This window comes from Rhamphochromis sp. 'chilingali' (genome assembly GCF_963969265.1).
Source record: "Rhamphochromis sp. 'chilingali' genome assembly, chromosome: 18".
Classification (NCBI taxonomy): Eukaryota; Metazoa; Chordata; class Actinopteri; order Cichliformes; family Cichlidae; genus Rhamphochromis; species Rhamphochromis sp. 'chilingali'.
The window spans coordinates 19,492,634-19,712,581 of record NC_137945.1 but is presented as its reverse complement, the minus strand read 5'-3'; the positions used below and the strand labels follow the sequence as shown (position 1 = coordinate 19,712,581).

General features: G+C 41.7%; 12 protein-coding genes across 17 annotated transcripts; 5 read left to right on the top strand and 7 right to left on the bottom strand.

The window, feature by feature from the left end:
- Positions 1-5,540: 5,540 nt before the first annotated feature.
- LOC308385741 (uncharacterized protein) lies at positions 5,541-18,083 on the top strand. 3 transcript variants are annotated; one of them, XM_080864872.1, is made up of 7 exons: positions 5,541-5,557; positions 13,076-13,462; positions 15,060-15,107; positions 16,748-16,858; positions 17,174-17,290; positions 17,565-17,645; positions 17,740-18,083. In XM_080864872.1, the coding sequence occupies exons 2-7, from the start codon at positions 13,244-13,246 to the stop codon at positions 17,788-17,790; spliced, it is 627 nt and encodes a 208-aa protein (XP_080720998.1). In that variant the 5' UTR covers positions 5,541-5,557; positions 13,076-13,243; the 3' UTR covers positions 17,791-18,083. The 3 variants fall into 3 exon arrangements, with proteins under 3 accessions (XP_080720998.1, XP_080720999.1, XP_080720997.1); XM_080864873.1 differs by lacking the exon at positions 5,541-5,557 and having other exon boundaries at positions 13,050-13,366; XM_080864871.1 differs by lacking the exon at positions 5,541-5,557 and having other exon boundaries at positions 13,050-13,462.
- A 20,638-nt stretch (positions 18,084-38,721) lies between these two features.
- Positions 38,722-41,044, bottom strand: LOC308386229 (sperm-associated antigen 16 protein-like; the record flags this gene model as incomplete). The annotated part of the gene is made up of 1 exon (XM_080865623.1): positions 38,722-41,044. The coding sequence occupies one exon, from the start codon at positions 41,042-41,044 to the stop codon at positions 40,265-40,267; it is 780 nt and encodes a 259-aa protein (XP_080721749.1). The 3' UTR covers positions 38,722-40,264.
- An 81-nt stretch (positions 41,045-41,125) lies between these two features.
- ndufb4 (NADH:ubiquinone oxidoreductase subunit B4) lies at positions 41,126-43,679 on the top strand. Its single transcript, XM_080865624.1, has 3 exons — positions 41,126-41,327; positions 42,572-42,715; positions 43,520-43,679. Exons 1-3 carry the CDS (start codon positions 41,151-41,153, stop codon positions 43,580-43,582), a joined length of 384 nt encoding a protein of 127 aa, XP_080721750.1. The 5' UTR covers positions 41,126-41,150; the 3' UTR covers positions 43,583-43,679.
- Positions 43,680-44,084: 405 nt separating this feature from the next.
- Positions 44,085-51,844, bottom strand: hgd (homogentisate 1,2-dioxygenase). Its single transcript, XM_080865622.1, has 14 exons — positions 51,573-51,844; positions 50,325-50,396; positions 50,098-50,186; positions 49,889-49,994; positions 48,911-48,970; positions 48,734-48,825; positions 48,605-48,639; positions 48,394-48,473; positions 48,003-48,102; positions 46,930-47,054; positions 45,120-45,224; positions 44,903-45,029; positions 44,483-44,664; positions 44,085-44,401 (listed from the first exon to the last, which is right to left on the bottom strand). Exons 1-14 carry the CDS (start codon positions 51,585-51,587, stop codon positions 44,258-44,260), a joined length of 1,332 nt encoding a protein of 443 aa, XP_080721748.1. The 5' UTR covers positions 51,588-51,844; the 3' UTR covers positions 44,085-44,257.
- A 10,869-nt stretch (positions 51,845-62,713) lies between these two features.
- arxa (aristaless related homeobox a) lies at positions 62,714-68,581 on the top strand. Its single transcript, XM_080864983.1, has 5 exons — positions 62,714-63,225; positions 63,544-64,108; positions 65,542-65,587; positions 67,219-67,550; positions 68,240-68,581. Exons 1-5 carry the CDS (start codon positions 63,036-63,038, stop codon positions 68,505-68,507), a joined length of 1,401 nt encoding a protein of 466 aa, XP_080721109.1. The 5' UTR covers positions 62,714-63,035; the 3' UTR covers positions 68,508-68,581.
- Positions 68,582-74,300: 5,719 nt separating this feature from the next.
- Positions 74,301-138,321, bottom strand: pola1 (polymerase (DNA directed), alpha 1). Of its 2 annotated transcripts, none has more exons than XM_080864927.1 (37): positions 138,163-138,321; positions 137,596-137,723; positions 137,244-137,340; positions 137,062-137,139; positions 136,865-136,980; positions 136,595-136,657; positions 136,229-136,330; positions 135,953-136,124; positions 135,682-135,850; positions 134,744-134,916; positions 134,513-134,625; positions 134,168-134,281; positions 134,019-134,093; positions 133,779-133,917; positions 133,511-133,665; positions 133,314-133,398; positions 133,081-133,142; positions 132,253-132,342; positions 132,035-132,151; positions 131,750-131,925; positions 131,446-131,575; positions 128,641-128,760; positions 128,450-128,540; positions 128,233-128,357; positions 127,951-128,100; positions 125,892-126,014; positions 111,587-111,619; positions 111,179-111,271; positions 110,870-111,075; positions 110,622-110,754; positions 110,353-110,484; positions 110,078-110,252; positions 109,118-109,299; positions 104,978-105,109; positions 95,073-95,189; positions 87,722-87,818; positions 74,301-75,118 (listed from the first exon to the last, which is right to left on the bottom strand). In XM_080864927.1, the coding sequence occupies exons 1-37, from the start codon at positions 138,209-138,211 to the stop codon at positions 74,982-74,984; spliced, it is 4,449 nt and encodes a 1,482-aa protein (XP_080721053.1). In that variant the 5' UTR covers positions 138,212-138,321; the 3' UTR covers positions 74,301-74,981. The 2 variants fall into 2 exon arrangements, with proteins under 2 accessions (XP_080721053.1, XP_080721054.1); XM_080864928.1 differs by having other exon boundaries at positions 135,953-136,121.
- Positions 138,322-139,093: 772 nt separating this feature from the next.
- pcyt1ba (phosphate cytidylyltransferase 1B, choline a) lies at positions 139,094-149,922 on the top strand. Of its 2 annotated transcripts, none has more exons than XM_080864829.1 (8): positions 139,094-139,498; positions 144,589-144,688; positions 146,027-146,143; positions 146,248-146,399; positions 147,227-147,305; positions 147,389-147,531; positions 147,809-147,997; positions 148,317-149,922. In XM_080864829.1, exons 1-8 carry the CDS (start codon positions 139,418-139,420, stop codon positions 148,539-148,541), a joined length of 1,086 nt encoding a protein of 361 aa, XP_080720955.1. In that variant the 5' UTR covers positions 139,094-139,417; the 3' UTR covers positions 148,542-149,922. The 2 variants fall into 2 exon arrangements, with proteins under 2 accessions (XP_080720955.1, XP_080720956.1); XM_080864830.1 differs by lacking the exon at positions 139,094-139,498 and adding an exon at positions 140,570-140,708.
- A 1,076-nt stretch (positions 149,923-150,998) lies between these two features.
- pdk3a (pyruvate dehydrogenase kinase, isozyme 3a) lies at positions 150,999-162,519 on the bottom strand. 2 transcript variants are annotated; one of them, XM_080864172.1, is made up of 12 exons: positions 162,195-162,519; positions 159,826-159,967; positions 159,611-159,682; positions 158,987-159,171; positions 158,800-158,889; positions 158,027-158,104; positions 157,728-157,804; positions 157,493-157,594; positions 157,275-157,382; positions 157,033-157,146; positions 153,814-153,938; positions 150,999-152,016 (listed from the first exon to the last, which is right to left on the bottom strand). In XM_080864172.1, exons 1-12 carry the CDS (start codon positions 162,295-162,297, stop codon positions 151,935-151,937), a joined length of 1,278 nt encoding a protein of 425 aa, XP_080720298.1. In that variant the 5' UTR covers positions 162,298-162,519; the 3' UTR covers positions 150,999-151,934. The 2 variants fall into 2 exon arrangements, with proteins under 2 accessions (XP_080720298.1, XP_080720299.1); XM_080864173.1 differs by having other exon boundaries at positions 150,999-153,938; positions 162,195-162,518.
- Positions 162,520-164,043: 1,524 nt separating this feature from the next.
- On the bottom strand, positions 164,044-180,695 carry slc51a (solute carrier family 51 member A). Its single transcript, XM_080865890.1, has 8 exons — positions 180,437-180,695; positions 176,767-176,918; positions 176,612-176,685; positions 176,148-176,306; positions 174,361-174,472; positions 168,693-168,839; positions 168,455-168,560; positions 164,044-166,685 (listed from the first exon to the last, which is right to left on the bottom strand). Exons 1-8 carry the CDS (start codon positions 180,555-180,557, stop codon positions 166,540-166,542), a joined length of 1,017 nt encoding a protein of 338 aa, XP_080722016.1. The 5' UTR covers positions 180,558-180,695; the 3' UTR covers positions 164,044-166,539.
- Positions 180,696-190,703: 10,008 nt separating this feature from the next.
- On the bottom strand, positions 190,704-199,621 carry LOC308386283 (palmitoyltransferase ZDHHC20-B-like). The gene is made up of 13 exons (XM_080865722.1): positions 199,496-199,621; positions 198,397-198,423; positions 197,932-198,026; positions 197,695-197,815; positions 197,535-197,604; positions 197,411-197,443; positions 197,021-197,141; positions 196,005-196,137; positions 195,670-195,796; positions 194,252-194,341; positions 194,053-194,165; positions 193,914-193,961; positions 190,704-193,768 (listed from the first exon to the last, which is right to left on the bottom strand). Exons 1-12 carry the CDS (start codon positions 199,611-199,613, stop codon positions 193,918-193,920), a joined length of 1,092 nt encoding a protein of 363 aa, XP_080721848.1. The 5' UTR covers positions 199,614-199,621; the 3' UTR covers positions 190,704-193,768; positions 193,914-193,917.
- Positions 199,622-200,225: 604 nt separating this feature from the next.
- On the top strand, positions 200,226-201,289 carry LOC308386226 (arylamine N-acetyltransferase, pineal gland isozyme NAT-10-like). Its single transcript, XM_080865618.1, has one exon. The coding sequence runs from the start codon at positions 200,311-200,313 to the stop codon at positions 201,169-201,171; it is 861 nt and encodes a 286-aa protein (XP_080721744.1). The 5' UTR covers positions 200,226-200,310; the 3' UTR covers positions 201,172-201,289.
- A 133-nt stretch (positions 201,290-201,422) lies between these two features.
- On the bottom strand, positions 201,423-219,039 carry LOC308386222 (E3 ubiquitin-protein ligase MARCHF6-like). Its single transcript, XM_080865613.1, has 25 exons — positions 218,670-219,039; positions 218,109-218,208; positions 215,158-215,231; positions 214,761-214,904; positions 214,197-214,269; positions 213,869-214,037; positions 210,875-211,061; positions 209,936-209,997; positions 209,794-209,826; positions 209,660-209,711; positions 209,475-209,533; positions 209,295-209,375; positions 209,041-209,109; positions 208,698-208,772; positions 207,478-207,612; positions 207,120-207,340; positions 206,732-206,869; positions 206,426-206,648; positions 205,488-205,557; positions 205,173-205,354; positions 204,757-204,891; positions 204,557-204,646; positions 204,209-204,341; positions 202,298-202,433; positions 201,423-201,987 (listed from the first exon to the last, which is right to left on the bottom strand). The coding sequence occupies exons 1-25, from the start codon at positions 218,686-218,688 to the stop codon at positions 201,903-201,905; spliced, it is 2,745 nt and encodes a 914-aa protein (XP_080721739.1). The 5' UTR covers positions 218,689-219,039; the 3' UTR covers positions 201,423-201,902.
- Between the last annotated feature and the right edge of the window lie 909 nt (positions 219,040-219,948).

The following is a 219,948-nucleotide window of genomic DNA, read 5'->3' as shown; positions in this document are numbered from 1 at the left end:
AGATGACTTCACTCTTGCAATGGTCTGGCTTAATTAACTTTCACATAAGTTACGTAATGCACTAATTAATTACTTTTAAAACCCATTTCAAGAAAAGATTTGAATATAAATTGTTTTTCATAAACAGATGGACTTTAGAAAATCATTCCAATTCCTGCATATCCATTATTAGTCCTGCCTTGTGCTCTGCCAAAGCACCACAGCACTAAAACCTGGCTGCTTGTTCCCTGTATTAGTGCTCTGTCTTAGGAAATGCTGACACTAGTGCCTCACAAAAACAATTTCTGGGCTGTTGCCCTACATGCTTTTTTGCAAAATAAAGAGCTCACCTAACTTTGCAATTACGGGCTACTTCGCCTGTATTATAAATCAAGCCGTGCTGATGCTTACTTTATTCTAAGTGTAATTAAAGATGCTGGATTTGCAGCAGATGTTGCCAGGGCAATTTTTCAAAGTCATATTTTATCGCACATACTAAACCCTGTTTTCACTTATTAGATAGATTATGTACTGGAAAAATGGAGGCCCCACCGTTGATCTGCAGGCATAGAGTACTGTTCAAAAGTTTTGAGCCACCCTTCTTCATATTTTGCAGGAAAAGGGGAAATAGAGGTAGTCATTTATTAAAACATGTGCAATTATTGATGTAAATACACAATATAAGTTGTTGTTTGTTTGTTTTTTAGGAATTGTGCAATTCTGACAAGCTAAGTTTTTGTCAAGGTTTTTGGGCATGGCCTTGTTGGCACGAAAAATTATCCCTGTCAGATTGTGTTAACATCGGAATTTGATGTAACCAAAGAATTGGGAGAAAATTATGTGTTTTTAGTAGCAACCGGCTACTAGTTACATGTAGAGACAACACTGGTTCAGTCCTTGTGTTAGGTGCATTGTTGATGCTTGAATGATTCATAGGTCAGTGCTAAGTGGCTTAACAAGCAAAAACAAAAACTGGTGAGAATGGTGAGGTACAAGAGCTCGACTGAGCATGAGTGAAAAAGCAGCCAATGTCCAAAAAAGGACTGGAAAGACCTTGAGAAATCCTGGAGAACTATTCCTCAAGACTTGCTGCAGTGGCAAGTCTCTCTTTAATTATACTTATTCAGACTTTAAAATGGGTTGTGAATGTCAAAGTGTTATGTTTTTTGCATATTCAAATGCAACTAAAGACGTAAACTGGACCCAAAGACGCAAACTGGAAATGTGTGTAATTAATTATTCTAATTAGAACCTCAATGATTTTTAAAAGATAATTTCCAGGCTAAAAATAAGCCAGACGTCCCAGCTCTAAGGCTGCGATAGTATGGCGATGCATTAGTCCACATGGCATCTGCAAAAGCTTAATTAACGCTAAACACTATATACAGATGTTGTACAGATAATGTCTTTTGCAGAGAAAGTCTTTTGGCACGTTGAGACCAGAACTGTTGAGGAGCTGAGACCCAATTTAAAGCAAGAATGTGAAAACGTATTATTTTTATAACAGCAGCTACTGTTCTCCTCACCTCAGCTCACAAATGCTCACAGATGATGCTTAAAAAAAGAGTAAAATAGAGACATGCCGCAGCTTTTTTGAAATGGGTTGTTGGCATTAAATTACTTCTGACCATAAACTGGAAATATCATTAATGTCAGTTATTCTTTTGTTACCTTCAAACTTATTACTTACCTTCTGTTTTGAAATAGATAATACCGCAGATAAAATTATAGTAAACAATACATCATTAAACCATATAAAGTGCATCACTGCAAGACCCCGGCGTATAAATAAATGGACTTAGCAATTATTTCTAGATGGTCACGGTTGGGGATTATTCATTTTGCTTCTTTAACTAGAGTGAATATGACTGCATGCCTGATATTCAGCGGTTCACTTTAAACCAAGCGTGCTTGTTATGGTTCAGTGCTTATTGCTTGGAGATTGCTTTAAATAACTTGTCTGGCTTGTTAAACTGTGGTTTTACTTGCTTTGTCTGCAAGCTTTAATTAGACCATGGGAAGCAAACATGTCTAACAAATATATTGAAACGTTCTACCTGTGGACTATTATAACAAAGGCGAGGTAGGGGGTGCTAAATTGACCGTGTGTAGAAGTTCAGCAGGATGGCCAATTCTCTGCATAACATAAACTGTAATTATCTTGTAATGGGGATGCAAGAGTCAGTTAGTATGCATATCACAGGGATTAAACTAAACTGAAAGCAGTCAAGGAGGATGAAGCATCAAGACTCCCAGTACTATTCCAGTCTGGTATTGTGGGTCACTTAGTATGGAGCTCCAGTGTGAAGCTGAGGGTCATTCTAAGGTTTCACGTGCAAAATCCTCTGGTCGTAAGCGCATGTAAAAAGCTTATTAAAAGCTTTACACTTAATTCTAACGTGCATGCTTCATGTTTTGCTGCTGAATCACTCTCTATATGACCCCGCATTTACCTCAAATCTGAGGTGAGCAAAGTCGGTGAGCCTGGGGTGTTTTAGGTTGTTAAAATGTCCTATTGAGAGCTGCCATAAGCTCATCATGTTCACAAGTGGGAACTGTGGGAATGTTCGTGCAGTCATCTTCTACAGGAGTTGTGTGAACGTGCAGTCAAACAGGTAAAGCCTGCTGAGGAGTTATGGCTGAAGTGGAGCAACGGGGACGGCAAAGCACACCCCCCTTCTATCCATGTCACATGCTGAAGTTACAGCGTTCATGTGTGCACAAACGCAGCTGTGTGGGGGTATTATTTGCTGTGACAGTCATTGTCTTTATGTGTTTGGAAGCAGATTATAGCTCCACACTCTCAGCGATGGCATTTCAGGTTATTGTCCTCTGAGGGCTTCGCTGCACTGTATATGATCTCGTCCGTTGGCAAATGTCACCCTTCAAAACCATATAAATGGTCTGTGAATCACAATCCCATTTTTAGCAGGCAGAATGAGTTGATCCATGACTGTTTTGTCAGGGAAACTCGTAACTGTTTTGGGGGTGGAAAACACAACAATTTGTACTATAAGTGGAAGTTTACAGGCACAAAACACTTACCATTGTGAATCCTACCCACTAGGGAAAAAATGACAGGGTGTTAACCAACGTCAGCCACCAGGGGGCCTTCAAAATGTAACCTCACTCAAGTTATTACGATAATAATATAATAGCATAGTTTATGAAGACACAAACCACTATGTTTTTTTAAACAGGTCATTTAAAAAAAAACATGTTTTTCACATACAAAAGCTTCACAGTTTCAGAGGTGGTGATGTTTTCGAAACAACAACCCCATGAGTGATTTAGTGGCACTACACAAATCCCTAAGATTAGCATCTTCTGTGATTCTCATCCAAACATTATTATTTTTACTGCTTATCCATTTAGATAAGTGTAAGTAATAACAGCAGTAAAAAGAATATGATTTATAAATTCATGTCTTTATTTGATTTATCTGTCTGCTGTTGGGCTTTTATACCCAGTGATGCACAAACAAGAGTTACATCATTCAACTGCAGAAAACCACAATACAATATAAATACAAAACTACAATAAACACACAGGCATTAGCTCAATAAAGATATGCACACAATTACCTCCAAAATGATGAATAACTGAAATATTTAATAAAATTTATCAAAATGACTCCAGCTTTACTTTACATTTAAACCAACCTTTGACCTCTATTTAAAAAGATTTAATAGACGTAAAAGAAGGAATCAATTTCATTTCTGTTGGAAGTTTATTTCATAGATGAAAAGCCTTTATGGAGAATGTCCGAATTTAGATCTGCAATGTAGTATTTTACAGTCTGCACAATTTCACATGTACTCGGTAAAAAACGCCGTGACTGTGCATCCAGGAAGGCAGCAGGTGCGTGAGATGTACTTACATAAGAGGAAACTGCTTTTGCACCTGCGACAATCACCAGTCAGGATATCCTCAGTGATCCATATATTGACCCAAGCCTGTCTCTGTGTCCTCCGGGTAACAGAGGAAATATCCTGCTCCTGTTGACTTTACTCTATGAATTAGTTTTACCTGGGGAAGCTTTTCCATTTGGGACCACTCGTACAGTAAATTACTCTCGATGCTTGCCACCAAACATGGTGGTTTCTTCTTCCACGAGACATTTCAGAGGTCATTTAGAAGCTGAACAGAAAGGCAGCCTCATAATTACTTTGATGGGAGATTGCTTAAATAATCCACTTTCCTCCAATGTAACTGTTCTGGAAGATCAGAATATCAGTAAGTGTGCTTTAATCTGGCTGCTCACTCAAGAGCAGGACCTTTGCAAAGCAATGTTGAATGAATGTGCACTTTATGTTTGCATAAAAATAGAGAGCATGACTTTGCAGGAGAATATCTCTTGAGTAGGAGATCAGCAAGATGTTGCAAACCAGCAAGTAAGATGCTTCTCGATCTCAGGAATATAATTATTCAAAGCATTTAGGAGCTGTAATTGCCTCATGTATCTACATAACTGTTAAAGGCCTAAAATGCTACAAACCTCAGAGTATTGGATCAAAGCTCCTGTTTAATCCCCATTATATTTGTGTGTTAAACCCTCTGCAGTCTAAAAGGAACAAAATATTTGCCTCCTCTCGATGCTTTCGCTCACTTTACTTCCTTTCCAACATATAGTGTCTTGCGTTAGTCAGTGACGAGGTGGAGGTGAAGCCTCTGCCTACTCAGCATGACTAATTGCCCATAAGTGGCCATTTCAGTGCTGGAAACAAAGCATCGCAAACAGCAAACAAACACTGTGAGTCACTCTGTGCATTGTGGTTATGCACTGTGTGGATTAAATGGAAGAAAATGTATTTAATCTTGTAAAGTACAGACAAAATGTGAGCTTTTTTAACGTTTGATATCTTTACAGCTGATAAACAGATAAATGGATTTGGCATTTTTGTGGTTGATGAATACTTTTTCTTTTTTGTTAGAATTCCCCGGAGTGACGGAAGGGAGTCATTTCCCCTGTTACAGCTAATAAAGCACTAATTGCCCTCTGGGTTGGGACGTGAGTTATGAGCAGGAGCTGAGGTAAATCACTTTTATAATGGAAAACAACAGCCTTCCCTTCTGGTTACACTATGTACAACTCAACCAGTTAGCAAGTTAGCAGTAAAATACCTTCAGAAGAGATACTCAATGAGGCTGATTTTGAAGACAGGTTAGCAGAAATGCAACGGAACTGAGCTCAGAAGGTTGTGGAAAGTAACATTTTTTTTGGAGGTTTTATGATTCACATGGCAAAATGATTTAGATTCAAACTCATACTTTAAGACGCCCCCTTTAGCCTCCACTAACCCCAGACTAATTCTTTTTCCTTCTACTGTTTAGAAACGACAACATATTGACAGTCTGGTCAGTCTGCTCACAGACTCTATTAGTCACACAGCACAGAAGCCTGCTAACTCCCCTCCTTTCCTGTGTTTATTTCACAAATGTGCATGAGTGAGAGTAAATTTGCCAGCCACTCCACTTCCCAGTTTGCTTGCCAGCAGTTTTCTCCAGCCAAGTTGAGCCACAGCTGTTTACAAAGAAGGTGTTTCTGTTGCTACAGCCAGTCGGCCTTGGATCATAGGTTAGTAGCACTTATTAATGCACACAGTACATGTAACACAGACATGGCTCATGATTATTTTCAGCAGTCGTGCACCCGTAGCAACGATGAAATGTAAATGAATCAATTATGCAACTTCATCTCATTTTGTGTTTTAGCCCAGACATACAAAGTTTTCCACAAATCCAAGCTTTGTTATGCAAAAACAAACTGAAAAGACACTGATATCTTTTATTTTTATTTTTTCTGGCTTTTATTTCGGCATTTTTTAGCCCACTTTAGTGGTTTTGGATTCCACAGCTTTAACGTCTCAGTTTGCTCTCACCACTCAGATCAATGAATCTTTTACAGACCAGCTATATCATGAAGTGCTCTCTGAGTAACACTACTGACTTTGTGCATGTGTCACATTTTTTATTTTCAGTTTCAGGGGTATTCTCCTCTATTCTCAGGAGAATAGAGGAGGAATAGGTGGTATGAGTGAACCGTGGCACATTATAAAATGTAGAAATCGCAGGAGTTTGAGGGGACGTGGCAGGATTCTTCTTGATGGCAGTACTGAGATCCTCTGTGTAACAAAATGAAAGATTATACTATTGCGGTCCAATTACAAGCAACAGGTGGCTAAACTTGACTTTGTTTTACCTTCTGTGACAGGCTTGGTTGAAGCATTGACCAGGTACAGACTCCAGCTTTACTGAATGTGTTGTGCAACGATATTATGGGAATATTACACAGCACTGGCCTGAACCTGCCGAGGAATAACAGTTAAGGATACCACATTAACCAAAAACAAAGGGCATTGCTAATCCAGTGTCATAATAACAACAACAGAAATCATACACGCGTGTGACTTGTGACCGAAAACACAATGGGAGGGGCCCCTTTCCAATGCCATCACTGTGTTTACTACCTAAAAAGCTAGTTTCCAGGTAGGTTAAAGGTCTGCTGGAACCTGTGGGGAGCCAGTCCGGTTGTCACTCTTTATCTGGTTGTCACCATATCAGGTCTTATATGTCTAAAGACTGTTAAGCTTCTAACATCACATCCAGAAAAAAACCTGTTCTTTATGGATCCATATTTATGTAATAAAGATGCACTGTGACACTAATTGCTCTCCGATTATAATAGGTAGCCTAGTGTCTGTAGTGCTCTGTGTATGAGTGTGCAGCTGGAGAGGCTAGTGGAGTGGTGTGCATGTGAAACCGAAGCCCATCCACACCTTGCCTTGTCTGCTCTCTCCTCTCCTCAAAGGCTTCAGCCCTCAGCGGCATTTGTGTGAATCCAACTTCTTGCCGCCATGGTAACCAGAGCAGAGAGAGGATTGGATATAAATGAGAGAAAGTGAGAGGCCATGACCCGAACATCACACAGTCTCCCATGATGCTGTGTTTAGTATTCCGGCTGAATGAGCAGTGCTCACTCTGCTACAGTAATAACTGGACAATTTGGACTTAATTATCACCTTCCTACTTACTTCATTGTTTTAATAAGATACAACACTGATTATAGTATGACCGTGTTTTCATGAATCTTATGATCCGTCCTCGGTCTCTTTTACACGATGCTAATTGTGCAGAATTATGTTGCAGCAAATTGTTTGAATTTTACTTTCATAAATCATATCTGAGCTGATTCCACGGATTTTCTTGCATGCTTTTGCATGATGGGCAGGATTAGTTCATTTCTGTGTCTCTGCATTATTACATTATCAAACAATCAAAACGAATGAAGAGCAAAGTGCAAGTAACAGCAAAAGTAAGATAGATATAATTGTAGATGTTTGTCTTTTGCCACATTTGTTTGGAGCAAGCGTTGCTGAGTCTTTGAGTGCAAGCAAAGAATGATGTAGGAATGCAAGATGAGCACAAAGAATTCTCATTTCTGTGTGAAGCGACTGAATCAGAGTCTTTTGACTGAGTTAAACTCGCACTGGGTTTGTGGGGATTTTTTTGTTGTAGTTTGCAGAAATTTGGAACCAAAAGCAGACTCTATAGGCAGGTGGGTTTAACATAAAGTTCACCTTTAATGGTGAAAAAAACAACAGACCAAAATCCAGAGAAACAGAATATGTAACAGAATTCAAATACAGGGATGGAGGGGAACACATAGGAGACAAACACATTGTGACAAAGATAAAAGGAAATTGAAGTTAATAAAGAAGCAAAGGCCTAACTACGGGGGAGGTAACAGCTTGGTGCACAGGTGGAAGAATCTGAGATAAGGTGCTACAAAATACAAGGAACAAAAGACTAATATAACATAACTAGAACAAGAAACACTTCGCACAGGGACGAAGACTGGACAAAGAATTACGGGGCACACCAGGAAAACAAGAATTTAACTCTTATCCTCATCCCATCCCTAACCAGTGACAGCATATGGCTGCCCCTCCCTGAGCCTGGTTCTGCTGAAGGTTTAGTCCTGTTAAAATGGAGTTTTTCCTTCCTGCTGTTGCCGAGTGCTTGCTCAAAGAGGGGTCATTTGATTGTTGAGGTATTCTCTATTATTGCAGGGTCTTTACTTCATAATGTGAAGCTCCTTGAGCTGACTGCTCCTGTGATTTTGGTGCTATGTTAATAAAATTGAACTGAATAAACTCTACAACATATCTATGTTCAGAAAAAAAAAAACTAAGAAAACCTAATGACAAACCTAAAGCTACAACCATAAGGAAGGTAACCAGGGAATAATTGTTAAACAGAATGTAAACCCAGAGACTCGGATCACTGTAAATACAAGAAATCAAAAAGTAAATCTCAGGAAAACTGTGACAGTTAATTTGCCCTTCATGAAAATTATTTTTCAGGCATTGCTGTCTTAAATATTTCACTAAAAGCCATGTAGGCTGAAAACAAGCCTATTATTTTATTCAATGTGGAGTTTTTTGTTTTGTTTTTTTGTTTTTAATTTATTTGAATCATCTGTGTCAGTTGTTTTTATTAGTCCAGAAAGTTTGAATGAAAAAGTCAGATCCTAAGGTGGATCTTATTTTTTCAGTTATTGAAAACAAGCAAAAGAGGCCCTCTCGTGTGTGTCACACACTTAGAGGTTGGCATGAGCTGTGTCATGAATCAAAAATATGACTTCTGTGGATTTAAAAAGCATCTCCCTCCTGTTTCACAAAGGTTATGAAATCCTTCCTCTTAAAACTCTTAAAAAATCATGTCTTATATTTTCTGACTTTTTGAAAATGACAACTAATTATAATGTGGCATCCATAGCTAAAAGAGTAAATTTCTCCTTCAGCCTGCCTGTCAGGGAAGAAAAAGAAAGTGGGAGGGTGCTTATCCTGAAAATGTCAGTGCACACATTTACTTGCTTATACTAAAACTTAAAAGAATCCCCTTTAAAATAATCAGAAAGTGCTTTTCAGCATCCTTTTATTTGTATTCTGTTTCAAAATGCAAATGGGATATTTTCCTGATTTTATGGGCTAATATCAAATACTTTTCTACAATTTTAAAGCCACACAATACATGTATGTATATGTGTTAAAACATTTGGGACGTCATGTTTCCACAGCCCCGATGACATACCATTTAACAGACTATCTACACAATTAATATTTTCTGTTCCTGTGAACAGAACCACACAGAGATGGTACAGGTGTGAGACTAAGGGCAAAAACTCTTGCTAACTAATGATAGTGCATTTAAGATTAACTCAAAGAGTTGGGATAAAAGGAAAATCCAGACTGTAATCAGTCTTTGTTCAATGACAAACACACAAATTGCAGCACAGCTGTGTTGTTTTTCCTGAGCCTCATCTTTGGCTTCCACTGCACTTTCCACATGATAGCACTGAAAGCCTCACTGCTATTCTCTCCCTCACACCTTTCACATAGCTGTTACCAAAGCAGCAGCACACAGAGAGGGGAAAAAAAAAAAAAAAGACGACAATGTGCTGTAGAGGAGTATTGATTCGCAAACAGACCTTAAGGTTGTTCGCTTGTACAGAGAGGTGATGGATGGAATATGAGTTGCAGTCTCTCATTTCTCAGCAGAGGTTATAGTTACACGGCCCTGCACTAATTATACACACACGGAGTCCATTCATTAGCGTGCTACACGTGGGAGATCTCTTCATGAGCGACGTATCTGCACAAAGCAGCAGAGACACGCTGCTTTCTGGTGCATGCCTAAATGGAGGCTAAATGGCAGCATGAAACAAACAAGCTTCATCCTGGTGAAGAAAGAGGCTAATTTATTATTGTGTTAGAGCTTCATATCATCTGAAAGCATTTGCTAGTTCAGAATGGGCGTTTGGAAGTTGACAAGACAACACACCAAGTCAAGTCAGTGGTACCTTATGTGACAGAAATCTCTGTTATTTTACTCATATTTGGTTTTAAAAAGCTGTTACCTGCTGATTTTCCTTTAGCTCTGGCAGAAACATGAAGACCTTGTATGCACTTCATGGCGGTGCAGAAAGCATGAGGAGGTCTGGGTTGTTTCTGTGTGGCGTGTGTGTGGGTTTTCACCAGGTGCTCCAGTCTCCTGAGCCCCTGCATGGTGGGCTAACTGTTGATTCTAAATTGACTGTAAGTGTGGATGTGAGCGGGTGTTTGTTTTTGTGTTAGCCCTGTGACGGCCTGGCGACCTGCCCAGGGTGTAATCCCACCCACTGTCAGCTGGGATATGCTCCAGTCTCCCCATATGGAGAGTTAGCTTTGGTTTTCCTGTTTCAGTGAGACCTGAAACACTGGGGGAAAACACTTACACATTCATTTTCTTGCACGGATGCAAAATATTTAGCTGAAGCCCACAAAGGGTTAGCTTAGCTTAGAATAAATACTGAAAACAGGAGGAAATACCTCCTTCAAAGGCAACAAACTCAGGCAGTCCCTGCCAATGGCTAAGAAAGTTTGCCACATAACCCCGTGACCCCTAAAACCACGTCTTGCTTTTAAATACTGTTTTTATACAGATTATACAGACCACATTTATCATGTTAAATGCTGAGCTTTATAAGCAAGGTGGGCACTCTTTATGCTCTGCTCAGCTAACTGCCTCCTGAAATAGGTGCAAATTCATGTAAATCTTAGAAACATCTTCTTCCTCCAGACTTTCCCTTTAGGGGTCACCACAGCGAATGACCTTCCTCCATCTGACCCTGTCTCCAGCATCCTCCTGTGTCACACCAATCCTCACTACATCCATGAATCTTTTCTGTCCTCTTCCTCTATCCACTATCCCTCCTCTGCCTTTCCTTTACAAAGTTAACTTTGTTTTGGGGAACAAAGCAAGGAAATATACATCCCAGAAATACTATATAAAGAAATCTTATAGCTGTCATAGTACAAAATCCCTCATTACAGTAAAATAACTTTAACTTGGTTTACCGTTAGCCCCATTATGTCAATAATCTTTGCATTTCAGCAGAAGGAACACTCATTCTAATAACAGTTCACAGCCAAGTCCTGCTGCTGTTGACATCATTACAATGCAGTGCTGAACACCATAACAAAACTATAAAGGCCAATTTTCTGAATATCAAAACCTGGACAATAAAGTCACTTGGATGGATTTAAAGGAAAATGTTTTACAGCACTTTTCACAAATAAAGCTGTAAGAGTCGACCTTGCAAAGCATCCATTACCTTATGAGTCACTTCTCTTAATCCAGATGTTGTTACCTAAGTCACATTTTCTGTTTTCACTCATCTGTCATGCTGCTGCCAGTCAGTTTGGTTTCCTACCGTCACTCGCACGAAAACACATTTCTGCAAGTATTTATATCACAAATTACCTGTCGTCAAATCCATGGTTAAAGACACGGGGACACTTTGTGTACAAAATGAGTGTTTGTTTTTTTCCTACAAGGTCAAAGGCTGCTCCCCATAGAGCATCATCACCAGACACAGTGACAGCAGCTGAAAGCAGAGATACCGATGAATGACACTCCCTGTAGGGGAGCAGGGAGGGGGGAGAAATAGAAGTGGTTCTGCATAGCAGTTTTACATACTTAACTTTCTGAGATGCTTTAAAAATAGTTACTTTAAAGCTGAAAGCGCAGAATGAGTAAAAGATCGTGTAGACTTAAATAACTCTCGCCTAATGTCTTTGGCCACATTGAGGTCTGTTTGATTTAAACTTGTAATTTTCTCAACATGTTTTCATACACAAAATCACCTGCTGTTTTAAATTAAAGCACAAAGTCTGATTCCCATTAGGAATGACAGCAGAATTAATTACCCAGCTTGTCGAGCAACATGACTGGCATGTTTGTCCGCCAGCAGACTTGTGAGGATTGACTGTCGAAGCAGCGCCGGTTACTTTTCTACCCATCTCTTCCCCTTTTCTTCCTGACTAAACATCGCCTTCATCGATTCACATCATTAGCTCGCAGCTGTCTAGCCAGTGGTCTCGCTGAACCTCCTGGGAAAAGGTTCGCAACAACATGTCTTAGGCAGCGTATCTCAGGAAATATAGGAAAGGGAGCTGGAATTCAGAGCTGGGGGATGAAAATAAATAACCATGTTTCATTCTCGCCACTTAAACCGTGGCTCACTCAGAAATGCTCTCACAATCTTTTTCAAGTTGTCTGAGTGAAAAGCTAAATCTTTCCCGGATACGCAAAGTAGTATGAGTGGCATGTGGGCTTGACTCGGACTGGGAATAAAATTTATTTGATTTCCATAATTTTCCCAGCAGTGCATGTCCTACTGGGAGGCATTTCCTCTGTGAGCGAGCGCCCAAGGCTTGACGAATTTAAAGTAGATTCATTCTCTCGCCCCCTCTCGTTTCTTTTTCCCATCCTGTTACACACCTTGACAGACTGTATCCACTCGTGTACAGCTTGTCCCATCATGAGATGCAGTCTTTATGTCTTCCAGCGTTTTACCGGCAAATAAATTCCTGCAGAGAACTGCCAAACCCTTAAAAATGATTGCCAGTTCATTTAAAACATACTTTTAAATTAAAAACAAGTTCCTGTCTCTGTCTCAAACACTCAAAAAAATAAGAACTCCTCCCAAAACCAGGAAAAAAAAGGTATCATGTTTTTTTTTTATCCACATCAGACAGTTGTGATTAAATCTGGTTTGCCAGTGTTTAGTCAACACTAGTCTGGAGGCTGAAAGATGAATTAACGGTGTCTGTGGCTCCTGCATATTTCACTGAAAAGTCTGCTGAAGAGTAATTACTGTAATTCCTTAACGGCTCACTGAAGTGTTTGGATCCGTTAAGGAACTTTATAAACAGTCACAGGACATATATGTCCCGAAAGCGCAACGAGAGAGAGATGTCTACAGAGCCGGGAGACAAATTTGCTTCATGATGCAGGATTTCTTCAAACTACCACTTTTTTATGAGTTATGTACAGAAGTCTGACAACACAAGTTTCCTCTCTGCGTTGGTGTTTTTTAACACACACACTTTGGAAGCTTTTACACTGCAGCTTTAAGTGGAAAATGGCCTTCATACTCCCACTTGGGTCGGGGTAGCTGGGCAGGGTGGGTGTTTTCTTTCTTTCTTTTTTTCTTTTTCTTTCTTTTTTCAAACCAAGGCCCCTCAAGATGTCTGACATGTTTCTGCAGGACCACAGGCCACTGGTTGGCGCACAGCAAAGGCTTGTGGTGGGCTGTTTGTCTGTGTGAAGCTGGCATAGCCTCCTGTTCCCCTGCATCTGTTCCCCATTAGCAGAGCCGAGAGTATAAAGCAGGGAGCTGACAGGAGCTGAGGACAGTCTAGTTCCTGCCTGGATCATGGGGTTTACTGTCTGGCTGTGCGTGCTGTGCCTGCAGGCGAGCCTGCTGTCACACGCCTTCGACTGCTCAGGAGCAAGCCGGGGAGAGCTGTGTGTCAGCGGACAGACCGCAGACGGACAGGTAAGAGACGCACTTCTAATGGATGTGATAGTTAGCAGAAGACAAGGGCATTCATTATGTATCAGTCATCATCTCTGCTGCCGTGACACGACCGGGGTAAGTACAGCCTGTTTGAGCCCATTAAATGCTGTTTGTTTGCTGTTAAGCGACATAATAACCAACTTTTAACGCAAATGAAACTGAAAAGAACTAAAATTATTAGGCTCGTGTAAAGTAAGCGTGTTTTAAAAGTTGGTGATACGTCTCTAATGTTGCGTTGAGGTAGATTTGATTCCAATTTTTACTATAAATTTGAGTTAAAGTACAAACTAATAATACAAAGTAGCTGTTTGTAGTCTCTTTTGTAGAAATAACCCATATCTCCACTCACTGAAAGCTTTTAAGATATGTGTAGCACATCTGTTACTGTTCACCAGCATTTTCTCTTATTAAATATGAAGAAGCTTTGGATGATCTCATAAATGGAATAAATGTTTTTAAAAGTTTGCACTTTAAGTACAAGTTCCATACTTGTTTCATTTGTTTCTGCTCAGACACAGCATGATTAGTGTTTATATAATAGTTTGGCCAAAGGAAACCAGTAAGTTTGCTGGAATGTAAGTATGTCCAGTCTGGCTCCTTTAGAAAAAAAAAGGCTGCTGTGGCGATTATAGTGGCCAAATGTGTTTCGAATGGATGGAGACGTGTACAGTCTGACCCTGACCTGTGGAGACATATAATTTTTTTTTCTTCTTACAGAAACAAACTCTCATTGTAATGGTTTTTACAGCCATAATGACACTCCACCAAAAATATACCCTTCTGTGGAACAAAATTCTTCAGCTCCCCTTTTTTTGGCTTTTCATGTGGCTGCTGCCTGTTAAACTTTAACTTCGTGGTTAGCGTTTTGCTGGGGACAGTCCTCATGTTCTGTCCAAAGTAATCACCCTCATCTGGACAATGCATTTGACATCAGGAGGAGAGAGAGGGATTCTCACCCACACATGAAAGAGTCTGAGTGGGGAATTCTGTTCCGTGTGATTTAGTTTGCGCCACATATGTGCTCTTCTGCAGCAATTATTTGTAATGTAATTACAGCACACGCAATTACAGGCTTCATATGTGGTGGGAGCTAACTAATACCAGCAACAGCATCCTTTTCAGGATATATTTGCTGCATTTGGTTTAGTTTACTTGCGTTTCCCTTTTCTCACCAAAAGGCACTTGTGTTTGTAATGGAGTGGTATACACTAAATGTGTAATTTATGGGACTCGTCAGCTCATAATGTGCGCAGCAGCAGAAAACTGGATGGATTGTGGCAGGGTCTGATGAATATCCTAAACATACACACTTAAAAAACATAGCACTTTACTTTATGAGGTCATCAAGAGCCAACAGATAACAGCTGCAGCTTTATTCTGCTCAGACGTGCTGTCTTGTTTGGTGATTGGAGTGCTGAAAAATGACTTGTTTTGATGAGTTATAACATAAATTATGATGTATTGTTAGATGGGGCAGTGTGGCCTGGTTCTTCTGGGATAGGAGAGTATTTACACACTGTGAAAGTGACTGAAAATCTAATCTCATTCACAAATAATCACGCAGTCATTGTCATCAGTGGAGAGAACAACTTTTCCCAGAAGCCACAGTAACTGAACTGTACTGGAAAATGAAAAATAAAGCATGAGTGTTGACTTTCTTTTTTGTCCCCAGTCAGATGATCAGACGCAGCAGAGGGGGCTGCCCTTACCTGAAGGACTGGTATGTGCCACTTCCTCTTTACTTTCACATCTTATATCGAATTCTTTAGTTTGCTTTTGAAGGAAACCTTCTCGGAGGAGGTCTAAACACAGGGAAACTGCTTTATGGTCACAGGAAGTCCACTGCTGAAACAAGATAATGAAAAACACATAGTGGTATAAGAAACTGAGAAAGAGAAGACCAAGACTTATAGAGGGGAATTAAATGGTGTGGAAAGGGGTGGCTGTGACAGGCTCATTTTTCATGTCTCTACGCCAGAATTAGTCACTATGTTTTTGTGTGACTGACCCATTCTAGGGAAAAGTGGTATTTTTGAACATGCTGAGGGAATGTATCTAAGTTTGGCACATACAGGCAAGAATAAAACACCTTACAAAGGACATTTTTGGCCATAAGAAATCATAAGACAAAATCTTGCACAAAATCTAATAGAATAATGTATAAAGTGATAGGATTTTATAACTAAAAAGATTGAGAACTTTATTTTAACAGTAATCTTTCATGTCCATCTATTAAACTACGTCAAAAGCCTTACTACATTTATCTTCCTGTTAAAAGGGAGTTTTTCCTTCCCACTGTCACCAACTGCTTGCTCATGATAGTAGGGTTTTCTTTCTAATATTGTAGGGTTTTTACCTTACAATATAAACCACCTTGAGGCAACTGCAGTTATGAATTGGCACCGTATAAATAAAATAGAACTGAATTGAAACACGAGTTTGGACAGATATGGATATTACTGTCAGTCCACAAGTTGCAGATCTTATTTTAGAAGGCAACACATAACTGTGTTAATCAATGCAAACTGCACGACTAGATGATTGGGTTACTGATAGAAATGGTAATATGATGTAACTGTCACAGAGACATCAGGCAGTGAACCTGCGAGCTCACAAGAGCATTGCAGCATGTGCATCCCTGCAGCTTCAGATATAGAAACAAACAATAATGTATGCATATTGCAATTAACCTTCAGCTCTGAAGTGTACAGCTGTTGTGCCACAGCCAATTGTAAAATATTCCATCCCACAATGCTGAAAACAGAGGCAATCAACAAAATGTAGGTCAACAGCAATCACTGTAAGTACTTTAAATGCATCGCGAATGATTGCGAGACAAATATTTTGCAGCTAACATAGTCATCTTTGTGTTCAGCGAAATGGAAAAAGAGGAGGAAGTATTATGCTGGAAATGATCTAGTTATTTCCACACTTGTGTAACTTTGTGGTAAATTTGTAACTGTGCTGCAGACTGTGCTGCAGGGCGATGACTCCACGAGCCTGTGCCGTTTATTCCCCAAAGTCCCAAATGGCAAACAGAAACCTGTTGTTTCTCAAAGTGCCAATCCATTTATTTGGAATTTGAGAAGCTTAATGGCAGACTTTATTTTCAGCAGATTGATGCAGGAAGTGGTTGGACCAGTAACAATAATAATGTTGCAGTTTCCTCCTTTCAATGTTGCCGCTTGACTTTAAGCCTTCTCAAAGAACAGAGGCTGGATGTGACCAGGAGCAGGATAAGGAGAAAGGGCCAGGCTCACAAACTATCCACTGCACACAAGACTTGACGCACGTTATCACACAGAGTAACAGGAGTTGTTTCCCTCTGTGGTTGTGGTTGTGACTGTCTCATCGTTGTAGGTTTTCTTCAGACGTAAGAGACAGTTGGAGCGGAGAGATCACACCCACCTGAGTCACTCCAGCCTGCCCGGGGCCGTCTCTGTCAAAGGCTTCCCTAAAACTCTCATCCAGGTAAATCATTCTTGTTACTCACAAGGGAGTCAGAGGGAGAAAAAGCCTAATGCGGGGGAGGTGGTGACTGGTTCTTAGTGGCGGTGGCAGCTGCCGCATGGTCCAGAGAAGCTTTAGTCATAGTGGATCATATGTATATGCTGGGGGAAAAAGAAGAAAAGAAACCACATTTCTTACCAACTCAGTAAAAGTAAAAATGAAAGCATTTGTGTTAGACCAGTGCTTCACTGAAGAGGTGACAGCTGTGAGATGGTCACAGCAGAAGAAATGGATGTGTGCATGTATGTACTAATCCCTGTGTCCGGGGTTTCTTAGGCTGATAGGTCCCGGCGACACTTGGTTACAGCTGCAAGCAAGAAAAAGACTAAGCGTAACAAACTCCGCCCTGGCTCCTTCTCTCTCATCATCAACGAGAAAACCACCCCCGTACAGGTGAGTCTCCATGGCAACCTCTGTGCAGAGAAACAGCTGAGGCCGGATGTGCAAGCAGTCATAAGGCCACCTTATATGGTTTTATTGACTCAGATTGGTGTGCTCACCTGTATAATCTGTCCGAAATTGCTTTTTTTTTTTCATATCGGGCAATCATTCAGACGGCGGCGTTTCAGTTTTTTGAGTGTGAAGTTATAATATATGCATGAAGATGCAGAAATGACAAATTGTAAAACGCACTGTAACACCGATTTGTCTGGGATCGCTTTTTCAGTTGACCAGAGTGAGGAGACAAGTGAAGCTCGATCCAGCCAAGAGGGGGAAATCGGGTCGCTCTGGAGCTTTCTCTGTCCTCGTGAGTCATTTACAGTGTTTATTATCCTGCACGCTGCTTTAAAAATAAAACTCTGGCGTGCTGTGTTTAAACGACGTGTCCCTGTGCTCTCCAGGGGGATCCTCAGACCGATGGACAGAGCGACAGAGCCGAATGGAGCACATAAAGGACAAGAACTGGAGAACACACAAAGAAAAAAGTTTCTTGTCATTCTTGCAAAACCTAACAAGGGCCTGCGCTCAGTAGAAATGTGTCCAGATGTAACCCCAAAACGTGTGGAGAAACCGATCGCTGACATGGACAACATTCCCAGTAGAAAAACCTCTGTTCTGTTCTTCTTGTTCTAACTGTAAGCTAGCTTACATTTATCAGCTGGTCTACATTTACATGGATACTTTTATATATAGTTTTTAATTTCTAATATATTCCTGCATGTTGTTTTTTTTTTCATCACAAAAAGATCCTATATTAATATTCTTCTTTGCCATTTTGTTGTAACCTATTTAATCACAGAATCCTTATGAAGATTGGGGTTATATTTTTGCAGAAATCTCCTCTCCTGTGTTGTTGTATCAGGTTTCAATAAAAGTTAAGAACAGACGTATGGAGTGGAGGTTTTTTAATGTTTAAGCACTTCATGCTCCACTGGAGGATTGCACACATTGCCCTTTTGTCCCCCCAGAATGACTTGTTATGTTTCTATTCAAATATGAAGGATTATTAAAAGGGGAGTATCAGGTAAGCTGAAATGCCACTAAACCTTCAATTACAGATGGCAAGTGTTACAGGTATAGTACATTGCTGGCCATGAAAAGCAGCAGGATAGACCAACAGGAACCTGAGAGACTCCATTAGCATTACAGCAACCAAGGGCAAATGTGAGAGAGAGACAGAGTAAGAAAAAAAATCCAAATGTAGTCCACGCCATCTGTTTCAGGAGTCAGACTTTTTTTTCTATTTTAATATCTTGTGTCATTTTTAATTCATTTGGCCATGAATGGAAACACATTATGGTCTAAACCATAAATTCAGTTTGAGTGTTTCTGCAGGACGCTGACGTAAAAATATGCACAAATTCACATCTTTTGTGGGCTGCTCCGTATTTTGGTAGATCAGATTTAACAAACACCTGCGTCACTACAGTGAGGAAAACTATACGGGAATGACTTAATCGATGAATGAGGGGCTGAAAATCAAAGAAATAAAAATGAAATATGTACAGAGAAAATCCCAACTAGGAGGAAATCTGATGGAGAAAACAAGCCATGCAATCTAAGTGAATAGAGTGACTCATCCTCCTCTCGTTTACTGATCAAAGCCCACAGCTCATGACGTAGATACACGGTGCTTACACTCTTTTTTTATGGTTTTATAGACCCATACAGAGGCAAACAACAAAAAAAATGCTATTTATTCACTTGGAATTTTCCCCAAAGCACATAAACGGCACTAGAAATGCTTCAGCAGCTCGCTCTGGCAAAATATAGACACGCATAAGGCCTGGAGCCGGTCGTTCAGTCACTGGATAACCTGAATTAGCTGGTTGTGAGGGGCCTCTGTGTCGTTTTCGTCACAACCCACAGCAGCATGGCATCCTGATTTCTCCGAAACACTGATGCAAATTAAGACCAATATCTGATTAATCCCATTTCAGAGCAACAAGACAGACACAGCCCGAGCCGACTCCTCTGTAAACACACAAGCACATAGATTTCTGTGACAGCTGCCAGCAGGATATCATTTGACAGACTGTACCCTTGAGCTAATGCATCCTGGGAACTCCTTATTGATGACCTGATAGAACAAGGGGGAAAAAAGTGTTCTCACTATCACCAGACACGGATGCTTTGAAAATAGATTTCAGCTTTATAAAGTCATTTTGTCTTAATGATATAAATGTTAGTTTGAGGGTGAGTCCACACACTATGCGTCATCGTGTGTGGCCAACACAAAGAGATCCTCGTAGATGTGTTTTAGTCATTCGTTGCGGTGGTGACACTGATGTGTGCGGTGTTGTTTCCACTCTGCTTTGGCTGCAGTCATCCCTTTGAGAACAAAGCTAATGTTAATCACGGCTAAAAAAGTTACACAGAAGCACTGAATCTATAGAACTGTGGTGAGAAAGCAGAGCCACATGCGAGATTTTCCCATAAAAGCTCAGTCATGTTCATGCATGTAGTTTGTGGCTTGCAGTCAACATCTTCAATTTCTGGAAACCACTACGTAAGTATTAGTTTCTTGTTGATGAGTGCATCTCTTCCCAAACAACATGCAATGGGGCAAACACAGTCAAAAGCAAGTTCTGTGAGAGTCTGTCCTTAAGAAAGTTAGGCTGATTTTCATAACAGTATCAACTTCTGTTTTGTTTTATTTAAAGAATTAGGATAGTTTTCATTTTCAATCATACACTATATTGACGAAAGTATTTGCTCATCTGCCTTCACACAAATATAAATGTGAGTAACATCCCATTCTTAATCCTTACGGTTCAACTCCTCTTGGAAAGCTTTCCACAGATTTAGAAGTGAGTTCATGGGAATTTTTGACAGTTCTTCCAGAAGTGCATCTGTGAGGTCAGACACTGATGATGAATGAGAAGGCCTTGCTCACAGTCTCCACTCTAATTCATCCCAAGGTGTTCTATAAGGTTGAGGTTGGGACCCTGTGAAGGCCAGTCAAGGTGTTCCCCACCAAATTTGTGTATCCATGTCTCTATCAACCTCGCTTTGTGCACTGGAGCACAATCATGTTGGAACAGGAAGAGGCCATCCCGAATTGTTCCCACAAAGTTGGGAGCAGGAAATGATCCAAAATGTCCTGGTATGTTGAAGCATTAAGACAAGATGTGGATTATATATGGATTATATATATATATATCAAGACCCAGACCCAGCGTTTTGAGTATATATATATATATATATATATATATATATATATATATATATATATATATATATATATATATATATATATATATATAGGTGGCTGACAACGGAGCAGTTGTCAGCCACCTCCTGTACATGGATGACATCAAGCTGTATGCCAAGAGTGAACGAGACATCGATTCACTGATCCACACTACCAGGCTATACAGCAATGACATTGGAATGTCGTTCGGACTGGAGAACTGTAGTCAGATGGTAACAAAGAGAGGGAAGGTAGTCAGAACTGAGGGGATTGAACTACCAGAAGGCAACATTGCAGACATAGAGGACAGTTACAAGTACCTGGGGATCCCGCAGGCAAATGGGAACCATGAAGAGGCCGCTAGAAAAGCTGCAACCACCAAGTACCTGCAGAGGGTCAGGCAAGTCCTGAGGAGTCAGCTGAATGGTAAGAACAAGATCCGGGCCATCAACACGTACGCCCTGCCCGTGATCAGGTACCCTGCTGGGGTAATAGGCTGGCCAAAGGAGGAGATAGAAGCCACTGACATAAAGACAAGAAAGCTCCTTACCATGCATGGAGGGTTTCACCCCAAGTCCAGCACCCTGAGGCTGTACGCTAAGCGGAAGGAAGGGGGCCGGGGACTGGTGAGTGTCAGCACCACAGTCCAGGATGAGACAACGAACATCCAAGAATACATTGGGAAGATGGCCCCAACTGACCGAGTGCTCAGTGAATACCTCAGGCAGCAGAAACCCAAGAAAGAGGAGGGAGACGAAGAACCATCGTGGAAGGACAGGCCCCTGCACGGTATGTACCACCGGCAGATAGAGGAGGTGGCTGATATCCAGAAATCCTACCAGTGGCTGGACAAAGCTGGACTGAAAGACAGCACAGAGGCACTAATCATGGCAGCACAAGAACAAGCTCTGAGCACAAGATCCATAGAGGCTGGGGTCTATCACACCAGGCAAGACCCCAGGTGCAGGCTGTGTAAAGATGCCCCAGAGACAATCCAGCACATAACAGCAGGGTGCAAGATGCTAGCAGGCAAGGCATACATGGAACGCCATAACCAAGTGGCCGGCATAGTGTACAGGAACATCTGTGCCGAGTATAACCTGGAAGTCCCGAGGTCAAAATGGGAGATGCCCCCAAGGGTGGTGGAGAATGACCGAGCTAAGATCCTGTGGGACTTCCAGATACAGACGGACAAAATGGTGGTGGCGAACCAACCGGACATAGTGGTGGTAGACAAACAGAAGAAGACGGCCGTAGTGATCGATGTAGCGGTTCCGAATGACAGCAATATCAGGAAGAAGGAACACGAGAAGCTGGAGAAATACCAAGGGCTCAGAGAAGAGCTCGAGAGGATGTGGAGGGTGAAGGTAACGGTGGTCCCCGTGGTAATCGGAGCACTAGGTGCGGTGACTCCCAAGCTAGGCGAGTGGCTCCAGCAGATCCCAGGAACAACATCGGAGATCTCTGTCCAGAAGAGCGCAGTCCTGGGAACAGCTAAGATACTGCGCAGGACCCTCAAGCTCCCAGGCCTCTGGTAGAGGACCCGAGCTTGAAGGATAAACCGCCCGCAGGGGCGTGCTGGGTGTTTTTTTTTATTTATATATATATATATATATATATATATATATATATACATATACATATACATACATACATACATACATAAATACTGAAAACGCTGGGTCAAAAGACCCAGGATCGTGACAATCTGAGGGCCACATAAAATTTGAAGATCTGTAGCGATTGGCTCTGGAGAAAGTTGGCTAACGTTTGCTGACCCCGATTTTACGTGGGCTATCACTTCTTGGCTTACTTACAGTTGCTTCCACTTTGTTATAATACCATTAACAGCTGACAGTGGAACATGCAATTGGAAATTTCATGACTGGGCTTGTTGCACAGGTGGCATCCTATCACGGTACCAAGCTGGACTTCACTGAGCTCCTAAGAGCAATCCATTTCTTTACAAATGTTTGTAGAAGCTGTCTGCATGCATTGGTACTTGATTTTATACACCTGTGGCCATGGGGATGATTGGAACAGCTGAATTCAATGACTGGTATGGGTGAGTGAATACTTCTGACAGTATAGTGTATACATTTTGGTAATAACAAACTTATAATCCCAAATCTGGGAGTGAAAGAACAACAAATTTAGATAATAAGACACCAGAAGCAATTCAGATATGCCTGCTGTTGTTGCGCTCATATTTCCACCAATTAGAGAAAAAAAATCTATTACATCTAAGCAGGAGCATCCCAGAATGATGAATAGACATATCAGTAGCACTCCTCAGAGAGCTCTTTTTTGGCATGATGACAGCACAGACTTCAACTGCAAAGACAATATCTGTTTAATGTAATTAGGTTCCACAGACATCAGATGGGCTTTTTTGCCACTTTTTTTTTCGCACTCTTTTATGTTTGTCTGTGTTTGTCTGTTGTTTTCTTCCCGCTCTTGCTTTGGCACATCTACCCTTTCTTGCTCACCCACTCAAAGCCAGGTCATTCCTTGAGTTTTCTTTTTTTTCCCCCTTTTTTTCCAGTGCTCTCTTTAGCCTGGAATGAGAAAGCATGCAAACTCTACCCTCTATTTGTGAGGCAACACTGCTAACCACACAGTCACCATAGTGTCCATGTGGAAAATGACTCAAGTGAACTTAGCTTGATTAGCCAGGGCTTTTGGTGCTTACCTGATTGTTTTCTCTGTACTCCAGATCTTCCTAGACACATGTGACTCATGCCAACCAGAAGAAAAAGACACGCACACACTAAACTGTCAACACCACTCACAACCACTACCCTCTCTATACAACCTTTGTCCTACTTCACCCCCTGCCAGCTTTGCGCTGACCTACGAAGCCTGCCTGGCAGTTATTACAACTTTGTCTTTTACAATAAACACCTTCAAACCATATGTTCAGTTATAAAATCCTCATCATCTCTGGAAGGTTCCTAAGTGTTGAAAAATGTTTTGCATTACTGCAGGCAGCACGTGGCAGTAACATACACCCATAAGATGGTGCAAGTTACCCAAATAATCACTCTAAAAAGAAAGGTTACTTAGTTACTTTCTGAACTTGCTAAAGTCATTCAAACAGTTTCCATCTGCAGTGAAAATTCAATGATACATGATACAAACATTGAAATTAGGTCTCATCTTCTCACAAAGTGACTAAATTAGTGTATGACAGCTTGTGTTTATCACATAGGCCAGCTGTTTGAACTCTACTGATTTTCAGACTTTGGAAATTCAGCTAATACAAATTATGGCAATGTTGATTAAACATTTCTTAAAAGTGGCAAAAAAAATGCTGCAGACCCTCTGTAATGTGCAATTTCAGTGTAGGCTGACGGTCAAGACAAGGTACTCCCCACTCAGTATTCCTGGGGTGATTCTCATCTCTCCTCTGGTCCCGCTGACCTTAGACTGCCGCCACACTCGGGCTGAATTTGACTCCTTCTCTTCATCTCCTGTCACTTCCCATCAGATCAGATCAGATTCAGGGCGTTGGCTGTCTTCCCGCACCTCTTCTGTCTCTCTTCTGTGGACTGACATCACCTCCCTTGAGCAGCTTCTCTAACTCTATCTGTCAAAACTTCCTCTAACTGCTGTCACATTGGCCCAGCCCTGTCACATCACTCTGACCCTAATGAAGAAAAGGCAGAGAGAGACGGAGAAAAACAGATGTATGTTTGAGATTTGCTAAACCTCAGTATCATTGTTGTAATGTTAGTTCAATATATCTCCCTTCTGCCCTTTAAACATATTTTGCAGCACAAGAGCTAGGCTATTTATGGTCCAACACAGAATTCATTGAATTTTTAAGGCCCTGTCAGCTGATAACAAACAAAGCCTTCATATGCACATCCAGAGGGAGTACCCTGTCTGCAATCCCTGCGTGTAGTCCTGGAAAGGTAATGTACAGTCTCTAACACCGCCTGAAATATGACTTTTAATTCAAATTTCTCATACAAATTACAATAATACAAAATGTTATGATAGAATATTGAAGAGAGCCTTGAAGCAACAAGGCTATATTACTAGTGGAGTATAATCCTAACACTTAAACCGCTGATGCTGCTAATCATTTGCAACTAATAACTGTAACTAATCATTTGATCAGTGCATTAGTGATAAGCCTACAATGACAAAAATTGACTAAAACTGCATTTTAACATTTTATTACAAGTTTGTATGCTAAACATACGGTGGCCCCTAGAGACAAAGCACGTACAAACTCCAAAACACATGCAAATTCCAAAACACATGCAAATTCCAAAACACGTACAAATTCCAAAACACTTGCAAAATCCAAAACACGTACAAATTCCAAAACACTTGCAAAATCCAAAACACGTACAAATTCCAAAACACTTGCAAACTCAAAAACACATGCAAATTCCAAAACACAACGGAAGTGCTCCAGGACGCTAGGGGCAGTGTTGAGCTTTTGTTACCTAGTAACTACACAAGCCAGGAAGTACCAATGACCGGATTTGGGGTTTGCAGCCTTAAAGGCCGCATTTTAAGGCCGATTACGTCACAGCGACAAGAGAAGGCTTTCCCAATTCAAAGGCTGCTCGAAATGCGGCCCTCAAATGCGTCCATAATTTCCCTGAATTTTAAGGATGGGTCGGTGTAGCCTTCATGGCCCAACATATCCCAGACTTCATAGTGCGGTGGTGGTGTGGATAATTTTGCCGAAAAAAAACGGTGGAAGCGGAGCGGAGGAAGTGTAAACTTTCAGAAGTAAGTACTGAATATTATGTCACTTATTTATGCGCAAATATTTTTTTAATGAAGAACATTAAACCATTATTGTTGGCCACATGTCGGGAAAGTTATGTGACATTAGTCATGTCTGTACTTTCAGAATTAACTTGGTTTTAAAGCCTTTACTTTAAAAAAATATATATAGTCGACCTTAATCTTACAGAGATTGTGATGATTTTGTGGATAATTAAAGTCAGTCATATATCCACAAACACAACAAGCTGAAAGTCAGTGATGCTGCTCGGTTTGCAGTCCTGAATATCACAGCACAAGCAGGATTCACTGCACTGTTAATGTTAGCTGTGTTATATTGCTGCCTCTGTTCGGTGGTGTCGAGCCAAACGGACTTTAACGTGTGTTTGAACGAGCTGAAGGTTCACTCGTTAAGCTGAAAGAAAGATGCTTTAATCACAGGAGTCACACATGTGTGTCCACTGTACCATCTGGGAACTCCTCTTGTTTCGTAATAACACAAACACTAAATCCTCCTTCTTTTGTGCTGTTTTGTAGCAGTGTATACACCTGAGACTGTCACCTGTCTGTCTGTCCTGCACTCTCTCTGTTTCTTTCTCTCTGATTGTGTAATAAAAATATGAACATGTGTTTATAAGTCACACTTGTGTTTGAATCCTGCAGCTTATCACACATTTGATTTCCATGTGTGACGACTGCAAGTGTCCAGAGTGAGGACAGACTGAGGGACCCACTGCTGCACATCATCTGTGAGGCTTTGCACCCCTGATGATCCACCAGGACAAACTCAACAGTGTGTGAGGAAGAGGAGGAGGAAGAGCCAGCAGCAGCTGACAGATGGAGAGAATAGACAGACTGTTCCCTGTTTGTGAAGGACTGCTAGAAAAGTTTAAAATAACTAACTGTCTGTCCTGAATCAGTCTTATTAGGTAATGTTCAAATAATTTTATCATTCCAGTGTTTTCAGTGTGGGAGAAAGTACTCAGGGCCTTCAAGTTACACACTATGAAAGGCAGCAACAAGTGTAATATTCAGAAACCTAAAGTATGTATCAGCAGCAGAATGGAGCTAAAAACAAATGTTTGTTTCAGTTCTATGAAGCTTTGAGTATTTTGGATCAGTAGCACTGCTGTGTTTGTTGCATCATATTGCTGTAATTGTTTATATGCTTTATATATTCTGAGCTAAGTTGATCTATAGTGTTACATCATATTCTGTAAGGATGTTATGTGTTTGTTTACTTTCTGCCCAGTTTGACCCATTTAGCAGAAGCCAGCCTGTTTAAGGCTCTGATATCTATTCTGTATGACTTAAAGCAGTTATGACATGGTCTGATTTTCTCACCCAATAAAGGAATATTTCATATATCAGTCTACTCTTCATTTTATCAGAAACAGTTATCACAGCTTGTACATTTTCTTTTTATAAATATATGTAAGCAATGAGCCAAATTTAGTAATGCCAGCATGAAGGAACAACATTTGTCTCTTATATATGATACACCTATATATGCACTGTCAAAGATACTTGTCTTTGAGTGAAGATTTAAGGTGATAAGACATATAAATAACTGCAACTTGAATCTGTACTGAAGCTCAGTATTTGACACAGAGTTCATGTTCACTGCTGTAATAGCTAATAATGATTAATATAATAACTAGAATATTGGCCATATTATATTTACATTACCAAAGTGATATGACTTTAGTCTCATGAACAACATCAGCTAATTCTTATTTACTAATTAATCTTGAAATGACTGTTCAGTACAGAAATGAAGCCCAAAAATCATGTTTTACTGTCCTGTGGTCTCAGCCTCAGATACTTATCAAATCACACAAAGCTCTTGTAGAAACAAACAAACAAATGAACAAAATATGTTCTCCCTCATTTCTGTCAAACCAAGTTGTATGACACGTTTCCAGCGGTTAGTATCACGGTTGCTAGGCAACCTGGGAAGCGCAACGGAGACTAGACCGTCCCATACAGACAAACTTGCCGTTTATTTTGCAAATCGAGCTCAACACTGCCCCTAGCGTCCTGGAGCACTTCCGTTGTGTTTTGGAATTTGCATGTGTTTTTGAGTTTGCAAGTGTTTTGGAATTTGTACGTGTTTTGGATTTTGCAAGTGTTTTGGAGTTTGTACGTGTTTTGAGTTTGCAAGTGTTTTGGAATTTGTACGTGTTTTGGAATTTGTACGTGTTTTGGAATTTGTACGTGTTTTGGATTTTGCAAGTGTTTTGGAGTTTGTACGTGTTTTGGGTTTTGCAAGTGTTTTGGAGTTTGTACGTGTTTTGGAGTTTGTACGTGTTTTGGAATTTGCATGTGTTTTTTAGTTTGCAAGTGTTTTGGATTTTGTACGTGTTTTGGAATTTGCATGTGTTTTTTAGTTTGCAAGTGTTTTGGAATTTGCATGTGTTTTTTAGTTTGCAAGTGTTTTGGAGTTTGTACGTGTTTTGGAATTTGCATGTGTTTTTTAGTTTGCAAGTGTTTTGGAATTTGCATGTGTTTTTTAGTTTGCAAGTGTTTTGGAGTTTGTACGTGTTTTGGAATTTGCATGTGTTTTTTAGTTTGCAAGTGTTTTGGAATTTGCATGTGTTTTTTAGTTTGCAAGTGTTTTGGAGTTTGTACGTGTTTTGGAATTTGCATGTGTTTTTTAGTTTGCAAGTGTTTTGGATTTTGCAAGTGTTTTGGAATTTGTACGTGTTTTGGAATTTGCATGTGTTTTTTAGTTTGCAAGTGTTTTGGGTTTTGCAAGTGTTTTGGAGTTTGTACGTGTTTTGGGTTTTGCAAGTGTTTTGGATTTTGCAAGTGTTTTGGAGTTTGTACGTGTTTTGGAGTTTGCGTGTGTTCTTTAGTTTGCAAGTGTTTTGGAGTTTGCATGTGTTTTGGAATTTGCATGTGTTTTGGAGTTTGTACGTGCTTTGTCTCTAGGGGCCACCGTATAAACATAAAGGTCAAACTTGATGATTAGCATAGATTAGCTTAGCTTAACAGCGAAAAATGTTGTTTAAGACATCATATTATGGGGGCGCTAGCGAGCCAGCAATGGAGTAGGACGTGTTTCTGAAGGCTCCCGCTAACAGAGTTTCAGAAATAGTTTTTTTTTCAACCTACAAAGTCTCATTTTATGTCACAGGGGAAGCTAACAGTTTTATATACTATATTAAAGCTTCATTCGAGACAAAATGGCATCTAACCTAAGGAAATACAAGTACACCGGAGGAACTGCGGCTAGGCCCGGCGCATCCTCGGGCGAGAATACCAATGGTGGCCCAAGGGCGGCGCCCGGCTCAGCGACCACTGAGGAATGGGCTCAGCAGAGCGATGGGCGCTTTGTGGACACTGATGCCCTGAAATTGGAGCTTCTTCAATCCATTAAAGATGATATCAGCGTGGTGTTAAAAGAAGAACTCAGGAATGCACTGAAAGAAGATTTTGATAACATTAGGGCTGACGTGCAAGAAGTGAGAAATGAGATTGCTAACAATACGGCGGCAGCGCGCGCTGAAATGGATGGAGTTAAGGCCACGGTGAAAGAAGTAGAGGACGGGCTGTCAATGTGGAGCGATGAGGTGGTCACCTTGCAATCTACGGTGAAGACTTTGAGGAAGGAGCTATCTGACCTGAAAGATAAATGTGGTGACATGGAAGGCAGGATGCGGAGATCCAATATCCGTATCATAGGGGTCCCGGAGGGCCCGGACTCGAGCTCCACCACGGCCGTATCCGCGCTACTACGTGAAGCGCTGGGTATGGATAAAGATGTTATTGTCGACCGCTCACACAGGAGTCTGGCCCCGAGAAAGCCGGGTGACAACCCACGGGCCATCATAGCCAAGCTTCATTACTACCAGGATTGTGTGGAAATTCTGCGCCGTGCCAGGACCCAAGCTCCGCTGAGGTTCAATGGACAACCGATTGCAATATTCCCGGATTTTACGACCTCGGTGGCCCGAGTTCGGGCCGTTTTGGGATCAGGTTCCCAGCGCGACTTTGTATCACGCACAACGGGGAGGAGAAAGAATTTCTGGATGCGGCGAAGGCAATGGAATATGTTAAAGAACATATTATCAACGTCTGAGGAGGCTGCGCCTGTTGCTCTATGTGGGAGCGCCAGTGCTACGGTTGGTTGTCTCAGTTACGGCTGAGTGTACATGACTGTTTGTTGTAGCGTTCGCACGGTGATGAAAAGCTTGAAGAGACACTTCTTGTTCAGACATTTAAACTTATTTCATAAACACATTTTGGTTCATTTTATTTCATGGCAATACCATTGGGTTTAGAAAAGTTCTATACTTTGTTTGGATGTCGATATATGTGTGCATGCATGTATGTATGTTTGTATGTATGTATGTATGTATGTATGTGTATGTATATATATATATATATATATATATATGTATGTATGTATTTTTCTTTTTTCTTTTTTTTTGTAGGATATGTTATGTCAAGCGGCCAGCGGGAGCCTAAGAGTCTGGCTTATAGTAACCCATACAAGCACTAGGCTATATGTGTGGATCTGTTTGCAGGGGGTTTGGCAGTCACCATGTTCGATCTGGTGTAACTGCTCATTGTGTTCTTGGTTTGAGCTTCAGCCAGATATGTTTATTTTACTTATCACTGTGTTTTTTGTTTTTCCCTTTCTTTCTTTTTTTCTCTTCTTCCCCTCTCTTTTCTCTTCTCCTATGCCTGTTGTGCATCTGGAGCTTTCATATTTTACTATTTGAGCAGGGATGAGTACAGCGCGATCATTTAGTGATCGGGTGGTAAATTTTGTAAGCTGGAATGTAAAATCACTCAACCATCCAGTCAAGCGGAAAAAGGTTATTACTCATTTACAACGACTTAGAACGGATATAGCATTTCTCCAGGAAACGCATCTGCGTACCTCTGATCATCTTCGAATCAAGTCTGGATGGGTAGGCCAGATATATCACTCTAAATTTAATTCTAAAGCTCGGGGGACAGCAATATTGATAAGCAAAACTTTACCATTTATAGCCACAACTGTAGATGAAGACTCTGCAGGCCGTTTTGTTGTAGTTGTAGGACATTTATATGGTTTCCCCTTGATTTTAGCGAATGTCTATGCCCCTAACTGGGACGATCATAGTTTTTTCACTAACGTCTTTGCACGGCTTCCCAACATGGCAACACATAATATTATTCTTGGTGGGGACCTAAATTGCTCATTATCTGCTATGGACCGCAGCTCGCACAGATGCACGCCTGTTTCAAAATCAGCACGTGTTATACAGCGTTTTCTTCATAACTACGGGTTAGCTGATGTATGGAGATTTCGTAACCCAACTTCAAGTCAATATTCTTTTTTTTCTAATGTCCATAGAACATATACTCGTATAGATTATTTCTTTCTGGACAAAAAACTCCTCCCTTTGGTAACAGACTGTGATTACAAGGCCATGGTGATTTCAGATCATTCACCTGTTGTTCTTTCACTGCGTATCCCCAATGCCTACTCCAATTATCGGCCATGGAGGTTCAACCCAGTATTGTTAGCAGACGAAGAGTTTGTTAATTATATTAGGTCTCAAATAGATTTCTTTCTTGCTATCAATCAAACTCCAGAGATGTCACCATCAACTGTTTGGGAATCCCTAAAAGCATATCTGAGAGGCCAGATAATCTCATTCTGTGCGAACAAAAGGAAGAGGGATACTGAGCAACTCTCTCTATTGGCTGACGAAATTACTAAACTAGACGCTGTATATAGCCATTCCCCTGATCCGGTATTATATAAACGTAGGCTGAAATTACAAACTGAATATAATCTTCTATCTACAAAACAGGCTGAGTATCTAATTTCGAAGTTGCGTAGCTACTCGTATGAACATGGAGAAAAAACAGGCAAGCTGCTAGCTCATCAGCTACGACAAAGAACAGCTAATCAAGCTATCCCTGAGATCCGGAATGACCAGGGAATAAGATGCACGGATAACCAAGGTATAAATAATAGTTTTTTTTAGATACTATCAGACTTTATACAGCTCCCCCCCCAGCTAAGGATGACCTGGCTCTAGAAAATTTCTTTGAGAAACTTGATATCCCTTCCTTAGGAGAAGATGCGGCCACCAGTTTGGAGGAGCCCATTTCTGATGCTGAAATTGAAATGGCCATACGGAGTATGCAGTCTGGAAAATCACCTGGCCCCGACGGGTATCCTTCCGATTTTTTTAAGAAGTTTTCTAACCAATTGAATCCATTGTTAAAATCGACTTTTGAAGAATCTTTCCTCTCACAATCCTTGCCTCCAACAATGCGTCAAGCAGTGATCTCCCTAATTCTAAAAAAGGATAAGGATCATTTAGATTGTGGCTCATACCGTCCAATATCTTTGCTGAACACGGACACCAAAATCCTTGCTAAAGTGTTGGCCCGCCGTTTAGAGAAACATCTGCCCTCCATTATCTCACCTGATCAGACAGGCTTTATCAAAAACAGGTACTCGTTTTTTAATATTAGACGTTTATTAAATATAATCTATAGCCATGTCAAAGGTACTGTATTGGAAACTGTTATTTCACTTGATGCTGAGAAAGCGTTTGATCGGGTGAGATGGGACTTTCTTTTCCATACGCTTGAAAAATTTGGCCTCGGGAGTAATTTTGTATCCTGGATAAAAGTATTGTACTGTGACCCTGTAGCGGCCATTCGGACCAACAATAGTCTGTCCCCCTTTTTTCAGCTTCAGCGTGGCACACGACAGGGGTGCCCTTTGTCACCTCTCCTTTTTGCCATCGCAATTGAACCGCTAGCTATTGCTCTAAGACACTGTGTTGAGGTTGAGGGAATACGTCGTGGGGATATCGAGCATAAAGTCTCTCTTTATGCCGACGACATGCTCTTGTTTATTTCCAACCCTTCAAATAGCCTCCCTAAACTTTTAGATGTACTTAAGGAATTCGGGACAATTTCCGGATATAAGGTGAATTTCGGGAAAAGTGAGGCAATGCCTTTAGGTACAATAACCGGGGAACTTTCGTCTATTTTAGCACCTTTCAAGCTCAGCTATAACAAGTTCAAATACTTGGGCATTTGGATTACGCAGAACCATAAAAACTTGTATAAAACTAATTATCTTCCTTTATTGTCTAAACTAAAGGAGGATTTTGGAAAGTGGGAGTCCTTGCCTCTTTCGCTGGGTGGTAGATTAAATATCATTAAGATGACTATATTTCCTAAATTTCTATATCTTTTTCAGTGTCTTCCAATTTTTTTAACCAAGTCTTTTTTTAATAATCTAAATAGTCAAATCTCCTCCTTCATTTGGAACAAAAAACCACCTAGGCTGAAACAGAGTGTATTACAAAGACCGCGGAGCGCAGGAGGCTTAGCACTCCCAAATTTTCTGTTTTATTACTGGGCAGCTAATATAAGAGCGTTATTGTACTGGATAAAAGACCATGATAATTTATCATCATCATGGGTAACACTGCAGCGGCTGTCGGTGAGTCAATCCTCCCTGGTGTCTTTGCTGTGTGCCAGATTACCTCTGGCGGGACCGATCTCCAGCTTCACCACGAATCCTCTTGTTGTCCACTCACTGAAGTTATGGTATCAGCTCAGACGGCACTTTAAACAGACTGAACTCTCTCTTAATGCACCACCACATAGACATTGCATGTTCTCCCCATCCTTGTCGGACGAGGCATTTAACATATGGACAAAGCTTGGAATAACGTCAATGACTGCTCTTTTCACGGACAATATCTTTTCCTCATTTGAACAGCTGGTGAACAAGTTCAAGATCCCTCAGTCACACTTTTTCAGGTATCTACAACTCAGGAATTTTGTTGCTTCTAATACTGACTGCTTTCCGTCCTGTCCACCTCCATCCCTTTTGGATGATATTTTTGATTTTAAACCAAATGCTAAGCGGGTTATAAGTGATGTTTATGAGCTGTTAAGTAATTTTAGGCTGTCCACATTGCAATCACTTAGGGAACGATGGGGAAGTGATCTTGGCCAACGGATTGCAGATGAGACTTGGGATAAGATAATCAATAGAATTTCTTCGTCATCTATTTGCCTTAAACATGTGGTGATTCAGTTCAAAGTTGTTCACCGTCTCCATTGGTCTAAAACTAGACTGAGCAAAATCAAGGATGGGTTTGACCCCACATGTGATCGGTGCAAACGAGAGCCTGCTTCCCTATTTCACATGTTCTGGGCGTGTCCAAAACTGGGTAGCTTTTGGAAAAGCATATTTGAAACCATATCCAACATATTTGGTGTTCCAATTGCACCCTGCCCGTTTATAGCTATTTTTGGAGTGACGCCTTGTGATGCCAGTCTTTCCAAATCACACTCTGATCTTCTGGCCTTCTGCACTCTTTTGGCCCGTAGAATGATATTATTGAAATGGAAAGAGCCACTTCCACCTGTATATGGGCAATGGGTTAAGGATGTCATGTACTATACTCAGCTGGAAAAGATCCGCTACACTGTAAAAGGTTCGGTTCGGAGGTTCTATGACACATGGCAACCTTTTCTTACTTACTTTGAAAGATTAAGTCCGGATACTATTGCTTAATGTGCGTGAGTGTTTTTGTTTTGTTTTTTTGTTTTTTCTTCTCTTGCTGTTGTTCATTTATTTTATTATTTACTTTGTATCTGTAATTTTATTTTATGTTATTTTATCTCTCCTTTCCTCTCTGGCTGGGTTTTAGTTACACTGTTCTGGGTGGGTGGGGGGGTGGGGGCACAACTGTTTGTTAATTTTGCCATAATTGTTGTTGGAAGCAATTCTTTGTTCAATAAAAAGACCATGATCAAAAAAAAGACATCATATTATGCTCTTTTTTCCAGCTGTTTATTCATATTCTTGTACTCCTCTAGAGTATCTTTGCATGACGCATGTTTTAAAATAACCCTTATTTATCTTATACTAAGACTTGGAGCAGACTCTCAGTTCATCCAATCTCTAAAACGAGCTCTTCTCTCATTTAGCTAGCCGTCTTCTGATTGGCTGCTCCTTGGAAACAGAAAGTTTGAACAACAGGTGAGTGGGGCTCCTGCTCTCAGAACCAGATCCATTCCCCTTAGTACCAGCTGATCAGTGTTTAAACAGCACAGCCTTCATGAGTATTGTTGCTGACCATTTCCATCTGTTCACGATAACATGGTCTTACAAAGAGCTAGAATTAAGGAAGTCACTACCTTAGAAAGCTGTTTGGTTTTTTGTTTGTTTGTTTTTTAGGGATATTAAACAATGAAACATGACTTTGTTTTAGAGGTGCTGAAAGATTTTGGATTTATGTCATGAAACAGCTGTGTGACAGGCAGGATTTGGACCCAAATGAAGGACTCAGTAGACAAGAAATTAACTCAAAATGCACCTTTAATGCTTATGTATCTTCCAAAATACAAAAACAAGGTAGGATTGGGGCCAAAAATGCTAAACTCATCAAAGGGAAACCACAGAACAAGGGGAGAGCACAGTGTTGAGGGAAAAACAGGTGGGAGCACAGCTGACACTAATCACAAAGGACCAGACAAGGGAAAAAGAACTAAATATAAAACATGAGGGGAAATGACTGTCAAAATAAAAGAGGAACTATCACTAACACTTAGACAGAGACCCAAACAAACCAGCTTAACACAGAAACAAGACTGGATGAACAAAGGGAGCACAAAAGGAAACTAACAAACCAATAAACAAAACCAAAGCAAGGAAGTAGAGGCACAAATGACCTCTTAAGCACACAGGAAGCTGGAAAAGCTATAAAGCTGGAATCTAAACTCTTTCTCAAAACAAAAACAAATCATGAACCCACAAAAACTAAAAAAATCCTGGATCCAAGACCTAGGCGCCGTGATCATTTAATAGATACAGGCAGAGTCCTCTATTTTTTCAGCCAAGTTAACCTTTTTTTTTTTAGCTTGAAAAAGTATTGAGAGATCACCTAACTCCCAGCAAGAGTTACACACACCTTAGTGAAATTTGGTTTGTAGAGCACATAATGACTGGAAAAACACAGGGAGAAAAACAGAGTTGATCTCTGAGAGCATCACATCACCAAAACAGGTTTTACAGCCTGTTTTCATGTCAGTGACGATTTTCTAAACGCTGTGGTGGATGGTGATGGAGGGCTAAAAGAAAAAAATGCAGGATTTTGTCTATTCCATCCCAAGGCTATTCATCTGTGTGGCTCTCCTTGAAGGTGATGGATGCCTGCTGAGTCACTGTCATGGCCCAAATCTCTGCCCTGCACAGCACATTAAAGCAGAAAATATTGGTAAGTTTTACCCAATGCCCACCATATAGATCCGTGGAAAGCTGATTTATTAAGAAGGGAATATTCGCAGACAGCGTGGACCAATTTCATAGATACAGATTAAATTGGACAGCAGAGAGAAGTGATGATAAATTGGGAGAGGAGAATTTTTTTGTAATACATTTTAGAGGATATGGAGCAAAACTTCGCTTAAATCCAAGCTTGGTTATGATTCAGCTCCAGAAACAGGGCGTAAAATGGGAGAAATGGGCACAGAGACAGCGAGATGAAAGCATGTCGGGTGGGTTCAGCTCAGCCTGAGCAAAGCACAGTGGAAGTTAAGTTCCTCTCATTCTCTTTCCTCTTCGTGACATTAAAGGTCATCGCAGGCTGTGAGGTGGACAGGGCTGTCAGCGGAGACGGGAGCTGAGGGGACAGGCAGGGGAGGAATTCCAATCAGCCCGAGCCATCTTTGAAGTTACGTGCTGATAAGTTCTTAGGAAAAACTATGAAAGGCAATTGTGTCTACGCAAACTCAAAGCATCAGTGCGGAGGGATGGACGGTCAAAGCGAGTGATAATAAGGGCTGGGGAGGCAGGAAATAACATACCACTTGACTCTTGCTTCCAGCCAGCACTTCATTAGCTTTGAAGCCATTCGTGGAAATTACAGAGGTCTTAAAGTGGCAGAATGATGTTCCTGTAAGTGAAAACAAGGGTGGAAAAGAACATTACATTCCTCACTTACATTCCTCATGAGCAACAGAGTAATGGAGTCTCTGGGCTGGGAAATATTATGAATAAGCGCCGTGAGAGAGCAGCATAACACATTAGGTCACTGTCTCTACGTCTACAAACCGCTTCAGGGGCCTTCGGTGATGAATAAGAAGAAAAGTAATTTTGGCTTGTGGTCGGAAAAAGAAACCTGCTTCCAATTTTCAAGCCAAGTCTCGTGCGTAGACGTCTTTTTTAAAAGACCAAACCAGCGCAAAATGACTTCTGATTACTGGGAATGATTACAGCTTTGCAAGGTATAGCGCAGGCTGCTGATAGAAATCATCCACGCCTTTTCATTCCACTATCTCTCAGTCTGTAGCTGCTTCTGTATCACATTATTATCTTTGGTATCTGTCAGCGTTTGCAGAATAAGTGCATCAAAAAGTAAACATCCCGTACCATCGCTGATAAGGAATAAAATGCCAAATGCTCTCTGGGAGCTGACAAGACGAGAAAAATACTTTCAAAAACTTCTCAAAGTTCAGCACAGGGGGACTGGTGGCAGCCAGGCCAGAAACATATTTAATATTTTATTCCAGCCTAAATGTCTCTTTGAACCGTGTGGTCTCACTCTGAATTTTGAAGTCGTAAATAGATGTTTCAAAGCTGCAGAGCGGCTTGCACTTTAAAGGTCCTGAGAGGACAATAAATCATTTGGTCACACGTTCCGTAGCTACACCGGCCCTCTCTGGATCAAACAGCTCTCTCAGCATCTCTGTACCACTCTGCTACTCAAGTATGAAGTTCAAGATGAGAGAGAGAGCTCTGTGAGGACTTACATTCCTATAAGTGTTGCATAATCCAATTGTCATACCACAGACATATCAATGACAAGGTGTATAACAGCTCAGCCTTACTTGAATTTAATCATCTTTGTGGATTTAAAAAAAATCACACAGAACTATCAGATTGTCCCTGATGGTTGAAAATCTACACGCTCAAACATTTCTGCAATCAAGTCAATACCGGGGATTCTTGTTTGACCCACCTGGAGGAAAAAATTATGGCTGTGAATGTCATCCACAGTATAACGTAGCTTCCCATAGTCGGTTTAGTGGCTCATTTCCTTACAAAAGGAACTCTTACCTGAGTGGAAAAATAAAGACTCGGGTATGCAGGGTTTTTACTGATACTTTAATATTTTATCTCTCAATGCTGTTCAGCAGATTCTCTTTGTTTTGTTTTTACATGTTACTAGAGACTGTTCTCTGAGACTGCGGTTAATGTGTGCTACAGTCACAGTAGAGTAACCACAGCTTGCTAAAGAGTGCCCTCTTGTGGTTAATTTCTATAATGTCTGAACCATTGAGTGACTCCAGCAATTGCCATGGACATTATGAATGAATTAATAAATGAATGAATCATCTTTATTGGCTTTATACATGTGTGTGGGTGTGAAGTAGTCAGGGTGGAGACAAGGGCAAAACTCCTACTCTGAAACACAACAGACACACAACACACACACACTTACAGAAAGGACAGGGGCAGACTTCTAAGCACATTGCAGCGGCTTTCATCTAACTGTTGTGTATATTGTTGCCACACTACTTTTAAGAGAACTCTCATGAAGAGAGCTGCCCAACGTTTTAAGATTTGTTTCTGATCTGTTTCTAACCTCTCCTCCAGACTCCACCTGGCCTCCATCCGCCAACACCCAGGAACTGTCAAACCAGTCTGGGTCTTTTTGGCCTCCTTTTATAGGCAAGGAGGGAATGTGCCAAGTGTACTGGAGACTTAAATAATCTATTTTAAACATTCACAGAATTGGGACATTTTCTATACTTGTGCTAATGTCCCCACTGTTAACTTATCATTATATTTGAATGAAAGATTAAGCATTGCTTTAACTTATTTAATCCTTACTTGATATTGAATTGTTATTTCAGAGGCTGGGGGGAGCCACTGGCTATTTAGTCAGCAGTTGCTAGTGCTCTCAAGGACTAGTGTGTGCTAGGTGAAGATGGAGACTAGCCATAGTGGCTTATTGTCAGGTGCCCTACAGGGCTTGCATGCCAGTGCAGAGCTGTTTCTGTTTAGTTTAGGATTATCTTTAAGACTTGGAGAGGTGTTATTTTTTCCACTGTTTCCTTAGATTATTCATGAATAAAGACAATGATTTGATGCATGTAAAAATATGATTGACTGTCTTTATTGTTTCCTCCTATCTCTCTGTTCTCAAAAGTGAACACAGGGAGATGAGAGATGAAAGGAAGAGGTTGGAAAAGAGGGTGAAAGAAGAGGGTGGAAAAACAAAGGGATAGAAAGGTGGAAAGAGGCAGAGGAGAGAAAACCCCAACAATTCCTTCTGAGCAAGCACTAGGCAACAGTGGGGAGGAAAAACTCCTTTTAAACAGGAAAAAAAACTCCAAAAGAACCAGGCTGAGGAAGGGACAGTCAACTGCCTGGACTAGTTGGGGGGTGAGGGTGAAAAAGAAAGAAATGGGATGAAGAGGAAGGGGTGGACAAAGAGAGGTGATAGGAGAGAAAGGGGGAGAGGAGAGGTGGAGGAGGAAGCAGGAGGGTTCCTCTTCCTGAAAAAGTGGAAGCGTTTTTTCTTCTTTCTCAGGCACTGTTCCTGGAGCTCTTTTATCTGAAGGATGAGATTTTTTATGTCATCGATTGTTTCTGCATTTTGCTTCTCAAGTTTCTTGAGTCTTTTCTCCAGTTCTTAAATGTTGCTTCTTCTTTTTTTCTTCAAGCTTTTCTTTCAGTTTTTTAGATTTCACCTCCTGTATTAGCTTTGTACTTCGTTGTACAACGCTTTGTTGTACATGTCTTCTAACTCCTGCATTCTCTTCTGCATTTCATTGAAGCTCCACTGCATCTTTTGTCCTTCATTTTGTTATAACATTCTTGCAGTTCTAGATTTTTTTCTCTTAGTCTTGGAGAACAGGTTGCCTTTCTTTCTGTATTTCTTCCTGTTGCACTTTTTTTTTGCATTTTTATGCAGTGCTTCATCAAGCATTATTTGAAGCACTTGGTGGTTTTTGTCCATGTATTGGAGTTTGCACTCCAGTTGCTTCTTCTCTTGAAGAAACTCTTAATTTTTTTCCTGTTTTAGTTAAAGTTTTAGTTAAAGCTTGTAATTCTTTATCTCAGTTTCTCTGAGACTATGATGTATGTCCATACCAGTAGCTTTAAACTCGTCCCCTTTCATCGGACACTTGTTTTAATTGAGCACACTTTTTCTTGTTTTCTCTCGTCAGGTCTCTAATCTGCTGGCGTGCTTGACCAAACATTAATCCCCAGCCCTCATTTATAAACTAAATGTTGGGCTTGTATTGTGTGTTTTTAATTTGTTGGTCATGTCAGCACCTTCAGACAACAATGATTTATTTTTTTTTAATAAAAAAGAACAAAAAATTTTTTTTAAAAACTGTTTGAATGAACATGAAAAGAACAATGGAAAGGATTTCCACGCTATTAAATGTTATTTTAACATTATGAGATTCTGTTATTCCTACTTAATGTACGCATTTAGTGCAACTGAGTCCAACTTAATTTAAATAACTTAAATTAGGGGCCAGTCAGTGGCAGGGTCATCCCTGGATAGGTGGTCACCAGTCCATCACAGGGCTAACACAGAGAGACAGACAAGCATTCATACATATGGGTAGAATCACCAATTAATCTAACCCCACTAGCTGCGTGTCTTTGGATTTAAACTCAGGACATTCTTGTTGTGAGGTAACAGTGCATATAGCATAGTGTGTGTATGCTTTTCTGCCTCTTATAACCCCAGTGATTTTCCTGTGGTTTGGAATCTCGTGTGATCTCGTGCAATTCGCGAGTCCAGGCAACTAGCCACTCTTACTAGATTGTATCATTGTGTCATCTCACCAAGAATAAATTAATTTGTTGAATTCCATGCAGATCATACATTATTTAATTACGTTCACCATAGAAACATTCAATTATTTTGTTCAAATTAATATTTAGACTCTTGTAAATGTAACAACAACCCAATTTATTTTTTTGAGTGCGCAGGGGCCGGAGGTCTCGGCTGTGTCACTGAAGGGTATTTCTCTACGCCCGCCTCTCCTCCCCGTTCCTCCCCTCCACAGAGGGTGTCGTGTTGAATTGACGAAGAGTTCACCTCCCTGAAGGCTTTGTCCCTCTCCAAAGCCGCCAGCATGACCTGCTTTAAAACGACCTCATATTTCTCGTTCATCCGCTTCACCGCAGGTTCGTAGCTGTTGCACTGCATCTTGACTTTCCTCATCTCCTCGATGAGTAGGTTTTTCTCCTGGACAACACGCTTATGTTGCATCCGGTGAAAGTCTCTGTTTTTTTGCACCCTCACCAGAGTCCCGGCTGCTGCAGAGACTGTACGCCTGTACTCCTCCATCTCCTTCAGAGCGGTTTTCAGCTCATTTTCCAGACGCTGGTTTTCAATGTGAACGAATGGGGTCACCATGAGACCCTCTTCCTCCAGCAGTCCTTTCTGCACCACCTCGTTCCACTCGGTTTGAAAACAATCGAGGGTTTCTGTCATGCCCATTTGGAAGAGAAAGTTCCGTAAAAAGTCAACTACGGCTGGTGGTTTGGATGTTCTGTTGGTTGAACTGGGCCTTGCACTGGCTTTTGCCCGGTCTTGGATGGCTTTCACCGTCGCTTCCAAGTCTTCTTCACCTTCTTTTAAACTCAATTCGTCTTCTGCAGAAATGTCTTCACATTTAAAGTCATCATTACTGTCAGGCGATGTGTCGTCAGCCACTTTCTCTTCACTTTCCTGCGCTGCATCCATTGCTTCGTTCAGCCAGAGTTTGACGTTGCTATGGTAATACGGCGCTCACTCAACGCGAGATTTCACAAGCTCGCGTTTCCACCGTTCCAGCAGTCATTAAACAATCATGGCGGACTACCGAGAGGCGCCCTTGGCCACTCGGCCAAAAACATTGGATCCAAACGAATATTTCAACCTTTCGCCGGAGCAGAGGCGTGCCGAAGAAGCCAGGGGTGCACTGCGAGCAAATCTGAAGCGCCAATATCAGCTGCAACTCAATAACCCGCACAGAAAAGAGCTCATTGTGAGTGGCTACTTGCTAGTTAGCAATGTCACCCTTGAAAAGGGCTCAAGTTATTGGCCAGAATGCTAACGGGTAGCATTAGCGGGGCACAGCGGTGACTATGTATTTATCTAGTCTAAATTTTAGATAAGATTATAAACGAGACCTTCCACTCCATGCTAGTCACTACTGCATTACGAAGATCGTTTACGTCTTGGGAACCGTGCGCTGCAGTACAGATTGCTTTCTTCCTGGTGTGCTCTGAAAACTGACTGGTGACAGAAAAAACCCGACCCCTGCAGTGTTTTAAATTAGGGGGTCTCGTGATTCTGTTATGCTCCTAGGGAGCATTTCGCTGACATGGTTTGGGTCCACTTCAGTCTTTAGTGTGAGGGGTCATTGTATCCTGTAATGAAACATGTCTTTACAGCTTGGAGTAGCCCCCATCCGTTAGGCACCCGGTTCATTGAATGATTTCATCGTTATATAAAATAGTTTGAATCATATGCCATGGCCTTTGCTGTCACCGGACCCCAACCCAGCTCGACACTTATGAGAGATGGTGGGCCAGCATGTTATACAGCATGCTGGCCTGTTATACAGGTCAACCACAATCATCAAAACACAGTATAACCGAATATCATGTATAATATCTAATGACTTGAATCGCTACAGTGCAGGTTCTGCACTGAAACTTAAAGTCATAGCAGATGTCCAACCAAAGTAGCTGTAGCAGCTCTTCATGCTGACTTAGTTTGTCATCTGGCTGGATATACTTCAGTTCTTCCATAACGTCTTTATGGTACTCAGTGGTGTAGTTGGATTACCTCATTTTTCCATCTATACTGTGTGCTGTGATTGTTTTAAAGGCAGACATTTTGCTATGTTACTTTTACTGTTACATTTTATAATGGCTTTGTTCTCTTAAGTTCATGAAATTGACCAGCAAGCACAATACCAGTAAATTAAATGTACCAGTAAAGTAAATGTAAACTGTGTAATGTAAAATATGTACACCAGGATTTTTCTGGAAAAATGTCCTGTCCTTGAAAAATGCCCCCCCCCCCCCCTCTTTTCTGCTGTTTCCTGAGTTTTCCCCACCTAATATAAAAGGTTTAAGTATAACAGATATTAATAATTTTAACGTCACTATGAGACTTTTAAATTTTGGTTGATTTGTTGTAAATATTGGAGTCTATTTTTCCGCTGTGAATTCTACATTTACATATGGTGATAAATGTCATTGCTTACTTCTGTCTGTACAGGAAGACCCTGCCTTGACACGCTGGGTGTACGCACGAGGCAATCCCTACGCACACTTCAGGCCTACAAACAAGACCTCTCTGCTGGGTGCAATGTTTGGAGTTGTACCTCTCTTTGCCCTCTACTACATCTTCAAGACAGACAGGGTATGAGACAAGAAACACTGTAGCCTTCTCACTCGCTGTCTGCTTGATCTTAATGGGTAGTTTAATCGGCTCAGCTGTGTTTTCTCATCACAAAAGTTTGTAGCGAGCTCTTGAACCACAATTTAAGCCCCACTGGCCCTCTTTAGGCTGTCTAAAGGCACGTGTGAGACTAGAAACTAGGAGTAAATTGCCAAGTATTGTTGGAGGTTAAAAAAATATCAGTGCATTTATTGCAGGAAACAAAACAATTCAGTATTGATTACATGGTTACTTTACACTGTTACAATAGTGGTCATTTTTCAGCCACTGTAATAATTTGACCATTTAGAGTATTTGATCTGGGTATTCATAAAATGTGATTTGGTGACAAATGCTGTCATAGAAACCTGAAAAGCTATTTAGTTGAAGATTGGGACTCATTCCCATGTAGGTGCACCGTTGATCTGGTTTTCTTTCTTTTGACACAGACCCGCTCATGTTAGAAATGAATGCTTCATCCAAAATGCTGCCTGCTTTCATTTTCTACCCCATTGTCATGGAGATTCACTGTCAAAGTCCTCGCCAATTGAGATTCCAGGGAGAATTTGGTCCAATTGTCACACTGCTGGGCTATCATATTTGTCCCAACCCCCCTTTTTTGGTGCTGGGAAGGGGGGGGAAAAGCTGCTTGAAAATCATAAAAAGCTCACTCATAAAACATGGAGTTTGAGAAAACGTCTGGAAGGTGATGAGGGTGAGGGCGATATGACTTTGTTTCTATGGAAACCGCACTAACCTATCATCTGTTTGTCATCTGTTTTACAGGATAGGAAGGAGGAGCAAATTAAGGCCGGTACCCTCGAGCGCAAGTTCAGTTTGTCATCTTGAGCCCGGGTGTAGAAAGACCCTCGTCCTGTGTGTTCTAGAGATGATGTCCATGTGTGTAATTATTATTAACCGAATAAAATTATATTGTCAAACCAGAGTTACGTGGCTTTCATGTGTGAAAGTACCATTTGCATGTCTGCAGTTATACACAGAGGCAAGGAGGATCTACTTGCAGACTGAAGGACTCGATTCCCCCCTCTCACATAAGTTCAGATTGGCACAGGAAAAGAAAATGCAAGACATGCTGATATCAATGATCCCCGTTTCACATAAAGCAAGACTATATATATAGTCAAATAAAGAAGCACTGCAGTGTCATTTAGATATTAAAGGATAATGGCAATATTGGTACAACAGTGGCATGAGGGGTAAAGACAGGGTCATTAGTGGTCCTACCAAACACCTCTCAGTAAAACAGAATGCTGGTCTAAGGTTGCCTCTTATTGTTCCTTAAATTTTGCAGTTATGTTTCTTAAAAATAAAAATACACATGTGACGACAATTTGGTTTTATACTTCTGTGAGAAGGAAATTACTTTATTCTTCCTGTTTATTCTGTCAACAGATCTACTCGGGGAACACAAATAAATCATTGGATTGCGAGAAGTGAAATTTTTATTTTGATATATTTATTTTTGATTTGTTTGCTCTTAATGCATTCTGAATCACTGGGTTTCTACTGTTTGCCGGGCTTCCAGTTGGGGTTAAAGTGGCTGCGTAGAGGTTCCCAACATTGGTAGTAGTTCTTGTCAAGCTTCTGGCATGTATGAAGACCCCACTTTGTCACCGCCATGCTGAAGGACGACTCAAACATAAAAGCCTGGTGATAGGAAAAAGCACGCTGTGATAAACGATACCGACTTGGTCATGTGTTAACCATATATATATTTTGTTTGTTTACCATGGTTCCCTCAGCCACCCTCTCAGGTTTGAGTTCAGCAGTGCTGTTCTTCTCAAAGCAGTCCACGTCCGGGCCATGCGGGGTCATTATGCTGTGGAGACTGGCCCCTCCTGGCTGGAAACCCTCCTCTTTGGCCTCATAATGGCCTTTGATCAGACCCATGAATTCACTCATGCAGTTACCTACAGTGACAAGCAGGAGGAGCTGTAACACAGCAGCGTCATGTGTCTAGTTTGCTGTTGAATGTGCCAGGTGTAACACTGATTTCCGCTAGATGGCCTTATAGGTCTGCAATGAAATCGGACAAAAGGAGACTATTGTGGGGTCTCCATTGAAGTGAGTCATACAGCAGGTGGTTTGTTCTCACCTACTGCCTTGACACAGGCTGGGTAAATGGATGTGTGTGTGCGTGTGTCTTACGGTGATAGTATGGTGGACGGAAGGTGTGGTCAGCCACACCCCACCGTGGGGGGAAGATGACAAAGTCAGCAATGGCAACCCCTGGTCTAGTGGATTTGGCAGTAAGCACAGTAAAGATAGATGGATCCTATATAGAGAGATCATAAACATGCGGGTGAGGAGCACGGCTTTTTGCATTCAAAAGTGCTATTGGCGTGTCCCTAAACTCAACTCTCACCGCATGGTCGAAGGCCACACAGTTGATAACCATGAAGTTCTTCAGGTTGTATTTGTAAGGCGTGTAGTTACCGTGCCAGGCGACCACATTGAATGGCGAGAAATCCTACGTGCAGAGCACAGAACAAAACAAATAAGAGGAGTCTACCCAAGCAACAAACACAAAAGGCTTTAAATTGAGCTTTTCACAGGGAAAACGGAACAATGAATAATGTCTTTGTAATCTTAAATTCCCAGAGAGAGTACTTCTTCACATAAAGAGAAAAAAACTGGTCATAATGAAAAGGGTTGATTGTGAAAGAGGGTGTGCTTCTTTCATCCTTTCTTCTCTTTCATTCCCCCCTTTTCTTTGTGATACGAGGCTCCAGGTATTATGGGGTAATTGGCTTCACAATCAAACTTTCCCAAACTTTGAGCATTTTGACGCTCGCAGCAGCGCAGTTATGGGGAGAGGGGAGCAGTGGGTGCAGAGATATTTCTTTATCTTGATTGTTAAAACCACAGCAATTTTATATAGTTTCTCTGTTCTGATAATGTCACTGCGAAAAAAGACATTCAACAGCAACTCTAAAATCAATATAGTTCATTACAACTCAAGCTGCCTCCATACTGACCTCCCTGCTCCTTTACACACAAGCTTTTCCACACACGAACAGCTAATACACACCAACGACGAATACTGGCAAATACATATACATACACAGATGCATTCACACACGCAAACATTCGTGACTAATGAACGCCGAAAACAACTTAACACACACTCAACTGACAGTAGTCGATGTACAAAGAGGCCTTCGGGAAATCCAGTGCAGGTAATTTCTTGGACATTCATCTGTGATAACTCCACTACATTCGATTAAAATGAAGGGAGGAAAATGGAGGCGAGCGAGCACTTGCGCGCACACGCACACAAAACACAAACATATTGGTCCAGTCAAGCAAATAATAAGTTAATTTGAGCAATTTCGGCACTCTGCGGGGGAACAAAACAGCAGGACCAGGCAGGAGCGGCAGCATCTTCCCTTATACGAGGCCTCCACCGCCCCATCTTATTTTCTTACCCCTGCAACCTCTCTGGTCCACTCTCTGGGAAGAGCATATAACTGGTGGCAGATACTCAAGCAGAAGCAGAGAGGAAGATGGGAAGAGGTCTGTTTTGCTTCAAAAAAAGAAAAGACAGTATCTTGCCCTAGTGTACTTCCTATGATGAATAATAACAGTGTGGTTTGACATGGTTTCCACGGTTACAACCCCCCCAACCCCCACCCCTGACAAACCTCTCCTCCCACCTCCTCCCTGCCTCAGTAAAAAACCTCCTGTCAGACATTATGTGTCGATCCAATTATGCGCCCAACAGGACATTTCGGGAGTGGGAGGATCATTCCCCGGCTGAAATATGTTGAAATTAATGCTTAACTTGAAAAAGGTTTTTTCCTACAAAGCAAAAGCTTCACAGGTACACTGTCTGCAGCTCCAGAATGCCTTAACTAATTATGAGTGATTAAGACTCATAAGGGAGTCGAGGCGGAAACCTGCTGAATGGATAACAGCTAATGCTTCGATATTAAATCATCAGGGATGGCAATTCAGTCGGCAGGAGCAGCTAATGGATCATATGCTTCACTTGGACAGTTTCCTGTTAGTCACTGCGGCAGTTCGATGGCGTTCACTGAAGCAGACACAAAACTAAATAGGGTAATAGGGCAAGTAAGCCATGTGTGTATGTGTGTGTGTGTGTGTCCCTGTCAGACCACAGGTACACGTGGAAGTACAGTGATACAGATAAAGTTGTGTGCAACAATAGCCACCTGTTGGCATGCAAACAGCTTCCCCTGGTATTTATTGATGACGGTGTAACCAGTGGGCACTTTGCGATCTTCATACCATGCAACCGGACACAGGAAGTCTCTCGGGTTAGCCAGACCATTGGCTCCTGCAAAACACACGCAAAGTGTCAAAGTAAAGGCAGTGTAGGCATAACCATGATGACAATGATAACAATAAAAAAAAATAGGAAACAATTGGGGGTGACAGATCATGTAATCACAGGTGGTTTCATGTAGTTAAGGTGTTAGCTTATTTAGCAATTTAGCTGTGCATTTTTTTGATATTTTAACTATTTGGAGATTATGTATTGGAATTTCAGGAGCAGGACCACGCCTCCAAACACGCTGTCGTCTATATAGGTTCACCCAGTTCTGCAAGCTGTTCATTCTCGTTTACCTCCCCCACCCTCCCTGCCTCCTTGTTTTCAATTCTTTAACTTGTTCATTTCTATTTGGTGCATGGGGGTCTGCCAGGGCAGGGAGCCATCACCACTCCCCTTCGAGGCCTTCCCTCAAGCCATGTCAAAGCATTCAGCTTTACCTACTAAAACGCTGTCCAACCTAAAGTGAGGACGTGGGCCCAGCTAGTGAATAAAGGTAAAATAAAGATTAAAACAATTGTAGGTGCGAATACATTTAATGATAAAACATTATTTTTAGAGCCATGATGCTTTGTCGGAAAGCCAAAACATCTTTGGTGGGTGCAAGAAATATTTTTGTTATATGTAGGAAGACACAGAAATCACAAGCTAGTCACTAGTTTCCTAAATATCTAACAGCAATATGCTGCTCAAAGAAGGATTTTGTGTTGTTGTTGCTTTTTATATGTACTCTATAAACAAAACAGCAGATGTTAATCTCCTTAATAAAATTTCTAAGCAAGATTTATCCTCTGAGCACAGAGTGAGTTACGCAGAGAAAAGTGTGAACAGTTTTAGACATGGACATTCTGTTCCAAGACATAGATGTAAAGGAGCTTGGTGAGCACGTTTCAAGGAAAAGTGAAGACAAAGACGTATGCTGCACTTATATAGACTCACAAATATCATACAAACCTATTGGGCCAAGGTCAGGCAGTTCAAAATGGGCACCATACACCTCGAGTATGTAGCCTCTGGTTTCCCCAAACACATCCACACTGAAGCGCATCCCTTGCTAAAAAAAAAAAAAAAAATGTGAAAAGTGGCAGTGAGAGGAAATTTTGTCCTATTAAGTATCAACTGTGTGTTGTTTCAGTTCTGAACGGACTTTGAAAAGCACACGTGCTGCTGTCCAGGTGGTCAGGCTTTCGGTAGCTTAAAACCTCTTTTCCACCGTCGCTTATTTTTGAGGTCACTTTCAAAAAGCACCAAACAATGCCTTTCTAAATATGGTAAGTGGGATGTTGGGGCAGACACAACGGCAGATTTCTTTGAAAACAGGGGAAATGGAAAACATACAGCCCACCTGGATGACACAGATCTCGTTCGGCTCGACCATCATCTTCCCAAACTCTGTGGTGATCAAGATCTCTCCCTGCTGAGGGACTGCGCACACAAACAGACAAAGAGAGACACAGAGAAAAGAAAATTTGAACAAGAAGGCAGGCTGATGTTTGAGCTATCATTGTTCTTATGATAGATGACAGCGAAAACAACAACAGCGCTCCTTTCCTCACCAATCAGAAAGTCTCCGTCTGAGTTGTTGAAGCACCTGGAACAAGAATAAAATAAGATCAAAGGAAGGCTGGAAATGTTTTTCATCAATAAAAATATATCCTTTCGTCACATAATTTATACATTCTCACCTGTCGACCATGGAGGTGTTACAGGTGTACACGTGGACGCCAATGCCATTACGAGATTTGGCATCTCCAGCACCGCAGACAGTATGCAAACCCTGAAATGTGGAGAAGGACGCAAATAAAATCAGATGGAAATTTTCATAAAAATTCAAAATAAGAGAAATAATTAGCTTGACTTACAGCCACAAAGTCCACTTTCTTCTCTGTAGCTTTGGGGATGGTGAATGGCAGCCATCGAAGCTGTGAAAGAAACTTCAGAGTCAGAATCTGCACTGTAACAAATTTTTACTGTAAAATTATAAGAACCACCATTATTTCACCGTGGGCCTGCTTTACAGCTTCTTTAAATATGTTTGTTTTTGTTACTTACTAGCTTGCTGTTTATATTTATTTCCCAGCTATTAGTATTTACAGTATTTACCTCTATTTATGAGTAGCAGTAGATTGCTTTGCAAAATACTAACTTTTACTTGAAGCGGTTCGTTGTAGTGTACCTATTGTGCACCTTCAGTGTATTTAAAGAAATCAATCTATGGAAAATATTTTCTAAATAAGTTACTATATATAAATATATCTACTGTTTATTATTAATAATAATAATAATAATGGATTGCATTTATATAGCGCTTTTCGAGAACCTCAAAGCGCTTTACAATTCCACTATTCATTCACTCTCACATTCACACACTGCTTCATCATTGCTTTTCGTAAACTTGTCTGAAACAGACAAACTTGATGATGATGGTGTCACGTACAGCATGTCGCCACCAATCACAGATTTGAAATTTGTGGCTTTATGTGCTCTTATGTCGCCAGCATTTTTAATGGATTGAAACAACACTGTTACTTTTAACAGTGTGAAGAGCTTGAAATTGTTTCCTTGTCGAAAACATCGGTATAGCTTTGGAGGCTGTGTGGTAAATGTGAAGCTAAAGGCACAATACTGAAAATGAAGGGAATCTGCTGGCCCCCAAACAGTGTCATTTACCACAATTAAACCGCATTAATGTGAGGTTTAGAGAAGACAGTGCATAGATTTGGTTATGCTATGCTAAACTTTGTTATGGCTTCGGCTGAACATTAACCACACAGATGTAAAAGCGATGAAAGATTTGTAACTAAGCCCAAAATGAGCAGGGACTCCTTGTGTTGATATACCTGGTTAGGATCAGGCTCCACTTCGTTCCAGTTCTCTGTTAGATCTCCACAGGGAACCGAGGTGAATGGCTTGTGTTTAACAGATGGAAGGATGCGGTACAACCAGCTAGAGAAAGAAGAGGAAGGGAAATGTTTAGTTATCCATATTGTCTGGGATCCATTTGGAGTCACTATAAAGTCTGATTTAGGTTTCAAACAGAAAAGGACACCTCCTCTTATTGGCTGGACGCGGGCAGGTGAAGGCAGAGCCGGAGAGCTGCTCGGCATAAAGGCCATATGGGCTGACCTGGGGATTATTCTGCAAGCACATGGAACATAAAAAAATGCTGTAATGTGTGTATATGTACACTATATATGGTGTTCAATTACCCTCATTTTCAACAATTAGAAAATAATGATGAATAAATAACAAAAGGAGCCCAGTGTGGGTTTTTACCTGTCCCTCGGGTAAGGATCCAGGACAGCGAGGGTCTTCAGATGAGAACTCGTTCCCGAAACCGCTCATGTACTGAAAGAGACAAACACACATCCAACACACAAATGGAGACAAGTTGAAGTGAAAAATAAAAAAATACATCATGCAGCTTCATTGTAATGCAGGATAAATGTGTTCATGCTGGTTATAATTAAACTTGAAGGCTTGTCATTAAGGCTTGTCTTTTTGTTAATTGTTGTCATATTGATTCACATTAGATCTATGATAAAACAAACTGCAGTTATGCCAAATTTCCCCCCTTGCAGTCATCCATTATTTTGTGTTATTGTGCCACAGAAACAGCCTAATTACACTTACATCCTCTGCAGCATGTTTTGATCAATGTTCCATCTAGGATAAGAGTGTTGTTCTGCATCTCGCCTGCACCTCTACTGATCGCGTCTCTTCTGCCACAGGAGGATCAAACTTGTCACAGTGTACACGCATCTTGCTGAGTCATTGTGAGTTTGCAAGAAAGCACACTCACAGACACAGATGGTTTCCATGTGTGCGTGATCATGTGCCAAAGTGCTTGTTGGAAGCTCCAGAGTGTCCCAAGTTGAAGGAATGCTTTACAAAGTCAGTTTTCTGTCCTCTTAAAAGTTTATTAGAGCTAGAGCAGCAAAGCTAGACTTGGCAATGATCCCAGCTGTCCTTGGATAGTTTGTTAACTATTCCACTATAGACAAAGCTTTGCATTTGAGTAGGTGTCATGACTTTGAAACCTTCAGTCAAATATTAAAGGTTCTATATAAAAAAAAAAGTAATCTAAGCAAATGCCTACTTAATGCAGCCCATCACCATAATTCTGCAGCAATGGCAATAAATTGGAAAACTGGGGTTTAAAATCATGTTTTTGCAATTAAATTGAAGCGTTCCCAATGAAATTAAAAAAGATTTAGGCACTTCAAACCACATCTGGGCAGCTGCAAAATGCAGCGCTCTGATTGGTTGGAGGAAACGCCTCCCTTCAGTCTGCGGCCACAGGAGCTCTGGTGGCTTTAAGGCGCATGAATTTCACACATTCTGGTGCAAAACAAATAAATAAAAAATACAAACTTTTCTTCTGTATTACAATGATGATATAGTTCTGCACCCTAACTCCACATGCATGCACAGTCTGATAGTCGACACAGACGCAGCTCATAAGCGATAATAACTGAATATTTACACATTTAGCAACAGTTTTGCTTCGAGGAATTGTCTTACCTTGAGTCCAGCCATTTTGCTATGTGTCAGAACTTTTTCTGTAGCAGCTGTTGAGCGTTTCACAGTGGTTACGGATCGACTTGCAGTTTTCTTCTTAATGTATTCCCTTCGACTAAAATCCACTTCGGGGTGTCTGCATGTTGCTGTTTGGACAGACTGGGGAAAAGGGGCTGGGATTTATACGCTTTCCCAATCTGGGTTTAATTAGGCCTTGACTGGCTCTGTGACGTAACAGCTGGGGGACACGTAAAAGGGAAAGGACGGGTCGGATGGTCAAAGTGTGCACAAACAAGGGCCGGTGTCCCTGCCAGGACAAACAAGGACCGACTAAAAAGAAATTTGTGATGCAGGTAAGGAACACTGAGGGATTAAAGTACAAGTCATGGTTTTAAATGGCACAGCGATCCTATCACTGACAGCGCATACAGAGAAAAATGTATTGACAACACTTCGTTTTTAAGTGGGGCGTAACAACGGGTAGGCGGTCAGAAGCTTGCATCATACGCAGAACATATTATGCCAGAGTTCTCATTCTGCTGAAGTGGTGACCTCATGCGCACTACTTGTGCAAACACGGGCGCCATGCACATCCCCGTCCTGCAAAGCGAACATCTGGGCAACAAGAGTTTGTTCAATGGCTTAAGGCCCCATATTTGCAGTGTAGCCCAATATTTAGCGGCATTGCTCAATCTGCGTGAATTGTTTAATATGCCATTGACCCCCGGGGCCCGCCAGTCCTGCAGATTTCAGTGTTTTCAGCACATTCGCCATGCTCAACACAATCTCACTTCTTGTTTCATGTAAAGTGGGTTATCATTCTTGTACAGCTACAATTAATTTCGTTTCCCTAAAACCAGGATTCGCGTCTGTTCAGATGACCTCTGCGCGCTGCAGCGAGCCCGTCGTTCCTCATAAAGCGAAAACAACAGCGCGAGGCCTCTAAAAGGCCTATACATTACTTCACGCAAAATTTATTCAGTTCATTTCTTGAAATAGGTGGTCAAACGAGGTGTGCCTAATGTCCCCCAGGCAGCATGTATCAAAAAGAATCAATTTCGCCTTTCTCATTCTTGCCTCGCTTCTCCCTGCTTGTCTATTTCTTTTCTCTTTCTGGAGGGGGGCGCTGGGGAAGGGTAAATGATGGCAATTCTCATAGCGAGGCGCAAATAAACTCACCGCGGCAGAAGTAACTGTTCTCCGGCGAGGCGTGCAGTCAGGCCCGGGCCTCCCGCTGGCAGCCAGTCAGGGTGCTGTGCCAAAGACGAGAAAGCCCAATGGCAGGAAAATATCACGTCCCAGTCTCCGGAAATTGATCTGCTCCTTGTATGGAGAAAGAAAATGAGCGATTTTAATTTCATCCCCGAGTCTGATGATAGAATTCTAGAGTATCTGGGTCCAATCCGGATGGTGCCTGTGTGTTTTAAGAGAAGAAGAAATAGCTGGAGACGGAGAAAAGGGACTGTTGTTTCCTACTGACAGTTATATCTATGCATGCGTAAGTGGGCCATAAATGCTTTGTTATTAGATGCCTGCTGAATTCAATGGTTTGATGGTAAACGGTACACTCACCTGGCACAGTCTATCCCAGTGTGCATAAACAAGCAATCTCTCTCTTTCTCTATCGCACACACACACACACACACACACACACACACACACACACACACACACACACACACACACACACACACACACATAGAGTAAGTATTCTGTTTTGTGATGGCATCTGTAGCCTTTCATATCACACGCAAGTAGCCTACACTCATTTTTGCCCCCTTAGCCTTAGTCTTACCATTAAAGGTTCTGTTCACTCAAAATACACACAGAAAGAAAACATAGTGTCAAATCCTCCGTGATATACCACCCGATCCAGGACACAGCGTATCTTTCAATCTGTGCCCAGACCTTTCTGTGTACAGTCTTTTATTGTGACAGGCATTAAGGACAAAACCTTTTTTCTGCTTTGAGAAACAAAAACATTATTCAGGTAAAGTATTGTTAAAAATATCAAAGAGAGATTAACCTTTTAAAAAACGATTTTCTGGTATGTTATTCGGTTGAATTAGTTCTTTAAGTGTCCTGTATGGCTCACAGTTGTTATTTATTTGTTGTTTGTTTGTTTTTCACAAACTGATCAGATGTATGCTAGGGACAATGCGTGGTAATACACATAAAAATTATATGTTGTCCTGTTCCACTGGGTATTTTCAAGCAAGCAGAGTCAGGAAGCTGTCGATCAGTGATCATCTACCCACACATACATAAAACCATAGCTGAACAGCACAATGGTATTTTCTCTTATCGAGTCAGTGTCAGGGCCTGAAGCATTCACCTGAAGCTTTGTCATAATACTTTTAAAATATACTATTTATACCCTTAAACTACACTTAAACTTCTACCAGAGTCTGAGCAGGGAATTGTAATCCAGTGTGTTTATAGCCACAACATTAAAACCTTGTTACAAATATTGTGCAAGTCCTCTTCATGTCATCAAAACAGCTCAAATCTATCTCGGTTTGGACACAGGAACTAGGGGGCTGCAGTGGTGAAGGTTTGATTCCGATACAGCTTCCAGATGCTCGACCGGTTTGGGATCTGTGGAGGTTTGAGAACAGTTCAGCACTTTGGGCTCTTTGTGAGCAGTTCCTAAGTAGCTCTTATGGAGTATTAAGTAAAGTATCAACATAGTAAAGCTTAAGATGAATTGCCTAAAATCTTAATTCCTAATGAAGAACAGGGATCTGGCTACAAAAAAAATTATAGATGTATAGAAATTAATAGGAAAACAGCCCTCTGCTTCTTGAAGTATGACTGCAGAAAGTACTTTCCTGGTCAGTTCACGCTCTCGGTCTCTAGTTTCATTTCTTATCTTCCCTATTTGTGTCCAAAAGGACGATAAAGCAGGGTGGGCTTAGCCTTACCTTCTGTAAACTGAAGTATCCGTCACTTATCACATATAGTTTCAAAATGCCAAGATAGCGACAAAGAAATGCTCAGCTTCAGGCTCAATACAGGATTTTAATAACCAGAGCCACTGGTGGGGGCGAGGCACATTGTCCAGCTGGAGGCTGGTGCCATCGGGGAGTGTTACTAATCCACATGATTGCGAAGAACAGAGACTTGTAATGAGATGGTCGATGCTATTCACTCCACCTGTGAGTGGCTTAGACGTGGCAGAGTGGCATACACTATATCCATACTAATCGCAATATACTGTACAGATCAACAGGACTCTTGACTGTGCTAATCGGGTAGTGGCAAGTAGCAACAACTAATTAGCGTGTGCTTGCACATTTTCCTGCTCTTTCTGTTGGAATAAGTCTTTTCTTCTTTGAGCAGGGAAGAGCAGCTGCAGATCCGACAGTCCTCAGAACAGAGCAAACCACTTTAAACAGCATAGCTCGGTGTGCCTATAAAAAACACGAATTTCAGCCTTTTGTTAGTCTGCTGATGCTGCACAAAATGCTGCCGTCAATGCAAATAATGTCTGCAATTTTGAAAATGCTAGTAATGTAATTTGTTCTAATTAGCTACTTCTTTGTATTCTGTAGAGCTGCTGCCACAAATACAATTTGTGCGACACGTTAAGAAAAAGAAAACATTAAAACTCAACTTTGTGAAGGACATATAAGTACACACGCCATTTGGTGTTATTTTGTGTATCACCGATAAATGACTGCTGTATTTAGATGTCACATCTGGATTCTTGCATTTTGTAATTACAGCCCTGTTATATACTGTTGCGCTTTAATGTTAAATGACTCCTGACATGAGCCTTCCAGTAGCAAATGCACACTCACACAACACACACACACATTTGACAGCTCCATTTAACGCTGATTAGATTTGCAAGGACATGTAGTATACCCTCTCTGTGTCTCCTGTGTCTACTCTCTCTCTGTCGCTCCCTGAGTAGGTTGAGTATCTCCTGAATCTTATCTATCGTGGTAATGTTATGCAAATGGTTTAATATGAAGATAAAAGACTGTTGCAGCGTGTGGCGCTCTCGTGGTTCACAGCCCCGCGTTTCCAGGACGATAGCTCTAACGAGGAGGGCACTATTTGGGAGTCATTAAATGATGGCCTTCCTGACATGCACCCGCTCACCACCACCGCCACCCGCCCCGCGTTGGCCATTAAAGTGGCTCACACCCACACCAAGACACACACTACAGACACCTTTTAGCGCCAGCTCCCAGTTTCTTACACATCACAGTGTCACAGAATAGAAAATTACACTCTCCTCCCACAGAGAAAATTGCTTTGGAATTGCTTGGTTATAAAGATGTGCTTTACAGAGAGGGGGTGCATGCAATAAAAAAGGACACACACAAACACAATTACTTAAGCACTCTAAGGACAATTCTTACAAGTTAATCAGAGGATTTACCAATTATTGATGTCAAAAGGATTTTGTCGTGTATGTGTTTCTGGCCTATGTTTGTGTACTGCACGTACTTATCTTTGCATTCAGGATATTTAGTATGCATCCTCTGTGTCTGCGCCGCACACAAACACACACGCATAAACTCAAAATGTGCTTTCCCCAAGGGCATAGATGAGTTATTAAATTTTAAAAATAAATAAATAAAAGGCGATACGTGAAAATTGCAAGCAAAAAAACAGCCGGGTGTAGCCAGGGACAACTGAATGAATTGCTCCATAGCAAAGACACAAGTGGACTATTGAAGACAACAGGGTAAAAGATGTGTCAGTATCAAGAGACAAGAGAGGCGTGAGCGAGCTGAAAGGGAGAAAATACAAAGTGGAAAATAGTAGAGAAGACAAAACGAAGGAGAGAAAAGATACAAGATGGTAGTGCAAACACAAAAAAGCAGGATATCAGTGGCTCTATAGCAGTGTTATTACAGGATGGGAAAGCTCTGTCCTGCCTTACAAAGCAAACGGTATAGCATATCTATAAACTCTTACACTTTGCAGTAACCACGAAACAGTTTAAAAACACTGAATCCTCTTTTTAACCACACTCATTTTGTAATAAGTGAGTTCCCTGCAACAGAGAAGACAGCCAGCAAGACTGTGACGTGCGAGCTGGTGAGATCGCGCTACGATCTGCATTATAGAATAATCTGTTTAGAAAGATGACGTAAATCTTCCCATGAAAAGAAAAGTGATTTAAAATGGTTTATAAAATGCAGAAATGTAACTGTATCTGCAAAAGGCACACGGTCTTTCATGACATCTTCCAGCTCTACACTCTAGAGATGAGCTATGTAGTTCATTTAATGCCCTGCGAGCGGGTACCGAGACTCACTGAGCCACAAATGTCCATCTATAGGATATTTTGTCACACTGTTTCTGGACCCTTCCCAGCGGCACATCATCACAAATAGAATTAGCTCCCTGGACAGAACCAAAATGACAGTGCCGGGACGTTTGGCAGGAAGCGTAATGGCATTGGGGAGCTGGTGGTGTTTTCCTTGCAGGGGAACCAAATGGTAGCAGTGCATATCAGTCCAGACACTTGGTGTGGTGCCAGTTATGCTATTCACTCCTCCCTCTCTGGAGTGTGCGAACAGGTAGTGAGGATGCCTCCTCTAAATCTGTAGTTTAGCTGAGGTAGGTTTGAGGGGTGGCCTAAGATGTGAAGAGGAAGGCTTGAGGTGAATGGTCTTTGGACAAGGAATGAGTGTGTTCAACATCAGAGAACGAGGAGGGTGTGTTTATATCTGTGTGGTTTTCTTCTCAAAGTGTGTGTTTGACTGGTGCAAGAGTGTGACTGATGTTATATCAATCTGGGCATGATTGCGTGTGAGTTTCGGGTGTGTACGTATAAAACGCGTGCATCTCCGTCTGTGTGTACGCATGAGTATATCTGCGTCTGTCCCCAGCACCATCATTAGGTCGTAGGCAGTCCCAGTGCTGGGGGTGTAGCTCGGCTGCTCCTGCGGCCTCTCGGGCCAATTTAGGTGGAGAAAAGCACTTCGATCCTGGCCTGCAAGTCTGAGGGTCCCCAGCGGGAGGCAGCGCAGCCCTGCAATCTATATTGGATTTATTCCTTTCCCATCTACAGGCCCCGCACACCCCACAGAGAGGAAGTCTGAACTGCACTCTCTCTGTCTCCTTAGACAATATGTTATGGTACACACATGAGTACACATAATTGTGTAAACACACACAGGCACACACAAGGAGACCCACACCCAGAGGCGCCCACACCTAGTCCATCTTCCAGGCACACTCCCCCACAGCAAGGAAGTTATCACGGTACACTTTCTGTCACTGTGGGTGTTGCACCAGGGTCAAGGTATACTGAGATTTGTGACAGACAGCAAGACAGACACAAAAGAGCCAGTCAGGGGATCATCCAAGCTACTGACACACTGAGTTATGTTTTGAGGTTGGCCATTGTTTTTCTCGTGGAAAATATTGTTCGGATCTACAAAGGCCGAGGTTTTAAAAATGCACTTTTATCACATTAAAGCAAAAAAAAAAAAAGGGAAAAAAAGAATTTACATAAAACTCAGACAAGGTCAGGGAGAAACGAGGTTCTTAATTTAGTCTAATCAACTGTCATTTGCATCGCGCCATTTGCGCAAGGTATTGCCACTAACTGAATAAATGGACTTCTTCAGACTCAAGGGGGGGCACTCCGGTTTTGATAAGCTGGCAACATAACTGATTTGCATATATTACTTTGATTATCTCATTACTAGGATGATTCTTGCGGAATTTTTGACACTCGCGCAATCGAATTAAAATTAAGGCACGCAATCAATAAAAGGGCAACGCGCCTGTGAAAACACACAGCGCCCCAGGTTGGTATGGTCAACTAGCGGTGATGATGAGGATGGTGATGATGAGGATGATGATGTCGATGGTTATGGTGATGATGAAGCATGATGACCTCTTCAGTTCGCGAGCTCCCTGGACCACGCTGGAGGTTTACGAGAGTCTCGGGCTCTTGATTCCTGTGATCAAAGCAGTAATCAGTGGAGACAATGAGGGCCGTGAAATTGCCGCTCTCGTGTGGGTGACCTATCCACCTGCCATGAATCCAAGAGTGGCCCGCAGGCGTCTCATGCTCCCTCAATCGATAATGGCGCTCACATCTTTCCTCCGACTCAACCCATCTGTGGAATGATGAAATCATGCGTAAAGACGCGCATGCAGGCGCTTGGATGATTTGCGAGGCGGTAGCCACAGTGACCTGCACATGGGGGGGGATACAGCCGTGAATGAGGCTGGACTCCAGAGTATAACCAGGAATCATCTGCCACCAAACCCTTCAGATCTGCACTGATGAACTGCATTAAATATTGCATTTATTATTACATTTAACGGTTTGCCAAACTACATCCGGTCCATATCCTTCGCGGTTTGCTGTTTGTTCTAATATCTAAATCTATTATCCTACATTATAACAAGTGGCCCATTTGTTGCCACACACAATTTGCTTGAGAGAAGGAGACTGCGAAACTCCTTCTCTCCTCTCCTAATAGACTCTCCCTCGTCTGCGCACTAACTGGGAGCAGAGGCACACGTCCACGTTTTAAATTCATGATGTAAATAATTATGGGTCTGGAAATTGATTTCCTTACCACCTTCTCCAGCAAACTAGGCCTCCAAAAAAACCCTCTCACAAGGAAAGCTACTTCTGTTGAAGCATTAAGTCATTAATTATTTTCCTTACATAAGGACAAATTATCGAGTCAGTTGAACGAAATTAGAACCCTTTGTTTCTGATCAGACCGCATTACCGCTGGAAATTACGCATGATGGCTGCGTGCGCGCTCGTCTTTGTTGTTTCGATCATCGCCTGTCGCTCTGAACTCGCGCTAACAAAGTCATTAAATTGACTCCCTCTCGCTCTCATTATGCGGGCTGTTAATAACCGCTAATTAACTTTGCTTACGCGCGCCTTAAAAGCCTCCCTCCCCTCCCAACACACACTCGCTTTCTCTCTCCTTCTTTTTCCTGCTTGGCCTCTCAAGCAGAGCAAGTGTCCAATTATGTCAGAGCGCGGGGATGGATGGAGGATGTGCCGTCGTCACCAAGGACAGTTGGTGCAACATGGCGATGCAAAGCGGAGGCAAACTTGAGGGGGCAGCGGAAAACGCAACGGCAAATTAGTAGTTTAAAAAAATTATTACAATAATAATATAATAATATGAAATGCCTCACATGCAGACCTGTCTCCTAAAGGTGGATGGAGGTTTCCGCTTTGATTACATTTAATCCACCCATATGAACTGGCAATACAGGCAGTGGTGAGGATGGAGCAGGAAAGCGCGGTTACACATGAATGGTGCAATATGCTCACCTGTGCGAGCAATTTGCTATTCCGTCCAGAAGATGGCGCCAGCTGAATGACCTGCTATAGGTCCACCGCAACCTGCTGGCCCTAGATGGACTTCATGAGTATCACTTCCATGGCCTTCAGAGAGGACGAGGCATGCGTTACAGATTTAAAAAAAAAAAAAAGGCCGAGGCACGCCATTAAAATGCACGCATGCACTACTAAATGCGTCATTAGTTTCCTACTGGCGTGAATGTGTTGAGAGGCCTCTGGACTTCTAGGGTCTAGTTCACAGCTGCACAGCCACAGTATGCGAGCGTTAAGCGAACAGAAAAGCGCACAAGCCGGTGTTTCCCCTTGGATGTTATCAAGTTAGGATGTTATGAAAATACAGGGTGGGGAGGGGGTGGGGAGGTGGCGCTGCAACTGAAGGCGGCCTCTTTCCGCCATCTCTTCACCTGCACGTCAAACAGACGGGAAACTGAAAAATGTGAAAATTACGCTCAGGCTATTCCGTCCCCCTCTAATGTATGCGCGTAATTAGTGCATTTAAACAAAGCGCGGATGTCCTGCTGGCTGAAATGGCGGCTGACATCTCTTTTTCCACAGGGTTAATAACAGTGTGCGGATAAATGAATCAAATTGTGGCCCCCAAATTACAGAGCGACTCTAAATACCCGTCTGTATTACGCACGTCTGTTTGTGACCGCGCCGGGAAAAGGCATAACATTTTATATTGTTATTACACTCATTACATTGATTTGCGTGCAAAATAAACAAGCTCGGAAGTTTGTGACACCACAAAATAAAAGAAAAATAATAATAATGATAATAAAAAGTTGCAGATAGATTAAATGTGACACCATCAGTGAGGTGACAGCATGCAGGACTGCGTGTTTTATCGTGAACGCGGATGACGAGACGATATTGGCTGTTGTCTTTGTGCCGTCTCGTGTCGCAGATTTCACAGGCCTCTGAGGAAATGTGCGCCACGAAAGGTTAATGCTATCAAAAAAGCATTACTTTTCCTCTCATATTACACTCCCGCCGATACTTCTATAAAAGCAGCTATGTTAACTTTTTGTAAGGCTCTTAAATGAAAAGAAAAAAAGGAGATGAAACCGAGTTAGGTGGGTTTACCTTCTTCTAATACTAAGCGACCTGCACCTTAACTTAACTTTGCTGAGATCAATTGCGCTCTTATTCCAATTCCAATCACAAAAGGGGCCGTAAAGCTCTGACTTAAAAATAGATAAAAGAGAAGAGAAGGGGGGGGGGGGCAGCTTGTGCAATCTTGGACATATATTTTATTGTTATTTTTCGTCTGCTGTGAAGCTCTAGCTGGGCAGATATATACTGAGGGGAAGAGGAGAGAGAGTGGGAGAGAGTAAATCGCAGCTTGCTGAAGTTTTTGGATTGAATTCTGAAAATGATCCTTTTAACAGTGATGGGCTCTGAGGCGAGGATAGGGGTCATGCCATTCACAGCGGGTTAAATAGACTTTCATTTAAAATTACATTCTCGATCCATCTCTCCATCTCTCCCCCTCTCCACAGCGGAGTCCCTGCGACTCCCCGTGCGGCGTCTCATCACCGCGCGCCACCCTCACTTTTTAAGTCAATCCCCAACTCCAGCAGAGAGCAGGCAATTGAAGAGAGACAGAAAGTAAGACATAGATAGATAGATAGATAGATAGATAGATAGATAGATAGATAGATAGATAGATAGATAGATAGATAGATAGATAGATAGATAGATAGATAGATAGATAGATAGATAGATAGATAGATAGATAGATAGATAGATAGATAGATAGATTAATTAGATGCATGCATTAATGCTTATACTCCTGTCAAAATAAACTTTTGTTTTTAAAAGCTACAAAATTCTGATCTCTGTGTTGATCTTTTATATTTCTATGTGACTCAGTCTGTGACATGGCTCACGCAGGTGCAGTGGTTAAACACAAACTCCGCGCCAGATTTTTGTTTTCTTTTTTTTGCATGTTGGCACAAGGATTAGCCATGAGTTTAAAACTAAACTCATAGCCTAAAATGTTATAGTTATCATTATAGTAGAAAAGTAATAATAAAGACCATGGAAATGATCAAAGAAGACAAAAGCCTATTCCTTATTATTATTATTATTATTATTATTATTATTATTATTATTATTATTATATTAGTATAGTATTTTTTTAATGTTATCGTTATGTTATAAAATTACTAATAAAAAAATCTAAATATCCTCGTCATTATGGGCATTACTAGTCCCGAGTAGTATTATAAATTATACTGCTAATACCATATTTTATATATACAATGTACTTGGCAGGTAGGCTAGCTGTTAGTGGGCCTTTACCCCAAAAAAGCTGATAGGCCCCAACTCTCTTTTATGCACATACCCGGTTAGCTAGCACCAGTAAGCCAGCAACATCAACTTAAAAGTCAGCTATTATTATTTTTATCGTTTACGCGTGTGCTTTTATTTTGAAATGAAATGGCGTGTTACCTGGGGAAGGAAAAAAAGCTGTGAAATTGTGCTTTGTAGCCTTATGTGTGGTACTTTCCTCCAAAGTCATTGTGCTAATGACATTGTTAGCCTGTCAGCACCCCATTGCTTTATGAGGCTATATCGCTAATAAATTAGAGTAAGTAAAGGTGTTAGAGACATTTTACACCAACGAGCTGGAGAAGTCGTTATTTTTTTGTTGTTTTTTTTTAGTTTCTTTGGATTTTGCTGCTCCATCCGCTTGAGTCCGTTCCGCGGAGGAATGCGAAGTCCATGTCGGGTTTTGTCGCCTCTCCCTCAAATTAACTTTAATGTAAAATATATAAAGCAGCTGCGCGCTGTCTCTCTCCCCACATACACACACCAGCCAATCAAGAGCGCAGCAACAGCCCACACGTAGCCTATGCTGAGCGAGCGCGCGGAGCGGAGAAACGCCTGGCAGACCCGGAGCACAACGCGAGGCAGCCAAACCGCTGTCTGTCATTAGCTGAGAGTGTGACACAGGAGTGACAGAGGGGAGAGAGGAGAAGGAGAAGGAGGGAGGAGTGAGCGGTCCCGGTAAACAGACGAGCCGGCCTGAGAGGAGCCGAAGAAAAAAAGAAGAAGAAGAAGACCCCGAGAGAGAGGAAGGGCAGAGAGGTAGAGAGAGGGAGACTGACAGGCGTTACCGAAAGACAAACCGAAGCGTCGACATGAGCGGTCAGTTTGAGGAAGATATCCACGACCGGGGCGAGAGGAAGAGCAGTAAATCCCCGACACTGCTCTCCTCTTACTGCATAGACAGCATTCTGGGCCGCAGGAGTCCCTGTAAGGTCAGACTGATAGGGGCTCAAAGTTTGACGGGTCTGCCCGGCAGAGTGGAGCTCGACAGGACCGCCGACGGTGAGTTTATTTTAAAGGGAAAATTGGAATGATAGTTTACATCGGTTGGCAGTTTTGTAAGGAGGGGTGAATTGGTAACAAAGCAAACTAATTTAGCCCTAAAGTATGTGAGTAACGCTTCTGCAGGAGTTGCTCTAATGAAGCTTGTAGGTGAGCCCATTATAGCCCCAAGAATCTCTCTTTGATTAATTAAAGTGTTTCCACGACTAAGCAGGTCATTTTAAAGGCCGGTGAAAATATTACATTTTAGTTTAGCTTTGAAGAAAATTGAAGTGCCTGTTCGTTATTTTTGACATCCTTCTCACGCTTCTCTCTCAGGGCCAACTAAAGAGCCAATCTCTCTCAGCGCTGACATGCACCTGCCTCCAAAGCTCCGCCGGCTGTACGGACCTGGGGGGAAGTATCTCCATGAGCACGCAGAGAAGCTGGAGAGGGAAAGGCTCCTGCTGGAGCAAGCTAGCGAAAGCCTCAAAATCAGCCAGGCGCCACAGGTGAGCATCAGCCGTAGCAAGTCCTACCGAGAGAACGCGTCGCTGAGCCGGGGAGAGGGTGACCAGAGCCCCGGAGAGGCCTCGGAGGACGGCAGCATGGGACTGGTGGAGCTCGGTCCGCTGAAGTTCGAGGAGGACGCAGGGAAGGAAGAAGAGGGCTGCGGGGACGCGGTGGCGCTATCCCCGAAGGACGAGGAGAGGGAGAGTTTGAACGCCGGGGATGGGGACGTGAGGGACGGGGAAGACAGCGTGTGTCTGTCGGCGGGCAGTGACTCGGAGGAAGGGATGCTGAAACGGAAGCAGAGAAGATACAGGACTACCTTCACCAGTTACCAGCTGGAGGAGCTGGAGAGAGCTTTCCAGAAGACTCACTACCCCGATGTCTTCACCAGGTGAGAGAAAAGAGAAAAGAAAAGAAAAAACAAAACAAAACAGGAAGTGTTTGGAAAAAATGTTGTTTTTTATTGTAAAATTTTAACTTGATTAAATACAGTTTATTTTCAGTTATTCTGCATCACTCCTTAACGAATTTAAAAGGGACGATTGTAGGCCTATTAAATTGAATTTTAATGTCCATGTAAAACATATATATAACTGCGTTGCCCTACATTATTATTATTATTATTATTATTATTATTATTATTATTATTATTATTATTATTATTATTATAGCTAAGAGTTAAATGAACACGCTTAAACCTTAAACGAGCCATATGTTCCTTCATACTTCCATAACTGAAGGCGATAATTAATTGCATTTATTTTTAAATAAACACTTCCCCTAGCCCATAAAAATTTTTCAGAAACAGTCCCAGTAATTCCACGCGTGTGTAACAGGACACTGCGCCGATCACAGCTCATAAAATGCCCCACACTAAATCCGTGCTTTAAATAACTGAGCACAATGGGCCTGTAAGTGCTAACGGGGAGACCCCCCTTATTAAAAAAAGAAGGAAAGAAACCCAGTGCCTGCTTCTACATATGGCAGCGGTGTTCCTGCGTGGAGGAATAATTAAGTGGAGCAGCTCAGGTTACCTGTTGGACATGATACTGCGAGCTCAAAGTCAGGGCCTAACCTCAAGCCCAAGGGCAGGTGTACAAACGCGTTGTTCCTACACATACACACACACACACTGAAAGAAATCCAGAGCTTTACAAGCTGATATTTTATACATTTTGTTAAAATTATGTTATCCAGGATTTTTATTTTTATTTTTTTTTTAGTAGTTTGAACCAAAACCAAATAAAATAACAAATAATAATAATCAATCTCATTCATTTTCTGTTAAATTGACACTTCTGACTTTTCTTCTGAAACATTACGCAAAATTAATTTTTCCAATTTTCCTATTGGGGATTATTCATATATATTTTTTATTTTATTTTTCAGTCGATCTACTTTAAGGCGACTCGTGGGTCTAATTTGAACCGCGAGCTCATCTTGTGTATAGCTGAAGGGAGCGTCAATTGCTTTGTGGCAGGCTAGTTTAGATGTCATTATTTCAACCATTATGTTGTTACGGTGACAGGCCTTGGCTAAGGAAAATCTAACAATCACTAGGCCTATTTCTTTCCATCCGTGACAGGGAAAATAGAATATGGCTATGGCGTCTTTCTGCAGTTCATGTCGGGGAAGAGAGGGGGAAAAATCCAGCCTATTTTTGGTCGTCTATTGTTGACAGTGAACAACAGGAGGGGACAAAACAGCAATTCTGCGTTGCTTCCAAATGGTGGCCTGTAACCTTGAATCTTTTCTTACTGTCTCTCTGCTTTTTCTCCCTTCCTCTTTCTGTCTTTGTTATTCTTTTTATTTCATTTTTTTTAGAGAAGAGCTCGCAATGCGCCTGGATCTCACCGAGGCCCGCGTTCAAGTAAGTGGCTCCGTGTTTCTTTTATCTGAAAAAAAGAGAAGCTTGACTTGTAAATCAAATATAAGGGAGGGGGTGGAGGGGAGAAAAGGAAAAGCAGCATCCTCTAATGTTTTATCTGTCCTCTATAAAATGTCTCCGATATGCAGCGCTGGATAATAACCGGTGATATGCGTCACTGATTGAGGATCAACGATTACGGGCCAATTTGAGGCAATAATTTATTACAGTAAAATGTGTTAAATGGCCCCAGTCGCTGCGCGGGGAAGGTCCTTCCTGTTATTGAATGTTATTACACGCAAACTGGGGACGTTTTAGTGGCTATTAAGCCGAGGCCGGCGATTCATAAAAAGCATACTTAGTGCAGGAGCAAACACTGTCTGTATTCCCGGGATGAGATGGTGTTTGAATTCCCATCAGAGGGCACAGATAGGGGGCGAGGCCGAGGTGTGTGTGTGTGCGTGTGCAAAAAAAAAAAGAATGAAAGAGAGAGGAGGTGGAGGGAGGGGAGGGAGAGAAAGGGGAGGGATAATGCTATTTGATTTCCCATTATGTGATTGCAATAGACCTGCATTGATCCGATGCTCTGCACTTGGGAGCGAATGAGAGACCATTAAAGGTGTTTGCTCCCCCTCACCCCTCCACCACCAACAACCCCCCCAATCCCACTCTCTCTCCATCCATCCATCCGTCCATGCCCCCCCTCCTCTCTCCCTCCCTCTCTCCTTCGCTTTGCACTGAAAGCGTGGCTTGCATGTCGAAAGCCCGGGCTCATAAACACGGTGGAAGCTCCGAGATGTTATGGCCGAAGGTAAAACAACAGATGTCTCTTTAGGGGCCGTAGGTGAACAAATCACTTAACGGGCGCCATCAGGAGGTGATAAAAACTCATAAATTCCCGAGGGGCTGTGTAATGCTAAACAGCCCTCTGGGAAGTGTGTGTGTGTGTGTGTGTGTGTGTGCACGCGCACAGTGCCTGTCGCTCAAGCCCCTGCTCTGTTCAGTCACTTTCCACATGTTGACATTTTGCTCATTGTGAGAGTCCCGTGCTTCTGCAGTGCAAACTGGGCAACAGTGGATGCGTGGGAAAGTTAAATAGTCTCTTGGATGGAAGTCACTCGTTCGACGTCTCTTAAGAATTTAATTTAAAGCGCATTAATTGTTATTGGAGCCAGTTCAGCGGTAATTTTCTGGATCTTTTGTTAACACCGCTCTTAATTATCTCTCCCCACCCGAAGCCCGTCTACAGGGAGGAGGGTTTAATTAGACAGAAAGTAGATTTAAGGGACCGTGAGCGGCGGGGTTTACCTTGCATGTAATTACCGGTGACTTTCCGCCTGTTGGCCACCACCTGAACTAGACAACTATTAGACTACACTGACACAACATTCAATAGAGATTATGTTAATTAGAGTGCGACATTGCTGTGAAGTAAGCAGGATAGAGAGTTATAGATCTAATTTTAACCTGGGTTACAACTAGCTTTGAGCAGACGCCTCTTTTGCCTCTATGTAGGAAATTTGCTCTTTCTTTTCTCCTTTATCACTTATTAGTGTAAAAGTAATATCTTTTTGTGTTGTATCTGCCATCTTGCTCCTAATACTAATGTGTTTCTCATCTTTTTCTGCCCTCAGGTGTGGTTTCAAAACCGAAGGGCCAAGTGGAGGAAACGCGAGAAGGCCGGGGTGCAGGGCCACCCGTCAGGCCTGCCATTTCCAGGCCCTCTTGCAGCGGGCCATCCTCTCAGCCACTACCTAGAGGGAGGACCCTTCCCTCCTCACCCACATCCAGCTCTGGAGTCTGCATGGACGGCTGCAGCAGCTGCAGCTGCAGCCTTCCCAGGCTTGGCTCCACCACCTCACAACGGCTCTGGCCCACCCTTGGCTGCCCCACTCGGCCTGGGCACCTTCCTGGGCACGGCTGCCATGTTTCGCCACCCTGCCTTTATTGGACCCACTTTTGGCAGGTAAGCTGCACCGATCGACAGACTTCCCTTGGATCTAATGAATGATAATTCTTTGGACAACGCATCTCCCGTTGGACTTTGTTCCTCCAATAAAAAATTGACCTTCATGTTTATTCCTGTGTTTTACAGTAAATGACAACAATTTTAGAGGCAGACACAGACAGAAAATGCAGAGCAGCATTAGAGCTTAAAATAAACTGCCAGCAACTCTAATGAGTGATGTTTACACTAATCCTCAGTCACACTCCCTCACTGTTTATCTCAGTGTCTGATTACAAATATGTTATACTGTTAACCATTCACAGTGGCATGTAATCACTCTGTCAAACACCTTAATAAATTAACAGAACGTGTGATTGTGCAAGACAAGCTGTGAGGAGGGGTGACACGATACTCTCCATATGCCACAGTTACCTTCTCCATTATACACCATTATGCTTTCTATTTAGCTTTAATATAAAAGAAGTCAGAATGGAATACATGACATAAATCTTTCCAAGGAGGAGGTTTGAGAATTCTAATGAGCAGGCAATACTGTTCCTCTTCGTACGCCATCACACTGACAGGATTTTGGGTCATCCTGCACTCTGATGTAGGAAGCAAAGAGAGTGAAATGCATAAATTAAACTTGAATATGGTTTTAATTTCAAATAATATATATAGAGTTCTGCATTTTGTTCTTCTTTCAGGCTCTTCTCCAGTATGGGTCCTCTGACCAGTGCTTCCACCGCTGCAGCTCTCCTCCGTCAGCCCGCACCTCCTGTAGAGAACCCCTCCCACACGGGGCCCGTCCTCCCTGACCCTTCCTCATCTTCCTCCACTACTACTTCTTCAGCCGCAGCGGACCGCAGAGCCTCGAGTATCGCCGCGCTGCGCCTCAAGGCCAAGGAACACTCAGCTCAGCTCACCCAGCTAAACATCCTGCCCACCGGAGCCACAGGGAAGGAGGTGTGCTGAACACTCAACACCAGCTCTAGACCTCCCCGTCCTGGGCTTATGTCCCATCCCACGACACCCCACCCACCCAAAACTTCTCCAAATACCCCATTTGTACCTCTGGAAGCTGAAGTCCTGTTTGCCCCCCCCCCCTCCATGTTTAGCCATCCCTGTTACCTCATGTTTCCCCACCCCCAAAAATAGCACGACCAAATTTAAAGGAGCACTGGTTTTATAAAGGTGCGTGTGTGTGTGTGCGTGTGTGTGTGTGCGTGTGTGTGTGTGCGTGTGTGTGTGTGTGTGTGTGCGTGCGTGTGTGTGTGTGTGTGTGTGTGTGGTAATTGCAGTTATTATTACATTGCTTTACACTCCATACACACACTTCCCTGACAGACAGTCCACTAAATTACATATTTAACTTTTTAAAATGTTTCCACATTTGGTTATTTTAAGACACAGTCTAACAGAAGACTTTTAAATATTTCTTGATTCTTTTATAGTATACATGAACGTGACTTACACAGTCTAACTACCAAATAGATAAAAAAAAATACAATTAAATTAATAAATAAAATAAATAAATCACCATTGGAGGAAGGTGGAAGTATATTTACTAAAATAATGTACTTAAGTACAAATATTTTGAGTATTTCTACTTCACTTTTGCGACATTCCAAAGGCCTTTACGTTATTTAAATATTAAATACAATTTAACTAGATTAAAACTGTGTCCACTTATTGTAATCCATTTTAACCTAATTGTTTTTAATAAATGTGGGTGACACCAAAAGGCCGTTTTTAATCCACAGTTTCTGTGCATTTTTCTAATTCTTTCTCTGCATTCAATTATTTTAAAAACACCTTTTTCTTTTTTTTAACCGACCATCTTCAGGCTGTTTTTACTTAAGAGTCTGTCATCTTCCACACACACGCACACGCACACGCACACACACGCACACGCACGCGCGCGCTGTGAGAGCTGAAGAACCGCAGGGGAACCCAGACTTCTAGAAAGAAATCTTGTGCTACTTCAAATGTGGACAACGGCGAGTGCTCGACATTAACACTGCTTAATCTGTATGCACTGATGTGGGCTGAGCAGGTCTGCATCTATGACAAAGGCGTGTTGGAGGAGGTCCACCCTGAACCAAAGGAAAACTGTCCATAGACCTTCCATAGCCTTCTCTTCTACAAGCCTGACTCCTCTCCACTGCTCGCCTACCCGACCGTCACACTCAGCCGTCATATATACGTATATATATATATATATATAAATATATATAGGCCTATATTTTTAAATCCCTGTATCAGTTCAGTGTGGTTTAAGGTGGTTTGAGTCCACGTCAGCACGAGATTTCTGTAAATTTACTGCAATTTTTCTCCTCCCTGTCTGATTATCGCAGCGGTGGCATTTCCGCTGAGTGTGACTGCAGGGCACGCGAGCAGCGTAGAGATCTGGTGTTTCTTTAATGACCTGACTGTGTGAGAGAGAACTGTACATACTGCGTTTAAAAGATAAAAAATAAAAAAAGGGGGGGGGGAGTAAAAAAAAAAAAAAAATCAAAACAAGGTCGTGTATATTTCAAGAGACCGTGTTTTGATCCTTTGCACTCGGTGTAGTGTGTAATGAATGTCGCCCTGTGTAGAATTCCACCCGTGTTTATCAATTATTAGGTTTTTAGATAATTATTTATGTCACCCTCCCTACCCCCCTTAAGGAAATGAGTGAAGGACGCTTTTTGTTTTTGTTTTTCTTATAATTATTAAGTGATTGTACGTTTCCTGGTTTAATATAACTAATTTGAATAAATTACATTGGTAAAATTTGTTATCGTTTATTATTTCAGATTCCTTTAGGACTCACATAGGCCTAAAACCAGGAAAATTAAATAATGCGAAATAGAATATTATAGAACTATTAATAAAAAGTGTTATGGAAAAAAAATACGCTTTCTGTCTTAAATTGAATATTTATTTATTTATTTATTTTAAATGTATGCCACCGGTGCCATTAGAGAGCAATGCTGGAATGTAAAATAAATATCCAGCCAGCTTCACTCACAGGTTGTCTGGTGTTCACTCATGCCTGCAGGCCAGCTGAAACAAAGAAGAGGAATCTATCGAGATGCAGCTCCACCTGCAGAAAGCCAAAATCCACGAGGTGTTTAATCCGGTGCGCTGCGTGCGTCTATCCTCTTCAGTGGAGTTGACAAAATACTGACCATATATTCATGAGCTTAATCCCCAACATGTGAAACGCGCGACAAAGGAGAGGGGTTTTCAATTAGATCGCCCACTTTATCTTGGGGGGCCCGTCACAAAACTTCCTTTAAAACCCTTTAAAGGCGCTAAATTGGTCTTAACATCTGTAATGCCGTCTCGATGGAAGCGAGTCCCCTTTGTCATTAATGAAGTAACAAACCACTTCATCAAACTGCTTTCACACACACAACCTCGTAGAGTTAATTCCCCTCAATCCCCCCCTCTTCCCCTCCTCTCTCTCTCTCTCCATTGGATCTCGCTATACTGATGCAGGACTATTACAGCAATCAATGGTTACTCTCCTCGGTGCCCGACCAAATCGCGTGAAATTACCCTGCGGATTAATGTAGCCCATGTTTTTATTGTGTGCATCTATGGAAGAAGAAGAAAACCTGTTCTTGTCCCTTCAGTGCTCTTTGCTTTATGATCTTATACCTGTTAATCAGCCATTTTACTCCAAACATGCAGGAATTAGATCCGGCAGTAGACTGATGGAAAGATGTATCTGAATTTATCCCAATGCAGCTTCTGACAAAGTCATCCAGCCGCCCCTTGGAGCATAATGCCGAAAAAAAAAGAGATAAAAACCAATTTTCTCCTATGTGCCCAAACCACCATCCACGATGTGTGAGAGCTCCATGTTTTTTAAAATTTCCCCCATTCTTTTGCTCAAGCTCGGTGGAGCGTGTGTGTTTTTTTCCTGTATAGGGTTTTGATGAGATTGTCCGGGAAGTTTTAATCTTATTGTGAATATAACTAATGAATGGCAAACCAATTTGTCCCTAATATCTGGGGAATGCCAGGAGGCGGGTGACCCGCTGGGAGCGAGGCTTAAACTTTCTTTGCAGCGCAAAAAGGCGAGAAAATTGAAATGCTGTCGAAGGCCAATGGCTCTGGATTTATAAAGTCACACTTGTTGGATGTGTGCCCTTCCATTCAAGACAGCGCCTGCACTTGGGATTAGGCCAGGAGGCTCCTTATTGCATGAATGACCATGATAATGAATGTTGATATAAAAATGGGGCCGGCTGTCCAATCGCGAGCTGTTTTCTTGCAAACTGGCTGCAAGAAAAAAAAAGAAAGGGAAAAAAAAAAGACGCCAAATCTGCATTATTTGCTGGATTGCGTCAGTGCAGCGGGTCTTAATGCTACTGCCCGCCTCTCGCAGGTAAATCCAAACGTCCAGAAAATCTCCCCCCACTGACTTGTCTGCCCATTTTCATCATTCTCCTTCTCCTTCCCCGAGCTGCTGGACTTGATTTGGTCCGTGATTTTGGATTCTCCCGGGCCTCGTCTCCCCCACCACGTCCCTGCCAGAGAGAATAGGTCCAATCACTCCACAGCCTCAGCCGGATCAGTCCTCACTCAGTCCCCGGGAGAGGAGCTCTAAAAGGCGCTTTGATGAACGGCTCCCCCTCCTTTCCCCCCAGGCGGAGAACCAGGCCCGATGAAAGACCTGAATAGCAGGGCCATGGCTCTCCGCTCCCCTCTCGGATCGCCCCTTAATTCCCCCGTCTCTCTTGCTCTCATCCAATTAGCTCAGTGTATTAAGCGGTTTATCGTCTCATAACCGCCCTTTCAGCTCCAACAAGGGAGACACTTTGCAATAGGACCAGCTCTCCTTTTGACACCCTCTCTGGTGCTTGTATGTTCCACCGCGCTATGAATAACAGCGACAGAATAGGGGACTAATTCCCTCATCAAAGCCTACCTTGTCCATCGCTGGTCAAAACGACAAGCAATAAAGCTTAACACGACAATACAAAGAGACTTGTTCGACCTTATTAGCTTAGCAGGGTCAAATTAATGCAGGGGACTTCATTTGACTGGTTTACTGCAAAGCGGGAGGACAAAACGAGGGCCCATACTCAAAAAACCCCGCAGTCTGATAGAGGGAACAGGAGCCCTGAGCACAGCTACTGTGAGCTGAGGGTGATTAAATGGTGGGGAAAGTAAAGAAGGAAAAAAATAAGTTAGTGAGGGAGAAGTAGTGGAACTAATATGCTTTAATAAATATGTAAAGTTATGTCTGTAAATGCATGCAGACGCTTTCTCTCACACACACTCAGCATGTTCTATCCATTGCATAGTGAATCACGGTTTAAGTGTTCGGCCCACTTAAGGTTGCCTTCACAAGTCACAGTGGTTTGAAGTGATTTGTGAGGCGTACAGTGTTTATGGAAATGCACACGGCAGGATGGAGTAAAAAAAATCCCTCGACTGTATTAACACAAAGGAGAATTCTTGGGAGGAAAAACGCGAGAAACACTCAAGCAGCGGGTTACATGTTGAACTTTAAGTAGAGCTGAGTAAATACAGCCAGCATTTAGTACGCACAGGCTGGCATTACTATAGATTAACATGCATTTGGGCAAACGTTATAGTTTAATCCCTTTAACGGTGTGCTTGCACTGGGAGCAATCAGTGAGCAGGAATGCTTCGTGCACTGGGATTTAACTGGGTAAAATACTCTACCCTCAAATGATTACCTAGATTGATTGATTGATTGGTAATTTATTTCAACATGTGAACAATATACAAGTACATTTAGAAAAGAAATGAGAGAAAAAAAATATACTATACAAATTACATACAAAAAAACATTCTGATTAATTTACATGTTGAAAGGGAGTGGGAAGAAGTATACACTTATTTAATCCCACCCCTGTCCCATAAATTATCAGTGAATATTTAGTCAGCTTCCTTACTGATATAATTTGTAATAAAAATAGTGAACAGATTTCTGATATACTATATACTATAATATCACATCATGAATTTTTTTAGAACAAACTAACATGTCAATATACAGGCTTATAAAATGTCCTAATAGAAGGCTTTAAGTCTTCTCTCAGCTCCTGATTAGACTTATTTCTGGGACATGACTTTTCTGTGTTGGTCTTTATGTGAAAATAAGATTAAAAAATTAATGTATATAATATTAGGACATTTATTTCATTTAGTACTCATTATAGACTTTATTAGCAACAGTTTGATGCAGGAGCTATATTATTAACACTACATATAACCTGCTGCAGCAGATTCTAATCTATATGATCCTGAAGATGCGGAGGAAAATGACGAGCTACATCAGGCTCTGGACACAGATTACTGGGTAGTATGATTGATTCATTGTTGCTTTCAGTGGTCCTGTGAGCAAATGATGCTGAATGACGCTCTATTTAGCTACCCAGATGTCCCAATGTTGTGAACATTCTTTCCCCCAATTTAATAAATCTGACTTTTATCACAGTGCCATCACAGTGCCATTACAGTGGCAAACCAGGATCTCCACCCACCCAGTTTGTCGTCTCCCCCACCCACTCCCCAAACAACACAGGACTAACTTCTTATCCATTTAGCCTTTTATTGAGGTTTCAGTATGAAAAACATTAAATTGTTCAATATCAAAATATTCTGATCATTACAAAGAAACAGGACAAAAATCCTACCGAGAGATACAACTCTGTTACACAGAACATTAAATGCTTTAAAAACAATTTGCACAGAGGAGGAAGGAGGAGAGAGAGAGAGGGGGGGGGGGGGGGGGGGGGGGGGGGGGGTGAAAGAGATGAAATGACATCAGTTAAAACAGACGCAGTGGAGGAGAAGATCAGCTGTTCGATACTGGGACAAAAGAGCGAGGGAGCAGCGCGTGTGGCCTGCCTCACCCCGTCTCTCCCTGCATCCTCCTTTACTCTTTTCTTTCATCCACTGATCTGACTCACACACGCACACAGACACACACACAGGATGAATGGTAGTAATCAGAACAAGTGTCCGATCGCTGCAGGCATCCAGTGGTCTTAGAGGCTGGGGTCACTATCATTGGGTAATTAGCTGCTTTTGGACTATACTGGCTGCTCTGAGGATAAGTCATTTTTACACTCTCACACTTACACACACACACATCTGGGCACAGCTAGCCTCTGCACGCACAATAGGCTGTCATTTAGGTATGATTGCTGCTCCCCTTTACCATACAGAGCCAGGGTGACGGGGTCAAATAATGAGAGAGTGTGTGTGCGGATGGGGAAGCTGTGATTGGGTTTTAAGCTATATTACAAGACCATTAGCTACAGGGTAGATGACATAAGGGTTAGGAGGCTGAGGTCTATATGTGGAAACTGCAAACAAAGAAAACAGATGTGGTTGTGTGAGCATATGTCCAGCTTTTTGAGTCAGAAACTGGAGCCTCTTGGTGGTGACGTCTTCATGGAGGTTTATGTTGTTTTACTTGAGGGAGGAGAAAGCCTGGAAGAGTTTGGCCAGGTTAATCTCCGAGTACCCGCTGGATGCCAAGGCTTTGTCTGGTACATCCTTTAGCTTCCGATAGACGTCTTTTTCTTCATTCATCTTGTTAAAAGGTTCTGAAGGAGGACAGAAAGAAGATTTGATATTGTTAGAGCTCTGTAGAAGGATCATGCATGCATTTCAACCTAACTATTCACTCTTGGATGACTTCAGCTGCCCTCCATCCGTGGGATTAAGCTGTGCAGAGTCCTACTGTAGAGTAACAGAGAGCACAATGACTTTGTTTCTACTCATAAAAACTTAAAGAGTGTTTTAACCTTAAGTGGAGAGAGCTAACAGATCCAATGCTATCTGCAAGTAATGCTATCAAGTTTGAGGGCTAGGAGGGAGACCACACAGAATTGGACTGATGGGTCGATGGCGCGCGCGCGCGCACACACACACACACACACACACACACACACACACACACACACACACACACACACACGATCGATAGAAAACCCCAACGAGAGCATCAAGTCAATATTTTGCCCCCGTTATCTCTCCAGGTGGGCCGCAATAAGGCCAGAGAGAAGACTGAGCGGGCAGGGCGGCCACTACAACCAAATCTTTACAGTATTATACCAAGCGTCAAGTGTAGATGAAGTATCATCTACCAAGTAATAACACAGCGTCAAACCAATGAGTGCAGCATGCGACATCAGGTATAACAGCGAGCTGATACAGGTGAAGAAGCAGGAAAATGGGCACTGTGTTTTTAATCTTTTCATTTTCAATTATAGGGGAGAAAGAAAAAAAAAACCCTCACAAGCCGCAGTCATCACTTTTATTCACTTTACTTGCAACTTGGTCCTCGGAGCTTCGAATAAAAATCATTTAGGCACCAGCACCACTTATTTGTAAACAACAACAATCAGAGGGTGTCAGCAGCAAATTAAAGTCAATGAGCAGTGAGGCTGTGGAAAATTGCATGGGGCATTTTTATTAAACTATTATTTCCTGACACTTTATAAAACAAATGATAAATTGAGTAAATAATTTGCATATTAACTGATTAAAAAGAAGAAAAAAAAACAAGCTGGCTGCAGCTGGGACTGTGGCCGTCTTCAGATGTTTAACTTTGGACGATTTCAGAAGATCGGGCACGGATATTTTCCCCCAATTGTAGCACCCAGCAGGGGTCCGGGTGCTACATGTGCAGCCAAACTCATTCTCAGGACTGGAAATACAAACATGAGATTCACTTGCTAGCAGTGAATGCACCAGACAACAACAAAGACTTGGTGCCAAAGCAGGGTGGGAGCCGGCTAACGTCCAAGTGGACTACATCGGACATTTACGCTCTTGCAATCACGTCTGGTGGGTGATGTCTTTAAGAATGAAGGGCTGCAGTGCATGTGTGAAAACTGCTTATGTCACTGCTACCCTCAGCCCAAAGTGATGAGTTCACATTGCTGGTTTAGGTGGTATAATTCCATTAAATACTAAAGGCTTCATCTTTTTAAATGACTAAATGATTAAACGGACATCGATGTGATTAATTAAACAAAGTGTGTCTGTGTTTATCTAAATCACACACAAAGTCCTCCATATGGCCGACTGTCATGTCCTCGCCATCTCCACAGCCCTATCTCCTGTCTCGTCCTTCCTGCCTGCTGCATTAGTGGCTGCTGGATAAATACCAGCCCACCGACTGCCCAAGGGAACAAAGGTTAAATACACAGAGATCAACAGTGAGGCGCGCGCACACACAAAATACATGACAACGAAGGTAGTTAAACACTTAAAAAGCACAATAACTCAGTCACTAAAGACATCTATGTGACAGAAACAGCAATCACACATGCATGTGCACACACACCACGCACACATATAGAAGATGGTGTGGTTGACTTTAACACCAGCAGCCACTATTACCAGATAATCCTCACGTTAGCTAAGGATGGACAGGGATGGAGGGAGAAGAGAGGCAGGCAGAGGCAGACTAGTCTATTTATCTGGGGAATAGAAGGGGGGGTGATGATGCATGATCAAGCGAAAGCAATCATGTCATCATTTCTGAAAGGTAGGAGAAAATAATTCCCCCCCCCTCCTCACTCCTTTCCACCTCAATCACTGCGTGGCGAATGGATAAAAGAATGATTTAAAAGTCACGGAGAGGAAAAGAAAGAAGGAGACACCTTGCTGCAAGTCGGGGCACAGTGGGGAGTGCGGTTCAAATAAATAGATTCCCCCTAAAGAGTGAGCGTGAGGTGGAGGTGTGAGGAGAAGCGAGGGGAGGGGAGATGGTGATATTGGAAGGCCTAGATGTGAAGGGAAAAAAGGGGCAAAAATAGCAAAAGAAAGAATGAAAAGAGGAACAAAGATATGAGAACAGAACGCACACGCATCCTGAAAAGTTTGTCAAATTGATGAACCTGAATGGAAATTTGTCAATCAGGACACCATCTTTGTCTCCATGACACCCACACACACACGCGTGCACATGGTCTCTCATGCGCGCACGAGCACATCGAGTGTATCAGGGGTTATCTCTGCTCTAACTAGGTGTTGTCACACACTCGCGCACACGCTGGCGGTGCTGGGCACGAGTAGATCGGGGCTCTGCACGCTCTAACTAGGTGTAAATACAATAACAAGCCTGTAATTAAGTGAGCATGATGAAGTTAATGGAGATCGGCCATTCCGTCGGCCGCCTCCATGAATATTCTATTAGGCTGGTGGCGACGGGCAGCTGGAATAGCAGTTAATTTAATCACCACTCGGAGCACAGGGAAACTTCTTTGTGTGAGTGTAATTGCACAGAATGAATAATTGATTTGACAATCGCACCCGCGGATTTTGCCACCCCGCTTTGTATCGCCGGAGAAAGGGAGGGGAGGCGGGGAAGATGAGGAGAGTGAGGGAAGAAAATGGAGAGGAAAGAGAGGGAAAGGAGGAGAAAGAAGACAAGAGTGAGGGAAAAGAGAGAAAAAAAGACGACGAGTGGGAGGGTAGAAGAGGACCAAATGCAGAGCACTGAGAGGTGGCAGGGAAGCTGCCGGTAAATGGATCATTAGAAAAGCGCAGCTCAAGGACAATTTATATTTTATCAATGCGGCAAAATTACATTATTGCTCACACACGCAATCATACTGCCCACACTCAAGATTGAGACCTACGGAGGGTGGGGTGGGGGGCGGATGGAAGGAAGAGAAAAGCAACAGACAGAGGAAACAAGGGGGGAGGGAGATAAAAAGGGAGAGCGGGGGGGAGACAGAGAAGAAAAGTGACATGAAATGATTTGAAAGTCATTGATACGGGATGTTCCCAGCTAAGGAATGGACAGCATGGTTTTTTTTTTATCATAGCGGTGTGTGACTCGGCGCGTGAGTGTGTGTGAGTGTGAGCGGGCGCGTGTGTGTGCCCAATCTATTAGAGATCTCCTGCAGCGGATGAAATTACCTCCATGTTTTACTCAGTCGCAGCAATCAGGCACAAAAATGCAATGTACATGTAGATAAGACAGGAGCACGCTTGCAAATGTGCGCACACTCACAAACATACTGAAGCACCGCAGAGGACAAACACATAACACACAACACACACAAAAGCACACGCACACACGCGAGCTGATCAAATTACATTCTGCTTTGAATCAGAGCTCTTATATAAAGCTATTTTCTTTTAATGGGCTTTATTATATATGTTCAGCATAATGGTAAACATTCAGCGTTTACAATGGTTGGACAATGCATAAATACCCAGATACAATCAAAAGTATGTGACACAACGGGCAGCATATCACGATGCATGTGTACTTTTAGTAAACAACGGGAAATGCAAACACAAAAGGATGAAGCCGCTGGCGTCTTATCGCGCTTTTTCAATAAGTTCCCTTCAAAAGACCAAAACCAACATCTTGTTAGTCAATCTCTCTAACATATAAACACAGCTATCAGGAGTGCTGACAGTACGGAGCATGAAAGACTGAGAGCAGCCTGCTGAGAGTAGCAGTAGTAGAAATACTACCTCTAGTACTGCAGCTACTGGTTTCCAGTGTTAATCAGTATCACGGGCTTCTTGGTGTATTTTCCTGTATCCTCTGTTCAGTCACTATTCGCCCGTGCTAAAGTTCAACTAGCAGTGCAATTAAACGAAACCTGGAATTCTGTGAAGTTGAGAACCAAACATAAAACCCCCCAAAGCAACCTTGTTCTAAACAACAGAGTATACAGAGTTTCATCAGCTACAGACGAATAGGGCTGCTCGATTATGGCAAAAATGATAATCACGATTATTTTCACTGAAATTGAGATCTCGATTATTTGACGATATTTATTTAACCTTTTAAGACCTACCATAGAACCAAGTCCACCAGAGCTTATATTATGTTTTTACATGTTGTAGTGCCATTTGTGGGAGCATTTCAAGTTGCTATACAACTGCTATAGCCCATATTTTAATAATATGTATGCATTAAGTCCATAGTAACTACATTAATTGCAAAAAAGTGCAATAAACTACAAAAAAAATTGAAAATCGTTTTTTTTTTTTTTTTTTTTTTACATATACTTCTACTTGGAGAAATTTAAGAGGTTTATCCCTCAAAACTTTAAATACAAAAAAGTTGCAAAAAATAGTTTACAACAACAGGAAATTTATTTTGAGTGTCTTCATAGTTTTATTTTGGAGATACACCAATTTTTATATACTGCAGGAAAAACGAAAAAACAATCCTATGATGCAAATTTGCAAAGAAAACAGCAGGTGCATCAAAATAAACTATTTCCAGCTGTGCAATTCGAGTTCTAAGCATCACAGAAACTATTCAGAAAAGTCAAACATGACCAGTAGAGGTTTTTAAGGCCTACAAGTAAAAAACTACATTTTCCGCGAAGATGACGTCACTTCCGGTTTCGGGCAGGAAATGGCGGACATGCGATAGTTCGCGCTGACGTCTGTTTCACTGTGGGAAGTGTTACGAACAGCTGATCGGATCGGCAAAGCGTGTTTCTGGAATATTATGTTTTTGTTCCTGCAAGAGCTTTTTATGCAGTTTTTGCAAAGCTTTATGTGGAAGGAAACCGTGACCGAGGACAAGCTGATGGCATAAGATGTAAGTACAACTCCTCCGGTTTATTGCGCTAGCTTACACGGTTCAGGTTCTACAGGGATTTAAAAATAGTTACACAAAACGGAGCGTGCTGCTCTGACCGGCTTTAAAGGGTTAACAATAACAATGTATTGAATAATGACTTTAAAATATAATATAAAATAGTGTGCAACACCACTGAAGCTTTTTTTTTTTTACCTCTCTTTTCAACCAACAGCAGTCACTCTCCTCTCCAAATAACTTCTGCTCTTAAATCAGCGGTCTCCAACCTTTTTTGCGCCACGGACCGGTTTATGGCCGACAATATTTTCACAGACGGCCTTTAAGGTGTCGCGGATAAATGAGGGAGGGGCTAATAATCGGCTCAGTCATTTTTAATGATCGTTGAAAGCCCAGATCGTAATCGTGATTAAAATTCGATTAATTGAGCAGCCCTACAGACGAATGCACATTTCGTAGGCTGGTAAGTATTTTTATCAGCAGGTGTGCAGAATAGCAAAATGACATGAATATATGTTTATAGCAATAAAGAAACATTTCATGCTTTGCAAGCTGAGTGCAGGCAGGGTTGAGTGGATGGAGAAGCATGTCGGGAGTGATTTACCACCGAAAGTGTGAAAGGAATATTTTACACGATGGTAGAGAGATGATGTACGTTATATCGGTTGGAGACGGGAGGCGGAGCTGGAGGCAGGTGAGTTAAAGATGCTGAGTTTTGTGTTGGCTGTGACGGAGATGGACACGATTAGAAATGTGTGTATCAGATGGACAGCTCAGGGACAAAGTGAGACATGCCAGACTGAATTGGTTTGGATGTGCAGAGCGTGTGTACTGGGAGAAGAACATGCGAGATGGAGCTGCCAGGCAAGAGGAAAAGAGAGAGGCCAAAGAGATGTGGCGAGAGAGGAGATGCAGGTGGCTGGCAAGACAGAGGTAGAAGCAGAGGACGGGAGGAGAAGCTGAAAGAAGAAGTCAGGCAGTGCTACAGTAAGGCTGGTAGAGTTACAGTGCTGGATGATAGACATTGATAAGGCGATAATACCTAAATAGTATAAAAATAGATGGTTTTTGATTTCTCAGACATAACAAGAGGAATCCTGAACTTAAACCTGCGACTTCTGCAACTTCAAAAACATTGGAAGAAAAAAACAGCATAAAAAAAATATTTAAAAAACAAACAAAACAGATTCGACTGGTGATTCTATGCATTTAATTAGATGACGCTTCACAACAAGCTCCCACAGGTGTTTTAAGGTGACTGCCTAGCAAATCGGCAGCACTTTGATCCTTAATGGGCCCAGCTGCCAAAAGATGACTCAGTTTGAGTAACGTTTCATTCTAAAATCTTGATTTCCTTCAAGAGTCGAAAACAAAAACTTGAGCCCAAACAGAGCCAGACCAGCTCTTTTTAGTAGCAGCACTCTGTCTCCGCTCACCACCCAGAAAAAATTATATTAATAAAGCCTAGATGGTGTTTGTGGAAAAACAATGCTCATAAATCAGTGCTGGTATACAGTGACACAGTATAGAGTATAGGATCATATGTCTGCTCCCTGTAATCTGAGCAGTGCTGGCCCCTGGGTGTGTAATGCAGTAATATGGGTTATTACTGCCCCAGGACTGAGGGATAACACCGTAAACCTATATTTTATAGCAGCGTGAGCGTGCGCATGTCTATATTTTGCTGACTTTGAGGAAATGAGTTGCGTGTGTTGTATATTAGTAATTTGCAGTGCTGTGCAAAAGTCTTGAGTAGGTACTAAAAAAAAAAAAAAAGTACCTAGTACCAGGTACTACCACCTAAATGAAAACCCTAAAAACAGAGTCAGCCGATTAATTCCAAGCAGATTTTAGTGGAAAAGGGCTAGTGGTGTTTTATTTTTCTATCCAGGTATCCTTTACTGCTTTGGCAGTGTGTTTGGGATCACAGTCATGCTGAAAAATGAAGATTTTGCTAATCTGACAATACTTTTTTTTGTATTAATATTTCCATCATTTTTGACAAGGTCGCCAAAACCATTAGCTGAAATGAAAGCCCAAACCTTCGCACAGATGGCTGTGGACACCTTATGTTGCATCCCTCTCCTGATTGCCTCCATACACCCTGATTTTAACTAAAAAAATTCTAACTTGGACTCATCACTCCATAAAGCCTGCTACCACTGATTTTCAGTCCAGTTGTTCAGTTGAGTTGTTGTGTAATTAGAGATGCCTCAGCCTTTAAAAATGGCATCTTGACAGCCACCCTTCCACTGAGACCATTTCTGATAAGGCTTCAGGAAACTGCAGGAGGATCAACTGGGTCAACCTGATCTCTCAGGTCTTTACTGGATCTCTCCACCCCCCCATTTTTCTTAAGGAAGCTTATTGACTATATAGTTGTATACTTGTCCACTTATATATTTATATTTGCATGTTTGTGACAGGCTGATAATAAAGTGCCTTAAGATACAAACTGGTTGTTTGCTAAGTCATCTGTCATGTGTACACAACACTTAATATAGGTAGGGCTGGGCCATATCGTACCGTTCACGGTAATACCAGTATAATGTTGGGCAACGATAAGAAAATGAAATATGGCGATAGAATATGGGTAAAACGCGCATGTGCAGTGCCTTTGTTTTCATACGCACATGGCGCCAACTGAGAATGAGAAGAGCGAAAGCGGATCGTTGAATGAAGCGGATGAACCAGAACTGGTGCAACTTCAGTGGTGTGGAACTGGTTTAGCTTTGGTCCGTCAGATACACAACAAAGCACTACTTTTGGTAGAGCATGCTAGCGGGCCGTCGTTATTACCGTGTATTTTTGTAAAATACGGCACACTTAAAATCAGTCCTTTGATTTTTCTGAAAATCGACAGTGCCCCTTATAATCCCGTGTGCCTTATGTATGAATTCTGGTTGTGTTTACTGACCTTGAAACGATTTTATGTGGTACATGGTGCTCAGCAAATGTTTTAACACGACTTTGCTAAGCTACGAAGCCGCACCGCTTGATGGATTGTCGGAGAATTACGGGTATTGTAGGCAGGAGCCTCACGGAGTGATACGTACTGTGCTTCAACATAATATTACCGTATTGTTTGTGTATAACCTCTTTTTAAGTTTTGTGGATATTATACATGGTTATGCTGAGGATATGTTGGCCAGTTTCCACTGGAAATGCCTTTTGGTTAAACTGTCAGCAAGGAATTTGCATTTGCACTGTTAAATTTTTATATAACTTTAATGCACATAAAAAACAGCTGCTTGTTTAAGTGAAAATACATTTATGTTTTTTTTGCACTATTAAAGTTGTGGAGTTGTAAAGTATTTTTTCTAGTGTCAATTATATCGTCAGTTATATCGTTACTGCAAATTTTCAAATGTATATCATGAAAAATATTTTTGGTCATATGGCCCCGCTCTAAATATAGGTGCCTTTTTTATGCTTGAATGACTCATAGGCCAGCATCCAGTGTCACTGAAAATGGTCGGGTGCATGGACTGGACTGAAAATAAGTGAAAAAGCAACCAGTGTACAAAGAAAAACTTTGAAAGATCTTCAGAAAACCTGGAGAACTTTTTCTCAAGACCACTTTAAAAGGTTAAAAGAAAGTCTGGATCCTTGAATGTAAATGAAAAGAAATGAAGGGTGGCTCAAGACTTTTGCACAGAACTGCAGTGGACACATTTGGTTTGTTAGTATTTCTAGACAGGATTAATGGATACAGACACACAAAGCAAAACACTGTTAACACAGTGATGTATGTGTGATGACTGAAACATGACATGTTGAATTATTGACAGAGCTTTGATAAATGTGGCCTCAATGTCATCGTTATTTTCACTTTTTAATTTAGATCAGTATTCCTAACATAGCTGTTTGAGAGCTGTCACCTTGATGGTTTCTAGCATCAGGGCATTAGAGCAGCAAGAGAAGTTTGACCATGCAGGAGCTGCCCAACAATTAATAGGCGAATCCCCAGAATCGCAGCAATCACTGCATCTGTCATGTCAGTGTTAACTTTGCAGAGTGCTGGGCAGTGCAGAACAACACTGGGTGTGACAGACAGCGTACAGTCACACATTCTGTCTCTCAAACAGGTTTTAGGGGAAGAAGCATGAAAAGAGAAAATGGAACAGTGGAGATGTGATTTATGAAAGTAAACCATCCAAGTGTGGTGAAGAACAGCGGATTGTGCTGCGGTCTGGTGAGTGAGTAGAGTAACAAGTTAACATGACTTCCACTTGCAGTTAAGACCACCGTCTGGTGGCTCATCACATCCCTCCAGGACCCTTCTGATCTGTGTATCCACTGATCTGTGACCCTTCACTGAGGCACGTTTTCTACCATGTCAAGAGGAAACTGGACCACTTCTCTCCACACTTGTAGCTACTCTTTGTACTCTACATCTGCAACATACTCATGTTTAACCTGAAGAAACACGGCAATTATTAGTGTGATGTGTAATGTCTGCTACATTTCTTTTTTTATACTGACAATGAGCTCTTGTCATATTGGCAGGAATAAAATTTCTGGCCATGAGATGAGAACAGTGTGTGCACTACACCTTACTCAGTGTTGCTCTAAAAGGGAGCTAACAGTAGTTTCCCAGCTGAGAATTGACAACAAGCTGATATCGACACAAATAATCAGGATGAATTAATAAGCAGAGTTTTAGTTTTTGCTCTAAGTGGATCTCTGCACTTAATTGGAACATCGCATCACTGAGCCTGAGATACAACCTGCTGGTGTTGGATGGGCTGAAACATAACGTCCCAGTTTTTGTTTTTTAAATTGGATTTTAGTCAGGTGAGATTGGGGACCAGTCAGTGGTATCAATCCCTTTGTCATCCAGGAAATGCCTGCATAGATCACCACATGAGGCCAGACATTGTGCACCAGGAGGAACCCAGGATCCAGTGCACCTGGGTCTTGACAGCAGGTCCAACGATTTGATCCTGGTAGCTAATGGTAGTCAGGGTGCCTGTAGAAGTCTGTGTCCCTACCAGGATATACATCCACAGACCATCACTGATCCACCACCAAACTGGTCATGCTTACCGATGTTATAGGCTTCACGACTTCTCCAGACCCTTTCACATCTGTCATATGTGCTCAGTGTGAACCTGCTCTCATTTGTGAAAAGCACAGGGTGCCAGAGGGTGACCTGCCAGTGCTGGTATTCAAAGGCAAATGCCAATCAGGTTGTACAGTGCAGTGAGCCCAGGGCCCACTAAGCCACCCTAATGAAGTCTGTTTCTGATTATTTGGTCAGAGACATTCACACCTGTGGCCTGCTGGAGTTAATTTTGTAGCTCTGGCAGTGCTCTTCCTGTTCCTCCTTGGGAAAAGGAGCAGATACCAGGTTTGCTGTTGGATTAAGGATCTTCTACTGCCCTGTCTAACTCTGCTAGACTAAGTGTCTGGAATCTAAATGCTGTTGAGACTATGCTGTGAGACACAGGAAACCTTTTGGCAATGCCACATATTGATGTGCCATCCTGGAGGAGGTGGACTACCTTTGGAACCTCTGCCAGGTCCATGTATCTCCTCATATTATCATTAGTAATATTCACCCAGAAAATATGGAGGAAAATGTGTCAGTGGTCTGTAAATACATTGCCGTGTTAGGAGTTGTCTCATAGTCATAAACTCCAAAGCAGCTGAAGCAGATTAACAGCCCCTCTGATACTTAACTGAACAGATAAATATCTCAAATCAAAAAGCTTTCAAGAATCATAAGTTCAGATGTTAAACAAACCCACAACCATCCAACCATTTGCTGTTTACTGAACACTGTATAGTAAACTCTGTACCCTTATAGTGGATATACTCTACAGTATTGCGCCGTGAAACACAAAAATGAGAAACTGTGGACGAGAAAGTTCAAAGAGATCAAAAACAGTGCAAAGCACAGGAGCATAAAGAAAGAGTCGAGGATTGATTGGCGACGATTTCTTGCATTTGGGCGAAGACGGAAATAAAAGCAAAAAAATGTAGGCTATAATCATGTTAGTCTCCCCCCACTCCTCCACAATGGTCCAATCCCTCCATTTTAGCTCCCTCCATCTTCTGAGTGGTCATCTGTTGATTACACGTTATATTTAACTCTGCTGTCTCACTCTTTCCCTGCCTTACTCAGGTCCCAGTGTGCACACCCGCAGCATTCAAGCATACATACATAAATAACATACATACATACAAAATTTAATCAAATAAATAAATCACTCGGCCCAGCGGCCCTTTCTAATCAAGTGACATCAATCAGGGAGAACTATGGGTAAAGAGGCCTTGCGGCTGACGCCTACTGAGTGCGCCCAGATCACTGGAGTAGCGTCTATTTGAGTCCAAGGGGGGAAATATACGCTCCATGTCCCATTATATGAGAAGGGCTATCCTTTCGTCAGCGCGCCCATTACTCCCCCTATCATTTCCCCAAATCTAAAACCTGTTTTCAATCAACACAGCCAAACGAGTGCCTGTCCAAGAGAGGGGGAGAGAGAGCGAGCAAAAAGAGAGAGAGCAAGGGAGAAAAAGCAGTAGAGATGGACAGTGAGGGTAGGGGTAGAGGCAGAGCGATGGAGGGCTCTCTCCTTTCTTCTAGTGATTGGAGCGTTTTGCATTCTGTATGTGTGTGTGATTGAATCCGACTCCTAAATTAGGGCTGTCGAGTCGAGGAGCTGAATGTCCTTAACCCCCCTTCCCATATCCAATGCCCAGGCTCCGCTACTTTTGTGTGTGTGTGTGTGTGTGTGTGTGTGTGTGTGAGCGTACATGTGTGTGTCACATCACTGGTGAATATTTTAAGTGCAGCCTGGGTAAAAGGTTTATGTTAAGACATTGATTGCTAATGCTATGTTGTACATGTATTTGTGAGGAAGCTTTGTTAGGACATTAAAATTCAAAGTTCAGCAGTGGCTCTACTAACTTGATTTCACTTTCAGTGGCTGTATAGCAGAGAAGGAAGAAAAATGAATAAAATATGACTAAATTTACAAAAGCAGAGCCAGTTTCAAAACAAACACAAAGTAAAACTTTGGAGGACAACTCGCCCCAAACCTTATTCTTTATCACAAAGAAATCAATCATCAATCAATATTGGTTGATGTATTAATTTGGCCTTAATTTTTCATTTGTCCCGTAGTGGGGTTCAATCATCAACTGTAGATTGTTTTGGTGTAAAAGCTGGCCCGTTTGGGACAGATCAGCCTTCTTTTGAATATAATGGAAGTGGATGGCACTTACCTTACTCACAAAAAACCAAAGTCCAAGCATCATATCGTGAGCATTTTCTTTCTACTGTCTACATTCAACATCTGTGTCACTGAAGATTAAAACATCTGTACACCCATTATAAAAGGTTTAGCACTTTTAACACTGTGACAGGACGTAAACATTAATGCCACTCCCCCTCAGCTGGTGGATGTAAACAGTATAAAGACAATAGTTCCTGCATGAAATTGTTCACAACAAGGTTTCTGCATCATGTAACTAGTTATATTCTAGTAAAGGCAGACATTTCTACACAAGAGCTCTCTAACTGTGCAGCTCAAACCAAAACCACCTACAGGCCACGTGAAAAACAATGAATTCGATTTATTGCAACAAGTATGCTGGGTGTGTGTTATCTTACTTTTTTCGTCAGTATTTAGTACTTTTGTGATTGCGTATTCCCAGTCAAAGATGAACCTGTAGAAGCACAGCTGGTTGTATAGGGCCTTCTCCGAGTACTGCAGAGAGAACACAGACACACACAAAAAGATTTACTTCATCAAGAAAACCCCACCCGATATGGATTAAGGCAAAAGTGTTGTTTGGAAGCGGATGAGGAGCCTCGTGTATATTTTTCTTGCATGTGTGGAATATCCCTGTCACTACTAGTCTTATCCAGCCACCTCACCAACAACACTACTGCTCCATTTCTGCATTAATAAGTGATTAATCACCATTATTCACTCCGCCGAGAGCGGAGTCAAGATCATGACAGGAGGGGAAAAAACCCATCAACAACAGAATAATAAAAGTGGTTTACCAGTTTGAAAAACAGGCACATTAAACATAATTCTAAGAGGGTGCACCTAGCTCAAATGACTATACTTCCCTGAAAACATCTCCCTTCCTCTGTGTGACACAGTAAAGCGAGAAAACAAATTTGCTTGCTTTGTTAATCTCCACTGCAATTAAATGGAGCCACACGACAGCCTGCCAGAGGGAGAGAGGGGAAAGAGACGGAGAGGATGAGCAAGACAGCGGTGGGAGGGAGGGAGGGGAGAGAAAAAAAAGAAGAAAAACAGAGCAAAAGAAAGCAAGACTCGGAAAGAAGTGAGAGATGGTGAGAGAGAACGAAAAGAGGGGATCAGGCCTGAAATACCCTCCCTCATAATAGTTTGTTGTGATAAGCCATTGTGAGAGAGGCATGTGAACAGCCGAGGCTGTCAATTTGATTAGCCATTATACTGCATGTTTAATTGCAGTTATTGGCTCGTCATTTCCCTGCTACGCTGCAGAGGGCACGCTAAGCCCCGACCCCACACTGCCATCAGGTGTGCGCCGAGTGCTTTATTATTACCACCAGGAAGAATCCCCCGACAATCCCTGTGTGTCAGTATCCGTGTGTCTCTGTGTGTGTGTGTGTGTGTGTGTGTGTGTGAGTGAAGCGAGTATGTGTGCGCCCATTATACCTGCCAATCGGGAATGTGCGTAATTGTAATTTCAGTTTTTACTGCTGTGGCATAATCAAGTGGCAAGAGTATCTAATGCAGCTATACGCAAACTGTGTGATGTGTGAAAGCGAGTGTGTGTTTAATGGCTTTCTATGGCTTGCCCACATGGCACGCACAGCTGTTGACCGCTGATGCACTTGCCTAGTCAACAACCAAACCATGCGCATCCCATAATGGAGCCTCGGTTACGGTTGCCAAGGTTGAACAAGCTCGGTCGGCACAAACAGCGCGTCGCTTCTTCCTCTTAGGGAAAGAAAAAAAAAAATGCACACACACACACTTGAACAATATAATGCTGATTGTGGGCGGGCCAGTCGTGCCGCACTGACTGACTGACAGGTGTCAGAAAGGCGTGGCTAAAATGTTACAGGATTGTTATTGAATTTAGAGCCCCTCAACCCCACCTCACTCTCCCACACTCACACACACACACCTACCTCGTCATTCAGCTCGGCGCTTTGTTCCTGCACTGACACCATTTCAATTTGCTCCACAAATCTGCAGCATTTTCAGCCTGACTGCCTAAGGAGCAAACCAGCTGTGAAATTGCCTCTCTCCCGGGAGTGTTGGACCCCCCAGCCCCCACCTCGTACCCCTTGCTCCTTTGCCTCCCTCATCCCTGACTGACTACCCCCCCACCCCCTTCCCTTGCCTCCCCACAGATGCACACAACCCCGACCCAGCTACAAAACACAGTTACGCCATAAGGAAGATGTGTCAGGAGGACGATAAAGTGAGGGAGAGGATGTATACAATAAAAGGTAAAAGTAAGAAATAAGAAAAGAGGCTAAATCATACAAATTGATCCAAATCACAGAGCAACAGTCTAAAATGGCTTCACGCAATAAAACAAGCACTCAAGACTTCCTCAGTCTTAAAAACACCTGCCTCTATCTTTTACGTGACACAGGTGCGCGCACATATCTAACCTCCAGAGAACTTTTGCGCACTACACTGTCGCTCAGGTACACCAGTGAAGCAGTTAATGAAAGGTAGTCAGACAGACAATATTCTGCGAGCATGCGAGGGAGAGAGCAGGCCAAACAAAAACAAAGCCAGTTTTCCCCCCGCTTTTTTGGGTTACAGAGGCTGTAACATGTGTGAACTGCTGTGAAACTACAAGCATCCAGTGGCTTTGACATGGCAGAAAACATCCCAGCACCGGTGACACGGACAAGGGCCTCGGCTTTGCATGCTTCTTTCTGGCTTTGCTGCAAACATGCATTGTAAATACTGAGTCTACAAGCACTCGTGCTACTGCAGCTGCAGAAAGAGAGAGGGAGTGAGAAAGGGAGGGAGATGGAGAGAAACAAACATACATTTTTCCCTCAGCTGTGAGGCCACAAGGCTTTAAAACTCTTGAGCTTTTTAGATGCGATGAGCGTTATTGCCGGTTGTGGTAGTCACGCCGATCAGCTTCACAAGACACCATAATGAGTCAATATATGTAAATCTTTACTAGGCAAACACGGCGGGAAACAAAGGCATTTAACTGGTGCTCTCGCCCGCAAGCCTCCAACGATTCAGCACCGGTAATTTCTCCCCATTGAAAGGCATAATTGCCTGCTATTTGAAGATATTCATGCTCAATTTTTGAAATTAATTTCAATTGGGGGGAAATGTAGAAATGTCAGCTCCAGTGAAAGGGATTTGATTTCAATTATCCTCGCTCAAAGGACTGTGATTTCCAAATACACTTAAGCAAAATTATGACAAGAATTTTTGTTCGGCAAAATTCAGTGTTTAAAGAGCGATTAGGCGATAATGGGGCAGCTTTGAGCCGGCAGTGAATGCAGCCGTCTCCCTCTGAAAGGCACTCAATTATCTCTGATTGCTCCCGCTATAATGTATCAAATAGAGATACCTGCTATTGCCGTAATTTGTGTGAAAATTAACATGCTGCAATTTCCACTAGAGGGAAAAAGGGAGCTCTAATGGGCGCCTGAGCGTACATCAATAAAACGAGGGGAGAAAAAGAGAGAGAGAGGGAGAGAGAGACAGAAAGGGAGGGCGAGAGGAGGAGAGAAAGAGAGCGAGCCAAGAGAAGAGAGAATAAGTGTAGGAGCTAAGGAGGGAGGGAGGGGAGGGAAAGAAAATGAAAAGAAAGGAACGGGGAAAGAAAGCAGTGAATAAAGAGGTGGGGGGAGGAGGGGGAAGGAAAAGTCAGGACAGATTTGAGACAGGGTGAGAAAAAAAATAGCCTATTTGAGTTAAGCACTGCAGAGGGAGCGAGAGGAGAGAGGAAGAGAAAGAAATTTAATTTACTGAAAATATTACAAATTGCACCTGTGCATAACTCCCCCAAATTACCAACCAATCAAGGCAGAGTGCCTATTACTCTCCCATTACATGGAGATCAGATCACGCTCTGAATCTGTGTCCAGAGAGAGGGGGAGAGGGAGTGAGAGAAGGAGGGAGAAGAAGGAAGAGGCAGAGTGAGAGAGAGATGGAGGAAGGAGAAGAGGCAGCCCCACAGTGACAGTAAACGTACCATGATGCAGAGAGAGAGAGACGCGGGAACAAGGAGTCACAAACAAGATACTCCGTTTACAGAAGCTCTGACACACACAAAAACTGCCTTTGGTGCAGCGTACACAAAAGCAGAACCACTAATCGTCTATGTGGCTGTTGCATATTTGAGACCGATAAACTATGATGATGCTGGCAGACGAAAAGCAAGAAGGGAATGTGTCCAGAGTGATAAAGCAGGCAGGACGCACATGAATCTGATGGACGTTTCAAAAAGAATCAGAACTTTAATGCATTTAAAAAAGAAAAAAGGAGACCACCTCTCAGTGGAAATTGGCTAATTTCTCGTCTTCTTCATTGCTAGCGTGAGCGGTCCACACCAGCTCAGACTGCCATGAATGGTCTCTTGAATACTTTGCATAATTAGCAGCAATTAAAAACGTAAGCTGCTGGACTGTTAATCTCTGTGCACTGGCTCGATTCAGACAACAGTGCTGAAAAGTCAAAATTAGCCTACTACGAATCATGACTTATACTATTGCAGGAAAAAACAAAGGAAATCAGCAGCAATAATTCAAAATTAAATGTATTGCTCAAATACAGCCTTTGCTATATTGCTAAGTGGCAGCCCTTTGTGCTCACAAGGTATTTAAAGAGCTGTAATGTTGAAGCTAGCACACTAAAGGCCAATAAAGACTCAGTGATGTACTTGCGAAGGGATTCCGAGATGAATTCATAACATAATAAAAAGTATTTTTAATATTAGTCTAATGAATCTGTTTACTTACACTCACGGAGAAAAACAGACTTTAAACTTTGCAGCAAAGCCATCTTTAAAAAGTGCTTCAACATCATGAAAACAGTCAAGTTTATTCCCATGTGTTATATTTCGACCAGACGTGGCATATTTCTGTCACACCTCCACTTGTCTAAAATGTTTGTGAGTGGGAAAACCAGGACACCACAGAAAAGGTGCCAAAATCTGAACATCACAGAAACAACTACACTGTAAAACAATTACTGCTCTAATACTTGCTACATCATGTCTACCCCCTGTGTCACGTCTGTTTATTCCAGCCTCACACTGTAGCGGCAGTCGGTAGTGACACAGACGTGAGCCACAGAAAGAGTAAAAGCCAGCATTTTGCACACAGCGCCTCCATCTAGGTTCAAATCCCTCAACAGACAACTAAAACAATAGATCAGTTTCATGTCAGTGTCCAAAATTATTTGTTTGTTATTCACCTGCAATGTGTGGAAACGTCTACTGTCTTTTATTTCATTAACACAACAATGTAATCTGCCCATATCCTGCTTCTGATTTGCGGTTTGTTGCTTAGTTAGCCTTCAAATTACATGGCTGGTTAGAAAGGCCAATCAGAGTCAAAGCAGGGATGGGTCTTTGCACGTTACAGTCAGAGGAAAGAAATGCAGTGCTGTTGGAAAGTCTTGAGTGATTTTTCTATCCAGCTATGCTTTTTATGGCATTGGTAGAGCGTTTGGGGTCACTTAGATGCTGGAAAACGAAGCTGTTGCCAATCAGATGTTTTCCACATGGTGGATCCAAGTCTGATGGTACTTTTCTATATTCATAATTCCCCCAAACCACAAAGCCTCCACCTTATACAGATGGTTGTAGACACTGTTGTATTCCTCTCCTGACCTTCTTCATATGGATTGATTACAAATTTCAAATGTGGGTTCATCACTCCATAAGACCTGTTGCCACTGATTTTCAGTTCAGCAATAGTGCAAAATAGAATATCTCAGCCTTTCCCTTCCTTAAGAATACAACAGATGGATCAACTAAAGGGCCAGATACATCTGTCAGGTCTTTCCATGATTAATTCCTATTTCCAGCACAAAACTTTAAAATACTGTTTATTTTCTGCATCAGATTTGCCACATTTTCAGCTAATGGCACTTTGAGAATCACATTATTGGTGTAAATATCTTTGTTCATGGGTTTAAGTAAAGAAATGGGAACAAGTTAGGTGTTTGTGCAACACGTTGCTTGTAATTAAGGGCTTAAAAACAACTACTAATGATTCATAATGTTTCCTTAGGCTTTATAAAGAAAAAAAAAGTTTCTTGGGCAGCACAGACATGTAGTGATTAGCACTGTTGCCTTGCAGCAAGAAGCTCCTGGGTTAAAATCCACCATCTACCATCGTTGGGACCGTTCATGATCTCTCTGGGATACCCCAGCTTCCTCCCACAGTCCAAACTAACTGGTTAAGTGGTGATTCTAAATTGTCCATAGGTGTGACTGCAACAGTGCACCCACCCATGACCCTGAATAAGGGGAAATAAGGGGAAGAGAAAGGATGGATGGATGGATGTACTGCACAAGGACAGGACTCAAAATATGTGCAAAAACCAGCCAATTTACAGAGGAAAAATAATCAGGAAATCTGGAGAACTATTCCTAAAGACCACTTTTACTCCTTGTTCTTAAAATAAAATGCCAAGCCTGATCTCCACAGATGTTGTCTTACCCAATGTTTGAATTTGAAACAAAAATAAAATTTCGTTCAACGTTTTTAAATGTATGCAAAGCACCTTGCAAGCAGGGATGGGGAATTAAGAACAAGCTCCAGATGAAAACCTGTTCCAAATTGTCCGGTTCATTGGAAGCGTATGGCTCCAGGCTTATAAGTTCCTTTTAGCAATGCTGGCATCTTTTCCTGACAGTTGCACACTGCCAAACAAAGATTTTTGAACATCTGAGTCACATGCAAATATTACTGCGCGATGAAACACTTGCACTGATGCTGAAAACCTGATGTTCTTCCTCACACAGAAAATCCTCACAGACCCGGTGGTTTTGCACTGGTATCAATAATATCCTCTGAGTATTCATCCTGACTTTTACACAAAACTGCTTACATCTGTCTTCATCATCAGCAACCCATGGATTTAGATAAAAAGGCCAAGTCTGTGGAGTCAAACCGTGAAGTAAAATGAAGACAGGCTGCAGTTTTTAAAGTAGAGAAAGGGTGCATGAACGAGCACAGAGAGTTAAATGTTTTATTCAGCCCACAGTTTAAAGTGCCACGGCCCTCAGGCACAGCAATGGCTGCCTAAGTGGCTACAGTGACAGCAGAAATTGGCCTTCTGGTTTACAACCTGTCGCCACAGAGCCAGACACAGCAAAGCAGCCGGTGGGGGGGTGGAGTGGGGGGGGGGGGGGGGGGGGGTGGAGTGGGGGGACAGAAGGGGCAGAACACGCATGGTTAAAAAAAAGAAAGAAAGAAAAAGAATTGACAGGAGAGAGTTAAAGCAAAGGCTTGAGACAGGAATGGTAAGAATGGGACAGAGGCAGAAAAGACAAAAAGCAGATTGAACTGTCACGCTCAAATTGAAAGGGAGAGTGTTTCTTTTAAATCCAGTGGTCAAACTAACAAAGTGTTCATAAGGCGGCTACCAGAGCTGGACAGACAGATGCTTTTAATGGCTAAACTACCATCCAAGCTCTTAGTGCCTTCCAAACACAGACAGAGTGGCACACATGTGCGCTGACACACAGTCGCTCACACACACACGACAAAGATTGGTTTTATCAGAGTGTTTATTTGAGGAAATGTGACGCTAATGAGCAGAAATGCACAGCACATATGAGAGCGGATATTGCAGCTCCATAGCACCATCAACTGGAAAAGACCCACAGAATGCAACAACCCATGCTGCTGTGGAGATTTAACTCAGCCTGGGGTATATTTCTTTTAAGCCAATGGGAATGCGAAGCCACGTGTGTGCCAGTGTGAACTCTGATGTTTGCGGGTGCGTTACCTCGGGTCTAAGTGTCGCCCTGCTGCAGGCGGGGCAGATGGGTCCATGCCGGGAGAAGGCGATGGGCAAACGTCTGGTCCTGTTCTGACAGGCCTGGTCCTCGCACACCAACCAGCCCTATGACACATGAAACTGGCTTAGTTCGGCCAGCTGTGAAACAGCTGCAAACACACAAAGTTTTCCAAATGTTGCGATTTGTTGCTTGTTAGTTAAATTTTTTGTGAGGTTTTTGGATGAAAATCTCAACTTGCTGCTTTGACAGAGAAAAACACAAAGGAAAAACAAAACAAAACCAACATTTTTTTAAAGTTTTAAAATACTTCATTCAATTTTTAAGGCATTTATTATACTCTGAAGTTCTGCTACTGCAACAGTGATTAGAAATCATGTTTAAAGGATTCTTGATGAAAACACATGAATTAATGTACATTTCCATCAAACAGATGAACACAGAAAACACATTCAAAGCATCCAATGTCATTACTCGTTTATAAAACGTGTTGATTTACCACTTTGTTGCTAAAGGTGTTCTTAAAAAATTGGGGAGAAGAAAAAAACTTGTTGTCTTGTGGTGCTTTTAAAAACTGTTTCTGGTAATGAGGAAATTTTGCTGAAAATTGTTGTTTCCATTTTGCTGCTCTAATTTTGCACAACAATCTGACAAGAAACGCACTGCAAATAGGATTTGTAAAATGCAACAAAAAAACTGCATGAAATAAAAAGAAGTTTACTGACTTCGCATACTGCCTTTTCATGTTTCCTTTTCTTTACATTTTGATGTATCTTCAGCTGCTGTGTGTCAGGGTCCTGCTCTGTCATACAGGCAGAGCAGCAGACAGCCAAAACGGCAGTAGTTAGGACCTCCTGGAGTGAGGTAGTGACCCTGGGCAGGTGCTGTGGGCTAACCCTCTCAATCTCCCCATATTCTTCCAGATCACTCCTCCCCTTTCTGCTTCTTATGCCCTGTCATTACTAAAAGACGGTTTAAAGGGGAGGGGGTTAATGCCCAACTAATGACAGAGCATAAGACCCACCGCCATCAACGCCTTTGCTCCTTTCCTACATCCAGCTAGCCTTCGTTCTCCCCATTCAGTCAAAATAAACCCCTTCAAAACTGCTGCACCTGTCTGCCTATCAATACCACCCCCCTTCACCCACCACACACACACACACACACACACACACACACACACACACACACACACACACGGTAGCTCTGATTGATTTTTAGGTCCGCCTTTGTCTTCTAATCAGTTTTGAAAAGCAGCAACCAAAAGAAATGGTGAGGATTATTTTCTTTACAGCTGATTTAACCCTATATGAACAACTTTTTCCCCTGTATTGGTCCTTTTAATAATCTGTCAGATTTTTTTAAGGTTATTGTAAAAAGCATGTTTGATTTTAAGGATGCATTTCTCCTGCCAAATCTTTACGATGTTTCTATAGTAAACCATCAGTGAACAATACTGTAATGGTAAATGGACTGGTACTTACATAAAGCTTTTCTACTCTAACTGAGCAGTTAATCCAGTTATTACTTCACATTTACCCATTTACACCCACACATACACTTCCTATTAGGGCTGCCACAAACGATTATTTTGATAGTCGACTAGTCACCAATTAATTTTGCGATTAGTCGACTAATCAGATCATGCATCCATTGGACGTAAAACGTACAACTTATTGAACCAGCATGCATCTGCTCTTATATAACTATCATTAGCTTACAGCTTTAAGTGTTTAAGGTATGTGCTAACTAAAAATAAAGACAAGATGATCGTTTATTAAATTTTAATGAAATTTGCAGATTGTTTCGGTGGAGTTTAATAAACTCCTTGCTATCTAAAATATAACAGGACACCGGAGTATTTTCTCCAGCATCTCCCACTTCAGTTGTCTGCTTGACATTTATTCAAAAACTATGTAACTATGTGTAAAAACTATAACTTTAATCTCAGCCAAACCGATTTACTCTGGAACAAATAAAATACTAAAAAAAGCCAAACAATAACATTTTTAAGTTATCTAAATGACTTACATATGTTTAACCTGAGTAGCGAAAGATGGCGGTGGGTTTGAAAACGATTTGCCAGGAGTCCGGTGTTCTTACAGGCTCTAGTGAGCCTTGCCCCCGGCTAGCTATCGAGCTAGTGGGTAACAGATGTCGCCGAAAATGTCGGAGCGCTTTTAAAAATATGTGGTGTCTTGATAAACTGAGCAGATATTTGAGGTTTACACAGCTACATTCTCGCCTGAACATATGTTAAACGTTTATTTTGTGACCCAGAAAGAATAATAAGAGTAATATTAAAACTAACTAGCTGCCGCCATCGTTGGAAACTTAGCTGGGCTGCGCTATGAATTCTGGGACAGAGCTACTTCTTCTTCTTCGGGGTTTAACGGCAGCTGGCATCCTTGTACATGCAGTGCTGCCATCTTCTGTTTCAGTCCGTTATTACACTCTTAAATCCTACTACTTATTCCTGCATCTTTTGTGATCTTACAAAGCTTCAAACGACGCGTCGACTATTAAATCAGTCGTCGACGATTTTGATAGTCGACGTAATCGTGACTAGTCGACTACTCATGGCAGCCCTACTTCCAATCACACACTCTTCCACCAGTGGAGCACTTTGGGGTTTAGTATGTTACCCAGGCATGCAGGCTGGAGGAGCTGTGGATCACACTGCCAACCATGTGCCTGGCAGACCACCCACTCCACCCCACTGAGCCACCCAGTACAAATGAACAGCACTTCAGTTCAGCCACTGTTTCTTTATGCAATTTGGGCTTCACCGGGTTCCAATGACGTTGTGATGCTATGAGATTTATATGAGACTAGTATTTCATGTCAGCAATTTCTGACCAAAAAGCATCACATTGTGGATCACTAATTGCAAAATTTGTCCCATTTTAATTTTCATAATGTACTAAATATTTTTAGTGGCAGGTCAGTTTAGCAGTTGGACTGCTATAGAGCCATCCTCAGTGGCCACTTTATTAGTTACACCTTGTTAGTACCTAAAACCAGGTTTCTGCCTTCAGAACAATCCGAATTCTTCATGGCATTGATTCAACAAGATGCTGGAAACATCTCTCAGAGATTTTGTTCCATATTGACATGATAGCATCAGAGTTGCTGCAGATTTAGTGGCTGCACATCCATGATTTCTCTCTTGTACCACCACATCCCAAAGGTGCTCTGCAGAATTGAGATCTGCTGACTGTGGAACCATGGAGATGGGTCCACTGATCATAAAATGATGGTCAGCACAATACTCGGGTAGCTTGTGGCATTTGAAAGATAGTCAGCTGTTAATAAGATAACTATGGCGTGCCAAGAAAATATCCCCCATAGGCTGAACCATTGATACAAAGAAGGATTGATCCAACTTTTATGTTCACGGCAAATTCTGTCCCGACCGTCTGAATGTCACAGGAAAACTTAAGACCCACCAGATTAGTCAACTTTTTCCAATATTCACCAATTACACTGAGCTGTAGCCTCGGTTTCCTGTTCTTAGCTGACAAGAGATGCTCCTCTGCATATCTTAGCTGTAACAAGTGGTTATTGGAGTTGCTGTTGTCTTTCTGTCAATTTAAAGCTCCATTCTCCTCTGACCTTTTCAATTCATTTTCACTCACAGAACTGCGGTCACTGGATAATTTCTCTTTTTGAGGCCATCCTCTTTAAACTCTAGAGATGATTATGCGGGAAAATCCCAGTAGATTAGCAGTTTCGGAAATACTCAGACCATATCATGTTCAAAGTCACTTAAAAATCACCTTTATTCTCTATTCTGATGCCTGCTTTGAACTTCAGCGGGTCACTTTGACCATGTCTTCAAACCTAAATGCACTGTCCTGACTAGATATCTGTACCGATGGGCTGTTGAACAAGTGCACCTAACAAAGTGGCTGATGAGCGTAGGTTCATCCATTCTCATACATTTAATTTAACAAACCAATTAGATCAAACCAGAGACAAATACATCTAACCCAAGTATTCCTTCTGCAACTGCACACATTTCCAGTAACCTCATGTACACCTCACCACATCAATCAAAAATCTGCAAATTTATTTATTGCGTTCAACATGAATACTAGAAAAATATGCATTTTATTAAAGAAAAAAATTGCAGTTTTTTTCTCCCCCAAACAGGAGATGAAGGCGTAGACATGTCGTCTACACAAACAGGCTACACACACACAAACACACAAACAGAGAGAAATTCGGCCAATCTCTTTTAAATGAAAACCAAACACACACATATGTCCCAAATCAATTAGAAAGTCACAGAGTTCACAGCTTTACCCACAATACCCAGCGCCAGGACTAATTATCCAAACACCTCTGCTGTTCTTGTGCAAAGAGCTAGGCATCATGGGAAATGAGACTGCTTCACCGTGTCTGATAAAGACACATGCAGGACAATAGTTCATGGAGGTGGGAGATAAGGAGTATGAGAGTGGGAGGCTGTAGCGCAGTCTTTTTTGTGTACTTCTTATGACACAAGCCTTGGCACACACTGCTGTTCCCATGGGCCTGATTCACTGGCACACAAACATTCAGTGTGCGTACAAACATATTCATTGGCGCCCATTCACATGAATTAAAATGAATTAACAAGGCACACATCAAAGACTGAGGAGGTTCAAAGGAGGAACCCACAATGCCCTTCTGCTCTGCCGCTGTGACCCCAAAAACCCGTCCACATACAAGCCACATACCAAAAGAAATAAAAAATTAAGTTAGGATCAAGTGCGGCAGACCTGCGAGCCACATAGAAAGGACTGAAAACAAGAAGCACATCAGGACCAAAGAAGGATAAAAAAAAAAAAAAAAAAGTCTAATTGAGGCATATTGCAAGAGCGGGGGTGGGGGTGGGTGGGGGTGTACAGTCGGACGCGAGAATAAAGACTCATAATTGCATAATTACAGCAGTGGATACCTGACACACTGAATGCAGATGTCAAATGAGTTCCACATAATTTAACCAAATAGAGGCAAGACCAGGCCACGACAGGGCCCACCACGAAGTGTACCCTTCCTCTACAGCTTCTTCTTTGTTTGTTTTTTTATTTTTAAAACACATTTATCTCATCCGAAACCCTCCGCTTTGTTACAATCTCATAATTTAGGCTCTGAGAATTCAACATCACTCTTGACGCTGTAGTTCATAAACCTTCCCTCGTCATCTCCATGTTTATTTATTTCAGTAAGCAATCCTATAAACAATGTTCAGCCTGAATAATCCACTGATAATGTTCCATAAATGACTGATCGAGTGCCCTGCAAGTCTCAGATAACCCTTTAAAGTGCTGCTACTGAGCCAATTTAAATGGTAATTAAAGTAGAGGTTTGACGATTTTGATTCAATTAATTCAGTCGTGGCTAAAACTGACAATAAAATTAGATTTGTTTCTTACATTACTTCTATACTGTAGACTCCTGCTGATAAGCCACGCCCCTTTTTTAGTCTCGATCCTCTGCTCTGATGGCTCACCATGGCAATGTGTTAGTGAGGAATCCACCACACTGCAGACCACATGTAAGGCTGTGTGCTGCTCAGGGCTTACACAGCACCATCATTATGGATAAACCTGCACTGGTTATATGTTCAGAGAAGTTGATAGATTATCAGTCAATCTGATGTTACGGCACTCTTCCAGGAACAACAAGGTCCAATAAACTCAATTAGGTGCCATTTCTATACTTCTCTCTAAACCATTACACTTTCGAATCCTGTATACATTTCCCGTTTGATCATTTCTCTTAAAACTGCAGTTTACCTTACAGTGATGTAAAGAGTAAAAAAAAACGACAGTTTAAAGTTGTTTTTCCAGCGCTGTTCCTATTTTACTCTCAGAGAGCAAACATTCACATCTAAAAACCAAAAAAACAAAACAAAACTATTGATAATTGATGTTTTGTAAATCAAATAATTGATTAATGAGACAATTTGAGCTCCATTGTTGTACTGTATAAGTGGAGAAGCCTCTCTGATGTGACTTCTGCAGCAGAGGAATCCACCTGCCACACACACATACGCACGCAGAAAGACCTCTAACTGTTTTTTGTGCTTTGGCAGTCAACACTTCCAGCTCTAAAGTGAATAGACCTAAAAATCGGTCTACTTCACAGACACGCACTCTCTCACACAGACACACACACACAGTGAAAAGAGCTCAAACGGTTCCACTTTGTACCTCCTCCGCTTAATCAAAGCTTCTCTATTCAACAATTTGACCTTTTGTTCAAAACAGGATTATCACCTTCTCTGGTCTTCATTCACCCTTTCTCTCTCTCCCTCCCCCTTTCTTCTCTTGCCCCTCAGCCTGTTTCCAGGGGCGACCCGCATGACGAGGGTAATTGCAATAATTTGTTAAATGCCATGGTAACGGTTGTTAGATGGGAGGGGCTTTAAAAAAAAAAGAAAAAAAAAAAAAGAAGAAGAATTGGGTGGTTCAGGAAACAAGCGAATCTCTCATTTTGCCAAAGACAGCGGGGATGAGAAGAGGGAATGATGGCTGCGTGTGTGTGTGTGTGAGAGAGGTAGTGAGCAAGTGTTTGCCCATTCTCAGGGTGCTGGTTTATTGATAATGGTGGGGGTGAGGTGGGGAGCAGAAGGTAATTTCACTAATGATTAATGTCTCTGTGGTTGGAGCTAAAGACGCCAACACATATATACGTATATCCGCGCGCACACACACACACACACACACACACACACACACACACACACACACACACACACACACACACACACACACACACACACACACACACACACACACGTACAGAGCTTTCACTCTATCTGCCCAGACAAACAGCTCTATTTGAACTCTCCCTCGGCCTGAAAGGAATCCTTAATTACACAATATTACCCCTCTTCATTGCCCTGCTGTGTGTGCTGTGTCCACTGCTGTTCAGCCCTCGGTGTGTGTGTGTGTGTGTGTGTGTGTGTGTGTATGTGCGCATGTGTATAAATGTGTGTTACTGTGTGACGTGTAAGTATTCAGTGGTAGCAGCTGTTTCACACATCGTGACAAAGGGGCTGAGGGGGACTCACTACCCACACATTCACCACGCTAATTGATTTCTGTTCAGCACTGTGGGAGAGTTACCCTGCCCCCTGCCCACCCCCCCCACACACACACACACACACACACCATTCCACTCACTCAAGAACAAGGTGTTGGAAGCCATGAGGAGATAGAGTCCCCTACGAAGACAACGCAGGCATCCTGTTTAATTCACTCCCAGGCTGCAAACTGACTACACCGTCCTTTACACCGACATGTGTCACAGCCTCTCGATCTACTCTGTCCAAGAGGAATCTGCATATCAGTGTTCACATACTTTACTGCCATAAATCAGAGTGCCATGCCATGACAGACTTTTGAAAACGACAGAAATAAATCAAAGTCTTTTGCAAAGGCACTACAAATCATCTTCTCGGGGTCTATATTGATGTAGCAAACGTCTTCAATGTCCCACACTGCCACAACGGTCATGCAGAACATGCATGAAACTAAGTTGCACTGTAATGACTGCTTTAACCTTTTTTGGGTCATAAGATGTCAAAGTAGTTCTGGTTTGAAACATTGTTGCATAGGACTGTTGTGGGTAAATCGTTTAACACTTAGGCAGTGCTGACAGCATCACCATCTTCAGGACTATGGCATTAATCCAGGATCTACCCGACCACTCTGAGCCACTTTAACTTGTGATTGGTCATTAGGAGCATGCTGATCCTCAGCTTAAGGCATCTGTCGATACCGAGAACTGTAATTAATAAACTGCACTTCTCACCGTAAGGAATAGAGAAACATTTCTATGTAAAAGGAAACATTGCTTTCCCAACTTGACAAAATATTTAGTTAGTCAAGGCCATCTGTTCATTTCCAAACCATAGAGACACGGTGGATAAACATTTTGTAGGAAGACTAATCTTCTTCTTGTTGTCATAATAGTGTCCAACCAACACACTGCCCGTCTTCTTCTGCGCCTTGTTCCTTCTTTTCTTCGTTCATTTTCTAATGGCTGTCGTTTTCTGATGACATAGCACTGATAAAACTGTCAACTGGTGTTTTTTTCTTAGACGACCGCCCCAGCCTTTGTCGTCTGCTGGAGGGTCCGTGGGACCGCTCCAGCCTTCATCCGCCTCCGCTGGAGGGTCCGTGGGACCGCTCCAGCCTTCATCCGTCTTCGCTGGAGGGTCCGTGGGACCGCTCCAGCCTTCATCAGCTTCGTCTGCCTTCGCTTCAGCCATCCGCCTTCGCTGGAGCGTCCGAGGGACTGCTCCAGCCTTCATCCGCCTTCGCTGGGGGGTCCGAGGGACCGCCCCAGCCTTCGTCGTCTGCTGGAGGGTCCGTGGGACCGCTCCAGCCTTTGCAGCTAGTGAGCTGTGCGTGGTGTTTGCAGCTAGTGAGCTGTGCGTCGTCTTCGCTGGAGGGTCCGAGGGACCGCTCCAGCATTCATCCGCCTTCGCTGGGGGGTCCGAGGGACCGCTCCAGCCTTCGTCGTCTGCTGGAGGGTCCGTGGGACCGCTCCAGCCTTCATCCGCCTCCGCTGGAGGGTCCGTGTTTTGGTGTAAATAAATGTTCTATTTTGCTTTGATGTAAATAGTTGTTGATACTTTCGTTTTGGGATTTTGGTGGCGAACCGTAGTAGTTTTTTTGTTTTTGTTTTGTTTTCCTTATTTTTTATTTTTCCTGTGTTGCACGCCGGTTGCCTAGGCCGGGGTGTAACACATGTCATCATCTTTCAATGCACAGCTGAAAATATGAATAGGTACCAGCGAGAGATGATGATTCACACTTTCACGCCTTCCATAAATGCTTAAATACAACCTGCAAAAATGATTTACGCTAGAAAAACATACAGCAAATAAAAATTGTAAATAGTCTTTCAAGTACGTGGGTGTCTTGTATTGAGACAAATCTGCTTGATCTTTAAAGTCCATTATGTTTGATTTAAAGTAATTTAAGTTTTTGCTCATACCTTAATGACCCTGTTTCCCACATCTATCATTTAAATTTCACCTTATCATCTAAAACTGTGTGTGCATTTTAAACTTGGTATTCAGAGTACAAATGGCCATTTAACTATTTCCATGATCATGCGCCGACATATCCTTCTGGAGCTCTTTTCCATTTTCCATGCTCAGTGTGCTCTTTGGTTGAAAATGTCAGCACAGTGCCCTGCTGAGGTTTTCTTCATCTTTTGCCCAACATCCTTTTGATAGCTTCTCTTAACATGACTGCATCTGTTGCATCCCCCATTGTGTTAAATACAGTCCAACCCTTTCACAGACACTTTGTGGAAGGCCAATTTTAGCGAGTTTTGACGATTTCATTACACACAGCTCATGTTCTGTGACCGCTTGAGCTTGTATTTTGTCAGCCAAATCCTTTATTTAATACTTTAGTAACGTGCTGCAGTCGTAGGTAACAAGCATAAATGCAGCGTTGTGGACGCAAGACACACTTGTTTATTTTTTTGTTTTGTTATTTAACATTCAGAAAGGAACATTTTGGATTGAATGAACAAATTTGTATTACTACAGAGAAAATTTTTAAATAATTAAATAAGGAAAGCAGTCAAACTAATTAACCCTAGAACCTTGATGTGCAGTTTTGTAATACTATATTTAATATTGGGCATATTTTAGCCAATGAAATATATTAATGCACAAAAACACATGTCAAATTGAAGTACTAAATAAGAGATCAACCTATTAAGGCTTCAAAGCAAAACAATGAATAACCACCTGGCATTAGTGTACAAGGGTTAAAGAAAACTAAAATAAAAAACAGCAGAAAAACAGTTATCTGGAATCAGCTGCACATCAAAATGTGACTATCAGAGGCAGACGGGAATACAAAGAAATACTCACCGCGTAGTATCTTTTGATGTGGCGACGGATGTCAAGCACAAGTTTGTTGCGGATGTTGACGACGTAGTCAGCTGGAGAACCTCCACAAGGGATGTGACAGCAGCGCATCAAACTAGGCTCAACCTTTGAACCCTGACAAAGAGAGTGTGTATTACATTCCTGAAAAGAAACCGCATGTAACCACGTACACTAAGCTTGCATGATCCTGTAATGAAGCAAAGTAGCTTTATTTTATTGATGGTAACAAAAAGAAAAGGGAACCACAAATCAGGAGACATTTAAAATTCCTCCTACAGTTTGCATGCACATACACTAAAATGCTTCAGCAGATACAATAGCCTCTAAGGGCAAACATCAACTATAGTCTAACTGCCTTATATGCATACTATATGAATTCATCACAGCTCCATATTTAACCCTGTAATTAGTTTTGCAACACACAAACACAACCATTACCTTTAAACCTTAACAAAGACCATGTCAAACACAGAGGAGCTTAAAGAAACCCTGGGTCCAGTAGATTTTAACGTTATTGTAGGCAGAAGAAAACAGGTCAACATGACCCCGGTTCCCCTGAATTGTCCACTTGACAGCGAGCTTTATAGTTAATGCAATGAAAAAAGTAGACGCACTACATACCAATTACACTAAATATAACGCCTTTAAACACTTGCTCCTTTAAACCTCAACTCCATTTACCTGTCGCACTGACAGCCGCAAAAAAAGGTTTCTGCAGGGAAGTCTGTGACATAAAAGAATGCATGTGACACCCCCCACCCAGCCACACACTGGCTTTTTGTTTGCCTACATCACTTCTTTAGGAGTGAAAAAAAGAAACACACAGTTTTCTACCAGTTGGAGTCAATCAACTCATTTGATTTCTCTAATAGCCAGCCACACCAAGAACACACACACGTACGCACATCTTAGCCTTACTCTCATTTTAGTCTGTCTAATCTCCTCCCCTCGTCTTCTTTACAGGGAGTGCAGAATTATTAGGCAAGTTGTATTTCTGAGGAATAATGTTATTATTGAACAACAACCATGTTCTCAATGAACCCAAAAAACTCATTAATATCGAAGCTGAATGTTTTTGGAAGTAGTTTTTAGTTTGTTTATAGTTTTAGCTATTTTAGGGGGATATCTGTGTGTGCAGGTGACTATTACTGTGCATAATTATTAGGCAACTTAACAAAAAACAAATATATACCCATTTCAATTATTTATTTTTACCAGTGAAACCAATATAACATCTCCACATTCACAAATATACATTTCTGACATTCAAAAACAAAACAAAAACAAATCAGCGACCAATATAGCCACCTTTCTTTGCAAGGACACTCAAAAGCCTGCCATCCATGGATTCTGTCAGTGTTTTGATCTGTTCACCATCAACATTGCGTGCAGCAGCAACCACAGCCTCCCAGACACTGTTCAGAGAGGTGTACTGTTTTCCCTCCTTGTAAATCTCACATTTGATGATGGACCACAGGTTCTCAATGGGGTTCAGATCAGGTGAACAAGGAGGCCATGTCATTAGTTTTCCTTCTTTTATACCCTTTCTTGCCAGCCACGCTGTGGAGTACTTGGACGCGTGTGATGGAGCATTGTCCTGCATGAAAATCATGTTTTTCTTGAAGGATGCAGACTTCTTCCTGTACCACTGCTTGAAGAAGGTGTCTTCCAGAAACTGGCAGTAGGACTGGGAGTTGAGCTTGACTCCATCCTCAACCCGAAAAGGCCCCACAAGCTCATCTTTGATGATACCAGCCCAAACCAGTACTCCACCTCCACCTTGCTGGCGTCTGAGTCGGACTGGAGCTCTCTGCCCTTTACCAATCCAGCCACAGGCCCATCCATCTGGCCCATCAAGACTCACTCTCATTTCATCAGTCCATAAAACCTTAGAAAAACCAGTCTTGAGATATTTCTTGGCCCAGTCTTGACGTTTCAGCTTGTGTGTCTTGTTCAGTGGTGGTCGTCTTTCAGCCTTTCTTACCTTGGCCATGTCTCTGAGTATTGCACACCTTGTGCTTTTGGGCACTCCAGTGATGTTGCAGCTCTGAAATATGGCCAAACTGGTGGCAAGTGGCATCTTGGCAGCTGCACGCTTGACTTTTCTCAGTTCATGGGCAGTTATTTTGCGCCTTGGTTTTTCCACACGCTTCTTGCGACCCTGTTGACTATTTTGAATGAAACGCTTGATTGTTCGATGATCACGCTTCAGAAGCTTTGCAATTTTGAGACTGCTGCATCCCTCTGCAAGATATCTCACTATTTTTGACTTTTCTGAGCCTGTCAAGTCCTTCTTTTGACCCATTTTGCCAAAGGAAAGGACGTTGCCTAATAATTATGCACACCTGATATAGGGTGTTGATGTCATTAGACCACACCCCTTCTCATTACAGAGATGCACATCACTAATATGCTTAATTGAGGCTTTCGAGCCTATACAGCTTGGAGTAAGACAACATGCATGAAGAGGATTATGTGGAAAAAATACTCATTTGCCTAATAATTCTGCACTCCCTGTATCTCTCACGTGTTTCTTTCAAAAGTTCACTTTCAAGAGCACACTCTCCTTTCAAAACAAGTTGTATCTACTACAACACTTTCTTGTTAGTCATTTTATCGCCGGGCAATTAAATGAAAATATGAAACACTCAAAGTACCGTCTTGTGACTGTGCGAGACTTATGAGAAAGGGATGATATCTTCTAACACTCCCAGTTCTCCTCAATGTCTGGCTACAAACCCCGGCCGTTATCTGGACCGCCTCATGTCCGCACATTAAATAGGCTTTTGAAAAACAATTTTAAAAAGGTTTGCCATGCCAACTGCCTAAGCGGGCCATTTTGTCAACGTCTTGGTTTGTGCAGCTTTCACAGCGTGCTGATTTAACTGCCTGCGTGGGATACCTAACGCTCTATTAAAACTGAACTGAGGGTATTCCCCTGCCGCCTTATCCACATTTTTTTCCCTTCTCTGCACTTAATCTTTTCATCCTCCTCTCCCGCTACCTCCATCAAACAACTTTCCTCCTCTGTCTGTCCTCCATCATACATCACCGCCTCCTCCTACCATCTCTGGCTCTGTGTCAGCGGAGGAGTCAAGGCCCATCTGTCCTCCCCTCTCTCTCTGAGCTGTTAGACCATGCTCACCACCTTAATTAACTTACCGTCTTATCCGTATCACTGTGTGTGCGTGCATACCGGCCTCCGGCAACAGAGAGGAGAATTAACATCAGTAATCAGATGATTCCTGGTTCGTTTAGACTAATGCTATATTTTATTCTGACATTTCAAGTTCATGCATTGTACTCTTAATAGCAGGACGCAGGCCGTTTAGTACAAGCACGATCACTCGGGCGAGATTATTCTGCTTTTTCTTGTGCAACAACACACCAGCATATCTGTTCAAGTGTGTAATGATATTATCCTTTTATGGAGAGTGTGTTTAATACTCCTGTTTTAATTATTACAAGTTCTCTCCACCACTCGAGGCCAAAGGCTTGTCAGTTTTATTAGTGTCTTCTAGACAAGAAAAAGCTGTGTGTCCTGCTCCTCATTAGAAGCTGATAACACACACGCACACACAAAACCTTGGCCTGACAAATGGTAGGAGATCAGTGTGTGTGTGTGTGTGTGAGTGTGTGTGTCTCCATAGAGCCACAGGGGTTAAGGAAAGGCTTTTCAAGTTGTGGAGTCCAAACTATGCCAATGAAAACAGAGTCCGTACTGGAGCCAGGCAGCTGTCTTAAAATACAGACAGAGACACAATATGGAGGATGACTAACGCATGAATCCTTCACAGGAAGTTTTACTGAAATGCCTTCTGAAACATTATTCTCCCGCTCTTTATTTGTGTCTCTACTGATTAATCCATTAGACCAGTGAAACACACCATTACTGATAAAAGCCATCTCCTTTTTTCCCTTTCAATCTTGGGCCATATCTGTGTGGCGCTTTGTGTGTGTGCGCCGAGAACAGACAGCACATTTCTTCAGCTGAAGTCTAAACTGCCAAGGGTTTAATACAACTTCAAATACAACTCTAAGAAAGATTATCTGGTCCTGCACAAACAGAGAAAGCAATACAGAGGAGTTTTATGATGGACAGCGGTGTGTTCATCTACTCACAGCTCCTTCAAAGACGCTGTCGTAGACGTTGTCAGTGCCACACTGAGGACAGGTGAAAGTAAACCTCTCACAGTCTTTATAGCGCTCCTCATCAGTCAGCTGGACGGGAACACCCAGCAAGCCGTCGGCTTCCTCCTCCCTCTGGAACTGCTGCTGAGCTCTGAACTGACTCGGGTCCAGACCTGACATGGAAATCAAAGACTTGTTTTTTAAGGTTTACAGCAGAGCAAATGTTTATTCAGAAACACGGCTGAAGGCAAAATATTTCATGCCTGATAAACACCAATGAAAGGTGGTCATGCTGCAATTAAGCATTCTGTATTTAGCTGTTCGGTTGTCGACAGATGTTATTATTATTCTAAAAAAATTTAACTGTGACCCACAGACACTTCATTTGAGTGTTTACGGGAAATGTATTGTAGTGAAACTGGAAATAATTTGCAGCACTTGACAAGATTATTAAGTAGGTATTATGTCTTCTGCGACAAGAGAGGAAACGTGCATAAAATGTGAACCCAAGTAATGATTTAATCCATAGAACATGGTAAATGGCCTGTATTTATATAGCGCTTTACTAGTCCCTAAGGACCCCAAAGCGCTTTACATATCCAGTCATCCACCCATTCACACACACATTCACACACTGGTGATGGCAAGCTACATCGTAGCCACAGCCACCCTGGGGCGCACTGACAGAGGCGAGGCTGCCGGACACTGGCGCCACCGGGCCCTCTGACCACCACCGGTAGGCAACGGGTGAAGTGTCTTGCCCAAGGACACAACGACCGAGACTCCGAACAGTTTTTCAAAAGCAGTATTTGCATCTGTAGGAACTTCCTCGAGCAATTTGGTCATTTTATTTCTAAGTAACACGGCTCCTTTAAACTTTTTTGTAATTATTTTCCATAAGGCATAACATTACTCACTTCTGGGGACGGCAATAACTTGTAATTCACTTACCCAACCACGAGGCTATGAGTACACCATCAATACCCTCAATAGGGTCGCAGATGCGAGACACCACAGGGTGGACCTGCTGGGCCAGGTAGTACTGTGTGTCCAGAGTGAGATTCTCCTGTTTCTGGAGCTGCTCTAGAGCATAGGCTCTCTGACTGGCTGGCAGGTTGGAGCCATCCTAGTGGACAAAGAAGATGAATTTCCAATGTATTTGTACTGAAATATCACTGAAACACACAAAGAAATGAGATATTCCCGTTTCTCTAATAGATACACACTTTACAGATGAGGTAGGAGATGGTATCTCCAGCTTTGACCCGACGACCACCCTGAGAGTTAATCCACAGAGCAACATGGACATGAGGGAGACTTTTCTTATCAGGGTAGTCCTGAGGATCCTTTGTCAGTGCCTGGTGAAGTCAAGACAAGACAGCAGTAATAGATGAGAATGGGAATGGCAAAACACAAAAGAAAAACCCAGCATGTCCAGAGTCTTAAGCCTCATTTTAATCAAATGAAAAGTAAACACAAACAGTGATTCCCTCACCTTGTGGATCGCATACTGGTTCAGTGGTATGTCTCCACTAGCCACCTTCTCTCCCAACTCCACCAGGTGTTTCTGGATGTTCTCCACAATGACATCACGACTCTGATCAGACAGGATCTGCCCAATCACGTAGCTAGAAAAATAAATAAACACAATGAATTTTTCCTTACAAATGAAAATCTTTTGTAAGGTGCTTCCAGCGCTCCATATACTGACGCGCTAACTGTTTCCCATGTCCCATGACGTACTTGCCGCATTCCTTAGCCAGGTCACACCAATCCCTACGGACGATGTCCAACCCTTTGAGCTCTTGCTTGACGCTAAAACGTCCTTCTCCGTGTTGTTCCACCACAAGGGCGGCATACTTCTTCTTCTTCAGCAGCAAAAGAGACTTGAACACACCATCAATGTCGATCTCCAATAGTTTGTACAGCTTGTTTACTTCTGCCTTCACCTGGGATCAAAGTGCAAACACACGGATTCAGTGTCAACATCTGGTTATAATCTCCACTGCATGGTGCGCATGTAAAAAGTGATAAAACACCCAAAGCACACACCTTATTGCCAAGCTTAAAAACTTCATCCAGACACTTGCTGTTTGTGTTGATCATGATAGAGTCAGTATCTCCATAGATGACTTCCAGATTCATCTGAGTCACACAAAAGGGGGGGAGAGAGAAAGAAAGAATCCATACAGTTAAAACTGGGATAATAAAGTGAATATTACACACATCAAACTGCACAATTTCTAAAACAATCTAATGTTAGATTTGACTCATTAAATGATATTTAACCCAAAGTTTATCATTTAGCTGCTTAATACAGATGCAAGAATCCAGGCGTCCTGATCCAGTGAAGAAGTCATTATTAAAAGGATTATTTGTCGTGTACATTTTACGTTATTCTGCACATAATTACATATCATATTAGAGATATTAAACAGGAACAACTTGGTAATGACTGACCTTCTGAACCATGTCTTTCGTGTGCATCAAAATCTGGAGAAAAGAGGAGACAACACTCTGAACGATGCCAACAACAAAAACAACACAACACAAGCACAGTAAACAAACACGTCACTCAGGAAGATGAAATGATTAAATATTAAGTTTCCGCGTTATTAATTGTGTGTGTGTGTGTGTGTGTGTGTGTGTGTGTGTGTGTGTGTGTGTGTGTGTGTGTGTGTGTGTGTGTGTGTGTGTGTGTGTGTGTATATACACATTTGTGTGGACATGGGAGCAGAGCAGGTGATTTGCTTTAAATGGGGGATAATTGGCTAAGAGGGCAATTATGAGAGCATGCTGTGACAGGCGTCTTTTCAACCCACACAAATTCACAGTCAGGCAACACACACACACACACCATAATGACTTGTAATGGCCTTTATAACCTTCTGGTTGACTGACGGAGAAATAAGAGAATTCTGTAAATGCAGATTGACCACTGTGTGTGTGCGTGAGGAAAGCTCTGAGCAGCAGAGGGATCCTAACAGGTGGGGGCCCAGAGGAAGGGAGGGCAGTGTGGGGATCTCAGGTCGCTAATCTGGGGGGGTCTGAGGGACGGAACGCAGTGTGACCTGTCACCAGCAATCTGCTCCTCAATCAACCACAGCCGCATATATACACCCCGACTCGCACTGTGCTCCGTGTGGGGACAAGGACGCGGCTATTTCAGAGTGTGAGGAAGGGGCGGGGTCGGGCTTCCACTCCCTGAAACCAGAGTGGGCCATAAGCAAGCTTTATGGGCTGCTACATACCGCTGTACGGCGGGGGGAGTTTGAGTCATTCAGGGGAACAGCCTCTCCATTAGGGACTGCAGTCAAGGTCAAGGTCTTACCACAAACACACACACAGTTTTTCACCTCTGCACTTATGCAGTGGATTTCGCTGTAGACAAAATGACCCCTGCCTGTTTAGCAGAAGAAGAAAGGTTGGAAAAGAGGAAGATGAAAGAACTCTTTATAAATCTTCAGACTGAGTGCACAGGTGCTCCACTCCAATAATTCATGAATACAAATCTAATTTGAGACATTTTTAACACTGCAAAAGCAAAAGTAAATTCGTGGTTTAAAATGTGAATGACAGCTGCCTGCAGCGAGTGTAGAGTAGTTTATTTACGACAGAAAACGAGCCCGAGGAAATGATCTTTCAGAGGTATAAAATAAAATGTAAAGATGACACCAAATGTGCTCAGTCTGTCAGACTAAAGGTCACATTTATTTATTCCTTTTTTTAAATTCCATGCATTTGAAAATAATTTTGACATTTAACTATACCAAACACTATAACTGAAGGTTGATGTTTCAAATACAGCCAGCTACTAAACACAAACACCACAACAAGCAGCTGTGATGGTTCAGGCTCATCTGCTAAGGAGTCCTTGGTTAGACACTAGGCCAGCACCTTGCACTGGTGTGTGCACATGTGCATGTGACTAAGCCGTTGAAGCAACACATTTTTTTTTCCTTGGGTAATATGATTTTACGAAGCAGAGGATTATCAGAAATAAAGATAACAATGCGAGTGTCACATAATCAGACAAAGGAGCCGTTTCAAGCCAAATTATTTGCATCAGACGCTAAAATTCATCCATCCATCCATTCGCTTCCGCTTATCCTTTTCAGGGTCGCGGGGGGTGCTGGAGCCTATCCCAGCTGTCATGGGGCGAAAGGCAGGGTACACCCTGGACAGGTCGCCAGTCTGTCGCAGGGCTAACACATAGGGACAGACAACCATTCGCACTCACATTCACTCGCACATTCACATCTAGTGGCAATTTGGATTATCCAATTAACCTATCCCCACAAGCTGCATGTCTTTGGACAGTGGGAGGAAGCCGGAGTACCCGGAGAGAACCCACGCAAACACGGGGAGAACATGCAAACTCCACACAGAAAGACCCCGGCCAAGTTGGAAAATGACAAAAAAGTAAAAAATACACTATAAAATCAGCAGGATATAAATCATGACATAGTAAAACTCATGGAAATTCAAATGCAACTAAAGATAAACTACCCCAATGGGAATGCTAATTTGATAATTAGATCCCTCGTTTGTTGACTTGAACATTTCTAAACAAAACCCAACGTATCCTGATGGTGTTCAGACACCACTGCAGGACAAAATGCAGGCACAGGCATCACAATAAAGAGCATTTATAAGAATGAAATGTCCACATCACCACATCAGCCAAAAATCACAATTAGTTGTGTAACTGTTCTTTTTGTATGTTTTTGATTCTCTACACACTTACAGTCTGAGTTGACCTCATTTGCCAAAAAGGACAAATTAACTTACAGATGAATGTGACAGAAAGCATTAATATTATTTATTTATTTGTATTTTCTACAGACATAACAAAAATATAACCTTTGTTGATTAATCTAACCCTCAACCACAATCATTCACCTTAGCTGTCTATAAAGCCAGCATATAAAGCCTTAAACGTCACCTTCCCACTCCTTAAATGCAAAAATTAAATAAGTCATCATAATGTCCCATTCGAAAGAAAGCAAGTGCAAACATCACAAGATGAAGTTCAAGTTCTCCAGCTAACAGCCAAAACATGTAGGAGAATAAAGATAAGGGGAAAATAATTTGAAAAAACCCACAGAGTCCGGGTATGATAGATCTTAAAATTCACAAATGCAGTCATCAAATAGACACCATGGATTGTATTTCATTGCTTATTGCTACTTGGCACAACACACGCCCACCAACAGAGCCCAGGACAATGTTTTAATGCAGGCCTGCTGATGCAGACAGTAAACGAGAACCATCTTAGAGAAACTTAGCCATGCTCATTATCCTCACAGTGTCAATCATCACATCAACAAAACTCGGCTAAAACTCTGCTTTTGTACTCCATCTTGAAATCTCCAGTAATACTTTTTTTTTTTTATAATAACAAAACAGCAAAATAAAAGCATTGAAAGGAGAAAGAGCCAGGAGACGAAGCTGAAATGATGGAACGGACTGAATAAAAAGTGCAGAGACGTGATGAATGGGGAGATGTGGGAAAGACAGACAAGCGAGGAGGTGAGAATGCGTTGATGTAATTGATGTGTGGACTCATTTAGACAGGTTTTCCATATGCTGTCAGTTCCAGCAGGACAGACTGCTTTTAAGGAATGAACTGTGTGAAAGACAAGTCGTTTGACCATGACGCTGGAATGTGTGCAACTGACAGTGTGTGTGCACGTGCGCTCATCTTTAAACGCATACCGGCATACACATACTATACGAACCAATGCAAACACACATCCCCAGGGGGTAAAAAGAGTGCATGTATGTCTTCACCGTGATGACTGCACTCGTCAGCACCGTGAATGACGCTCATTCTGGGCCAAACATCTGAAAAAACTCAGCAGAGGGGCTCACAGTGCTTAATGTTAACCTGCTAACATCAATCAAATTGATCAGATCAGTCTGTACCCTCGCTCGGCTTTTTGCGCCGATCGCATTTTCGCTCCAGCTACGAAATAAGAGTTGTTCTTTCAATTTTAACAATCATTACTTCTGAGTTTTGCCATCTTAATACCTGCAACCAGTGAAGCTGCTTCCCTTAGTTTAACCATTTTCTACAAAGTGAATTTAGATAATCTATTCAAAATCTTCCAATTACAGAGTCGCTCTTTTTCCCTCACACTATAAAACCAATTTTCTAACATTCCTGCCTCTCATCCTTTCCGGCTCCTTGGTGTTAATACAGTGTAAATAGACCGGACAGTAATTGAGCAGCTCGCTGACAAGTGCTCCTGCAAAGTGAAGGATCAGGACAGAACACATGAGACTGAATTTCTCACGTTTGTAATCACAGTTTCACCTCATCCTTCCTTTTGATGCCACATTGCATGTGAGGGCTCACATGTCAGGTTGCATTCCTTGGACTGAAACACCAAATAAAAGGACATACCTTGCAATAAGTAGAATATATTCTATTCTGTGCGTATGCAGCAACATCAGCCGCTGCTCTGAGTGGTCAAAGTCCTAGCCCCGCCTTCAAACCAGCCATTTCAAAAGCACTGAGATTATGTGCCACAGTCTTCGACCCTAGAGTGCCTAGCTTTGGTTCATTTGATTTGAAAGAAATAATCACATAGCTACTGCAGACGTTTAGTTCACATTAATATGGTCATACTGAATATCACATAGTCACATATGGTATCACGAGATCTGCACTGACCTACATCAATGGTTCTCAAATGTTTTCTACCATGTCCTACTTTAGTATCTGAAAGAGGTGAACGCTCCACAACCCACAGTTTAATTAATCATGTAAACAAATAGCTTTTGTGATCACTGCAAAAGATTTATTTAACAAACTCAACATTTTTCACCTGGCCATCAAGAACACATCTGCAACGCTTTGCTATCCAACCAGTGTGCCCTACTTGAATGCAAACCCTGCAATAAACATAAACCTGTGACTTGCAGCAGAGTCAAGACACTGCAGTTGGCAGCAGCAGCAGCATTTTCAGACGCTCCAAGTTTAGATTCAGCAGTTAAAGCATTAGTGCGGTATTCCTGCACGAGTTTTACACTGACATGCAGCTTCCATGTGGCATTTTTCCTTTGCACTACTCATTTTTAAAACCTAATGTACCCAACAAATCTGCCTTGTGCCTCGAACACACAGACTTCAGGGCTCCAGAAGATGTACTTTGGTTAAGTGGTACTACCACTAGTTTGCAACATTCAAAGATGCCAAAAAAAAAAAAAAAAAAAAAAAAAAAAAAAAACCAGAAAAGAAAAAAGTGACCAGGAGTAACAACTACAGGAGGCAAAGTCTAAGGGAAATAACACCTCCTGTCCAGCTGAATACAACTCAGACTTTAAATCAAAGTTTAAAAGGTAGCAATGGATTTCAGACTGAATATTGTTACAAAGCCGCTTAACACAAACCCATCGACACTTTTCAATACCCGTCCTAATATCTCACTTTAAAAGCTGCATTTTCCCGCCGTCTTTGACTTGACTTTTCACAGCTTTTCATTTAGTGCTTTTAACAGCGCCTCATGTCTTTGCATGTGCACCTGTGTGCCTGCACACGAGCTGTACCCATTAGCTGTGCGTTATTGCACCCTGTCATGCTAATTGATGAGTGGTTCAGCCTTGTTGTGATATCCTCCTTTTCCCAGCTGTTGCTCAGCTTTTTGTTGGCCTCATCTATTAAGGCCTTACATGTCTTGTTGTCACGTCAATCTCGTGTATTCTTTATTTGAATCCACTACCCCCCCAACCCTCATACACTTCTCATCAAAATATCTTTTGTCTTTTGCCAGGCTGTCATTTTAATAAGAATATTACTCTTAACTGACCTGCTTGGTTGAGTGATGAGTGGTTTGCAGACTGAAAGGCAGCAGTAAAGACAAAAGATAAATGCGCGAGCCCCCCCACCCCCCCCATTATCATTACATCTTGAACTCTGGCACACACACATACACACCACATACATCCTTCTACTGATCAGCAGATCAGAAGCGGCATGTTAAACCTCTGTGTAGCAGAGGGCCCTTGTAAAAAGAGTCTGGGGCACCAGTGACGATTGTTTTGAAAAGCACTCAGCTGAAAAGCATTTTGGGATGACAGTCGGTCGACTGAAATAGCACCTGTGGAGGAACACACCACTGTCAGAGCTGGGGGGTGGCGGGGTGACATACACACAACATGTCCACAAGGCACTTGAGCACACACACACAAGTTTGCAAAACTCTTTCACGAACACAGCCTCGCACACGCAAAGATGCATAAAAGATTTACAGGCTCTCTTCTGCTACCGTGAAGTTATATCTGCACACACCTCCGTACACACCCACAGAGACCGAAAGTCCTTCTTTCACTAAAATGATTTCACTTGCACGCAAGAATTCACGAGCACAGAGCACAGAGCACAACACACACACACACACACACACCTGTCCTGGCAGATGCCATAGCTGTGTTCTCATGTCTGCCATCGGGAAGGTCAATCTGTTGTAAAGCTGTGACTGATTTAATACAACCGGCCAAGATCACAAACGCCGACACTGATTGAAAATAACTCAACAATGACAACAATCCTCCTGCTGTCCGCTCAATTATAATACTGTACTTTAATAGCAGGAAAAGGCGCATCCTGGTATGTCACTGCATTTTCTCAGCCAAGTTTTTAATACATTGTCAAGTAAATAAGCAATATAATGGCAGATACACAAGAGCAGCAGTGAAGCCAGACTTTTTATTACTTTTATTTATTTTATTTATTTATTTTTAAATGGGGGTGCAATACAGCTGTCATGAAGACAAAAAAAAAAAAAAAAAAAAAAAAAAAAAAAAGCAGTGAAAATTATTGTGGCCAATAATTAAATCATGATTATCATGAATTTAAATGATTATTCATGCTTTTGAAATCTACACCAAATCAAATCTATGGCTCTATCGAATAGAGTGAGCGCCTGGGGAATAAAGCAACAGTCAGAGGGACTTACTAACTTTTGAAAGATGCTAGACCGTCGAAGTACTCAACTAAATATGCCACTGGTTGGTGGGGAGTGAATTTGAGAAAGAAATGGTTCCCAAAAAGCAAAGCAAAGGAAAAAAAAAGCACTGGCATGCAACAAAATGTGGAATAATGATGATTTAATCTCAAATATCTGGTTTTACTAATCACTAAAAGTAGGGGTGCAACGATACACAAAATTCACGGTTCGGTTCGGTTCGATACTTTGGTGTCACGGTTCGATATTTTTTCGATACAAAAAAATGTTCATGCGTTTTTAATTTGTCATTTATTAAAATTATAAATATATATTTTAACTCAAAAGTACAGTTTTTAAATTTAACCCTCACCCTTGTGCGTGTTTTTTATTTTGACAGCGAATGCACACCTGCGGACCACTTATGTGCAGCCCTGGTTATTTAGCTCGTCATATTGCAGCCACAGAAATTCTTTTGTCCATGAAACCATAAAGCTGCACTTTCTTTTTGCCTTATAGTCTGATTTGTCATAACTTCTCCGTTTTGTGGTAAGCTTTTCTTTGGCTGTCACTTCTTCACCCTGACCTGTCTTATTTGGCTCAGCAGAACTGAAATGCTTTTACACACGCACTCACATAAGCTCAGCGATTCTCTGCGTGATCAACCTCTCACATGTTTAAGCTTGCTGCAGGAGATTTCACTTGTCATGTTTGCATAGTAAGCTAACGATTAATAAGACGATGTCAGAGGAATTGGTGCACAAATTATCATCACTCACAGATCAGTACTGTCGCTCTCTATACACAGTTCGCACGATTGCAAAGTGAAAGCAAAAAAACAAGCGCAAATTCAAACGCGATTTCAATATGTCACATATTGACAGTGGCTCACCGATGCCAATGACATAATTACCCAGCTACATTTCTGAAAGAATGCAAAAGCATTGACATATATTTTTCCTTCCTACAATAGCCCGACGGGCAGGGAAGAGATAGATTTTGGTAGCCCGACTGAAAAAATCGCTAGCTTCGGGACGTCGGGCTAGCGATATTGCAAGCCCTGTATCTGATTGAGGAATCACTCATCTTTGGAAAAGAGAGTTTATTACAGAGAAATGGCTCTTTCCAAAATAAAAGCTATACTATCCGCTTCTTCTGGGCTATATTCTCAGCAGCATAAGGAGAATCATGTGCTAACAGCGGTCTAAATGACTCGGCTAAAGTTTGTAGCATGCATGCTTGTTGTTTTTGTCTTTGCACTAGGATGATGTCGGCGTAAATGTGCAGTCATATTCGTTGTGTTCCCACTAGTGCTTTCAGGTTAATCTCGTTGAAATGACCTTAACGCCACAACACGGCAAATCTCCGTTAACGAGCTACCGCCGATCGCTCCGTGCATGGGGCTAGACGGCCAACACGTTAACGAGCTAACTGCGCTAACACACTAGTTCACACCAATGTAATTGAGCATTGCACGGCACATCCAACATACTGTTTTACTTTAGTCCATGACTCGCTTACCTTCAGGGTCATACGTCACATGAAAACCAAAATAATTCCAAACGCCAGATCTGAATGAGGTTCAATTTGCTTGTTGCAAGTAGAGCTTAACTTCTGTCTTGCTAGCTTGCCCTGCACTCTTCCTTCTGACTATGCTGTCTGTGTTGAGCGCTCAGTGGATCTGCGCTGGACAGTGCAGCCTAGGCGGAGTAGTCGAACACAGATTCACTGAGCGCTCAACACAGACAGCATCGTCAGAAGGAAAATTGATAAAATAAATTACAAATGTTGTATTGTTCGATACATATGCGTACCGAACCGAAAGCACTGTATCGAACGGTTCAATATCGATACGAATATCATTGCACCCCTAACTAAAAGCTAACACTATAAATAAATTCAACTCACTCCACAGGGTAAATAGTAATGCTCTTTTTGGGGGTCAGTCACTATAATTATTGATGATTTAGTATTGTTATTATGAATTATTTACTACTATTATTAATACTAATTATTACTCAGTATGGCTGCCATTGATTTAGAACAAAGTCACTAAAATGAATTTTAAAAACTTGTGCTACTGAAGTTAATCTTTTTTAAAATGTTAAAAGCTGCGTTTGAAAAGACTCAAAATGTGGTTCTTCTTTATGTAAAATTTAAATAGCTGCTCACTCATAAAACATGTTTATGTGGGAACAAAATCCATAGAATAAATAATTCTGAGGGAAAACAAACCCTTATTTAGTTTATTAGTATTTATATAGAACTTTTCAAAATAAAGTTATAAAGTAAACAAATAAATTCAAATGCACGCCAGATGAATCCATTATCAATTATAATCTCTGCCATAAGCTCATTCTCACATGGCCTCATTAGCAGGTGTTACGAAGTCGCCGTTTAAACTCTGAGCCCCTGCGCGGTCCACCGTCCGCCCTCACAGACACGCTATTGATGCCAGAATAGCAGCGCTGCTCCCATGTGACTATTTGTTAAGTCCACTCCTATCAAGAGAAAAGCCCACTCTTTAAAAGGACTACAGGATCATGGAAACATCGCAGCCCTCATTTCCCCAAACGCACCGGCGGAGTAGGCAGGCTTATGTATTCTTATGTCTAATTCAGGGAAATGTAAAAATGACCACTGTGATTCTGAAACCCTCAATGAAAGAAATGAGGGCAACAGTATTTACTCACATGACATCAGAGCATGCAGTCTGACAGATGCGACCACAAATGAGACGTGATAGGTTGGTTCAGGTATTTCTGTGTCTAATTCTGGGAACTGATTTGTGATTCTTGAGACAAGAGAGATGATACAGAAGCAGAACAAGGGACACCAGGGGCAACAATATTTACTTAGACTTCATTACGAGCACATGCACCCTTGCACACACGTACGTACGGGAGAGGGTTTAACCTAAACCAAACTCTGACCTCTCTGCACCCTCAGCTCCGTTACAGAAGCCAGCTTCTATCTTCACTCTGCATGCCAGCCAATAATGTCAACTACGAGCTCCTGTCAGGCTGTTTTTAAACACAAGGACAGAGACTCAATTACAGCAGAATGGCTTTTAGGAGTCACCCTCCATCCGGAGAGACACACACCTGCTAATGGTTGTCAGATTTGCAGGCAAAAGGGTCAAAGGTCAAACCAATCTGCGATCCGCAACAATAAGCAGCTTCCCTCGGCCTGCGCTGTGAACATCACTCGATTAGGACGACGTAAACACACCATCATGCAAGAGAAGCAGGCCAAACTAAACAATTGAGAATTTTAAAAAGCGAGCTTCTGATTTCATAAACACAAATTAAATTCAAGTACAGACTCTTTGCCATTTCAAGTGACTAGAAACATTAACAATAACACAGGTCAACAAAGGAAAAATCATGTAGTTGTTCTAAACCTGCAGCTGATTCGTCATCCCTAAGCAGGTTTGCGGAAACCTTTCCCCCCCAAATTAAAATCTCCTCATTTAGTGGATGAATTCGGAGATCCAGCAGCCTGTGGCCAAAAAAAGATCTTTCTGGTGTGACAGATGCATTTATCAACCCATTAACAAAAAATAAATAAATAAAATTAAAAACGAAATAATCACATGTGTGCAAGCTGTCTGTCTGTGTCATACAACCATTTCTCTGCACCCAAATGCTCTCTGGCGAACATACAAAAGAACCCAAAATAACGCTGAGGGAGTGAGGGGGACATCAATCTGTGGAGGACCCTTGACTGTGTAATCCTAAACCTTCACCTTCCTCTTAATACCCATCATCCCCCCCTTTAATACCCACACATACCAGGACAGAACAGGGCCACAACAAATGGTCCCGACAAAGGGCAGAGTTCGGCCAGTAGCACTTGTGCACGCACACACAGATGGGTAGTAGTAGCACACACACACACACACACACACACACACACACACACACACACACACACACACACACACACACACGATAGAAGACATACCCAAGGAAGACGCACAAGAATCAGGAGGAGATGTAAGTGGGGGGCTTTCCCCTCCTAAGTTGGCAAATTTGATCAGAAGGTCCACAGCCAAGGGTCTGTCAACCCCCATCTAAGCCCAGGGCTGAGACACTGCCGTGGCCTGCAGCCTGAGCCATCCGGCCACACTGGGGGGTTAGGCCTCATTTTAAAACGAGAGCGAGAGAAAGATGAGAGCCGGGCCAATCAATAAATACAGAGAACACATGAACATTCACTCTGGACACTCATCCAAACAGATGAAGGGAACGCAGGGGCGCGAGAGGAGGGTGGATTTACACTGTGGACAGAGTGGTGATCAGTGTACATGTTACAATTACAAAAATAAAAAGCCTCCTAAATCATGAGATGAAAGTGGAGTGCAAATGTGACGATTAAAATGGGGGTGGGAGTGCAAATGGCAATGCCCACAAATACACTAGAAACCCAGTTATAAATGCCAGCTGGCTTTTCTGGCTCGCTGCAGTCGGAAACTACCGAGAACTACTCGGCTTGCCTCCTGTTAACTTTAGGACTCTGTACAATTCAGTAAAACAGACACATTTGGTTCGTACTACTGCTGATCTGCTGCTTTTCCTTGACGAGCATACGATGCTCAAGTGCTGGAAAAACTGTCCTACAAAAATCCTATTTTAGATGCTATAAGATTTATACACACACACACACACACACACACACACACACACACACACACACTTATATACAAGTAAAACTGACAAAAAGTAAATTTCAAAGAATATCTTCCACAGCATGTTGCCTTATTATCAGCAGGCTGGTGCTGAAGCCACGCGCTCTCCAAACACACAAGCTGCTATATAAATAGAGTTGTGGTAGGATCATAGATACAAAGTAAACAAAACACTAAGATTGTGTGAAGTGGGATCTCCTGCTTCATCAGCAAGCCGAGGTACGTGTGTGTACACCGCACACTGACTGATGACCTTTTTGACGCACGTCTCTCTGTAGTGTACTGAAGTCCTACATCCAATTTGCTTACAGCCTCCTCGCCACACAGGACAACTTGAGAAGTTTTAGAAAACTTTGGAGGAAATTTTAGTTTCCAACAAACCTGCAAAGCATCTGAATCACTATTAGTATAAACACTCAGCTGACACATTATTAAGTACACCTTGATAAACCCAATGCAGTCTAATGAGACATACCACCAGTATAACCTTCTGTATAAAGGCTTATAATGTTCAGCAACTGTGTAAGGATAACTGTAGAGTAGTAAGGTATTTGATCCTGGCAAATGTATTTGTGTCACATTGTGATGCTTGGAGGTTGACTTCATACTTGGGTGGCTGTAGCTCAGGATGTAGGGACTTTACTAACTGAAAGGTGGGCCGTTCAATGCCTGGCTGCTCCCATCTGCATGTCTAAGTAAGATACAGAACCTCAAGTTGCTCCTCTGATGCGTTCATGAAAATGTGAATGTTAGAAAGCACCACTTAGGAAGAAAAAAGTGCTGGGGTGACTGAGGCGTGTTGTATAAAACGCTTTGAGTAGAGTAGAAAAGCGCTACATAAGAACAAGCCCATTTACCGCTGAACATACTAATTAGAGTAATAATTATTAATAATACTAATTAAGGAATAATCATTTCATTGAGGAGTAACTGCAACAGATAATCAGGTAAAAATCAGGTAACCAAGCGACTCTTCAATAACAGTAATTTATGTTTTTATGCTTTATTTTGATAGGACGGGTGGAAGAAGCCTGGGGCAGACGCGCATGACTCGCACCAGGCCTCGAGGACTGTTCGATATTCCGTGGCAAACGGGTCAGTCGACCAAACCTAATCTACACCCTGCCCTCTTCTCAACACTGAGGATACAGCCATCTACACAAAGTACCACAAACAGTATTAAATATGGGCATAGCTTCAGGATAAAAAACAAAAATAAAAATAAACCTGCATTTGAAATGAAAACACTCTTCAAGGCTTCAGAAACCAATCGCTGTAGCTACCTCCATCTTTTATACTGACCGTAACAAGGACTCGCCACCGTCAGTGTGAGCTCCATATGGGGGCAAAGGAGTCCCAGATTCAGATATAGATTGGGATGATGTCTGCTCAGCTCTTAATGGTAATCCTGTTAGCATGCTATGGATAATGGGCAACAAAAATGCTCCATTTCTGTGCGGACATGATGAAAATGTTTTGTTCATGAAGCACAAAAAACAAAAACAAAACATCTTTTATATACACATCAGTTGTTGTTAGACTTTTTCAAAAGCAAGGACAATTTCACATCCTTCCAGTCCCACCATTACAAAAGAGCTCCAGCTGCATCATTTTACTGTTACACCACTTATGCTTCACAGGTTTTTAATACAGCCTTGGTTAGATATGTATAATCCCATTATGTATGATGCGAACTCCCTTTTGCTTCAGGGACATTGGACATCAGTATCTGTATTCTCAATGTACCCAATCGAATCTGTTCTAGTGAAACCTTCTTACTTCCAGGCACCAGCAGAGTGATCAGCTTGAAGGTGTAGCATATAACTATCTTAATGTGACTCACTAATGGTGACATCTGTGTCAGCATTTTCTCCAACTAAATTTGGATTTCTGGCCCTCCTGTGATAAATAACTTTGAGGTTTCAGTTTTTATACAACAAATAAATCAACAAGAAAGGTTGTGAAAATAGCTGCTAGCTGTAAGTCTATTCCACATGATTAAATTAGGGCTTCTAAATCTAGCAACACGGGCAAGAGCAAAGCCTTCGAATAATGGAAATCTAGTCTACTCCTTACACGAGAATGGTGATGCTTCCCGGATTATGTAAAGCAAGCAGGAGGTACAAATGTAAATGAACCCATCTACCTCAGGCTGTTGATAAATACGAACTACAAGATATAAGCGGTGAAGTGTTGAGGGACAGAAACTCCCACCTGCAGCAGCAAATCCAATACACAACTTTAACAATGTAGCTCTGTCAGCTGAACAACAAGCATGACTGGAGGCCCAAACGGACTGACAAAATAACAAACACGCACAGTGAGTTACTGCCCTGCCCTCTATTAGGGAGCACAATGAGTGTGTAAGGGGATCTTAATGAAGGACTCCCCTGAGGCAAAGCCTGATGCCTCTGCTGAGGACTTGTACTGTTAGAGCTCATTAAATGAACATGAGTACTACCACTGACATAGTGGGAGAGTGTGAGTGTGTGTGTGCTCGTGTGTGTGTGGGGTGTTCAGTTACAATACCAGCTTTAGCTGTTTATGTCATGCAGTACACATGCATCTTTGCACCAATTTATTGAGCGTGCATGCCACTGTCATTCCATTTGTGTGTTGAAAGAAGTGCTTACACAATGAGACTTTAAATGGAGAGGGTTAGATTCAAGAGTGCCCGTGGCATTCTGTTATTGGAAAATACTTGCATAGTGTCACTGATATCACCGAAAATAAGGAAAGTCTCTTATTCTGACTAAATGAAATTGAAGATGTAATCATATTTGGGAGACAGAAAAGGGCACAGGGTGTGGGAGAAACAAAGACATTTGTAGAAACAAATGTGAGTCAGGATAAAGCAGAAAACAAATGACAAGTCAAAGAAAATAGGCCAGAGTAAGGAGTGTTGCACAGTGCTGAATATAATGTAGCTGTGCCCTCTTGTGGATGAACGTTGGACTGTTCTTTACACTTTTCAAAAGAAAGTAGGATAAACTTGTATTTAATCAGTCTCAGTGTATTTGGTGCATTTTATAGATCCAGATACTGCTCTAAAAACAAAGCTTTACAGCTAAAACGCTCGAGGTCCACATAGCCTTTAAAGTCAGCAGTGTGTTTGTGTACTCACCTCCCTACCCTTGTGTGTAACCAGGGCAGCAAGTGGCTTGGCGTAAAAGCGGCTGTAGCTGAATCCCAGGCAACCGTACATACTGTTAGCAGTCAGCTTCAGAGCCTTCTGACGGATGTCGTACTGAGGGACAAAAATATTCCAATGGGAAAACCGGCTAAAATGAGTGCAGCGCAGCAAAATATTCAACAACAGATTTAATTAATCCGATATGATATGGTGTGGCGCTTTCCATCAGTCTCATCTAAGTTTCTGCCATTTCTTAGGTACACTGTTTTATACACTGCACTGATTTTTATATATTATTACATATTGTTTTTCATTTATTGAGTATGTGTGCAACTTTAGCCGTCTTTCCATTAGTACCTACTCGGATCGACTTGCCAGGGCTTGACTCGGATAGTCTGGTTTTGCATAACAATTGAATACCACCCAATGTGCTTGGTTGTTGTTATAGCAACACGTCTGAGCATCCCGTGACGTAATTAGTATGCGACACGAACGCTATAACAAAGGTGGACATCGAGGCGACAATAAACCTGCTGCTCCGTCTGTGACTTTTCGTCCGACTTGGGGACCACGGCGTTGTTTCTTGTAGCCATTTCCCTCGTTGCTGGGGTGGTTTTGAATTTCGTAAACAAGACGCCACTGATTGGCTGATCAGTGGCGTCTTGTTTACAAGTCTGATGACGTCACATTTCAGTACCTGCTCGTAGGGCTGCTCGATTATGGCAAAAATGATAATCACGATTATTTTCACTGAAATTGAGATCACGATTATTTGACGATATTTATTTAACCCTTTAAGACCTACTATGGAACCAAGTCCACCAGAGCTTATATTATTTTATTTTTTTTTACATGCTGTAGTGCCATTTGTGGGAGCATTTCAAGTTGCTATACATCAATACAACTGTTATAGCCCATATTTTAATAATATGTATGCATTAAGTCCATAGTAATTACATAAATTGCAAAAAAGTGCAATAAACTACAAAAAAAATTGAAAATCGCTTTTGTTTTGTTTACATATATTTCTACTTGGAGAAATTTAAGAGGTTTATCCCTCAAAACTTTAAATACAATAAAGTTGCAAAAAATAGTTTCCCACCACAGGAAATTTATTTTGAGTGTCTTCATAGTTTTATTTTGGAGATACACCAATTTTTATATACTGCAGGAAAAACAAAAAACAATCCTATGATGCAAATTTGCAAAGAAAACAGCATGTGCCTCATTTCACTGTGGGAAGTGTTACGAACAGCTGATAGGATCGGCAAAGCGTGTTTCTGGAATATTATGTTTTTGTTCCTGCAAGCGCTTTTTATGCAATTTTTGCAAAGCTATATGTGGAAGGAAACCGTGACCGAGGACAAGCTGATGGCATCAGATGTAAGTACAACTCCTCCGGTTTCATATGCAAAACAAATTATTGCGCTAGCTTACACGGTTCAGGTTCTACAGGGATTTAAAAATAGTTACGCAAAACGGAGCGTGCTGCTCTGACCGGCTTTAAAAGGTTAACAATGACTTTAAAAAAATAATATAAAATGGTGTGCAACACCACTGAAGTTTTTTTTTTTTTTTTTTTTAAACTCTCTTTTCAACCAACGGCAGTCACTCTCCAAATAACTTCTGCTTAGCTTTCCGAGCTTCCCTCGGGTCTTCTTAATCAGCGGTCTCCAACCTTTTTTGCGCCACGGACCGGTTTTCACGGACCGGCCTTTAAGGTGTCGCGGATAAATGAGGGAGGGGCTAATAATCGGCTCAGTCATTTTTAATGATCGTTGAAAGCCCAGATCGTAATCGTGATTAAAATTCGATTAATTGAGCAGCCCTACCTGCTCGGATCGCTTTGGAGCCCTTGTCAGAGCAGGGGGTACCAGGTACTATGACCTAATGGAAAACCGTGGTGAGTCGATCCGAGTAGGTACCAATGGAAAAAAGACTTTTCATTCACGAAAGACGTCACATGCAATAACAATAAAGCTTCTCTGTTCTATTCTGACACCAGCTCACAAATACCACCCCTACCGCTAGTGTGTGTTCACGTGTGTACCTGCAGGTAGAGATCTGGGTTGATGTCTTGCTGTTTCATGAGCCCTTTGACCTGCTTACGCCGTTCAACCAGCTTCCTGATTTCCTTGGGCAGGATTCCCATTTCTAGGTTAGGATCTGGAATCTCGGGAATTTCCTCTGGGTCATCCACCTGTTGCCATGAAAACACAAGTCAAAAGTGTGTAAATGAATTGAATCTCGAATCCGAAGCATTTAGCATTAACGTAGCTGGACAACAGGCTCAACCTATAAACACAACTTGTGACCAGTTTTTGAACACTACCTCTTTCTTCTTCTGGGAGTTCTGAGCCTCCCTCTGCACGGTGGTGAAGCAGATGTTGAACTCTTGGATGATTGAAGGATACAGACTGTTGAAGTCAAGCAGCAGCACAAACTTATCATAGAAACCTAAAAATGAGAAGAAGAGAGTTAAAATAATTGCGTAAACATGAAAAAACAAGGTGAGTAAATACATTTTTTTAGACATGCCCAGTGCTTACCAACTTTAGGATCCAGCACCAAACCTCCAGCATAGGCTGCCTTCTTCTTCCTCTTGCCTTTGCCTGCATCCACATCATCTTCGCCTTCAGCCTGGAAAAAAAAAGAAAAAAATAGAAGGAGCTTTATTTCAATTAACTAATTTGGAAAAAACAAAAATTCAGCTGCGTGTGTTATTTGGCTGCATCTTCACCGTCTCGAGCTGTGCTTTTTTGAAAGAAGGTTTGTCAGGGACGATGTAGTCTTTCTCGTGGAAGGCATGAAGCAGCAGGAACTCGTTCCTCTCAGAGCGGCCTCCCATCAGAGTACGAGACTGCAGAGACAAAGCAGGGAGAAAAACTCATTTTCCAGGACATTTTCTGTCACATACGGCGATTAGAGCTTCCAGAACAAGATGTCAAAAAAGGATTTTTTTTTTTTTGCCTCAAAGAAAATGGGAAAACATGTTGGTTTGGACTTGAAACAAGTCGGTTAAAAACACGAATGAATGAAGGCAGAAGTTTGAAAGAATAATAGTTTTGTGAAGTAAAAAAAACTTTGTCAGACAAGTGTGAGTGGATTGTGACAGCATTTTTAGTTGTTTTTACTGATATCAGCATTATAAAAATTTTAAAAAGTAGATAAAAGATTGGAGAAAAACCCGTCAACCCATGTTACGAGTGCTGACATTGTATAATCTGCCCACCAGAGGGCACACTGCAACTTCCCTGTTGGAAACACACACATTTGGACCGAAGAGCTGATCCAAGCAGAGCTGAGTAAAACGGAAATGAGTAAATAAACAAGTAAAAATAACAAACGTTGGGAGTGGGAAGTCTGTTTACTGTATTGTGTGTCCAAAAGACAAAAGGAAAAAAAAAATTATATATTAGCCGATAAATTCGAATGTCATATTTTTAATCGCTCTTAAAAAAAAGCTAAAATATTGGATATCAGTTGGTCTATAGTCACTGTAAATCTGCCTCAACTCAATAATCAGAAAGGCAGAAAGACTACGGTGTGATCGCCCTGAAATACATGTTTGCTATTTTAGCTGAATCAAGCTGGATACCAAAGGTCATGTAATTCTGTTATTGGTACTAAATGCTAAATTTATGATATCAAGAAACTCGTAAAAAATGAATTAATTGAAAACTCAGTGAAACAGTTATCATTTCCAACACAAATATGTAAAACTGTAGCTCCTGAAACCAACTGCTTTAAAATACGACCCTACAATTAAATTTTATGCTTTTTGAAATGAGCACTCTGTTTGAATAAAGCTGCTTTCAACATCTCACCTGTTGCCTTTGCAGAAAATACCAAGATACAGAAAGCACATGACAATCCAGCATAAAAATATCAACATCTTACCCAGACCCACAGCACACAGCCCTGACATTAACGCCATGCAGACTCATAACGATACAGCTTAAATGACTGTGGCTGTTCCCATACAGTGCTACTGACATGACCCACTTCAGTAGCTTATCTAATTTTGGTGTTTTTTGTCCATAAAGCCAGCGTCACCTTCAGCCTGCTTACTAAATAATTATCTGCATTTGTCTTGATGCACGCTCAATCATATACTGTAGGTAAGGAAATCTCAAAAAAGTTGATTGTTTATCTTGACTGTGTTTTCAGTGGGAGAAACGTTTCGACACTCATCCAAGTGACTTCTACAGATCAGTCTTGAGGTCTTCTATCAGTGGTGCTGGGTTCATTCATTATGCAAATGCATTGTTTATAAGGTTGGAGAAACCTGCAGTCAGCTGAAACTGAAGATGAACAGAATCATCTTTTTGGAAATTGGCTGAATTGCATCACTTTTAAAAATATGGAGTCCAAGGAATAAACAATAAGTGTGGAAACTTGTGTGAGAAACCTAAAACCAAAATGTCAGATGATGATATTGCTATTGTGGCTTAGACTTGTTATGCTTTTCTTGATCAGCTGAGAGAGACTGCATTACTAGAACCCTTACTTCAGTGTCTCGGTGAAGTTAAATCCCGGTTGGCCTCAAACTTCCTTAACTTCAATGAGAACAAAACCGAAGTGATAATTTTTGGACCAAGTGGCAATCCCAGCACCTCCCATTTTAACCTGCACAGTCTTTAGCCTTTTATTAAATTGCATGCCAAAAATATTGGGGTTATATTTGACAGCAATTTCACCTTTGAAAAACAGATTAGCTCAGTTGTACAGTGGTCTTTCTTCAAACTGAGGCTGTTATCTAAGGTGAGATCATTTTTTGGCGATTCATGCTTTTATTACATCCCAGCTGCACTAATGCAACTCCGCTGGAGTTAGCCAGACCTGCCTGACAAGACTGCAGTTGGTCCAGAATGCTGCAGCTCATCTTCTGACACGTACTAAAAGATGTGAACATATTTCCCCGGTGCTTGCCTCTCTTCATTGGCTCCCTCACCACTTCAGAATTACTTTAAAAAAAATTTATTGTTGACTTACAAAGCCCTGAATGGACAGGCTCCCAGGTATTTGTCTGACCTCTTGCAGCCTTATGCACCCTTTAGGTCTCTTAGATCAAGGGGTCTTTTGCTTTTAGCCATACCGAGGTCGAGGCTGGTTCACAGAGGCGATCGAGCATTTGCAATCGTAGCGCCTAAGCTGTGGATTAATTTACCCCTACACATCAGACAGGCTCCTGCTGTCAATCTTTTTCAATCTTATCTTAAAAAACATTTTTATTTACTGGCTTTTAATACAGCATGAGAGTTATTTGTTAATTCATATTTGATGTTTGGTATCAATATTATAGGTTATTTTAATAGGTATTTTGTATTCTTGTACAGCACTTTGGTCAATGTTCCTGTTATAATTAAATGTGCTATATGAATAAATAAAATAATAAATAAATAATTATAAGTATGTGACTAATTGACTGTTAATACTCTGGTATGCTGCAAACTGTCAATTTGAGTTTTGTGGCTCAGCCAAACTATAAGATCATTGTGCATGTTAAATTATGTTAAAGAAAGAGCAGCATTGTCGGCATTACCATGACGTTTCCAGCAATACTGGTGATCTGCAGGGCGAGTGGCAGCACGTTGAGCTCACACATGATCAGGAGGATCAACTTGGCGTCTGTCCATGTCAACTCCAACAGGTACAGGAGGTGAGGAGAGTCACTGACACACATATTCATATATATATATATATATTAATGTACACATATTATTTCCCACATTGATTTGTGAGCGAAGAAATAACATGTAGAAACTTTATAGATGAATAATACAAAAGAAATGACTTGTACTTCTTATCCTGTGTTTTTGGTGAAATTACCCTTTACATGTATTTACCTGTAGAGGTTTTTAATGTCTTCTTGTGGGACTGTGATTCTTTCCGTCTTCAGCACCTGAGCAGTGAGTTCAGTCAGATGATAACTTTTACAGCGAATCAGCTCTTTGGCTGAGATCTCCACGTCACAAACCAGACGGCCACAGGTGGCGTTCTTCTCTGCAAAGGCACTACGACCCTGCGGATTCAAAAGCACCAGCACGACAGAACATAAAGCTTCTTTTTTTCTTTTTTCTTTCTTTCTAGTACATTTGAAGAAAACATTCTCAGCAAATTTGTTTCCTTACCCCTAATTTGGGCATATTGGACCTCCTGAGGCGTCCAATTTTTGACCAATGGGGAACCTTACACACATTGATGCGCTGGAGAAGAACTTCCAAGTCAAATCCAAAGATGTCATGACCCTACAGAAAACAAACATGTACAGTGTTTTTAGCCAGAGACAAAACAATAACTTTAAACCCAATTAAAAATCATTATCACAATCTCAACGTCTCCTACTCACCACCAGCACATCAGGGTCAATCTTGTGCATCTTGGCCAGGAAGAAGCCGAGCAGAGTCCTCTCTGTAGAAGCGATCTCCACCTTCCCATTCTAACAGAGAGAGTCACACCGTCAGTGTCTTCACTAAAATACAGCACCCTGCTTCTTCTATTCAAGTTCCATGTAAAGCAGCAAAATTAACTGAATTTTAATCACATTCACTATTTTGGCTTCCCAGACTTCAATGAGTGATACTGGAAATGCGTGCTACACAAATAAAACAAAAAGCAAATCAAGCACTCCCTAAATAACCACGGATACGCTTGTGTTTGCCAGTCACAGCTGTTCCCTGCATTGTGCAGAATGAAATTTCCTAAACGCGCTCAATAGCAGCGATGCGCTACTGATAACAGACCATCGATAGAAAAATAAAAAATTAAAACAAATAACTGGCACAGCAGAAGGTGAAGCTTGTTCTAGTAAAGTCCAGTATGATGAATGGAGCAAAAACAAGAGGAACTCCAATGCTTGCTAATATGAATTGTCAAAATCAACTAAGACATCCGTAAGTGTCCAATGAACATGGTGATTAACAAAAGGAAAACTGTTAACATGCTGGACAAAAAAGAAGCATGTTGCACCCCGTTGTGCAAATATTCGTCCGAAGTGACCTGTACTGTATATTAACAGAGGAAAAATAGACAGGAATGTCCCACAGGCAGAGTACGGACAACATCCAGAAGATGATGAATCCCAGATTTGTGCACTAAACGTTAGTATGCATGTTTAAAGCTGCAGTTTATGAATGAGTGCCAACACGCTGAGGTTTACATCTGGATACGCGCTCACCTTCTTTCTCACAGCCTCGTTGAAATCATAAGGAAAGATGCAGTCAGCTGGTCTACTGATAACTGAGAAGACAAATAATAAAATGACAAGCCCACTCATTTAGTCTTTGGTTTTACTTCTTAAATGACATTTTGTTTTACACGTTAAGGCTGGGGATTGTTAAAATAAACAGCAATAAATAACTATGCATACAAAGACTACATTCTCATGTGCGACGCCATGAAAAAACTCACCGCAGAAATGAGTCTGGTACGGAGGCTGAGGAGGAGATTTATCCATGTGGAAGCGATAGTGTATAAGCGCAGCTAGAGACACAATCTGCAGGGGAAAATGACTGCATTGAGTCCTCACTTCTTTAGTATTTCAGTCTGTTTGCAAAAAGCATAAAATCGCAGTATCCGGCAGGATATTTGATCGTGTGTGTTCTGACCTCATTTTGGTGAGTTTTAGGGTTCTGGACAGTCTTGAGACTGATGGACATGACAGTGAGTGGTGGAGGTGGGAGATCTTTGACGACTGTGATTAAATCACTCCTCAGAGAGAGCGCCTCCACCTTACACCAGCTGACCGGCTGGTTCATTAGCTCTAACATTGACACAGTGAAGTTTAGAGACTAAGTTTAACATGTCATCTGAATTTTTTTGCAAAATTCCAACAGATAAAGTTAAACTTAGTAAAAGTCTACATCTCCTACTCACGTGGTGACTTGATATCCAACCAGCAAGGGCCTTTAATCTTCCTGCTGAGGAGAAAGTGCTCCAGACTGGATGTGTTGGTTCCAAAAATGTGGGAAAAGGTCGCCCCCTTGAGGTCAGAAGGCAGCGAGGGGAACTCAGCCTGCGAAACAATATTTCCCAAAGGATTAAAGCTTATCTAAACATAAAGAGCTGGATAAAGCGAGGACAATGAGGGAATAGCATATATACAAGTCTGCTCACAGAATATCTGACTTCCAGGTACTCGCACTGAGTGGGCACGTCAGGAATTTCAAACGCATAGTTCTTCTCCACTTTCTGTAGGACAAGAAAAAGAAATCAAACACAAGCTAAAAACATGACTACATTCACACTTTACAGTCTAATCAGACCTTGGACTTGAACTTCATGATCTTAAACTTCTCAGAGAGCTCGTTGAACTCTTGGTACACATCCATCATCCCTACTGGAGTGTTGGACACCTCCCCGGTCCTGGGGTTTGTCTTCTGTTAAATGCAATACAAACACTAATTAGACTTTTAATCAGTAGATATTTCTGTATAAAACTTACATCTCACTTTTTAGATTCCAACAAATATAGTTCCATATATTCAATTGCTAATATTGTGTAGTGGAAAACAAATATAAATACTACTTAACTCAATCATAGTTAAACAACACAATCACATAGCTTTCTACTTTCACAGGTAATTCATTTTTCGACAGATGAAACTTACATATTCGCGAGGTAGGAGGTACATGGTCCGCTCAATGTTCTTGATGCTAACACAGCAGCTGACATGAGACTTTGCAGACTCAATCCACACTTTTCCAAACAGGTACACCACACCTTTCATTTAAATTCACATATCAGGGTGAGCTCTACAAACCTGCCCATGATTTTTTTAAAAACAGTAAACGTAACCGCATTGTATTTTATCCTCACAGTGGGTGAAAATGGGACCCACCTGGTTGGTTGTATGGGTCTTCGAAAGCATCCAACCAATAAAAGCGGAAAACCTGCTCCCCGTCCGGGCCCTCCACCAGAGGAAGTTGGCTGGAATCGACCTGCACCTCGGCCGGAGCGTCGTTACCTCCGCCCTCCTCCTCTTGTCCCCAAGAGCTTCCAATTCTGCTGGACCTTGACAAGGAACACAGCAAAGAAACTGCTAAAAACCCATCTGCTCATATGTGAACTATTCCAGTTTAAGAACATAATTAGTTCTGTGGGTCATGCTAACTGCACCTGCAATCATCAAACTGACTGCACAACGCAGTCAATATATAATCAGGCAACACAAGACTCCCACGTTTTTAAAAGAAAGTGTGAACAACTTTAAATGCTGCTCACTTGCTGGGGAATTCATTTTTGACTTCCTGCAAGTTAACAACACAACAAGACGGCTTAGATCTTTATTTTTAATCTGGAGTTACTCAAAGCTACAATCATTTCAGACCTTAATGAGTCCAGCAATGTTTTGTGGGGGATTGACTGCAGGTGTGACACAGAAGAGTGACATGTTTTGTCTTCTTCTTTAATGTATGGAGCCCTGCTGTTTGACCCAGATACATTTGTGAACCACTGAAGTGAACTGAATTGCAGTCATTTTCATAATAGCCCAATGCAATAATCAGCCATCGCATTTAGCTTTTCGAATTCCTTTAGAAACACCGGCATGTGCAGGTAAAACACGGGAGGAACAGATGCCACAGGAGTAAACACCTGTTTAAATGGCATTTAAATTGACTCACATAAGCACCGGGTTAATTTTGCTATATGCATTTTATATTTTCCTTGTCCTTGCTTCGTTTCCTCGGGACTGAAAGACAGCAATTTTAGCACAACCCATAGAACTACAACTATGGGAAATAAAATGAGGCTGAACTAAAGGCATGAAAAACTCACATGAGGACTGGATCCTGAGGTTCAGCTTTGGCCTCAACTTTGACTGCAGTCACTGCTGCTACTTCATGTTTAGACTCCGCATCGTCTTTCACTACAGGGGCCTCCTCCTCAAGGCCAACCTCCATCGGTTCATCAAAGTCCATCTCATCAAATGCCATGGCATCATTCACTGAGGAACATGTTAAAATGTAAAGTTAGTGCATAAACTTTTCACAAAGCAAAAAAAAAAAAAAAAAAAAAAAGGCAAGAGATTAGAAACTATCTTCATTACCTTCTTCTTCGTTCTTGTCTTCTTCATTCAGCTCTTCCACTTTTACCTTCTGCTTTGCCACAAGAGAAGCAGATGTGGACGAAGGAGGACGGACTGATGACCTGGGGGCAGAGTGTGATGGTGGCGTTCGAATCACTTTTGCCTTTACCCCAGCAGCTGAGGGTGAGTCCTGCTATCAAAGGGATGATGATTCGTTATAATTTCAGGTAAGCCACTTTATAAACATGTCTAAAGAGCTAATCAATATGCTTTGATTAGGAGGGTGGAGTGAGTTACCTTTGGCAACTGAGGTTTGATAGAGAAGGGATTCATGGGTGATCCCACAGATTTCTTTTTCTTTAGAGTCACCACAGGTGGCGGGGTCAGAAGAGCTGGTTTCTGGAAAGACGGAGCATATTTTAAAGCCATATTAACAAAGGCTAAGACACCAAAAGAAAGAAATTACAGCCTTTAAAAGAAAAAAAAAGTAGAAGGGAATATGTCATCATGCCCAAACAGGAGAAAAGTAAAAAAATGGTGAGAAAAGAAACATAATAAAACATTGCAGATTTTAGAATAGTATGTGTAATCACAAGTGTGGTTAATAGATGAAAACGCCTTGCTACAGACTACTGTCACATGTTTAAATGAAGAATTACCAACCTCAGAGTGCAGGTCCTGTAAGATATCCCCTAACAGGTCATCTTTGGACAGATCCACATCTTTCTGTAAGAGACAAAAGTACAAAAACATCTGACAAATGCATAACGACAAAAAATAAAAATAAAAAATAAAAATAAAAAAAGCTGGATGTTGTTAAGCTTTACATTGACTGGAATATCCAAAGCACCATGCAGGCACAGAAATCATTACATGTAGACTGCACGGGGCATTTTTCACAGAAGCAAATCAAAGATGCTAACAAACACATACCTCAGCAGGCCTCTTGACGTTGCTGTTCATGAATAGGCTCTTAATGCTGTTGGGTTTGGCTACGACAGATTTCTTCACATTCTTCCTTGAGTCAGCTCCTTTGGCGCCTCCTTTTCCTGATAAAACAAACAAAACCTATTCATGCACCTGATCTGGACAACTTACTCCAGAAAATGTAATCAACTCCTTGTGTTTACCCCTTTTGTCTTCCACTACATCATCATCCAAATCATCGTCAAAGATTTCTCGTCCATCCTCCACGTATCCTGTTCCATCTGGCAAAAAAAGAAAAAGAAAAAAAAGGGAGAGGTAATAAAACAATTGTGACGTTGGCACAGTATAAATATTCCTACAGCAGGCTGAGGTAACTGACACTAACCATCATCAATAATCCAGTCATCCTCTTGCCTCTCTCGTACCATCTTTGAGTACTCATCCTCGTCCACCTCCTCATACACACTGCTGAACTCCTTCACCTGAAAAACACAACACTGGTTAAAACACAGGTGTACTACTGTGAAATGACACCTGCATACAGCATCCTAGGATAGAGAAAAGCATGAATCATTTTAATGAGTGAAAAACAGATGCTGTAAAAGGAAGTATGGAGAGACTTAACCAGCTTTGTTTATTAAGCCACAGTGACGCAGTTAAAACAGGTGTTTGATGCAATTTAACACATTCTTCACACACCTTAAACCAGGAACCAGTGATATGGCTGCCTTTCATACCTCATACTTGATCTTCTCTCCCATCTTAGCCTTTTTGAGCTGTTCCAGTGCGGACTTCCTCCCCACCTTCTCCCGTTTCTCCCGTCTGGAGCGAGTCTTCGCCAAACCACAGGCTTCACTTCCATCGTCTGAGGAGAGGGTCAAGACAACGCAGTATGAGGAAGGGCCATTTGACTCGTTTCTTCAAACATATAATACACACATGCCAGATCGACCTGACCCCTGTTTCTTTTACCATTCAATTTAAACGTCTGCAGACTTACTGGTGGTCATTATATAGATTTTTGTCGTTCTCGAAGCGCCACAGAAGTTAACAGACCTTTGCATCAACGCTCTTCTGGTAGCTACCTTCATGTCCTCCTGCTTGAACCTTAATAATACTCCTTTTACAGTGGAAAACGCTGGCAAGCAGACAACGGTGGGCACTTTGGGTGTTAATGAGCGAAGCCTGATAGCAGGCGTATTAACATAATCTGAACTAGCTAACGTGTCAGCTAGCTTCTTCGCTTTGCCACCGCAATGTCGCCAAAAGTCAACAAAAACAGAAGTGCGAGGTCCAAAACTCACCGCCGTCCGGAGCGTCCATGTCTTTCTCAGGGTTTGACACTGGAGCCATGGGGAGAAGTGGGGGTTTTGTCTTATTTATTCGTACGGTTATGGCAGGTCAACACAACAACAGAACAGCTCGCGCCAAATCGTCTTCCCGGGGAAAGTCATATGTCGGAAGTGACGACAGAGCGCCCAACCAATAAACTGGCACGCTATCTCACCTCTGTCCGCAAGGTGGCAGTGTTGTACAATCCCTACGGGCTGCGCCCTATCTTCTCCCCTTTTTACCTGATTACATTTATCTGGCAGGTAAGTGTGTGTGATTACTGAGGTCTGGCGCGATGTGGCAAACAGAGCATGCGCTGAAAATATATTCACAATTTCGACCGTTTTCAGAATTTACACAGAAACCACGTTTATGTAACTTAAAGAAGTTTAAAATGCAAATCAGAGAAAGTTTCTGAGCAAAAAATTTGTCAAAAGTGGTCTCAAAAAGTCAATTTATATGATATTAGCCTAAATATTGTATGAGGTTCAAACGAGTTTATAGTGACTTTTTATTTCTTTTTATTTAATAAAATTGCATCGCAATTTGACTAAAAGAAACAAAACAAGAACAATATAAATTTATAAAACAAAAAACTTTTAAACCATTCTATAAATCCGGGGATTTTTAGAACTGGGGCCATTATTTTGCCCTGTTTTTCAAAGCCTGGCTACCCCAGTGAAGCTGGTTTCCACAGCAACCAAACCGGTCCATGGAGAGGACAATAGATTCCTGTCCCAGATTGGGGCCACAGAGACACAGTGCGTCCAATAATGAGAACACAAAGCGTGTTTTGTCCTTCATTCACACAGCTTATTTTGGCTTTCTATACATTTAAAGACAGTGATTACTCCGCCAGGTTCCGGAGGACTGCACAGTACACTCCAGGTTAGAAACGCTCTTTGTAGTATTCATCTTATTTTTGTCTTTACAACATTACGCTTTTTCCACTTGTTCTCATTAGGGTAAGAAGTTGCAGATTGCATGAATTAGGCCGTTTGCTGAGGTACAAATCTGAGGAAGTCTACCGTAAGCTCTGCTATATCGACTATGGCCCACAGTTGTCGCTGCTCATCAGCGCTGAGCAGCTGATACGTCCTTTGGTCAGAGTAGACAAACAGCTTGCTGTTGCTCTGCTGCACTTTTGCCGCTGCGCAGCTCACTCACTTTATAAAGAGCAAAGCAGAGAAAAAGTGAGTCTGATTGTGATATTTTGTTTGTTCCGCCATGGTGAAACAACGACGCGTCAGAGCGCATTCCTCTTGCGCACCTGTCGCGCCTTTTTGTCGCAGAAGAGGATCTCTAAAGGTAAGACATCCCTATATAGACATTAAAATAATTGTTCCTTTATGCGCAATTTATATGCCTATTCCATTTGTTGACTTTTTTTCTTCTTCTTTTTGGTGAGGATTTGCGGGGGTAAGTTTTGCCCGTTAGCTTGGAGGGTAAACTTTTGTGAGTGGTCGGAATCTAACCCTAAAGAAAATGCTCCAAATATTAAAATACGACGGTCATATTACAGTCAAATGCACTGCTGTACTTTATAGGTGCTTGGTCTACCTTAAGTTATGCAATGAGGGATACTAAACTAGTCAGCACAGTTTTTTTTTAGCTTCTTCTTTCCCACAATCGTGTTTGTTTACAAATCTCACACAAAGATAAGCACATACACTAGACACGTGAAAACCCACATACATCTATTTAAATCAGTGTTTGGCGGATAACGGTGCCACTCAGTGCCATTTTTCACTGATGGTGCTATGGCCTGCTCAACCAATCCTCACCGGGTATACTGGGGGTCCTCTCTCATTGGCTACCTCATGGAGCTCTCTCTCCTCTTTTCCGTCGCCATGGAGAAAGCTCCTCAGCGCGCAGAGATCGTTTACGCAGACACAGATTCACTCGCGGCTCGAGAAAAGATGCCAGTGTGATCTCTTAATTCATCCCCACACTGTTTTGGGTTGAATCTGTGCTCATTTGTTAGTACACAGTAATAAACAGACAGGTCGTGCCAAATATGTTTTCCCATGTGAGGATTTCAACATAGAGTCAAGCAATCAAAAGAAGAGTGCTCTGGTGTTTCCCCGTATACCCTAAAGGGGCACCCCTGAGCAGACAGGGTTAAAAGCCTTTTAACTCGGAGAAGTGTTTTATGTTAAAGCTTTAATATGGCGCAAGACTAACGGGAATATAACTGTGTTTTAACAGACGGCGCTTGGCGCTTTTTAAATTGCTATTAAAACGCGGAAGGCAGATTTTTTTATTCCAAAAAATAGTCAGAGTGAGGCCTCTGCCATGAGTCTGCGTCTCTGCAGCAGAGAGGATCAGATGAGGAGGAGAGGACAGACAGAGAGGCAGAGCGGAGAGTGGGCGGGGGAACAGAGGAAGGAGACAGAGTGGTGAGGAGAGGCATCGTTTCACTGATGCTGAGTCACATATCAGAGGGACCACAGCTGCATCCCATGAGTCTTTGGGAATAATGGAGGAGCTTGAACACACCTGCCCTCATCCCCGAACGGTAGGGCATCCGCGCCTGTGTGCGTTTTCTCGTCTTCCATTGCGCACAGAGTGTGTGTGACAGAGAGGGAGACAAAGGGTCCTGTTATGAAACAGATCCCCTCAGCATGTGGCTGTGGGATATGCTTAGAGTGCTGAGTGGACAGTGTGTGTGTGGGTGTTTCTGAGTGTGTTGCCAAAGGAGGGAAGGGGTCCGTACGGTAGCCAACATAGCATGAACGTCCTGCTGAGGGCGAAAATGCTGCAGCGAGGATTACAGAGCCTCCTATTTTAGGATACTCTTTCTTATCTCTTCTATCTTTTTGATGATTGCTCACCCTGGTGTGATTTCTGGCTTTAATGCTCCTAAAAACTCTAAAAACTCTCCATTTTGCCTTTTCCTCACCTCTGTCTCCACTCCATCAAGCCATTTTTTCTTCTTGAGAGCCAATCTCATTGTTAGTCTCATGTCCCATGTCCCTGTGGCTCTCTCTTTCCCCCCCAGCCTTAATCCTTCTTATGCCAGATGTTCTTTGCTTGTGCCAGAGTGGGCATTACTGAGCGCCTGCTCTGATAGGTCAGGTGCCTGTACCTCTGATCACTTGGTTTTCAGTCTTTACCATCTGCTGTGTTCAGATGGTGGAGCTCTGTTCTTCCTGGGCCATAGGTGAATCACAGGTGATGAGGTTGCTCCTCCAGTTCTGTTGCAGCCCTGATTTAACTCTAATGTCCTTGAATTGGAAATTGGTGGGTCAGTTTATGACAGGTAGGATTGTTTAACATGACGAACAGCAAAATGTTCATTAGGGTAAGATTGTGCATGCAGGTTGGTCCTCTTTTGCTTTATCTTAAAAAAAATTGCAATCTAGTACAGAAAGAGCACATTGTGATAAACCTTTTAAACTTAATGCTTTCTGGATCATAGTGCATATTAGGAGTTATGCATGTATTCACTTTTAAGCTCTAATAAACACTTTTAACCAACACCTCCTGGCTGTAGTGTTGTCTGTAAGTGCAGTGGAATGAGGAAGTATAGGAAAGCATTTAAAGGAAGAGGTTAGCAAAGCAAAAGTTAGATTGTCAGATTGATGAAGACAGTAGGCAGGACTACTGGGAGGCTATGTGTAGATAATAGAAGAGGCAAAGGAAAAGGCTTGTAGTGAGTTCTATGTGAGGCTGGACACTAAGGAAGGAAAAGGACTTGTATTGATTGGCTAAGCAGAGAGATCAAGCTGGAAAGGATGTGCAGCAGGTTAGGAAGCTCAAGGATAGAGATGGAAAGGTACTTATGAGTGAAGGGATGATAAAGGATGGAAAAAGTACTTTGAGGGGCTAGTCCACACTGTGATTTAATGTATTACCTGCGTAAATTCATTCATATTGTGCCAAAATGTCCAAGGAAAACTTTAGTTTTTGTTGACACAGTATGTATTGGAAACCTTTCCTTCTTTCCTTAAACTCAATGTAATCATTTGATGAAGCTCACATAATACAGAAATTCAATTCAGCTCAGTTTTATTTGTATAGCACCAAATCACAACAACAGTCGCCTCAAGATGCTTTATATTGTAATGTAAAGAGCCTACAATAATACAGAGAAAACCCAACAATCAGATGACCCTCTATGAGGAAGCACTTGGTGGCAGTGGGAAGGAAAAACGTATATTTAACAGGAAGAAACCTCTGAGGGGAGGAAGACAGGACAAAAGAAATGACCACAAAGCACAGCTGTTGCACATAGGCAGGCTATACTGTGCAGCTTATACATGTGCAATTTGAACTCCTTTTTGGGAAAACAAATATTCATCTATGATCCAGCCATGTGCATTTCCAAAGTTAGAGAAGTACAAGCATGCATTCATGTGGCACAAAGGTGGCAAAATTACTTACTTATCTCTAATACTGAGACAGGACCAGTCAGGATCTAACTGTCTACTGTTTGCCTTCGATACTTGTTTTGAGTTCTTTACTTAATGTGTTTAAGTTCGAGGTTCTGTTTGTTTCTTTTATAATTCTAGGATATTACAAGTCTTAGTTGTGGTGGTGTTAAGTGTGTAGCTGTTTTATTTTATTTTATCATCTTAGAGCAGGGGTAGGCAACTCACCTGAATCAAATGCTTAGTTCATTACCAGGCCTTTGGAGAACTTCAAGACATGTTGAGGAGGTAATTTAGCCATTAAATCAGTTGTGTTGAATCAAGGATACATCTAAAACCTGCAGGACACCGGCACTCGAGGCCTGGAGTTGCTTACCCCTGTCTTAGAGTTTTTAATAGAAGTTGTTTTGGTTCTATTATTGGTTTATTAGCACATTTCTGGTGTTTCTTTTTGTGCTTCTCTCTGTTGCATTTCTGTGTTTATGCCTTGGTCCCTCTCCGCTCCCTTCTCTCTGTCATCTTGCTAAGTGTTACTGTTGGTATCTCTCAGCCTCTTTAAATCATTACCGGCTTTTACTTTGAAAATTGTTTTCTTTTGTTTTGCTTCCTGTCTGCCTTCCCTAATGATTTTTACCTGTTGCTGACTGTGTTCCCCTGTGTGCCTCTCCCCCTGTTTCTCATTATTTGTCAGTTTTCTGTCTTTCTTTCATCTTTTATCACATCATCTGTTTGCTTATTTTAGTTTCTTGTGTTTTGAACTTGGATAGCTGCCACTAAAGCTTGCTTTTGCAGTTCATGAACTCTCTCCTGCATTCTGTCTTTGGTTCCACCTTTCTGGTCACTATCAGTCAGCAGGGATAAATGTTGACATTTTGAGTCAGGTGTCTCAAAATGTCAACTTACTGACTTCTAAGCAATCAAAGTTTTGAGATACCTAACTGGAAATTTTGACCAATGCATTAAGTGGCACAAGAGTTTATAAGCTGTCTGTTAAAGGGTATAGTGAGAAAGGTTCATAAGGATACCGAGGTGGGTCTTGATTTGTTACTCAAATTCGAGGTTGGTAATAAAAATTCAGTAAACAATAGCGGCATGTTTCTTTTTTGATTTATGGCAGTGAGGTACTGTTTTAAGGTCAATATAAAATATTTGGCATCATTTTTCCCTTCATTATAATGGACTACTGATGCATACATATATGCAAATAGAATCTGCCCTCTAGCTCTGTGTTTTCTTTTTTTTTAAAATCTATTTACCTTTTTAAAACCCCCTCCGACTCACCTTCTCTGTGTCACGTTTACTGGTTTGTCTCCATGCCAGGCCGGTTGCTGCTCCTGGAGGATACATGTTGACGTCAGGTGCCTGTTTATTCCAAAGAGGCTGAATCTGTCTCCATCCTTTCTTCCTCCTCTCACACTCCCACGGCTTTCTGTTCTGTGCTGACTCCAGGTCCCTTTTATCTGTGTGAATGAGATTCAGCGTTTCTCCTGCAGTTAACAGATGGCACGAAAAGACACATTTTCAGGCGTGCTGCAACACTTTAACCTTGATGTAGCTTTGACACACGCTAACAGGCACCCATATCTCACCTGTGCTTCCTTTCCTAGTGATAACTCTCCTCACCTTGTTGAGTTTGCTGCACAAGTGCTCTTCTTGTTTTGCATTTTTCCTGGGAGGTTTTTGAATCAGTAGCTCTACTCTTTATCTATCTGTGCCGTCATGTCAATGCACACACAGGTTTGCGAAAAGGTAAATGTCTGCCCGCACACACTGACTGATCGATAACACTGAGTGCAGCGCTGTCTGTTTCATGCGCTGCTGTCCCAATAGAGCGCAGACATCAGCTATGATCAATAACTTAATGGAGGTTACAGTAAGTGGGGAAGGGCGTGAAAAAGGAGGCATGCTGTGCATAGCTGAAGTGATAGATGAGTGTGTTTCTCTGCAATGCTTTTGGATGCTGAAGTAACTATCATCAGTCTCCCTCGTTCATTCTCTGTTTAACCTGGTCACTCTCTGTCCCAGACTCTCACGGAGCCTGCCATCTTTGCCAATGAGACCAGCTGTGACTGTCGCGCGCCTCATGAGAAGCTCACCATTGCTCAGGCCTGCAAAGGCACCCCAGGTAGACCTCCTGCTGTTTGGTATCCTCCTGTCTTGCGCACAGTCTTCTCCCAGCTTTGATGTTTTCCATTTACAGCATTCATCTGCAACATCTCCTACTGCACTACTCTATCACAATCACTTCTTTTTCTACTACTACTACCACCACTGCTACAGCTCCTATTGCTCTTGCAACTAATGGTTCTGTTCCAAGTGTTTGTACTATGAACTCTCAGAGCAGCTACTACACTCTTACCCCTGATGTCATTACCACCACTAGTTCTGTGCTAACTCCTTCCACTAAATGTGTTGTTGTCTGCTGTTGCCATTTTTACAGCTGCCACTTCCCATGTATTCTTGTACTTGCACTGCTACATTAATTATAGTATGTGAGATAATAGCATGTGTTTTTACAAGATAATTGGACTGAAATGGGCAAGTCATTACTGGTCCTTTTCATGTCACCACCACTGCTGGGGACGACTGAACTTGTAATTAATGTAGGGGTTTAACTACATATTGCAGTAACTTGCTGGCAGTTCAACTACACTCATTACTTCCACAAAAGAGTCTCTTTCTTTCTTTTGTCTTTGTCTTTCTGTCTGTTAGCATGTTATTTAAAAAGGTATGGCTATAAACTGCTCAAACAAATTATTGTAACGCTTTGAAAACACATTAGAAAAAATCATGCTGGATATCTACATTGATGTGGACTGTGTAATGGTTTAGGAATGAAAGCAGGAGGCTAGTCAATTTTGCTGAAGTTTAATTGCACCAACTCACTATGGTACTCAGTAGCTTGTACTCACACCAGTGGCCTGCTGGAGGTCATTTCTTTGGGTCAGTGCTCATCCTGTTCCTTCTGCACTAAGGAGCAGATACCGAGCCCTGTCCAGCTCTTCTAGAATAACTGTCTGTCTCCTGGTATCTCCTGCGTGCTATTGAGGCCGTGCTGGGAGACACCAAACCTTCTGACAATGGCACCCACTGATGTGCAATCCTGGAGGAGTTGGACAACCTGTGCAACCGCTGTTGGGTCCAGGTGTTGGCTCATGCTACCAGCAGTGATGCTGACCCTAGTCGAATCCAAAGCTGGTGAAAAACAGTCAGAAAACGATAAAGAGGAAAAAAATCCTTTGACTCCAAAAGCACTGCCAATTTGATCATGCTCGGAAACATTTAAAAATGTTTAAATGAGTCTCTGTGGCTCCAGATGAAGCTGTGCAAAAGTACTGTAAGTATTCTCTGTTTCTGTGTTTGACTCGAGGCTATATCCACTGTTACTCTAACAGCACACCACTTCACTTATGCTTACCTGTTCCCGTGATGTTGTACTGTTTTTGTGTTTCTGTATTTTCAGTGGACCGGCCAGTCAGAGTCTACGCAGATGGCATCTTTGACCTATTCCACTCTGGACACGCTCGTGCTCTCATGCAGGCCAAGAATCTCTTTCCAAACACCTACCTCATAGTAGGAGGTAAGACAGACCACACTGGTACGGTTTCACCTGTCCAGATTTGTTATTTAATCACCACACCTCACACGAGTTTTATGTATGTCGCTGCTGTGCTCTTAAAACAGTGTGCAGTGATGAACTAACCCACAAGTACAAGGGCTTCACGGTCATGACGGAGCACGAACGTTACGAGGCGCTGAGACACTGCCGCTATGTCGATGAGGTCTTGAGAGATGCACCCTGGACTCTCACGCCTGAGTTCCTTGAGAAACACAAGGTGTGTGTGTGTGTGTGTGTGGGAGGCGGGGGTTTGAACTATATAAGCTTTAAACTGGATGAAATATTTTGTTCACTAATCGGCTAAGTTTTGAGACACTTGTTGCTCAAAATTAGGATCTTGACAGTTCCTTGGGCTTTAAAGTTTGTGGTTTCAGGGTGAAGTTACCTGAAAGAAACTTACCTGCTCACATTCAGTCAATGGTGCAGGCAGTGTTAGCAATTAAGTTTATTTTAGTTTAGTTTTGCTATTAAATTCAATTATATTTCACTCAGATCTAGTCTAATCTAGTTTAGCTCCTTTAATGCTGCTGTGCTTTGATATACAGGTAGAGCTGGTCATTCACTTATCAGAAGATCAGTAGTTTGATCCCCAGGGAGCAAATACTGAACCCCAACTCCCCATCAGTGCATCTGTCAGAGTGTACGAATGAAATGCTTAGAGGAAGAGAACAAACGCGCTATGTGAATGTGTGTAAACGGGTGAATGAAGCTCGAGTGCTTCGAGTAGAAGTATTAGTAAATTTACTATATGTATTGCACACATCCACTTATACAAACCTGTCACCTGTGACCTAATACCTGTAGCTAGTGAGTAAAGTATTTGAGGAGGATGCTATGCTGTGAGTAAGGAAATTTTCTTTACTATTTAGGAGACCTCTAATGATGAGACGCTTGTGACTATCACCCTGAAATTCTGTGTGCAATGATGTGTTCATAACCATGCCATGTCTAACTTTAAGCATGCATATTTTGCCCTTGAAAGACCTCTGCTGCACGTTCACTTTTGTGTGTGCCAACAGTGCGTGTCCTTTGATTGTTCCTCAGATCGATTTTGTGGCTCATGATGATATTCCATACTCCTCAGCAGGAAGTGAGGACGTTTACAAACACATCAAGGAGGCAGGTCAGTGTCTGATGATTAAAAGGACATAAAATAACTGTGTTTTCCACCATAAAACATACCTGCTGTGTGTGTGTGTATATTAGGGATGTTTGTACCCACGCAACGCACAGAAGGAATCTCCACCTCTGACCTGATTACGAGAATTGTCAGAGACTATGACGTCTACGCCCGACGCAACCTTCAACGTGGCTACACGGCCAAGGAGCTTAATGTCAGCTACATCAATGTGAGAACATTTTACTGCACTGTGTTGTATTTCTAAACATCAGCTTAGCACAGATTAATGTGAAAAAAAGCTGATTTTCTTCTTTTGAGAAAGTAACAGGTCTTTGGATATTGTGCATCACAGTTGTATGGAGCTTAATTTGCGATGTGACTACAAAGCTGCGGTGTTGAAAACTGACCTCAGACATATGCTTCCTATTTACAACATTCACAATTTTTGATTTAGGTTCTGGTTCTCCAAAAACGTGGCAATTATCCGCAATATTTTGTGCCTTCAGGAGAAGAAGTACCGGCTACAGAACCAAGTGGATCGGATGAAGGAGAAAGTTCGCACAGTTGAGGAAAAGAGCAAGCATTTTGTTTACCGCGTGGAGGAGAAGAGTCACGACCTGATTCAGAAATGGGAAGAAAAATCCAGAGAATTCATCGGAAACTTCCTAGAATTATTTGGACCTGATGGGACATGGGTAAGTAACTATGCAATGCAATGTCAACGCTTACTAAATATAGAAAAAACTTTAAAATACTTAATATCGTTTGGTCACTGGAATGTCTTTGACACATTTTCAAGTTTTATTCCCTGTCGCTTGTACTTTGATGTGATAACAAGTCCAGTGTGGTTGGGCCCAGTCTGTGGCGCCGCTGCAGGGGAGGCGTGATGAGCCGATGCAGCTCTGGTGTGTCAGCCTCCCCGCAGCGGCGCCACAGAGCGCGCCCCGTCACATTCAGTTTTCTCAGGTGATCTGATTTCCTAACATTTCAATCTTCTTTCCCCTCTCTGTGCAGAAACAAGTGTTTCAGGAGCGCAGTGGTCGAATGCTCTCCTACGCTCTGTCTCCCAGAGAGTCGCCCAGCAATAGCCCTCCCCGCGAACTTTCCCCCCTGCGCTCACCCTCTCCCCCGTCTCCCCCTGCCCGCTGGCACAACGCGCGGCCCTCGCCCCCCACCTCCCCAAAAGGAGCGTCTGCCTCTCTAAGCAGCATGAGCGAAGGGGATGAAGACGAGAAGTAGACGGTCACACCAACCCGCGCACGCGCACACTCACACGCAAGCACACCTCACTCACAAACACATGCACACACTCCTCCAAACACTGGCTGACAAACTGAAAAACAGTTACCCTCAAGGATGTTGCAAATATGCAATGCAGACGGTGATCATGGGGAATCTGAGCTGCAGAGCTAAGAAGCCATCACTGTCTCTGTTGTTTCTGGGCAACCAAGCAGACAGGAGGAAGAGGAAGGAAGAAGATGAGGACACAGTGTCAGATTTTGTAAGGACAGAAATCCCGTGCAGCATCTTTGACTGTCCAGCACTGATAGAGACTGTCAAACAGCTTGCTTATAATATCATCAGTTTTGTTTTTTTGTCTTATTATGTGAGATTATCATTTTCTCTTCACGATGCCTAGTTTTCTTGTAACCGGTGTGATAGCTATGCGTGAGTAGGCACAGACTTACAGAAACACCTCGTCTTACATTCAGTTCTACATATCGTCTACACTGAAACTGGTTTCATTCATTTTGTGTAATTTTGTGCTAGTTAAACAGAATTTAAACGACAGACCCCTGCGAACCCTAAGAGTAGCTGAGGCGATGCTTGGATAACGCACGGCCTTTGCTGTTTTAGACCGTGTTCACAAAAACGATCACATTGAAATTCACTAATCACAAGTTACTTCTAAGATATTCATATGAAATTCTCTGCAGGAGCCCAGAAGAAGAACGTATATTGTCAAGTTTCTGAAATGCAGATGATATGTGCAAAAAATCCTAAGCAAAACCCATCAAGATACAGAAAAAAAGACATAAACACAACTTTTAAAGATCACATTTTTGGGTTTTTTTTTTGCTGATTGTAAAAGAGACACAAAATCCAATCCTTGAGGCTTCATGCAACAAATAGTTTGATGAAATAGAAAAAATAGAGCCTTTGTTTATTAACCTCTTGAATGTAAATTGCATTTTTTAGACTCCACAAAGAGGTAATGTTATCACTCTCACATCTAGCCATATAAAAGGTTGCGTCTCACCTGTTAAAGGAAGCACTTGTGGATTTTCACCATTAAAAAAAAAAGCCATGTCATTTTTTAAGTCTTTTTTCATGTTTAGCAGAGATTTCTTTGGCTCTTTGGGATCTGATGTCAGCCGTCCACAAAAACCTGACAAACTCTGACGATACTTGAAATATCTCAAAAATATTAAAGCTCAGCGGGTGAATCGTCAGGCTTGAACATAGCGCTGTTCTCGCTGCGATGATTAGAAATGTACGTTGCTCACATCTGAGCAGACCTCTCTTCCACCCCAACAACACAGTAAGTACCCTATAATGCAACGTAGAGATCTTAATGTCCTGTACGCACTACATGTTAATCTGCACTATATGAACAAAATTTGGGAATGTGTGTCTTTTTTTTATTATTTATTTTAATGTTCAAATGAATCAAAATGTGAATAAAAGAAAAAAAAATGTATAACAGAATATGAAGCAGACTTTTAGACTTTTTAATTGATGCTAAAAAGTTAAAGGTCAATAGAGACTGGGGGGGGAATGACTTTAGTTCAATAGCTGACTCAACTTTGTGCAAATAAAGAGTTGAATTAGTGGGAAATGTGCAAAGAACACTGTTAAACTCCAGTGACGGTCTGTGTGGTATTTCCTACACTGTTACACTTTATTTTGATATTAAAAACAATATAAAACCCCAATAGCACACATATATGGAAACTGGTGTAGGTAGTGGTCATGTGAAAAAGAAGGTATGGAGTCTTTCACTTCTACTTTTTCAAATATCAGGACATAAAAATAATCCAATCCTTAGCTGTTTTAAAAAATTACGTATGTGAAACAAGATACAACCTATTAGACTGTATCATTATTTCCACCTTCCACAACAATTAGAAGGATAAGTAAGTGTGAAAGCAGAGGTTTCAGCAGTTTTTTTGGTCTGGAGGGGTTTTCTCTATATAAAGAACACCGCACAGCTCAGGCTTGCAAAGCTGCATTTGAACAAACCACAAGACCTCTGGATTTTTCCCATAATAAGCAGAGAAACCCAAACACAGCTGTCAGCACGGTGGTGGTGCGGTAATGATTAGGGCTTATTTTACAGCCACAGGACCAGGACACCTTCCAGTCACTAAGCAGATCATGAATTCATCTGTAAACCAAACTATTATAGAGTCAAATGTGAGGTCACCTTTCAGTCAGTTAAAGCTGGACTCTAACTGGGTCATGCTACAGGATAACAATCTCAAGCACAGCAGCAATTCTACAACAGAATGGCTGAAAACGAAAAGAATAAGTCAAAGTCCAGATCACAAACTGATTGAAATACTGTTGCAGGATATGAACTGTTTAATGTAATCATGCATAATTGCGCCGTATGTGGTGTGGACCAGAATGTTTCAACACTGTGGAAAAAACCCCCGATCTGGTCACAGCGTGGATAAAAACTGAACACAGCGATTACACACAACAGCAAATCTCTTTTATTGTAATGTTTGACAGTTGGTATTGGAAGTTCATCTCATGCTGAATCACATTATAAGACCATTGTAAAACTTTTTTTTTTGGTGTACTCAAGTTGATGTTGCACGGCCACCTCTTATCCAGGAGACTCCAAATGCAGTATTTAAGCTGGATGTACAGTAGGCTGGAAAATACACTCATCACTCCACACTGGCTGCATGTACAGTATATACATGCATGCATACATACATGCTTATGATTTTCTAAAATACTCTTACCACATAGAAGGTCTTTAAACAGTAAACTACTACAAGTAGAAGATCTTCATTTCAATAAATGATGGAAACTGGAAGTATAACTTTGATCAAGATGTGGTTTTTAGGTGACTGGTCAACAACAGGACCACACTGGCCTACACATCAACCACTAACCTATAATGCAGCTCATCCTCTAAGGTAGGTTATTCACAGGGTATCAGCCACACTTGCAGGTCACAAAGGAATTGGCAGTGATGAAATCTGATGGTTAATATGTCGGTTTCCACACCGAGTTTCTCCCTTTACACGTCAGGTGAAGCTAAATGACATGAGAAAAATAAGTCTCTTCGTATTTGCGAAAATCTCCCAACATTTGCTTTAAATAAATCCAGGTTTGAGCCATGACTCATTTAAGTTTTGGTCTTTTTCAGCAGCCTCAAAAAAAAAAAAAAAAAAAAAAAAAAAAAAAATTGCATCACTATTAGTAAATCCTGACCTGGGATCCAATCCGATTTAATTAGCTCCTTCATAGAGGTCTGGAGTGATTGCATGAAAACTACACGAGGTTAAAAAAATAGACTTAGGATTAGTAAAGTGCACAAAAACAGGTTCCTGAATATGATCCATGTGCCAAAAAAAGAGAAAAAAAAAAAGTGGATGGATTGATGCACAACTTTCAGTGACCTGGAGACTCTGCTTCTTTGACCACATTTTCCTCTGCCGACTTATCCAAACCCTCAACTGTGTGTGCCACATGACTTCCTATTGTATAAATAAGGAAAGAAAATCAAGTTAAAAACTTACAAATCACTAAAAGATGAATTAAAAGCAATCACGTGTCAGTGCCAAAAGACAAAAAAAGCCAAGGGAAATTGTGCACAATTGTACAAATAAACTAAAAGCCTGTCAAGTATCTTCTCTTACATTTAGCTTCTAATTCAGTTATTTTCACTAAAGTTAAAAAAAGCAAAAGCACATAAAAAAAGCAAAACTTTGTTCAAACTCAGAAGACTATGAGGATTAGTAGTACCACAAAATAGATACACGCTGACCCGATGAAGCATTGTTAGGAATAAAAAAGGGCAAAGATGCGAGCAAGTTGCTTATCCACCTTGGCGTGCTGGCAGGACGAAATAGGAAGTGTCGAAATAAAAGCTGTAATCCCACTTTTTTTTTTTTTTTTTTTTTTTAAATAGTCCAAGTGTGATCCCAGCAGATCCATCGCATTTAGCAAGGGTTTTTTTTTCTAAGCAATACATGGTGCTGGTGTGGCTGAAAAATGACACGACTGCAGTACTCCTACTGCAACCCTGCGTTTTCCTCCATCCGGTGTTTTGCTGAGAGGACAAACTGACTAAAAAAAACCCCAAAAAACTTAATTACGATTTATTGATGAGCAATTCAGATTATGCGAGTGCATCGTGGCTACTCAAGCAAAGTCTCTTATGATCATTGGAAAAGATAAAAAAGTAATAATGATGATGCTACTATCATTTGAATCACAGTGAATACACAACTCATTTCCTAAGCATCCGAGAGATGCTCCATTTGTCTGTTAGTAGTTGTTAAATCAGGACAAAGAGCAAATATATTTGATGAGGGTTAGTACCATTTGTTAATGGTCTGCAGGTGGCTGGTTATCCTCTAAGCGTAAAGCTAAACAAAGTTGAGTAAAAAAAACACTCAACTTTTCACTTCTAACATCGTCCCTTTTAAATGCTCTTCAAGTTCCAGCCTTCAAAGGCGGGCTTTTTAAAAACAATAAATATGCCATACGTTACCAGAAGTAAGGCTCGCTGTCTTTTTCATTAAATAAAAACATGACTTTTAGAAGCTTTAAGAATAAAGTGTATGCTTCATCCATTGGTTCCTATTTCCCAAGCTAAAAACGCAGGGCAGCCAAAACAAGTCTCTATGCCAAGGGCACACCGACCTAATTGTGCGTTCAGTGAAGAGTGTATCCGAAAGGAAGGAAGTAAAACCTCCTCCTATTCTAACTTGCACTCAAACTAACCCCTTTCTCCTGACTCTGCCTGTGTGTGGCGAGAAAGAAACAGAACACGAGCGTTTACTGAGAAAGACACTCAATCAGCAGGGGGAGGGGAGCTTATTCAGCTGCACAGAGCAGTAGCCTAGTCAGCAGCAGGCCAATGTGAGTGAGACAGAGGAAGAGATGGCAGTACTGCTAGAAAGTAAACTTGAAGAAATGAAGTTCATCTTTGTAAAGGTTCACGAGAGTAACCAGATATTTTTAAAGGGGTCGGACACTGGGGGTCTTTTAAACCTCGTCTTACAGCCAGTGGTGAAGCCACGACAGTGAAAGCTACGCTGATGAAGGCCATTGCCATTGGGTACCGATATGAGTGGAGGACATCCATCCTTTCAGAACCTTTAGCGACTGGAATGTGAAAGCAGGTCTAATCCTAACCCAGGCGTTTTACCCAAGGGCAACATTTCATCGTGCATGCTCTATGCAGAGTGCCGGCATTTTGGCTCCCTGGGGAAGGCTTTGCTAGCGAGCTGGGCAGAGTTATCTGTTGGCTTTGTATTTGGACTTGCTGGCATCACGTGGCTCTTTGCTGGGGTTGCTCCAATCGTCCGCCTCGGGGCTCGTCTTATAATGCCTCCACGCCGACTTGTTGAAGACAGGCAGACGCTCAAAGGACTCACTGGACAGAGCCTTTAAATAAAGAAACAAGACATCCAAGTCAAGGAAAAGCAACTTTGACTTATCTTTATTAGAGGAGTTATTATCATTGTTTTTATTACTTGCCAAGAGTTGGATGGGTCTAAATAACCGTGAAGCTGGAGATGATTAGCTTAGCTCAGCATGAAGACTTTGAACACTGTTTCTGGTGGCTTCCAGCTTCTGGTGGCTTACAGTTTTGTAGGTAATAAAGTGATGAGTCTAAGAAATCTTAATATTTGAAAAGTGATATGCAAGGTGTTTACACTGCTTAAAGTTTTATGCTTAACTAAGCTACTCATCTTCTGGCTTAATCATCACACTTTTTATTTGGGGGGGGGTGCCTAGGTTACAGATACACATATTTTGCAGAACATCAGCCTACATACATACATACAGCATGTAGTTAAAATCGGTCAAGTCAGCCTCAATCTGTCCACAGTTAACACACCGCTCGCAATTAACACCACATTTACTCCATCACAGTCAAATACCAGCTTGCAGTACCAGCATAGGCCAGCGAGTATACTGAAACGTGAACTACTAGGTTGATTTTTTCATTAGCACCTTGATGTTCATAGTAGGGGTGCAACAATGCTCGTATCGATATTGAACCGTTCGATACAGTGCTTTCGGTTCGGTACGCATATGTATCGACCAATACAACATTTTTTATTTATTTTATCAACTTTTCTTCTGACGATGCTGTCTGTGTTGAGCGCTCAGTGAATCTGCGTTCGACTACTCCGCCTAGGCTGCACTTTCGAGTGCAAATCCACTGAGCGCAGCGCAAGCTAGCAAGACAGAAGCTAAGCTCGTTGCAACATGGCAAATTGAGCCTCCCCCACCCTCATTCAGATCTGGCCTTTGGAACTATTTTGATCTTCATGTGAAGCATGACCCTGATGGTAAGCTCGTCATGGACAAAAGTAAAACAGTATGTCGGATGTGCCACGCAACGCTCAATTGGTGGGAACTAGTGCATTAGCGCAGTTAGCTTGTTAACGTGTTGAGGCCGTCCAACACTCATTAACGGCGATTTGCTGCGTTATGGCGTTAACGTCATTTTAACGAAATTAACGCTGACAGCACTAGTGGGAACACAACGAATATCACTGCACATTTACACCGACATCATCCTAGTGCAAAGACAAGTGGAAGCAGACAAAAACAACAAGCATTTATTTTGGAAAGAACCATTTCTCTGTAATAAACTCTCTTTTCCAAAGATGAGTGATTTCTCGATCAGATAGATTTTTTATTTTGTTGTTTCAGCAACATTACATTTAAAAACCGTACTTTTGAGTTAAAATATACATTTATAATTTTAATAAATGACAAATTAAAAAGGCATGAACATTTTTTGCATCGAAAAAATATCGAACCGTGACACCAAAGTATCGAACCGAACCGTGAATGAATCGTTGCACCCCTAGTTCATAGGTATCAAGCTATACACCAGATATTTTTACAGTATTTGACTGATTGAAATGAAGACTTTCAGCTTTAGTTCAATGGATTTAACCAAAGTATTGCATTTACTGATGAGGAACCACAGCACCAAATTTTCAGTCTTAAAAATAACTGGACATTTGACAGGCAGGTAGTTTTCAGGTGAAGCCTGTTCTCTTGTTACTCCATGACAAACATCCACAATCAGTTGTACAACAATCTGATACATTCGTAAACAGAAGAAATTCATTGGTCATCATCAAAAGGCCTGAAAGACCACAGAAGACAGCTGACATGGATGACAACAGAATTATTTCCATGAGTAAGAAAAACAACTTTGCAACATCTAACCAAGTCAAGAGCACTCGAGGAGGTAGACGTATCATTATCACAGTCTACAATCAACAGGCGCCTTGAATACAGAGGTTGTTGCAACTAAATGTAAACCTCTGCACTCAAGAACAGGAGGGCTGGGTTAAACAACCTGCACAGATCTGGAAACAACAAATCTTTGGACAGATGAAATCAAGAAAAGCTTGTACCAGAATGATGGGAAGAGAAAAGGAAGAAGAAAAGAAAAAGTTCATGAGGCTCACCGTAGTTCAGGGCCAGCCACTGGTGTTTATTGACAATGTGACTGCTGGTACGAGTGTTGGGATGACCTGTGAAGTGTACGGGGCTATACTCTGCTCAGATTCAGCTCAATGCTGACGGAGCTTCGTTTCATGGAGTAAATGAATCAAAGCAAACTGCAAAAGCATCCCAAGAGTTTCTCAAGGCAAAAAAAGTGAGCTATTCTTTAATAGCCAAGTCAGACACCTGACCTCAACCCAGCACAGCATAATGGTCAGTTATTAAAGACTAAACTGAAGCCAGAGACTGCAGTTGGCTGCAGTAAACTCATTCAAGACTTTTTCTATGGTATCGATTTAAAAGTCATCAAAGAAATCATCTCACACAAAAACCCCACAGTACAGTTCGGCCATCTGCCCAGAACATCACCTTTTGTGGCAGAATCCACAATCGAAATTACAATTCTCCTGACAGATTTAGTAGAACTCGTGATGACCTGATTGGCTGTGTATATGGCTGCCTGGATGCAAAGCCCGTGACTTGAACTTCAAGCTAAAATCCCAGCCTATAAGTCTCTGCATACTCTTTTGACAGCTTCATGCCTGATTAATGAACCCAGTCCCAAAAAAAATAAGAGAAAGAACTCTTACTGGCACTGACTGACATCAACTCTAATTTCACTTTTGCTTCGCCTATTTTTACCATAACCAGTTCCATCTCTTTGCTGTCAGCTCTTACTGATGGCAGGTTACAACCCAAGACACCAAAATGCGGCACACAACACCGAGTATCATTTTTCCCCAGTAATCTATCTCAGGTGCCGTTCAAATAACCATAAGATGATCACACAAGTGATGCATGAAATAATAGTAGGGAAAAATCCTGGAATAGGAAAGTTTGAACAGCAGGAGGGGCGGAAATAATCCCAAACTGTGCCAACTCAATCCCAACCAGCACAACTGAGGCATTGTAGAGGTCAAGGGTTCATTTTTTTCCTTTAATTCATCACCAATCTGTGTCATGCCTTACAGATCTTTGCAACACTCAAATTTGAATAGCTCACCTTCAGATAGATGACTGCATCCGTGCCAACTCCTTCCATAGAGTACAGCTTCAAATCCCCTTGGAAATATCGGGCATACAGCCTGGAAATTGGTAAACCGTAGCCAAAACCAGCCTGTAAAGTAAAAAGAAAATTAATGTAAAGTCATACCATATAAAAAAAAAACAAAAAAAACCGCAGGAGCCAAAAGATGCTTTTGATCACAAGGGTCGATATTGATGCGATTATATGGTTGCAGGTACCAGTGGGACAGCTCCTGGCTCCAGGCTCGGTGTCGGGGCAGTGGAGTACATATAGTTGAAAAGACGGTCTATCTTCCTGAGAGGGACTCCTCCTCCTCTGTCGCTGATCTAGACACCAAAAGGATAAGGACAATGGACAAATGGAACAGCTTAAAGACAATAAAAGCTAAAACACCTCTAAATAATACTTTAATGATGCAAATGTGTGTCAAATTTACCTTTATCGAGAGATCCTCTTTACCCAGAGTGACTTTTGTCTTTACTGGTGGTAATCCCTCTTTACTGTTCTCATGAAGCTCCACTGTGGCTCTCATGGAGTTCTGCAAACACCCCAAGAGTTTATTAACTCAGCTCAGCAGCAGCCCTTACAGAATTATAGTCCTGTTACGGATTAATTGCATTTAATTAGACCCGGGCCAGTTAGGTTAGGAGCACTGACACTGGCCTGCCTACCTTAAAGAGCTCAAATAACATGTGGAATAGATGAGAGGGCACATACACCACTTGGATGGGCCTTTTGGGAGCCTTCACTGCAAAGAAAAGGAGCATGAAAACTAAACACACACTAAAAAGCAGCTTCTTTTGAAGTAAATGAGGTGGTGGATCAATACAGGACTAAATCTGGCCCCAATCTGTGCCCACAAGCTCTAAAAAGACCGGGTAACATGGTTGTAGTTTTTGCAGTGCTGTGACTAATTGCAGAGGAGATTGCTTAAACTGCATAAATGCACAAAAGCACAAAGCATTCTTACTGTTAAACTCCTCAATCTTGAGCTCGGGAGCGGCCGAGTAGTACTTCTCGCACAGCATCTTGGCGGTGTCGTAAGCATCTGATGGAAGAGGCAAAACAACATAAGTCAGACCACAGAACGGCACACATTTCTGCTCACAGGTCACTAATGCATCTTCTGTCCCTTCCTGAGTCACTGAAAGTGCAGCGCCAGACCCACGCTGCTGAATTCCTTTAAAACTATCATTATGTAAACACCCCGCTCAGCAAAGATTGATACTCTTTTGTTTGATTTGTGTCACTGCAGAGAGCGGCCGATGTGATATAAAACATAGCTAATCCCCGCTTCCTGTGAGAAGAATGAATACATTTGCTCAGTATAACAAAATAAGTCAAACATAGATAGAAAAATATTCCCTCTGACTTGAGTGAGCATGATCATGAGGAATTACAGCATTAGGAGGATGAAGACACAAAACAAATTGTATGCCCAAAATGCTGCCTCTAATTTGATTACATGTAAAGCTTCGGTGTCATTTTGTTACATAATTACAGTGCAAAATATAACATTTTATGAAATCTGGCCTAACAAACTTTACTGGACTGGTATACAATCAGTTCATACCAAGTTTTCCTTAATAACGACTCAGGATCTCACCAAATAAACCTTGAATTTTATATATTTCAGCTGCATTTTACTCAAAATTATTGCTTCATGTTTATTGAGGGTGAAGAATATTTGTCTTTTTAGTAAACCAGGTTAAATCGGTCATGTTAAATAACTCCCAAACTTACCATTGACGACTTCTGCTACGTTGCAGTTCGGATCAATGCTGCCTATGTGTTTGGGATGTGCTGGGTTGGTATCGTTACCAAAAAGGAGTGCTGAAACACAGACGTGTGGATATATAAACTTCAACTGCACAGACGGATCCCAACGGCTAAACGACATAAATGTTTTGGGGGATTTTCGGCGACTCACTGTGCTGGTTGATGAGCATGCGGAACGAGATGCGGTTGGTGTAAAAGCGGTCCAGGAAATACTGGACGTTGCTGCTGATGAACGGGTCAAAGCCGAACTTCTCCTTGTACTCGATGACCCCCTGAGCCATGGTGGGAACTACATCGTTGTGGCGGTTGCGGATCTCAATCAAAAGCTCCAGGAAACTAAAAAACAAAAAACAAACCAAAATAAAAATCACATGAAAGAAGAAACATATTTTATATGTGCACAAAGAACAAGCCAGAACTTTAAATGTGACCATGATTTCTCTGCACAACGCAGCACAAGAATGAGGATCTGCATTGTTATTTCATTCTCCCTGAACAATTGTTGGAAACATGTTCTCTAAACAGAAAGACCCAAGCACATTCCTGTCTGCGTTTATCAGTGACACATGGCTGTTTAACAGACGGGCATTGTTTTTGTATAAATACAGTGTTACCTGAGCAGTCAGCAGAGATCTATGTGCACTAAGAGGATTAGCAGTGTTAGAGGGACTCTAATCTTAATGACATAAGTATAGAACAGCTGGGTGTTGTAAAGCTTTATTTACTGTACATACAGCGTGCTTATTAATTTTTCATACAGCTAACATCCACTCACTCGTTCAGAGTATGAGGGTCCTCTGGCTTTCTGTTCTCGTAATCGAGCAGCTCCACAAAGCTCTGCATGTACCTGATCAAACAGACAGAGGTCAAAAGGCAACTTTTACACATGCTTACTAACAATATGGCAATAAACCTTAAAACAAGTCCTGCTGCCATAAAGGCTGCCCTTTGGCAGGCGCACAAAGAACATTTCTGGAGGGAGTGTCTTACCATTTTTGCACGAGTTTGACAGAGGGCTGGCTAAGCAGTTTATCGGGGAGAAGGTTGACCTCTCTCATGGTGTTGGCCAGCCGTACGGGCAGCTCCTTACGCAGGAACATGAAGGACGTTTTCTCACATGCATTGTCCCGGCCTGAGGGAAGCAGAAGTGAGAGGCACAGATAAAGCCAGGAATATTTGAACGCTGACAGCAGATTTTTTAAATCGAACAATCCATATGAGACTGAAATACAGAGTTTCAGCTTTAATTTAGTCAAAGTTTTGCATTAGCCATTTATGAATAACAGGTTTTGCGGGTTTTCTTATGAATAAACCACCAAACCAAAATAAACCTTTTAGATAGGAATAACTTTAGCAATCAATCAATGACCAAATTAATAATTTGGGCCACCTTAAAAAGAACAAATGCACTGCAAGCATTCAGCAACACTGAAAAACCTGAAAGACCACAGAAGTCAACTAAAGTGGACGATCGCAAAATTATTTCCACGGTTATGGAAAACTACTTTACCACATCTAAGCAAGTCAATATCAAAATGAAATATAAGGACTGTTTTAAATACTAAGATTAAAATCCTTTGCAGTCAGTGACTGCCTGAAGTCTAGAACCCCTGGAGATCACCTAAGGCTGCGTTTCCTCCCTCAAGATGCTTCAGTTGCTGCTTCTTCTTGAGTCTTTCTGCCCTCAGCTTGGTCTCCAGTAACTAGATTATACTCCAGTAAAGTTTAATCTGACCCTTCTGTTCTTAACCTGTGGTTTGCACCTCGTGGTTAATGCAGAACTTCAGTTAGAACCCTTTGAATTGTAGCTGACAGCCTAGACTTGAACCATATTAACTGCTTGATCCATTGTGGTGGTGTAAAAAAGGCAAAGATAATAAAAAATTGTGTCTTTGTCCAAATACTTATAAACTTAACCGCATATGTGCATCTTCCAGTTTAGTTTTCTCTTGCTAATAAATATCAGCTTTCTTACACTTTCACAATCCTGTTTATTGCCATCAATAAAATACCGTGATTAGAGTTCTTTGCTTGCTTTGGCAATCAGAGAGGCTCCCGGCTCACTGGGATCAAGGTCAAATGAAAGACAAAGCTTCATATAAGAAGCTGCTTAAAAAGCAAGTGTGCTGAACTCATCTAAGAAGAGCACTCGGTTTCAATATCCAACCTTTAACCTGATATCTTAAACTTTGCCATCTGACTGCAGCTGTATCCACGTGCGTGCCAACATTAGCTCGAAAAGTTCACGCAGGAAAATTTGCCTGGAAAGAGGGACGGGTGGTCAGGGAGACATTAGAGGGACTGGCGTTTTAGATCTGTTGTGGGGGAACTTAACATAAAGTAGAGCCTTCTAGAGTGTGGACAGTGCTGCCCTGGGGACGACCTCAAAACTCTCAACACAGAAGAGACGATCATGACGTCCAGTGTTAGAACTTGGGATGATCACGCAAGAGGAAACGAGGGAAAAGCTGGGCCAGACTCAGCAGTTTAAAGGGGGAAATCTTGTGAAATGCAGAATGAGGAAGCTTGTGCGTGAGAACACGGAAGCCCGTGGCGACTATCCCTGGATGACGTCTAACGTGCTCCAGAGTGAAACACAGACACCGATATGTTTTGGCTCTCTTGGTGCCAAGCAGGGGTTCTCCTTAAAGCAAACAAGTGCGGCACACTTGCCGTCACGCATTCTACATCCACAGCTGCGAGAACAAATTACGCAACAGACATGCCAGCGTTTAATCAAGAGGCGGATTAAGGAAAGCCTTGAGTGCTTCTGCATCATTAATAACCGTCGTCTTGTGGCACACATTGCGACTGGTGTGATTTCTACATGTCTTGGTGCAATAGAGGGGAACTGAAATCGGGGGGTATTAACCAGAAATACGTTTAAAAAAACATCAATCTGCAATGACTCATGCTCTAGAGCGACCTCACTAAGACACAAGTGAAAATAAATAAAATGACTAAAGGCTTCCTGAGCATCTTGGCAACAGGAGCAGGGCTGCTGGCCCCTCCACTGCATACGTGCTGCTGTGCCAGTCTGACTGAGAATACCTGCATGCGTTAGGGTGCCTGTCAATACTTGTTTACAACGTAAACAAATCCGCACAGGACAGAGGACCGTCCTCTGTTTATATGTGGCTGCTTCACTGCAGGCGATCTCTACGTTTAACACACCTGACCGTAAGAAAGTCTAATGTTCCCTTCTATTAATAACGAGCCGGGGCTTGCGTGTGACTCTTCAGGTCCACAGCTGCGACTGATGAGATGACAAAAACACACAAAAGGGCCTTCCACCAAATCCTCCACCCTCTACAAGTCATTAAAGTCCTCTAAAGGTGCCAGGCGATGCCTTTACTCACCGAAATCCAAAAACTGCTTGATGGAGAGCGGGGACGGTGAAAATCTGGAGTAATACTCGATTTTGGGGTTGCTGTTTTTCAGCAAAGACCAGAAGATCCTCATATTGAAAGTTTTAGCGATGATGTGAGAGAGAAGAAATTAGGAGAAGGCGGACAGATGCTCGGACGGTGCGTTTCTCCCAGGGGCGGCCACATTTCCACCGGCCACGGCGGAGGAGACGATGCGACGCGACAGAGCCAGCTCCATAAGGTTACAGGATAGGATACAAGCGACAGGAACGGCTTCCTGGATCTACATTGCTGCACGCTCAGCTCTGCAAATCCCCTCGCAGTGACGTGACGACTTCATGCCATACTTTTCAAAGTAAAGAAAGAATGCGCAGTATATTTCGTAATATTTTATACCATCTATAGGGCAACACTGCAAGCTGCAAGGAGGTGTAAATTGGAAAACCTGGCAACAACATTTATTAGTTTTATATAATCAAATAAAATGATTAATATTTATTAAATCAATTAGCATATTGCATATTTCATTTTCTGCACATACTGTATATATTTAATTCTGTATATATGGTACTTATTTATCTATTGTGTTTTGCATGTATTTCTTTAGCACTGATGTGGGTCAATACAACAATTTTGGTGTACTGTTGTGCAAAGTATGACCGTGCAAGGACAATAAAGAGTTAAACTTAAATGGTTTATTCATTTTAACGGATAAAACATTATGTTCTTATACTTGGGATTATTATTTAAAGTCTCCCTCCCGACCCATGACTTGCATTTATACACAAATTCTGTCGCTTAACAGAAACACCATGCTTTTTAAAAAAGGAATTTACTTAATTACTGGTGTATACGTGGTCTATAAGGGTCACTTATCACTCGTTTAAAATTACAATGACATTATCAATGTAAACCCAAAGCAAATGTCTTTGGACATATCCTTGTTGAAGGTTGTATGAAGTTCGTATTAAAAAAAATTATTTTTTTTTTTAGGTAAAATTATTATTTTTTTGTCTTGCAACAGGTTTCCTTTTTGTGTTTTCGCATTAAAAATAAATAATAACACCGTAAACCAATTCATAAATGAAATACTTTTAGGTGTAGTTAAATGTATCCCTGCGTAGAGGCAAAAGCTTTTAATTTGAAGAGCTGATCTATAAACATCCGGTGCAATTGATTTCCATTGACGTTTGTGGACAGCACGTACCTTCGAAAACGTCGACTCAACCGCACTTGGTGCAGGCTTGTGGATTCACAGCCGCGATTGGCTCCAAGAGAGGAGCGACAAATTCGACAATGTTATTGGTCAGAGGCTTGTCAGTCAACGTCATTAACGTCTACATACCTGTTTATCTGTTCATGCGCAGTCAGCGGGCAGTGGATGTTAGAATTGGGGGGTACAGAACGTTAGATTGTGGGTGAAGAACAGGCTTGGGCACCATTTTTAACACGATGTAAACAGATTGTGGTTCTTTTGAAACGAAAAACAAGGCCCTTACTGTTTTTGTTGTTTTTACTGCCCCCTAGCGAGGCAATATTTTAAAAATCTACAGTGGCCAGAGCAATGACTGTATTGGACCAGAGAGCAAACACCACAGCGGAGAACTGTTAGAACATTACCTTTTTAAAATAACCACATGTGAATAGTTAAAGTAGGCCAACATATCATACATTCATGCATACATATGTGCATTATATGCATTTAATAATACTCTATTTGGGCACCTATAGTTTTCCAAAAAAACCCCAAAACAAAACAAAAAACAATCACCTTTTTTAAATTTAATGCTAATTCAACTTTTTAGAAAGACTTTAAAATTGGCCTGCTAGTTATTTCCAATTCTCTTTGTAACCCAGGGAGTCGGAGGATTGCAGGTACGCTGATGTTAAACTGTAAAATGTCAGCATGTAATGGACAAATTTTTTTTAATAATAAATGAATATTAAAATACAGTACTGCACAAACGTCTAAAGCCACTCCTCATTTCTTTGTATTTTGTTACTAAAGTGATTAATAGGTTCAACGTGTACACTGAAATATAAGCAAATGTACTGGAAGTACAGCTGTAACAAGCTTTACTGTTAGTGCTTGGTATGACCACCTATATTCTTCAATACAGCTTAAATTCCGTTAGCCAAGCTTTCTTGTCATTACTTTTAAAGCAGTCTTCAGTTCTCTCAAATAGCATTTAAAGCTCATTGTAAACTTGGTGCCAGTGGCAGAGTGTTTGGGATCATTGTCATGCTGAAAAAGAAAGTTATTGCCAATCATGGTACTCACGGTTGTGGTATAATGAATCAAAATATGACCTTTTATGCACGTGTAATCCGTCCGTTTTGAGAAGATCCGCAACACCGCATCTCCAAATCATGACAGAGATAGCTGAAGACATTCAATGTTGACCATCTCGCCAGACTTCTTCCACATTTATTGACGACGATTCAAGAAAAAAATATTACATTTATTTACTGTCATAAAACCTGCCATCACTAATTTTAAGTCCATTTTTGATAATCTGAAATATTTAAGTACAGCTTTTTCAGAGCCAAACATCCACTGAGACCATTTCTGTCAACAGCAGATGGCTCAGAAGATGCACGTGTCAGGTCTTTGATTTTTTTCTTCCTGTTTCTTAAGAACACGACTTTTAAATACTGTTCATTTGCTGTACATAGTCGAAGACTTGGCGTATCTAAGGGCAGTGTGTCCTAAAAATAGAGAAAACTAGACAAGTGGAGGAAGAAAATACCGTTTTATGCCTGTCACACTTTAAGTTTAACATTTTTTATCGAATCACCTAAAGAAATGCAAACAAATGATATGTTTTGGGAACTGTCTGCTAGTAACAAAAGCCTCTTTTTAAGTTTGTTATGTGTAGATCGAATATTGCTTCATGTCTTGAGTTAGTGAGGCTAACTCAAGACTTTTGCACAGTACTTGATACTTCACTCATCTGAACTTTGGTGATTTTTTAAAACATTTGCTTTGCTTTATTTTTCTGTAGTGTTGTCTTCTTGTAACTGAGCACCATTGCAATGACCTCAAGTAGATGAGAACCAGCATCCATCAGTGAGGATTTATGATGCTGTTCCAGCTTTTTTCCTTTATCTGTTTCGCAAGCGTAAGGAAATCATGCATTGAAATCTCCACAGACAAAGGCTTTCTTTCACTTGTGTACTTTACAAGCCATTACTCAAATGGTATCAAATTAGCCTACATATTTCTTTCAGCAACATCTCTGGTAAATTATGGGGAAATCCCATATTTGTAAAATAAAACATCTCCTAAAACAACCCCCCCGATACCACTTAATTAAGAACATGTTTTCTGGCAGTCAGATGTGGTTCTGTGTCTCAATGCAGATTATGTTTTGGAGGAAAACTAAAGGGTTCTTCTGGGGGGGGAAAGGGTGTATACAAGTGTTATTACACAAAAAATGACCTCGAAAATGTGAGAATGTGGTGTCAAATGTAGCACTAAGAGCTCTAGGACAAAACAAGTCCAATGTCGGAGTCTTTAGTAAAGCTGTATTTGAACTCTTCAAGCTATTGCCTGTACCTGTTTTTGTGTACAGTACAGTGAACTGTATTCACAGACAGTGATTTCTGGAAGTGTTCCTGAGCCTGTGCAGATATTTCCATGATAGAATGACACCTGTTTTTAATGCAGTGTCGTTTTACAACCTGAATATCGCATGCATCCATATCGATTTTTGGTCTTGTCACTTGTGCACGGAGATTTCTCCAGGTTCTCTGAATCGTTGGATGACATCAGGCACCGTAGATGCTGAGATAGTCAAAGTCTTTGCAATTTTACATTGAGGAACATCATTCTGATTTTTGATTTTTTTGCAGATTGGTGAACCTCTGCCAATTTTTTACTTCTGAGAAACTCTGCCTCTCTAAGATGCTCTTTTTATTTGCAGTAATTTTGCTGATCTGTTGCCAGATAACCAGATACTCTGCAAAATGTTCTTTCAACTGTTTTGTTTTTTAGTCCCACTTACTGTGTATGAAAAAAAAATGCAGGTTTTCAAAGAGAGTCAGTCCATTTCCACGGGATGTTCTTATTAATTTCACATGCCTGTACATGACCTGAGTATCCTGTCAATCAACACTTTGTAGCGGACTCGCAGCCCGGTAACCTTAGTGAGTAGCTACACGACCCATTTACATATAATTCATATTTGTTATTTTGAATATATGCAATGTCTTAATCAAATACTAGAAAGAAAATATGAATCAAACACACACACACACACACACACACACACACACACACACACACACACACACACACACACACACACACACACACATTAACACAATTTAGCTCTCATGGAGACTGTGTTAAGTCAGTCATCCTGGTGTTTTCATTGGCATCCTGCTCTTCAGGTAAAGGATTGTACTGTCGTCTATAGAGCAGCCGTGTCACCATCGTCATGATGAACATCTCCATGATCAGCAGCTGCTGGCTCATCACTGCGAAAGCAGAATAAGGGCACAACGAAGCTCAGCTGTCACAGGGTTACTGGTAAAAAATAAGGATACTGATGCATGCTAAATATGATACAGTTAGATTGGGACTGCTTTTTTTCTCTTATTTTGGTTCTGTAAATTACCCACAGTGACTTTAGATGAAAAAACTCAGATGCAGTTGAGGTGCAGAATTTCAGCTTTAATTCAGTGGGGGAACAAAAAGATTGCCTAAAAATGTGAGCAACTAGAGTATTTTTTAACACAATACCTTCATACCAGGGGCTCTAAAGTAATTGTACAAATTAAATAAGTGAAAATAAAATGTTTATTTTTAATGGTTTTGCTAACAATGACAGCCTGAAGTCTTGAGCTCATGGACATCACCAGATTTCCTCCTTTTTATGCTCTACTAGGCCTTTACTGCAGTGGCTTTCAGTTGCTGTGTGTTTGTGAGCCTTTCTGTCCAAAGTTTAGTCTTCGACAAGTGAAATGGATGCTCAACCGAGTTAAGATCAGCTGACTGACTTGGCCATTCAAGAATACTCTACTTATTTGCTTTAATAAAACTCCTGAGTTCCTTTGGCGAGTTTTGGGTTATTCTCCATCTGTATTTTGAAATGCCGCCCAATCAATTTTACTGCATTGAGCTGGATTTGAGCAGACAGTATGCCTCTGAACACTTCAGAAATTATGCTGCTTCTGTCCTGTGTCACGTCATCAATAAACACTAGTGTCTCAGTGCCACTGGCAGCCATGCACGACCAAGCCATCACACTTGCCTCCGCCGTGTGTTATAGATATTGTTTGCTTTGGATTCAGAGACATGAGGCGTTTTACGCTTCTCCTTGCTTTTTTCTTGCCATCATTCTGGTAGAGGTTGATTGTGGTTTCATCTGTCTAAAGAATGTTTTTCCAGAACTGTGCTGGCTTTTTGAGATGTTTTTTTAATTTTATTTTATTTTTTAGCAAAACCCAAATCTAGCCTTTCTATTCTTGAGGCTTATGAGTGGCTTGCAGCTCGCAGTGAACCCTCTGTATTTACTTTCATGCAGTCTTCTCTTTATAGTACACTTGGATATCGATGCGCCTACATCCTGGAGAGTGTTGTTTACTTGGTTGGCTGTTGTGAAGAGATTTCTCTTCACCGTGGAAATGACTCTGATCATCCACCACTGTTGTCTTCTTTGGACGTCCAGGTCTTTTTACATTGTTGAGTTCACCAGTGCGTTCTTTCTTTCTCAGGATGCACCAAACTGTATGTACATTTTGCAACTCCAAATATTGCAGCAATTTCTCAGATGTTTTTTTTTCTTCTGTTTTTGCAGCTTAAGGATGGCTTATTTCACCTGCATGGAGAGCTCCTTTGACCACATTTTGTCTGTTCACAGCAAAATCTTTCAAATGCAAGAACCACACCTTAAATCAACTCAAGTTCTTTTATCTGCTTAACTGATAATGACATATTCAAGAATTGCCCACACCTGCCCCAATAAATAGCCTTTGAATTAATAGTCCAATTACATTTGGTCGCTTTAAAAAGAAGATGGCATATGCTAAGGAGCTGGAATACCTAAACCCTACCTCCAGTTTGAATGTGGATACCCGCAAATGAAAGGAGTTTACACATTATGTCCAAGTATATTATTTAACTATGATCGAAATGTGTTTCAGTAAACACATACAAAAATAAAACTTGTGTCAGTGTCCAAATATATATGGAACTGTAAATATGTGGATGATTGGTCTGACTGGATAGATGGATGTAAACTCACTGTATCCTCTGATAGATGAGGGGAAAGGTGGAGAGCAGGCGATGATGCCATTCCTGCCCAAGATGTTGATAATAGCTGTCTGCAGCTGGGTAAGAATTAGGAGCAGCTAACGACACAAATGAAAACATATAAGGACTAATTGTAGTTGCAGCTTGTGTTATCCTGGTAAAACAGTCTTTCAAATCTGTTATTAGTCTTTATCCAAAAAGTGTGCACATGTGCTTGATCAGTGTCTTACCTGATACATGGCGTATTTCGGGACGATCTTTATTGTTCGCAGGGTGTTCTTCAGGTGTATAAACGTGATGCCAACAGGCCACAAACCTGTGATTGTCAAGACGCCTACAAAACAGTTGATCCATATTGCATCTCCTGTAGCACTTACCTGCAACAACAACACACACACACACACACACACACACACACACACACACACACACACACACACACACACACACACACACACACACACATTTTATATAAAAATGGTCAAAACAGAGCTTGGCCATTGTCTTTAACATATGAATATGGTGATTTATCTTTTTCATACAAAATTGGAGTTATAATATTGGTTTAACAGTACTATAAGCAGAGCTTTGTCAGCTGACATGAGAAATGTCATGTAATTAATATATCCTTAGTATCCTTATTTTCTTATTATATTGTTTTATGTACTTTAATAATGAAAGTTTGTAGAGCAAGACCACTTTTGACTCATAAACTAAGTGCTCAGCCAGACTGAAAACAGGAAGTGTAGAGCTGTACAGTATATTAATAAATACAGGAAACCAGACAGAAAAGAGGAACTTTGCCATATAAGCAATGGTTGTATTGAAACTGTGAAGTGTAAAGTACCATAATAATACCTATATGAGACACAGTTTATGATTCTAATGTGAGAGATCCTGCAACTGGCGTTTGGGCTGCGCAGGGGTCTCTCTCTTCCGGAAGATGATTGAATAAAAAGAAATATAAATGTTTTAACACACTATGAATCGGTTTTCTCTGTTCTATCATGGGGACAAAAGAATCAGGGTTTAATAGAAACTAACAACAAAAATACAGAAATGAAAACGGCTTTATCAGGATTTCAGGGTAGTTTCAATTACATTTTACTGTCACTGGGCACTTTATTAGGAATACCAGTTCAACTGGTTACGTTGGGAGAGTTTAAATCCATCTTAATGGAACGAGAGAATAATTCTTTTAGTTAGTGTGATTGTTTTTAATGTCGCTCTTACTTCATTTGTTATTGTATATTTTTCACATGTCTGTACAGGATATTATGGTAAATGGTCTGCATTTGTATAGCACTTTACTCAGTCCCTAAGGACCCCAAAGCGCTTTACACTACATTCAGTCATTCACCCATTCACACAAACATTCACACACTGGTGATGGCAAGCTACGTTGTAGCCACAGCTGCCCTGGGGCGCACTGACAGAGGCAAGGCCACCGGGCCCTCTGACCACCACCAGTAGGCAAACATGGGGTTAGTATCTTGCCCAAGGATATTTGGCATGCAGCGAGGAGGCAGCCTGGGATCGAACCACCGATCTTCTGATTAGTGGCTGACCTGCTCTGCCACCTGAGCTACAGCCATAATGAGCTATAATATACATATTATATTGTAAATCAAATCAAATCAAATCACTTTTTATTGTCACATCACATGTGCAGGCACACTGGCACAGCACATGCGAGTGAAATTCTTGTGTGCGAGCCCCACAAGCAACAGAGATGTGCAAACACAACAACACAAACGAGCAAAATACAAGAATGGCCAACCTGAAACTAATAAATATATGTACAATATATAATAGTGTATGCATTTCTGGATGTGTATACTAAATATTTTCCTACGTGTGTGTGTGTGTGTGTGTGTGTGTGTGTGTGTGTGTGTGTGTGTGTGTGTGTGTGTGTGTGTGTGTGTGTGTGTGTATACACATTTTTACAAATTAAATAGTAAAAAAATAAAATAAAATAATAATAATAATAATAATAATAAAATATATAAAATATACAGAGTTGAATATGTGCAAAACAAGTGGCATTTATATACAGTGTGGAGTGCATAATGTTAAAGTTCCAGTAGTGAAGCTGAGGTGTCTATGAAGTGTTCAGCAGTCTGATGGCCTGATGGAAAAAGCTGTCTCTCAGTCTGCTGGTACGGGACCGGATGCTGCAGAACCTCCTTCCTGATGGAAGCAGTCTGAACAGTTTATGGCTGGGGTGACTGGAGTCCTTGATGATCCTCCCCGCTTTCCTCAGGCAGCGCTTCCTGTAGATGTCTTGGAGGGAGGGAAGCTCACCTCCAATTATCCGTTCAGAGCACCGCACTACTCGCTGGAGAGCTTTGCAGTTGTAGGCGGTGCTGTTGCCATACCAGGTGGTGATGCATCCAGTGAGGATGCTCTCAATGGCACAGCGATAGAAGGTCCTGAGGATGCGGGGGCTCATGCCGAATCTTTTCAGTCTCCTGAGAAAGAAGAGGCGCTGCTGCGCCTTCTTCACTGTTTTGTTTGTGTGTACTGACCACGTAAGATCCTCAGCCAGGTGTACGCCAAGGAACCGGAAGCTGCTCACTCTCTCCACAGCAGCGCCGTTGATGGTGATGGGGGTGTGTACTTCTCTGCACCTCCGGAAGTCCACTATCAACTCCTTTGTCCTTGCGACGTTGAGGGTGAGATGGTTGTCTTGACACCAGTGGGTCAGGGCGCTGACCTCCTCCCTGTAAGCTGTCTCATCACTGTTGGTGATAAGACCCACCACTGTAGTGTCGTCCGCAAACTTCACAATGATGTTGGAGCTGTTAGTGGCTGTGCAGTCGTAGGTGTAGAGTGAGTACAGGAGAGGGCTCAGTACACACCCCTGTGGAGCACCAGTGTTCAGTGTGATGGGGGATGAGGTGTATAAGGACTAATAATAATTATGGGGATGTTCCTAAACACAAATGTTTAATTGGCCAATTACATCGCAGCAACTCAACTGCTATTGCACCTAGGCATGTAGACATGGACCAGATGACCTACTGAAGTTCGAGCATCAGAGTGAGGAAAAAAGACGATTTGCATAACTTTGAATGTGGCATGGTTGTTGGTGCCAGACGCCCTGATCTGAAACTGCTGATCTTCTGGGATTTTCTCACACTAGGGTTTATAAAGAATAATATCTTGTCTGTTCCCTGGGTTAAAATGCCTGGTTGATGCCTAGGTTTGGTAGTGAATTGCTTTGAATGGAAAGAAAGGCATCAGTAATTCAAAAGTGATACTTTTGTAATTCACACAGGCTCACCAAAATTGGACAATAGAAGATTGGAAATATGCTCTTTGGTCTGATAAGTCTCAATTCTGCTCTGAGATTTGGACAGTAGGGTCAGAATTTGGTATGAAAGACTGGATTCACCCAGTTCAGGCTGCTGGTGTAATGGTGTGGGAGATGTTTTCATGGCTGTCTTTGGGCCTCTTTGTACTAAATTCTACTAAATTGAGTATTGTTTAAACACCACAGCCTATCTGAGTATTGTTGCTGACTGTGTCCATCCCTTTATGACCAGTGTACCCATCCTGTAACGGCTGCTTTCAGCAAGATAACACACCATGCCACAAAGCTCAAATCATCTGAAACTGCTTTTTTGGACACAACAATGAGTTTGCTGTCCTCAAACACCCTCCACAATCACCAGATCTTAATGCAACAGAGCATCTTTGAGATGCAGTGGAACGGTAGATTGATATCATGGACGTGCAGCCAACAAATCTGCAGATGCTAACTGTGATAGAATCATGTGGATATGGGCAAAAATCTCACAGGAATGTTTCCAGGAGCGTGTTGAGGGCTGTGCATGAGTATAAATGGACATGAGTAACTTGAGTTTACACACGGCTTAAAAGAATTAAATGAACTATTTTTAATCAGAGGATAGCATTAAGTCAGTTAAAATACTGGGACACTGATCTGATCGTTTATGTAGCAGTTTTGGCTGCTTTGGTGTTCATGAAATGACAGTAACAGCAGGTGCACAAGAGATGAAACAATGAGACAACCACCAAGACAGGACTACTTTTACAGATGGCGACCACTGAAAGATTTTCACTAGATTTTGCATTTGGCTAGGGTCAGTATGAGGGTATACCTGGACACTGCATAGGTTGCACAGGTAGTCCAAGTCCTCCAGGAGAGCACATCAGCATGTAGCAGAAGGTTTGCTATGTTTCAACAGCGTGCTCCTGGAATTTACATGTACATCTCTCCTAAAGTAATTTTGCAGGGTCAAAGAAAGTCCTTAACCCATCAGCAGGACTGGTATGTGCTCCTTTCTGCAAAGAGGAGCAAGATGAGCACTGCCAGAGCCCTACAAGATGACCTCCGTCAGGCCATTGTCGTAATTGTCTATGACCAAAAAATCAGTAGCAGACTTCATGAGGGTGGCCCGTGGACAGGATGTCCTTTGGGCCCTGTGCTCACTGCCCAGCGCCATTGAGCCTGATTGAGTTTGCAATAGAATAAGAGAATTGGCAGGTCCATCTCTGTTGCCCTGTGCTTTTCACAGATGAGAGCAGGGTTACCCTGAGCACATGTGACAGATGTGAAAGAGTTTGGAGAAGTTATGGAGAACGTTATGGTGCCTGTAACATCGTTCAGCATGATCGGTTTGGCAGTGGGTCAGTGATGGTCTGCAAAAGCATATCCATGGAGGGACGCACAGATCTCTACAGGTTAGACAACGGCCCCCTAACGTCCATTATCGGAGTGAAATCCTTGGACCCACTGTCAGACCCTAAGCTGGTGCAGTGGGTCCTGGATTCCTCCTGGTGTACGACAATGCCTGGCCTTATGTAGCAATAGTACATTATGTTTCGGTCTAAACGACGCCTCCAGGTCCCAGCTGAAGCTGTGCAGGAGCTCAGTGATACTCTGGTCCAGATTTAGGAAGTAGATTCTCCAGAGCACCATCTTTCATCTCATTAGGAGCATGCCCCAATTAAAACAAAAATCCAAAAATCTAAACTAGATGTTCAGGCATGTATACAAACTCGTGGGGGCCATTCAGACAACTGAGTACCATATTAAGTTGTTGCTTTAAAATTTGTGGGAAATCTGATGCATAATTTTTTTAATGGTGTCTTTGAATTATGTCCCTGATGGGGTAATAATTTGATTGCTTCTATTTCTGTTTCAGACGCCAAATTTTAATGAACCGTTAACGCAGCCCTGCTCTACACCATATAGGATTCTAGTTGCCCAACAGTCCTTCTTTCCTGTATTTTCTATTTCATGATGTGCCAGATGTTTTCCGTTAGTGAAAGGTTTGGGCCTGCAGACAGGCCAGTTCAACACCTGGACTTTTTTATTATAAAGCCATCTGTTGTAATAGCTGCAGTATGCAGTATCTTGCTGAAATATTCAAAGCCTTCCCTGAAAAATACATCTGGATGAGAGTATATGTGTCTTTAAAACCTTTATATGTTTTTCAGCACTGCTGGCGCCTTACCAGATGTGCAAGTTGCCAATTCTACAGGCACTAATGTAACCCCATCCTATCAGGGATGAAGGAATTTGAACTGAACACTGATAACAAGCTGGATGGTTCCTCTCCTCTTTAGTCCAGAGAATGTGGCGTCTATATTTCCCCCCCCAAAAAAAAACCACTTGAATTTTCCAGCCTTTTGTTGCCTCTGTCCCAAATTGTTGGAGACGTGTTGCTGCCACCACATTCAAAATGAGATGATTTTTTTTTTCTAAAATGGTACGGTTAAGAAATTTGATGTCTTTTAAAAATATTCTATTGTGAATATTAAATTTGTTTGTGAGATTTTAAAATCTTTACACAGCACCCCAACTGTTTCAGAATTGGGTTTGTATTTGGAGAGATAGTTGTTTACATTTCTGTGCTTTCAACTCACATCCTTCACATGGTAGTTGTCGTTGGTGTAGAGAACAATGGAAAAGATGGTGAAGGCAGTCTTCAGGACGGCAAACTGGATGGAGCCAAGTTTGAGCAGGAAGAGAGAGCGTCTGGAGACGAAACAGAGGAAACCATTTCATTATCTGCTGATGACCCGGAATAATCTAACCTCTGATTTACAGTAAAAAACACAAAAAGTTCATTGTGCAGTTCCACTGTACCTGCCCTCGAACATTACTTCAGGATGTCTGGAGCAATAAAGAGTGGATCTGGACACATCTCTGTGTGCTGCTGGCATGTCAAGATTTGACTGCGGTTACGCAACCAAAACAACATTGTGCTTCTGAGGTGCATTAGTGGGGGGTTTTTAAACATAAAAACGGGGCACAGTATAAGTAGCTGAGCATGCCCTGGCTTGATTGTCATCATCTTGCAATGCAGAATGAAGGCTTTAAAAGGATTTTTTGTTAACTTTGCACATTTGCCTGTCACTGCCTGGCAACAGTGTGGCCTCATTCCAAGAAACTACGTGGGAAGAAGATAATGCTTGTGTGGCCAAATATGTGGCATGTTCACCCTTTTTCTTATTTGTTTAGACCCCTTGGTCTTTTTGATCTTTGGCCTGGAATCTATCCTTTCTATACACTGAAACTACAATCAAGTTCATATTAGCAGAACTGGGAGCGAACATTTCTATCGCCATTAACTGTGAACTTTAATTGCAGCGGCTGTTCTGTCTGGTCATCATCTTTAGGCTTCAAAAGTAATGCGTTCATAGATCGGCACTTCTCTAAGGGATGAAACTGAACTGGGACGCCAGGTCAGCTCTGTTCAGATAATGCATTCTGCAGACAGACAGACAAACCAGTGTGCGACTCCTGTATCTGATTAAAATGGCCAAATCAGAAAGTCCATTGCAACACATGGTGCCACTTGGCTTTTTTCTGCAAAACAGGGGGGTGATATGTCTGTTCTGTAAATGCTGCCCCACCCCGAACAAGTTGAATGACCAGTAGTGCAACCTGGATTCTGAGAACCAGACTGAAGCTCTAGTGTGAATTCAATGCTCTATGCAAAGAGGCTCTGTGTTTGTGTAATGTTTGAACGGGGGTGCAAACTACTTCAAAGCCACCCGCCATGGTCTGTGCTTCATTAGCATTCCAGGTTGTTGCCATCTGCCTGTTCTCGAGCAATTGCCCAATATCAAAGCATCGGTGGAAACATATTTGGAAACTGACCACCCTTCGCTGGAACTATTAAATGTGGACAGTAAATAAATAGAAACTACGGCGCAGGTGAACACGCCATTTCAAGGCTATTCTTCCTTATACGTAAAACTTCAATAAAATAAGCCTGGACTACAAGCAAACACGAGAGCTCATGCTTGATTGCACTGGCAAAATTGCTTTCAGATCTCTCTGACTGCTTTCAGAGAACTTTTGCGGATGTTGACATGCTCCTTTAAAAGCCAAACTTAGCCATGAGGTTTAATCTAGTTAATTTAATCTGGTGTTTATAGCCTTAAAGCCCCCTCCGCCCCTACCTACCAAGGAGGAAAAAAATCTACCAAAGAAAAAGGCTCTTTTGCCAAGAATAACAAAAAACCAAGATCGGAAGACGTCCATCATCATCATCATCAGCTTTAGTGACTATTCTGAAGATATGCATCTGCTGAGTGCTCTCCAGAAGTTAGTCATTTGCGTTTTAAAAAACAAGTAGATTTGCTTTCAGCTTACACGACAGAAAGCTAAAGCAGAAAAGTGATGGTGTCACTTGTGGATTTACCGTGTGATGGCCACCTCTGGCAGGCAACAGCAGCAACAGCAACAAGGCCCCGTGCTGATCTTCAGTTTATATTTTCCTGCACGCTTCAGAAACGCCTCGTCGCCACCCAACTCTTCCACCATCAGGATCAGGAACTTGAACACCACGATGGCAAAGTAACTACGGTGAAAGAGAGGCAGGTAAATGGAAACAAGGAACATGGGAATGAAATCTAGGAATGTAGGAAGAATAAGAGAAAGAGGTTTTTGGAGGAGGGCTCAGGAAGAGTAGTAGAAAAGTAAATGACACGTCACACAGTACTTAACAGCACTCCTGTTTTCAGTTTTTCTGTAGGTTCTGAGGTTCAGGTTTCACTATTATCTTTCACAGCAGGACTCTGCTGGTCAGAGAGACACACAGCACAGTGGGAAACGGAGGGTGAGTAAAAGAGAAGGGACGAGTGGGGAAAAGAAATAAAAACCCACCAGCCAGAGAACATATCAGTAAACAGGGTAGCTCTGGGGAACCACATCCCCAGACATGACATGGTGCCAATCGCCTGAAAAAATGAGACAAGCGTCAATTAAAGATCCAGGTATACGTTTGTGTCATCTGTTTCTTTTCTGCAAACTGTTCTCACCGGTGCTGCTCCATTCACCCAGATGATGAGACTCTTCTTATTGGCAGGTACTTTCCTATAGATGTAGATACATTCCTCTAAGAAGACCAGCAAAGAAACTGTTGCCATGAAGGTCAAGATGCCATACAGGATGTAGTCAAAGACACCAAACCCTGAAATTAACAAAGGAAAAGGAAAATAAATTTGCTTTCATTAAATCTGAGATGGTCGATGTGATCTTCGTCAGCTGAACTATGGACACGCACACACTGATAAGCACTCACTTATATCCCCGTGTGATGTCTGTGTTGTGTGCGTAAGGTCGGGGGACGGGTTCGTTCCACTGCAGGGCAACCTGTCACTGCATGTGGCGAATAAAATGTAAACTTGATTCTCCTCATGGGTATTGTTGCTGATATATTTTTACCATTTGCTCAAAATACTACCTGCAGCTGAAAATGTTATGTCAAAGTGCAGAGCCAGCAAAGTGTTACCCTGATATGGCAACATGAGAAGCTAAGTGCTCGCATGCTGTTTAGAGGAAAAAGTCCAATTAGGTTTGATCCTGTAAACCACAAGAGCCCTCTGATGTCAAAGAGATCAGTCAAGTGTGACTGCTGCCCAAAGTCTCCTCCAGGATGTCCCAAAGGTTCTCAGTGGGCCGAAGAGAAACGTGATATTTCATGTTCCCTGAATCACTCTTGCACAATTTGAGCCCAGTGAACTCTGGCTTTGTCTGAATCTAAATATGCCTGTGCCTGTTTGATTCAGTATATTCATATTGTCAACTGAGCTCAGTTTTTTGGCCTTATTACACCGATGAACCAAGACCCGACCAGCTGACGCAGCCCCAGATCACAGCATCACCCACTGCACTGCTCAGGCTTGTTCGGTAGACACCAGGCATGACAGCTGAGTATTGCTTCATCAGCTCTCCTCTGACACTGATGCTCCCATCACTTTAATCTTTATCAGACTACATGATCTTCTCACATCACTCCAGATGCCAACCTTTATGCTCAGTAAGGCTTTTTTTTTCAAGCCTCACTGATAAGTACTTTTCTTAAGGCTCACAGCTATTTAATCCCAGTTTGTTGAGTTTTCTTCATATTGTATATTGAAATGCTCTCATTTTCATAAATGTGAGCTCAAATGTGAGCTCTACAGTTGATTTCTAGATGTTTGGTCACCGCTATCTTTCCTAGTTTTAATAGTGTGTCAGAGAGTTAACCCAGTTTTAGTAGTTTCAGCAATCTTGGGCGTTTTCTTTGCTTGACACAGGCCAACATTTTGACTCTTCTGAAAATGATAAACATCTTTTACCGCGACCACAGGATATGCCTACTGACACAGATGTTGAAGAAATGAGAACTCAGTGCTGAATTCAGCTGTTGTGAGGTGAATCATTGCTGCAGTAACTGTCCAGTGGAAGGCTCTTATCTGTTTGCTTAGTTAAATCCTGGCAATGGGGGGTTTAATGGGGGAGTGTATTACTAGGTTAATATATTTGTGGGCTTCTGTTAAAATGATTCAACAACCATTCAAATAAACTAAAGCCAAATACTGCCAGACCAAACCAAGCTCCTGTGGCTTTGCCCACTGTTAGGCTGTTGATATTCATCTTTGTGCTAGCAGAACTTACTTTGTAGTCAATAAACATAAGTGCCATCACAGACGTAAAATGAAACAGCAGTAGGTAAGCTTCTTGTAAGTTGGTTAATGATTCTGAAACAAGGTGCCATGCATGTGGGCAGGATTACGCACAGTGGAAAGTAGCAATGCGGGGCAAAGTGTAAGTTGCAGAAACATCCACAGCAGCTGGAAACCAGCAGCTAGAAAGTGTAATTACGGCTGAATTGTTCAAACTGTTTTTTCACAGAAAGAACAGTGTGTGATAAGAAATCTGCAATCCGGTTTGTGTCTGAACAAGAATGGGAGGAAGGGCTGAGTAAAAGTTCCGGCATGCTGATATAATTAAGACGATTCTCGTAATATGTGTCATTTCTTCTCTGTTCATGGTTTTGAGCGCACAGGATAGACAAGAGACATTCGTTCGTTTATTTGTTTGCGATGAGGCAGACAGTGACTGAAATCTGGAGCCTATAAATCACAAATTCTAGCGGTATTTTAAGTGTTCTCTTTGACCACTCAAGCTACCATACGATGAGCCAGATATGCATGTGGCACCGTCTGGGTAATTCAGCAAAGTGGTGACGAGGCCACACGGTTTTACGCTCTCCTGCAGTGGATAATCAATCCTTGATTTTTGGGGCTGATTTTTGAGAATTAATTTAAACAACAACAACAACAACAACAACAACAACAACAACAACAACAACAACAACAACATTACCCACTGGCCAATCATCTGGTTTCATTTTCTAACGTAATATTACACATCTTTGTAGCACATTTGCTGACTGAGACATGCAGTCTGAAGGACATTTATCTCAGCGCTACAAAAAATAAAAATTTGAAGTTTCAACAAAAAGGATGCAGCAATAATTTAGCGTAGAATCGAAGGTTAATTCATAAAAATAATTAAGGAAAATGCGCTTAGTATAAACTGAATATATATCAGGTAAATTTAAATGTAACTAGATCCCATTAAATGTAATAGTTAACACTGTTCTTATGTAAGCAAACCACAAAGAAGATTTACACGTAAATATTTAGTTAAAGTCAGAAATTTGGGCAAAATATTGTTTATTTTAGTGTGTCTCGTTGCTGATCATGTGTAGCAGTGCGCATGATCCAAAACAGACATTAAACACATTAAAATAATAAACACGTTTTTCAAAAAAGAATTTTTTTTTTTAAAAATCAAGAAAAAGAAAAGAAAAGAAAAAAAACGCCCTCGGGCCAAATGGAAGCCATCCACAGAATAAAACTGAAAGTGTAAACATGGCTCACACTTTCACGCTCTTATTATTGGGATATTGTTATTACAATAACAATATTAACTCCACATCTGTAGAAAGTTTTAGGGGGAATACAGTTTACCTTTGCTGTGCGGTTTGTCTAATTGTTCGCAGATGGGTTACAGTAATGTAAAGCGAATGAGGGGGAGTCTGTAACTGTACTAAAAGATCACTTGCTGTACACTTCAGTGGTAGGGAAAAAACCGAGCAGATGTTGGCACACGCCTGGCTCTGAGACAGCGTCAAACTGAGCTTAAATAGTTTGCTGGGAGGGGGGCACGAGCAAGATACCATAAAACACGTATATGTTATCGTCTGTGTATTCCAACACAGTATTAATATGTAATTCTCGCCAAATCTATATATTATATTATATTATATTATATTATATTATATTATATTATATTATATTATATTATATTATATTATATTATATTATATTATGTTTTATTTCATATGTCTGAAAAATCCTCACTTCAAAGTAGTGACCATCGTGCTGCAAAGGGGCAGCAACATAGCACAACTTCAGTCTTTCGTTCCCCAGTGTGGTTCAAAGACTTCCAGGAATCCCATTAAGTCCTAATGAAGTACAACCAGCAGTTTAGTTTCTCTGCTCCGCCACCGTTGCCAGGGCACTGCGACCCAGTGGTGCACAAAAACCCTCCCACCAATTAAAATTCCCGTGGATCTACTCTTGCTGCTCGTAGGGAGCTCTTGGGGGGGAACCGTGAAAACGGGCAAATCTGCCGTGCGGAACCCGCTTTACTCACTGCGGATGACATCCATGGCGAAAGGAGCGTCCTCCGTTTGACATATCGGGTCAGAGATAGGGAAGGATCTATTGCTCATGTTGGCTCCTGTCGGTGCCTTCTCGGTCCCCTTTCCATCCATGGACGCTCGATGCGTAAAAGTCCGAAGTGGCTTCTCCTGAGAGTCTCCTCAAACTTTTTAAAAGTGCATATCTGCTTCTCAGATACCCTGCAACACTCAGTCAGTGCAACTGGACCCCGCCTCCTTTGAATAACCGACAAGGGTGAGCTGTCTGCATCTGACGGGGAACTTACGCACAAAGGATGACTTTAAAGTAGTCCCTCATTAAGAGACTCTTGCTTCCTTTGAATTGGTGCAATATTGATTTGCTCACCGTTTAGATAACACTGAGCTGATATGTGATTCCTGTTTGTGCCACTCGTTAGAATCAGGTGGCAATCTGGTTAACATATTCTGATTTGGATAGTGGTAGTTTGTGACCCCTTTTGTAAATGCTGCTCACTTTAAACTTGTCCTGCGTCGTTGAACGCAAAAGCAGCCGTTCTCCTCTCCTGTTCATTATGACACACTCACATATATAAGGTGGAATCTGATAGAGGGTTAGCTATACTCACTTCACTGTTACTGTCAACTCTTCACAGATGAGGATTTGAGCTAAGTGGGAACATCTTTTATAATTTACTACAAAACAGTACCAAGGCAGTGGAGTTTAGGACGGAGGAGGAGGGGCAGTTTGACAACATCAGGGCTGCATGTGTATGTGGTGTCGGTGGTGGATTTCTTTGGGATTTCTTTGGACTGAGGCGCCTACAAAGCACACACATCTTTCTGCTTTCACTTTTTTTGCAATACTTTTGAGCAGCACTCAAAAGGCTGTTAAATATTTGAGACCACCCAGGTGGGTTTACAGCATCTGAACAGCACCAAATACAACTACAATGATAGGACGCCTCACTGGATATCTGGTTTGTTTGTTCTTTGGTTCAGGTAAACCTTGTCTTTTCGCGAGGTTGGATCCTTTCTTTTTGTTTACACCAAGACTAAACCCCTTTATCCTTGAGTTTCATGTACAGACCCGTCACAGGAATGATTAACAGAGATGGCTGAGGGGCACAAAAACAGGGACACATCTCACATCAGATGATTTACACAAGTACACATCTTTCACTGTACAAAAAAAGGATGATATAACACATCATTTTCTGACCTCATATTAACTCATTCACTGCCATTGACGTCTATAGCCGTCAATGGCAGTGAATGAGTTAATGGGTTTAACTCATTCACTGCCAATGGCTGGCAGTGAATGAGTTAACACTGAGTCATTTTAACCAAGCCTGTGCAACTCTCTTGGCTCTCAAGGCTCACCTTGTTTGCTACAGACTGACTCTTTAGAACTGATTTGCCCTGACTAGCCTGCATTTGGGTAATTGATCGAAAATGTCAACACTCTACAGCCTTCAACCCTGACACAGTTTTACAGGTTTGAACAGATTTCTCTTCACACCTGCAATCTTGTTACAGCCAGTGATTCACAAAATAGGCGAAAAATCACTGATTTGAGCAATTTCGCATCTAGAAGCCAGAAATTTAGGTTAAAGTTCATTTGGGTTCAACCTTAAATTTAGCTGATAAATTTCAAATAAAACTGTCAATTGGTTGCATCTAATTTCCTGCTGGCTGGCTTTGTTTGTAGAGCCTGATGTCACCATCCAGTCAACACCATCACTGTTTAATGCCTTTCCCTTGAATGGATAAGCCACACAGTGGTCTTTAGTGAAACTGTGGCTGCCTTTGCTTTTCATACTTTTTCCCCCTCTTTTACAAGCAAATACTGTTTTCTTTCCCTGGAAAAGTGACTCAGACTTTATTATCTTAGGTGGCTCAACATTAGCTCAAACACTCACATTACAGATGAGAGTAGAAAATGGGCGAAAACCAAAAGTTCTTCTGTTTTTATTGTGTTGAAATTCTTTCTTTTCCTCTTTTTTGAACTGTTTGGATTTTGTTTACGTTTTTTTCTTTTTTACTACATTTTGCTCCAGTAGCTGCTTAAACTGACCCGTGAAATAGACACACGCTCTTCTGTCTTCGTGTGCCAACGCTTTGATTTGCGGACAAGCGCAGCAAGCAATTTTACAGAGAAAGTGTCCGTGAAAGACACGAGAATGAGCAAACAACAACCTCATCACCAGAGGTGAAGGGCCTGGGTGTCACAGAGATAGCAAAGGTCAATGCTCAACAGGGTTCCTGAATCTAAGTCCACAACGAGTGTTTACTCTTTCTAATCACTTCTGACAGCACATGGCTAAACACAGATACCCATTCAATGTGCACACTGTAGCTTTGATAGAAAAACTTAGAACTTTTTTTGTCATTGTACAGTTGCTTGCACAGCGATATTAGCAAGACCACAAAAGTGCAAAAGTACAGAAATCAATATACACAGAGGAAAAGCAACATAAGTACAACACTATATACATGCATAGTGCATGTTTAATATATAAGCAGTATATTAAATGCCCGACCAGAGAGGAGAGGACATTAGACCACTGTTACAGCACGATCAGCGGGGCCTATCGTGCGGTGCCCCGCGCTTCACTCGGACTTTCTGACCACGTCATGATCCACCTAATCCCCGCGTACAGACAGAGGCTGAAGCTCTCCAAACCTGTCGTGAGGACTAAAAAACTGTGGAGCAACGAGGCTGTGGAGGAGCTTCGCACGTGTTTGGAGACCACAGACTGGGACACATTGAAGGCTGCTTCTAACAGCTTGGACGAGTTTACGGACACTGTCACCTCCTATATCCACTTCTGTGAGGACAGCATTGTGCCATCACGCACCAGGGTGAGTTATAACAATGACAAACCCTGGTTTACTCCTAAACTCAAAAAGCTGTGGCTGGAAAAGAGAAAGGCGTTCAGAAGCGGAGACAGGGACTGCTACAGAGAGGCCAAGTACAGGTTCACTAAAGAAGTGGACATTGCCAAACATCAGCACTCTGAGAAGATGCAGCAGCAGATCTCAGAGAATGACTCGGCCTCTGTGTGGAAAGGTTTTAGGAATATCACAAACTACAAGCCTAAAACCCCCCACTCCACTGATGACTTGCTCTTAGCCAACACCCTTAACGACTTCTACTGCCGTTTTGACGAGCCATCAGGCAGCCTTCACACCTCCAACGGCCCCAACAATAGAGACACTTTGGACACTAATTCCCCCACCTCTCCCCCCTCCATAGAGCCATCACCACCTTCAAACCGTTCACCTACAACACCCCCTCCTCACCCCACACAAAAGAGGATTTCACACCACCTCCTCCCACCACAACTCTTCATATTCATGAAGCAGATGTGAGGAAGCAGTTTAAGAACCTGAATGCTCGGAAAGCTCCCGGCCCAGACGGTGTGTCTCCTGCCACCCTCAGACACTGTGCAAACGAGCTGGCCCCAGTGTTTTCTGGCATTTTCAACTCCTCACTGCAGGCATGTCATGTGCCTGCCTGCTTCAAGTCCTCCACCATAATCCCTGTCCCCAAGAAACCTAGGATCACTGGACTAAATGACTACAGACCCGTGGCTCTGACATCTGTGGTCATGAAGTCTTTTGAGCGCCTAGTTCTCTCCCATCTCAGGACCCTCACGGCCCCCCTCCTGGACCCCCTGCAGTTTGCATACAGAGCCAACAGGTCTGTAGACGACGCCATCAACATGGCCCTACACTTCATCCTGCAGCATCTGGACTCCCCAGGAACCTACGCCAGGATCCTGTTTGTGGACTTCAGCTCTGCCTTCAACACCATCCTTCCAGACCATCTCCGAGGCAAGCTTTCCCAGATGAATGTGCCTGATCCCATCTGCCGGTGGATCACTGACTTCCTGACGGACAGGAAGCAGCATGTGAGGCTGGGAAAGAATGTCTCGGACTCCCGGACCATCAGCACCGGCTCCCCTCAGGGCTGTGTTCTTTCTCCTCTGCTCTTCTCCCTGTACACCAACTGCTGCACCTCCACCCACCAGTCTGTCAAGCTAATCAAGTTTGCAGATGACACCACCGTTATTGGACTCATCTCGGACGGGGACGAGTCTGCCTACAGGAGGGAGGTTGAACGTCTGGTGTCCTGGTGCAGCCACAACAACCTGGTGCTGAATGCCCAGAAGACAGTGGAGATTATTGTGGACTTCAGGAAGCACACAGCCCCACTCCCCCCCCCCATCATCCTGACTGACACCCCCATCACCTCTGTGGACTCATTCCGCTTCCTGGGTACCACCATCACCCAGGACCTGAAGTGGGAGCCCACCATCACCTCCGTCATCAAGAAAGCCCAGCAGAGGATGTACTTCCTGAGGCAGCTGAAGAAATTCAACCTGCCAACACGGACGATGATGCAGTTCTACACTGCAATCATCGAGTCCATCCTCACCTCCTCCATCACCGTGTGGTACGCTGGAGCCACTATCAGGGACAAACAGAGACTGCAGCGTGTTGTGCGCTCTGCTGAGAAGGTGATTGGCTGCAGACTCCCATCTCTGCAGGACCTGTACACCTCCAGGACACTGCGGCGTGCAGCTCAGATCTCAGCTGACCCTTCTCACCCTGGACAGTCTGTTTGACCTGCTCCCCTCAGGCAGGAGGCTCCGGTCCATTCGCACCAGAACCTCTCGCCATAAGAACAGTTTCTTCCCCTCTGCTGTTGGACACATGAACAATAACCATATGACTGTCCCCGCCACTAACACATGACCCTACGCTGTGTCACTGCATCATTCCATGTTTGGCACTGATCACCACCTGCACTCATGTATATATCTTTCAACGTAGCACTCTTAATTCTTATTCTCATGTATATATCTCATGTATATCTCATGCACATATCTTTCTACGTAGCACTTTTAATTCTTATCCCTACTTTTATTTTTTTCCATGTCTATTTAAGTGCTATTTATGACACTATGTTTGCACTGAAGCACCGCAGCAATTTCCTAATGTTGTAAACCTGCTCAACATTTGGCAATAAACCCCATTCTGATTCTGATTCTGATTCTTTGCAGATGCTGGAGTGTGTTTCCAGAAAAGATGTTTTGCAAGCACTGCTTACCTGATGATCACAGCTGGTGCGACAAGACATTCGATTTCACAACTAATTTTCACCATCAAAGTGTCAAAACTACTATGAGGAGATGATACTGAGTATAGAAACTGTAACATCTATGTTTGCTTTATCGTCTATGTGCTTTACGCCAGTCTGCCTGTGTTTGTATGTTGTACCTGAATACCTGTTTTGCTTTAGCTTCACTGGAGATCAGTTCCAGTGGTTCTAATGCAGCATTCTTTTGTAATCTAAAGCTAAAGCTGCTGTTTGGAATCCGGCCCATTTTGAGTAACACTGCAAATAAAAATGTCACGTTTAATAATCTCCTCATTTGAATTTGTTAAAGGGCAACTCTGCTGGGTTTTACACACTAGTGCATACACTTGCGGTCAGATGTTTACTAGGGGTACAACGATCGATATTGAACCGTTCGATACAGTGCTTTCGGTTCGGTACGCATATGTATGAACAATACAAAATTTTTAATTTATTTTATCAACTTTTCTTCTGACGATGCTGTCTGTGTTGAGCGCTCAGTGGATCTGCGTTCGACTACTCCGCCTAGGCTGCACTGTCGAGCGCAGATCCACTGAGCGCAGTTCAAGCTAGCAAGACAGAAGCTAAGCTCCTTGCAACATGGCAAATTGAACCTCCCCCACCCTCATTCAGATCTGGCCTTTGGAACTATTTTGGTCTTCATGTGAAGTAGGACCCTGAAGGTAAGCGCGTCATGGACAAAAGTAAAACAGTATGTCGGATGTGCCACGCAATGCTCAATTACATGGGTGGGAACTAGTGCGTTAGCACAGTTTGCTCGTTAACGTGTTGGCTGTCCAGCCCCACGCACGGGCGATCCGCGGTAGCTCGTTAACGGAGATTTGCCGTGTTGTGGCGTTAACGTCATTTCAGATTAACGCTGACAGCACTAGTGGGAACAAAATGAATATGACTGCACATTTACGCCGACATCATCCTAGTGCAGAGACAAGTGGAAGCAGACAAAAACAACAAGCATGCATGCTACAAACTTTAGCCGAGTCATTTAGACAGCCGTTAGCACATGATTCTCCTTATGGGGACCTGATATGTTTAATATGCTGCTGAGAATATAGCCCAGAAGAAGCGTATAGTATAGCCTGTGAAGGTTCTCAGTCATCCAGGTCATCGTAGTCAAAGGAGCTTGCAAAGAAAAGCGTCTGGACTTCTTTAAGTTACTTGAAGACGTTTCACCTCTCATCCGAGAAGCTTCTTCAGATAAGGTCAAATGGTGGAGAGTCCCAGATATAAACCTAGTGGGAGTAACCCCCCACAGAGGGACAGGCGATTAGAGGATCATCAGGGGGTCCGACGATCCTCTAATCGCCTGAGCCAAGGTGTGAAACTGTGTGTGGGTCCCAATCAGCCAGAGTTTCGGGTGTGTTCATTGTGAAACCTGGCCCCACCTTATCATGCGAATTCCTGAGATCAGATGGCCCAGGATGTGAGTGGGCGTTAAGGCGTCTGGGAAGGGATCTCAAAACTGGATTATAGATGGCAGAGAGTTGGTGTCGTAAACCCCCGCCTCTGTTCAAAGATGGTCGCTCACAGTGGACATAGATGGCTTCTTTCACTCCTCTTTCAAACCATCTGTCCTCTCTGTCCAAAATGTGAACATTGGCATCCTCGAAAGAGTGTCCTTTATCCTTAAGATACAGATGGACTGCTGAGTCTTGTCCTGTGGAGGTGGCTCTTCTGTGTTGTGCCATGCGCTTGTGAAGTGGCTGTTTGGTCTCTCCAATGTAGAGGTCTGGGCATTCCTCGCTGCACTGTACAGCATACACCACGTTGTTAAGTCTGTGTTTTGGCGTTTTGTCTTTGGGGTGAACCAGTTTTTGTCTGAGCGTGTTGCTGGGTCTGAAATACACTGGGATGTCATGCTTGGAGAAAACTCTCCTGAGTTTTTCTGATACACGTTTTGAGTGCTTCCTTTACATGTGTGTGTTCCTTCTTTTTTCCTTCAGGCTTAGAGGGAACATGTTCTGCCCGGTGGTGTAGGGTCCTAATTACTCCAAGTTTGTGTTCCAGAGGGTGATGGGAGTCGAACAGGAGGTACTGGTCCGTGTGTGTGGGCTTCCGGTAAACTTCGATGTTGAGGTTGCCGTTCTCTTCAATGTGCACAGCGCAGTCCAGGAAAGGCAAACAGTTGTCCTTTGTGTCTTCCCTGGTGAACTTGATGTTTTTATCCACAGAGTTAATGTGTGCAGTGAAGGATTCCACTTCTTGTGTCTTGATTTTGACAGTATAGCTTTTATTTTGGAAAGAGCCATTTCTCTGTAATAAACTCTCTTTTCCAAAGATGAGTGATTTCTCAATCAGATAGATTTATTTTTTTATTACTTTGTTGTTTCAGCAACATTCAATTTAAAAACTGTACTTTTGAGTTAAAATATATATTTATAATTTTAATAAATGACAAATTAAAAAAGCATGAACATTTTTTTGTATTGAAAAAATATCGAACCGTGACACCAAAGTATCGAACCGAACCGAACCGTGAATTTTGTGTATCGTTGCACCCCTAATGCATACATGCACTTGTTATGGGCATTGATGTCATGCTAATTTTGTGCTCTTAATGCTTTCTTTGAACTGACCTTTTTCCAGGGTGGGATGGTTTTACAGCACACATCTCTATAGACTGTGTGCAAGAGTTTGAATTTATTTTGGATTTTCTCCAACGGGGGTCAGTTGTATGCATACAGACTCATATCTTAACTTTTTCAACAGGGTTGAGGTCAGGGCATTGGGGAGACCATTCTAGGAGCTTAATGTTAGCCAGCATTACCCATTCCAGTTTTGATGAGTGTTTGGGATCATTGTCCTGCCCAACTCAAAGTTTCATCCGCGTAGCTGTTGATTTGAGTCAAAGCTAAGGAATTTAGAAGAATTTAGAAACTTTTGTCAAGAAGACATTCGGCTTGTCCATGTGGGCAGCTGCAAATTTCAGTCGAGCTTGAAGGAGTTGATTTTGGAGCAGGGGCATCTTTTTTGGTTAGCACCCTCTCACCCTCTCCAAGGTGATGTAAAAGTCTCGTTGCTATGAACTGTGACGCTGGCATTCCAGGAGTTTCCAGTTCATGGCAGGCTTGAGCCTTTGTGGTTTCTGAACATCCTTACCAATTTCCTCTCATCTGAGGGTAACAGTTTGGGTCTTCTTCCTGACCATGGCAAAGTGGTGACACATCAGAATAACTTGTAATTACATGGAATTGTTTGATAATATTGGAATCTGCAGTTTTTTGGAAAAGGCTCTAAGAGATCTTCCCAGCGTGTTTCTTCACTAAGATCTATTATTTTTGGACTATCGCATTGTTCAGAGTTTCTGTCAACCCAACAAATGCGAGGGAACAACAGTTAGTTGTGATCACTAATTTGGAAGTGCAGGTATGTCAATGACAACACAGTGAAATTTAAAACCTAAGAAGCACAGGGTTTCATCAAACACATCATCTCAGTGCACAGAAACATCTTGCTCTCCATGGAGTATACCTTTCCTGGCCTACACAGACACGCCTCTTCTTTGACTCCCCTACTTACTGAAACACAAATAACGTTATCAGGGCCTTACACCACTAGGCATAGAAGGTTCCCTCCTAAACGCGCGCACACACACACACACACACACACACACACACACACACACACACACACACACACACACACACACACACACACACACACACACACACACACAATGAAAGCCTTTAAAATGTGGCTATCTACTATCCAAACTTCGTTAAGTCAGTGAATAAAATAGAATAGAAAGGAACCTATGACATTGAAGAGACTTTTCTCCAACCATAATATCCTGATGCACTTTAGACCCAGCAACAACATCAGAAAAATTGGATAATCTCAGGGACAAAAGACCCAAACATGAGCTAAGCAATGCTGCACAGTCCAGTGAGGAGTATCCAGTGGCCAGCTGAGGAGACGAGTGAAACACTTGAACAGCAACACCAAAGCAAGGCTGCAGGACCCGATCGCATTAGTCTTAGAGTCCTGCAGCATTGGTTGTCACTATTTCCAATGTCTCCTGGATTGCTGACTATCTGTCAGAGTGGCCTCAGTTTGTACAGCAGGGGGAGTGAGGAAGTTATTCAGGAAATGAATCATACCTGTCTCTATCAAACTGTACAATAACTCGCATGAGCACCCCTGTGAGGCATTAGATTCCACACGCACGGTCTGTTATTAAACCATCTTGCAGCTGGTTCCTAGATTGAATGCGCATTTAAAATGTATTAATCCGATTTGCACCCGTCTCTTGCACAATCTGTTTTGTTTTTACTCTTCTTTAACTTAATTTTTTTTTATCACTGTTGATTATATATTTATATCTTGCACAGTATAATGCCATCACTAAGAGCCTGTGGCATTTTTATTTCAACTATGATGATAGTGTAGTGTAACACAAATAATTTCCCTCGTAGGATCAATAAATTACCTACTTACCTCACAAATAAGCCAAGCTTGGGACCATGTGACCCTTGCAAGTCATGTGCTGATAGGGTGGGTCAACAACTCAGGACCCCCCAACAAGGTGACAACCCTACTAGATGTTTCACACCTGGGATTCCATTTTAGATCAGAGGCTGAACATCTTTAAGAATCAAATATAGAAGTCTATCTGCCTTCAACTCAAGCTCATAAGACGACCATGACCTGGATGACTGAGAACCTACATAAACATGCTCCATATGAAAAATGAAAAACAGATGCACAAAGTAATAAATTCTTTTCAAGTGATATCACTTGAGACCTTATGTTGGAAAACGAAACACAGGCTTAGTGTGATGCGAATTCCCTGGAACTCTGCAGCTTTCCTTTTAACACCCAAGCAGACGTGAGGAGGTGACTTCCAGCATTCCTGATTATGCTGAACAGATTTCCAGGATTTTCAATCCTACATTGATGGGAAACTTCAGCGTAGAACTTGTCATCTACCAATCGGAAGGTCTGTGGGCAAGCTACTGAGTCCAGAGTTGCTCCCAATGCATCCATCAGAGTGTGAGTGTGTGAACGAGTGTTAGATTGCAGTGATGTGGGCATGACTGGGTGAATGAACCACGTAGTAAAAAGTGCTTTAAGTTCTCAGAAAAAAAAAAGTATAATGCTTTGAGCTTTTTAGAAAAACATTTATTGTTATTTTCACGTTAATTGTGTAGAGGCATGTACTTCATTCACAAAATAGGAACAGTAAAATTAATCAGACAAGAAAAATATATGCTGTCTTCTGTTTTCTTACATTATCAATATATATATATATATACATACATTGTAAAATAGGACATTGTAACAAAAAAGAATCCAGAATGTAGCAAAAAGCAAGTTATGATGGCTACATCTGCACTGCACCATGAACACAGATGTAACGTGTTGTCAGTCTAAAAACAAAAAAGAAAAGAAAAGCTGATATTAGACTGAGGTTTTCAGATCCTTCTTTCATTGTCAAAGGAGTTTTTATGGCTTTATTTATAGAGTTGAAATGACACAGCTAGCTATAGTTAAAAAACAAACAAAAACAGTGACTTTTATAACACCATAAACCCCGTTATCATGGTAAAACATCTTTACAGAAGTTAGGCGCCATGCTTTTGAGCATTAATCAGGTATCATCTCATCGCTGCACAGAAGCTTCTGTCCGAGACCACAATATTACAAAAGAACACTCACTTAAGCATTACAAAACACACACACAGGCGCACTTTAGTCTCAAGGACAAACAGCCCAGAGAGAATACAGGCATTTTTAAAACAATAGGACAAGTCCACACTTTTAGAATCAGTGGCTGTAAATGATAAGTGGAATTAGCAGAGCTCCTTATACACGATACAAAAATGTCTTCTTATTTCTAAAGTTTAATTTCTTGAAATTTTTGAGTGCAATTTTTAGAAAAGATCTACATATAATCAGAACATAACCTTGGCTTGGATCATGATCTTAGAAATTAATTTAACCTGCTACCTTTTTTTGTTTGTTTTGATTCAACCACAGTGTCATTATACAATAGTGAATATTCTCCAATAACTGCTCTGCAAAAAGTTATTATAAATATACTTGGGCTCAAAAGGTCAAAGATGATTGGAGGATTCAAGAAGTAAACAAGAAGTTTAAAGATCAGGCTGTTTTGTTGTTTTTTTTAAAAACACTCATACCTTTACTGTCCCGTCTGTGATACATTCAGCACATGTTACGATAACACTAACACGCTGTACATGATAGAAACAGCTGTAAACTTGTACACCACCAGTGTCTGGTTGTATATATTCAGCAGGAGGCTTTTCCAGCAACACTCCGGGATGTGAGGAATGGCAGACATCAGGAATTTGCTGCATCGCCTTACAATGCTGCACTTAAACAATAACATTTCTTGGAAAAGGAACTCACTCCTGAACAATTGTTATTTGGTCATGCTGACAAATGTGAGCAACACTGTCTTCTGGGTATTAAATACACTTTCCTTACAGATTTCCGCAGACCCCGTGAGTAAATTCCCAGATGTTACACACTGACACGGCACAGGAATTAAACAAGCTCACGCTCAAGATCACAACAATGAGCTGATTCCAAAATACAGACATCCACACGTGGTGAGCAGAGGCTGTAGCTCTATCAGAGGGGTTCAATTCACTTTCAAATTAAATCCAGATGAGTTATTACAGGAATTTAATGCATATTAAAGGATATTAAGAAAGCGATTTAACCTGAAAGTGAAGTGAGCCCCGAGGAAGTGATGTAGTGATATCAAAAAGACAAAGACACACACACACACACAAAAGAAAAGACATTTAGCTGAATGAGTGGACAAACAGGACTCTTGTCTCCACCTGCTGGCCAGCACTGGTATTGCACGGACATCATGACCCTCAGCAGGTCGGAGCGACAAATGTACAAAATATTGCGCCACGACTACTGTTGAATTCAATTTGGTTATGATGAGATTGACCAGTGAGGTTAGGATAAAGCTAATATGCTGTAAACACTTCAGGTTCGGAGGTCAGAGCTCCTGACAGGCCAGCCCTTATTTGGCAGAGTGTTGGTGTTCTTTGTAAAGGTTGAAGCACTGAGTTGTAGAAAAACAGGCTGTGCACATTGCGGGCTAAAAATCATGGATCAGCCTCTTAAAGAACAAATAGTGAGCAAGCTTCATCTCCAAAGTTAAACCGTCCAGTCGAAGCAGCAGGTTTTGTTTTTTTTCCTTTGACACAAGTGGGCCATAAAAAAACACATATAAAGCTGATTCTTTTAGTCTGTTAGTAGGAAAGAAGAAAACTTACTGCCACTTCAACTGTTACACACAATCTCTCTCTTTCTCACACGGACACACACACACACAATACATTATATAAAAAAAAAAGGAGAAAAAAAATTAAATGATCGAGCAACATCCATAACACCTTTTTTTTTAAAACTTTTTTTTGTTTAAATTAAAAAAAATAAAATAAAAAAAAGCAGCACTTTTTTCTTTGATGGATAATCTACAAAGTGCAAATGCGCCATCTTGTGCTCTGATGGATTAAAAAAAAAAAAAAAACCCCAAAAAGTCTACCCAAAACCTGGTTAGAGTTTCCTTGTGCACGGATTCACCGTGTAGTGGAGTCTTCTGTAAGATAGTCCAGGTTTGTTGGGAAGCATCCATCTCAAGAGGTGTCGATCATTGTTACGCGTATACTCGTTAAAAAAATGAGACAACATGAGACTCAAGGGTAAATCGATGCATCTCCACATCGTGTACTGCCTCTCTAAAAAACCAAAAACAAACCAAAAAAAGCTGTTCCAGGCTCTCCTCACTGCAGCTTTGTATCTCCAAGTCTTGGTGGACCTGGGAGGCTTTCAGCAGTAGCACTGATTCACTTTAATGCGGTCCTCGTCAATAAATACTTCAATTGTGAGAGGTTAAAAAAAAAAAAAAAAGCAACAGAAATATGAATACAGTATACTGTTAGTATGTGTGTGTATGTTTATGCGCATAACTGCAAACAACCTTGTCTCATGTCTTACGAAGAGAGGTGTGAGATGCGTTCATGACACTGCATGTGGAAATGCTAATGCCACGGAATACATGACTGTGATAATGACTGCATTTCCATAGTTACTGAATGGATTTAAATGGGCATCTGCTGGCAGACTGCTGAGAAACTGAACTCTAGCTTTGCTTAAGGCATCGAAGTAGATGACTGAGGTGCTTCTCCTGTGGCAGGAAAGAACAAAAAGAAAAAGAATTATATATACATACATATATTTATTACTTACACAAAGCAGTTCTATCTGGAAAAGTCAGACTGACCATTAAGCCAGAGCTACAGACTCGCTGAGAGGTGGCTGACTGCAATTACCTGGTTAGGACTCGCTCTCCATTGAGATTGTAATGGTTTCGCTTTCAGCTGTGAAGACAAGCAGAACAGAATACGTGATAGAATTTACATCAACAGCTCAGCCTTTCTATGTAATAATAACACCCCTGCTGGGACTCACCTGATTTGAGGGTGTCATTTGCCAGATGGTCTCCGATGTTATTAGCATGCTGCTCGTTGCTCAGGAGGCGATTCTGAGACTCGCTGAGTGGACTCACGGTGATGTCAGCAGCGCTGGAAAAATTAGCTGCCATTAGCACCATTTTTCTCAAAATAAAAGCCCTATCAGAAGCTTCTACTATTGCACCGGGATTTAGCACCTTTTACTGGGCTCTGACTGCAGTGTCACTGTGGCCTGCTCCACGTCGGTGTTGACCAGTCGGGTGGGGAACGTCAGACCATCTCCCTGGCTGCAGTAAGCAAGCAGAGAATCTAAAGATTAAGAGCTGTCAACTGATTAGAAAAACCCCCAAAAACCGTGAAGCTGAACTTCCTCAGGAGCTGCTGCAGCCACAGACTGTATATAAAAGATGGACACACCATAATGTTACAAACTGTTCTGCAGACTGCTGTTTTAAAGGCTCGACTTTAGCATCTGGCACTTGTACTTTATAAACCCGATGCAACAAGTGATAGGTGGAGCCTGCTTTATTTTATTTTCGTACTCTAATGTGAAAGTATTTAATACAAAAAAGCATTATTTTATATTAAATATGGCTTGAAATTAGCACGTGTAGCCATAATTTAATCTGGAAAACACTTAGACATTTTGTTACAGACTTCTATTAAAAAACAAAAAAAACAACAACAAGCAACTTGAGTTGCTGCCCCTTGCTGCCCATTACAAAGAATGCAGGTTTAAGACACTCTAGATTCACTTTTCGAACCCATATAGTCTATGCTGCAACAAAGTTAAGCTTATATTTAAAAGAATAACATCACAGCTTTAGCTTTTACTTCAGTATTTAAACAATTATACCAGATTCTTCAGGTTTTGTTTATTTAACACAGAAATCCTAGTCTTCCTGGTTCGGTTGTGCATCTTTTCCGTTAGTACCTACTCAGATCGACTCACCACGACTCAGACTGGTTTTTCCATTACAATCAAGTACCACTAAATGTGTGTGGTTGTTGTCATAGCAACGTGGCCAAGGGTCCTGTGACTTAATTAGTATGCAACAACTTTGCCAGGTTTCAAAAATGTCGGTTTCAGTTTTTGGTAACAATACACTCATGACTCATCTTTTGATGCCATTGACCAGCCAATCGGTGGCATCCAGTCTGACAACGTCACATTTTAGTACCTGCTCTTTTTGTTTAGAACCTCGGCTGAGCAGGTACTATTTTAGTACCTGGTACTATGACCTAATGGAAAACTCTGAAAATCGGGGCACACTGTGGTGAGTCGATCTGATTAAGTACTAATGGAAAAGGGGCTTTAGATCTCCTCTGTCTGAAAGGTACTCCTGGATATTTCCCTTATTTCTCAAGCGGTCGGCACGGCAGATGGAAGTACACATGATTTGGCACACACTTTACACTGGATACCCTTTCTGATGCAACTCATTTATCTGGGCTTGGGATCTGCGCTAGGAATCCACTAGCTTGTTACCTTCAGAGGCTTGGGTTTTGTCTCCTCCCGGGAATCTTTTCTGTGTACGGCAAACCACAACACTCCCTTTAATGTCTGTCTCTCTCTCTGTGAAAGTTTTTCTCTCTCTCTTTTTTTTTTTTTTACCTTGTGAAGACGGGCAGCAGCCAGTACTTCTTCTGGTCACCAAAGACCTGAGCAATATTCTTTCGGAAACCCAGAGAGAAACCATTTTTATCAGAGCCTGTCCTAAAGACTGGTGCTCTGAATGCCTCTGCAGGGTAAGAGGAAAATGAAAAGAGAAGAGGCAGACAGAAGGGAAAGAGAACTGTTAGACAAACACTAAAGGAGGGGAACAAAACTCCGTCCCTAGCAACAAAGTTATTCCAGTGATAATGATGACAAAAAAATGACATTCAACTTGACAAACTGTTAGAATATTTGAAATCACTGCTAGATATTAAATACAAGGAAAACGATACCTATTGTCGACCTGTTCTTCCCTACAAGCCAAAGGTGGTAGCTGAAGAGGGACAAAATACTGATGCAGAACATGGCGGCCACAAAAAAAAGAAACAAGACGTGGAATTTGGCAGGCGTGTCTGTCAGCTCATTCTAGGGGGAGAGACGGGAGAAGAGGAGAGTCAGGCAGCCATCAATAACAAATTCACATCGGAGATATTTCTGGAAATGCAAGAGAAATGACAGAGAGCTGATATAAACAAAAAGAAAAAAAAAAGGCAGAGAAATGACTTTTAAAAAAGTCTCATGTGAGCCACTTCACTTGCATGCACATCACGAAAACAACAACGGTGAGGACGGTGGGGGAGGGGGGAGGCATCGGAGGATGGCTGTGTTACCTTTGGGCAGTTTTCTGCCGATTTCCTGCGGCAAAGCTTTAGTACAAACAGAAACAAGAGTGGTTAGCAACACCAGGAGAGAACAGACGGGAGGGGGGAGCACTTAGAAATCAGGAGGCAAATAGAAGTCAAGGCCAAGTTGGGTGGAAAAGTGGGGAGCTGCGGGGGAGGTGAATGAAAGAGAGTGGGTTGAAAGAAAACTGTGCCCGGACTGGCAAGAAACAAAGGGATAAAAGAGGAAGAGATGAGAGAAAATTGAAGTGAAACAGCTACGAGAGAGAGAGAAAGGAGGTGTTTGCGGGCACATGAGTGGTGTGACTGATGGCTCCGATAGTGGAAAGGGAGGCAGAAAAAGAGAAAAGATCCGAGAACAATGAGCCAGTGTGCGAGAACTGGGGATAAAAGAAAGGGGAAACAGAGGGGTAGGGCGGGGGCCGGTCAGAGGGTGAAGGGTGAGAGAGGACAGAGAAAACAGAGGAGCGGCACAGCGGAGCACAGGAGAGGTCAGCGCCATGCACAGCCAACTCAAGAGATGCTCATCCTGGCTACGACGTGCCACCCGATTCTGCATCTGTGTCACACATTCACTCCATGCTGTGGGGCGAGTGGGCATAGCGTGTCGGTGCGTCGTTACTCACTGTCCAGAATTTAATGAAATACTGCAGGACAGTGGCTGCAATGAACAAACAGTACACCAGCGAGTAGGCCAGGAAGAGGATGAAAAACTTGTAGTTGGAGAATCCCACACAGTTGTTCACCCTGCAGACACACAAACACCACATTTGGATGCAGTTTCTTTTCCAGTGCAGAAACCTTATCAAAGTTTGCAAAAGGTGGAGGCTACTGGTGAGGTAGCACCAAACAAATGGCATTATCAAGCAGTTTCTGAAAAGGTGTAGCAACGTGTCGTAATTTAAGGTATGTTAGTTATAAAGCGTGAGAACAAAGTAAAATGAACTTCTGTCTAGAAAGCACTTTATTCTTGGTTAACTAACTCAATGCACCAACAGGATGTGGCTCTTACATACCAGGGACAGTGATGATCCATCTTTAGCACACACCTGCCAAAAAATAATAATAAAAACAAAAGATTAACTTTAAAAAACTGAAGAGTAAGAGAAAAATTTTAAGGAAAGAAGAAAATTCCCTTACATGTCACATGCTGAGCAGTGATGACATCTGTCTGGCTTGATAACTTGACAGCGGTCACAGTAGCGGATCGCTGCAATAAATTAGCACAACAATCATCATGATAACTCAATTCCAAACAGAACAGATTCATTCTCATTTACATTCAGTGACACAGACGTACCGCCAGCGCCTGTGCGGGTGTACAGAGGGAGGCTGCTGGCAGCTCTCCACAGGATCTCTTGCTGGGACTCTGGCCTCTCCTCCTTCTCATAGCGTTCCTTTTCAGCCTTGGGGAGGCAAAACTGGAGGGAAGGGAGCAAAATACCTTTTTTAAGCTGCCATTTACTGCAGCAGGGGATTACACACAGGCAGACAGAGCAGGCTTGTTTTGTTTTGGAGGATTGGATTAGTGTTATACCTCTTTGGAAGGGTTAGCAGGCTTGGTGAAGATGGTCTTCCAGTAAGACCACACAAACATGACGAATGAGAGGTGGAAGAAGATCAGGTAGACAACTGGAGGGGGGAAACTGAGCATCAGGATCAAGGACATACGCACTGATATGTGGGTTATATAAGGAAATGCCACTGTAACGCAAAACATGGCCTAAGAGCAAAAAAAAAAAACCTACGCTGTTAATTAATTAGAGAGGAAAGCTAATAGTTTATGCTGGATGAGGAGGAGCTGCTGGGCTATAAGCAGGCCAACCTCAGCACTTTGAGAGGAAACACAATTTCTGTGCCAGCCTTTTCTTTAAAAAGCCAAGTCTACAGAGTACTTTTCCAGAAACTTAAGTAAGATTATGCCAATAAAAAACTCTTAGCTCAGTAAAATTCCATTTACGATTTATTAAACAAACATTGTTTGATGTCCTGGGACACTTACTCTGCTCTCCTATGCTGGGGATGGTGACTGCAAAGAGAAAACATAGACAATATATGTCAGATATTATATATACTGATAAACTTTTATACATTATGGTGGAAACAACCATATCATTTATCCACACTGTATTCACTTCTACAAAAATTTTCAAAATACTGATACTGTACATGAGTAACGAATTAATTAAAGGGTTGGCATGTTTTACAGTTATCCATATCAGAAATTAATTAACTACAGCCCCCTGCCCCCTTAATTAAGAAAAAAAGTTTTCCCCTATGCATGTAACCAGTTCCCATATTTACGCCAACATATCTGATAAAAACCAAAAGAAAACCAGTAGAAACTTTCACCTAGTGGTTTATCTAATAATAAATAAATAAAGCCTAAAAATGGGGCGGGAAGAAAAATAAATAAATACATAGTCACACCTCAGGAGCACAGCAGCCATGCAATCTTTTCTATTGCCCCATTAATCTCCTACACAATGTCAAGACAATTTAATTAGTCCACCTTGCTGTTGTTAAGTGTACCTTTTTTCCACTTCCAAATAGTTAACAAAGATTAAGTATTAGGAGCTGACTAATAAAAATACACATGTTGAATTTTTCACAGCTGAATTACAGCACTTAGACATAACCTTACATGAATTTATGTATTTATTTATTTTTTTGGGGGGGGGAGACAATCCGCAACTATTGCCTTAAGCCAGTTTAACTAAAAGAGACATGTTGTGTGGTATTTATATGTCAGCCAGTCAAATACCGTTTATTTCTCCATCCACACTCATTTAATTTCACATAAAACCACAGAGACGAGACGGGTAGCTTTAACATAAAAAAGACAGCACAGTGCTAGTTTTTCTTTGACTAAAACCGTCCTCTTTTGAATATATGGCAACCCAGGCGATGGCAACCAACAGAAAATTAGCTGGATCTAGATTTGGACGGGTTTGCCAACACCTTTGTTGGGCTGCAGTTCATTTACTTCCTGCTGGCCAGCAGCCGCCGCTGTGTTTGTGTGTGTTGTCAGGAAATATGGTTAGCACCGGCTTTTAAAGGCCTTGAAAGAAGCGACAGACGACGGCGAGGTCTCTACTTACATATACAAAGCTCCACCACGTAAGCGTAGTACGACCAGCAGACGACGAGCGCGATAAAAATCACAGGTATCCATGCTAAGCCCCGTTGACAGCATCTCAGTACGTGTGTGGGCGCCATCTTTCCCCCTCTACTGTGGAGAAGGGAGTGTCGACGGGTGACGTCACGATAATAAAAAATGTGAAACAGGGAGGTGAGCCGAGCGATGATATACGACCAGGAAACCAAGTATAGTGCTTCAGTATAAAACATAAAATACAACAAAGGCACCAAGCCCAGCTAGGTTATCACAGTTGTATAACATGTAGCACGGCAAACCCTAGTAATGTAGACTAAATTGATATATTTCCTGCTGTCTACGTGTCCAAATGTATCTCTGTATAAAGAATTATGGATTTTAAATAATATAGAAAAATAAACCTTAAGATGAATATGTTGGCAATAATAAATCGGTTTAATTGTAATTATACTATTTATTTACCCGTAATTCTTAAAAAAAATACTAAATACTCGACATACTTTTTAAAAAACATTAAATCTTTTAATCGTTTAATCGCACTTTGCTTCATAACACTAACACATTTCTGATCCATTGGTGTGGGGTTTTTTTTCAAATGCATTTTGAAATAAAAAGCAGTGAGTTTTATTTAGGTTGGATTTTACTAAGTTTTTCGTAAGTTTTTTTTTTTTAAAGTAGGCATTGTACTTTGAACTTCCTTGAATACGCCATATTGCTCACAGCCGGACAGAAACACAAAGTGAAACACGGGAATAAACCTGCTTTAAGTATATAGAAACGCCATAACCAGAAGCGAAAATGACTTCCGTGGAAATGGACTTGGGGAAATATTTAGCTCGCATCGGGTTTACGGGCCCCGCGGAGCCCAGCCTGGAGGTGATGCGGACGTTGCACACCTGCCACCTCCTGTCGGTGCCGTTTGAGGACCTCACGGTGCACAGCGGGGGTCGAGTCCAGCTCGACCTCCCCCTTCTGTACGACAAGATCGTGAACCATCGCCGAGGAGGCTTCTGCTATGAGAACAACAGCCTCTTTCGCTGGCTGCTGACTGAACTGGGCTTCCAGGTGACTATACTCTCAGGCCAGGTGAAGAACAGGTTCACGGGTTGCTACGGGCCACCTTTCGACCATTTCATCCTACTGGTTGAACTTGAGGGCCGGCGATGGCTGTGTGACGTCGGGTTCGGGGTTCCCGGTTTCAGTGTCCCGCTGTCACTGGACACTGAAGACCCCCAGGAGCAGAGCCACCGAGTGTACCGGATCAGGAAGGACCTGGAGATGCACTTTGTGGAGTGGCAAGAGGAAGAAAACAGAGGAGTAGATGGAGACTGGAAGGAGATCTACAAGTTCACCCTTAAACGTCGGAGTAAGGAGGACTTCACTGAGATGTGCCAATACCACCAGACCTCCCCCAGCTCCATCTTCTTCTGCAAGTCCCTCTGCACTGTTCTGAGACCTGGCGGGAGGCTCACCTATATAGGCCACAGATTGATCACCACCACATTCCCAACAGAAGAGAACAGGCATGTGGTGGAAACCATCACAGAACTTAAAGATGAAGAGATTCCTGGTGTTCTAAAGGAAAAATTTGGAATTGCACTTAATTCCACGCTCATAGCAAAGGATGAGAAAATCACACCACCTCTAATCACATATTAAACATACGCACAGTTATATGGGATAAATTCATACCTCTTATGGCTCCATAACAACAAAATGTATGAATACTCTAAGATTAGGGCCAATGGCTTTTGTTTTTAAATCCATCTAATCACTGAGGTCTGAGCAAAGCAATTTATACATTATTTTAACCTTTAAGTTAGAAAAGTCTCTACCTCTGTTAAAACCCAGATGTACTTGTTAATCAATCGCAGACACTGATCTGCCGTGAGAAAAGATGCAACAGAAAATAAACTGTCATTCTGATTTAATAAATTATACATACACTTTTAAGATGTACAATGGTCATTGCATTAATCCACATCGGTCCTTTAAGACAAAGTCCCCTTCCAAAGTATTTACACATGTACATTTAAATCAGGCAGCACTTTATAAAGCAAGGCATGAATTTCAATACAGATGTTGGGCTTCAAATGAAAACTTTAATGCTCCTGCCTATTCTGTTTGTTTGAGGGGATTACTCAGCTGTCCAGTTATTACACTAAGTTTTCCCATCCTGACTTTGATGAAATGAATTTGAATAACACCCATAAAGTCCAGCAATAATCACAGGTGATTTCAAGGATTACAGTCTGAGGGTTGAGCTGAACCCCCCACCCCCCAAAACAAACAAACAAAAAAAAAAAAATAGACAGGCTATGGGCTGGACGAGATGTGCGCAGGGTCATGGGTTCAAAAAAACCAAACATGGCATCATGTGACACAAATATTTATTCTACGACAGGGTTGGAGGGTGGGATTGAGCTTCCTCTGCCTTTGCGTTCGTAGTTGACAAGCCTCTGGCCGACCAGGTACCTGCAAAGACAGATTATTACAGCATTATTACTATTCATTTTTATGCACTTAACTGAAGGCTACACACACAGTATGAAACAATAATCCAAAAATATCCAACTAGAGCAAAAAGTCTGAACAATGTGTTTAACCTTCTATATTAAAGCTGCAGTTTGTTTTTATAATGATGCACCGAATGATACATAAGAAAAGGGGGGGGGGGGGGGGGAGGTTGTCAATATAAGACAAACTTAATTAAAAACAAACAAACAAACAAAACAAAAAAAACATGCTGCTTTCTCCAGACTGATGAGTGCTGAAAGTTTCGTACTTGTCGTTCTTGATGTGTTCATAAAGACGTTTAAACTGTCGGATCTGAAAGGAGAGGATGCCGATAAGTGAGACGACCATCAAGAGGAAGGGGTAGATTCTCCTCTGCATTAGAATCTCCATCTCTGGGGTAACGCCTGCAAAAGCAAAGCATAATTGTACTCAGTTATATGATTTTTCAAGAGTTCCCATTATTCCTATCATTAACTCCATCAAGATGAGAAGAAATGTGATATTTTGGGGACACCAGTTATGTTAAATTAGGTGATAACTATATTAGAATTATTACCTAGTGACGGTACATCTCCAATAACAAGTCCAAGTGGCAGATTTATCACCAGTTCAGTGCCCAAACAAATCAGAAGGTAGGTCACAATCTGCCACTTTTTTGGGGGAGGCTTTTATTACAAAAGCAGTGTATTTATTAGTTTCATTATCTAATTAATAGCATCCATGTGTAAAAATGTGTAAAGTGTTCCCTGATTGGATGATTGAATTCTACTTGATGAATGGGAGAGAACATATTATTGTGTGTGAGTGATTGTGTACAGTCGTGGCCATACGTTTTGAGAATGACACAAGTAATGGGTTTCACAAAGTTTGCTCCTTCCGTTTTTATGACAGCAGTTTCCATATACTCTGAATGTTATGAAAAGTTCTTCTTTGCCATGAAAACAAACTTAACCCCCAAAAACATTTCCACTGCATTTCATTGCTACCATAAAAGGCCCTGCAGAGATCATTTCAATCTTCTAGTTAACTCAGGTGAGAATGTTGATGAGCACAGAACTTGAGATCTTTATGTCTTGACTATTAAGTTAGAATAGCAGACTGGATGTGTTAAGAGGAGGGTGATGCTTGAAATCATTGTTCTTCCTGTTAACCTTGGTTACCTGCAAAAAAGAAAACAGAAACAAAACAAAAAACCCCATGCAGCCATCATTGTGTTGCATATAAAGGGCTTCACAGGCAAGGATGTTGTTGCTATTAAGGCTTCAGTCTGTCCCTAATGGGGGACAGACTGATATTCTGCAAAAAAGCCTGGAGAAGAAAAAAGTGAGGCTACCATGTCCTGAGACCATTCATCTGTGGGGCTGCTTCTCATTCAAGAGAGTGGGGTCACTCACAATTTCGCCAAACCAAAACATCCTCCGACAGCAATTTCTTCCAACTATCCAAGGACAGTTTGGTGAAGAACAAAGTGAGGCCAAAGTGATAACTAAATGGTGCTGGGAACAAAACACTGAAATTTTGGGTCCATTGCCAGGAAACTCCCCAGACCTTAATCCAATTGAGAATTTGTGGTCAATCCTCAAGAGGCGGGTGGACAAACGAACTCCAAGCATTGATTATGAAAGAATGGGTTTCCATCGTCGGCCTTGGCCCAGAAGTTGATTGACAACACGCCAGGACAAATTGCAGAGGTCTTGAAAAAGAAGGGCCAATACTACAAATATTGACTCTTTGCATAAACGTGATGTAATTGTCAATAAAAGCCTTTGAAACTTATGAAGTGCTTGCAATTATACTTCAATACGTCACAAAAACACTGAAGCAGCAAACTTTGCAAAAACTAATATTTGTGTCATTGACAAAACCTTTTGGCCACGACTGTACACATCGTTTTTTGTAACTGATGATGGTCGGTTGGACCGAAATATTGTGATTTTAGAAAATAATGGGAAGTGAGACAGAGTGCGGAGGTTATAATTTCATCCTTTAAAACATTTTTCCCCCTCTGGTTTATTGCTGAACTCACAAAAAGCTTAAATCTAGAGGAAACCGTTAGTAATTTCCATTTCTTTTGCCACTAAGACTGCAATGTGCTGTATATTGTCAATGAGAAAGTCCTACTTTGGTTAGGAAACTCTTCAAGTGACGCCTTAAGATCCATATGCAGAGAGATACTCACCTACAGCCGGTACCACCCCGGCAGCAATCACATATGGCACACATAAAGACAACAGCAGGACTGAAATGACAGGAGCTGCCAGTTTACGGATGATGAACTGGAGATCAATGTTGCGAATTCCATTTGCATAAACCTAGAGAAAGAGTTTACACTTTATAATGTACTAAACAGTTAATTTAATTCATCTCCAAGAAACAGACATGACAGAGATAGGGAAGACAGACTAGCAAACTACACACTGTGAGTCAACAGAATAAAACCCTTTCAAAGTTATGTAGTCAAGAGTCTGATAGTTTGTAAAAATGTTTACAGTGTATCAGTTGGATATTTGGTGTGTCCAGTACCAACCTGCTCAATAACAGTCTTCAGCCACCACTGAGGGCCCATGAGAGTGATGGCAGCAATAATTTTGGCATGAAGAACCCCGAGAGCCCAATCCTGCAGACAAGTTCAATGGATGAACATAAGTGTGAGAACTCCTTAAGCTCTATTTAGTAACCTCCAAGATCCCATTAGGGAAAAGAAACACAAATGCATACAATCCTTACCTGCCAGGGATAGAAAAGGGGTGTTTGGTCTAAGGGTACCCTGAGCGGAGCCACGATGACTAATTCAAACAGCAGGCCCAGTAGCAAAGGAATGACTCCAGCGACCAGCAGAGCCACAACAAGGGTCTTCAGGATCTACAGAAGCAAATTAGGGTATTGAAAAAAAAAAATCATTAGGAGATGCCACTTGCAGATAAGGAAACATATACGGCACTATAAAGGTTAATCTGCTGGGAATGCTACTTCAATGAACAAGTTGGTAATTTAGGATAACAGCTAATGAGAGCTCATTCTCAGTTACATCCATTTAACAAAAACACAGTGTCAAAGCTGGAAAGGGAGCAACCAATTAGCACAACCCTCTGCTGCCCAACTTCGAAGTTTGCCAACAACCCAGTCAGCTCACTGATGCTCACCATGAGTGTCCACTCCTGGACTTTGTGTACAATAACAGTGCGTCCCTGTGGCATCCACGCCAGCAGAACAGTGACCCCGCGGATAGAAAGCCAGCAGACATACAGACCACATGCTGCTGTGTACAGCTCGTGGATTTTGGAATTTCCTGTCCAGAAAGACATCAGCCAGCGGCCAGTGAATACTGTAAAAAAACAAACAAACAAAACAAAACAGTGAGGAAACAAAGTTGACCACAGCAACTCTATGTTTGCCCGTAAAAAGAACTGTACTTTTTAAATGATGTGTTTGTGTATATGAAAAGTACCACATCTCACCTGGTAGGGTTAAGCACACCAAACTAGCCACCAGCAGAGTGATGCACATGAAAGCTATAAGCAGCACAATCTGGGGGAAAAGGGGACACATTTCAGTTTAAAAGCTACAAGATGGGACATGCTGCAAAGTCAAAGCTCTATTTTACAGACTCCGGTTGCATAAGCTAAGGCTAGTATAAACAGGATCTCAGAGATTAGGGTGTTTAACATGAAAGATGAAGATCATAATGACAGAGTTGTGCAGGCTCAGATGGGCAGTAAATGGTTGCTAGGGCGTTGGCTGATTTCAAAATTTGACTCAGAAACCACAAATTACAGGAGACACATCTTTATTTTAAGACTTGTTTTATCTGTAAAAACAGCCTCTATCTTTGTTCTAAAGCGTGGAGGACTATGACCCTTAATTAAATAATATAAATCATATGTAAAACTACATCTTGCATGTTTAGGGGTTTGCTTTGTCAAATCTTACTTGTAATTTGAATAAAAACTAACAACCTCTCAGGGTTCCAGTGTTAAAGACAACCTTTTTTCTTTATTTCAAATGAACATGTCTGTGTGTGCGATACAAATAAGAGCAAGGGAAAAAAACACAGATGCTTTGGCAGCTGGCAATAGTTCTGCATTATTGTGGTCACTAAAACGGCGCAAACATCAGAAATCTGGGGGGGGACCCACTGGAAAGTCACAAAGAGCCCTTCAATTATTATATCACATTCATGCATGAGAAGAAACCTGGACGTCAGTCAACTTTGTCAGTGAAACTAAAAGACATGCTAGAGCACTACAGACTACACTCAAAGACATGGTCAAAGATGGCTGTCCATTCATATCTCTAAAAGCTGTTTAGTTTCAGAACCACAGTATCCTGGTCTTCCCTACACATCTATCTGTAAAGTGCACTCCTTAAAGACATATATGAAAAAAGCCTTTCTCACCCTTAAAGGGAAGCGAAGAGGTCGGTGGTAGGGCTGGAAACCCACTGGTCCCCCTTGCTGCAGGATGGCCTGATGGGCTGCATGTAACCCTTCACCAACAGCTGGTGCCGGGTTGTTATTGTTGTTGTGATGAACATGCGGAGGGTTGTTATTGTTGTTGTTGTTCACGGGCTGGTTGGCTTCATTGTCCTCTTGTTCGCCAAGGAGGTAGGAGTGGAGGTCTCTGGAGACAACACAAAGTGGTGACACAGTTACAGACGGTCAGGAAATATCATTGCCTCGGGTGTGTATTCAAACTTGGCTTACAGTAAATATCCTGCGCTGACTGTCCAGGCTCTGACCAGGCCTTTGAGCCACTGGCGAGTGTGTCCCTGCTCCAGTAGAGCTGGAAGCACAACCTGAAGCAGTAACAGCTCCAAAGACAGCTCACTGACAGGAGCGTCACTGAGAGGAAAGAAGTGACAAAGAAACAGACATTTATCTAACAAACACCAGACTAAACATTTTCTATTACTTTAAGTGTCAAACAGCATAAACTCAAGTGGATTTGTAACTGCAAATCTTGCTTTTTCACATGTGGTGATACTTCCACTTTGGTATGAACAGGAAGTGGTTTCTCAGATCATTTCAGGCCAGCAGGTTTCACACAGTTTATTAATAAGTAAACTATATCTTTGTTATGTACGCTGCTTACCTATAGAGCATGACATTGTAGGGAAGGAAGGTGGGCAGCAATAGTTTAATGAGCTTGATGGGAAGCCACAGCATGAGCAAGACAATTGAGCCGAACACAACCACAGACAGGATGAACCGCCGCAGGTGTCTGTAGATGGGCAAGTGAATCATCTCCTGCACTGGGTTAAAATCTGGATCATTGAGGTTCCTCAGAAACCAGAGCACTCCAGGTCTCAGCACCTAATGGAGGCAGAAGGTGGAATGATTTAGAGCGCCGAAGACTTTTTTCCTCTTTACTATCATCTGAAAAATTAACCTGAAGCACTCACAGTCCTTGTTTCCCTAACTGAATGCATTTGAGAGTCTGTTTTTCTTACCTCTCTCAGCAGGAGGATGAAAGATGCAAAGTAGAAGACATAGACCATTCCCACCAGCCAGTGCAGGAACATGGTAGTACCAGGTGCTGATTTGAAGCTCATTTCTCTGTCTTTCAGCGAGGCATCAAACATCTCCTGCAGGATGAATCAAATAAAAGCAGGGTCTAAGATGATGCTTTGATCACCTGTTTTTGCTCAAAAGCTGCTCTAAACTTCATGTTTTTCTAAATGTAAATACTTTAAAGGATTCACCCTCTGCTATATAAAGCTAAGAAAGATTTTTTTGCATGTTTGCACTGAACCATAATGTTTACGTTTTAGGCTAACATAGGACAAATAGTTTAGATGTAGATATATACACTGCAGATAAACTGCATTGAAACGGAAACCAAATTTGCTTGTAAATACAAAATGTGAAACTTTCTTTTGACTGCAAAGCAATAAGAGCTGCTTACACCACACTGGCCATTTTCAGGGTTAATTAATTTGTTTCACAGGCGAACAGCTGCAGAGCAGATGAGACACGGTTCCCTTCTGCTGTGTAAGCTGCACCACCTGTTGTGAGGAAGGTTGTTTGGCTTTGGAAAACAGGATCAGGAAAAAAAATATATATATATATATTAACTGCCGTGTTATGATTTGGATAAGTACTATGCAAGCCAATGTTGTGGTAGAGAGAGACTTTGTTCTAGTAAGTGTTAGCACAAACAAACTCTCTGACAAACAAAGAGAGTGACAGCCACAGCATAGAGGCGTTTGGTACTCTCTCACTCCCCAGTCCTCCAAACCAGTCTGTTCTCTGTTTTTGTGTGCACTGATGAATGTATGAACTGGGTGAGCTAAAGCATCTGGCTTTGTCTGTGTGCTGAGCAGGCCTGCTGAAAGCCACTTTAAAGGTGTTGTGACAGAGCCTCTGCGGGGTATTAGCCATCCCTCTCATTTGGCAAAATGTATGAAAATGGAATAAAATAGGAGTATTCACTGAAATTTCACAGGGAACAAGAGATATTCAGTCACTGGTGCTCGGAAAACGCTTTTAGATAGAAGAAAACTTACGCATTTATCCCTATAAAACATCAGACTTAACGATCACATCTGCCAAGTACGTTAATTAGAGTATGGACCCCCAGGCTAAAATACTCAATCAGTTTAATTAAAACAAAAAGTCCAAGAGCAACAGAGATGTAGTGAAAACGTGATGAAAAGAATTTGTCTCTTACTAAAGAGCAGATGTCAAGCCACCATCCGCAGATCAATGGAAAAACACCTATCTCCACAACAACCAGCAGAGAGACCTGTGAGGATAGAAAAGGCTGCTGTCAGTATCAGTTAACATTAAATGTAAACACAAAAAAGACTAAAAACCTCTGTGACAAGTAGTGATACATGAAATACTTAACACAGAAGTTCTGTACTTGTATATTATAACAATCCAGGGACCTATTCAATGGCTAGAGCTATCTTTATTGTATGATTGCAAACAAAATCTTAGATACTAAGAGAGTGAAAACGCCAGTATCAACATGACTAACACAAAGAAAAAAAAAATGCAGTCAATGTTACCTTGACAACAATGTAGCAGACTCCAAGGAGACGCCGGGAGCGCTGGAAACTGACCAGAGCAGCCAGTCCCTAAAACGGCCATTAAGGATCAATACTGCACATATATTCTTATTTGCACAGACCTGAATTACCTCATGTTCCCTTTCTCATACTTTTATTTTTATTTTATTTTACAGCCTGCATGCACCAGACTGATAGATTAGGTTTGGATTAGGCATCATCAGGGCTTTTAATGAACTTCGATGGAAGGATACATGACACAGGATGAGAGTCATTGCTAGCAGTATGTAGCCAACGATTGTTGTGATTAAGCCCTCAAAATGAGAAGCCTGGACCTAAAAAAAAAACCCCAAAACAAAGTTGTAATCAGAAAATTAAAGATATTATCAAGGGACATGCAATTGTATTATAAAGTGACTGAAGCATTTTCTCACATATTCTTCGAAGCCAAGACCAACAACAGAGAAGTGGCCGATGTGATACGGACAAAATGCTAAATGAAAGGGAAAAAAGAAGACATCTTTATTACTGTATTAGTTATACGGTGGATTCATTTTGATGTCAGAAAAAGGACTATTATGATCATGGTTATGCTGCATCATTGTTTCAGTTTACTCACCAAAGACCAGGATGAACAGTGTGTTGAGAGACACCACCCAAAACACGTGCTCCTACAAGACAAAGACACCGATCTTTACTTGAGTTTCAGAAGGTAAGATTTATTTAGAGAAATCTATTTAGATTAGGACTTACCAAAAATACCAGTGAACCATCCAGGCCAAGCATCTGTTTGGAAAATTGAAATAGTTTGTGTATAAATATGAAAAGAGAGAAGACAACAGCTACATACTAATAAATAGGTGCCTGGAGATTGTGAATGTTATGCAGCAGTTACCCTTTCCCAGGTGAGCTCCTCTGCTGCTCTGTCCCACTCCAAAGCATTCCAATTCATGTCATCTACACAGACAGATAAAGACAAAAAACGCCTTGTAGACTAATAAAAAACAGTCACCAACTTGAAACATAATCGATATAAAAACAATCAGTTTATCTCCCTACATGTCAGACATAGTCACAGAATAACAAAATCATGTGTTAACTCAGGCAAATCATTCTGCGGTGGTACATTTTTTCTTGTTGTCCTGCTTTTGTTGCAAATAGTAAACGAAAAGCAATGTTTTCCCCGCTCTGCTGAAACAGTTATTGTTACATTATTGATGTTGCTCTGGGAAAATCTGTTAGTTTGACATGAACATTGTGCAACTGTCAGGCTTTTTCTGTGCAATTTATTTAGCTGTAGTGACAGCCAACAGCTAGAGTAATGTATAATACAATAGCAATTTATTTTCAGCATTTCTTCTTAGCTTGATGCAAAAATCAGTCCATTAACAAAGCTGAACAAATGAGTGTGATTTCAAGGCTATGGGGCAAAAATTTGACATAGTGTTATATTGTTCCCAAATCAACTGTGATGCTTTGGCAAACCGGCAAACAAATGAGGCCACTTTGGGACCCATTTGTATGCTGTAATGGCAGTGCTCCTGCTCTTGGGTTTGTTTCGTGGCATTTCCATAAACCTGCTGTTTGAAAAATGCAAAAACCTCTTACTCCATTACTAAACATGCTTTTGGTTGTCGGGCTGTCGGAGAGGATTTCTATTTTCATTTTTGAAATTATTTGTATTTTGCATTCATGAAACTTTACAACTTAAGAACTGATGTATCTGACAGTGAAATCTACCTTAACAAAGAATCACTTTTTGCAATATATAATTTTAATTAGCTGAAAAAAATGCATACATCTTAAGTTAAGTAAAGAAATAATAAAGTCCCACCTTGTGCACCATTGTTGGGGTCTGCATCTTCAGCAGCTGCTGCCTCCTCTTCCAGCTCTGGATCATCGCCTTGCTCTTGGGGGACGTCAGGAGGCTCGGGCTCTGCCTCATTCTGGGCTAGAGGATCAGCAGGTGCTGGCTGGGCCGCAGGGGGATCACCAGCTGCTGCCTGACCTGCAGCTTGTGCCTGGGGGAGAGGGAACAAGGGGCATAACTTCAAAAAACAGAGTAACTTATCATGTAATGAAATCACGATATGTTGTCTAGTATATTAATTATCTATAACACAATCAACCACAATGTGTGTAACTGAAGGAAAATAAAAATACTAGCAGCTGCCAGTGCCACCCCTCCACCTACTAGTAAATGTACCCATCATATAAATTTGACAATTCTAGGTGATTCTCAACCTCTGACCTTGAGTTCAAGGTCACCGGACTTGAACTTTTTTTGAGATGTTGATATTTGCACCTACGGTTTGAATTTCAAAATCCTACGTCTCCTTGTTCTCAACCTGCTGCATTACCAGGATATTCAGATAACTTGACCTTGACACCTGGGCCCTATTTCAGGAAGCCGGTTTAGAAAACTCAGAGTGAAAAACGATACTCAGGGTTGAGTAACCCCGAACTGTCCAACTCGGAATATTCGGTTTCAGAAAGGCTGATAACAATTAGTTCAGTCAACGCGGAGTTGCTTTAACCCCAAGTTAAGCGTGCGCACGAGGATACATAAAGCCCTGATTAGTGGAGCACAGATTAAGCGAGTCACCATGGAGACGGAGGGAAAGAAGGCGCGGTCAATGTATTTTACAGCGCTTGAGGCCGAAATTCTGATGGCAGCATATGCCGATAACATGCAGATTCTGCGGGAAAAAAGTAACACAGCCTCAGCTGCAAAAGAAAGGGAGCATGCATGGCAAAACATAGCCGACAGAGTCAATGCGTGAGTGTTAATTTAAACATTGATCTAGGGATTTCCACCCATTTAACACGTTATTTTATTATATTTTATTTTATTTTGTATTTTATACATTTTATTTTGTGATGTGATGTGAGCGCAGGTGCAACCCAACAGGCTCCAAACGTTCCTGGCAGCAAGTAAAAATGAAATATAAAAATATAGTCCAAACAGGTAAGGTGTAATTGTATTATGAGCCATAGTGCTCGGTCTGTTTGTCCGATGTAAATCAATTGCAGTTAGAGGCTACATTAATTTCCCCTCTGTAAGCACTTATTGAAATTATCTGAGCACATTACAAGTACATATTTGCTTACTCTGTATGCTCAAATGTGACCCGTTATAGCCAACAGAAAAAAAAGCGGAGGCCTGAAAAACAGGTGGGGGTCCTCCACCACCACCACTCACAGAGCCTGGCCACTTGGCTTCCACATTTGTGATAATGTTGGCAGCATCACATATGATCTTCACAGTGCAGAGAACACAAATTAGCATCCATTACTATAATGAAATAATTTGTTAGTTTGAAATGCTACAGGGAACTATGTACCTGTACATTAATGCTGTGGAAAGACTTCCTGTTCACATAGTCTCCTTCATTTACTGAAGGAGCAATGATTGGAATGTGAGTGCATCTATACAGCCAATCACGCCTGGGAACCGTGAGAATAAATGTAAAATTTAAGTAGTAGTTCAAGTATCACCACATCATGAATTAAGTTTTGTTCATCCTGATACCTGCAATTTTGTGGCATCCCTCTTTGATAAATCTTGTGGGTCTGTGACCGGGGAACACCACAAACGAGTACAGGAGACGTTTCAGTGCAACTGTAACATTCCTGACTGCCCGACAGACGGTAGCCTTGGAAACGTGCTCAGCGTCACCAATATTATACAGAAAGCTCCCGTTTGCAAAAAACCGAAGTGCAATACAAATAATATGTACAGAACTGAGAGAATGTCCGCGATGTGTCACATGAGCAATATTAGGCCCGAGGATGTTATTCAAATAAATTATAGATTGTGCTGAAAAACGGTAACGTTCACACAGGAAATCATCAGGAAATGATAAAATGTCCAAACGCGCTCTGATCACTCTCTCCCAGCGGAGAGCTCTGCGGAGAATTTGGGCTTCAACATCTACTGGCTCTTCAAGGAAGGAGCACGCCATGTCTGACACTTCCTACAGTCAGGTTTCCGACAAAGAGGCGGAGAACGTCAGGGTTAGTTGAAGTAAACCTGCTAGGGGGCAGGTTAGCTTCACGGAGTGTGTCGTCATAGTAACTCACTCAGAATTAATCTAAACTCGCTTTGTGAAACCGAAAACCCAGAGTTTTCGTTAACTCAGGGTTTACTTACTCAGAGTTTGCACTAAACCGGCTTCCTGAAATAGGGCCCAGGAGTCAAATTCATCCTGAGGTTTTTAGTGGATGCATCTAAGATAGGGTATTTGAAAATGCTAGTTCACTTTCTTGTCCAGGTATTGGATTCACAAATGTTTTTTAAAACTTGACCCCTGATGTTGAGGTTGAGATTTTTAGTAGCTGCACTTATGATATGAATTTCCAAATCCTATGTCATCTAGTACTCAACTTATTGTAATCACAAACTTGGGTTTCCAAAACACTCACCCACATGTGACAACAGGGTGACGACAATATCCCATCAACCTTTTACAGCTGGGGGTTTAAAAAAACCCATCCAAACACAGTAAAAACATTTACTCATTTGCTTCTATTTACTTTCAATGAACTGTCCCACCACTATAATTTAAGTTGATTATGAGTTGGATAATTAGCAGAAGATTCAGTTGCTACAGCAGGATGTGGTATGGTAATTACACACATTGTCATAAATGTGTAAGGTGCATGCAGCATGTTATTCTGGTTAGCATTTAAATAGCTCATGTTTTTAATTTGCAGTTAAGTGAATTACATAAATCAGATTTTTTTACTGTGTCATTTTAAACCTCAATGAAACACAATTATACCATCCAGTTAAGAATCTAATTTAGTAATCAGTCCAGCAAAGTACCTCATTGGCTTGTCCGGCAGCATTGGGCTGTGGTGGCTGGTGCTGTTCTAACCACTGGGGGGCTCCACCGTGGACTATCTGTTCTCTGAGCCATACCAGACTAATAAATGCACATAGGGTGCAGGTAACCACAAAGCAACCCTGTAGACAATCTGCAAGCAGGTTCTCCCTGTAGGAATAAAAACAATAGCACATATTCAATAAAAATGATCCTCTGTTACTCATCTGCTGTCCAGTAAAGAAAATAAACAAGCTAACAATCTTGATCTCTATCAGGTTTTGCATATTTTGTGCTACAGTTGATGATAAAAAAAGCATTATCACTCACGTAGAGAGCATGTCCAGCGGCAGTGTCAAAAGAGAGCTCACAGAGCCGGTAAAAAGACACTTATAGATGCGACCTGGGGAAAAAAAACATATTTAAAATCTACCCGTTTCTATTGTATGAAAATTTGTATAGTTCAGGCTTACATTTTTACATTAAGTACTGAGAGGGATTTACATGTTTTGGAACAAAGAACACACTTTCTTGTTATGTATGTAGTGACACTAAACCTATAATGCTCTTTAACATTAGCTAACATGAACACCTTATATGTTACTTTGACTGTATTTAACACCCCAGAAAGGGGAAATTTGTAAATGCGTGTAAGTGCACAGACATTTCCACATACAGCAGATGAGGAAAAACATTTAGAGGGTCACCCTATAAAGAATATTTGCTCCCAAATCTATTAAATAAGTTGGTCATCAACACTAAAATAACAGTACTTCTAAAAGCTAAAACAAAAATATGATTTCATAAATAACTTATACATGTTAGACAATTTTTTTCTTTTTAAAGGGGTTTTAAAGATAATTTCTCCTTGTATTCATGTCTGTGGATACTTACATGCAGTGAGAGGAACAACACCAAGCCATGCAAAGGCCACCAGTGTGTAATGGAACCAGTAGCGAATGGCAGTGCCCACACTGGTAAGAAGGCCGGCACAAATGTCCTGGATGGGCAGACGTGAGGGCATGTCTGGGGAGTAGACTGAAGAGGACAGATGGGAAAGAGTGAACCAGAGTCAAATTATCTTTTGTGCTTGGTCATTTTCTTTTTTTCGCTGATAGCAGCTATTTAGATTATTCTGTAACACTAAATGAAAACAGCACCAACTAATGAATAATCACATGCAGAAAAACAAACAAACAATTTATATGGCCCCCTCCGTAAGGCTAAATTGGAGGCTTGCGGCTACAAAATGCATTTTAATGGATTATCTGTTAATGTCACAAGGACTTACTTGGTGTGAAAGCAAATCTGTGCTTGCATAATTCACAGTACTCCTTCCTGCTGTGCTTCAGCCACTGGACCAAACTGTAAAATGACATTTAAAGAATGAAGAAAACTGATGAAAACTATGTAATATTTGTGCTCTATTTTCACATTTTGAGCACATGAATAATGACTGGATTGAAAAACAGCTTCATACACATATTCATGTGTTACATCCAATGTATTATGTGTGTCCCAATATAAGACATTTTTCCCACTGTGAGAATGTGTATTATTTAACCTTCAGGGCCTGAAATGCCTAGTGTAAATCATGCCAATTTTTGGTTCCAAAAAGTGGCATGATTTTTTAGGAAGTCCTTTCAAATCCCATTTAAGACATTTTAAGCCTGAAATAATCCATTAAAAAAAATCATTTTTTTAATTGGTGTCTTCAGATTTGGTCAGTTTGAGATATTTGGATTAAGTTAGATAAATTCAATTGCCAATAGAAAGGATTGCAACGGTGCAGATTTAAAGAACAGTCCAAGTCCAGACACTTCCAAAGGTCTGAAGTGTTGACCCAACATAACCTTTTCATGATACCACTGCCATGGCTACAATAGTAGTAACACTGCCACCAATATGATGCAATGAAAATGTAAGCGCAGCTGGGACTACTGAATCCGTCACTGTGAGACTTGCTACCTCTCAGACTCCTTATAGACACACCTGGTATAAATTTCAAAACCCTACATTGCTTTGGTCTCAAGTTATGACATGCACAAGATTTTCAGAAAACTTACTCTCAGCTTGAGATCATGGTCAACTAGATTTAAACTCAACCAGGATTTTTAGTAGATGCAAATATAAAATCACTTTGAATGTCACTTTGTTCTTGAGTTATTGCATTCACAAGATTTTCAGAAAAATTTGACCTTAGACTTTAGGGCTGTTCGACATAATGATATATATCGGATGACGATATAAAACCATCTATCGTTTCATTTTACGCTATCGTTTGTTTCGTGGTGTCGTAAAATAAACTGTTTACGGCAATATTTTTTCATCGTTTTGATGGTCACTGTAGTGGCTATATTAATGTCTTAAAGCTCTCTCTTTCTCTTATATTTAATATAACCACACGATGGACGGACAAGCGACTGTTTTTATGCGTTGTCGTTAGCAACAACGACAGTAAAACATCAATGTGTCCGCTTGTTTATTTTCCATATAAACGTTTTACAATAAAGCTCAAGATCCCGTTGAGACTTTTCAAAATAAACTGAATCACGTGAAAGAGTATGCAGAGTATTTACGGATGAAAAGCAACAAAGAGCCGCCAGGTGCTAAAAAATAAACCTTAAGACTCAAACGTTAGAACAGGCTTTTCCCCGCAGCACGTCGTGTAATAAATACTCACAAAGAAAACGGCGACCGTTACAACTTATGTCTACAAATGTATAGTTTCATGCATCGGTTAAAACACTCGACTCCAGATACACGACGCCCAGCTGGAAACACTTCGAGCTGTGGAGCTCCCCGAAATTCACAGAATTTAGAGAAAATGGTAAATTTTTGTGATTTATATCGTTATCGGGGCGATAGATGTCTTATATCGGGATATGAGATTTTGGTCATTTCGCACAGCCCTATTAGACCTTGTGGCTGAAATCTTCCATTTTTTTTAGTAAATAAATCCAAGGTATCAATTTCAAGCGCTTTTACAGTAACAATACCCAGTATTAATATACTTCAGTATCAGACTGACAATATCAGTCTTTTACAGCTGTGGGGTAATAAAAATATTTCATTGTAAAATCCACACTAATTAACAACAATCTGTGTTTGTATAGTATAGTATGTTGTCTATAATAACACCATTCCAGCTTACTGGGACACTGAAATGTAGCATTATTATTAATATGCATATGGGTCATGAAAGGGAGTTACCATCAGTCGATTCCTACAGTACAACAACATTAAGAATAACATTATCTAAGCAAACCTTTCAAAAAACGCAAAACAATCCAGGTCTGGTCTTTGCTTTGCTCTTCTACACACTCACAAACTTCAAAATACCTTCATCTTTAATTTTCACAATGCAAATTTCTCACCTAAGACCTGTAATATGGTATACTGCCATACAATATTGTTACCACTACAGAGAGGGCCTAACCTGTGCTTCAGGAAGTTCTCAAGAAACACAACCTAAACTAAGGAAGGAAATTTCATTTTCTAGATTACTTTGATTTTCAAATCAAGGGCAAATGTGCGCACCATATTGGAATGATCTGATTACAAAACTGCCTTTTGAAAACTATTTAATATTGACACAAGAACAAAATGATGAAAGAACAATGCTATATCATGTGCAATACATTGATTTAGCAACACTGGGTTGAATGAAGCTTTCACAACCGCTTGTTTACGTTGTGAGTCAGCAGACTTCCTAGCTTAAAACCAAGATGTCAAAATCATTTTACACCATGGGCCACATACAGTGCACTTTAATCTTAAGTGGGCCAGACCAGCGAAACTCCCCTTTCTATTAATGTGAAATATTTAGGTACACGTTCAAACCCTGAGAAGTCTTTATATGAAGAAAAGAAGGGCAATCCAACAGTAATTCCTAGTTATGCACTCAATCACAGTTTCCAAAGCCTTTTAGTGGGCCGGATTAGAGTCTTTGCCAGGTCAATTCTGGGGCCCGGGCCTTATGTTTGACATCCTTGGCTAGGGAAGTTATGGGAAAAGTAAGAATAAATGACTGTCTTGCAGTAACTAAGGCAGCATCTGTGAACATTCTGAATCTAATTAGTTACACCATGGTTACCGTGCTGTTTGTATGATTTTTTTTTTTCTTTTAAATGTTTAACATAAAAAAGAGAAAGTTTTCCTTGGGAGGATCTGAGAACTACTTCTTCACAAGGTCACAATGAAAGCTGACAGAAAGAGGAAGAGACAGCCTAACACACTTACCATTCCTGGTGGATGAACTTGATACTGCCAGTGCAGACACAAGGGTGGTACAGGGGTTTGTCTGGGGTCCCCTCAGAGCGGCACACGCGACAAATATCCGCTACACACAAACAAAAACACACAACAATTTCAATGAATGTCTGATCCTCTTCGCAAAGGGTTAGCAAAACAGACGCGAGAGCAAGTGTCAGAGGGTGTGTATGTGGTGTCATATATACAAATATATGCACAGTAATAGAGGATATTTAGTTAAAAGCAACATTTAGAAAAATATTTGCACCAGCAGCGTGGCTTATGTAAACAGAGCACACAGCAGGAAACTGATGACATCACTGGTAAATTCTGGTCCTTTCTACGCTCCCCGCTACTTATTGCACTATCCCCACATGCTAACATCGTGTGCTTTAAAACACCGTTTTCTCCCGTCTTAGCTGGCTACATCCAGCCAGCTAAGTTTAACCATTAGCAGGCCAGCTCAGCGGTCGGCGAGGCGATGCACTTGTGAAGCTAATGCTAGCTATTGATGAGAAAGAAGCTACTAGAGGCATTTTTTTAATTTACCTTCTTCAGCAGTATCCATGTTGCTCGCTAAGCACCGGTCACCGTCTGTTATTCGACTAATTTGTACCGTGAACCCATCCACGACACGGACAGTATCGTTTAGCTAGCTCAGTTAAGCTAGCGAGACGACAATATCCTTATGGGTCAATTGCATTGACAATCATAAAATGGTTTCCCCACAGATTAAAACGTAAATCTTCGCTCCGCTGTGTTTTCTCGCGTCCAGTATATGTTCGCCAGTACACAAAGGTTTCTAATTCACTGTGTATGTCTAATGTAACACAAGAAACCAGGGGGGAACGCTACATCTCAGGGTGTTGATCATACGACAGTTTAAACCTGGGAGACAAATGGCTAGCTTAACCTGCTAACGCATGCGCCAACGACACTTCTGGCTCCTGTCATAACAGTTTTACTTCCCTACAGAGGTTCGAGTTTTACGGCAGGGAAACGACCATAACAACCGTCACGTGATTGTATTTCGTGTAATATTTTACTCAAATAAAACTAAATAATAAAAATGCAATGAAATAAAAAAAAGATAGACGCAAAATTTAAAGTTACATACAATGAGAGAGAAAGAGCACCTGCAATATTTCGAAAATAAGAACTAAAAGTGTCAAGTAGACGTCACTATTAAATATTAAATTCTGCAGGAACAACAGGAACAAACATTTTTATTGGGAGGTTTTTCCGAACAGATAAGAGCTGTACTTAAGTATAAATATGTGGTCAAACTTGTCATCACAATACTTGTACACTGATACTTGTACACTCAAAAATGAGCTTCAGCATTTATCTTGGAACTTTATTTCGCTCTCTTTATATGTTTCTGTACTTATAAACCAATATTCTGTATTAGAAAAGTACACGTATCAAATAAAGAGCAAGAATAACAATAACAAAATTAAAATGTTAAGGCTCGACACCAGTCAATGAGCCACTACAGCAATACGCGCTCTGCCACGCACCGGCGCCGTGGCTTAGTTGGTTAAAGCGCCTGTCTAGTAAACAGGAGATCCTGGGTTCGAATCCCAGCGGTGCCTTTTTGCAAAGGGTCGTCAAATTAATTTGACTTCTTGGTCCACTTTAATCTTAAACGGCCGAACTACTACACGTTTAATCTTATTAACATAAGATAAAGATCAATATGTCTATGTTTTTCAATGTGATGAGCACATCCTGCTGCTAAAAATAATGAAATGAAAGAAATTTTCCAGAATTAATAAATAAATCTGTAAAAATACAGACGTTAGAGTAGATCATTAACTCATATTAC

Excerpts from the sequence above, each read along its gene's own strand:
- LOC308386283 (XM_080865722.1), bottom strand. The coding sequence starts at position 199,613 with ATGGCGCCCACACACGTACTGAGATGCTGTCAACGGGGCTTAGCATGG. Across the intron at positions 197,605-197,694 it reads CACCCGCACAGGCGCTGGCG|CGATCCGCTACTGTGACCGC; the intron begins GTACGTCTGTGT and ends AATTTATTGCAG. Across the intron at positions 193,962-194,052 it reads AAATGACACCCTCAAATCAG|CTGAAAGCGAAACCATTACA; the intron begins GTGAGTCCCAGC and ends TTGTCTTCACAG.
- LOC308385741 (XM_080864872.1), top strand. The coding sequence starts at position 13,244 with ATGGGGTTTACTGTCTGGCTGTGCGTGCTGTGCCTGCAGGCGAGCCTG. Across the intron at positions 15,108-16,747 it reads TGCCCTTACCTGAAGGACTG|GTTTTCTTCAGACGTAAGAG; the intron begins GTATGTGCCACT and ends TCATCGTTGTAG. Across the intron at positions 16,859-17,173 it reads TCCCTAAAACTCTCATCCAG|GCTGATAGGTCCCGGCGACA; the intron begins GTAAATCATTCT and ends GGGGTTTCTTAG.
- LOC308386222 (XM_080865613.1), bottom strand. Across the intron at positions 215,232-218,108 it reads AAGTTCATCCACCAGGAATG|TTTGGTCCAGTGGCTGAAGC; the intron begins GTAAGTGTGTTA and ends GTCATTTTACAG. Across the intron at positions 209,712-209,793 it reads ATGGTTCACTGGTATTTTTG|GAGCACGTGTTTTGGGTGGT; the intron begins GTAAGTCCTAAT and ends TTTGTCTTGTAG.
- ndufb4 (XM_080865624.1), top strand. The coding sequence starts at position 41,151 with ATGGCGGACTACCGAGAGGCGCCCTTGGCCACTCGGCCAAAAACATTG. Across the intron at positions 41,328-42,571 it reads CGCACAGAAAAGAGCTCATT|GAAGACCCTGCCTTGACACG; the intron begins GTGAGTGGCTAC and ends CTGTCTGTACAG. Across the intron at positions 42,716-43,519 it reads ACATCTTCAAGACAGACAGG|GATAGGAAGGAGGAGCAAAT; the intron begins GTATGAGACAAG and ends TCTGTTTTACAG.
- hgd (XM_080865622.1), bottom strand. Across the intron at positions 48,826-48,910 it reads AGAAAGTGGACTTTGTGGCT|GGTTTGCATACTGTCTGCGG; the intron begins GTAAGTCAAGCT and ends TCCACATTTCAG. Across the intron at positions 48,103-48,393 it reads ACGAGATCTGTGTCATCCAG|CAAGGGATGCGCTTCAGTGT; the intron begins GTGGGCTGTATG and ends TTTTTTTTTTAG.
- pola1 (XM_080864927.1), bottom strand. The coding sequence starts at position 138,211 with ATGGCTCCAGTGTCAAACCCTGAGAAAGACATGGACGCTCCGGACGGC. Across the intron at positions 128,358-128,449 it reads GGTGCTGGATCCTAAAGTTG|GTTTCTATGATAAGTTTGTG; the intron begins GTAAGCACTGGG and ends TCTCATTTTTAG. Across the intron at positions 111,076-111,178 it reads TTTTTAAGCTTGGCAATAAG|GTGAAGGCAGAAGTAAACAA; the intron begins GTGTGTGCTTTG and ends CTTTGATCCCAG.
- pdk3a (XM_080864172.1), bottom strand. The coding sequence starts at position 162,297 with ATGAGGATCTTCTGGTCTTTGCTGAAAAACAGCAACCCCAAAATCGAG. Across the intron at positions 158,890-158,986 it reads CATGCTCATCAACCAGCACA|CACTCCTTTTTGGTAACGAT; the intron begins GTGAGTCGCCGA and ends TCTGTGTTTCAG. Across the intron at positions 152,017-153,813 it reads GAGCCACGTGATGCCAGCAA|TCATGTGGCACACACAGTTG; the intron begins GTCCAAATACAA and ends TACAATAGGAAG.
- arxa (XM_080864983.1), top strand. The coding sequence starts at position 63,036 with ATGAGCGGTCAGTTTGAGGAAGATATCCACGACCGGGGCGAGAGGAAG. Across the intron at positions 63,226-63,543 it reads GCTCGACAGGACCGCCGACG|GGCCAACTAAAGAGCCAATC; the intron begins GTGAGTTTATTT and ends CTTCTCTCTCAG. Across the intron at positions 67,551-68,239 it reads ATTGGACCCACTTTTGGCAG|GCTCTTCTCCAGTATGGGTC; the intron begins GTAAGCTGCACC and ends TTCTTCTTTCAG.
- LOC308386226 (XM_080865618.1), top strand. The coding sequence starts at position 200,311 with ATGACTTCCGTGGAAATGGACTTGGGGAAATATTTAGCTCGCATCGGG.
- slc51a (XM_080865890.1), bottom strand. The coding sequence starts at position 180,557 with ATGGATGGAAAGGGGACCGAGAAGGCACCGACAGGAGCCAACATGAGC. Across the intron at positions 176,307-176,611 it reads ACTGATATGTTCTCTGGCTG|TTACTTTGCCATCGTGGTGT; the intron begins GTGGGTTTTTAT and ends CTTTCACCGTAG. Across the intron at positions 174,473-176,147 it reads CCAGAGGTGGCCATCACACG|ACGCTCTCTCTTCCTGCTCA; the intron begins GTAAATCCACAA and ends TTTCGTCTCCAG.
- pcyt1ba (XM_080864829.1), top strand. The coding sequence starts at position 139,418 with ATGGTGAAACAACGACGCGTCAGAGCGCATTCCTCTTGCGCACCTGTC. Across the intron at positions 146,400-147,226 it reads AGTTCCTTGAGAAACACAAG|ATCGATTTTGTGGCTCATGA; the intron begins GTGTGTGTGTGT and ends ATTGTTCCTCAG. Across the intron at positions 147,532-147,808 it reads TTAATGTCAGCTACATCAAT|GAGAAGAAGTACCGGCTACA; the intron begins GTGAGAACATTT and ends TTGTGCCTTCAG.